The 243,793-nt window shown below is 40.2% G+C and overlaps 11 protein-coding genes across 15 annotated transcripts; 7 read left to right on the forward strand and 4 right to left on the reverse strand.

The window, feature by feature from the left end:
• Positions 1-15,484: 15,484 nt before the first annotated feature.
• Positions 15,485-51,108, reverse strand: LOC310925630 (sodium-driven chloride bicarbonate exchanger-like; the record flags this gene model as incomplete). Its single annotated transcript, XM_083887617.1, has 26 exons — positions 15,485-15,560; positions 17,068-17,181; positions 17,483-17,547; positions 18,014-18,136; positions 18,240-18,413; positions 18,499-18,567; positions 18,685-18,936; positions 19,038-19,199; positions 19,304-19,417; positions 19,758-19,919; positions 21,202-21,307; positions 22,472-22,717; positions 22,841-22,974; positions 23,218-23,392; positions 26,933-27,033; positions 28,036-28,182; positions 28,815-28,902; positions 29,038-29,195; positions 29,535-29,623; positions 31,177-31,365; positions 31,721-31,881; positions 32,190-32,331; positions 32,429-32,572; positions 35,715-35,796; positions 49,733-49,762; positions 51,061-51,108. The coding sequence occupies 26 exons, from the start codon at positions 51,106-51,108 to the stop codon at positions 15,485-15,487; spliced, it is 3,351 nt and encodes a 1,116-aa protein (XP_083743743.1).
• Positions 51,109-53,676: 2,568 nt separating this feature from the next.
• stk24b (serine/threonine kinase 24b) lies at positions 53,677-63,329 on the forward strand. The gene is made up of 11 exons (XM_083887747.1): positions 53,677-54,336; positions 56,242-56,472; positions 56,725-56,781; positions 57,304-57,412; positions 57,739-57,896; positions 58,590-58,775; positions 58,888-59,036; positions 59,141-59,264; positions 59,532-59,600; positions 60,767-60,903; positions 60,996-63,329. The coding sequence occupies exons 1-11, from the start codon at positions 54,295-54,297 to the stop codon at positions 61,033-61,035; spliced, it is 1,302 nt and encodes a 433-aa protein (XP_083743873.1). The 5' UTR covers positions 53,677-54,294; the 3' UTR covers positions 61,036-63,329.
• Positions 63,330-64,699: 1,370 nt separating this feature from the next.
• Positions 64,700-74,996, reverse strand: slc15a1b (solute carrier family 15 member 1b; the record flags this gene model as incomplete). Its single annotated transcript, XM_083898475.1, has 22 exons — positions 64,700-64,933; positions 65,989-66,096; positions 66,191-66,328; positions 66,403-66,520; positions 66,616-66,723; positions 67,057-67,109; positions 67,767-67,883; positions 67,972-68,053; positions 68,306-68,394; positions 68,546-68,578; positions 68,664-68,708; positions 69,918-70,007; positions 70,107-70,193; positions 70,343-70,425; positions 71,401-71,484; positions 71,579-71,669; positions 73,157-73,256; positions 73,367-73,486; positions 73,585-73,726; positions 74,591-74,675; positions 74,782-74,813; positions 74,990-74,996. The coding sequence occupies 22 exons, from the start codon at positions 74,994-74,996 to the stop codon at positions 64,700-64,702; spliced, it is 2,046 nt and encodes a 681-aa protein (XP_083754601.1).
• Positions 74,997-78,060: 3,064 nt separating this feature from the next.
• dock9b (dedicator of cytokinesis 9b) lies at positions 78,061-135,484 on the reverse strand (the record flags this gene model as incomplete). 4 transcript variants are annotated; one of them, XM_083888831.1, is made up of 53 exons in its annotated part: positions 78,061-79,055; positions 80,285-80,423; positions 81,178-81,278; positions 81,360-81,550; positions 82,377-82,587; positions 84,344-84,490; positions 85,794-85,913; positions 86,941-87,063; positions 88,688-88,794; positions 89,281-89,338; positions 89,453-89,668; positions 89,845-89,958; positions 90,042-90,224; positions 91,627-91,764; positions 91,860-91,975; positions 93,483-93,619; positions 94,038-94,085; positions 94,964-95,030; positions 95,131-95,245; positions 95,609-95,881; positions 96,041-96,171; positions 97,106-97,202; positions 97,393-97,500; positions 97,646-97,824; positions 97,909-98,020; positions 98,117-98,200; positions 98,287-98,433; positions 98,534-98,605; positions 99,011-99,136; positions 99,215-99,284; positions 99,515-99,630; positions 99,732-99,821; positions 99,925-100,011; positions 100,191-100,309; positions 100,453-100,564; positions 101,082-101,174; positions 101,986-102,051; positions 102,815-103,002; positions 103,098-103,177; positions 103,260-103,382; positions 103,600-103,682; positions 103,763-104,116; positions 104,606-104,746; positions 104,877-104,951; positions 105,333-105,388; positions 105,629-105,803; positions 105,933-106,067; positions 106,306-106,401; positions 107,074-107,143; positions 108,767-108,849; positions 110,651-110,740; positions 115,954-116,070; positions 135,145-135,484. In XM_083888831.1, the coding sequence occupies 53 exons, from the start codon at positions 135,256-135,258 to the stop codon at positions 78,939-78,941; spliced, it is 6,510 nt and encodes a 2,169-aa protein (XP_083744957.1). In that variant the 3' UTR covers positions 78,061-78,938. The 4 variants fall into 4 exon arrangements, with proteins under 4 accessions (XP_083744957.1, XP_083744960.1, XP_083744959.1 ...); XM_083888834.1 differs by lacking the exon at positions 95,609-95,881 and having other exon boundaries at positions 93,483-93,550; XM_083888833.1 differs by lacking the exon at positions 95,609-95,881 and having other exon boundaries at positions 85,800-85,913.
• A 1,176-nt stretch (positions 135,485-136,660) lies between these two features.
• LOC310928264 (bone morphogenetic protein receptor type-2-like) lies at positions 136,661-168,683 on the forward strand. 2 transcript variants are annotated; one of them, XM_083890786.1, is made up of 13 exons: positions 136,661-137,575; positions 148,188-148,373; positions 149,980-150,159; positions 154,983-155,090; positions 155,269-155,363; positions 157,656-157,886; positions 160,799-160,913; positions 162,071-162,231; positions 162,817-162,964; positions 163,233-163,369; positions 164,301-164,473; positions 164,580-165,922; positions 166,892-168,683. In XM_083890786.1, exons 1-13 carry the CDS (start codon positions 137,407-137,409, stop codon positions 167,143-167,145), a joined length of 3,300 nt encoding a protein of 1,099 aa, XP_083746912.1. In that variant the 5' UTR covers positions 136,661-137,406; the 3' UTR covers positions 167,146-168,683. The 2 variants fall into 2 exon arrangements, with proteins under 2 accessions (XP_083746912.1, XP_083746913.1); XM_083890787.1 differs by having other exon boundaries at positions 155,272-155,363.
• Positions 168,684-171,969: 3,286 nt separating this feature from the next.
• fam117ba (family with sequence similarity 117 member Ba) lies at positions 171,970-177,158 on the forward strand (the record flags this gene model as incomplete). Its single annotated transcript, XM_083898586.1, has 8 exons — positions 171,970-171,979; positions 173,276-173,403; positions 173,867-173,950; positions 174,155-174,265; positions 174,370-174,513; positions 175,605-175,815; positions 175,925-176,045; positions 176,933-177,158. The coding sequence occupies 8 exons, from the start codon at positions 171,970-171,972 to the stop codon at positions 177,156-177,158; spliced, it is 1,035 nt and encodes a 344-aa protein (XP_083754712.1).
• A 3,305-nt stretch (positions 177,159-180,463) lies between these two features.
• wdr12 (WD repeat domain 12) lies at positions 180,464-186,245 on the forward strand. Its single transcript, XM_083889275.1, has 13 exons — positions 180,464-180,581; positions 180,902-180,996; positions 181,136-181,230; positions 181,833-181,939; positions 182,024-182,139; positions 182,911-183,065; positions 183,139-183,184; positions 183,280-183,365; positions 183,451-183,591; positions 184,314-184,419; positions 185,134-185,266; positions 185,590-185,662; positions 185,767-186,245. Exons 1-13 carry the CDS (start codon positions 180,541-180,543, stop codon positions 185,842-185,844), a joined length of 1,272 nt encoding a protein of 423 aa, XP_083745401.1. The 5' UTR covers positions 180,464-180,540; the 3' UTR covers positions 185,845-186,245.
• A 975-nt stretch (positions 186,246-187,220) lies between these two features.
• On the forward strand, positions 187,221-198,032 carry ical1 (islet cell autoantigen 1-like; the record flags this gene model as incomplete). The annotated part of the gene is made up of 14 exons (XM_083898698.1): positions 187,221-187,273; positions 189,094-189,121; positions 189,228-189,402; positions 192,121-192,193; positions 192,518-192,641; positions 192,739-192,937; positions 193,030-193,155; positions 194,646-194,744; positions 194,845-194,933; positions 195,038-195,087; positions 195,523-195,765; positions 196,799-197,071; positions 197,187-197,267; positions 197,902-198,032. The coding sequence occupies exons 2-14, from the start codon at positions 189,111-189,113 to the stop codon at positions 198,030-198,032; spliced, it is 1,674 nt and encodes a 557-aa protein (XP_083754824.1). The 5' UTR covers positions 187,221-187,273; positions 189,094-189,110.
• Positions 198,033-199,262: 1,230 nt separating this feature from the next.
• Positions 199,263-204,952, reverse strand: nop58 (NOP58 ribonucleoprotein homolog (yeast)). Its single transcript, XM_083901200.1, has 15 exons — positions 204,822-204,952; positions 203,829-203,905; positions 203,685-203,737; positions 203,030-203,154; positions 202,808-202,944; positions 202,540-202,604; positions 202,172-202,306; positions 201,799-201,944; positions 201,436-201,562; positions 201,083-201,246; positions 200,504-200,638; positions 200,230-200,291; positions 199,980-200,134; positions 199,768-199,880; positions 199,263-199,677 (listed from the first exon to the last, which is right to left on the reverse strand). Exons 1-15 carry the CDS (start codon positions 204,864-204,866, stop codon positions 199,621-199,623), a joined length of 1,596 nt encoding a protein of 531 aa, XP_083757326.1. The 5' UTR covers positions 204,867-204,952; the 3' UTR covers positions 199,263-199,620.
• An 894-nt stretch (positions 204,953-205,846) lies between these two features.
• On the forward strand, positions 205,847-210,559 carry nufip1 (nuclear FMR1 interacting protein 1; the record flags this gene model as incomplete). Its single annotated transcript, XM_083898815.1, has 10 exons — positions 205,847-206,057; positions 206,747-206,820; positions 206,916-207,020; positions 207,097-207,159; positions 207,245-207,321; positions 207,716-207,808; positions 207,947-208,128; positions 208,221-208,355; positions 209,752-210,029; positions 210,122-210,559. 10 exons carry the CDS (start codon positions 205,847-205,849, stop codon positions 210,557-210,559), a joined length of 1,656 nt encoding a protein of 551 aa, XP_083754941.1.
• A 1,011-nt stretch (positions 210,560-211,570) lies between these two features.
• Positions 211,571-243,422, forward strand: LOC310935093 (cilia- and flagella-associated protein 47-like; the record flags this gene model as incomplete). Its single annotated transcript, XM_083898928.1, has 50 exons — positions 211,571-211,717; positions 212,413-212,576; positions 212,688-212,803; positions 215,923-216,061; positions 216,317-216,401; positions 216,571-216,711; positions 217,222-217,379; positions 217,553-217,653; positions 218,281-218,510; positions 218,599-218,794; positions 219,369-219,543; positions 219,811-219,963; positions 220,159-220,357; positions 220,450-220,546; positions 220,933-221,149; positions 221,238-221,482; positions 221,582-221,712; positions 222,159-222,281; positions 222,386-222,517; positions 223,818-223,895; positions 224,056-224,203; positions 224,433-224,512; positions 225,276-225,471; positions 225,628-225,713; positions 226,930-227,146; positions 227,615-227,840; positions 229,514-229,631; positions 230,005-230,135; positions 231,331-231,431; positions 231,522-231,660; positions 231,709-231,954; positions 232,677-232,814; positions 233,446-233,527; positions 233,664-233,759; positions 234,219-234,405; positions 236,022-236,119; positions 236,524-236,640; positions 237,063-237,197; positions 237,538-237,650; positions 238,521-238,671; positions 239,363-239,451; positions 239,771-239,857; positions 240,995-241,059; positions 241,186-241,322; positions 241,714-241,819; positions 241,991-242,193; positions 242,275-242,428; positions 242,875-243,005; positions 243,097-243,159; positions 243,399-243,422. The coding sequence occupies 50 exons, from the start codon at positions 211,571-211,573 to the stop codon at positions 243,420-243,422; spliced, it is 6,891 nt and encodes a 2,296-aa protein (XP_083755054.1).
• Positions 243,423-243,793: the final 371 nt, after the last annotated feature.

Below are 243,793 nucleotides of genomic sequence, written 5' to 3' on the forward strand. Positions count from 1 at the left end.
GCTACCTGTTTCGCGACTGTCAGCCACGCCAGTAAGCTAGCTACGCTTACTGAACAACATCTACAACATCTTCTTTATACGATCACAGCTTTTTCCTTGCTATCAGACAGCATTTTGTGACATGATGACAGATGAAAACTGAAGTTTGTGAATTGTTCACCAAAATCAAAAGATAAAACCAATGATTTTTGCTTGCAGCGACACAGGAGCTGCTGGTGCACTGCTGCCTTGTTTGGTAAGTGTTACTGAGGTTAATCTGAATAAAAGAACACTGAGCTCACAAAATAACACGTCAACTTAATAATGCAGGCAGCAGTGGATCAACAACACTGCAATGTAAAACCACAGATTTCCTTTATGAAATTTGGTGAAAGTAGTGAGCAGCACAAAAGTTCGATCTTAACATCTGGGCCGATTATACTTTCAGGTCTTTAGGACATGATGGATTTCAAAATGTTGCATGCATATCCATGATCCCCAACACATGACTCATACACCTTACCAGATTCACAATGCTCTTCCATCATTCAAACTATTTAGTTTTCTTGTGAATGCTACTGCAATGAGTGCAACTCCACATGTGGTGCAACTTCTGTAAGCATGTCAGTGTCGAAATGTAAGCTCGAGTGCCTTAATTTGTATGGATACTGCAAAAATAGAGAAGGGTAACTTAATCTTATTAAACTATTCCTGTCAGGTTGTTTGCCAGAAGACAAGAAAACAAATGAACACCATTAACTTTTACTGCAAAGCCTTTAGTTCAGCTTTCCTATGAAGTAGCACATTCCATTAGTATTAATTCAATGGAAATATATCAGCATTCACAGAGTGAGAATTATTCTGCTCTCAAATAACTATACAGTCTTGTAAAGACTGAAACATGTAAACTGGATGGTGTGAGGTGGCCAGAATTGAGAGGCAGAGAGTGTAGAGCAAGAAACCAATGTATCGTAATAATGTAGATTTTAAAGACTTACTATGCAAGTCAGAACATGTTTCTCCTGAAACCCTACACTGCTTGGTGCATCAATAAAGAAACCCTAACCCAAGAAAGTCGTCATCTCCGGTGGTTTCGGCCCCCTAGCATTCGCGCCCATGTTTGGACGTAGTCTCTACATCACTTTTCCCAACGTTTGAACCCACGATCGTTCTCCACCTGTAGGACATCGGGAAGATCCTCCATTTCATGGACATCAGAGAGGAGCTGCAGGACGCGGGGTCTGCGTGACCCCCACCTCCTGTACTGCCACCTCCTGGCCATATAAGGAAATGTACAAAATGAACGTGTGTTTTCAATTCACTGTAACTTATTGTTGCTGTAATGAAATGTCTAAGATTTTACTTTATATATGTTTTTTCAAACACAAATGTAAGTAAATGTTGTTGCGTACATAAGGTCATTTCTTCTTAAACTGCCGTCACTGTACGAACGTTCACTCCTGTACGAAACTTAAAATCTCTTTTGTTCATACCCTGCTCGTTTTACACCCCCCCCCCCCCCCCCCAAAAAAAGTTGTTTTCATCAAGAAATAAACACGAGCTCTTCTTTCATTATGTTGTAATTTTACAATATCACAATTTCCCAATTCTGCTTATGTATTTAAATTGAATTAAAAACCATGTGTAATTGGTGTTTAAATGAGACTTTGTGTTTGTGTCTCTCTCATTTCTCGGTAGAAGTAGTTTTAGTTTAAAAAGAGAAGTACGTGAGGTCACGTGGAGCGGAGGCCACGCCCCCCAGGCGGCCAAGTGTCACAGGTGACGTAAATGAGCAGGTGATTAGGCCAACCACCCACACCTGTGTGTGTGTGTGTGTGTATATAAGTCAACTCCTTCAGCTGCTTCATTCTCTGCTGAGCCTCAGTGAAGCATCACCTGAGCAGCTGAGCCTGAACTGAAGGTGAAGTAAAAACACTGAGCTGATCCCTTTGTCTTTAATTCTCTTCACATTTTAATGTGTCTTTGTTTTTTCTCTTTACAGACTCTGCGACTGAAATACTGCTCACCCACCCGGCGTGATGTCTGCTCGGTGAGTGTGAGAAACCAAAACCCGTTCAGGTTTCTGCAACTTTTGTCAACTTCCGCTGTGACTTTCTTTCCAAAAATCTTGTATCTAGGATTTGTTCCGGCTCCGTTGGATCAAGCTGAACAATTCGTCTCCTCGACGTTTGTGAAAGAATCGCAACTTTTATTACGTTCATCTCCTAACAGGTTCGGTTAGCGTGACAAACCAGTCCAAACTCCAGCGGTAACACTAAGACTCACGAAGGAGATGTGTAGAAAATGACTTTAGATAGAAAGCTAGTGGAATTACTTTTGTTTACGTGTGTTTTTGTCATGAACTTGCATTATTCTTCACCAGGTGAAGGAAAGGCGTCATGACACACGGCCTCAATCCAGCCTCTTCACTTCCGGTTCTTTTTATTCAGCTTCTGACCGGATTCGGCGTCACTTCCTGTTCAAGTGAACCTGAACAAGGGATGGACTGCACACAGGTGAGAATGATATGTTTATATTGTAATACTTTGTTCTTAAACTTTGTCTTTAAAGTGATAGTTCGGAATTTTGGACATAAGACCTATTTTCCAACTCAGCCGGTGTGATGGAGACGTCTGGAGACGTTTTCAAGAAATTTCATTCAGTTCTTCTAGTTACTGAGTTCGCTGATGCTATGGCTAGTGCAAGTCAATGATACAAGTTAGCATGGCATTAAAAACACTCCTACCGATTCCACAGTGCACCCGAGTCAAATCGATTGTAACGGCAGACTATCGATGTACATATCTGTGTTGATGGAATGTTTGAAATAAAACCAACCTTGCAATTTGAAGGATTTGTCTCAGCAGCTGCAGCTGATTCCGCTGCCAGAATTATAGTGCTATATATATAGCATAGGTCTTATGTTTAAAATTCCGAACTATCCCTTTAACGTCTTCTCTTTGCTCAGAATCCTGGTTAAACTGAAGGCTGTGAAAAACAAGGTCCACCATTCACCTGTAGCTCCAGGTAACCACAGCATTGTCTGCGTGTTTCCTTTGTTCTAATCACGTTTGCTGTCATAACGTTCTCTAACCTTTATCTTTGTTTTTAACTTTCTCACAGGTTTCAGAAGCTCCATCCTGAGTCACTGCAGCAGACTTTCATCAGGTGACTATTTCCCATTTGCTCACAGCAATGGAAGCTAATGTGGCTTTTAGCATCTTAAACTTACTCCCTGCACAGTTTTCCACTGAGAAATGATTGTTTCTTACGTCATGGCACACGGGTGTTAATCCACTGCTGCCTTGAATAGTGACTTAAATGTATGGGATTTCCATAACGGCATTAAATCACCATTTAATAATAATTTTAATTACAGGTTAAGCTACATTTCCTCTGTATTCATTTTTTTTCTCTTGATCTCATTCAGGTGCCAAAGAATGATTAAGAGAATCCATCTATTCAAGTCCTTGCAGCCAGAGGTATGAGCTGCAAAACTCAGTTTTACATTTCACATTCTCCTCTTGCAATGTATTTTTGTTTAAAACTTGTATTTCTTCAGGATTCCTGATCCATGTGCTGACTTTTCCTGCAGCAGTGGAAGCTTGAACAACAATCTGACAGAAGCAGGTAAATCAGTTTGACCACAAGATGGCGCCAGAGGACAGATTGTAATGTACTGGGTTCCTTTATTGACCTGGACAAAATGTGCTTGAACCTTTTTGTCTTTATTTCAGACTCTGTTTGAAGGAGTCATGCAGGAAGTGAACCCTCTCGTATGCGTCATGGAAACTGTTTGCAGTTGTGTTGAATAAACATTTGCTCAAAGGCATTTAAACGTTACTTGTTGTTTATTTTAGGTCAGGCACTTTGCCTTTATTCAGTCTGCAGTCTATTTTTCACTCGCTACCTCAGTAGTTCCTGTTGTCCACAATCCAAAAAGCTGCTAATTTGGAAGACACTGAGCTTTGAACAGTGCTAATGCTGTAGGCTAACATCTGAAGATGTCATTTTTAATTGTAGTCTTGCTTAATTTGGGTTTAAATTGCTTAAAGTCTAACTTTAACTGCTTTAGAAATTGTCTCTAACTTGGAGTGACTTATAATCCTTGTGTCCTTCCTGTTAGCACAATCCAAAAAGGTGATTAGCTTTGAGTCATTCATGCAACAAGCTGCTAATTAACAAGACTTATTTTAGTACTTGTGCTAACATTGTTGGCTAACATCTGAAGAAGGTCAAATTTGTTGGAATGCAGACTTATTGTGTCTTACTCTTTATTGGTGTTCTGCTAAACAAGGGTCCATGTGTATCTAGCCTTGACTCATTCATGCAACAAACTGCTAATTTGGAAGACATTGATCTTTTACTCTTATCTCCCATGTTTAACTTGAATTGCTTTAGAAACTGTCCCATGTCAGAGTGACTTATGTTGTGTCTTCTGCAGGATCTGTTGATGCTCCACTTGGCTGAAGAACCAGCAGCTCCTTGAAGAGACAACTGTGCACCATCATGTGAGTATGTTGTGTTGCAGCATGTCACCACTTTAGTGGTGTTTGTGTTGAAGTTGTTGTGCTTTGTGTTCCAGGATGAAGATGGAGTCATGCAACAATTGTTTCCTCCAAGCTGTACTACAAAATAGTAAGATCTGGCCAACCCCTTTCAGAAGAAGAATCCTTCGGGCACTCATTTTCTGGAGAGAAACATGCGTTTAGATGTACTTTAGTGCAATGCAGGGATTGTTGTGTTTAAAAATAAAAACTTGAACTACACTTTTTTTCTTCTGAACAATTCAATCATACAATTTTCTTTATGCCATGAGTACATTTATTTAAAGACAAACAATATTATAAGTACAAACATTTACTAAGTACATTCAATGAGCCAGTTACAACTGGAGCTAAAGACATAATACATTTTAACAAAGAACCAGAGGAGCTGTTGAAAGAAGTTAACACAACAAAGTGGAAAAATTATAAGTTAAACATTTACTAAAGTGACACTAAGAAAGGCAATGACAGAGTTAAAAAAAAAGCTTAAGTACAAGCTCAATATAGCAAACAGCTGGTGTCAATCAGCAGAGGACAAAGAAAACAGTTAAGTTTGACAGAGACGTCTTCAGTGATTTTAGTGACAAGTGTAAGACTACACCACCTCTGAAGTTGTGTCACTTTGTCGTCTCGGCTGATAATCTGTGTTCACCTGCTGACAGACACAAGTTCACTAAACCAAATCAATATAGCCAATAAAATAGAAATGAACTTTTAGCACAAAATATTACCAACACGAAATGTTTGTCATTCATTTTTAGCTTTATTTAGATAAACAAATCACACTACAACACTAAACATGTGCATTAGTTTATGGAGATGGAGTGAAGCGAGGAAGAACAGAGTTTCTTCTCCACTGTTTGGCTACATCTCCACGCTCATGGAGCAGACTAAACAATACAAATGGACGTGAATACTCATTGTCTCAGAACGGTGGAAGAAGCAGCCGACGTCATGGAGAAGATGATGAACTGGAGTGTCTCCAGTTTCTGCAGATGAGAAGACAGGACATGGTTAACTCGTGGTTTTTCAGAAGTCAAGTACAAAAGATCAGAACAGACTCTCTACATCTACTGTGTCATAGTTTAGAGACACACATTGAAAATAATCCATCCATCCATTATCTACCGCTTTTTCCTCCACCAGAGGGTCACGGGGGGTGCTGTGCCTATCTCAGCAGACATTGGGCGATAGGCGGGGTACGCCCTGGACAGTTCGCCAGTCCATCGCAGGGCCACATAGAGACAAACAACCATTCACTCACACACTCACACCTACGGTCAATTTAGAGTGGTCAATTCACCTAATCCCCATATCGCATGTTTTTGGACTGTGGGAGGAAGCCGGAGAACCCGGAGAAAACCCACGCACACACGGGGAGAACATGCAAACTCCTTGCAGAAAGGCCCTTGTTCCGATAGTTGTTCCTAACGGGGCTCGAACCCAGGAACCAGGGTCTTCTTGCTGCAAAGGCAAGAGTGCTAACCACTACACCAACCGTGGGCCACATTGAAAATAATGAATCACTTTATTTAGATTTAACATACGCCTTCACTTTTACATTAAACAGCCCATTTTTACAATTTAATTTGGATATTTTATTGTTTTATTCATTTATCTCTGACGTACAGCGCTATGTTTCAGCTCTTGTTGTTTTTAAATTGGACTGGATTAGATTAGACAAACACCTGTTCTACACAGGAATAACTGACCCTAACCCAGGATTATTCGAAATTTGACATTTATTTTGTGAATACTGAAATTTATTATAAAGGCAGCATGATTTACAAAAGACAAGATTATGTTCAATTGTTGCAAAATTATATATTAAAAAAAACGTTACAAAAACATAGTAAAATTGATTATACATTTTTATATTTTGACAAATTGTAAAAAGTGACATTTCAGTTATTTGAAATCAGGGCGTCTACGGGTATAAACAAATTAAATTTAAGCCTTTTACGACCTTTTAATACCACCTCTAAACGAAAGACCAAACTTACAATGGAAATACATATCAAAAGTGAAACATTTTTACGACATATGATGCAGCTAGCTTCATACGCGCTGTCAGGCACCGACCCATGGATGTATAATATGAACTGGATAGAGCACCGCCCCTTCGCTTCCGTTCATTCCTATGAAGCTGCTCACCCAGCGCATATGCCAAAAAAGTTTTTGACTTCCGCGTTTATTTCCGGGTTACGGGGCCCATAGAGCATGCGCAGTAGTGTCCCTACCATCATTCCTCTCGGCTATGTGAACGAGCCGTCCGCGTTATCGACTTGCTCGGCGCGTACATGAACAGCGAAAGGCATGATGGGAGTATGCTAATGACGTGTGCTAGCGGATTTCATGAATACCGGCGTCACGTTAACTTCGGCTTTAAACCATGGATTTGTAAATAAATGCAAAACCAACGATATCGAAGTGAATATAGTGAAGCTGAAAAGTACAATGACGGAATTAAAACGATCAATAAAAAGGGTTTATTTGGGTTAGGACCGTGACTATTACTTTATATGTGTTACAGGAATCGTGTTGTTTTTGTCTGATTTCCCTTATATACTTATATAATTATTATTAGGAACAATAACAACGTGTTAAAGTAGGTTTATAACTCCCGATTATTTCACTCAACACGTTTGTATTCAACTATAATTCGCGTATTCATCACATTTAACAGTAACTTTATGAACCTATAGTGAGACAAACAGCCTCCCCGGGAATTAGTGGTGAAGTGACCGCAGCTCTCAGTGCATCACACGGTCACAGCTCCACAGTCCACACCGTCATCAGTGTCACGATGTCCGGGACTGAACACAGTGATAAAGTGCAGCATGTCAGTCTCCTCTCCTCAATGAATCCACACAACAGCTCGTTAATACATCGATATTACGTTTTAAAATAAATGTTAATGAGCGCCGAATAAACAACTAAAACCTGCTTTGTCATAATATTTTAAAAATGTTAACGGAAAACCCCGCATTGTCTTCATTTATTCACATTTCTCATGAAGTTTTCATATCGTACGGTTCACTGACAGTAGCGCCGTTCCCGAGACGCCACATGACCGCGCTTGGCTGTGCTCGTACACAGCTGTGACGTCACTCTGAGAAATAAGATTTGTCTGGGCTTTTTATGGCATTTAGGAATGTTTTTCAAACATGAAACTCCATAAATTAAAAAAATATAATGTAAAGATTTATAAAAGCCCGTGTCCATGTCTCGAGGTGTCATGTGGACACTTTTACACGCGTCTCTTTTACTATTGCGGTCAATGGGAAAATTGCTTATTGGGCTCCATGGGATTTTTTGTTGCAGTACCCACAGTGGCCACCATGCAAAAATTGTCTTCAAGCCAGAGGGGGCGGAGCTCTATCCAGTTCATATTATACATCCATGCACCGACCTCAACCAAGAATACTCATTATTTTTAAGCCATTTGTGATTAAACTTGCACTTTTCCATGTTGTCGAGTGGTTAATCAATGCTGCCCGCCACCTGTAGACGCTTTAGCCAAGACACACACATATTTAAGACCCATGCAATCTGAATTTAAGACAATGTAATACTTTTAAGGCCTTATTTTAAGGAACATTGATTGACGACTTTTAAGGACACGCGGCCACACTGTTATTTTAAATGATTCGTTCAATTACATCGTTATATCTGGTGTATTTTCACCGTGATAATAGCATGCTAACTAGCCACCTGGAGCCTCGTGCTAAGGACAGAAAGTGATTTAACCTTAGTCTTCCGCTGTTCATGCTGCTGCTCTGCTGCTGCTGCTGAAGTCCGAGCCACAGGATGACGACGGTCTTTAAATTCGTTTATAGTCGCTGGCAGAGATGACATTCGCTGCTAATAGCTGCTCATATGTCGATGCAAACGCGGAGACAGCTAGCAGACCTCCAGAAGACTGGAGGTGGGCGTAAACAGGGGGTATTTATAAAAAAGAAACCGCCCCCAGGTAGAAAGTGACCAATCACAGACTAGAAGAACATCTAACAGCGAGTAAAGCTAAGAAAATGAGATCAAACTAAACCGGAAACACCGTGCAGTAGCGGAACATGTCAAAATAAAGGCAATGCATTTTATTACAAAGTACAATGAACATGTCAAAAGTTAAACATTGAATTTATATATAGAACAGTAAAGGAAACACTGTTTAACAGCGCAACATGTGAAAATGTGATGTTTAATTCTGATGCTATGCATAATTAAAATATGGAAATGAAATACTGTATCTTAAACTTGTGTAGGTGTAGGTCACTCGTAGCTTTGATTCAAAGCTTCACCTTCATCATTCTCACTGACGTGTCTGTTACAATATAAATAATACACTACAGTGAGAATGATTCATGAATTATAAACGGAGCTACAAAAACAGCATCATCTAAATGTTGGAATAATATGTAAGACTCAGCACCACACAAACCACACTATGTGTGTGTGTTTGTCTACGTAGAGAACAAAGGGCCAGTAGAAGCAGCAGTGAAGACGGGCCAGTGTAGAGACCTGGTCCATCAGCAGGAACCTGGCAACAAAAGAAACAGGTCTGAATATACTATGTTAGATTTAACAGTCAGGTTTATTGGAATGTGGTTTTATGAGACACTGACACATTATCAACTGCACCGAGAACCAGCTTGAGGCAGTTGTTGTTTCACTTTGTAAACCACTTATTCTCCCACACCATGGCACACAAGAGTCCTGGCTCAACTACTGCCTCCATCATTTATCAGTCATAAATAAGTCTGTGACTTTGGTGTTTGTCAGGAACATATTGTTTGGATATTTTAACTTAAGATGGAGAAGATTTTCTCTTGTGGGCTTTTCATGGGTATTTGTAAAATACCGACACCGTGCAGAAGGCAGCCTTGGTTGCATGCTTTTTGGATCCATGACACAAACACCTAAAGTTTCATGACAGAATAGGGTGCATCATTTGCCCCAATTTTGGAAATTCAACTTGTACCCAATTTTAAAATGTGACAATACTAATGAAAAGAAAATGTGTAGAATATTAGCTGAATTAAATATTATCTAAGGGGTCCACCAAGCCACTCTGGAAAAATCAGTTTTTCGTAAATAATTTCCAAAATAATGCATTTAGGCCTACAGTGTCAATGAAAGTTGAATATAAATGTGGCTATTGCACATCTTTTGGTACCAGTCTGATATCTCAAGCTCTTCTAAAATATTGCATTTTCCCCCTAATTTTTTGCATTTCTTTGTCCCAATATCTATAAAAAGCAGATGTGAAGGTAGTCCATGGTCTTATGAAAATCCTTTTTTTTCATATTAATGGAACCACACCTACAAATATACATGTATATCTAGACTTGAGCATTATACTTGAGCAAGTTCTTGCTGCTGTTGTTATGCTGTAGTCCTTGTCAGTATTTTGTCACTATGGCAGCTAAGCCGTTGCAAAAGGATAACAGCCCAAGCCAAATCAGCAGCAACAAGGAAGTCCAAGTCCATATATGAACTGGAAGCTACAATAAGGAAATATGATGCTATCATAACAGGTTCCAGGCTTCCCAACTGTAATCAAGTCCTCAGATGTTTGATGTGGCACCAAGACGGTTCCAAATGGGATGCAGCAAAAATGTCGTCCAAAAATGGCCAAAAACGTCATAGTATAGTATGTCGTCCAAAATTGGTCAAAAACATCATAGTATAGTTACTATACTATGACGTTTTTGACCAATTTTGGACGACATACTATACTATAGTATGTCGTCCAAAATTGGTCAAAAACGTCATAGTATAGTATGTCGTCCAAAACTGGGAAAAAACTGCATTTTTTAATTTCCCCTAAATAAAGATATCCATTTTTAGATATGTTAATTAGGTTAAATTCAAACAATTCATAAATATTATAAATATCTCAAACTGGAATTAAGGTGAGTCATTATTATAGATGTCATCAAAATTTAACTGACTGGTGAAATGATGCAATGTTATTTAATATATTTAAATGCATCATTCAAATCATTACAAATCAATGATTTAGATTTTCGTTCAAAACAACACTTTAAAAACATCGCAGTTTGAAAGTATTTGCAAATCTTTGGACAGAGAAGAAATTAATTAATTGAGAAGTTTAACAAATGTTAAAATAATCATTAATAATCAGATTGGAGGAATAATTCATATATTTAACACTCACTATAGGAGATATTTTTCTCTATTTCTCAGCATTGTACACACACACACACACGCATGCACCCCCCCCCCCCCCCCCCCCCCCCCCCACACACACACACAATAAAATACATGTGTGCGAAAGTGCCTAAATCCCCCCACAGTAGGGATGAATTTACTGGTATAGTATGTATTTTACAATTTATTATCACAACACTGTATTGTATACTTGTGCTGACTTCAATACCTGCACAATCCACCAGAGGGCAGTCACTGAACTGGAGACTTTCATCATGCACGCAGTGTTTTTTGTTCACAAATGTGTATGAGAGCAGTGTTGGTACTTACGGTTAGAGAGTGTGTAAAGATGCTGTTGAGCTCTGCAGGACCAGAACCAGGACGTGTTCCTCTGAGGATTAAAGGAGGAAGCTCCCAAAATGCACTTCATGTTAAAGGAGGGAAAAAAATAAATAAAATGGATTGAATTGTTCGGCAATTATAAAGATAATTACTGTTAAGCGTTTAACAATTTTACAAACCTATGTTTATTCATGTCTTCCAGTCCTCTAACCTAATGAAAATGTACTTATTCCACATTATTAAAGAATATATAACACTCACGGAAAGGAGGAGGTGGCATAGGTGGTCGTGATTTTGACAGACAGGAAGTAACCTGTGTGAGACAAGCACGGCTAGGAAATAAAACAAGTATACAAGTATATTGACAAGCACAATTCCACAATAAAATAGGACGTAAATTGACAAGCTCGACAACCAAATACAACTAGAAGTGACCGACAAACGGCTTAAAATGAAACAGGAAGTGATTGAGAAACGGCTACAAATTAAATCATAACGTAAACCAAGGGAGACACACGCGTGACAAAATAAAACAGGAAGTAAATTGAAAAGCAAATCTACAAAATAAAACAGGACGTAAATTGACAAGTGACCGACAAACGGCTGAGAAAGGGCTACAAAATGAGACAGGAAGTGATCGACAAGCACAACCAAAAAAAATAAAATGGGACACAGCGAGCAACAAGATGAAACAAGGAGTGGAATATGTAATAAATCAGATGTACAAAATAAAACAAGAAGTAAATCACATGAGATGAGCACGGCTAAGAAATAAAACATTATGCAAACAATAATGTAAACAAATATTATATACAATATGAATAAAACAGGCAAGGGGACAAAATAAAAAAGAAGCAATAAATTAATAAAGAAAATATAATTCAAAATACAAGCCTAAAATGCAAAAAACAACAACTTATAAAACATATAAGTATAAAAAAATATAAACATATAAAAATATATGGTGTGGAGAACAGTGCAGCATGTCAACTATGTAAAATAAAATTTCAGTATCATGTAACAATATTAACAGTCATTTTTGGATATATTTTTAAGGATATAAAGTCAATAAAAACATGATGACTGATTACATTTGGGTTACAAACAAAATTAAACTGTACTGAGAAACACAGAGGGAGTCCTGTTGAGGTGATAGGCTTCAATTGTTCTCATTGACTATTTGAACTCATTAGACAATGATTCTAATAAAACAATGGCCTGCACTTTACTGCCCTATTGTGGGGTTCTAAGAAACAGCCTCTGAGACCATGAACCCACCCTTCACTGCAGCGTCCATACACATGCATTGCATGACTTTTTATACCATTTAAGCCATGGATAAACAGAACGAGTGTTCTTGACGTTTTACTTTCTGTGACACTGAGATGGCAAATAATCTGTAAACTGAGGCGACTGCGTGAAGAGGAGCAGAGGGAGTTTTCTGCCAAAATATCAAAAAACTAATTTAAAATCCACGGCTCACTCTCAGCTTTCTCACCTTTTACATGTATACACATACTCCAGTGCTGTGGGTCAGTGTCAGGCGCAATGTGCGCAGCATATCTGGAAAGAGATAAAAGCAACGGAGTGGAAGGAAGGGGACAATCCATGATATGCATGCAGTTCTGTGGCAGGAATCTTAGTACACCATTAAATTAATGGTTATTACAGTTATAATTGGTTATTATTACATAGCAATTATATAATGAGCATATACAATTATTATTCCGGTTTAAGAGTCAGATATTCAAGATGTGGCGTTCAAGCTGAAATGATTTGAAATATTTGAATGTGTCAGCACAACAATGTTGATAAATGATGTTTGCTTTGACTGGAAACACGGCTGCCAGCAGGGACACAGGGGAAAACACATTCTGGGTACTAAACAAAAGACTTACCATATAAAATCTATGCCTTACTTAATATTAATAATATTTTTTGCCTTTTTTTTATCTACCGTTTCTCACGAGCAACAAGTTTGTAAACCGCACACTCACTCCCCCACACCAACATCCTTAGAGAAAATCTGTGATTTGAAGAGCTGCAGAAGTAAATCTGAATAAAGGATTTCAAACACAGAATTTCTCAAAATAACTCGGCTGTGGAATCCTCAGAGCTGCACATGCTGGCTCCTGCCTCCTGACAGACGGGGCTCAGGTGTTGCTCTTCTCTTCCTGTGTAAATTATGCACCAGGTTTCAATAGGTGTCACATAAGACACAGGATGTTTTCATGGTGCTGACAACAGCTGTGAGAGCTACAGCTGCCAGAACTGGCTGACTGACTTAGCTCGTACTCCACCCTCTGGGTGAATAGTTGTTAGGGATAGGGTTAATGTGGCCTTAAGGGTTAGCCTTTCACTGTACACAGGCAGGCTTGCAGAATCCAGCCTGTACATAAATAGACAATTGTTTGTGCTATATATACTATATATACAGTTAGAAGAAACCTAATACAAAACAAAAGGAAAACAAAGAAAGGAACCTTTTATGGAGTTTTAAACATATATATTTTATCATAGGAAATTGCATATCTCATTTTGAACATTGAGCTGAATTACTTTTTTTTTATGATTAACTGCACATTTCAGTAAAAACAGTCCTCAGGCTCCGAGTGTCGGGGGCCCCCTATCAGCTCGGGGCCCCAAGCAGTTGCCTGCCTTGCCTGTTCACAAGCTGCACATCTGATTGCATAGTATTATTATTATTAGTAGTAGTATAGTATTGCCCTGAAAAATACATGCCCACAACCCCCACATGTACAAGAAAAAGCCAGACATCAATTAAATGTGTGTTTATTTTCTTTATTTATGCTTTCTGTCACACACAAACACACACTCTCGCTCTCAATCTCTCATTCCCATGAAACAAATCACAAATGAACAACAGACCTGAACTGATAGGTTTTCTATAGAGGTGAATTAAAATTGTTGAACAGAAAGTATACAGCTATCACTACCAAGTTTAAGGCAGAATTCCACACAGAAGTGGTCAAATCATGTGATATTCATACAAGTTTGACCAATTATTAGTTTCTCTAATCAACTAGGACAAAGGGAAAAGAACATCTACAACAAAATCCTGCCTTTCAACACTGACTCCATGTTAGTAATATATTAGTAACATTGTACATGAATAAAATATACTATGTATTATACATTGTTAAGACTCTTTACTATTTATTACATCCCAAAAAAAGAAGAAGGTATTATTGCATCTCTTGAAGTAACCATGTTCCTGCAGCAAGGCGGTCTCCATTTCACCGCCATGCAGGCATTTGTTTGTTTATTTGTTTATTTTTATTTTTTAAAAAACAATTAGCTTCTGATGCTAACACACAGAGGGTCATTTGGAAAGGAGATCACATGTCCTTGGATGACACTTAAAGACAAGTTGACAAAGAGTACACAGGTGGAAAACATAGAGCTGCTAAAGTTCAGCGCTGGCAAATTCAACAAGGATTTCAAAAAAAGCCAAGGCCAAGTACAGCTAGAGTTGCTCAAGGTTCCCAAACTATGGTGCCATGCTAGCTGAGCTCGAAAATGACATTTTCCAATAAATTGTCCTCGGATAAGGTACACTCACTTTGACTTTGCCCAATGAGTTAGATGAGGAGGTAAATATGAAAACCACAAGGATGATGAAATTACATTTAACACACAATATTTGCGAGGACAATTTCAAAGAAACATAGTGTTGATACAGACTGGTAGCTAAAATAGGGATGATCTTCTCATCTAACAGAAGAGAACACAAACAATCAAACTTTGCGAAAATGTACATTTTCACATCCGTGAACTATTTTACCGGAGGAGAGATGCTCGAGTGTGATCTAGCAATGGGGAAAGCCTGGAGCAACATGATCTGTCACTGTCACAAAAACATTGAGATATACAGAAAATATAAAATGTACATTTAATACTTTCCCAAAAAGGGTACTACATTTGCTATAGCCAACTCATTTAGACATGACTGAAATAGATTAGTATTGGCAAATCGATTTTTCTGTTGTGAGGTGCATAAAGTCGATAAATGCTGCACGCAAGATCCACAGGTTTGTGGGTTTTCTTTTTTTAAAGGAGTCATATTGGAAAAATATAAAAAACATACAAAATACAAATAAAGTTTAAAAATTGTTTAAAATTTGTATGTAATTGGCCCATCAACACACACGTGTCATATAATTCTGTCTTCCCTCTGATGTTTCACCAAACATCAATCAGAGCACACATGTGTCTCAGCTCCTCGAGTTAATACTGTTTCTAACACATTTTTGTTTCACACACAACTTGCACACAGACTTGTATAACAAAAAACACAGTGTAGCACAGTACAAAGGTGGTTGAGTGTGGCACGGTACAGTTTTTTTTTTTTGTTTTTTTTTTCTCTTCCTTTTTTATCAATTTACTGATCGACAGCACAACGGCACTGCCACCGTGCGTCATCACAAACTTGTCTCCCTGTCCAGTCTCTTCTCACGCCTCCGCTGCTTGTGTTGCTTTTCGCCACCACAGGAACAACTGCAGATAAATCAATAGTCAATATTTGGGACTTCATTTTGCATTTTCAAATGGTAAAGTGCAAAAATCATCACAAAGAACATGCAAATGTATTTCATAGAGTTTAAAAGGATAGGTCACTTGTTTTGACATGTTTGAGTCTCTTCATAAAGTCTACAGACCAATGTCCATAAGGAAAATTTAATTGGGGGGTAAGCCTTTTGTGTTTGTTAAGTTATGTGCTCCTATTCAGCAGAGGCGCAGTTTGTGAACAGGCAAGGCAGGCAACTGCTTGGGGCCCCGAGCTGATAGGGGGCCCCCCGACACTCGGAGCCTGAGGGCTGTTTTTACTGAAATGTGCAGTGATCAGCTGCCTCCCCGTCCCCCTTAAAAAACAATGGACGATTTGCAATAACATCTCAGTAGGAAACCTCCCTAAAGGGGCCCCACCTCACTTTAACCTCTGGGCGATTTGCAATCACATCGTTCTGTAAGTTGGAAAATGAAAGAGGATTATTTACAGTATAATGTATATCTTTTTTATTCAGTTTATATATGTTTTTTTCAGTTATTTACAGTATTTTGTTGTTCTATATATTTACATTGTTTTATAATACAATATATAATGTATATCTTTTTTACTAAGTTTATATAGTTTTTAAAAAGCTATTTACAGTATTTTTATTACAAGGTTATTTCATTCATTTCGAAAAAAATAAAAAATATTTTGAACTCATACATTGAGTCAGATTATTTATAACATAATGGTGATGAACACTGGTTGGAAGGGCCCCATGGGAATTCTTGCTTAGGGCCCCTACAGACTCTAGAATCGCCTCTGCTACTCAGTGTTAACTATATGTCAAAAAAACCCTGAACTATCCCTTTAGTATCAGTGACATTTCATTTCACAACTTTTACGGCATGCTGCAAATGACATCATAAAAATGTGTCCTTGAAGTATACCATGCACACCCAGACCATGCTGTGCCGTCAGTCCGCCATCATTCATTTATTACTAACTTATCTCACTATTCACTGAGTAATCTCAATCGTCCCTCGCAGCAGCATGGACCCACATCCATTTTCATCATGCAGCACTCAGTACTAAACACATAGGACAAGACGCTCCATGCTGACAGGGACTGGGAACCACTTACCTTTGGGATATCAGCTTCTGAGAGGTTAGGAAGGGGAACTTAGGGTGGGATGGAATGAGAGAAGCAGGCAGGAGATACTATGTTAGTCTACTCTGCTGGAAATGTGCCTGGGCAGCGCACAGTCATCACAGATAAAAAAAAAAAAACCTTTCGTCTAAACACACTGACTCCTCAGTTTCCTGGAAAAATATAAAATGTAAATATTCCACAACATTACAATAACACACACCTGCCATTGCTTTAATGCTTTTTTTATGACATTGTAAAAATACATGTAAGCTCTGGAATCAGTGTGTATCTATGAAGAATGCAGAAATGTGATGTGCTACTGATGCTGCTGTGAGAGTGTTGTGGAAGAGAAGGCCAACCTTTTAGCACTTGGTTCCTTCTTTGTGCTCTCGGCAGGGCTAACGCCCTTCCATACATTGCCAAAAGATCCTTTCGACATCTCATCAGTGATGTTTACCGTGGACGGGTCACTCCTTCAAACAGAGGACAGACAACATAAATATTCTATATTCATTTCTACATTCAGGACATAATTAGAATCAACAGCAAAATTATTACTGAAAGGAAATGCAGACAAAATGGTGAGCTGATTGATCTCTTAACCTCTCAGTTTGAAAACACCTCCGAGCTTGCCTTTAGATAATAATGAGTAAGGAGCCATTTCAAATCATGCTCCTTAATGTATTGAAATTAAACTTTTCTCCTGTCTTATTATTTCTGTCTGATTTGGCTTTTGCACCAACAATAATGTGATTAAACATCAAAATGCCTTACTTGTAGTGTCCCTCCAGTGGCACTTGTACAATGCCTTCCTCTTCTACAATAATACTGTGTTCCTCCTGAAGACAGAGACAAGAGATCGTCTAAATCACTGCATGGGTTGCACCTGCAGAGGTGGAAACCTAAAGCAACGCTATGCAACTTTTGCAGGACGTGCTGCAACTGTAGCACACACACATAGTTAGACAGCAAGAGTTTGTTTTGCCCAATCTCAAAACCAAAGTCCATAGAGAAAATTCACATTTTTAGCTCATGGGAATTTAGGAGTACTGCCAACTCATTTTGTAAGTTTGTGTTATTGTCTGATGGAGGCAGAAATTAATCAATCCCTCCTTTGTGTTGTGATATAAAATCAAAAATGTTCTCTATGGGTTTTTGTGCAGGAGAATGAGCAGTTGACAAACTTTAAGTTTCCTGTTGGAAAAGGCTACATACAGTGTCAAACATACACACTAATTTACTGAACTATAACTATAAAGGTGTGAGAGTCTTGGTTACATCCCAGCAATGTAACCGTTACTGCACCTCTTGTTCTGCATCCTCCAATTTCTTCTTCTTCCACTCGGGAATCAGGTCATCCAACCAGCTCAGTTCTCTCTTGGAGAAGATTAAGTCGAGCAGCTTACGAATAAACACCAGGGCCAAGACCTGGTGCAGCAGAAACAGGCATCAAAAGCCATGTACGGCACACAAATATCGCGCTTTAGTGTATGCAATGAAAAAAAGCAAACAAGCAAAACACACAGGTTACCATCATTGGGAAGACGATGGCAGCCTTGGAGGTCTTGATGACCCACAGCAGGACCAAGCAGCTGAGTTGGACGATGGTGAAGAGGTGAACCTTCCTCAGGGGGACATGGCGCAGATAGATAAAGTCTGGTTGATGTTTGGCTGGCATGCCAAACAACTTCAGTCGGTCGAAGAACTACACAGAGACGAAGCACAATGTGTAAAAGTATTCTTCCTGAATGTACTCCTTTTCTAAAAGAGGAGAGAGTTTCTAGCCTCACCTGAATCCCTCTGAGTGAGGACGCCCCCATGTACAGAAAGACTCCATACAGCACAGGCATGGGAATAAACTAGAGATAGAGAGATTTCTTTGTTATATTCTCATCATTTTTCTTCCACAGACACAAACATATGATTAAATGACCAACATCATTTCCAATAATTATTCCCGCCCCCCCCCCCCTCACCTTGAGAACAGATGTCATGAAGACGGAGCAGCCCATCAGGGTGAAGATCATGAGTCCAGTGAAGCGCTGCTCTCGGATGCCCAGGAACTTGGGCTGCTCTCCGGGGGCGGAGCACTCTGACTCCAGCTTCAGGCTGTTCACGTGTGAGATGGAGAGCACGGTGGCCGCCACAAACCACGGCAGGCCCATCACTGAACACACGCCCAGCATCACCCCCACCACAAACAGATCCAGGTGGTAGCCACAGCCTTTCTACAGGAGCCAAACCAGGTCAACAAGTCACATAGATATAGTAGTGCTTGTGGGGGGTGGGGGAGTAATTAGGTTGTGAATTTTGTGATGTTTTCAAATACCTTCAACTTGTGCTCCTTCCTGTTGATAATGACAGCTGTAATTTGCTGGTCCATGAAAATGAGGATGGTGCAGAGCAGAGCTGGGATGAAGGTGATGATGGTGGTCCACCAGGGATTGGGCCCCACAGGGTTTATTATCCAACCACGATCATCCCTGGTTGGCTACGGCACAAAAAGAAGAAGTCACGTGACTGAAGGCAGTGGTTCTCAAACTTTTTATACCACCAGAGAAAGTATGTAATAAAAAATATAGGAGGCAGATTTACTTTGAACTTGTCGGGGACCTGTAGTTTAGGAGAGGGGATCCCGACTGCATAATCTACAAGAACCATAGTGAGGATGGTGATGAAGACGGCAAAGTCGCTGATAATAGACCTCACCTGAAGAGGACACAAGGGCACACAACTGTCAGTACTAACTACTTACTGTACTATTTTAGCAAGACCGCAGTGTGAGGCCCATCACCACAAGGTGGCACCAGTGTGCTTCAGATAAGCGTGTCAACATCACGCCACACAGTGTCATCGCAATGATAAATCATAGAGATTTCACACATAGAATGGCCACACAGTCTGCAGGAGTTTTCCTCTATTATAAAACAACCACTAGATGGCGGCATACTCTACTATAAAAGGTCAGGCAAATCTATTCAACGTATTTTCTGGACAAAATGAAGGGCTGCAGAAAACTGAGAACAGTGTCAAACAGGATGATACAGACCTTGGTTGGGAAGTAGCGGCTTGTCTTGAACTCCTTGAGGAAGGCAGACATGAAGACGGTGGTGAAGAAGAGGACCACGCACCAGAAGAGGACATCAGGAATGTAGGGACCATGGGGGCCACAGGCAGTGCCTTCAAAATCTCCGTGCAACATCTCGCACTCCTACTGGCACCAGAGGACACGGTGATGATGATGATGATGATGGTGATGATGGGTTAGACAAGAAAAATGTTGCCAGGAGAAATGATTAGAGGGACAGTGAAGACGAACAGATGAGAAATGTCAGTGATGAATTAGTGAAGTCAGACTCCTGGTTATTTTTTTAAATTATTTCTGCCCTTTAATTTACATGCTTCTTTGTCCCTGTCGCCTCATATGAACCTTCTCAAATCATTTGCTGCCACGCAGTCTGTCTCACAAGCATGTGTAGGAGTGACGCAGCATGTTGCCACTGCTGTGACTGATTCCAGTCTGACGTTGAGAGAATCCACTCTTCATGCTGGAGCTCATTCTGCATGGTTAAAACCTGTGAAATCCTGCCCACATGTTCTTAATCCCCACGTAGACTTATGACGTTTGTAGAAAAAGCAGAGTGATGCGTAAGTGAGACACGACAACGCGGTGCCAGCGGACAGTCATCCTGATTGCTTTATGAACCACCTACAGATCCAGATCAAGTTATTTACTTAAAGTCATGGACTCAGAGGCGCAGTTTGTGAACAGGCAAGGCAGGCAACTGCTTGGGGCCCCGAGCTGATAGGGGGCCCCCGACACTCGGAGCCTGAGGGCTGTTTTTACTGAAATGTGCAGTGAGCAGCCGCCTCCCTGTCCCCCTTAAACAACAATGGGCGATTTGCAATCACATCTCAGTAGGACACCTCCCTAAAGGGGCCCCACCTCACTTTAACCTGTGTGAAGTTATCGTTCTGCAAGTTGGAAAATGAAGAGATTATTTACCGGTTAATGCATATCTTTTTTACTCAGTTTATATATTTTTTTTCAGTTATTTACAGTATTTTATTGTTCTATATATTTATATTGTTTTATAATGTGGGTTCTTTACAGTGTAATGTATTTTGTTTTACTAAGTTTATATATTTTTTTAAAAGCTATTTACAGTTTTTTATTGTTCTTTACATTTATATTTTCACATACTTTTTAATTACAAGGTTTTTCCATGTTATTTCATTCATTTCGAAAAATGTTGAACTCATACATTTTTCGTTGGTGTCAGATTATTTATAACATAATGGTGATGAACACTGGTTGGAAGGGCCCCCTGGGAATTTTTGCTTGGGGCCCCTACAGACTCTAGAAATCGACTCTGCATGTACTTCCTGAGCAATTGACAATCTCTGACTACTTGATAAGTTTGCTATAATAAGATTCAGCACAGCACAGTATCCTGCCATATACTTTCCTTCAAATGTCAAGTCTGCCTTACCTTGACCTCCAGCATGGTCCAATTAACCTGTGAAGCAGTGATGTTCCTCTCCTCCCAGAAGCGCAGAGTCTTATTGCTGGGGTTTATGGGCTCCACACAAGCACACCTAAAGAAGACATTATTATTATCATTATAGTTTGGTTTATAAGCCAATACACAAGGCTATTGCTTCTCATCCTGAAACATAGAAGAAGCAACACAATAAATCATAAATATATATATATTATTAAGAGGTCATAAAGTGGATTTTACTCTTGAATTTAATTTTAATTTTATTTCTGAAAGTAATATTTACAGGTGATTTTTATAGATTCACATTCAGTCCAGTGGGGATTTGCTGAGAGAATCAACATGAAACTGAAGGCTCTACATACAAGGGTCAAATATAGAGTCACTTAATAATTGATCATCAGTATTTGCAGCTCACATATTATTTTAGAACACAACACATTATGAAAAGGCACAGTGGTCTACATACAATGACTCATTCTACTAGCGTTAAAACTAAATGTCAGCTTGGTCCCCTGCAGTCAGTGCACTACACGAGAATAGAAAACTGCAGAAGGAGCTCTTGGCTCAGACGTGCTTAAATTGCTAGATAATGCATGATGCCTATGACACACACACACACACACCCCCAACATGGGATTATTCACCATAAAGCAAAAGCTATTACTGAAAAAGAGTGTGTGCTATACAATTGTACATCTGTCATTTCATGATACAGGGAACCATTTGAACCCATGTGCTTCCTTCCTTCGTACTGAACACATCTGAACTCAATAATGGCCACGTCTCAACTCAAGCATGAAGTAAAACTTTATTGCTCAATTTATTGTATTTTATTTCCTCACTTTACAGGTTATAACTATGTATAGTTCCTGTTTGCTATTCTGTCATGGAGCTGACATTTATCTGTGAAATGGGCTCTTTTCACTGTAGGAAAATCACTAAAGTAATTTTATATAAATTATCCAATTAATAATGGCTGAGTTTCTCTTTTTTAATGATTGTGTTGGACAATCTTGTCTCTGTTATTAATCTAAGAATAGGAAAACATAGATTTTCCTATTCACAAAAAAAGGAAAATAGTATTCAAATAATCATTTTGTTCCGTTTGGGTGCAGTTGGCTGTGTTCCATTTAGCTTCCTCCGTTTCAGGGTGCATGCTGATTCACTGTCACACTGTTCTGCCTACTGTGAACTGAATAGAGCCATTGTTACTGTGATCAGTGGCACCTAATCATTTACTTGATTAAGAAGTACTTACGAGTACTGTGTGAGCGTCTGAAGGTTGTTGTTTTTATTTATGGGATAATGCACTCCCAGGTGGAACAGCTTCTCCAGGGCCTCGTAGATGAAGATGATGCAAATAAGTGAAGCAAAAGCTTCCTCGGTGAAGCGTGTAATGTAACAGACAAGTGAGCTGGCATCAGTGGCCACCAGCAGTAGACAGAAGAAGGACGTCCACAGGCCAATACAGGCCCTCAGGGAGAGGTAGGAGAGGCCGTATTCCCTGAGTGAGACACACACAGAAGGAGTGAAGGGACAGGGAGTTAGAGATGACACATCTACATCCACTGTAGAATTAAAATATTCAACAATTCTTTATGGAAAACAAATACACAAAAGAACCTACTTGCAGAACTTGAAGAGGATCTTCTCAAAGACAAGAACGGGCCCCGTGCTGCCCAGGATGGTGAGAGGCTGACCAGCACAAAGAGAGTATGCAATTCCAGTCATGGAGGCCCCGAACAGGGACTCGATAGCACTCTAGAAACACAGGGAAGCACAAATGACGGACCGATTTGTGATGTCACTTATCACTTTGTTTTTCTCGATTTTAGAACAAATTTTTCCATTTTCTCAGTAATAACACATGCTTAACATGATGCCAACTTTTTCCTCTGCTCACCTGAGAAGAGGAGTTCAGGACAGAGGAAAAAATCCCACATTTATCAATAAACAATCCTGTCGCACTGTGGAATCCTCTTAACATTTAATGATATTTCTTACCACGCGTCCCTCTGTGGCCTCTCCAAGGAGTCCTCCAAAGGTGATGACAGGTGACATGCAAGCGCAGTAGAGGAAGAGGAAAGAGGCCAGACACTGCAGACTGATGGCATCTGTGTAGTCGGAAAGGTAGTGAGGGGCCTTTCGCTTGATGTCCATGACAAACCCACCAAACAGTCTGTGAAGAAATGACTGCAATGAGATAAAGCTGAATGCAAACTAGGCACCCTAAGCATCTTGTCTGTAATCTGTCACTTGGATTATTTACTGGATTGTCCCACTCAGTATTTGGGATTGCAAACTTAAAATGAATCTGTGCTTTCTCAGTCCTGGTTCTCAGGACCCACTGCCCTGCATGTTTCAGATGTTTCCCTGTTCCAACAGTTCAGGTGTGTTGGAAACTACAACATGTAGCGCAGTGGATTCAGACAGCCAGGATAGAGAAAGCCTGTTTTAATCTACTGTATCTTTGTCTGACTCTCAGCGAGCAAGTGAACAGACACTCATGCTGCAGCAACATTGTACCGGGTTAAATTAGCTCAAGGAGGTTGCTATGGCAACAGTCGGGAGAGACAGTATGCTTGGTCTGTGCAGAAGTGATGCTGTGTCCCAGGTGGCGGTTGTGGTGGTGAGAGGGGGTTGATGGCTGGGACTGGGCCAGACTTATCCTTCACTGAGGACTGATTAACTTACTTCACAAGGGTTTTATGACTACATATATATAGAGAGAGATGGAGTAGTGCTAGCCATCTCTTGCATGCACTGCTGATGTTCCCTCATGTCCTGCTGTACTCAGGAATCGTGTGTACAGATGTATGTGTAGGTTAACTGTGTCTAGCAATAGCACAATTGAAGCAATCTTTTATGTGAATATCTGAATAACTTTTTATGGACTGTCTATAACTTTTTAGATTTTAAGAGGCCAGAACTCAGTCTTCTCTGCTTGTGAGTTTAGGCTTTTTGTCCATTTTGTCCACATTTGGCCCCCACTTGCCAGATGTGATCATAAGGTGACAGCAGCAGTAAACAGTAAAGTAAGAGGTGTTGTATAGAGATGATTAAAAAATATACATCAGCATAAGGGAGCGACAGGGAGAAGGGGGTGGTTGCTCCCACACACCTTGTGGGCCCTGTGAGAGATTAAATATCATCATAACTTGCAGAAGATGCAGCTGAAAGCAAAAGGGCTTGATGGGAAACTTGCTGAGTGATGGGAAGTTACAGTTCTTCATAGAATATATAAAACTATTTCCATCAGTAGTGCCAGTGCAAACCAAGTGTCAGCCATCTGAGGCTTATGAAAAGTTTTTTTTGCACTCCTGTGAACCCCAAAAAGCGCTGTCTTTCACTAGGAACTCCCCTGACATTGGGCAGGTGTACGACTGTTTACTCACACTGTTGCGTTCACGGATTCTGTTGTCAATCCTAATTGCCAAGGAGATTAAATCCTCAAGTGAATCCGGAACCTCGCGGGAAGCAAGCTCATCCTTCTCAGACAAGGCATGGTAAAAAAAAAGTGGTTACCAGAGCATCTCGTAGCTAAAGTTCGGAATGGAATTGAAAATTCTGCTATGCTTGAAGAGCCATGACTTAACCTAAGAAGGTGTCTGGCTGCTTCCTAGCCACTTACATCGTGGTCAAACACCCCTCTCATCTCTGCCAGTAAAGGGGGCGGAGTCTGCCTATCCCACAAGGCTGTAGCCCACAAATGGGCAGTAGATTGTAACTCAAACACAAAACTACATTGGGTGATAAATACCTTACACTTCCCTGGATGCCTGTCATAGTGGGCTGGGGTTGCCAACATGGGCTCCTGAACTACAATAGGGCCATGAGGGGAAACTGGAGGTGCTTGGGAGTTGTGAGGTTTGGTGCTTGTACTTGGGTTGGGGCTGGCCCAGGTTTCTGCAAACGTGCAAGTGTCTCCCTAAACATCTTGTCATGAGAGACTTATTGCTCAGCGATTGCCTACAGCTTTTGCTCATGAGAGCCTACAAGTAAAGCGACGCTTGTTCTCTCGGGTTTGTCTATACAGGCTCCAGTAGAAACATGGCGTCTCGCTGCTAACAGTGGCAATGCAACAGCGGCCCGCGACCATGTTATTTTACATGACTTTTTGAAACACCACGAAAATTAAACAAAAACTATTGTACAGCGACTAGACAATGCAGGAGCACATAATATGTATAAAAAAGTGGATTTTGGGTTATATAAACCCATAAATACTACACAGTGTCCCTTTAGTGAAGTAAAGCACTAAAATTATTAAACTAAACCACCACTGCCAAGCAGCTGACTCAAAACCAGAATTGTACAGGAGACCCAGATAACACGAAACAAAAGGCAAAGACTGCCCGGGAGACCTTTGATAACACAAAAGGCTGAAGTCACAATAAACTCTCCAGCACCACAAGTTATACACTGGGAAACAGGCAATTGACAACAAACACACACAAAGTTCTGAGTTGGTGTTTATAGATACACAACAACTTAATAAGGAGAACCTCTCACTTCCTCTGAAGGTGAAACACTTCACAGTCAGCACAGAGCACTGGAGACTCACTCCCCACACCTGAGCACAGAGCCAGAGGATTGAGTGCCGTCACACTCTGTATGAATGAGGCTAGACTGTCTAAACCTCACCTTGCTGTGTGGAGTTGGAAATTGACAATGACAAGGAGAAAAAGGCTGAAGAAGAGACAGCAGCCCATGCACAACGTGTATTGTTGCTCTCTCTGTCATTTGTTCTCAAACATTTGACTGCAAAAGTGCTTGTTTTCGAAAGTGGCTCAATTTTTGTTGTAGCTTGAGTCAGTAAGAGGGCATTGTTTTGTGTTATTGGAAGGGATATGACAGGGTCAGTGATATATCAGTTGTGGATTTGAAATGTACTTATTATATTATTGTAGTTATCAGTGAGCCCAGCATAAATTCCCTGCCCCTTCTGTGGGGAGAGTCTAGCTCTGCAACCTTACTTAATAAAATGTTTATAGTATGGACTGTGAGCAGCAGCATGCGTTATTTGTGAGCCAGTATACTTGAAGTAGTATTAAAGGTGCCATATGTAAGAATGTGGCCAAAAACGCTTACTACTTTCAAATTCAAAATAGAGAGGTCTTTTAGGTTTCGTTTTCTTGCTCTGCAGCTGAGACTCTACTGACTGCAATGATTGGTAGACGGCGGTAGGTGGCGCCACATGCCAAAACATGATTTCAAAACATAAACATGATTTGCAGTCTGCAAAATATTATTTTTAATGCAAATATTTGGCTCTACTGAGATAGGCACAGCACCCCCTGTGACCCTCTGGTGGAGGATAAAGTTGTTGTTGTTGTTGGTGAGTTCAGTTTGTTATATGAACATTATTCCTCAGTCTCTGTGACATATTAAGAGGATTTTATGGCCAATTGCTTTAGATTTATTACATAATGCACCTTCAAGTAATTTTAAATATTGAGGACAGTCTTGAGTGAGTGACCCTACAGTTCAAGGAAAAGGTGCACTTCAAGAATTAAAGACATAAGGTCCTTGTAGAGATTGAGTGAGAAGAAGAATGTGAATAGACTAGCAGGGTATTTTGATTCATTCAAAGAGCTAAATGTATAGTTTGGGGACAGGGAGGCAGCACACCGGCAACAGGAAATCAGGGACAAAGAAGAGCTTCAAGAGCTCAGGGCTGTACATCGCAAATCATGTCTCTTCTCTCTCAAACACTTACTTCCCAGTGCGCTGGAGCTCAGGGCCATCGTGCCCCCCGTGTTCCTCTGACTCTCCCAGATCGGTCACGCCGTTGGGAACAGGAGGAATCTTGCGCTTTTCCTGTGAGGATGAAAATCATGTCAGTCAACTGTCTGACATTGGTCATCATCTTAGCATAAGACATATGCTGCGTTCCAGAGCCCATCCAAACCAGTTGGACGTGGGACCTCCTACTCGCGAAGTCGGGGTTGATCGACCTACCCCGACTTCACCAAAATGACGTCGGAGAATAATGGCGGCGCCCATGGAGTCACACGAATAGGCTATAAACTTTACTTTTCTGTGTATAGCCTTGTTTTAAACACAGCAATTTTATCACAACTTGTTTTCCATGTTATGGCGTGAAATTATGTCGTTGTTGTTATCTGTCAGCATGAAGATATGTAGGGCTACGGTAAAAGTATACTCATGACGTTACATATCGATATGTAACGCTTTTACATATACGGCTCGCTTGTGTATGTAAGTAGAGAGTGAATTGCTGACAGTCAAAATCGCCGCGATCGTCCATATTTTCTAACATTCGACTTCAATTGCTGGAACACTTTGAAGTAGGAGCTGGTAAAATTCAGGTAGGATATGTACCACATCCCATTTTCTTGGATGGGCTCTGGAATGCAGCATTATTCTGAAGTGTATTACATCACAATAACACAGAAGTGCACAGTAGAAGTGCCATTAAATCACCACAGGAGCCTCATGAGGAAAAGAAACAGGACCTGCAAGAACCTCCATTCTTTTTAAAAATAAAAGTCACCTGAAGCAGCTTCCTGTCAGAACAACATTTATATCCCAAACAAGATGGCGGCTCACTTTTCAAAGAACACAAAAATAACTAATGGTGGTAGAATAACATTGTTTCATAGAGATTGACAGCAGAACCCTGGGGAGCAGCATCAAAGCGTTCAGCTGAGCGAAGACAGAAGTTGAAACATATCTCAGCAGGCAGTGCCAAGCAGTATGAACAGCAGAAATGAAGATCTGAAGGAAATCTCAAAACTGTCACAAAATGGATAGTCACGTTAAGTTTTCTCCACATTTTTCATGTTAATACAAGCACACCTGAGAGGGCACATTCTTGGGAGGTTCTATTCTGATGGAGGGGTCCCACTCTCCAGGAGGCAACACTGTCACCTGGTCCAGAAACTCATCAATGCCTGCCACCAGGTCATTTCTGTCTTTGGCTTTGTAAGCAACATCATGGAAAATCTGTGGAGCAGATAAAGGGACATACATGACTCAGTTGTAGCTTAACATTTTTTTTTGTGGTCCACCATGATTCAGAAAATGATCTTTCCCAAGATTTTCTATGTCTAGATCTGTTAAATATGCCACTCCTATGCCCAAAGTAAAATTACTCGAGGGTTTCAGTTCCCTGAATCTATTCTATTTACTTAAACAAGAAATATTTACACACAATTTAGAGTCCTAACATTAAGTTGAGAACATGAGCGTAGTAAAATGTATATCATTTATGGAGATTTTCTACTTGGGAGAGCAGACTATTGAGCAATCGAGTGTTCAGTGATTCTCCCTATGCCCAACATAGCGTTCAGAACCATCAACTCTGGTCTCATGCTTCTCAGCAGCTCTTCAGCATCACTTCAGATACATATGGCTTCACTCCAGAAATGTCCTCCTTATCATCCCCTTCCTCAGAAACATTACTCTCAATCCTTTTTGATTAACACTGCAGATATGTGACAGTGGCGTCAGAGAGTAGACCCTTCCTTACAGCTGATTTGAACCAGAAATATGTAAATATACAGAAGTTACTTACACTCTGAGAGTCACATTACCGTATGAGGACTCCAATTTTATTACATTTACACAAGACTCACCTCATCAGTCATCAGCGTAGCAATAGACCGGCCAATTTCATGATACTGTGGACCTTTTCCCAGAGGGCCAAGCAGGATGAAAAGAAACCTGTTCCAAGATAGAAGACAACAGGTTTTTTGGCAGCAATCACTTCCTTCACTAATGGTACATTTTGAGGATTATCAACTCAGGTATTTTGAAATAGAAGATGGAGACCAAGGAAGACTGTGTCTGTGTATTTACCTGGTGGTGATGGGAACCTCAGCCAGCCCATTGAGCAGCACAGCAGGTGCCAGGCGGACAAAGGCCACCACAGGGCGTTCTAGGAATTCCAGCTCCCCCACTAGGACATTGGACGCCTCAGCACCAGGGGGGATTTTCTTCATGAAGTGGAGGTCAATCTGTGATATAAATGAAGAAAACAAATACATATTTGACGAAAACATCAGAATAAAAGTCATGATCTGTTATCGTTGTTTTATTAAAAGAGATGATTTAACAAGATCTAGGTGGGTTGAAAGGAGAAAATAATGTCTGAATGTTATTCTGATGAGCCACACACAGCAAAAGACAATAAACTAAACTGCTGTCAAATGTGTATCAGTTTCCCAGGGAAAGAAGCACATGGTGGTCATTTCACACGTAACCCAATCTTGGTTAAATATCCAGTGCTAGTTATGTGTTCAGCTATCAGTGCTGGTGGATAAACAGCAGGATCAGCGGTAGGTCTGCTCGCTCACCTTGCTGAAGTCGACAGCACTGTTTTCACGGCTGACGTCCTGTTTGCCCTCATTGTTGGCCGGCTGGGACTGAGGTGAGACTGTTTGGCCTGTCAGACAGAGCAGGAAACCATTAGCATGGAGGCTCGGCCTATCACAACACTACTTTCCCACACTAAGAAAAAGGTCTCCAGTGAGTGACTACAGGCTACAGTTACATTATGAGAAAAACATGTTGCAACGATGGAAGGTTTATCCTGAGTGACAGAAGTGTACCTGCTGAGTTATCTTTGAAATGGTGATTGCTCCCAATGTCCGTTTCAAATAATGAGGTGATAAGTTTATAGTGAAAAGCTTTCTTAATTAGTGACTGGTGACTGTAATGAGTTATGAATGTTATTCCTAACCCTTCGATATAGTTTTTTTTGGCCAACAAACTGTTGACAATGAAAAGAAATGGAGAGCATTATCATGAAAATTGCTACAACATACATTCTATTTTCTGGCATAGAAAAAAACAACTTAGACTTGCTTACTACCATGTTAAAAGTGAAGAAAATACAAAGTTGTTTTTTGGAGTCTTACTCTTAGATACAAAGACAGAAGCAACAAGAACATTGCACTGTGAGCTTGGCATAAAGAGAAGTTATATAAGTTAAGTTTTTATTCATTCATTCTTACTGCATGTAACACCTCTCATGATGACGCTCTCCGAATGCAATGCATTTAGTTTATATACTATTTCTACTTAGGCATGGGACGATATGAAAATTCCTGTCAAGATTATCCTGACTAAATAATTTAGATTTGTTGTATTGTTGTAGTAATTGTAATAAAAAAAATGCTTTACTACAGATATTTATGTTTCTTGGATGTAAACAAGCCGAGCCATCTGAAAACTGCAGAAAAACAAGAATTTAAAATTAGATTGATAAAAATCAGAAGGTCACGGAATGACTGGAAAGATACAGATACTTGTGGCACTTAAAAATAATGACTATGGCTGTATGTTAGCAAGCATTACAGCATTTTCAATAATGATTGTTCCCTTGATTCATGATTATCCCTATCACCAGAGCCAACGTAATGGTAATGCGTGTTAATATCATATATTGTCCCATCCCTACATCCCTACATCCTACTGCATCCTAAGCATCAGCTGGGGCCTGTGAGATGGGACAGTAGCCTTGTGCGACACTACAGTCTTAAATAAATAAATAAATAAATAAAAGGGCTTAGTAGAACCATATAAGGTTCTTCGGCTTGTCCTCATAGGAGAACCCTTTCTGGCTCCAGGTAGAACCCTTTTAAAATCCTGTGTTACCAAGAACCCTTGACAAACCATTTCTTCTGGAAAGGGTTTTTCAGAAGCAAATGGTTCCAGGTAGAACCTCAGCCCTTGTAGAAGGACCCTTTTGGAACCCTTATTTCTAACAACACACACACACACACTGCGGCCATGCCACACTGTAACATGCTCTTTTGGGTGACACATTCCCAGAGAGTGCTTTTTCAGGCAAACACCTAGGAGGTTTTATGGTCTGATAATTCAGGCATTTACTGGAGAAAATGAGATATGACATTCATATCGTCACCATAAAAACATCTTCACTTAACAGGTGATTGTGTGTCAGTGTACCATGCAATCAGACAATTTGCTCACCATTCTTGTCCATGGAATGAGGCTCAGACTGCTTCTTGCCAATATCAGCAAAGGATCGAACAATGGGGATGCGGTTGGCCAGTTTCTTATGGTTTTGATGGTGGTGCTGTTTGAGCAGAGCCTCTCGGATTCTCTTCCTGTCTTCCTGGCCCACAGGGCCCGACGCCTCGTACTGATCCAGAACCATGTCTGAGAGACACACAGATGAAGGTCTGCACATCATTTCAACTGTTCGTTTTTATTTCACAAAGGTGACTGCATGTTTGTGTGAGGTACATGTGATGGTAAGCTGAATACAATGCAGTTTAATGTAATAAAAGACAGTTTTGCACATAATTGACTTTAAACACAGTTTATAATAATGCTGTTTCTCCATGTTTAGTGGTTCAGGAAGCGCAAAGCACTAATGTATCAAAAGTAGTATTTTTAGTGAGCTTTTATGACACATTTGACACATTGAAGATGGAGGAGATCCATATTTTGTTTGTTGGAACTGCTGAGCCAAACAGGACCACTGGAAACTTTTCAGTTCACTTTTGTTTACCTGCGATCTCCTCCAGTGAGTTAGCCCTCATATCCAACATCACAGTCCCGTTCATGATGCAGCTGCGAAGCTCGAAAAGACTGTGTAGAGACAGTGTGGCTACATATGGTTTACTCCATCGCTCACCGCCATCCTCCACATCCTCCTCAAACTTCAGCCACCTGCAAACAAATATAAATGCTGAATAATTTTCCTCTTTCACCACATAATTCCACTTTTCTATCCCAAAGCTATAGTTTACACATCCTGAAAGGTCTAGGGCAGGGTTTCTCACTCCTGGTCCTGGGGAGCCACTGTCTTGTCCACTGTCCACATGCAGGACAGTGGCTCCCCACGACCAGGAGTGAGAAACCCAGGTCTAGGGCTACAAGATAGCTCCATCGTAAGCTTGATGTCACCAACAGAATCTTTAAGTCTTTAAGTCTCAGCTGACCAGACCCAGCTCATTTGACCGACCACAGAAGCGTACCTGGCCGTCTCTTTCCACTCTGCGTCCTCACCCTCCCTGAGACAGATTTCATCCAGCTCGGTGAACAGGGCGTGGGGGATATGTTCCTCATCGCCATCCTCTGTCCCCAAGAGGAACTGCACCCTCTGAGCTGGTGTGTCTGCTGTAGCAAGCGGGACAGTAACAGGATGGTGAATTATCTCTGTAAATGCAGATAAATATAAAAGTAGAGTTTGCTTGAGTCCATCGTGGACACCTACTGTGCGAGGGGGATTCGCGTCCATCGTCAGCTGAGGAGTCCCTCTCCTTGGACCTCTTCCTGTGTCTGTGTCCGTGGTGACGATGGCGTCGGTGTGACCTCCTACCCAACGGTACATGAACCCCAATGTAGAGAGTGCGGTGACCTGGATGCAACACGTGAGAGACACATTCAACTCAGTCTGTCTGTTGGAGTCAACATCAAAAATGTTTCTCCCACAGAACAGAAAGCTTAACTTATTAAGGAAACTGAAAACATTTACAATCTTTTTGAAAGGAATTTAGGTTTGTATCTGTTTTGACTGAACGTTCAGTATACTGTAGCGCTGATATGTAATACCATGAAAGTGAAATTTGCAACCCTAATTATATACAGTGGTTCTACTGCCCTACATGTTATAGACATGTCCTTGCTCCAGCAAACCTGATTCAAATAAATGGGTTGTAATCAGTGCTTGCTGAGGAACCCCAGGACCAGGATTGAGACACCCTTGTATATTGTATTTATAGCATCTCTTCCAGAAGTATAACATTAGACGTGTTGAGAAGGGGAAAAACTATTGTTTTATTGTCCAATTTCTCTTCCAGTCTAAGACGTTGTACTTGACATAACAGGCATAATGTTTTGAAATGGGTCAACATGAGTCATTTTCATTAGGATTCATGTTGGAGAGGTAGTCAGGCCAATGATCATCTGTATTTTTGTTGTCTTAGGCTATTTGTGTTCACCAAATTATGACTGAACATCCTTTTACTAAGCAACCCCCCAAAACCTGTCTGACCTTGGTAGTCATTGCTGGTGCAGCTTTTGTTAAAGTCATGCAGATACGACACAGAGATGAAAAAAGTCTCTAGGTTGTTATTTTTGTTCCAGTTCCAGTAAGAAATCTCATTATTTTCTCAGTTGCCTTTAGTCTGAGGGGAAAATCTGAAGTGAATGCCTTAAACTTGCTAAGATACATTACTAACCACATTATAGCACAATTAATAGATTCAAGCAATGCACAGGTACAAAATGAAATCACAATGGCACCACAGCATTTGAAAAGGCAGTAACTTCACAGACATAGATCCAGGATAAAGGATAAGTGGGTTCTAATGAGAAAACTAACTTTGTGTCATAATACGTTTGTAGTTGGGGGAGTGAATCTCACTCCAGAGCTTGTCCCGCCATGGATGCAACCACCCAGAGCTGTTAGAGTGCAGTAAATTATGTATGTCAGACAGAGAGGGAAGAGGAGAGACTTACTCTGCACATGAAGCAAATTTCCCAATAAAAGGCAACGTTCCAGCAGACAGGGACAATGAGGTAGAGGGGCTAAAAATAAAGACGGAGCAGCAGAGCTTATGTTTATTAAGTAAGACTCATGAGTGGAGGCCTTATCGTCTGCTGAGGTCATAGTATGCCTTTATCTCTCTGTCACCTCATCTCAGTGGTGTGTGTGTGTGTGTGTGTGTGTGTGTGTGTGTGTGTGTGTGTGTGTGTGTGTGTGTGTGTGTGTGTGTGTGTGTGTGTGTGTGTGTGTGTGCTTCCTTAAGTGTTTTCATGTGTGTTTTTATGCATGTTCTGCTGCTGCAGCGCTATGATGTGTGTGGGATTACATTTACCTTGTTTCATATTAAAAATTATCAGTTATTTTCTTAAACAGCTGGTTATTACCAATGTTTTTAATGCTGCTCAAACAAGAGGAAATAATGTTAATTGTTAACTAGGGATTATAGCAGTGGACAAATCGACATTTGGTGCTGCAGTATTTATGTTCTTGATCAGGGTATGGATAGCACATTATTCTTGTTATTAGGTTATATTAGGGCTAGGCAATATGGCTTACAAATAATATTTTAATATTATATATTATAATATAATATAATATAATATAATAATATAAAAGAAAAGAAAATATCAACCCTATAAAAATACTATAGTTTCTGCATTATATACTTAGAATGATAATATCATTTATTATTCTAGATGATAAGTGGTACATTTTCTTAATGTGTGATAAAGGATACATGTCTTTGAATCAATAAAATGATCTATACAGCTAAACTTTTAAGAATCAGGCATAAAAGTGATGGAGCAGAAAGGGGCGGTCCTCAGACGTTACCACGGCACCAGACGAGTGATCGCAGCCACCGTCAACCAAAGAGACCAGTCCTTGAGATGAAAGCACAATCTCACCGGCCGATTTGTCAGAATCAAAGAGTGACATCTTTGATTCTGTGGAGTGTTGCCATGACGACATAATTGAGTGGATACGCGTCTGAGTATGACATTGGAGGTGAATTCATCTTTATATTTTATCATGCCAATATGTTTGGTAATTCATTCAGTCATTGGAGCAACAAAAAACAGAAACAAAGGCAACACGCAAAAGATAAGATCCACATCAAGTAAGACACTTTACAAATAATCAGATAATGAATCAGTCATTAGTGACACATTTCTGGAGTTATGACTAACATCATTGCTTGCCACTTTGCCATCATTGCTTGCCACTTTTGAATCTCTAAGCATTGTCCTCTTACTGTCCAGACACATTAATCCAGATTACAGAAGATCTGAGTTGAATCAGTCCATCTAAGTCACCTTCACCTGAGCACTCGAGCTTCTTAATTCTTTTTTAATGCTCTTCAAATGTGTTAATAAGAAGCAAGCAGGGTTCCACAAAGCAGATTTTGTTAAAACCATTATAATGTAAACACGTTTCGTCAGTTGTGCCTGCATTTCCACGCATCTGTGGGTTGTACATGTAGGTGGGAGATAGTAGCAGAAACACCAAGAGCAGGAACATTACGATGAAAGGGTCACATTTATATTGTATTACTCCAGTATAACACAAGCAAGCAGAATATGGCTGCAGTACTTAAAGACTGCAGACAATAAAGCGATAATTACTAGTACTACTATGAATAGTATACTGAATATATCATTTACAAATCCAGATGTAAATATATTAATTCTAATCCAAAACCCAATGACTTTAAATAAATATAAAAATATAATAAGATATATTTTATATCAATATATAAAAAGTAAACAGCTCTTAATCTCTGACGCAGCACATCTTGTTATGATTCACATTTAGAGTCAATAGACTTTTGTGTTTTACACAAACAGTAAACTGTCAGAGATTCTGCTACAAGACAAGTTTTCTGCACAAAAGCACAACTAATACTTTGTGGTAAGCAAATATCATTCTCATGTAGTCTAGTTCAAACAACCAGTGACTGCTGCTGAGGTGCATTATGGGAAACATAGCATCCTGCAATATCAGGGGGCTTTACCTTCGAGCTCTTCCTTCTCAAAGTTGGTGTTGAGCATGGAGCGTGTGCCCCCTCGATCCACCACCGCCTCCTCATCCGTTCTCTATGAGAGAGAGAGAGAGAGAGAGTGCACAATGTGTCATTTCAGTGTGTGACATTTTGGCTAATGGGTTTCTCAACCCTGCATGTTTTAGAGCACGTGTTCTCACTCCTGGACCTGGGGAACCACTGTCCTGCATGTGTGAGGTGTTTACCTGCTCAAACACACCTAACAGGTTTTAGAGGTTTCCTGGGTCCAACAAACCTGATACAAATAAATGGGGCGTTACCATGCTTCTGCAGTGCTTGTTGACGAGCTGACCAATTGAATCAGGTCTGTTAGAGCAGGTAAAACAGAGATCTCAACCCCCCCCCCCCCCAATCAAATTAAAGTGGCCCGCCACTTAATATCAAGTTACAATGAGTTACATATGAGTTTATATTGTGAATTTTTAAGCATTCCACATCAAAACAAACAGTTTAATTTTGAAATTCTGTGAAATATCATCAGAAAATATTATTATTCGATATATTTTTCCTTGGGGCTTTTTTTCCCACATGCTCCCTACTGACCAAACTAGACACTCAGTGGCCCGCAGGCCATTTGAGTTTGAGACATCTGGTCTAAAAAATCCCCAAGGACCATCAGTGTTTCTCATTCCTGGTCCTTGGGGACTCACTGCCCTGCATGTTGTATGTTTCCCTCCAACCACCAGATTCAAATGGTCAACGAGTCAAAACTGCAAAAGCTGTGTACCGAGGTGTGTTGGAGCAGGGAAACACAGGATTGAGAAACACTGCATTATACATAACATTATTGTTATGTTCTACAATTAATGTAGTCCATGGTTCTATGACTGGACAGTTTTCCTGTCACACACTCCTGTACCAGAAGAGCCTCTCTGTCTTCACTAAAGTTGAATCCATATCTCATCTAAACAATGAAAGTTGTTACACAACAGTACACTGCACCAGCTCTCCCCTTCACTTGCCTAGTGGGAGGATGTGTCCTGAAACTGCACACGCACACACACACAGAAACTCAGCATTATAAGGCGAACTTCCATTGGCCATTGCCATGGCAACAAGAGGCAGCCTATCACAATGTGAAAAAGCCATGCTCCACTGCTGAGCGGCAGCTTATTACGCAGTTTTTGAGTCATGGCTGGAACTCGATGGCTTCTTTGTGCATGAGCCTAAAATCATGTAGGTAAATGTGTTGCCACCCACAGCTCTGCCAAGAACTGGAGCCACTGCAGTGGGGGGAAAATACTGGTGCTAATCAATGAAATATTATACATTCATGTTGTTTTATACTGTGAAATGCAATTGAATGATGTAAAGAGGAACTTGTCTATGAATGCTAACACTGCTGATTAATGTTTTATTAAAAAAATCGTTTTTGTTCATTGGTTTTTATTCAGATGGAAGTGTCCAATTCTAGGATATACTGGAACGACCTGTGCAAAATTTAAATAATAACATTATTAGTACTACTGCGAGTGAGTCCTCACCCATTATTACCCGTGAAAATTGTTGACAGAGGCCCTTGAAGTGTGATTGTATGTGGTACACTCTTAGAAATAAGGGTTCCAAAAGGGTCCCTCTACAAGGGCTGAGGTTCTACCTGGAACTATTTGCTTCTGAAAAACCCTTTCCTGAAGAAAGGATTTTTCAATGGTTCTTGGTAACACTAATGGTTCCAGTAAGAACCAGTTTGATCTAGAGAACCCTTTAAAAGCCCTTTCCTGAATAAAGGGTTTTAAAAGGGTTCTTGGTGGAAGCCTCCAAAAGGGTTCAAGGTGGAACCTTTATAAAAAGGTTCTACCTCGTTCCAAAAAGGGTTCTCCTGTGAGGACAAGCCGAAGAACCTTATATGGTTCTACTTAGCATTTTTATTTCTAAGAGTGTACCGACAGGGTGTAACGTCAGAGCGTGTGTGATGGTCCAACATGATATGTGCCATTCTTTACAATCTTTTCCTATAAATGAGAACACAATTTACAAAATGTACATAATGTTCAATTGAAGAAGACATAAAACTAGAAATTGAGACACTTAAGTCCTGAAGAAAATGTTTACTGGCATTATAAACCAAGTGGGTATGCTTTTTGCAACCAATGGAATTGCCGCCTGGTGGCTATTCAAATTATTTTCAAATCCTATTTGGCTTCAGGAGGAACCCAGATGACTATGTCTATGAACACAAGGACTTTGGTCTTTGCCACTTTAAAAAGGCTTGCCTTATAAAATCTATTCCACTTTATCTTATTGTTAGACAGTCTTTTCCAACATGCATTTCTGTGTTAAGTTAATGTACGGTGGGTGTACTGACTGTGTACTGTTGTGGAAATCTCTCTGCTGCTGGTGAAGAATGAAATGAGGAAATTCTGCCGGCCGACAAGGTTTTATTTTCGTTGCAAGGAAAAGGTCAATCTTCACAGGAGTGATCCTTGCTGGAGAAAGACCCAGAGCAACGTGTGCACTCCACATTTATACCTGAGCAACTTCCCTTTCGCATTCCTCCAATAGACAAAAACTCTACCTTCAGACGGTGCTTTCACACCTCTTTGTCTACTGTATCGGGGAGCTGGCTCTCTGCTGGTGCTGCAGGAAGGTGCAGGCTAGACACAATACACAATATACAATAAGTAGGTTTCGGGTGATGGGCAGTTCTAGCTCTGAGCCAGAGAAATTGAATTTACCATTATGCTTCTGTCTAGCACTGTTGGAAAGTACATTTACTCAAGTATTTTACCCAAATATAGTATCCTTAAATAGTGAAACTGCACTGACAACATCTGTTATTTGACTAATGGTAGCGTAAAGGCCAGGTTAGATTTGTGTCTCTACAAAGGTAAGGTGAATTTAAGACCTTAATAATTAGACTGCAATGATGTACAGTTTGTTGACAGCATGTTGGTCCACATGTAATTTATCCTTTATTTTCTGTTCTCCATGTCCTGCCTTTCATTGTGGATATGGTCTTCTTCATTGTCTTGCTTGCTTGTATTTCAGTTAAGACTTCATTTCTGTTCTGGCATCTCTTGGTTCCTGGTCAGCTTTTTAATTTATAGAGTGCAGGGATTTTTTTCTCCATTTGTCCTGTTTTTTGGGGGGGGTTTTCTAATTTTTTATGCTGTTTTCAAAATATTTGTGTCACAAACTACCTCTTCTCCTGTACATGCTTGATAGGAGCCTGGTAATTACAGAGGTTTTTTTTCTAAGAAGAGCAACATGTCCTCTTTATTTAACTGCTTTTAAAAAAGAAGCACAGCCATCATCACAGGGCAAAAGCTTCTCAGGAACCAAGTGTTGGAAAATTGCCAATTAGCAAATAAATATGAAAAATATCTACAGTGTGAACATGTGGTGATTATTATATTATTTGTAAGCACAATGGATGGACATAATATGTCCAGTAATAGAATACCAAGAACAGTGCAGCGGCAGTAACACTAATGCAAACAGCCTAAAATAATACAGGTCGAAGTGATTTTCTGACAACCAACACAATTTCTTTCCATCCCAAATGCAGTTAGTTCATGGACTCAAACATATATAATCCCAAAATAAGTGTTTTCTCTGCTGTTTTTCCTTGCAGAGCTGCTTTTTAGCTCAAAACCTTCTTCTCCATCATCTGTCATGCAGCAAGTTTCTTAAATGCTTATATACATTTTTTTTTTAATAGAATTATTACAGCTCTGCTCTTTAAAAACTGAGTCCTTCAATACACTGGACATAACAGCATCTCATATGCAGACATGTGCTACACACTTTCATGCTAAATGTGGCCACCTGATCCTGCAGTGATTAAGCAACTGGTGCAACAACACACAGATGGACACACATGTATGAACATGTGCGAAAACAAGGCCTGTGAATCAAATGAGTGCCGTGTGACAGATGTCGACAGCTGACTGTGATGGGCTTACAGTATACCGAGCTATTACACTATAAGTCGCTCTCTTAGACATGCAAACACAGGCTCAGTTTAAGATTAATTATGTAGACGCTGCAGACAGACATCTATGGACTTTCAGTGATCTGAAAGACTGACAAGCTATGTTTAGCCTGATTGAAATAAAAAATGATTCATGTAAACACATCAATCTGAATACTCTGGTCCAAGATTATGCTTTAATCATGATTTCCAAGTCTGGGTTATGTGTCTGCCCTACGTACATGTGACATATTTCTGCTTTTGACACTGCTGAATATGTCAGGAGCAGACAGTTTTCCTTTTAGATCCTTTGAAAGAAGTTTCAATGGTTGACACCCAGTTGAAGTGTTTACAAATGAAGCTTTGTCTCCTTTAACTCAATTCACTCTGGGATGAATTACAGACTTAATCAGCACTCTAGATAAAGACATTTCCTTTCTTTTAATCTGTCCTCATGGTAGTGACTGGTTGTTTGTGACAAGCCTGGGAGAGGACGAGGTTGACACAGGGCTGGCACTGCTGGTTGACCCTGCAAGTCCCCAGGGAAACTCCCTCAGTCTCAGTAACTCATTCTTAAAACCCCATGAGAATTATACTGGTACATATCTAAATTCAGCTAGAATGTAGTTTAAAGCGCTGACATAGAATACATAACCAGATGGCAAAAGAATGAGGCTTTTTAATACCATTGTTGTGCTACACTGAATGAAGGCATGTGTTTAAATAATGACTGTGAAAGGTATAGTTTCTCCTCTGGATCCTGTAGCTCACAACAGACTGTAACACGTGTTTACTTCACTGTGGGAAACAAACAATGGAAACAGCATTACTAAGACACCAAGTTTGTTGTCCACAACTACTGTTTATAATTTTACATATAACTACATTTGTAATACCTATTTCACACCAAACCTATACAGCAATTGACTCCTTTCACATCAACACTTGAAGGAGTTTGTCTTTCTGACCTAATGTGCAACACATTACTGTCTTAATACTGCACATTACAATGTCATGCTGGTTTTTTCTGCTGGGTTTTTGACCGATAAAAACACGGCTTAAGAAACCTGGAAAAGCCATTTTTTCCCATTTTTTCTTTTTCCACAGCCTTGTCTATCAAAGTACAGAAAGATAATACAGATTTATCACAACTTAGCACTCCCACATCCTTGGCAGCAATATAGTCCAGCTGCGGTAACACATATTTACTCACTAACTGCAAGGAACTGTGCTGATGCAAATACAATATTAATGGTATTAATATTGATGCTTCTACTCGACTATAAATGCATTTTTGTAAGTGCTATGGCTTTATGGTCTATATATGGTCTTGATAATGATCTTCTATCTCCTATCAGATCACATACAGTATTTAGGATGTCTGTTCATCAACTTTATGCTAATGCATTAATTTCCTCTTACTATAAATATACATTGTGGGGCAATGTGTGCATTTCATACACATTTAGCTATGTGTGTGCATATATACTGTATATTCTTATATTCAATGATACTGTAGCTATGGAGCATTTTCCCCTATCACGGTAAATGTAAACAAGGAGTTTGTATTGACAATCTTAAACAGTGAATGGGGCAGAATAAAATCAACAACCTCCCATAAAGGCTTAATTTCTGCATCTTTGTCTCTACTGTTTAACTAAAGCGATGACTCTAGTTAATGTTTGTAAGCCTGATGTTATGAACCTCTATTTTGTCCCAAACGAGGCTTTTACCCTGCTTATCATGACGAATGAGCCAGAATCTCTGGTCCCTGTAGGTCCCAGCTTCTATTTATAGATACCGGTTCCTCTACCTCATGATGCTGACCCCAGATCGGTCCAGAGAGCTGTATTGCAGCTCAACAATCTGGGTTGAGATTAATGTGGCAGCCTTTACAGCAGGATAAACCTCGTCTCTGACCATGGGATCAGTGATGGAGGGCTGTGCACGGTGGAGAGAATTAAATCATCCATTTCTCGGTTGGTCCGCTGGTTGGTGAGGGAGGCTTGAGGGGGAACGGGAGCAGTGAGCACGTGACCAAGGCTCAAGGGGAGTCGGGATGTGAGAGGTGGAGGAGGGGTAGACATGTGACCATGTAGCATCATGAACACAGACACACTGGAATGTAACATGTACAGTAATGTGCAAAAGTCATAGTCACCATTAGATCTGTTGTTTCTGTTTTTTTTCTCAATCTCTTCATTTCAATACAACCAAACATGAATAACTGTTTGGGGATTTATCTTATTCAGGCTAAAATGGCAAGTGTTTAGTGTTATCACCACTTACATTTGATCAACAGAAGGAACCTGGCTTTTTCAAACCACAATGAAGTCAAACACTGTTATTGTCACTGGTCCTTCTTGTCCTGCTATTGTATGAAGAAAATGGGAGCTGTAGTACCTGTGGGAACAGGTAGGGAATAGGTCTATTATGCCAGACATAAAACCATCTTTTTGTAACAGCAAGGCCAGCAAAGCTAACAGTGGCCTTAGACTTTTTGCACAGTAACTGTTTACAAATACAAATTATATCTACATTTGTTCATCTTAAGGCCTTTTAGTTTGTTCCAGCGGACATAAGGCGAAAGGCAGGGTACACCCTGGACAGGTCTCTAGTCCATTGCAGGGCCACATAATGACAAGCCACAATTCACTCTCACACTCACACCTACAGGCACTTTAGAACGTACTGGACTGTGGACTGTGGCATGAAACCAGAGAACCCATGCACACACGGGGAGAACATGCACACTCCATGCAGAAAGGACCTTGTTCCGAGTCACAAACCCGGGACTTTCTGCTGCAAGGCAATGGCCCTATGTACAGATTCAATACAATACAAGTGGCACATGTACTGTACACACACAGGGACATACATTGTACATATATGTACATATATGTATGCACGGTAATGCCCACTGCTCCTCTGTGGGCGACATGGTGTGATGGGGAGGAGCAGTGTGGATGAATGAGCAACAGACTGAAGGGACGAGAGCAAAAGGCTCCAGGCTTGACATGAACTGAGGACCGTAGGTTGCTCTAATGTCATACAGTGTTAATGCAGTGCTGTGCATGCATGCTCCTATAGGCGAGCACAGTGAAAGTATGTGTGGTGATAGTAAGAAGGGCACTGCGACCTTCACGATGCTGGGCTACATCTCATTTTAATTCAAAGCACATTCTGTAGCTGCAAATCAATATCCTGCTCTATATCTGTGCTTCAGGCTGGGAAGAGAATACAGGTGTCGGTTACAGTACACTGTCTCAGGAACTATTTAAACCCCTTTACATTCAGCAAAATTGTTTTGTAGATTTAGCTATTTTGGAAAATATTCAAACCCTTAATTCACCGATTTGTAGTAGCAGTAGTTAAAGCCTCCAGTTTTCTGAACCAGAGAATCTTTTGAATCTATCGCTCCCATTACACTGCTTGTCATATATAATCAACCAATCACAAGGCAGCAACATAATGCATTCAGGCATGTAAACAAGATGATCTGATGGCGTTCAAACCAAGCCTCAGAATGAGGAAACAAGAAGTTAAAGGGACACTGCGTAGTATTTATGGGTTTATATAACCCAAAATCCACTTTTGTATACATATTATGTGCTCCTGCATTGTCTAGTCGCTGTACAATATTTTTTGTTTCATTTTCGTAGTGTTTCAAAAAGTAATGTAAAATAACATGGTCGCGGGCCGCTGTTGCATTGCCACGACACCATGTTTCTACGGGAGCCTGTATAGACAAACCTGAGAGAACAAAACGAGCGCCGAGACGAGACTGAGAGCGGATCTTTTTACGCGTTTAGAATGGAGGACCACACGTATTTTACAGCGGATAAAGGAACACCAGTACCTGACAGTACGCCCGCACCACGGAGAAGAGGACAACATTTGACCGGCTGAGGATACCGTAGCGCTCAGGGAAGGGAGGGGGTGAGCAGAGGAGCAGTTCGTTATTGTAAATATAGCCTCTCCTCTAGATGTCACTATAAACTACTTACTTCATCTTTAAATCCAAAATGATGATTCCATTCATGATTTCATTTGTGGTTATGCAACATCACGTTTTAAATTTATTACAAAGTGAATATTGATCAGAGGCTTGACTTGACTCAAAATGAAGTGGTGCAAATGAAATTACAATATCTGTCAGAAAATCTGCAAATCACTCTCTAAGTGTTAATGTGTTACAAATGTGTTACAGCTCGTCACTGCAAAAGAAATACACAGTTACCGTCTGAAGCAATTAGTTTGCCACCTCTTAACACCTGATTCAACACCTCACGCTACTGCACATGTGGTCTAACCACTCTTCCTGATGAGTTTTTACATCTGACATTGTTGAACATTTCCCTCAGAGGATTGAGTGATTGGCCAACAAAGCCACGGTGTCCTCAGGATCACTAGACTGCCATGGCCTAACCATAGCTTTTGTCAACACACACACACACAAAAAAAACTATTCAATAAAACAAAAAGCCTGCGCAGAGACTGAATAACACTTATTTAGACTGTAGTTAGAGACACTGGATATACAGCACATCCTAACAGTGGACAAACGACAGCAAGACAGCTTGAGATGAGCCAGTATGATACTTGATATTGGTATTGGTTGGATCAGATATTGGAAAGATACAAATGTGAAATACTATAAACCAAATCCTTTATAGACTTAACATGTAACTCAGCAACAGTATTTTAGCTGAGTTGTGGGCTGTTTGTTTCTCTTTATTTGTTACGCAGTTGGAGAATCATCTCTTGACGTGGCTGTAGGTGGAAAATGCAGACAGGCTCAGCACAAATGTAGTGTTAACAGCATTGTCATTTAAAAGGTGTTTAATGTTTCAGACTGATATGTGTATCAGTAGGTACTTGAGGTTGTGATATCCGTATCGGACAGTAAACGCTGGTATTGAGCCATCCCTAAAAGCTGCAGCTGTGCCTCCACCAAGATTCTGGAGTTTGTCAACTGACAGGCCGGCTGTCAGAAATAAACCCAGGCTACACTGAAAGTGACCTGGAAAGTGTCTTTTGTTACACTGCTCTGCAATTGTTTTGTAATTGCTTCCAATAAAAACAGTCTTAAAAAAAAAATATTCCAACTGACTATGTTACGTGACTAAAAGAGAGGAAATGTCACCCAAAAAGAATGCTAACATACATGTAGTACATACAGGTCATAGATCAGGGTTTCACCTGGTCCTGGGGAGCCACTGTCCTGCATATTTTAGGTGTTTCCCTGCTCCAACACACCTGATTATCTGTGTATTGGAGCAGGGAAACATGCAGGACAGTGTCTCTCCGAGAAACCCTGTCATAGATGGAAGCTTATGTATAGAAAAATGTACTTTATCATTGCCATGTTGTTAAAAGCTGCACTGACATATCCTGAATAGCTGATAGGTGAGTGTTTGAATTTTTCTATCCACCAGTGCATTGATATAAAAAAATGCATAATGGGGAAAAAAATATCAACAAATCCAACACTCATTGGAATGGAACGTATTAACTATATGCACCAATGCAGCTAGTTACCAATCAACAAGGAGGATGTTTTCAACACCAATTTTATATTCCACTTTCTTTGCCAGGCTGAAACACAGGCCTATTGATTCTCTCATGCTCCTTTCCAGGAATCTGTGTCCATTATCATATCCCTCAATGTGAAGCAGATAGGTGACCTCATTTGTGTTCTGCAGGGATTTCTCCTGGGGATTTAACAACAGCATGGATGATTGATGTTTACATGACTATACCCTGAGATCTAGGCCAGGAGGTGTTCACTAGGAATCATATTAAAATGAAATACTCTAAATGGCATTCTTTCTTCACAGCACGAACAGGAAATGTCCAAGCAAAGAGTGTTTCATGCAAAATGCATAAGACTGGGTCTTAATGTAAATCTCTTCGCTTTCAATCCGTTAGAAGGCTTTATCACATATCACTAAGAGCCAGAATGATTCTTTCCCTATAGCTAAGAGGGGGATGGATTAGCAACAGCTGTACACGCACTGCGATTGGCTGCCTGCTTCCCTTGTCATGGTTTTCATCCCTACAGATGGCCATGGTTACCGTGGCAATGGCAGCAGGTTCTGCATCGGCAGCATCACAGGGAAGAATATGCTAAGTATATGTGCACTGGAAACTCTCCATCATCACCTCTCTCTAACCTTGTCGGACACAGGGGGGCACAAGATGAGATGTATGAACACTGCTCCCTCAAACAAGAGAGAAGTTGTTTTTTTTGAAGTTGCTTGGGTTTGAAGGAGAAGGACAAAAAATTGTCCCACTTGTCCTAAAAGCAAATAAAGAAAATGCTAGAATGTGGGACAGAGTACTGAAACACCAATAAATTCAGTTTTTCTAGCTTTTATGCACCCATTTCTCCCTCAGCGATCACCAGGGTCAGTGCAGCAGCTGTAAGCTCCTCTCTAGCCCCACACTGACAGTCCCATCTGTCAGCCAACCTCCCCGGGACCTTTCGCAGAGCATATCAGCACAACTGGCACTTTCTGCAGCACAGGATGCAAGCCTCCTACATCCTATTATCTATACATACATTAATATAATGTAGTTAGTAAAACAGTAAAAAATGCAAGAGATCCTATGGATTCCTCTTTCCAGAATATGCTTTTTATCCAGCTACTTCTATGTCACAGAGACAGGGCATCCAAATCCAAAAAAATCACCCTCAAATAGAACATATTCAGGTGCAAATTACACGTACCTGATAAACGAATCCTCTATTGTGGTCCACTGACAGCATGGTGTGTCCTAAATGTTGGGGCAAGATGCCCGCTAACTCCCCTTGTGCTTGCGGCAGTGGTAAGATGAGAGGCTAAAGGCTCAGGGCCTGAGTCTCTGAGCTTTGTGTCTGTGTGTGAGGAGTCAGAGAGAATAATGGAGAATGATGGAGTCAGCTTGTTGAGCGCTCAGTCAGGACCTCTCCGCTCCTCAGCCGCTCCCCTCAACCGCTCTCCTTTCCCATGCTGGAGCTCAGAACGGCTCCAGCTCTGCCTCAGCCTCTGCCTTCATCCAGGGTAGCATCAAATGTTCTTGACAAGTGTCCATTCGCCAATCCCCCCCCCGAGAGATTAACGCTCTGACATCACCGATGCTGTGCCATGCACAGCTCTGCTCTGCTTGAGCTCTGTGCCTCTATGACCTAGGAGGAGCCAAACCACACCATCCTGTGTGAGAGGCTTCATGCACCTCCTGAAGTCACCTGCCCCATGTCCGCCACAAGCTCCAAATAGAAAAAGCAGTGAGCAGCGTAAGGGATTCAGGTATACAATATACTGCCGTTACAGTACATCTCTGTGTGTGTGTGTTTGTGTCTGCACAGTTCACCTAAGGTAACAAAGCTGTTCTGTGGCAGTCGTGCATTGTCAGCAAATCTGTGAAAACATGGCATGCAAGAAACAAGCAGATGCTGTATTTCTGCTGGACCACCTGATATGATCTTTTTGGTACACTGTATGTCAGCTGATATTGCTTTCAGTGCATCATTGATTTTCTTTCAGCATGATTTCATGAGATTTTGACACATAGTCACAGCCGATTTTGCTACGTGCACACCACCTTCACCAGGAACCCAGCCTGAGACACAGGTGCTCGCCCTTGCTATAACATGGTTGCCAATACAGATTTTAGTCACTTAACAAAAGTAATGATATCTTCACGATAAGTTTGTCGCTTTTTCTCATCATTGCACAGCCTTTTTCGGACTGAAAACTGCTCGCTCTCCTGCACCAAAGATCTTAGGACTTAGCTAAATGATACCACCCTAAATAAACCAAATAAAGCAGCAGCAGACCAGCAGCCTTTGCATCCCAGCAAGCTAAAAAAAAAACAGATTTTCTCAAGGGACTTCAGATCACAAAAGCAAGCTGTTAACAAACTTCTGTTTCCAGCAACAGGTAGAGATTTTATATTAGGTGATCCTTTAATTACGTGGCTAAAAATCTGTCCCCACTGGCAGCCATGTTCCCAGTGACAGCAGCAGCAGCACAGATTATGTGTCAGTATTTCACACAACCACACACAAATACAAGAATTGTCACTCTGAATTGTTGCAAATGTGACACTTAATATGACATGATTCACACATTATAGTTGCAATCTAATATCCTCCCCATCCAACCATCTGTCTCTCACATCCTCCAAGACTCTGTACCCTTCTCCCTCTACCTATATCCATGCCCTCTTCAATCTCCTCTCCACTGACGTGACTATAATTAACCATGCAAAGGAACACAGCCTGTCAAGGCTCCTGGCTGTGGTGGGGAGGCTTCCTGCCCGCCTGGCTGCACAGTTGGATCACCAAATTACAAATAGAGATTTCACACTGATCCAAGAACACCATGCTCAAAAGAACAAGCCTGGTCAACTCCTGCAGACTTCCTCCATCTGTCCTCACTGATCTTCTCCAAAGCAACCACATCAACCAGCCCTAAGTGGACAGCCTGGCAGAGAGCCTGCTTTTCTTCGAGGGTTGAAATTAGGACGACAGCAATCACATCCATGTCAAATCCAGGACCAGGGCCTCTAAAGTTCTTGTCAAGATATAACCGACAGGCGGCCAAGATCAACAGTTCAATCACTGAGCTTAGTGGTAAAATGATTAAAAACTATAAATATTGACGATGATACTGATGTGTGACCAACCCAACTACTCTAGAGTAATTCTGACTCAGTACATTCCCAAAATATTGAAACAAATGATTTGTACTCATTATTTCTCTCACTGTCTGACACAAAATGATCTATAAAAATATCTGTATAATATTTTGAAATAGTTTCAAAGCTGCAGGACAAAGTGTGTCCTGGTAAGAAGTGATGCAGACTGAAATAAGCCTTACCTAGCACAAGAACAAGAGTTGAGATTAAACACAAAAGTTAAACATTAAATGAAGGGGTTCACTATTTTTGAAAACACACTTATTTAAATAGTAATATTACAACGTTTTGATATTCTCCTGTCTTTAACAAACTAGGTTATAACTAGGTTCAAACACCACCCTGAGATAATCAGTGTCTAATGTCTATCAAACATACAGTTTCACAGAGTTGCACGTTGTCACCGAGCAAAGAACTTGTCGAAAGTTGTAAGGTTCACAGTTTGGCCAGTGGCAGACACGTTGAGCTCAGTCTTGTCCTCAGACTCACTCACAGATCACAGTTGCATAAGCACTATTTTGTCAGATCGGGCGACCAGGGTGCATCAAAGATTGTTGCCGCTTACTCTGTTGTATTATCATACCCTGTGAGCTTTTCAAAGCTGTTTGAAACGATGAAAGCCTCAACTCTATTTAATTCCCATTATCTAGTGCAACCATTATGATCCAGGAATCCACAACATCTGCTAAACAAGCTGGCTAATTGAATATATAAATAGATTTTATAACCTATTCAGAAGTGGGGAAAAATAACAAAATTATAATATATATATTATTATATATACGCTCCGGATCCAAACTTCTGTCCTAGTAATGGTTTAGACCAGAGTTTCTCAATCCTGGTCTGCATGTTTTAGAGGTTTCCCTGCTCCGACTCACGCTCTACAGAAACCTGATAAACCCATTTATTTGAATCCGGTGTGATGGAGGAAGGAGACCTCTAAAACATGCATGGAAGTTGGTTCCCAGGACCAGGATTGAGAAACCCTGGTTGAGACTATTAACACAAATGTACACCAAATATTATAAAAATATGTGGAAACAATAAATCCTTAAAGATTTTGAGATTAAGAGTGTGCAAAGAGAACACAAACAATTTGCAATTTATTAAAAAAAATTCATGTGAGATTAGTGTCCCCTTGGCTTTTTACACACCACCAACCTTGTAACTAACTTGTAACTAACTTGTAACGCCAACCCAAAACTTGATTCAAATAGTGGAACTTTTCTGACAATACCGTCCTATGATAGCTGAGATTGGCACAGCGGCCCCCGCACGACTCTCATGTGGAGGATAAAGTGGTAGAAAATGGATGAATGGATTGTTTTTTCTAAGCAAAACAGACAAATACAACGTAAGGGTATCTACTCACCACATCTTTATTTTCTTGGGGACTGTGTTCCTGCAAAGTCAAAGAACATCAAGAAATCAGCAAACGGGACAACAGCAAGGCATGTGGATGCACTTCTGTCATGCCAGATGCTGAAAGGCAGCGTAGTGCTACAGCAGCGATGCATATACAGTTCTTCCTGATGTAAACTATACATATTCTCATGCTTGACCTTGGGAACCTGGTAGGGGTATGGTGATTCTTCTTACCATGTTGTAAGATTCTCACCATATTTACACCTCACATGCCCATACACATTTTGGTGAAACCATGACAACGCAGTGGCGGAGGATGGGGGGGGGGGGGGAAGCAGCAATGACTTACAATGACAGGGAAACAACCACACTGCATTGAGACTGCAGAGGAAACCAGCCATCCCACACCACATGAGCACTGTAAGCGCCGGAAAACTAAGTCATCATGTGACACATCCACAAATAGAACAAAACAGGGAAAAGTATTGATTTGCCTCCAGAGCAAAACAGAGTTATTTATTTAATCACATCTGCCTCCTCACGCTTTTTCTAATCTCCTCTTTCTTTCTGTCACAGCATTGTCGCACCTGCGTGTTAAAAAGGTGAGATTGACCGCAGAAGCAGACCCTTCAGTCTTCATTGGCTCAGGATGTGATGTGTAACACCATGAACTTGGACGGTAGAGCGTAAACCACGTACGTGTTTAACATCTTGAATACTTTGCGTTGCATCACTGGTTATACATTGGTGATTCTTTTTTTCATGAATGCTTGTTAGCGCTTCCACTGAAGTGCAAGAAAATGGCTTTTGGAAATGGGATAACTCAGAAAAGGCCACCTCTTTCTCTCTGCAGTCATGACATGTTCTCATCACATCTTGCACCTGCAACGTTCAACACTTGAAGCAACAGTCTGACAGGTTGCATAGAGGGAATAAAAACTGGGTCGACCTTGTAAACCAAGTAAATTGGGCTGAAAGCAAAAATATTACCCTGTTACCTTCATGGAGGCAGCACATGAATGTTAAGGAGCTGCACCATGGATGTGAAGGCGTAGGCGTTTGTGATGAGCGAGGTGTATGATATTTAGTCAAATATGGTTAATATTTGTGCATGAGGTTAAAAAAATTAATAATACATTTTTTTTTAAAAAGTCAATTTATGGTGCGCAACATTCTCTTTGGTCCACACAATGAGAGACAGTTTGACATGAAATACACATTGGAAACGTGTCGTAACCCAGTATGATGCTTTAGTCTACATTCTAATATATGTCTATGATCCAAACATCACATTTAAAACAGAAAAGCAGCAACATTGTGTGTATTTCGTCTTACCGTTGGTAACAATGGCTCCATTTGAGCTCCTTGATCCGTAATGTCCATCTTTTCTTCTCCTTGGCTTCACAATTTGCAGGTCGTGATGCGCCACTCCTCCTCTGTCAAATGCTGCTTGAGGATGAGGGTGGCTGCTTCTGCTCCCTTTCTATATTTTTTCTTTTTTTTTTCTTCCTTCCTTTATTTATGTGTTCGCCTCACATTCACCGGCCGGGTTTTCTCAAATGGAGGTAGCAGAGCATCGCCGTCCTGCCCTACATAATTTACGCATGGAGGAGGGAGCTACAGCGGTTCCCACTACACGCGTGCGGAGCTGGACGCGTCGGTGATGAGAGGCGCACACGGCTGTGCGCACATTTGTCACAACTGCACCTTCATACATACTGTATGTATTTATAGAAATACACACATGCGTTTGTAGGTGTATTTCAGCTGAATGAGTCTGAATCCACATACGCATTCAACGCGACATCAATGCTCCATTTCCATTCGGTTTATCATAAGGATGCCTTTGTGTCATTTCCACTGTAATCTAGTTAAAATACAGCATCCATTACCATACAATCATTTTTTTGCAATCTCCTCCTAATGATTCCTAATGTGTGTCACGTTTGAGTGAAACTCCCATGTGGATTTTTCTCTATCATGGCCTGAATTATATACATGGACGTTTAAGAGAATAAACAGACGCAACCATTACTATAATCGGCTCTTTTCACACATTAATACTCATTGTATGACATTGATTGAAGTTACTGTGTCCAGCACAGCGAACAGTGAGACAGCCACCGCAGTAATAATAATGTTCTCCAAACCGTCACATCATGATTCTACAGCTGCAGCACGCGATGCTGAGCCGTCGATGACCAATGGGAAGTCGAGTTTAATATTCAATCAATGGCCACATTTTTTTGACATCAGGAATTCATATTATAGATATCACCGTCATAATCAATCATCATGTTGAGAATGTACGTTATTAAGATGAATTTAAAGAGATCTAGTTCACTAAACCAGGTCAACATGTCTATAATGTCATGAATAATCAAAACTTAATTTAAGCTATCTTAAAATGACAATATTATTTGATGAAGCGCTATAGCGGGTTAATTTAGTAAGTGATATCATTAATCGGTTGAATATTTTTTAAGAATTGAATCAAGCTTTTTTCAGGTTCTTAAAAGTGGATATATTTTCTGGTTTATTTGCTCCATATAACAATTAAATCATTAAAAATTAATAAGTTTGGTTTGTGGACAAAACAAGACATTTAAGAACATCATTATTTCCAGGTTGGAAAAATACTGATGAACATATTTCAACATTTTACGGAAAAACGAATACTCGATCAATGGAGACTATAAGGGGAAATATGGAATAGGGAAAATAAAGATAATGTGCCTACAACTGGAATAGAATATGACGAGTCAGAGATAAACTGTAGATCACGTGTCAAACTCAAGGCCCGGGGGCCAGATGTGGCCCGCCACGTCATTTTATGTGGCCCGCGAGTGATTAATTGGTCTTAAAAATCGGTGTTAAAATAGGTCTAAGCTGCTTTAAGGCGTGCGTTGACCATAAACTACATTTCCCACAATGCATGACGATTGTGTGACCCGCAAAGTGACGGCACTGCGATCACAGTGTATCATTGTGCATCATGCGACGAGTGAAACTGAATAAGTAATAAAATAAAATGATTTAGCAATATTTTACGGAGTAGTTACCTTTATTTTACATTATATTTGGTTACATTTAGTTACATTTATTCTGTATGACAGTTTCATCAGGGTAACCATTATGCTGATGTGGCCCTCAGTGAAAATGAGTTTGACACCCCTGTTGTATATATATGAAACTGGATTAAGGATAGTCATAACTAATTGTCGGTATCTAATAACATTCACAAATATTCAACATTTAATTAAAAAGATAATCAACTCCATACTCATGTTTGGAATAAGTTAAATAATTTGTACAAGGGAGAATTAAGTTGTAGGTATAATATAATGTTAATTTGGGGTGAAGTATCAGTATCAGTACAGTACAGAACAGTACAGTACATTATCACGCCTACTTCTGGGATGTTTGTGCGCTGGCTCCCTCTTGCGGTCAAACATGAGAAACGCCACTTCGAGCTCAATTGAGTTTTTAATTAACGCAGCTGCTGCGCCAATTTGGATCCACTGGGACACACATTTAAGCTTCTCCCGCTTATATTGGTGCAAGGAAATATTTTATTCAATGAATGTCAACTACAGGAAAGGAAAACTTGCTGTTCTTTGAGTGTTTTACAAGTGCGTGTGTATTGTGATAGTCAGTGGAATGTTGGGGTCACTGAGACATTCTCACGTGCTGAAACACAGATGAGTGACCGAGTGGTTCTGGTTAAGTTTCCCAGTTGCATTCATTCACTGTCTCTGAATCTGCAGAAGCGTCACTAAATGTATGGGGGGCGTATGATCCACGACCCACCTGGCTTCAGCACCTGTCTGTAAGAGAAGCAGTCAGGATGTTTTTGTTGATCCGGATCCGGATCCGCCCAAATCTGGCGTCACAGGCACCGACAAGATGGCCGAGACTACGGGATACAAGTGAGGGAGGAAACAAAAACAGTGGCGTGCGATCCGTGGCGCGGATGGCGGAGCTGTAGAGCTGCTGAAGACCGGTTTGAGCAGAGTGAAGAGGCTGGGTCTGGGTCTGCGGCATGCAGACAAACGGTGTTCAGCTCGCCAGAACGCGCATCTGCTCGTCTGCGTTGGCTAGTTGGCCAATGAGCTAGCCATGCTAACTAGCTGACAACACCGTTAGCGAGCGAGAGTATACGCGCTTACGAAGTGACAGTTGGATAATTGTGACATAAATACCTTTTCATCACTTCTTCGTTTCCGTGGAGTGGCATTTCTGCTGCAGCGTAACTTCCCCGAGTGGGAAATTGGAGCCAATAAACCCTCCTTGCCCGCTGGCTAGCAAGCTAACATTGCGGATTTCTTGTTTGCAGCCTCAGAGTTAGCATTAGCAAACGTCAGCTTGTTGGCTTGCTCAGCTGTTTTGGGTGACTGGGGGGGGTGTTCTGACACAAGAAAGGTGCACCCGTTTGTGAGAAAGACATTTCAAAATTGTACGTGAACACAACAGAGACGTTTCTCGGTAAGGCTGTGAGAGCAGGTGCCCTGAAGGATTGTAAACACAAGTGAAGCCGAGGAGGTATCAGCCTTGGCAGGCAGCATCATCATGGCCCACTCTCCCGTGCAGGGGACCCTTCCAGGGATGCAGGTAAGAACGTTTTGTTTTGCATGAGGTAAAACACAATGTCCACGTCTGGACTCACAGTTTTAGCTTTGGGAACTGCGCAGTGCACACTTCTTCTAACTCTTTCATTACAGCACCCAAGCTGCTGCACTCCTTTGCATCCAATCTTCCCAAATCCAAAGGTTTTTGATGTAAATCAATCAGAGGGGATGCATGCTATGCATTTAAAAGTTATAATTAATTGGACAACATAAAATATATTGCGATATTTCACCCTTTACATGAATGCAGCACACTTCTTGAGGTTTCTTGGACTGTTAAATAACTGTGGTGCACACATGAGCCTTGATCTAGTCACTGCTGCTATCTTTAGAGTTGTACCTATAAGCAAAATAATGAACTGTTTATAATGTTTATAATCTCCTGTGTGCATCTGGTTGTATTCCCTGTGTTCACTTATAAGATGGCTAATCTATTCTGAAAGTTAATTATTGCGAATTCAACATTTTGTTGGGAAGAGGCCCAATAAGTTGAAATAAAAACTTGCAGAGGCTGATGCCAGTCAGCTGAAGTTTGTTTGTAAATATTTTGTCATTAAAATACAGGACACAGAGGCAGTCTATTAAACTTGCTGTCAGTGTTTTCATGTGTCAAATATTGAGTTTAATATCAGTTTTTGCCTGGAGGCTTATGTTCCAGTTTGAACTCATGCATCTTATTTTACTATTGAATAATGTATTACTTTAATTTGTTTTAAGTCACTAAAAGGATCTTCTTTGGTGACCTAAAGAACCAGCTTTCCAGCGTAATAAAGTGACCTCAAAACTGACATATTGACCCTTTCCTTGTTCAAAAGAGGTCATTAAGGAAGTTTATTTCCCCCAGCGTCCTGCTCTTGTTTCTCACATAAGCCTCTGGAGAGTTAAGCCATTTTAGTTCACTACCCGTGGGTGTTAAAGTATTTCTTTTATTCCACACTTAGATATACATTCAGCACTGTTCTACCCCAGAATGGATGGAAACATGCTTCAGTTGTTCTGAACACATTTTACTTTTCCTTGTGACTCGTAAACACTTTAGCAGTCAAGTTGAGCTTTTCCTTGTCTCACAGGCTTTAATAAAACTTGCATAACTGCTGACTAATTTGTCCCCAACATCACTTATAATTATGTCACAGTGTGCCAACAACAGTCAGTTTTGGCTGTAAAAGGTGTTTAATTTATAACCGTAGCATCAACTCTGTCCACATGCCAAAAATTCTCGAACGACATAACAGCCAGTGTTGACAAAATGAATCACTAAACATAGAAGTCAGACTCCTGCAGATATTTCTCACATAAAAATGCTGTGTGCTTTCCCCCTCCTCTCAAAAGACTTACCGACAGCGTAAACTGAAATTGTCAGTACAACTAGATGGTGAAGAGATGAGGCTTACATTTGGGCATATGTGAATAATGCTTGACAACATGTGTAGTGTTTGAGGTCAAGTCCACTGAATTCAGCACACAAGAATCACACATCAACTGTGCAAAGTTATTTTCAGCATTTTATCTGAAGCTATTAGGCCCTAAGTTACTTTCTCACAAGATTCACACACATGCATGCAGGTGGACTGACTCCAGTGACGACCTGGAATGTGAATCAGTGGAAATGTGGACATTAGGCACATACGTTGTTTTAAATCCCTTTATCTCTATTTTATCCAATTCTTACACTCTTTCCCTTTCATCTCCTCTGTCTTTTTGTACAAAACAAAGGTGTTTTGAAATGAGTGAATTAATGTATCCTGTAAGAATGCCCCCCCCCTCTCCGCTGGTGTTTCCTATTTACTTCCCAACATTTGTTTCCTTTCAAACATTCCTCCTTTTTTTCTTTTGATCCCCCTTCCCTTTCCTCCCTGTTTTGTTCCCCGTCCCCCATCACCACCAGAGTGCCAAAGCGGACCCGGAGGAGCTGTTCACCAAGCTGGAGCGCATTGGCAAGGGGTCTTTTGGCGAGGTGTTCAAAGGCATCGACAATCGCACGCAGAAGGTCGTGGCCATCAAGATCATCGACCTGGAGGAAGCTGAGGACGAGATTGAAGACATTCAGCAGGAGATCACAGTGTTGAGCCAGTGTGACAGCCCCTTTGTCACCAAGTACTACGGCTCATACCTGAAGGTCATATTTTTTATTAATTTATAGTCACAACAATATGCACTGGAAGTTCTCTTTAATGTTTCCCTATAAGTCGAATCTCCAAGTGATTAAATTTCATGACTCAATTATATCTCTCTTTCTGCCTGCGTTGTCATAATTTGTTTATGAAGCCAGTAACTACCTTAATAAATAATCTTTTCCTCCAGAAGTGCTTATTGATCACCTTTCCTGGTTACTGGCAACTCACTGTCTTCTTTCTGTCTCTCTATCCAGGACACAAAGTTATGGATCATCATGGAGTATTTAGGTGGAGGCTCAGCATTAGACTTGGTAAGTGATTATTGGTTTACTGTGGTGTCAAGTACTGCCCACCATCCCCATGATCTATAGATAATAGATCAGGATGAATTGTGTCATGCTTATGTAATATGGCTTTAATCAGGTAAAGTTATATGTAAAATGCAGGTGACAAAATGTTTTATTTCTGGTTTTGCTTTTTCATAACTGAAACAATATGTGCTTTGCTGACATCTAGAGGTAGCAAAAATTAGCTACTTGTTTTAATCAAGGTAGAATTTGATTGTGGTTCAAATCTTCATCACACAACGACAATTAATGTGGAGAAATGAGAAAAAAGACAAAGTAATGCAATGGATTTTTACACATATGTATTCAAAACATCCTGATGCACATACAATTCTGAGGAAATGCTCAGAGACGATGTTGCAAGGAACTAGAAATGAGCAAAAATGTGGAATATTACTGTACAAATGGACATTTTAAATAAACTAAATATTGTGTTTAGCTGATTTCTACACCTCATGATGTTGTTTGTCTTTGTTTCCCCTGAAGATGGAGCCCGGTGCCCTTGATGAGTTCCAGATTGCCACGATCCTCAGGGAGATTCTGAAGGGGTTGGAGTATCTACACTCGGAGAAGAAAATCCACAGGGACATCAAAGGTAGCTGCTAGACAACACAGATTTCTGCTGACTAAATTGCATCAGTGAGCACAAACAAATATCACATATCACGCTAATGGTATCGATGTCCACTCAGGGCTTGATTCATTATATAGTTTGTATGTCTTTGGGGAACTGAGGGGATCACTGCAGCGGTCCGCTGAAAGGCTTTTGACAGTTGTATCCTCTTTTATTAAATAAATTGCCAATGCAGATAAAAGGCTTTGACAGAAGTGTCTGAAGAAGTAGCATACTGTATCGTCTCACTCAGTGGGTGTCTAGTTTTAGCCAGATCACATAAACCGCCAGTCTCTCCTCCCCCACAGCTGCCAACGTGCTGCTGTCCGAGCAAGGAGAGGTGAAGCTGGCAGACTTTGGGGTGGCCGGCCAGCTCACCGACACACAGATCAAACGCAACACCTTTGTTGGCACACCCTTCTGGATGGCCCCTGAGGTCATCAAACAGTCGGCATATGATTCTAAGGTGAGGTTAAAGCTTTAAAAGGGACAGATCAGTTTGAAGTGTGGCTGTATGAGGTACTGACTTTGCCATGTTTACCCCTGTATCCAGCCTGGGACATGGATGTTCAACTCATAAAATCTATGCCTGCTTAAATCTATGACTACCTTTTCTGAGTGAAAACAGAAGTTTGTAAACTCTTTCTCTTGCACCAAAGAATGAATTTTTAGCTCACTGGGATACTGTAGCTGCTGGTCCACTGCTGTCTTGTGGATCACTAAAACCCCATGTCCTGTGATGTAAAAACACTGCATTTCTCTATGGACTTTGGTGTTTGAGCGGTTTAGAAAGCAACACAAACTAAAGTTTCCAGCGAGAAAAGGCTCCATATCTGCAAGATAAGGCAGTGAACACATTCATGCACAGCTTCGTTGGTGTGCATCTCCCACAACCACACTTCAAAAAGTGACCTTTTTCTATTCCCGCAATGCAAGATGTACAGCATGTAATTCCAAAAACTAAGAAAGATGTTGAGGATGATTGTCTAGGGAAGAAACAGAAGTAGCTCTGATTGTTGGTCAGCATCAAAGGTCTAAGGGCAGAGGATGTTACCAACCCTGTGAAGTCCCGTGAGACAAACTGTTTTGTAAACTGTGGGCTATATAAATAAAGATTGATTGATCAGTGTTTCATTGTTTACCTCCCTCCACATTCCAGGCTGATATCTGGTCTCTAGGCATCACAGCCATCGAGCTGGCAAAAGGTGAGCCACCTCACTCAGAGCTCCATCCTATGAAAGTTTTATTCCTCATCCCAAAGAATAACCCGCCTACACTGGAGGGAAACTACAGCAAACCGCTCAAGGAGTTTATTGAGGCATGTCTCAACAAAGAGCCCAGTTTTGTAAGTTGTTTTTTCCCCATTCATTCTACTTAAGGATTTGTTACTCAGGATTATAGCTCAGCCTTTCTGTCTGCATTCACCTGACGACATCATGTGCTCACATTTTTCTTAGAGACCAACTGCCAAAGAGTTGTTGAAGCATAAGCTGATCATTCGCCATGCGAAAAAGACCTCCTACTTGACTGAACTGGTGGACAAGTACAAGAGGTGGAAGGCGGAACAGTCTAGGACGACGGAGTCCAGTTCTGATGAGTCTGACTCGTACGTTTTTGTGCACTGTTGTGAAGAAGCATCCATTCCTCTGCCATTCTTATGTTTTTACTTTTCTGTTAATGTCTTTCCTCTCTTGATACCTGTTCAATCAGAGAGCAGGATGGGCAGGCGTCGGGAGGTAACGATTTTGGCAGCGACGACTGGATCTTCACCATCCGAGAAAAGGACCCCAAGAAGCTTCAGAATGGCGAGGGTCAGTCAGGGGGCACAGATCAGGTGAGATGGATTGCTGGTTGAAATGAAACAAAGAATAGACTATTGTTTTGAATATTTAAATGTTGATATAAACACCAGACTGAGGGCACACACTTGATGATTTTGTGCTTTTTTCCATTATTCCAACTAACCCAGGATTAAATGGTGATGGATATGCCTTCTGTTCACACTGCCTACCTTATAATGTGGATGCTTATCAAGAAGCAGATGGTTTGTTTTTCTGTAAACACTGTTAACTTTTCTCTGATGTCTTTATTTAATCCACAGACGACAGACATTCCGAAGAGGCCTTATTCACAGAGCCTGGCTACGGTCATTTCTCCTGCATTAGCTGAGGTAAGAAGCCACATGGGTAAACAACAGAGGGGCTGGATTATATATGAGTTGTTTGATACTTTGTAGCTAAATAAGGAGGATTAGACTACAATTGTCACTGTCATTTTGACATTTTCCTGAAATGTATCTTCTAACCTTTCCAGCCAGTTTCCACAAAATTCCTGGGTTAAAATTAGGGATGGGACTTTTTTGTCGATAAATCGATTGACAATCGACGCGTGCGCACCTCGACAAAAAAATTACGAGTAAAAAAAGTCGAAGTGTCACAAACACGTAAAGTTCACAACCACGGAGGTTGAGGAAGCTGTGCACGAAAAGGTGATCCTGCTGTCCAGGCTCCCTGCGCTCTCAGCTGATGGTGCGCACGTCACCGGCTCGTTCCCTCAAGTGTGTGTGTGTGTGTGTGTGTGTGTGTGTGTGTGTGTGTGTGTGTGTGTGTGTGTGTGTGTGTGTGTGTGTGCGTGTGCGTGTGCGTGTGCGTGTGCGTGTGCGTGCAGTGCGAACAAGGTTGCGCTTAAATTTAGGACGGGGGTGGGGGACATAACACAAGTGCTACACAAATGAAGACGGCATCTCACCCAGTCAGGATCACTGTACTTCACTAACGAGCGCAGGTTCAAAATCCTGAGCCGTCTGGCGACACGCGTTCCAGCAGAGAGTCTGCTTTTTTTTCTTTTTTTTGCCCCTCATATTTATTACTGCTGTTCTGATTGTCAATAATGGACATTACAGCCATGTTTTTGAGCCTAAAATGAAGTAGTACAGTGTAGAATAGTTTACAGCACTGCTGTTGCTGCTGCTGTAAAAAAAAAAAAAAAAGTCGACAAAAAATTCACGTGGACCTCGACAATAGACTCTAAAAATGTGTGAAATTCCCAACCCTAGTTAAAATACAGCTATAAAATTCACACTGACCAAATGCATAATATGGTGAATAAGTGTTTTGTTTTTTTTTAATAGATACTGTATTACGATTGCAGAGCAATTAAAAATTGTTATGACTTGTCATTTCTGCAGCACTAGAATTTACCACAATGCTATTTTGTCACACTTGATGAATAATTGAAGTTTTTCAATTTGGATATTGCACCTGATTATATTGGCGTTTGGGTTATTCCCTTACTAAACCAAATCTCTACCTTTCTTACTTGTATCCTTTCTCCCAGCTGAAGGCGAGACAGGAGCAGGTGAATGGAAACCCCATGGTCCTGGATGAGCTGAGGGAGGCCATCCTGCTGGCAGAGGAGGCCTATCCCGGCATATCCGACTCCCTGGTGGCCCACATGGTCCACAGAGTCCAGAGGTAATGCTTCCTCTCTGGTTTCTCCTGGTAAAAAGCAGATTATTTGCTGAACTTTACTCATCTCTGCAATCTCATCTCTGGTCTTTCCACAGTTTCTCCACGAGCAGGACGTCCTCCTCCTCCTCTCCATAGTAACTGACTCTCTGCCCTGGCCCTGCTCTTGCTCTCCCAGGCCCCCACCTCCACACTCCCTCAGCACCACAGGGTTTCATGTTAGGGGTCAACATTTTCACTACCAGCTGACCTCTTTTAACTCCTGTGTGGGGGGGTGAGGTATCTTACCCTGTAAAAAAAAAAAACACAAAAAAAGGAAAAGAAAAAAGACTGAACTCCAAAGCTAAAGATGACCGAGAAACTCTGGAGAGCTTCTTTTAGCCACTTGTGGGTTGGGGGAAAATGTGGGAGGCAGCAGTAGACCCTTTCATCGATTTGGCTGTGATGGGACAAGACTCATAGTCAGCTTAACCTGCTCCTAATAAATGCGACAACAGCCAAGTCAGACTGTGGGCTCTGGAGACGTGAGCTCAACAAGGAGCCCGAAGATCTCCTGCAAATCCAAGATGAGACTTGAGCCCCTTCTTAATGCAGGCTTCACATCCCCACAACCTCTGAAAGCATGCTTGATGAACCTGCAGGGATATATCTTTGTGTGTGTGTGTGCGAGTATGTGCGTGTGCGAGAGAGTGTCTCTGAGTGCGCGCAGCGTGTGTTTGTGTGTGTGCATGTGTGCTCTTGCGTATGTAAGACTCCCTGTTAAGGCAAATTGCAGCATTCTTAATGAAACCTCAGGTAAAGTGCTTTAAGTGGACTTTGTCCTCGAAGGCAGAGGGACGAAGATGAGGAGGACTGGGGGAGGGGGGGTCACCATGCTGTACATGATTACAAGTTGTCATTGCGAGGCAAATTAATCACTGTGTACAAAATGGTCATGCGCATTTTGTAGATATTGATGATGTTTTGAAAAAAAAAGAAAGATAAAAAGTAGATATTTAAAGATTTCAGACGTTACTCTGACAGAGCGAAACAGAAAATGCCTTGCCTTTTTTAAGATGCACACATGTCTACGTTCTGGCATTTCATCACAGACTCTTTCTGTTTTTTATTTACGTGTTAAGTCATTGCAACTCATTTCAGTGTTTTCTTTCCAAGTGACTGATATCCAGTCTTTTATTTCAATCAACTGTTAAATCGTTGAATACTGAGCTTAACTTTGTTACAAAGCAGAAGTATTTTTTGTCAGGATAGGGGGTGGACTCCTTTCTGTACTTACGTTTAGACAATTAAAAGGTACAGTGTATAAAATTGAACTACATTTATTGGTGGAGTTGCATGTTGCAGCTGAATATCCCTCACCTCCCTTCCCTTCCAAGTGTTTTGGAGAACCTATGTAGCCTTCAGTTAGCATCGAAACTTGAAAGATGTTTAGTTTGTCCATTGTGGGCTACTGTAAAAACGCGGTGGTCTAAAATGGCGCTGACCCGTCTTCTGATTTAAATATAAAAAGCTCATTCTTGGCTAATGAAAAACATTTCATATGATCAGGTGATTGTATCATCATCAATTTCTGCCAAATGAAAGTCATTTCACCTCAGTTTTACACACTGGACCTTTTAAAGTGAGTTTTTAAAATAGTTTTAAAGTAGATGTGTCAGCAGTGGCTCTTTATTTAACAACAGCAAGTGGAGCTAATTAACAGAGAGACCACGATGAACAGTGGAACGGTATTATCATGTTAAGTATTGTCTTTCTTTGGCTTGTAATTTCTCCTCAGCGTCATTTGCAAATGTTAAAGTGGGGCTGAGGAATGACTGTAGACACTTACTCATGGCCAAACTCAAATGTGTATCAGGACAAGCCAAGCTGCAGAAATCCACGCCATCTTTATTTCCTCATGTGTGTTCTAATTTCCACACCATGCTATAAAAGTGCCATGTCCGCTTTTATGCTTTCATCAGATGTCTGTAGTATGATTTGCACCTTTTTTATTTTCTAATTTCAGTTCTTATTTTTGTTGCACTTTGAAAGTGTCGAGTATTTAAAGAAACCTGTAGGAGGAAAAAAGACACAAAACGTTGGAGAAAAAAAAAAGTTGCTAATAGCCATGTTTTACTATAAATGTTTACTTAAGAGTTCCAGAATTTTACTACTGTGCTAACGCAGCAATAATGTTGAGGAGTCGCATCACTTGTCAACACAGGGATTGAAAGAAATTAAGAAATATCTGATATTTTTATAACTGCAAAGAGTTAAGTATGGAAATATGGAATGCTTTATGGATATGGGCACTTGCCTCTGGCAAAAATATCTATACCTTACAGAAAAACATATGCTACAGAAAATGACTACAAAATGTGTACATTTGGTCTCCTTTATCATAGCTGACAGTTTATAGTACTGTATATAATCTTTGCTTGTGTCATTTGAGAAATCCCAAGTTAAATGTAAGCTCCTTGTAAGCTTTCAAAGTGACATGAGAAATAAAGATCTAATGGTAACTGAGAGCTTTGTGTCCTGCTCATCTCGTGTGATTTTTATTCCATGACTGATGTAATGTGATTGGGATTGAATCCAAACAGATCTAATGACTTTATTTATGTCTTGTTTTAGCTGTATTTCTCTCAAAAAGTTACCCACAGATTTGAATGGAAGTTTCTGTTAAATATAGGTTATGGCCAAAGGAAGGAATCCACATCCTGGGTTTTTGTCAACCTTGCAAAATACAGGAGAGTATCTACAGTGTGGTAAAGTGTATATATAAACACTATGAGTGCTCTCTCTCTCGGTTAAATATTATCAAACCACCAATGTCCATAGAGAATACCTCGATTTATAGCTCGTGTGGAAAACGAGAGCTGCTGTTCTGCTGCGTTAATTGTTAAGTTTATTAATGCAAAAGGTAGTTTTTCAACAACCAAAAAAAAACTTAAAATGGCTGAAAAAAAAATTTTTTCAGCACAGTGCCTACAAATAAGACCCTGCCGGCGCACCTGGGTCAGACAGCGAGTGTTGTAACCAGTGATAGCGTCCACGGATCACACCCAAAATGTAATCACTTGTTCCTGGTTCCATTGCGAACATTTCCTGAAAATGCCATCTAAATCCATCTGTGACTTTTCGAGTTATGTTGCTAAATAACAGACAGACAAACAGACAAGCAAACTCCGGCAAAAACATAACCTCCTTGGCAGAAGTAATTCCATCATTTATGAAGTAGCTAAAAGCAGTATTTCCTTGTATATCTACTAGTTATGAACAAAAATAATGCAAACTTGACATCATTTTGCATAAGGCTGAAAAATAACCTTTATTTGAAATTATATTACATAGGCTAAATAAAACCACAACTGATTTGCATTTGTTTTTGCTTACTTTTGGGGCTACATTTCTAACCTGGAGCAGGTGATAAAAGAGTGGGGCATCCATGCATATAAAACAATGACAATATATTACAATACATACAACACTGTGCTTGCAAATAAATACAGAATATTGGAATGTTTGTGTGTGTGTATGTGTGTGTGTGTGTGTACGCCACCACACTATGTAAGACTATAAGACAATTATCAAACTTTCAACACATTTACAACAAGATTGATAACTGGTCAAGATCCACGTTTTTTTGTGTTTTTTTTGATCGCACAAGTAACCTCGAAAAATGAGGAATATTCTACTGAGATTCGGTGATAATAAGTGGAATATGAAATATCACTGCCAAGGTCCTTCATTAATACTGTGCATACATATACAGTAGCATGAAACACAGGACCAAGTAGCATTTGCAGAGGAAGGGGTCACTTTACAACCTGGACAGTTTGACTTCATCCTCATCAGAGCTGGAGTCAGAGTTATTCTCATGATAATGATCCTTGGTGTTCTCCACGCTCTTCTTACTCTTCTTTTCTGTAGGTTCCTTCTCGGCAAACTGGGCCTCTATCTTGACCGGGTCAATGTATGTGTAGAAATAGGCCATGAAGGAAAAGATGATGCACACGAGCACCAGCAGAGAGGCGAAGAGGATGTATTCGGCCCACTGGTGAACAAAAGCAGATAAATATGGCACAGTTAATTACAAAGGATGTTCCACAGCTCAGGACAGAACCTGGAAAAATAGGTAACTCTAACCATGGGTCCTTAAAAGGACACACAATTTTAACATAGCAACAAAAAAGTGCACCGATTTCTCATGTTAATGAGAGAAGCTGACATTGTTAAGGCTGTTCTGCAAAGTGGAGGTGCGAAGCTGGATATATGCTGGATTGAAGACATGCCAGTTGAGTCTCCTCACCACCGGCTTTATCAGTTTTTATTCGGATAAGACTCTTTCAAGCTGCAGACTGTGACCCTTTAAACAGAGAGCCAGGGATCGATCGAGGTGCACCAAACATGGGTCTCAAATATCGTTGAGCTTGGCAGAAGGAACCCAAGCAGAGAGCCACAGCCAAAGCATGGTTTGAGTTTTTCGTGGAAAATTGAGTCTGAAATAACCCAGTGATTTTGTTACTTATTCCAGCTCAAGACACAATGGGAGGCTTTAAGAAGCAGGCGACTCAAGATGGCAAGGACAGCAGAGAAGTGGGTCAAGAGGCACGTGTCAAACTCAAGGCCCGGGGGCCAGATGTGGCCCGCCACGTCATTTTATGTGGCCCGTGAGTGATTAATTGGTCTTAAAAATCTGTGTTAAAATAGGTCTGTGCTGCTTTAAGGCTTGCATTGACCATAAACTCCATTTCCCACAATGCATGGCGATTGTGTTACCCGCAAAGTGACGGCATCCCGCCACTAGATCGCAGTGTATCATTGTATATGCATCATGCGGTGAGTGAAATAAGTAATAAATACAGAAAGTTATTTAGCAATATGTTACAGAGTAGTTTCCTTTATTTTACAGTATATTTATATAATATATAACCCTACATTTTGGAACACACATATGAGTTGAGATGAGTCCTTGAATTTGAAAATTGGTACTATTCCGCACATCTAGTTTGCTACACATATTACAGCCGTTTATATCATACTGACAGGCCTTAGAAGCAGCGTGATACGTGCTGCATGTCCTGTCACATTGAAATGCAGTTCACCCACCTGCTCGTCGAGTGTCACAGCTTCAGCAACGATGAGCACAATGATGTTTCCTACAGCGACGGTTAAGAGCCATCCAGCCTGCAGCACCGACTTCATGTTGCTTGGTGCCTGAATGACATTCGAACAATACAACATGAGGGAAACGCTCCAAAACATTAAAACAGTATCTCTGTGATTTGTGTTTTTTCCCAGCAGCCTCTACCTGTGAGTAGGAGAACTCCAAACCAGTGACAGAGAAAACCACTTCTCCTACAGTCATGAGGAAATACTGAGGAATCTGCAAGGCCATGTGGACACTGTTGGGCGCGATGTCCATCACTGCATTGATACTCTTTGCACACTGCAGGACACAAACATGTTCAGTCAAACCATTGCACATATTGTGGGGGGGAAAAAAAGGTTTTCATGCCTTACATTTTCACCCCATGTGAACGTCCCTGGGATTATCAAAGTGTAAGAGCTGCCAAAGCCCAGTGTTTGAGAGTAGGTACACTTCTCATCTCCAGCGAAATTCTCAATCAAGAAGTGAGCTCTGCAACGACAAGGGAAACATAGATTTGGAGCAACGCATATTTAAATATAAAGACGGTATCGGACATAAAGTATATCATGAATAATCAGTCTTACGTTCCCTGTGGCACGTTGACATATTCCGTCATGTTGTTAGACACAACGCTCCCATAGTCCACGCTGCCTATTGTTATGTTCAATTCGGAATCAAAACCATTCAGAAATCTGGGGAAAGAGAATTCGGCTGTGAGTGGGGAAACGTGGAACAATGAACAAAACCACCTCCCCACTGATAGTTCGGATAAACGCGTCGTGTAATCGATAAATCGTTGTTTTCTTTCAGGACAGTAGCAAAATCTGTTAAACACAGACAGACATGCAGTCAACCACAGTGCATGCCTAAGGTAGTGGACAGGACAGGTTAAAAGAATAGAAAATAAATAAATAAATCTTGAGACGTTACTATGATAAAATAATAATCTCTTGTGCATAAAGAGTAAAGTAAACAGGTCTTACACACAAAGTCCAATGAGCGTAATGACAATATATGGAACTTGCCTGATACTATTAGCTCCCTGCTCCGGCTTTGACATCGAATCCTTGAACTGCATCTGTAAAGATACATTTGATATTTTACACATTTATATACAGACATATGTTTAACGTGATTAAAGAAATCACACTGATAAATACTCTTAACAGTCTAAAGGGCCTCTCAACGAAAAAGGGCCCTACTGCGTACATTGTGTTTTTAGAGTAAGCTGCATCTAACTAGACCCACTGTGCAAAAAAGAGTTAAGTTGTTTCTATGCCATAGAAAACAGCCTCAGTTGGCCAAAGTGCTCTATACAAACAGAAAAATGCACTAAGATAATCAATAAAATATTGTATAAGTACATTTAAAATAAGCAACACATAACTTCTTCTCCCTGACACGACATGTGAAATCATTATATATGTCTCCCCTATTCAGATCTTTCCTATGATGATATATATGTGTGTGTTTGTGTGTGTGTGTGTAAGCAGAGCAGATGCTCACAGTCTCAGGCAAGGGCCCCCCTTCCTGAATGATGACGATAGTATTCCGAGTCCCGTCGTGTAAAGTGATTGGATATTCGTCCGTCCCCAGAGTCAGAACAAATGAATCATCAAAGCTCAGGTAATCCTCACTGGCCTGTGGGAATAATAATCATAATAATGACATGAATATATATATAACCTTATGCGACTCATTAGTTTTTATCTGTGGGTGAAGTGAGTGTGACGACCTTGAAAGGATCCAGGGTGAACTCATTGGTTCCTGCTTTGACGGGCAACGACCTGTTTAACATGTTGATGAACTTGGCTTGGCTCGCACTGCCTGATGGGAACTTGGGCAGCGTTTGCTGGAAGAGAGAAGATGAAATGTGAAATGTGCACGCGACGGTCGGTCGGTCAGGCGTGTTCGAATGGAGCGGTGTGTGTTGTTCTCACGTCGATCTGTAACTGGACCAGACCTGCGGCCACAAACGCCAGAGCGGCGAATAACATCCCCACTGTCATCCTCTTTAATGGACTGCAGTTCAACACACACAAAAACATGTTTTAATGTTTAATTTCAACTCCTTAAACTAATATTTTGACCTAATTGATTATCCTCATGATCTCAAATCCTCTTTTTATAATTATTTTACACACTTTTTTTTAATTCATCTCAATGTTGTCAGGTGAATGTTTTGAAAGTAAAAAATAAATGAATAAATAATTTTTTCATTTTGTCAGTTATTATAGCCATAAATGCTGATTTTCACAGGGTAAACGAACTCACGTGAAGTCTATCTTGCACTTGGCGATCAGTGGGTAGACCAAACTGTCCACAATTGGCACCAAAATCAGGATTAAGATAGGGTTGACAGTCTGGTGGGGGAAAGTACAAATTATGTGTCATTAAGTTTGCAAAGTTTATGTAAAAAAATTAGGATACAAATACAGTATAATGGATTAATTTATGGATGACTCTCGAGACATTAGCTCAAGTAAAAAAAAAAAATAGAAAAAATAGTGTTACCTGCATCTGATCTGGGTAGATGGTGAGGGCACCCTGTTGAGAAAAAGGAGACGAAGAATATAAAAACAGCACATCCTTATTGTGGTTAGAAAGTGCAACTCTGTGAGGAAACACATACAAAGTCTCCGTTCATGGTGGTGGCCTGCAGCGTCCATCTTGAACCCTGTGGAAATGAAACACAGCTCTTTTTAGTGGAATCTTCGAACACAAATATACTAACATTTTACCGACCAGACATTTTTATATAAACATACTTTTTTTGTATAGTGTACATTTACATATATATATATTTGAATTAAAAAACACATAGCACTTGCAATTTGTTATCATTTAAGAGGGTAAAGAGGGGGTGAAAAACACTATAATTTTTTTTTTTTTTTTTTTTTAAAGCATCAATAAAATCAAGTACAAAACACTCATGAAATATACATGTTTATGAATGTATGTGTATAAAATAGGGGATGGACGACTTTTTCATCCATTATATAACATATGTAAAGTTTGGGGTCACTTAGAAATGTCCTTATCTTTTAAGGAAAATGAATCAGAAATACACTCCATACATTGTTAATGTGGTAAATCACTATTCTAGTAGCAAACATCTGGTTTTTAATGGAATATGTACATAGGTGTATAGAGGCCCATTTCCAGCAACCATCTCTCCAGTGTTCTAATGGTACATTTTGTTTGCTAATCGTGTTAGAAGGCTATTGGATGATGAGAAAACCTTTGAAAACCCTTATGCAATAATGCAATAACAGTTTCTATTCATTTTGCAACTCTTTTGTGAGTTTTGTGTGAGTTTTAATGGAAAACAAAAAAATTGTATAGGTGACCCCAAACTTTTGAACAGTAGTGTATATGTACACATACATATTTACATATTTATCTTCTTGTGGACATGTTAATTACTGTGTATAGTGAACACCTGGCCATACTCTAGCAATAAGGCTCAGTGAAGGCACCTGTGGCTAGTTAAGTCCAAACTCGGGTTGATGCGATGAATGTATTATTTTAAATCTCAGGCAGTGGAATCCTGTTTTTCCGTAAAACCATGTTTTTTTTTAATAGTGAAATGTTACATTTACTTCATAATATTTGACATGTTTCTGTTGCAGGATTGAGGTTACTGAGTTCTGCTCATATTAGTTTAACCTACCTTTACCTCATGCAATGGTCCAGTCCAATTAAGGTAGGAGGAGTATAAGAAGCCACTTGGGCATTGTGTGAGGGGGAGATACTGTTGTACTTTGTGGGTGTGTGGAGTCATTTTTGAATTTCTTTGTACTTTTGTTAGTTTTCCTGGGGCCTTTACTTCCTCTCCTGAGCCCATGACTGTTTTTGTATGAGGGGAGCAAATGAGTGCTTATACCTGCTGATCAAAGAGAGCCCAGAACATGGGCAGTGGGATGTAGAGGAACAGCACCTTCAGCACCATCTTCACCTGTGCAATCAGGAGTTTCTGGAGCAAAACGGAGAAAATATCAGCCATTCTCATGCAAGTGATTGACCAGTTTGTCAGTTTGTGTTACCGTGTGAGTTTCCTCAGTATTTCACTCACATCATATTTCTCCTCGGCCCAGTCCATCCAGTGAGCTCTTTTGGGGAAACGAGAACTCCGATGCCTGAAGCGGTTCTTGATTGCATACTGCGGATAGAAGAAAAGGACATTTCCATGTGAATTTTGCCTATGAGTGCAACACACTGTTTCACACTTTCACTATAATTGAAAGTGTGAAACAAACATTGAATGTGCTGCTCCAAATCGATCATGTTTATCCATCGGGAGCCACTTACCCCAACGCATCTGCAGAATTTCACCATGATGTTGCCTTGAGGGGCAGTCTTATTGTACATACCACTTCCGATAATGAACACAACTGCACACACACACACATATACACAAATTACATATGCATAATATGTAGATATGAACAGATGTCTTCTCGTCCAAAGAAATTATTAGGAAATGAAATAATTGTGATGATCATCTTAAAAAACACTACTTCCAGAGTGCAATACAGCGTTTATAAATTGCATGTTAGTAGTTTATTAATTACTTTCAGTAATAAGTGACCATTAAAAAAATCATTTTTTTCTGAACTGTGTCTTCTATGATATGATAAATCAAACTCTTTACATCACTAAACCCAAAATAAAATGACTGTAGCTTTTAACCCTTTAAGGTACTACTCAACCATTTGGTCGACCACACTTTAAGTCACTATATCTTATTCAAAAATGCATCAAGCTGAACTCACTAACACTTAATGTGACTTGTGAATGTTGTACTTTATGAATTATGCAAACAAGGTTTATTATGAACAGACGTCTCAACCGTTTGGTAGAGGCCTGTATCTGAAATATTGTAGGGTCTAATTTAAAAAAAAAAAAAAAAAAAAATGAAATAAATAAATATTGGTTGTCATTATGGTTAACATAAGGAAATAACAAAATAATAAAACATGCAAAGAAATGATTTATTTATTAAAGGCCTTCTAAAAACATACTTTCACAAAGTGGCCTCCATTTAATGCTACTTAAGCTACAGATTATTATAGCTATAGATTTATTGTATGTGCATTACACTTTTTATGATGTATTTTTATTTTATAGTGTTTAATCCTGATTTGATTGTTGTTATTGCATTTGTTTTACCATTAACCTGGGTTTTTATACATTTTCCATAAAATGTAGCTATTTTATTTATGCTTTTATTTCTTATGAATTTATTCTGCATTGCTTTTTATCTGGAGAGCACTTTGTGCTTCAGCCTAAAAAGTGTTTTCCCAGTGTTCTCTTCTAACGCTAATGTTTATTGGAGTAAGGGAGGAGATAAAAATGAAGGTTCTTACTCAGAGCTACCACCATGAGAGCGGCAGGGACACCAAAGGCCAGAGGGTAGCACTTCTGTTTTGTGTGAATGCCACATTCCTGAGCTGGAAGGCACAAAAAAACACAAACACATTGCAGCATAAATTCCATATGAAAATCACAATCACATTTTATGATGTTCTCGATGCTGATAGTCACCTCGGAGGATGGGGGTGATGACAGTGGACAGCAGACTGCCAGCATTGATGGACAGATAAAAGATGGAGAAGAAGGTGCTCCTCTGCTTTTCCTATTAGACACAAAAAAATGACTATGCTTATGTTTTTGGTTTTTTTCCCCCCAAGTCAGTTCTTTTATAACATCCAATTTCACCACTGCCATTAATATTAAACAGATAATCTTTGTCTCTGGCCTTGAACACCGTAATAAACTCCTGTACTACTGGTTAATAGTTAATGAAGTGTTCGTCAGAACGACACAGAGATACAAGAAGTGCTGACACGACGGCACTGATAGCTGAGCAGATTGCCACATGTGCACGTGCAAGTGAAAAGGAGAAAGAGATTATACTTTTGCCCCGTATGTGGAATGTGCACACATGCATTTCCAATAAGGGAAGGGGCAACTGCCTGTGTGTTGCTTTCACTGAAAACATGACAGCCGACAGAGACACGAGGAAAAACAGATTTCAGCTTCTTATCAATATCCTCACAAAATCTACACCTGCTATCTTTTCTTGCCGTTCGACAGCTTTTTCCCAAACAGGAAACAGCTGTTGTTGCTTTGTCAAAGTCCACAGAAAGAATCAACAACTATCTACCGTGGCACACGATAGTTGTTGTTCCGCTGCTGCTTCCAATACGTTAAGTTCGAATGTGTCATTTTGTGACTGTGGTGTTAAAAATTCTTCTAAATTTAACCCTATGACGCCAAACGTATCATATGTGATACATGAGTTTTTGAGCCCTCCACATGAGCAGTGTGACAATATAAAATGATGTGAAACCCGACAGAGATGCAAACACTGCGTTGGCCACTTTGCCCATGTGTACTGTGAGAAATGCAGAGTGCATCTTTGTCTGAACAACTGTTTTCAAGCCTACCATCACTCAAAATGAAAAGGTTGTGAACCTCAAAATGAGTAAAAATAACTGGAATGTTATGTCCTCCAGACTTCCATCCTGCCAGTTCCATTGCTGCATTGTTTTTGTTGGATTTATTGGATTTGTTGGATTTGTTTGTGTATTTTTTGTTGAAGAAAAAAAAGAATCTTTGAGCATTGTGACCCGCTGTATCAAATATGATACAAATTAAAACTCCTATATGGAGATTGATATTTGAAAAAAAAAAAAAAAAAAAAAAAAAATTTGTTCAGAAGGAACAATAAAGGCTCCAGTTTCAAAGAAATTTAATTTTCTGTCAATTATTTAATGGTTTGGGCTTTACAGGGTTAACTGATTAAAACTGTTGGGGGTTTTTTGTGGGTTTTTTAAAAGAACTTGAGTGGAGGAGAGTGAGTGGTTTTACAAACCTCAGTTTCCAGACAGGAAAGTCTTCTAATGGTGAGATGAACCAGCAAATATATTATTATTATTGTCTACGCGGGTTTGTTTTTATTAGGTGAGCCTTTTAAAGTGGATAACATCTGTTTTTTCTTCCATGTTTTCAGTGAGCGCAAGCCTCCAAGTGTTCAAGGGTTGTTTCTGCAGGCGGTGGTGAGCTCAGTGGTTCCATCAGATTGTAAATGTGTTCCTGTGCGCTTGTGTGACATCTGACCTGATGGTCCTGAAACTGGTCTCCACCAAAGGCAGCCACGCAGGGTTTGATGCCTCCCGTTCCCAGCGCAATGAGCAGCAAACCCACCATGGACAAAGCTCTGCGAGCGGAAATAAAAGCACAGTGCCGATACATTTTCAGTACATGTCTGTAACCGCAGAGCCATTGTATTTCTGTTGCATGTCAACATGGTAAGAGAGCTCTGCTCACACGTGGAAGGTCATGTTGTCAGGTTTCCCGTCCCTGTCGACATCTGTGATGTCATGGATGGCGCTTATAGCCATGATGACTTGTCCAGCTGCGTAAACGATGGACAGGTAAATAATAGTCCTGTGTGGGGAGGATGAGGATGAGTTAAACATGGTTGTAACACTCATTTATGGAGCTGTAAATGATTTCTGTGAGGTTAAATTTGGGCAAGGACTCACTTGAACTTGCCGAGCCACGAGTCCGCGACAATGGCCCCCAGGATGGGTGTCAGGTAGCAGAGGGCCACAAAGGTGTGGTAGATGGTGGTTGCAAAGTCATCGTCCCAATTCAGGAAGTACTTAAAGTACAGGACCAGCACGGCTGCAGGTGGCGAGGGAGCAAGAAAGAAAAGTGAGATAATGCAGTAAAAAAAAGGTTCAGGAGCAGTTGAATGTAGTAATGTGTTTCATTATAGTGAAGAACTATTTTGTGTTTTTGTTTTGACGTCTCTGTTGTGTCAGATACACCTGTTTCCTATTTTCTCAGTTCAATTTAAGGGTAAATGCTCTGCATTTAAATATCACTTTCCCCGTCTTTATGAACACACAAAGTTGCTTTACATCACCTTTTCACTTTTTCCTCACACATTCATACAGCACATATAGAACACATGATAGAATTATTACACATTACATTGAACCCACAACCCTCTGGCTGAGAGCTGATCCACTTTACCACCCTTTATATTCTGCACTTTTTTTAAAAGTTGGATTAATGTCCAATATTTTTTTGTTGCTACAAATTTGTATTATTTAACTGAATCTTTACTCAAGAAATACATGTGGGTACATGTGCTGGAGTATTTCTACTCATTTCAGTAGGAAGTATTGTACATCTTTTTAATTAAATCTGATATTTATTTTTCTGGCAGTATCTGTAGTATTTACTAGCAACCCTTTAATCATTAACTCTGCGGAGGCTTGGGAATCGCTCCATTGCATGGTATGAAAATAGTTCTTTACTTTTGCAATATATCGTTTTATATACGGTATCTGACACTTATGTGTAATAGAGTAGTTTGCGTAGAAGCTTCAATCAGTATTTTCCACCACATTGGTCACTGCTCATATATTTTGCTCAATCTGATAAATTAATGGAAATAAACCTCATGATTTGATGTTTTGCAAATTACTTTTGGAAACAGGAATGACGTCAAAGGAGACCATTAAAAAACGGCCAACTCACCTCGCATGCCATAGTAGGAGAATCGCTCACAGAACTCATTGACCACGATGAAAAAGATGCTTATTGGGTAGCCACAGACAGACGCCTATGAGAGGAGAAAGGGTTATTATTTTTATTTACAGTGACACAACAAGTGTTTGATTTCTGTCTTATCAAAAGCAAAAAAACAAGAATAACGAGACTGGTCTTACACTTTTGGGCCTTCCCTGCTTCTCATTATAGCCTGCAGAAAAACAAACTACTTGTGAATATGTCTCATGTTATTATATCTAATACAATAAACACAGAGTACACTATGTTCTAACAAAGTGTAATGTGTGACAATAACAAAGAATATTCCTGTAAGAGTGGCAGGGAAACAGTCCCAGTCACATGGTTTCCCTCCAGACTGAGACTCACCTGCCATGTTTGCAGTGTGTGCCTTCAGGTCTCCCCTCAAACAGTATCCTTCAACAAAGAGACAAAGACACTTGTGATCCCAGTCCTCACCAATGACACGATATTACTAGACTGAAGCGAGGCCAGCTCCTTATATAACCTTCCATCAAACCCCTTGTGACGTCTACTCACACTTGCACTTGAATCCGCAACTGGCACCTCCCAGCATGCAGCTCACCGTGATCCCAAGCAGCCAGTGCAAGCACGTGTGTATGTATGTGTGTGTGTGTGTGTGTGTGTCGAGTAATTACTTTTTACAACTCTGAGACCTCAGGGAACAAATGATAAAGAAGGGTGGTCAGGTGAGCTGACAAAGGTGCAAATAATCAATGTGTTTTTTCCTTTTTCGCTTTAGCTCTTTAGTAAATGTACAGTATGTGCACACTGGGGTTAAATAACATGTTATTTTGGAAGGGTTTACATCTTTGGTAGAAATATGTCAGAGTCTGACATGAGACTGAAGTGAACAAGAACTAACCATTTACGATACAAAACATGGAAAATGTCAAGTTTGAGTAAACACACAACACATGGCATTACACACATGCAGGACTCACCATAAACACAGCACTTATTGCATTCCCAAACCGCTGAAACAATCACACATTTGGGCCACTTTGCCAGGCCACAACAAGATGTGTGGGTGTGTATTTGTGTGTGTGTCAATGATATGAAGTGGGATTAGTTGGTCTTTTTACATGACAGCAGGCAGCAGTGAGGATTTCACAGGGGTCAGCATCCTGATTTTACTGGTGTCGCACTCGTTTCTCTTTTGGCGAGGCTCTTTTTACAACACAGAACATTCAGCATTCAATCGGACACAGTGCAACAGTTTTACTCATTTAAATCAAAATTAAATCATTGAGGTTCATGTTAGACAATCTAAAACACATCTAAACATCCTATGCAAAACTGAATACAACTGGTTACTGGTTAGCAATGCACAAGTAATCAAATTACAAAATCAAAAACTGGCTTTTTTCTGTTTTCAAGGACAAACATTGAATTTTGTTTTCATGCTCAAGGCTTTGTGGATGTTTTATGAATGTTCTTCATGTTATGGGGATTAATACATATCATTATTCTCAAAATGCTCATATTAACTTTACTTTCAATACATTAATTTACATTTTGTTTATCCCAGTATGGTACTGAAGTCGTTTTTTCTGGTGAGGTTCTTTTACCTGTACTTAAGCGTGGTGCTCTTGTACTTAACTGATTAAAATTGCTTAAATAGGGATAATAATAGGTTATGAGTGTATTCAGTTTTAAGCTAAGAGCTATGAAGTCACTCATCTGCTGAAAAATGTTAACAAAGAACATCAGATGTTAAACTGCTCACCCAAATTCGGCAGAAATTCAATAGGATTCTGCTCTTCTCTTAAATTTCTTGGCTGTTTCCTTTATGCTTCCAGGACGAGTTCAAAGTAGTGTGATATTATTGTAGTTCAGAGGTCTCTGGCTTCTGATGCTTTTTCTGTGAAGACAGATTGTCATAGCATGTCTCAGAATAATCTGCATGAGTCTGGAACTGATCAAATAAAGACAAAAACCAGTTTGGGTTGTTTTGTCAAATCTTTACTACATTAAAGGTGAAGTAAGTAGTTTATAGTGCCATCAAGAGGAGAGGCTGAAATTTACAACAAAGAAGCTCCTCTGCTCACCCCCTCCCTTCCCTGAGCGCTACGGTATCCGCAGCTGGTCAAATGTCGTCCTCGTTGTCTTTCTCCGTGTCAGCAGATGAGGTTCGTGAGGTGAGGGAGAGGGCGAGCTACCACGACTGTAGCAGACGAAGTGGAGAGAGTGGAGGCGGGACTTCCGCTACATGTAAAGAGACGCTTGATTTGTGCTCTCGCGTTTGTCCTTACAGGCTCCCGTAGAAACATGGCGTCTCGCTGCTAACAGTGGCTATGCAACCGCGGCCCGCGACCATGTTATTTAACATGACCTTTTGAAACACTACGAAAATGAAACAACAACTATTATACAGCGACTAGACAATGCAGGAGCACATAATATGTATAAAAAAGTGGATTTTGGGTTATATAAACCCATAAATACTACACAGTGTCCCTTTAAATGTTTTGTTTCTTTAAGAACAGTGTTCACACCAGGCACCTGCCCTTTTACTTTCGTGTTCCAGTATAATTTTCAACTCTTAATGTGTCAGTTTAAAGTTCCCATATGTAAGAATGTGGCCAAAAACTACAAAAGTTACTACATTCAAATTCAAAATACCGAGGTCTTTTAGGTTTCATTTTCTGACGTAACTGGCAACCGTGGTTGTTCGGTTGTTTGCAGTCAGTAGAGACTCTGACTCTCTGACTGCAATGATTGGTAGACGGCGGTAGGTGGCGCCACATGCCAAAACATGATTTCAAAACATAAACATGATTTGCGTTTCACAAAAGATTATTTTAATGCAAATATTTTGCCTGTACTGTTGTTGTTGGTGAGTTCAGTTTGTTATATGAACATTATTCCTGAACTTCTGTGACATATTAGGAGGATTTTATGGCCAGTTGATTTAGATTTATTACATAATGCACCTTTAAGTTGCAATTTATACATCAACAATGGCTTTTGTTCTACAAATGTTAATGCCACAGGGTGTTCCTGCAGGAGAAGCCACAACATATTCAACCACAAGCTCACACTTTTATTACCATTATGACCCACCTCAAGCATAATGTCTTCTGCAAATGTTAAAGCTGTCGCGCGTAGCTATTAAACAAAGGGTTGTAACATTCAATAGTATTGCTTGACACAGCCTGCAGTCGGATGAACCAAAGTTTGTTTTTGTACACTGATATAAAAACTCCAGCAAGTTACTAGGTGCCTGAATAAATTTTATTTTAAATCACCCACCTCGAAAAAGGTGGACAAATATAAATGACAAAAACTGACATTCTTCCACTTAATGAAGCCCCGCCCCCTTAGCTAAAGTCTTTTGCCAGACCTTGCTCTTCCTTAATAACAGGATAATAGTAGAAAGAAAGTATTTCACAGGGAACATATCACAGTGAGGCATGTAAGAATGTATTTATTTAAGTATAACATATTTACAGTACATGAGCAAAAAAGTAAAAATTGTTTTTTTTATCTCACATATAATAAAAGGCATCTAAATGACAGACAAAGAAACACATGGGTCGATTACATTGCCACACTCTTATCTTGCATTGTTTTTTTCTGATGTCTTTGGCAAGAGTGTTTTCTCTGTGCAGTAGATATAGCCTCTGTTACAATAGAAAATATTGCACATACTTCTTTTTCTTTGCAGAAAATAGGATAAAACATTGTGGTCCACTTGGCTTCAGACAGTGTTTATACTGTACATGTCTAAAATAGAGGGAATAATTCTTTTAAAATGCTCTTAGAGAGATAAAGGAGAAAAGTGCATCTGCCATAACAGGGATGGAGAGGATAAATGAAGTATAAATGTAAAAATACTGAGCATGAAGTGAAGAATGTATGTGTGGCTACAGCAGCGGCATTTCTTTCATTTCCAATATAAAAATGTTCTTTCACAAACACTGCCCTAAAAAGATAAGGTTCAAGTTGCAGATGAAGCTCCTTGTGTTTGTTTCAACCTATGGACGGCATTCTTTGGGTGGGTTTTACGATGTGTTTTATGATAACACAATGTAATGTTGTCAGTCACATTGGTGGATGCACATAATGCCAAGGCAGCACATGTTCTTACACACTGGATGAAAGAAAACCTTCTTTGTGGCTCAAATCTGGCTCCGTCGTCTCCATAGGAAACAAGAACGATGGATGAATGATGACAATTATCTTCTAAGTCATGACATGCAGGAGAAATCACACCAGGAGCTGAGGTTATTTTTGTCCTCACTGATTCCCCCTGACTGGAAGAACTGAAGAAGGCATGTGAGAGTGGCGGCTATCAGAGTATGGTGGTCGAGCCATGTGGATTGGCACTTGTTGGCGTGCCACTGATGGCATTGAAGATGCCCATAGAGTCAGACAGAGCACTGCGTGTACCATCGTCCACAGGGTTTATCTAGAAAAAATGGTCGATAAGGACATTAGGCAAATATATTTACATACAGTACAGTCCATGCACATTAACATACACATGTGCACGTTCCATGTAATGCGTCACTTAACTGATTATTATTGATTGTGTTTGTTATCTGGTGTCTAGGTGAGCGCACAAACAACTAAATAAATGAATGGTGTCAGGCATTAGTTTTGTACAGAAGGACACAAACGCTGCACACTGTAAACCACTCCATTAACATTCATACAGTATCTTATCTCTGCTTCAAAGAAAGAGTAGGAACAACTTCAAATGAAAAGAAAAGAAGAAACTGTATTACCATCCAATCTGCTCAGGCCCACAGACAGAGAGCAAGAGAAAAGAGACATGGTTAGTAAATGAGCAGAAAACTGCAGCGGATTGATTGTGTTAGTCTAACAAGACACAAATAATCATGTCACACATTGATGATGTGGTATCTCAGGGGTTTTTTTTACCCACTGACGTACTGCATAAGTCTGAGCTGAAAGATTTGATCTCACTCAAAACTTGACAACAATTTTATGTTCATTGCTCATGTTTTATTCTCAGCCTTTGCTGCTAGGACACTCAAGTTTGTGTTTATTTGTAAACCAATCGATTCCAAAAGCCAGTTTTTTCCATCATAGCTCATACAAGTCGTCGATGCACTGCAAGTTCAGGCATGTTATCTTATGACTTCTGTGTTTGAAATCCTTTATTCGGATTCACTTAAGCGAACTGTCCAGGGTGTACCCCGACTATCGCCCTAGCGGTAGATAATGGTTGGATGGTTGGATGGATTCACTCAAGTGACACAAACTAACCAAACAAGGGGGCAATAGACCAGCAGGTCCTGTGTCCCCATGGGCTAAAAATGTGACTTTCTCGATGCACTTTCTCTATGCAAAGAGTGAACAGTTCACAAAGTGACACAAACTTCAGTGTGCGATATAAAAAGGGTGTCAAACAGGCAGATAAATCTGCAAATACACTTTTCAGACAGTTGTCAGTTTTATTAGGTGAAGTGTCAAAAAATTGTTTTTTTGTTGAGGTCAATAAACCTGTACACATAAAGCTGATACAATACTAACAGAAAACGTTGTCTTACTGGACAATAAAACACGTGTCAGACAGGTATGTGTGTACTTATCTGAGGTTGTAACCTGCCTGACAAAGTCTGAATGCAACAGCTGAGCTAAAAGGAAGAGCAGTAGAAGGAGCACGTATACCTGCTCATGCATAATGTTAGACAGCTCCCTGGCCAGGTCCCTGTAGTTGGCCTTCATCTCGTCGTGATACTCCTGCTGGTCCTCTTTAATCAGCCGCTCATTCACTCCCAGCGCCTGACCACAGGCGTCCACAAAGTGCCTGAGGACAGACGCACGAGCATTTTAGAGAACATGCAGAGTGAAGAGTAAAGCTTTTTTTTATTCTTTAAACACAAAACATCAAAACCACATATAGAGCATGTACAAACCCTACACTCTTAGAAATAAGGGTTCCAAAAGTGTTCTTCTACAAGGGCTGAGGTTCTACCTGGAACCATTTGTTTTTCAAGGGTAACACTTAAGGAACCATTTTGATCCAGAGAACCCAGGTGGAACCTTTCCACCTGGAGCCAAAAAGGGTTCTCCTATGAGGATAAGCCAAAGAACCTTATATGGTCCAACTTAGCACTTTTATTTCTAAGAGTGTAAAGCACACTGAATGACCAACACAAAAGGTGCAACAAGCAAAACTGACCAAAACTAATACAACTGTGATTGCACTCTGCTAAAGCAATTACAACTTACTACATATTTACATATACATTGCATTACTTGTTTGCTGATATCCAAAGTTCATATGTGTATTTTTCAACACAATATTTACAGTTTCCCACAGAAAGTCCAGACAAATTAAATCTCTGCTTCAAAGTTCCTCTAACACGTTAAACACTTGACACTTCTGAACACAAAATTGCCATATTTCACTGTGTTATGGTGCAAATCCTTTATTATTTGAAGTTTTTCAATGATTCATTCATGCACATAAGGCAACCATGTTGATTTTGAGATAAGATACAGATCTAAATCAAACTTAAACTTAAAACGCAAAGAGAGAAGAAAAGTTCAACCAGTACCTGAACACCTCTTTGAGTTGTTTGACCTTGTTGTCGGGATATTTCTTGGCACTGGTGTTGTCCAAAAAAGCTCTGGCATAAGCAAGAGGACCAGCATTTACCTGGAAGATAACGATTGCAAATTACTCAAAATGATTCAGCCCGATGTCTCATTTATGAATGGTCTTGTCCGCGATACTAACCTGCACACTGATGCTGCCTTGCAGTTTGAGCTGCAGCCGGATCATGTCCACCTCCGAGGCAGAGCACAGCAGTCGCAGTTCAGCCACCTTGGAGCTCATCTCGTCGATGGCCACCTCAATGGGGCTCAGGTCAGTCTGGTGTTGGTACATGACCGCTATGCGCTTCTTTACGTAAGGGAAACAGTGTGTGGCTGGTTGGAAAAGGGATTGGGGGAGAATAAAAGTGTGATTTCGAGGGTCAATTTAGGCGATCACTAGGAAATACATCTGACGTAAAAATAATTAGGGATGGGAATTGGAATTGGTCAGTATCGGTCCCATACTGGTCAAAATCACTGGGTCAGATATCAGACAGATAAAAATGTAAAATCCGATACAATCCAAAAGTTGTGCCATATAGCGCATACTTCACTATGCACAGACTGTAAACATGTAAATAGAAATCAGCAAAAGCATTTTAGCTGAGTCATGTTTGGGCTGTTTATTTCTTCTTTTTGGGAGCACAATATCTGTTACACCGTTGGATAATTATGTCTTTGAAATGACTCTGCATAAATGTGTTGTCAACAGCTTCATAGTTCACAAATGATCCAAAATGATTGTGTCGGACTAATATCGGCATTGGGAGATAGAAGACGCAAATAAGTGGTATAGTCCGATCCATATAAATAATGTGTTTCCTGTTGGTTCTACGTGGCAACGTTCATAACCACAACATGTAACTCTGTGCATATAAACAAACATTTACTGAGCGACCGGGTGACCATTATCAGTATGCATGTTTATTAACAAGGCCAGATAATGTCTGAACTTTGGAATAAAGCAGACAGTCGTAAACCTCTTGTGGCTGTATGCGATTAACATTTAGGGTGATGACACTGAGGTTAACAACAGGTGGCAAACAAGGAAGAGTATCATTATCATGTTTCCGATCACTGTTATTGTGATAACATGACGAGCAACACTTGTTTAGATTTATCATTCACATTAAAGCCACATTATGTATCTATAACCTACTGGTGAGAATGGTCCGCCTTTTACACTGCTCCTCCACTCCTCCCTGCTTCTTGCCCGACACCGTGAATGGCGTCTCAAACACAAATCTGCGGATGTTGTGGCTTTTCTCAAAGTCTGTCTTCCTGTCCTCCAGCTCCTTGTCGTCCAGGTAAGGTGTGACGTGGGTCACCTGGATGTAGGCGTACTTGGAGTCCAAATCCTTTGGGTTCACCTGAAGGTGAAAAAAAAGTAATAACACAAATAATTGTGTATATTATATAGAATATGTGAGATATTATGTCCTACACTCTTAGAAATAAGGGTTCCAAAAGGGTCCTTCGACAAGGGTTGAGGTTCTACCTGGAATCATTTGCTTCTGATTAACCCTTTCCCGAAGAAAGGGTTTTTCAAGGGTTCTTGGTAACACTAATGGTTCCAGTAAGAACAATTTTGATCCAGAGAACCCTTTAAAACCCCTTTCCTGGATAAAGGTTTTTAAAAGGGTTCCAGGTGGAACCTTTATAAAAAGGTTCTACTTGGAGCCAAAGAGGGTTCTCCTATGAGGACAAGACGAGGAACCTTATATGGTTCTACTTAGCACTTTTATTTCTGAGAGTGTAGTTGAGAAATACTGCAGTCACAAGGACATTGCCCTGACATCAATATGGGAAGTGAAGGGAAACAGCTAGCTAGGTTTAATGGCAGAAATTAAACATAACATAGTAACCATAGTTACGTTTGTAAGTGAATGATTTCTGTAATCATGTTTGTACACATAAACCTGGTGCATGAACCAAGAAAGAAGAAGGAACCAAGGGTGAATTCCAATTCCTTGCTTAACCCTCAATCTTATCCCTTTTATCCCTCTAGTGCAAGTGCTGTCCCGATTCTCAGAAAAATTAAGTTGAGGGGCGAGTTTAAGGGCTGTATCACCCTCAAATTGAGATTTTCCAAGACCACCCTTGGGAGCAAGGGCTACCCAGAATGCATTACGTGTTTTGACATAACAAAGATGGCGCTGAAAGCAGCAAAACGAGTACGCTACAAATGAAGTATTTTCTTTGTTAATAGAGATATAAAAATGATGAAAACCATTGTATTATCTTAGTTTAGGCCCATATTATGGATTACTGACGTCATTGTTGCGTAACATTTATTTTTATTTTACAATCTTTTGTTAATAGCCGGCCACTCTGGACAAGCGACAAGTATGGATGACGTAAATGTGTTCTTCTTCTTCTTTTTTGGAGTTTTTGGAGACAGACTGGACGCAGCTTTCTCGTTATTCTGCCCCCTACAGTCTGACGACATATCTGCATTTAAGGGGTGTCCCATTTCTAAGTGACAAAATAACCCTCAACACTTGGTTTTGAGGCCAGTTAAGGGGTTGAGATTGAGGGTTAAGAATCAGCTCACTGCAGTCAGGTGTGTGTGGCACTGATTGGTGTTGATGAAGCCCAGGTGTGGGGAGTGTTCATATACCCTGAGTCTCCAGTGCTCTGTGCTCACTCACTGTCTCACCTTCAGAGGTAGTGAGAGCTTCTCCCTGTGGCGTCTTAAGTTGTCGTGTATCTATGAACTCAGAACTTTGTGTGTGTATAACTTGTGGTGCTGGAGACTTCATCCTTTTGGGTTATCAAAGGCAGCCTTTGCCTTTCGTTTTGTGTTGTCTGGGTCTCCTGCACAGTTCTGTTTGAGTCAGTCATTTTAATGCTGCCTGTACAGTTTCATTGTTTTTATTCCCTTTCCAATCTATCACAATTTGTGGTTTTGTGGTTACCCATCTGGGATAACTTTAAGATACCCCTGGGTCCACACCTGCGTTAAAACACCATGAAATTGAACGACGTCCCTGAACTCCGTTTCATAAAGCAACAGCATTATAAATAATGTTTCCCAAACCATTGCATAAGTGCCATGAGCGACCACAATGGACCATAAGTTACAAAGGTACAGCCGTATAAACACACACATAACTGTGATCCCACCTTGCCAGAATCCTGAATGATCTTAACATTCTCCTGGCCAAACTTGTCAGAGTAGAGCTTCAGGAGCCTCTGGGAAATCTCCGACAGTGGGGTGAACTTTGGCTCCTTGTAGATGTACTCCTTTCCATCCTCATCCTCAAAGAAACCCTGCAGAGGAGAGAGCGGTGGCAGCGAGATTACACTTTGATGCTGTCGCTTTCACCTCCATCAGTACAAGTCAAACAACAATGCTATTTTTTGAAGGTGCATTATGTAATAAATCTAAAGCAACTGGCCATGAAATCCTCCTAATATGTCACAGAGACTCAGGAATAATGTTCATATAACAAACTGAACTCACCAACAACAACAGTACAGACAAAATATTTGCATTAAAAAAAATCTTTTGCAGACTGCAAATCATGTTTATGTTTTGAAATCATGTTTTGGCATGTGGCGCCACCTACCGCCGTCTACCAATCACTGCAGTCAGTAGAGTCTCAACTGCCGAGCAACCACGGGTTGCCAGTTACGTCAAAAAAAGGAAACCTAAAAGACCTCGGTATTTTGAATTTGAATGTAATAACGGTTTTTGGCCACATTCTTACATATAGCACCTTTAACATTTAACGTGAAGATGCGATGAGGCTGATAAGCCTGCATTTCTCTCTGAAGTTATAGATTCATAAAAACATTTCATAACATTTACGATTCACTAAATAGTGAAGTGGGATTTTTGCTCACCGTTGTCATGATCATTTTGACCATTTGGGATGAGATCTTGCGTGATATTGAGTTGAACTTTTGTTATTGGCCAAATACTTATTTTCCACCATAATTTACAAATAAATTCTTTAAAAATCCTACAATTTGATTTCCAGGATTTTTTTCCACATTCTGTCTCTCACAGTTGAAGAGTACCTATGATAAAAATTACAGACCTCTGTCATCATTTTAAGTGGGAGAACTTGCACATTTGGTGGCTGACTAAATACTTTTTTGCCCCACTGTATGTCAGATGTAAAACTACACAGATGAGTGTGCGGGTGGAAACAGGCCTCATCACTGAAGAGGGGGCAAAGGTAAATGGCTGATCAGTGTTAATGTTAATGGGAAGGTCATATCAGTGACATTATAGAAGCAATAGAATGAAAACATAGATACAGATAATACGTGAAAAAAAAAAAAAAGAAGAATGTATCTAATTCTGTAACTGTTTCTACAGCTACAGTAGTTTACCTTAATGGAAAGGCAGTTACACAACATTAAGATGCACATTGAAAAAGACACACAGTTAATTGGCTACACACTTACCGCAGCCTTGGTGGGAGAGGAGGGAAAAAGAGAAAGCTCTGTTAAAAGGAGACTTTTAGTCGGGGTAGAGTCACAGTTTAGTGTGCATGCATGCAAAATAAATATTATGTTTTGGATTGATTTTGCACTCATATTAGTGAAACACTTTTGTCTCGACTCTAACCTGTCCAAAGAAGGCCACTCTGAAGTATGTGCCCAGCAGTCTCTTGCCTGTGTGCATCACTTCCATCACTTTAGTGTAGGCACGGTGGAGGGTGTCGTACAGGTGTGTTAGTTTCTGTTCACAAAAGGAAAAATTGTCAACACTCCAACAGATTTTTTTTAAATAAGTTAAATAAAAGTAAATAATGCTGTTGAGGGTAAATCCAACTGACTGCATTGTTACTTTGTCACATTAGGAAAAACTGAATTCAAGGAGTAGTAGCATTCGAGAAGACAGTTTTGCTTTGTTTTCTTATTTTTCGGACTTGGGGCCAATTCCAATTCCTATCTTAACCCTCAATCTTAACCCTCAAGCTCGACCCTTAATCTAACTGGCCTCAAAACCAAGTGTTGAGGGTTATTTTGTCACTTAGAAATGGGACACCCCTTAAATGCAGATACGTCTTCAGACTGTAGGGGGCAGAATAACGCGAAAGCTGCATCCAGTCTGTCAACTCCAAAAAAGAAGAAGAAGAAGAACACATTTACATCACGATTATTTATTACGATCCCTTTGTTATTAGGTTGTCAGTTAGTTATAAGATGATACTCATACAAATACCACAACCACGGACATATTCAGCTGACAGTTACCACACACCACGGCTTATTGAAAAGTAAACGATAGCAAACGATCGCTTGTCCGCACCGGCCGGCTATTGACAAAAGATCATAAAATAAAAATAAATGTTACGCAACAATGACGTCAGTAATCCATAATATGGGCCTAAACTAAGATAATACAATGGTTTTCATCATTTTTATATCTCTGTTAACAAAGAAAATACTTAATTTGTAGTGTACTCGTTTCGCTGCTTTTGACGCCATCTTTGCTATGTGAAAACACGCAATGCATCCTGGGTAGCCCTTGCTCCCAAGGGTGGTGTCGGAAACTCTCAATATTGAGGGTGATACAGCCCTTAAACTTGCCCCTCAACTTAATTTTTCTGAGAATCGGGACAGCACTTGCACTAGAGGGAGCGCACATTTTTGAGATTGAGGGTTAAGATTGAGGATTAAGAAAGGAATTGGAATTCACCCTTGGTCTCTAGAAAAGCAAATCTATACAGATGGATAGAAACAGTGCTTAAGGTACAGAATACCTCAAAGTCTCTTCTCTGCTCATAGATGGGGATGATGAGCCTGTAAACATCAGCAATGAGCTCATAACGCTCAGCCTTCCAGAGGCCATCAGCACACTCCTCCAGCAGCTCCATCAGCACCTCCTGAACAAACAGAGAAGGACACGTCTTCAATAAATGTCGCCCTCATATTAGGACATTTAACAGTCACAGAGGGGAACATTTCTGCTTATTCTTATTTGTCTTGGAGGTTAAAGTGAATAAAAAATTGAGCAGAGTGTCTGAGCGAAGGCAGCAGACATGGGAGGAAATGGCTGTATGATCCTTTATTTTTTTATTGGCGGATGCTATTGGAGAAGCTTTTCTCGTAAAGCTTTCTCAGAGCAGATGGATGGTAAAAGCTATTTTCATTGCCTACAGATGTGTTGACCAAATCATAAAATCCCACACATTCCCAACGCATTTCATACGAGTTCATATGAAGACACAGACCCAGTCCAAATGTCAACCTACACTGAGTGAAGCCTTTGGATTTTCCCACTGGGAAATTGTTAAGTGTGTGTGTGGGCGCTCTTGCAGCCATTTTGAGGACTTTATGGCCACTTTCCATAAGTTAGCATAAAGAAATTACCCACAGTTGTGGGTAACAAACAAGACATTAAACTTAAAGGGGATATTATACCATATTTCTCCAAGTTCAACTAGTTCCCTGGTGTCCTAATGAACATGTCTGCGACATGCTTTGGTCAAAATACCATGAAGCACCACAGCAGTTCAATCACCCTGCCAAAACAGCCCTGTTCAGAACACTCGGTTTAGGTCCACCTTAGAAAAAAAAAGTAAAATTAAACTTAAGGGACAGGAAATTACATCAGCCACAGAGTCTACTGGGAGCTAATAGCAGTTAGCATTTGGAACAGTGATCATTTGCAGGCTCTAGCAGGCACATTGCTCGTATATAACATGTATCCACTGGACAGATAAATCCTCTGAGAATGGAAGTTTGTGTAGAACTCTGTGCTGCACTGTGGAGCCAAGAATAGAACTTTTTTGCGGACTTCCGGTTTTTGGATACCATTGCCCTCGCCAGCACTCTCACATGCTTTACGGACAAAGCAGAGCTCCGCTAGACAACAATTCCAGGACTTTAGCGAATTGTGACGTCCCAATGAGTGCTGAAGTCAATATTGCGTGTTTTATCTGTACTTAGACTGAGGAGGAAAACATGAGTGAGTCATCTTTTTTCACACTTTGCCGACTGATAGGACCTCCAGAGTCCCAAATATAAGGATTTAAATGATTAAAAAGTTGATTTTGCATAATATCACCCCTTTAAATAAAATGGTTCATCGAGTAGTGTCCCATTCTTCTACATATAAATGTGGTCACTTTCTCACTCAGAGACTTTGATGCTGACTATAGCAAAGACCATGAGGGTTCAGGGCTAAAGAGTTCTGGTGGACATTTGGACTGGTCCCTGATCTAAGGCAACAAGCCTCTCCCCTTCTTAAGTGTCCATGAGCAAAACACTGAATGTTGAACCCCTTGACTCGGAGTCTCCCAGCACCGCACCCTGTGTCAAAGTCTGCTCCATTTTTATATCATGCACTAAAAGCAATTGATACTCTTCACGGAGATAAGAGCTCTTCTAACGGGGCATTATGTGACACGTGATGCTCCGTCAACAAAGAGATACTGGCAGATGCTCAAAACATTGTTTCCTGCACATGGCACAAGAAAGAATGTTCCAACAGAAAAGTCTTCTGACCTCATTGAAGTGAACGTCCTGCATCCCCACATCCTCCATCATGGCCGCCTCCTCATCAATGTTGGGTGTGATGACGCGGAAAGCCGAGCATCCCTGTCGGAACATACCTGATGTAGAACAGAGAGATCTGTTAAGCATTATTGTTCAACCATTTCACCTGTTTCATAGTCATAAACCTAAACATATTTCAATATTACCTTTAACATACTTTAAAAGCAGGGTCCTTTGATAACAAATTATGTTGACAGCATGTTTATTGTCTAGGTGATAGATAGGGTACATTTAAAAATGCATGCTGATTTGACCTTTCCCCCAGTCAAAGAAACAAACAGGGTATAAAGGTTGTTCAAGGGAAATGCAGTATTTTAAGACAACAACAGATAAGCAAGTACTAAATATTCAAATCCAGTGACGACATTATTAACAATATCTTTCTACAGCATTCTTAACTGTAACTCCTTGTATGACCTTCGTAAAGTGGGGTTGTAAAATGTTGGAAAGGAGTTCAAGCGTTCGCTCAAAGGAAGCTTCCCTTTGCCATGACGCACACACACACACACACACACACACACACACACACACTCCTGACTCACCTTTTCTCCACAGGTACTCAGCCACCAGAGCAGCAACATGCACGTAACACATGGCAGCCTGGAGGTGACATTTGTTTTCAAATCCATTTTAAAAAAGACATGATATCTTAGATTTCATCTATGTGCTATTACAACTGAACTAAATAAAAGTTATAATATATTTTAAAAAGACCTCTGAAAGATCTCCATTTTTGTTGTGGATGCGTGCCATGCTGTCCAGCCAGGTCTTTCGGAGCTCGGGCGTGCTGGTGTAGGACTTGGCCAGGCTGTACTGGAGATCCACCAGCATCTCTGGGTCATTCTCGTGCTCCTTCATCTGCTCCGTGGCCATCAGCACTGTCCTGATGCGCTTTGTCAGGTCTTTCACATCTGATGGAAAGGCAGTGTGCTAAAAAAAAAAAGTACAATACAAGTGCAATTTGATTTAATTGAATATAACATACCTAAAATGGAGCCTGTTCTTAGCATATTTAATATTTATTTCTGGGGAGTTGCTTTGTTAGGCTGCTAGACCATTTGCTTTGGACATTATCAGGAGGCAGCATTCTCCCATCCTCCTCTCACCTTGACGTTTTTGTCACTGTTGGCACAGTTATTGATGATAGAGAGCGACTGCTGGAAACGAGTTCCCCCGATGCCAATCACGTCTGCAATCAGCTGACTGACTGCTATTACCACCTGCACAGAGAGTGAGGGAGAACACACATCAGCACCACACACTTATGCATGACTTAGAAAATAATTGCTTTAAAGACATGTACCTGCAGGTGTGTTCGCACAAAGGATTTGCGTCCTGTGTAGTCAAAGTTACTTTTCATGAGGAAATAGAGAAGATGGGCTGCATCACTGCGGATGGAGCTCAGCTTGGCGTTACAGCCCTTTAGGATTTCATAGCACAGGGAGGCACACATGTCGGCTCGGCCATCGAAGAAGGTACAGGGAAACTGGAGGAGAGAGAAATGATCTCAATTTGCCCGAAAAGGTGTACCACATTTAAAAGGTCTCGTGTCTAGTGTGAGAATAAGTGACATCTAATACCAGAAAGGATGTTGTTTATCTCGTAAGCTTTCGCTTAAATAAATTAAACGCACACTCTGGTTGGTTTGTTCGATTTGTTCGTTTGGTCAAAATCCCTGAATCAGTTATAAAAAAAGAAAAATGTAAAATCCAATATGATCCAGGAACAATAAATATGATATAAGTACTAAGTACTAAGTACAGGCTAATTGGGCTTAAATGTGGATGTGTTTGTGAATAGAACTTACAAAAAGGTTTTGTAATTGGTCCAGTAGCAGTGGCTGCAGTGTAATGTTATGGGGCAATAGCGCCATTCGGAGTTATATGGATAAAAGGTACCAATAAATGGCTCGTACTGTTATTGTTATTGAGTCTGGCAACATTGCCAAGGGCGTAGGTTTGGTTACACGACTGGTGGGGACACTGTGCCGCTGTGTTGTCAAAACAGTTGTGTACGGGGACATGTCCCCACCGAATGCTGTGAGAGTTTCCTTTTTATGGATATAACTATTATTTTTAGAGAAATGTCTCAGAATGGCGCAATGTAAATTTTGTAAGCACTACTCACCTACCCACCCACATTTATAAACATAGGGCCCAGGTTGAAAAATGCCAGAATTCCCCTTTTAATGTGAGTGAGGGCTGCACATGTGTGCGACACTCCTGTCATTTGTGTGGACCAGAAAAAAACCCCAAAGACAATCAAGTGTAACTTTGTTTGTGAAGTATGTTCTGTCTGTTTTGTATAACCTTAATTGTTTAGTGTTGTTTATGTTCTGTGAAGTATGTTCTGTCTGCACTGTACTACACTGTCACTGTTAATGTTGTCTGCGCATCTCTCGCATCTCTCTCTCTCTCTTCCTCCACCCCCCCCCCCCCCTTTTCCCTTCCCCCTTCTGTCCACTCCCCGTCCCCCTGTCCGGTCCGGTTACCACGATCATAAAACAAATAAATAAGAATAAAAACACTGCAGGCCAAGTATCAGAGACTTGCCCTGCGCACAGCAAATCTGCTTAACACCACAGGGCACGTAGTCAACCATACTACATGTCCCAGGTACTGGGCAGGACAGGTTAAAAAAAAAAAAGTATAACTTTGTTTGAGAAATAAATAAAAAGAAAAAACTGGTAATGGCTGAGTAGTACTTATATGTGCATTCATGTGTTATTAAAAGCTTGTTAGTGTAAAAGACTGTATTGGATTGATACTGGTAGATACTCAAGGTTGTGAAACTGTTATTGCACACAAATAAAGCAAGGCCCTTGCCAAATGTACATAAAAAGGTTTATTTTTTTATCCAAGGCTTCAAAAACTAAGAAAATGGTTCACCTTGTAGATGAAGGTCCTGAGTGACGTGAAGACTTGTTTGAGAGCGACCTCAGACTGAGGGATCTGCAGGAAGCACAAGTGCACCTGGAAAACCTTCTTCATGAGGGGGTTGTGACCCAAGTCTGAGGTCAACTGAGTCTGTGGAGGCGCGTGTGGACCAACAAACAAGAGTGTGATTACAGACACTAGACATTAAGAATATCCTTTTAGGAACAGACTGTTTTAGCCAATACCTTGAATCCCATGATGAAGATGCTGAGTGTGTCCAGCACAGTGAGACACACCTCTGTGGACACGTTGGCCTCCAGCAGGCACTGGTTGCTCACATCTGCTTCCGTGTGAGAATACACTGCACAGAAAGCACAGTGTCACTCTTACAGATAGTTCTAGATCTTAGAGATAAGGCATATTGCTCGCTAATCTTCGAGATTTATTACTTTATTGGAGGAATAAACATGACACCCGCAGAAACACGCCACACTTCCCGAACTGGTTTGATTGCTTGCGTAAGTATAGTTTTATAAGTAATTATTGTATTTAAACATGGCTTTTTTATGGGAGGGAATGGATTATGTGATTTATATTGCAATTATTACTGGCAGAAGATCTCATTAAAACACATGTGCTTGCTGTCAAGGCAAGATAATAATTAATTTATTCATCCAGGTTTCACAATAGACTTTATTTTAATAGTATAAATTCATGTACAACTTCAAGTTTGTATTTTATTTTTCTATCAAACATTCTTGTTTGTGGATAATCCCTGTATAACTGCAACATATGTTGGACAACATAACCATTTTAATGACAGATTACAACAGCGCTCAAACTTTAGACCGTCCAATTATCCACTTTATAACATAGAGTGAAGAGTGAAGAAGCCTCTGGTCTTTAGTTTACTGTTCATTCTTATTTTTTGACTAAAATGTCTTTACTATGACGAGTAGAAAGTGGACATTTTTTCACTGTAGACAAAAGCACAAGTAAAAACACTCTGGAACAAACATTACAATTACAAAATTACGCTAAAAAGTTTCTCAAACATCCAACGGATGAAAGCGCTTTACCATGCCATAAACCCATGTTATATATGCCATATACATTCAATAAAAATAAGTGCAGGGGGGCGTGACTGTTTTTTATGTAAACTAACAGTGACTCTGGCTATAGGTTCACCTTTGCACCTGGTAATAGATAATTAAATGTTTCTGTAGCTGAAACTGTGTGTATATTAAAGGTGCCATATGTAAGAATGTGGCCAAAAGTGGTTACTACATTCAAATTCAAAATAGAGAGGTCTTTTAGGTTTAGTTTTCTTTCTCGGCAGCTGAGACTCTTCTGACTGCAATGATTGGTAGACGGCAGTAGGTGGCGCCACATGCCAAAACATGATTTCAAAACATAAACATGATTTGCAGTCTGCAAAATATTTTTTTTAATGCAAATATTTTGGCTGTACTGTTGTTGTTGGTGAGTTCAGTTTGTTATATGAACATTATTCCTCAGTCTCTGTGATATATTAGGAGGATTTTATATCCTTTAAATATTAAAATAATGCTGTGTTATTACCCTGCTCATTTGAAGTTGAACTTGTTTTTCTCCTCTGATTTTTTTTTATTTTTATTTTTTAAAGATTTATGTATGATGCTATCAATATTGCTCCAGTCGCTGATGTCACATAATCCCATCATGCAACACACACTGTTCAAACCCTGAGACTAGCTGTATATAACTGGCAGCATGAAGTTTAACAGATGTCAGGATACTAAATCTGTTCTTTTGCATGTGCGTGTGAGATGTCCGTGTGTTTACTATTAAAATATAAATAAAGTTGAGTAAAAGCAGGATGGGCTCACTGTTGTTGAAGGTGTGAGCGTTCTCCAGCGCCCCCAGCTGCTGCAGGCGAGCGTGCAGGATTCCTGCCCTGTTACGAGACACAGGTAGAGTCAGAGACTTCCTGTCAGGAGCTACAGGTCCCGTCCCCTCCTGGCTCCTGTTGGGGAGGGAAAAACACAGTTTGTGTTAAGTCTGTCAGTCAGGAGACGGGCATGTAAAAACATACAGTAGATTACAGGGAACGGGGAACAATAGATAAAGAAATTAAAAGTAACCCTGAGCAGAGAAAGACTGATCATGAAAAAGGCAAAAGCATCATGCATTTAGTTAACCACTCTGAGAAATTTAAAAAAAGACACTGATTTCTTACCCATGCAACATGGGCCAGGGGCCGGGACATTAACCATAAAACAACTTGGCAGCATTGTTAACAGGTAGAAACACAAAAGAGAAGGAAGTGGTTAATATAGGCAGATCCACAGTTAAGTTATGTTTGTGAGGCTGCACAGTTTAGAGTCATATTATTGCAATGCTGGAACATCATTAGTGTTTGAGTGTGACATCAGGTGCTCTACCTGGCAATGAATCTCTTTCCCATGTATCTGAACTGGTGAAGGCAAATTCTGCAGGACGAAAACAAACAACAGTCAGACTCTTAATACAATAAATCCCTGGTTACATTTACATACATTTACATACTTTTACACAAACTTCTATTTCCAGCAAAGTCAGTCAGTTCTATTTGTTATACAACAAATAGAACTTTTGTTCCTTTTTTTTTTTTTTTTTTTTTAATTACAAGGAGAACTGTGTAAACTGTGTAATAAAGTGGCTCTGAAGTCACTTATCTCAAGTGTTTCATTGGGATTCGTAATCTGTAGCATCTAAACCCAGGGTGGTAAAATACACTGTCCAAAGACAATGTCCAGTTGTTATATGACAATTATAGAGTAATATTTTTTTTTAAATGTATGAAGTCAGATTATTGATCTGTTTTTTAATTTGTGTCTTGGGAGCAGTTTGCAGAATGTATTGCATCTTGTAGTGTATGTTATGTGTAATTTAATTCATAACCCTTTAAATATAAGCATGTAGGCTAGTCTATATTGATATGTGTACTTGTTTTTGACCCCTGGATATCTAATATTAAAATGGAATAGAATAGAATAGAATAGAAATACTTTATTCATCCCCAAGGGGAAAATGTTGTGGCACAGCAGCAAAATATAATACACAAAAATAATTCAACATAAATAAGTGTACAAAAGTATGTAAAGAAAATAGTGCAAAAGTGAACAAATGAATTGACCCATAGGATCGGGTGCAATGACATAAGGGAGAGGTAGTCTGACTAATATACTAATATTATACTAATAATATAATACTAATAAACTAATATTAGTATATTAGACTACTGCACCTTTCATTAACTCTTGAATCAAACATCTTTGGGTAATTTTCTCCAAAAGTGATTTCACCCAACTCCAAATCCCATACTTACTCAATTAATGTAAAGAAGTCCATCAGGTCTGATGAAGCTGCTTTGTTCCAGTAAGAAAAAAGAGCCTCTAAGAGTGAGACAACAATAAGAAATCAGACAGAATAGATTTATTACAGGCCTGTTGTAATTATCAACATGTGTCAAAATAACATGAAACAGATCCCTACCTTCTGACATGCTCTTGAGGATGTGCAGAAAGCACATGAGCAGGTTTTTGATCTCATCCCGGTCCAGTTTGTCACAGCGCAGCACGGTGCTGCCCAGAGTCGACGCACACTGGTTCTGGAAAGGAAAGGATGACGTTGAACAAACGGAAGAGAGAAAGCAGAGCTGCAGGAAAATAAGAACTTCAAAGAGATAACAAGGATCACTCAGAAAATTTTCTTTGGAGAGGAAAAGTGCACAAAAAAACATAAAAAGAATAGAGTAAACTCGCTAGTGTGGGACACTCAGATGAGAAGAATGTTAGAAGTCAATACTGGAAGGATTTTGGAGGATTTGTACAGGTTTTGAGCAAACAAGAGGACTTGTTTAAGATGTTTTGGAGACAAAAATGCCAAAAAAGTTCAGTTTGTAGGACTCAATCTGTACAATTCTTGCCAAAGGTTTTGTCTGCAAACATCACAAAAAGGTCAAACTGAATACTTGTATGGGTATATTTTCCTGGTGTTTTCCTTCCACGGTCTGGCCAGCAGCCTGTTTGACATTATCACTGTCACTGTCCTGTAGCAGGTCAGACAGCGGCACCGTGAGGAGGGAGAAGTCCATAGTGACTCGCTTAGCTGCACAGTTCAGTGACGGGACTCTGCCCTCGGGGTCAGAGGGCAGAGGGGGAACATTGACAGAGTGTCTTCGAAGAAATCTCTCCTTTTGGTTGAGTTGGGTAGTTACAGAGCAAGGCGGAGGGACGTGGGAGCTCTGGAGGATGGCAGTGGGAGGACAGTGTAGATGTCCGTGGGTGCAGATAACACAGTTAAGTTAAAAGTAATGAATTGTGAGGAGTAAATGTCATCCACTGAACAAATGTTAGGACTCATAAGATGTAAAATTCAACACCTGCGGCACAAATGAACATACCTTCTCCAGAGAATTGGTCTTGTCACTGCTTTTGTCCAGCAGGCTGTTTCCAGAGTCAGTGGAGATCAGCGAGCCTCTGGAGTCTGCGTGGTTAACAGAGCTGACGTTGGGAGTGGAACTGTGAGGGGACGCTGCAGGGATGAACCATACAAAACACCAGTTTGTTATCAGGAATCCACAATATAAAACATTATTTTATCATCATTGCAATATCAACACAAAGTATACCACAAAGACTGTGTGAGCTGTGTTATTTTTGGGGTGCTGGGTGGGGTTTTATTTAGAGCTTCCTGTTTTGTGATTGTTAGGGTTAGGGTTTCTTTGACTCTAAAACATTTGGAAATTACTGAATTTAGAATTAAAATCAACAAACAATTGAATTACATAGAAAACAATAGTCTCGTCATTGTTAGATATTTTAAGGCAGAAATGTTACATATTATATATTTAATTAATTTAAAGTCAGTTACAAAGGTTTTTTTAAAGAGTAGCAGTAAAATGTATGAAACATTTTTTTTTTATTAAAGGCACCATATGTAAGAATGTGGTCAAAAACGGTTACTACACTCAAATTCAATATACCGATGTCTTGTAGGTTTCGTTATCTCCGCCATTGTAGCTCAGACGTAACTGGCCACCCGTGGTTGCTCGGCAGCTGAGACTCTACTGACTGCAATGATTGGTAGACGGCGGTAGGTTTTGGCTGTATTGTTGTTGTTGGTGAGTTCAGTTTGTTATATGAACATTATTCCTGAGTCTCTGTGACATATTAGGAGGATTTTATGGCCAGTTGCTTTAGATTTATAACATAATGCACTTTTAAATATGTTTTTAGAATGGAACCCATTGCAGATGTTATATTGAAAATATTACAAAAAAAAAAAATCATGAAACACAAAAACACTGTATTTATAAAGATATACAAATCTTAACTTTAAGTTTGTTACATGTCATGTTTTCAAATTGAGAGACAGGTGTGGAACGTGTGATCAACGCATCAAGGGAAATCAGAAAACCAGACATCGGAAAGTGTAGCTCATCATGCATTACGGAGGAAGTAGTCACCTGTTCCAGAGATGACCCCAAACACATCTTTGTGCAGAGCGTTTTCTATACAACTGCCAGTTTTCTGAGGCGCCATCATGGCGTCCTCTCTCACATTCTGAAACAAAAAGCAACATGGTGCGAGAGAGATTTTATTTTCAAATGACGCTAAAGCAAGCAGCTTAAGTTAAAACACCATATGTTACTTTAAATGTTCTACTTGAGCTGTTATTAACCCAGAAGTATTATTTTGGAGGCTGGTTATAGAGCCTGCAGTTCACTTTCCCACCACCAAGTGTCAGGCTTACACTGTGGGTGCTGAAAGGCGCTGACTCCTTGACATCGAGTCTGTGGACGTTCTCCTGGAGCAGGCCAAAAAGAGGGAGGTAAAGAGTGGCGAGTCGGGCCTGTTGGCTCTGGAATAAAAACATAAAGATCATGAATTGAAAAGTTGTCTGACAGAAGTCCATTTGGACTGTACAAAGTAGTAGAAGATTGTGCTGCACCAAACATGAAAACTAAAAGACTTATGAACAAGATACGGAGAAGTGTGGAACTCACTTTTGCAGCGTAGCGGTCATCAAATGTGTGTTTGATCATCAGACCTTTGAGCACCTGGACAGCAATCTGACGGACATCCCTGAACTCCTGAAGAGCCCCGCCCACCTCCCTGAGCAGCAGCCCCACCAGGAAATGGTTACGACAGAAGTCGTCGGTCAGAGAATAGTCCAACTGGAGATCTGTAGCAGAAAAAAAATTTCAAATGACAAATAAACAAGCACAACATCAACTGCACTTACATTAGATTTCCTTTTTTTTTTTACCCTGGAACCTCTGTATTCTCCCTTTTCCAAAGGGCATGGGCAGATTAAGAGGAACGTAATGCTCATGGGTGCAGACAACTCGCAGGAACTCAAACTTGAAGTCATACAAAGTCTGGTGAGAATACAAGAGATAATATCTTTCAGACAATTAGGCTGATATGGCTGATTTAACTTCACGATTTCAAAAAAATGCTGAAGAAAACTAAACCTTGGGGTCTCCAGGCACAAAGCAGTTCATGTAGTTGTTGATCTGCTTGAACACAAAGCCTCTGTCCATGAGCGTGAAGCAGCGCTGAGTGAACAGAGAACAAATAAAGTCAATTAAATCAAAGGCTTTTTTTTAAACTAATCTACGAGAGAAAACACAGGACTGCCGACCTTGATGAAAACAGCCAGGCTGTGGTTGGCATTATGAGCTGCGTCCAGGTTGTCCTTGTATTTCTGGGTGATGTGAGGCATCAGCATATTAACCAGAGTCTCTACTGCGTGGTAGAATGACACAGAAAAACGCTGGTTCCTGGAAAGCTGGACGAGAGGAAGAGAAAACAAACAAAAAAAAAGCTGATGATTTATACTTGGAGGAGAGGAGTTATTGAGAAGAAAGGGAGATGACAATGAGACCGACCTTGACTTTTCCACTCTCGATGAGATAATGAGCCATAGACTTCACCAGAGCTTCAAAGAAGTACCACGAGTGCTGAAACACAAAAGAACAGCAAGAAAAAAAATGAATTTACCTCTTCCATGAAATCTTAAGAATATGTTCGTCACTTTATTTGACTTTTAGACCATTTTCTGACTGAAAACAGAAGTTTGTGTCACTTTGTACTTGTACATAGACAAAAGGAGCATTTTTTTCTTATTGGCACACAGGAGTTGAGTTATGGACTAGTATTAAGCTCGTGTTTTTTTAGGGTTTTTTGTTATGAGGCTGCAAATCTTGAGGCCGTGTTTTCAGTGAGTGTGAGTTTCCATGTCTCTATGTATCAGTACTTCATACAAGCGCACTTCAATAGCTGGAACTGCCATTTTAATGTTTTAAGGGGAATGTGTGCAATAAATGATTTAAAAAAAACAACAACAAAAGATGAGTATATTTTACCTTTAGCAGCTTGTTGCTGGTTAGGAAGTCAGTCGATGGCTTGAGTATGGCGGTCATGGCTTTGGCCAACTCCTCATGAACGGTTTTCACATTAGTGGAGGAGTAAGGCTCTGGCTTAAACACAAACTGTGAATGGAAACAGCCATTTAAAAAAAAAATAAAAAGCTCTGCTGACTTCATTTCTATGAGAACAAAGAACTGCACCTTGATGTAAGAGCGTAAGTAATGCTCAAGTCCCTCTTCATGGCACTGTGCTACAACATGGACCATCACTCTGAAGAGGTAGAATATGAACAAAAAGAGGACATGAATCTTCCTAGAGGGAATAAACCAAATATAGACATAGCCCTCATAGACTTTAGAGGCTGACACCTCATTTTCATACTCCCGACATGGCTTCAAAATCTGGCCACACAAAACTGAAACATAAAACACACCCATGGAGTGTGTGTGAGCCATATGTGAGTGTCTCCTGAGCAAAAAAAATTAAAATATCTAGCAAACCTGGTGACATTGACAGCCACATCCTCGTGTGTGGCTCTGGTAAGGACAGAGAAGAGCTGGTTAAGGACAGTGGGCAGGAAGTTGACCATCACATGACCCTCCATCGCATGGAGACTCTGAAAGAGAAGGGACTGTGTGAGATTTGAATGTTTAATAGAAAGTGTTGTATCAGATGAGGCATGAACAAAAAGGTGTGTCCCATACAGCTCTTGCATACTTTAAGGTATTTCACCAGCTCTCCCTCTGATGCTTGTTCTGACACCTCCATGATTCCACAGTGGTGGAAGAAGTTGTGCAAGTGCTGGTCCTAAAGGAAACATGGTTCATTTGTATTAGCATTTTTGTAGCATTATGTCCATTTTTTTTTTTTTAAACCAAAACATCCTGAAATGACTTGTGTGTGTGAGTACCTGAGTGTAAACTGTAGAAACAAGGTGAGTGGACACTTTGAACACAGGTTTTCCTCCATCTACCCATTTGATCTCTGAGCCTGAGTGCTGCAATCATAAGTGCAGAATGATTACTGCAATGGATTCTGAATAAAATGACACTATGCCGATCAATAAAAAAAAAAATGCATGTATCAAATGCAAAAAAAAGTGGTTTAATTTATAGCACAAATGAAGATCAACATTATTTCACCATAAGTGAGTTTGTTTGTATCGCATTTTTTCACCTTGGTGACACCATCCTGAGAGCTGAGGTAGCCAGCGGGTAGATTTGCAGCCAAAGGCAACTGCTGTTCATTCATGATGACTCTGCCGTCCCTCAGCAGAGGCAGCCAGGCTGAACCCACTGTGAATGTGACGCAGGTACAGAGGCATTACAGTGCGTAAAGTATCAAACTGCACAGCAGCTATTCCTTTTTTTTCGAACTTTCTGAAAACTGCCGCTCTTGTTTTCATTCAGTGGGAGAAAAGATGACAGGAAGATCCTACCTGGAGTCTCCACGAGGTCTTTCTTCTTGCTGTTGCTATCACAGCTGACATGATAGAAGGTGAAGAGAAGGTGATGCTTCTCATGCAGCTGGGTAGGTAGCTCCATCTTTATCTGGAGACGAGCAAAACACAGATACCATGAATTCATGATTCAAGGAATAAATACTTGAAACCAATGGGCACATCCATCTTTGTGTCCATGAACTGATGCGTTTTAACCACCACATTAAAATAAAATCTGTAGCACTACACTCTTAGAAATAAGGGTTCCAAAAGGGTCCTTCTACAAGGGCTGAGGTTCTACCTGGAACCTTTTGCTTCTGAAAAACCCTTTTCCAGAAGAAAGGGTTTTTCAAGGGTTCTTCTTCTTCCAGTAAGAACCATTTTGATCCAGAGAACCTTTTAAAAGCCCTTTCCTGAATAAAGGGTTTTCCAAGGGTTCTTGGTGGAACCCTCCAAAAGGGTTCCAGGTGGAGCCAAAAAGGGTTCTCCTATGAGGACAAACCAAAGAACCTTATACGGTTCTACTTAGCACTTTTTCTTAGCATAAAAGTGCTAAGTAGAACCGTATAAGGTTCTTAAGAGTGTAATAACACTGTGATAGACAGTAGAACGAATAAAGATGGTACCTCACTGTAGAACTCAGGGTTCTGCTGGTGGTGCAGGATGGCTGCGTATGCCTGTTTGGTGAATAGAGGACCTCCTGGACGACCGTATATGCACTACAGTGGATGCAGAATGAAGGAGATCAGCAAACTTTGGAGACTGAGAGACCCAGTGTGTAACATTCAGGATGGTTTCATTCATTCATTCATCTTCTACTGCTTTATCCTCCACATGAGGGTAACTGGTGCCAATCCCAGCTGGCATAGTGGAAAGGTGGGGTACACCCTGGACAGATCCCCAGTCTATCACAGGGTCCATATAGAGTCAAACAACCATCAGTTCTCACACTCACACCTACGATTAATTTAGAGTGTCCAGTTTGACACTCTGCATGTTTTTGGACTGTGGGAGGAAACTGGAGAACCTGGAGAAAACCCGTGCACACATGGGTAGAACATGCAGAAAGGCCCTTATTCTGAACAATTCGTGAACACGGGTCTTCTGTGACAGAAATGGACTATTCTAGTATTCTGTCTGCTTTGAAGCAGAGGCTTATCAATACACAAACAAAGAAGAATGACTCCCTTTTTGGTATGTAAAGGCTTCCGTAGGCCCCTGATGTGCTTTGGAATAGGAAACACACTGGACCTTTGAAGGGCTGGTGTATGGACATATGTTAGGGCTGCAATGATTAATCAATAATTAATTGGTTACTAAATTAATTGCCAACTATTATTTAATTGATTAATCAGTTTGAGAGCAGCTGTAAGTCAAGACCAACAAGGCTCAGGTCCAAAGCAACTCTCAAATCAGGTATCACTTAAAGACCATCCAAGTCAAACCCAGTCAAGACCAACAAGTCCCACATCAAAACTCAGCATAGTTAAACATCAACAATATAAAATGTTAAATGATGTGTTCTTGTACCTTAAGTGGCTGGGCTTCATCCTCATCCGAATCCTTGAACTCAATGTAAACAGCAATATTCCGCGCCTGAACGGGGGGGGAGACAAAAGTGAGAACGATTATAATGGAAAAGTACTTCATGACATCCCGCTTGCCAAGAACCAATTGCATGCCAGACGCTTTCATGACTGTGCCTCTGTGTCCATTTTGAAAGTCCATTAGTTTCCGTAAAAAGGGAAAATATTTCAGCTCCAATTTAAAAATAGAGGTGAGCAGAGAGACAGATGAGGGAGAGAGAGAGAGAGAGAGCCAGGTTGGGCTTCAAAATGAAGCTGACCTAGTGAAAATAATATCCCATTATTAATGTACTAAACAGAAGCTGCTGCTTTACGCGCAGATAATTCCATCCGGCTCTGCTGCTTAGCTGAGCAACTTGAGGTGGTTGCCCTTTTTTATTTTCCATAAGCTAAACAGGAAGCATTACTTTTTTTTAAATAATATAAGCCAGACGTTTTTAAATGATATTACAATATATGGATCGAGTAACAGTGATGGAAGGTTTACACTGTTATGCAGTTTTGCACCATGGCACACAAACTTATCAACTACTGCCTCCGTTAGTCAATTCAGATGTGTTATTTTGAGACTTTTTCAGATTTACCTCAGTGACACAAACCTACCAAACAAAGCATCAGTAGTGCATCAGCTCTTCTGTTTCTAGTCAGAAAAGACTGTCTAATTAGTTTTCAGTGATGGAGGCAAGCAGCCAGTAAATATGAGTATCTCACACAACCACAAACATCTATCCCTTTAACTCTAATGTATTGCTATCGATTCTCACTCTACGCACCTTAGCAAAGGTTTTCTGTCCATCGTACTTGAGGTGTTTTGGGTAGACATACAGGTGGTTTTTATAGATGGTGAATGGTTGGGAGCACTTAGCGATGCAAGGGACAAACTCCTCCACCTCCAAAAGAGCACTGCCTGGCCCGTTGCCTTCAAAGTTCCTCACAGGGATGTAGGAGGAAGTGACACAATCTGCGAGGAGAAAATGAGGAGAGTTGAAGCCTTAAGTCTAACAACTACAAATAGACTGTTCAAAGTGATTTTGTAAAATATTCAGAAGGGTTTACTGGTTACATCCGGGGCTACACTGTCAATAGTCACATCTAAGTTCCCTAAGAGCACAGGGAGTTTGGCCATTTTCTCTGGTCTGTTGACGAAACGCACATAAACAGCAGTTATGAAAATGTATCGACAACAAAATGGTATATTGAAAGTAATGAAATACACACTTCCTGAAGTCAGTAAGCAGTTTGAACATGTCCTCATCTGACAGCTTGCTGCTGTCCTGTCTGTAAAGAGCTGAGAAGCGAGAGCTTTTGTCCAAAGTTCCTGACGCGTCTTTGAACACAGGCCTATAGAGACGGAAAACATTAAAACACAGACTTTACAGGACTGAAGAGCACATTTCATTTTGTCTTTGCCTTATTTAAAGGTTACATTAGGAATCACTGACAGACGACTCCCCATTGATCTTGGAGGTCTTAGTGGGTTATACAGCATTTTTATTTATGACAGTGGGATGAAAGTTCTCAAATAACTCACAAATTTAAAGAAAGTATTTTTTCTCACCTTGCAGCCCAAGCAAATGGCATCCTGTATTGCCCCAGTCTGCTGCAGGCCGTTTTAGCATTCTTCAGCACTTTTTGAGCCATCTAGACAACAAAATAGTGGGTTAGTTTAATGTCAGAATATTTACAACGATGTGCTCATGAGTTTTGCAAAATGTGCAAACCTTTGTCGAGTCCGAGCTCTTCATATAGGGTTCAGTGCAGTGTGTGATCCCTCCCTGCAGGACCTTCTCAATCCTGGCCACGAGAAAGATCTCTGGATGTGGACAAGTGACTGAGAACACCCCCTGTCTGGGGTACTCCAGAGCACATTCTGGGAGTCCACTGGCCAGCCTGTGCCCACTGAAGAGCCCATCACCACAACTGCTGTTGATTTGAAAGTCGTGTCCGCTGCTACCACCAGAGCCTGCTGTCATTTGTCGGACCAAAGGATGGTTGAGATCCACGTGGAAGTCAGCTGAGATCTTTCTGCTGTTCTGGACGTCAAAGAGGGACAGGATCACGTAGAAAGGCTCAACCTTTGATGAGAGAGGAAAGAAAATATTTTTGCAAGAACGATGAGAGAAAAAAAAGTCGTTGGGGAAATGTTTAAAACTGCACTGATCCTTCCTAATGGATTTCACATTTCCCTGCAAGTGGGAGTGCACCATTGATATCATCTTCCCATTCACTCTTGAGTGAGTGAGTGAGTGAGTGAGTGAGTTAATAGCTGTGTTGTTTTTCAGCTGAGTGTTGAGAGTAACACACAACTCCTTCCACTGAAACAGGGATGTTGGAGAGTGACAGCAGGAAACTTGGTGCATGGTGGGACACACAGGCTGGTTGCTATGGTAACAACCATTCCCTTCACCAACAATACCAATATTGATGAGGGCCAGCCAAGGCCATCTGAACTGTCTGTGATCTTCTTAGCTGATTTAGATCCACCATTTCCTGGAATTATGCTGGAATCATTTTCCTCTACATGTAAATGCATCCAACTGTTACTGTAACAGATTTTTACATACATTGGTTGTTGGTCCCTCGTCATTCTCTGCCACACAGCCCTGCAGGTTGAACGACAGGTCATTGCAGCTGACCAGGACCCTCTTCCCAAACTTCTCTTCAAACTGCCGTACGTCGGGCTCGATGCCAGAAAAGTCCAGTTTCTGTGGATGCGTTGTTTGCAAATGTTTAACAGCAAAAGTCTTTTGTGGTTGAAGGGATAAACGATAGACAAGTGGAGTAACAATTCAAACAACAATTATACAGAATGTACAGGGCTTTCATCTTCATTACCTGTGTGTATGGGTCCAGAGTGAACAGCTTGAGACGGGCTTCACTTCTCATTTTGGACTCAATATCTCTGGCTGTCTGTACAAAAAACAGATGTAGGTAAACATAACAGTAGCTATATAAGATTATATATATAAGATAAGAGTTATATAAGATACAATAAAAAGGTAAAATTGTTGCTAGGGTATGTCAGCACTGGTGTTGGCCCTAATCTGGTCTCTACATTTGGAAACGAATACACATTATTAGCACCAACAGGAAAAGGAGAGCGGTGGTTGAAGAAAATACAGCTGTTAAACTTTTCTGCTCGAAATGCATTTCCAAGGGAGTCATCTGGACCTTTTAAAGCATCTCCTCGAGCATGTGGCCACACTAATCCATATAACGTGTGGCTTGTTTTGTGGTCATAAAACATCCACTTTAAACATGTTACTGCAGATGCAGAAAAAACAGGCTTACCTGAAAGCTGTCTTGAAAACTTCCGGAGCTGAGGTCTGTTTTTCCGTGATCCTCATCTGATGGAGACATCAAGACGAGAAGTGTGCTCAGGCAATTACATAAAAGTATAATGATGTGTTGCGCTCTCCTTCTTTAGCAAGTGGGAAGGAGAATTATATTATGAGAAGAGGCTGTTTACAACAGCCTACAGAGGAAGCACATTCTATTTGGAACATAACTTTATGAGTAAATAATTAAATAACAATAACAAGAACAATTCAGCTGCTAGAACAAGGATATTACACAAAGAACCACACCGTCGTGCAAGTCTCCATTTCTCTTTTCCTGCATGGCTTGTTCAAAGCTGCTGTGGAGTATCTTGTTGAGTGTGCCGATCCACTCGTCCATCTCTGCCTCGCTGTCCGCGGCCAGCAGGAACGTGCTCTTATCCTGCATCTTCAGCTCAAAGGCAAAGCGACGCACTTTGCTGTTCTAGAAGAACACAAAATTTGCAAACACCGATGTCACTCATCCACACTGGTCGCATGACAACACTTAAAGTAGCTTTAAAAAAAAAAGCGGGGAGTTCTCAAGGCATTGTTAGTGCATCAGGTTCTTCACCTGAACAACACCCATGCACGAATCAAGGAAGATGGTTCCTTTGGGGTCTTTGGAGGTGTTTTCATCTTTGTAGAAGTTGAGGTTGTAAGAGCCATCTCCAAGCTGAGCAAGATGAAAGTACCTTCTCTTGAAGGACTAAAGGATAAAGATAACAGAGTTTAAAAAAAAACATAATAACATATCACATTAATGTTATAAATTATACGTTTAATAAGAAAAATACTTCTTTATTAATGCAAAAAAAGACATTGTGTGTCAAAATAAAAGTTAACACTGAACGTGAAATGGAGTCAGATGTGGTCGAAGCAGAGACGAATGAAGGGGGAAAGCTGCATTTAATCACCGACTAAGGCTTTTACTCATATGTACTGACCCGCATAGTAACACTGATTGCACTGTTCATGTTGCCTTTGTACAGCCAGCCATGTTTTGACACTCCTCCCTTCTGGGATCCCAGAGAGGCTGTGTCCTGCAGGAGGAAAAAGGCAGAGGACACATGTGAATGTGTGTAGTCTTCTACGATTGTGGTGAACAAATACGAATAATTTAATATCACACTCACATGAACATGTTTTGCTTTAGGCATTAAAACTGCTCTCAATGCCCCGTGAGTTCAGCATGTGTTTGTTTTTCATAAGGATCAACATTAAGAGCTACGCTGCCCTTTTCTAATCTCAGGGGGGTTTCAGCTATGACCTTGTCTCCATTAAAGGTCACTGGCCTTTGGTTAAATCAATACCCAAAGCGTGGTAATTATTGAGATGGTATGTGCCTGTGAAATGCTACAACTGTCAAGAACATGTTGAGGAAAACAGGGAGCGGTTGGCTTGTAAAAGAGGAGTGAGATTAAATAAAATGATACAAATGGTAATAGTATAAAAATGAGGCTCAGTGAGGCATGAGGAAAGCTTGACTGGGTAGGTCAGTGTTATAAGTAATTCAGGGGATTGCTGAACAAGCTGCTGTTCTTTATTGTTATTATTATTTATTATTATTATTTTGTTGTTGTACGGCAACCTTGAGTGTCTTGAAAGGCGCCTTCAAATATAATGCATTATTATTATTATTATTATTATTTGCATGAGCAGAATTGAACAGTGAGTACAGGAAAAGAGAGAAACATCAGGATTAGTGGACTTACCTCATCTTTTTCCACATCTTCATCCACCTCAAACAGGTGAGCTGCCAGTTTCTCAGGTCTTAACACCTTACTAAAAAGAAATGTAATATGTTCACAGCACCAAAATATGAACATTCAAAGCACAACTAGAGAATTGTATATAATCTTATAAATCAAATAATATGTATATATATATATATATATATATATATATACATATATATATATATATATATATATTTCAAAATGAATTGAACAACTCATCCATTGTTTTGGGTTGGGGGCATTATTTCTCAATAATTCCATGAACAGCCACTCCCCCAGTGGGAGTGGCCACTCCACTGGTTGCAACAAACAAATATGAAAACTGCTTGAATGGAAATCAATAGAGGAATGAACTTCTACTTCTGACTTGATGTATAATGTCAGTATACATTTTCCAGAGGAGTTAATGGTCTCAAACACTCTTCTTCTCATCTTCTTCAAGAGAACACAATGTAAATTTAGTAAATTATGTTCCCATTTAGAGGAGTTTCAGAGATTGCTTTAGGTCATCAGAAATGTAGGAAACAAGTGAATCTGTCCGTGCTCATCTCATAATCTGAGAAAAACTAAGCTAGAGGAGTATTTTAATAACTTGATGAAACTCTCCAATCAGCTATTTTTCCAGTACTCCCATTCATTTTAACAGCTGCGTATCATAATCAGATTTTGATGGTCTAGAACGCTGCTGGCATTGTGAAGCCGTGTACTAAAAATAATCATTTCTGTGTGTTATGACCGAATGTGTATGGATTGTGCATCTTTGTCCAACAGATTTAGACAACGTTGGCTATGGTACATTTTACGAAAGGCAAATTTGGTCAGATTCTTGATAGATGATGCAAAGGACGAGGGTTAAAAATACCAATAGGAGTTCTGACTGTGTGGCTCTAAAAAATGCTTATAACTTTGCAGAATTTAGGTGAACTTCTAAGCAGCTCAAACCCCAGACAGACACTTTGCCCTTTGACTTAACAGCACCCACATTGCTCTGGGGAAGCAAGAGCATAACCAGTGTCAAGGCCAAGGACGGGGGCTTTTCCAGGCATTATTTTGACAATGATTTAAACATAACACACAACATCTGTGAAGCGCATTCCTGTCCTCAAGTAAAGTGGCTTGACCTGGGACACATGATGCATTGTGGGATTTCCTCTATGTCTTAAAGACATTAAACAACAGCAGTCCCAGAATAGCTCTGCTTATCCTCGGCAGAAAAAAACATAGGAAGCTTTCTATTGTTGTTGCTGTGAGCCTCCAAGAAACTGACATCTGTGATTCTAGTGTTCCAGCTCAAACATCCACTGGGCTAAATACAAAGGAGTGTCACTCAACAACATTTCAACTACATTTCACAACATTGTGAGGCAACATAAGTAATGCTTTTTGTTCATCTGTTTCCTCTGTATCTGTAGAAAATGTGCACAGCATTTTGTAACACTGTCAGTAAACCATGCGTTAGATGACATGACAGATACCGTGCATACATTCAAACACCACTGTGAGCCTTTCTCTGTTGTGGTAACTATAGGGTTAGGGTAAAAGTAGGCAACTGTGCAATCAGTTAACAATGAGGCCACAGTCTAATGATGGTCCTGTCAGGAAATGGTACACACATTAAACACCTGTCATTAGAGCTGAGGCACATTTCCTGTGGACTACAAGCACTTACTTTGGGAGCTGACGAAAATCCCCAGAATACTCTTCATATTTGTAATTGACCACATGCCAGTCAGACTTGTAGGTCTTGATGCACTGCAGAGACAGAAAAGGAAGAGTCATTTCATCAGCCATAAAGGAAATGATGTCATGTACATCCAGGAATACAAAAAAAAGTAGTGGTGGTATTGTCGTTAATATTCATTAAAATATATACATATACAATTTAATAGTTATTAATTAGTAATCATTATCTTAGAGAGAGTTTGCTTCTGATATTGAGGACACACAGGGAACTTAGAACTTAAAGGGATACTTCACCGATTTGAATGTGGCTTTGTATTGCTAGAATAGCAGTAGTATTTTTTAGAAAATGTGCTTCACTCCCTCAGTTTTTCCCTGACTTGTAAAAAAATCTGTTTTCCCTTATCCAAATGTGCCCTACTGTGAGTCAAATGACGCGTTTTGCATCACAGTAGGGCAAATTTTGAGTGAAAAACTGAGGGAGTGAAGCACATTTTCTAAAAAATACTACTGCTATTCTAGCAATACAAAGCCACATTCAAATCGGTGAAGTATCCCTTCAACATTTTAATGGTAATGCCACTGAAATGCAACACATCCAATTGAATTGGCATTTTTACAGTTAATTTCATCTAAGTCTATAAGGGGCTGTTCAGACAGGACTAATATTATAGGGTGGATGGGATATTGACCATTAGTAAGGAACTATTTTTACTTGGTCTGTAACATGAATATGCTAAGAAACTTGTGATCTTGGTCTATGACCAAATGTGCAGCACCAAGTCCTAGAAAAAAGAACAGCACACAAACTGCATACTCAAATTCACAGTTAAAAGTAATTAGTGCTTTTAATATCCATATTATTTAGCAGTAATTAATTAATTCACAGACTTTTTATTGGTCCAGAAAATTTAAACTTGATAGATGTTGGAAATGTTAGTAGTTAAAAGAAACAGCAACACACAAAAAACGATCAATGCAACTGATAAAGATGACCTGACTTTAGTAAGTAAACTTCACGATATTCACATTTAGGAAATTAGATGAACTGATTTTATTCATTTAAGATGCAGGGCTTATTTTTCTCCCTCAAACTCTCTCTCATTATTCACTTCACATTATTACTCCACAGGTCATTTTATATTTACATATTCCTTCACTTTAGTTGACTAATGATGTAAACAAACTCTAGAAACACTCGACGATATGCTATTAAAATAAAAAGCAGCTGGACATAAACAATGGGAGAACTAGCAGTATCATATAACGTGATATATTCCAATCTGCAAATTTATAGTGTAGAAGAAGGCCAGGGGTTACTGAAACAAAACAAATAAAACATATTCTGAAACTGCACATCACATCTGTAAAAAAAGACTTGTTGCAACTGCAGATGTAATGCTGATGTAATTCCTGGAGGCAGCCATGGGGGACTATTCCCTATCAGGCCGCACCCAAACCAGCTCCAGCAGCACGCAGCCCCTCTGAAACAACATGATGGGAATCAACTGTGGACTCCATCTGTGGCCAATACACTGCTCTGTCAAAAAAGCATGTGAGGGTGTGGAACACAAACGGAAGTTCACTTAAGGGCTAACGGCTGCATTTTATATATGGGCCGTATCAGTTTTCCCTGTTGTAACTCGTGTGAGTGGTCATTTAACCTTCTCTGGAATCTAATCAGCTACATCAGAATGGCTCTTTGGCCCCATCCATATGTGCACCAGAATCTAATCCTAGGTGTGAGAGTCAGTTGCTTTTTCTGGACTGAGGCAAAGAACCTGTGTTTCCACACAAAAGCACGCAGGAGGAGCTTTGGCCAAGGTAAAGATTCGACAAAGAAGGATTATGTCCAGGTATGTGTGAGTTTTACCTCGAGCACAAAGAGTGAGTGAGCTTCTTTCTCTGCGGTCTCTGGCACTGTGGAGAACAGAGTCCTGCCCTGGCGCCGAAGGGTGGAGATCTGAGGAGGGAGAGATGGAAAGTAGACATGAGAAAGAGACTGATAGAAGAGACTGACACAGCAAGTGGGCAAATTACTCACACAGTAGTCGACCTATCTTCCATTTCGAGTGTACATTTTTTCTGGTTTTCTGATCTCAGTGGGGTAGTTCTCTTTGGTTTTCCCTCAAAGGATGTTCTGATAAGGAGAACTGCAGAGCGGCCTCCGCAGAGGGATTTGTGCACTTCACGAGATCTTTCGCCATAACAGCAGAACGCAGATGTTACATTTTAATGAGAGAAAAGTACAATGACACCGCTTTTTGATTTTGTGGAAACTTCAAAAAGTGGAGATTGTGAAAGGACAGTCGTCATCGGGGTTGTCCCATATACGAGCCAAGTGGGTTTTAGAATATTTCATCCGCACTTTTGTGTAACGTTATGTAACTACTGCGAGCATTCGCTTGAAATTGCGAAATGCGTGTTTCCACAGCATTTAAAGGCGCATTGTGTAAGAAATAGTGACATCTACTGGTGAGACTGCAGATTATAACAAATGGAGGATTCTTCTGCACACCCCCGTTTCCCAAGTGAATAAAACTATGATGGCTCGGAAAAGCCAGGTCCTTTCCTAAGCTAAAAGGCTTAATCTAATGCTTTTCTTTATTTTAAATCAATTATACACTAATACAAGCATACTTACAGTTATTATTTTCAATTCAACACAGTGGACTTTAATGCATGTCTACACATCTACACACAAAGCTCACGCACACCAGTGCAGACACTCTACCTATGTCCTGATGCATATATATATTTACACATACACATGTCTATACACTTTTTTGTGCTTTTTTTCAGCCACAAAAGAGAAGTCAACTTTTTATATACATTATGTGTGCTTGTTAAAAAAAAAAAAGACAGGATATATATAGGGGAATATTCTGCAGGATTCCCCTATTCCAGCCTTTTTAAATGGATAAATACAAAGAAAGGAGCGTGATGATCAAGAGAGGAGAACAAAGAAGCACCGCAGGGCATCAAGATTCCAGCCACCATTACTTCCACTTAGTGAGTCCTCTGCTATTCCACTCATAAAGACGACTTGGACACAGTGGCACAGTGACCTCGCTACTCCTTCACTGGAAAATATACGTAGCTATTGAACCTCTGCCCTCATTTGTTCGAGTCTATTTTAGAAGGCAAAAAGATCTGTCAGTATAGCCAACAGTGACCTCAGTTTATATAATGCATGTATGCATCAGGTCAATTATAAATCATATTTGATGTATTTTTTACTATATACCCACTAGAAAGGATGATAGTGTGATAAAAAAAAAAAAAAAAAACTTGCTGTGATTTGGCTATAATGACAAATGATTGGGCAAAGCTGACTAAAATCACATGCTTTTGTACCCATTGTGTAAAAGGAAAAATATTGAGGCGATAAAACACTATTATTTTCAAGAAAGATAAGAAAACAGCAAGCCTGTCACATGGCAAAGCTTAAAAAAAAGAAGCAGACCCTGCACAATCTGTTTCGTGTCAATGAATTAGTTATACTGGATAAAGGCAATGGCAACAGCTTAAATACTGGACACAGTCCAATCTGAGATAATGACCCTCTTTTATAAAACTTTTATTGATTCTGTTTTAATGCTCTATTTTATTGCCTGGCATCAAACTCCATCAGAAGTCTGATTAAAGTGGTAGGTTTGGATTTCAGGGAGGAGTCAAGAGCTGCTTTGTTGTTGTTATTGTTGTTTTACAGTTTCACCTCCTTCTCTTAGGTCATTGGTTCTCAAAGTGCGGCCCGCAAGCCAATGGCGGCCCGCAGAAACATTTCTGGTGGCCCGCAATGAATTACAGTTGATAGTTTTAATCCAGGAGCTACTAAGCTTGTTAAATGTTTATTGGACATTACTGGATACAGACCAATAAGTGTAAACTGTAGAACTGCAATCTGGTTATTAAAATTATTACACGTTTTTTTTTTTCTTTGGCGGCCCTCAGTCCAATGTTGGGCTCCTAAATTGGCCCTCAGGTATCAAAACTTTGAGAACCCCTGTCTTAGGTTGATGGTATGAAGTATAAAGTATAAAGTGCCATGTGGTGAAGACAAAGACCTTTGGACAGTTCATGCTGTTCTGTGTTTATGTTTGTGCACATTAAGTGTTCTGTATGTTCATATGATCTTATATTTCCGGCTGAAAACCCAGTTTTCTGTAGGGACAATATAGATAGATACCTTTGCCTTTTTACATGTACATTGTGTATAAATAACACATTAAAATAACAAAGAAAAGACTAAAAGAATAATTGAAAGGGTGAAATACTTTGGAGATTCTGGTAGCTGCAGCCTTTATATACATATCTTATTGATTTCCAGGCTCTGGCTTCATGCAGACTTCAAGGCAAGAAAGAAAATATTTCCCAAACTTTCAAGCTGTATGACTTCAAACATTGTGTGAACAGGAAAAGAAAAAAAACGACCTGAGTTTCCGCTGTCATCTGTGACCACAACAACTCAAGGGCGATTAGATAATTGCAGAATTTCCAGTCATGGGTGCAAAGACCAATTACTGTCACACCTCATGGGCTCTTCAGCTGCACGGGCACATAGTCTATATCTCAGTCTGCTTTTCTGCCCTACAAAACTAACCATTCGGTACAGAGAGGCAACCCTGACATTGAGACTTTGACCAAAGTGCACACCTGTCAAAAAATACTAAACAAGAACCACTGGCTGCCAATTAACAGCATTCCTTTCACAGTCATTAAACTAGAGCTTTGATGGCCTCCACTGGGCCACAGGTGTCTATTCCCACTGGCAGTGATACTGGAGGGCAGATAAAGTCACGGCACAAAGACATTTTCAAACATGAAGATATCGGTGCGAAGTAGTTAAGGGACAGGAGGTGAGAGATGCAGCTTCTCAATATAAAATAGTGACTGTTTCACGTGCATATGCATAGTTTCAATACATATAACACTGAAAGACCTAAAGATTGATTTTATTCAATATCCTGAATGTGAGCAACATTAAATCTGCATTTAATTCAGTATCTTCTGCATATGCTGTTCTCTGCGTGCAGGGAAAGTGAATCCAATACTCAACACTTCACCTCGTTTTACCTCCTTCCGCCACACCCTCTCTCTTTTTTGCACGGCCAATTACAGTGTGCATGAGTGTGTGTCCATTATGTGTGTGAATCTGTGCACCCCGTTCACATACTAGAGCCACATGTAAGGCTGGCCCCCTCCTTCTCCTCTCTACGCCCAGTGATTTAAAACATATGGCAGGTTAGACAGATGGACTGAGCCAGACAAGACACACACACACACACAAAGGCCTGGGCAGATACTAATGGCTGTGTACTGTAGACGGGCTTGTAATAAAAAAAACATTAATCATCCACTGATTGTGAAATAGTGTGAAAACAAGCTGTACATTGGGTTTTATACTAACCACCATTTATTCTGTGTTCATTTCACAATACTATCACAAAGACATTTTTTTTCAAAACCAGTCAGTCCATTCCAATTATCTGCCACATATTAACTGCATGTTTGATGCTCTTGTAAATATTTACAGTACATAAGCTGCATGGGTTATGCTGCGTATCACTGGACATCTCCCTCCTGTGATTTTGTTCTTCAGAAGGCTTCAAGAACCAAAGAATGCAAAACATTTGAGCGTGTTTTCTCGTACTCTCTCAGACTGGGAGTGGTCCCCGCTGAGATCCACTCTCAGCACTACGGTGATGTAATGTTGACACAGTCTTTGAATACAAGCAACAGATCGGCGAAGCGTAAAAATGTTTATAAGACGGTGAGCCAACAATGACATTCAGAACAAGTTAGAAATATATCCGATTTCACACACAGGTTTCTCATAGGTGATATCATAATTCTCTAATATCAACTGTTGAACCTGAGTTTGTAAAGAACACAGATCCTTATTTTTACCAGTGAAGTGGAACTTAAAGGGACACTGTGTAGTATTTATGGGTTTATATAACCCAAAATCCACTTGTATACATATTATGTGCTCCTGCATTGTCTAGTCGCTGTATGATATTCTTTGTTTCATTTTCGTAGTGTTTCAAAAAGTCATGTAAAATAACATGGTCACGGGCCGCGGTTGCATAGCCACTGTTAGCAGCGAGACGCCATGTTTCTACTGGACAAACGCGAAAGAACAAATCAAGTGTCGCTTTACTTGTAGCGGAAGTCCCGCCTCCACTCTCTCCACTTCGTCTGCTAGCTCGCCCTCTCCCTCGCCTCACAAACCTCATCTGCTGACACAGAGAAAGACGACGAGGACGACATTTGACCGGCTGAGGATACCGTATCGCTCAGGGAACGGAGGGGGTGAGCAGAGGAGCAGTTCTTTGTTGTAAATTTCAGCCTCTCCTCTAGATGGCACTATAAACTACTTACTTCACCTTTAAAGAGCAACAAAGCTGTTGGGGTAAACTCTTTCTGCTTATTACAACTTTAAACTATTAAAATGTCAGGAAAGTGCAGTTTTTTATGTGTGGTTGTATAAAGTACTGAAACATCACCAGTGTTGACTGTAAACTAAAGTTTGAATCATTTTGGAAATCATTCATTCACTCCCCACACCAAAGTCCATACACTCTTAGAAATAAGGGTTCCAAAAGGGTCCTTCTACAAGGGCTGAGGTTCTACCTGGAACCATTTGCTTCTGAAAAACCCTTTTCCAAAGAAAGGGTTTTTCTAATGGTTCCAGTAAGAACCATTTTGATCCAGAGAACCCTTTAAAACCCCTTTCCTGAATAAAGGGTTTTAAAAGGGTTCTTTATAAAAAGGTTCTACCTGGAGCCAAAAAGGGTTCTCCTAAGGACAAGGCGAAGAACCTTATATGGTTCTACTTGGCACTTTTATTTCTAAGAGTGCAGAGAAAACTAGTGAGTTGACATCACAGCACACAGGAGTTGCTGATCCACTGCTGCCTCCATCATTAAGTTAAAAGGGTTATTTTGTGACTTTGGTGGAGAACAGCAGTGACACAAATGTAATGTGTCAGCAGTAGAAAGTGACATTTTAATGCCCAATAAAGTATATTTGTGTGTGCCATGGTTCTTCACAAGTAAACAATGGTTTAAATATGGTTTGACATTAGCAAGAAAACCTTATCATAGCAGACTCAGCGTAATGTGTTATTTGTAACTCAGTGATCTATGAAGCAGAAAAGCTTTAATATCTTACCTGAAAGTCATCTGTGGGAAATTGCAGCATGTCCCGCAGAACATCACTGATAATCTGGGTCCTCCTCTGAAGAAGCACATTCTCATAATCCAGAGGCTCAATGATCTTCGGCTTCACCTAAATGAAGATAAATAATTTAGTCCAGCTCCTCATATATCTGTGTTATTTAGAGTGTTTCATTTGATTATTGTTACTACTGTGTACAACAAGTATTATTGCATGAGGGAAATGTGGAGTGTTTATTTTCTCCGAACAAGTTGCCATTGTCCTTTGTCAACTTGCCATTGGCATCTACATCAGCAGATCTGGCATAGAGACAGAGATGAATGACACAAGACACACGAGAGAGGCAAGCGATGGATGAGCGAGAGGGCTGTGTGTGTATGCAACTGTACCAGTCACTGAGTCGTGATCTCACATGCAAAACCTGCACACAGTTTTCCAAGAATAGGCACAACCTTCTCGTTCCAATCCCCAATGCAGGAAGATATGTGGTCCAAATGTTATCCTCATTCCTATATAAATCCACGGTAAGTACCAGTGCCTGACAATAGTAAAGATCGCTGATCTCTGATCCAGCTGAGATTAAACTCCAGTGATACTTTAAAAAAAAATCAGCACTAACATACCACAGAGAGGACCCCGGGGATTCCACCAGTATAGCCTCTCTCACAAAGCCAAAATAGTTCTTCACATGGAACACATGTGTGGATAAAGTAAACACAACTTTGGTCTTTTCAGTGTTGAACTTAAAGAGAGATTTTAGTTTTTTAATACTTCTTAAAATTGATAATTTATGCATTTTATCTTCCTTTATACCATATTTGAAACTTAAAAGGGAATGTTTTGCACATATTACAATGCATCTTGAATTGATGTATTGTATTGTTGTGAAAGTTTGATCTCCTATACTAATAAGGGAAAGAGTTATCTTCTGGGGACAATGAGCATTAACTCCATGTCTTTCAAGAGCTGCTGAAATAAGACAAACATGAATAAAATAACATGTCTTGTAAATATTGTAATTCTGCAAATTTACTAAACAAATAAACCAAAAGTGTGTGTGTGGGGAGGAGTTATAAAATAGACTAATTATCAAGACCAGCATGTATTGCCCATCTCTCTAGAGTGTGTACTGATCTAGATTATTTGGATTAGCCACCTGATCTTGGTCCAATGAACACATAACAAGACTAGGCCAATTAAACAGACGTCTGACCATAGATTTACATTTCGACTGGGCTGAGAACACCTCCTGATGATGTAATGAAAACACTCCTGCACATTTCTCTCGGCACGTTGACTGTAAAAGATCAACTGATAAGGAGAAAATCATCTGCTATCATTTTCAACTGGATGACTTCCATTCAGACAGAAGATAATAACAAGGATCTGTGAACTGTGCGACCTGCCAATAATTATCTCAGATAAATATATTGCTGAGACCGACCCAATGAGGATCGAGATTATCGTAAATGTTGATTTTCCTGGTTCACGCTGGATACGCCTCGTATGCTTTGTCTGCTGCGTCTCCCCACATCAACAATATGATAACGACTTAATGTTCTGATTCATCTCTGACAGAAAACGTCACATGGTTTTTGTTTACTGGGATGAAGGATGTGCCATGTAATACATTTTAAGAGAGTCATTAGAATATATTTATTATATCACTATGGAATTAAGTTTCACACTTGTCCTTATTTCCACACTAATGCCATTGTTTTTACGTTTAAGTCAGACAATGTGTATTGGAAATACCATAATAGTACTTCCCTATTACAGTGTTACAAGTGTTACCCATTCAGCCTTAGTAAAAGCAACATTAATAAAAAATAACTCTCATCATAAAATACAAAAAAAAAGTTTCTTCAGTAAAAAACTCAACACTGAATCATTGAATTGTATTGATGTACCAACTCCTGCCAACTTCTCAAAGTCCCTGACTCTCAGCTCAGCAGCCATAAATGAACAAAGGGAGCCACAAGTGCTCCATTTCCTAAAAAAAGATCAACATTCAACCCCCTGGAGACGTGAGCCCTGAAGCTGCTATTTCCCATTTCCGTCCAACCCTTTTAAAAGGCCTTCAAAGCTACTGTTGAAACGGAATCTCAGAGATATAAAAAAAAAGTGTTCAAACAAAGAACGCACATCGGTGAGAAAGAGTTGAATTAAAAAAAAAAACTATGAAGATGGGACAACACAGTACAGACTTACCGCTGCCACCTGTGACCCAGCCTCCACCTCTGCCTCAATCTCAGCCAGACTCTTGTACTTCTGTGGAGACTCTATCACCATCTCCCTTTTGGGGGCTTTGCCTGTCCGACCCTGCATGGTGGCCGCTCTTATCTCTGTGTAGCCGAAAAAATCCAGTGCCAGACTCACTGCACAGACACTGCCATAACGCAAAGTTGCCTGCAGTCTGTGAGGATTGTGAGAGCTTTGCAGACGTTCAGTGAGAGTCCCTCTTTACCCAGTCACAATAGCCCAGCCTCCCTCTCACTTTCTCCCTCTCTCTCTGGCTCTCATCAGAAGGGTAGGGCGCCTCCCACCCCGACAGCTGTGCAGCTGTGAGGGTGGATATGTGTGTTTGCATGTACAGTATGTGATCTGTGAGAGCAGGAATGGAGGATAAATCGACCACTCCCCCATTAAAACCTTTGGAGAGGCCCAGAGAACATGCTGTCATCTGTCTGCTTCACCTGCCTTTTTGTGTGCAAGCTGACAAGAGAATAGTATAAATCCAAGATTAAAAGAGAAAATGATTGTGCGCCCCCCAGTTTTGTTATCTTTTGTTTCATTATTGAAGTAGTGATCTATGGAAAAATTCCAGAAGGGCAATATGGATAAAGTCATCAGAACTTACTGTCTCCATCCTTTAACAAGATCTGAAATGACGAAGTGTTTGATTATTGTATGTGATGGAAATCTGCTTTTCTAAATAAAAAGATAATTACAAAAAAAAAAAAGAGAAAATGATTGAAAAAAAGACATTTTGAAAAACATAGTTGTGCTTGTATGGATTCAGAATGAATAATAATAATAATAGAAACAAGTTACATTCAAACCATTGTCAAATGAATTCACGATCACAATAGCTATCAGCTCCACACAAGCGGTGTGAAGATCTCTTGTTGACTAAAGACATCCTCATGCTGCACACAGGAAGTGATTTATATCATGTTGAGACAGACAACATTGCACGTGTGAAGCACACAAAGAAGCTAAGAGGAATATTGCTTTTAAAAAAAACAGTCTTTCAGCAGTTTTGTGAGATAAATATTTATTTTATTCACCCGCATGCTGCTCTCAGTCAGGTCTGATAGTATTGCTTCACGAAAAGGACACGGCAAAACAAATAATGTTACGTATTGTAAACAGGGGCAGGATGAAAACATTTTAAAGTTTAATTCTGTGGGTTGAGTATGTACAACGTATAAACAAACTAGTTGTCTCACATATTATTTGTTTTGATCACAATGTACCCAGAATGTAATTCTTCTTTTTTTTTTTAAATATGAAAAAAATATTATTTGGTGAATCGATTCATTGCTTTTACTTTGAATGTTGTTTGATTGATTTCAATCAAGGTTAATGAAGATATTCTTCAGTGAGTGGGAGTTGGATCCCCAAAACTGCAATGTATAGATGGAATATCTAAAAATAACTGTAAGCAGCCACAGTTACAGTATTTAGACACTCTGTCTGTGTTGATATAAAGATCAAATCCCCCAGTGATATTTTGCTCTGCTTTGTACTGTTCCTGCACCGTATCCGCTGCAGCCGGCCCCCACAGCAGGGTCTGTGAAAACACACTTCCCCCTCATCCTCATCCGGATACACACACTTATACGCACAGTCCTGCTGCTGTTTCAGGAACATTTTGAGCTGATGCCTGTTCGCCATCCAGTCAGCATTCTTTCTTTCTTTCCTCACTTTTATTGTCCGAATCAACAAAAGCAGGACAAATTGGCCAAGCTGTTTGATGGCATTTAACGTTTTTTAATGAGGAATTATTGAGGGTAAAATCCTGTAGTCTGAAGCCAGTTTCTCTATATGCTGCTTTACATAACTCCCAAACCACAGTGATGTTTACAAGCCACCAAATCGCTCTGACTCAACAAGCATGATTCTCTAATTATGTATGTGGGCTGAGTGTGGAGCGGGTCTGGGGGAGTGGGGTTGTCAGAGAGAGACGAAGACATGCCACAGGTCCCGATGACTTCAAAGGCCATTGCTTCTATGTGTAAATTTCATCATCACTGCTCCAAAGGAAATCCAACACAGAAACTGGGAATGATGTGCGTGCTTCACCTCTTTGTACTGTAGAGCTCTCTGATGTGTAAGGCGCTGCACGTCATTTGCATAACTTGTTTTAACTGTATTAGCTTCAAAGGCACTCATTGAAATGTACCGTAAAAAAGACTTACAAAAAGAAAAGTCCTGCTAGATGTGGACACTGCAAACAACTGTGGAGATACAAACCAAGGCACTCTGTCTTCAGTTGAAGTTATATTATCAATATTTTTCCAGCATGAACACAAACTGACGAACACTGAACTTTGCACAGCAGCCATTGTGACATTTTATCAGGAAAAGCACTGATCCTATTCCTGAGGGTTCTGTTCAGTTCCTGAGAGTCAGGACAGTGTGACAGTGAACCAGAATGCACCATGGGACTGAGAAAGCTGAATGGAACGCAGCCGTCATTAATTATGTATTATTTACACCCATGATTACGCCCCCATGATTTTCCGACATTGACCTTTATAAATGGCTGCTGTGCATAGAGCCCATTACATACCAGATCCAAGTGGTATTCTGCTTCGTAATTGTAGTTTGGTACACAACCACAACACACACTCTATGGTGCAATAAAAAATGGTTTATTGTATTGACTACAATAATTAACTTGTTGTGTACTATATGTTTTTTGTATTAATGTTATTGTTGCTGTCTTTGTGTTGTTCTGACCTGCCAAGGGACTAAATTACAACCTTGAACAGTGCATCAAATAGTAATTTTAATTGTATGCTGTACCTTTTACATAAATTAAAAAATGTATTACATAAATATTATTTTAATGGACACACAAGAGGCTGACTAATACCAACATGTTTTGGGCTGTTTTGGGTTGCCAGATATTTCAGAACCACTCTCTGCTTCCTGGTTTTGTGGCTGCTCGTTGCCCTGCCTCACCCCTGCACACACCTGTTACCGTTTACCTAATTATCCCCTCAATACGACACCTCCCCTTTTCCACTCACCAGCTGTTAAATTGTCTTTAAACACAATGCCAGGCTTCCCAGACCTTTGTTTTGCCTCCGTTCCTGACTGTTTGACTACACCTGCTGCCAGATTTGTTTGCCATTTTCAACAGGCTAATGAAGACTGTTTTACTTTTACTGCCATCGATGTTCTAGTATGTTCAAGTATGTTCCTTATATGGTGTTTTAGTGCTGGACGAGAGTTTGAATTAGGAAAAGTCAGTGTGTCCTATTTCCAAAAGTCTAGCCCTTGCTGGATCATGATCATGTTGAAAAAACGTTATTTGCAAATTGTTACATTGAAGTGGATGAGTTATTATTTTTTATACTTTTTAATTTAAAAAGTGCATTGCTTTGTACTCTAGATACAGTATGTGTGGAGCCTAGATTCCAAGTTCTGTAAATGAAACATGAAATATGCATGAAAATACAGCATTTGTGTGGACCAGGTTTGTGATTCAAGGTTTTCATAGGCTGCAGATGAACTGAGCCATAGCCTTCGTAAGTTAAAGGGATACATCACCAATTTGCACTGTGTCAAATGACACGTTTCGCATCATTTGACTCGCAGTAGGGCAAATTTGGAAAAAGGAAAACAGATTTTTTTTACAACTCAGTGAAAAACTGAGGGAGGGAAGCACATTTTTAGTGCTGACAAACGTTAACGCACGACACGTTTCCATGACGACTGACCGAAAAAAGACGCGTGTGACGTCGTGTTTACGTGCCGCGACACTGGAGTCCGGGTACTGTTTACCACGTTAACCTACTGCACAGCACTAACATTTAAAAAAAAAAATACTAATGCTATTCTAGCAAATTTGTCCCCCTTTTTTTTGGGTTTTTAAGCCCCAAAAACGGCGTTGCCGTCTAAACGAAAGGCACATCTGATAAAATATTTTGTTGGTTTCACCCGGGAGCGTTGTCGTGTAAAGCCAGCCTGAGTGTTTGTGTGTACACAGTTGCAGTGCAGGGGTGGAGGAAGACAACAATTGTTTATCCTGTCAAAGTGCTGAACAACTAGGTTCTTTTGTCCAGTGGAATTTGTCTGCCTTCTTATAAAAGTAATCACTTCCTGTGTGCAGTGCGGGAATGTCGCCAGGTGACACAAGATCTCGACATTGAGTCATGTGGAGGCTTAATCAGCCTTATTTGTCTGAATGTAACTGACATTTGCTCATATTTCAGTGTTAAAGTGAAATGAAAACAAACTCTGTGCAGGTTTCTGTTGACTTTCCCATGGCTTCAGTCTCTTACGGACTGCTTTCTGGCCCCCATCGTCTTGCGTGGACCTCAGCAGTGACAGCGTCACCAGCTCAGCATTATAATCAGCCTGTTGTCTGATTAGACCCTGGCTGCTCTGAGGTCATCCCACTTCATTCATTCACATTTCTGAGGCACCCGCGCACCATCATGCTTCCTGGGGCTGCTGCTGGTGTCGTGCCAGCAATACCACGAGAATGTGTGAATGATGGGACAGGGGAGTGCAAATGATTCTACATGGTCATCTGCGTAAGAGCCTGACGTCAGAAAGTTGTCTGAGAGAGAGAGAATGAGGGCTGAGGAGGTGGTGTGCATTTGTTTTTACACAGCTTGGACCCATTAGGACATGTGAGCCTTCCACACCCTTCCCTAGAGGCGCACACAAACACATACACAAACGCAGAGGATCACACAAATCTGTGGAGAGTAACTTAAAGGCGTTCTGACGTAATATTTGGGAGGCAGCCATTGCACCAGGCGCCTTGGAGAGCGAAAGCACCAGGGTGTTGACTGTAAAGTGAAAAAAAGTGAAACTCCAAATTGAGTCTGATCCTTCTCCACATAGATACACATACAGATGGAATAATGGCATGTATGTTAGCTTTCCTGATCTATAACTTGCTTATCTGTCACAATCCATTGTCTGTTACACACACTTCTCATGGCTCAATGCCATTTTATCAAAGAAGACATCAGTGGTTTGACTTTTATGCACAACATTGCACAACTTTTCCTGCAGGTAGCACATGGAAAAACATATGGGATGAGTTAAATGTGATACAAGAGAAGGGGGTTTCCTCGGTCTCTGTTATGTCACACTCGGATGTGTTGAGACCTCAACTCAAGGCCATAGACTGCATATATTAATGCATATAGTCTTCCACTTGCCAATGAACACGCATTTTCAAGATGTGTGATTTGACCGGCACAATATGAGCTTTTGAAACCTGAAGTTCAAAGGTTACCTGCAGCCATGTAGCAGCTGTCAATCACACTTGACCTGCATGTGCCGTGTTGTATCGTCTATTTCCCTCAAAACAGGAACATGATTTACAAAATCCACATCATGATCTATTGAAGAAGAGCTAAAACTCGTGATTGGGACCAGTAACTAGTCAGGAAAATGTTAACTTATGTTACAAGCAGGAGTTATGCACAGTTAAACCAATGAAATCTGATCAAATTACACACACAGTTTTGAAAAATGTATAATTAAAGGAGGTCAACACAGTCAGTTCATCACTTACAAAAAATACAGAGTTTTGCTTTCTTCCTGACAATTATTTCTTTGTAATTATTTGATTTAGCAGTGGACATTTAGATAATTTAACTGCTGGTGTGTCTTTTTACTCTTTAACTCATGAATATGAATATTTGTGAATATTTCATGTTATGAGGGATGTTAGCCTTGTACATTTTTAAATGTAATACCATTTTCCTGAATGTGTATTTTAATTTTTATGAGCTCATTAGAATCTGGCCTTAAAGCTGTTCTTTCCAACTTGCAATTAGATATTAAAGGAAAGATTAAGTATATATTCCACTGCAACTACAAATGCAGTAGTTGTTGTTTTTTACAGGTTCAGAGAGGCCAACCATATAGCTTAATGGGTGCAAAAAAAAAACTGGCTCTAAAAGTGATGATGGTATACGATGAACGTCCTTGACTCAGCATGCACAAGCAAACCCTGCATAACCTTCTCACTATTGATTATCCAATAAATCTCTTTGACTTATCACAGGTCAGGCTGCCTGGCTAATGCAGCAAACTTGGGAGATGTAGCTTAATGAAGCAGTCGTAAATCTCCAAATGGCAGCTGTAAGGAAACAGACCAACAAGAATCAGTGAATGGATATTATTTTCTCTGCTCAGTAAAAGCTGATTTGAGCAAACCCTGAATGACTGCACTTATCTTATATATTCGCTCGCTAGCTTTTGATGTGATTCACAAGTGTCATCAGGGTCACCGACGTGCTAGACTTCTACATGTAGTTCCTCAGGGGAGTCTATTAGGAAGATTATTAGCAACAACAAAAAAGAAGTCTGCTCATTTTTAATCTGATGTATTTCCTCTCTATATTTAATTATTCATTTCTTCTCCTGGCGTCTATTCTCAAAAGGGACATAACGCTGTATTTTATGTGGAGGGAAAAAAAGTTAGTGTGGGTTTAAACCACACATGGAGGTGGAAATGTGCTTATTAACCCATTTTAACTAGTTCAGTAAACATTCACTTAGTGGGTTAATATTGGAGCATCAAAACTAACATTAACGACTACACCCAAGGATGAGCACTTTGTCTACAGTTATAGAGAAGCAAATAAACCAAAACACACTCAACTGTAAGAAGTAAAATAGCTTGTTTTTACTTCACAAACAAAACCCTTAAATCGATCCATTCTAAATATAGTTGGCAATTAATTAACTAATCAACTATTGCAGTCTTGACAATACAAAATGAGATTAAATTGCATGTTATGGCCCAATGAAGAAATTGCCAGATTGTGCTGGTGATCAGGATATTGATTCAGATTCATGAATTGTGTATGAGTGTATTGACACTATGGGAAACTGGGGAAATGGAGTGGCCTTGACAGAGGTTTGTACTATGTGAGTGCTTTTTCATGTCTCATTAAAAGGATTAGAAAATGTTAGAACATGACTAATTACCCAAAGACAGACAGACAAACAGACAGCAAATATGCTGTAGTTGTGTGTGCTTTACCAGAGCAGTGGTAGGAATCCAAAGTTGAAATCCCCTCAGACTCGAGCTTTCCTCTTCCTCTTCCAGAACTCCGAGCTCCCTCGCACCCTTAATGTAGCCACAGTTCCTCTCCAGGATGGAGCGCAGCCCCTCCAACAGAACCACACTGGTGGTGCATCCCATTTTGAGATGGAAATCTCACAGCCACCATGCAGTGGGGAAAATTCTGACTGCTATTTCAGCTCCAGGCAGGTGCAGCAGCTTCACCTCTCAGCCTCCTCATCTAGAAAAAGCCCTCTTAGAGGTGTATTACTTTATTTTCCATCATCAAGAAGGATTCCCAATCATTCTGCCTGTAACGCAAGCACTACTGTATTTATGAAAAACAAAACCTCAGCTCAAGTGCTGAGGTGGCTGGAACGAATCCTCCTGTGTGCGCGCGTCTCAGTGGGGATGATGGGATGAGAACTGAGCAGAGAAGCTCTCACTCACAGCAGGGCGTTGACTCCTTTACTCCTTCCTTCATTCATTCATTCCTTCCTTCCGTCCTTCCCTTCTTGCTTCCTCCTGCTAGAGGACATGAATGTAAAGATGCTCTCACTTTGCTCTCTCTCTCTCTTCTTCGTTGCCTCCCCCTCACTTGTTTGTTTCTCTTTCCATCTTCTCTCAGCCTTGCCAACACTCACTCATGCTCATCTTCTCACTTCTTATCTCTCTCTGCTTTGCTCCCAGCAGGCTTCCCCCCTCTCTCTCTCTCTCCTTCCGTCTCACTGCTCAGTCATTTCTCTGACTCTGCATGCTTCGTCAATAGTAAACGCACACACACAGACACACACACATACTGTAGCTGCTGCACACTTTTTGCACACTCGTCCCCTCCTTCTTCCGCTGACAATAAACTTAAAAGGGATGCAGTCATCCCTCTGATGTCATACATACACTCACAATATGAATAACTTCTCCCGAGCCCTGTTACCAGCAGCCATTAAAACATGCAGTCAAACCCATTGAGTCTGATGCGTCATAGGACAACCAGGACAAACCCTCAACATTTACAATTTAAAACCCCTCGTCTCTTGAAGCACGAGTGTCACCTGAAGGACACAGCTTTGTCTATGTGAAGCTCATTTAAATGATGAAATGATTATTCTGCTTCTGTTCAAGGCGCTGTTGGCGTTACTGTTCCATCAGCAGCTGGCACACTCGCTTTCTGACTCAGCAGCAAAATGAGAATTTAGGATTATGAAAATAGCACTGAAGAGAAAAATCTAATTAAATCTCTTTCACAGTATGAGGTTGTAAGTAGCAGCACAGGGAAATGACTCATTCAGTAATGTCTATACCAGAGGTCTGCAACCTTTAGAATGAAAAGAGCCATTTTTGTCACCCAAATAAAATCAATCTGGAGCTGCAAAAACGCATATTTCATGCTTAAAATGAAGATAACATATAAAGTAGTTTTTTAATACATATATTATACTACATTTAAAGAACTACAGGACAGGACTCCAAAATGTCTACTTATCCATGTACACATTACTTTATTGAAGTTTATTTAAGTGCCGATAATGTCTTTTGGGAGGTTTTTTCAATCGCAGTAGACGTCGACATTGGACGTGATGCACAAAAATATCATCGTCTCTACAAGAAATAAAAAGCTTTTCTTCAAAGCTACAAGGAGCCACTGCAGAGGAGCTGAAGAGCCACATGAGGCTCTAGAGCCACAGGTTGCAGACCCCTGGTCTATACTAAATACTGTATATACATATACAGTACATAGCAGAATATATGATATCATAATACTATAGCATGCAGTTATATAAAAATAGCCACACGTTCATTACCACCATCATTTTAAAAAATCTTACGCACATGCCCCTTTAAAAACGTGGCCCTGTGTGCGGTTATGTGTTGAATTCTGGGAAATGAATTACTGCTAATTACCTGTACTGACATTCACCCAGACTGTTTATTGTTACCGCTGCATAGAACCAGTGCCCTCCCTTCACGATTTCACAGGGAGATTAATGAGTTCATCACAATCCTCAAAAAAGACGTCCATGAGTTTTCTCCATGTGTTGTTGTAAAAACAAACAAACAAACAAACAAACAACAGAGTGCAGTGGAAAAGTAAGGCAAACATAATGTCATTCTCAGCAGCTCATACTTTGTTGATAATAAATGTACTCAATAAACTGACCAAACCGTGGTTTTAAATAAAACATTACAGTACAAAATCCCTTAATTACTGTCTTTTATTCTGAGAAAAGGACAACAATTGAAGTAACTCTGTCATTTTCTAGTAAATTAATGACTGAGGGGTGTTTGTGGTGGACAGAAATCACCACTCGTAATGAATTTGCAAGCCTGCTTTGCATGAAATACATGAAACCAGATCTGAATGGAGAGTTATAAGATCTGTAGTTGACTAAACAAAATCCTCATCTCTAATTAACGTGAAAGGAGCAGCTAAATCCACACAAGACCTTCTTCTCCAGTCTTTGTCTTTACATGTTGACATTCTTAGAAGGCGATTATTTCATTGCAGTACTTCAAGTGCCGAGGTAAAAGACGTGTATCACTGCTGCCTCCCTCAGGCTGCTCGTAGCACTGCAACAACAACACTGACGCCTGGTGACTCATTTGACATAGAAAGGGCCTTAATCTTCTGTAATAGATTTTGAGAACCCTCCATGAACATGAATCAGTGCAAACAGAAATGATGCCAATTAAAGTGCAAGCCTGCATAAAAGACTACAAACATGTCATCATGGAAGCTTTAACAGAAATTTATCTCTGCAACGCAGACAGTCTCTGCATGAGTCAGGACACAGAATGGCAGCTGTAATCGTCTAATGTGAGGAGCATGAAACAATTAGAGCCATGGTTTGTTTTCCAAAACTGGGGCTGAAATTGAATCTGAGAAGTAATTACATTAACCCACTGATTCAAACATGTTTGCCATTTAGAAAGAAAACACATTTCTCATTAGTGGATTCGTGTTTGTTTCATGTCTGATTTGGGGTGTTTTAGACTGTGACTGTGACCAGAATTAGGAAAAATACATTTTATTTATCAATTTGAAATTTTATTAATTATTCTTTCTAATTGGATTTTTTCAAGTTTGAGCTAATTGTTGACCACAAGTTGGTGACTATGCTAAAATTTAGTATAGCATGTTAGCACGCTAAAAATTGCTAATTAGTAAATGTCACTTTTGCAGGGATGTGGACACAAACACTGTGAAGCGGAATACTATTTATTTGACAATTTGAGAGTAAGAAAATATTTTTTATAAAAACTCTTTTTAATTGTAATTTTCAAGTGACAATTTGAAAATTGGCCAAATTTGCAAATGACCTAAAAAAAAGACAACAAAGGCTAATGTGAATATCATTGGCTTTGCAGTGGACATAAATGTAATACTGGACATGTTAAAACTGATCAGAGGGAAGATTGAAATGAAGCTTGAAATTAAGTTTTCCCTTTTTTTCCCTTATGTTTAAAAAAAACAAAAAAAACATGGCATTTCCAGTCACCTTTTCAATTGATGAGGACAACTGTCAACAATTGTTAAAATCAACATTTCATTAACAGTGTAAGAATAAGTAGTTGGAGATAATGTCGTTATATATCAAATTGTCATGTTCTTGGTACTTTTTCCAGTTCTCATTCAAACATGAAGGTGTAATCATTGAAATACTAAATATAGTAACCAACAGTAACTGAGATTGTTCTCCTCATTTTAAACAGATATGTCATTACTCTCATCAGGGACCTAAACTGAGGCTAACAATAGTGAGTATTCGTGTGGAATCTGGGTTACACTTCTGGGATTTTAGATCATGAGAGCCTTGCAGGTAAAGTGACAGACACTGGTTAAAAGGCACAACTCTGCCCACACGTATATGGCTGCTTTTGGTTTTCTTCAAGGCTACAGACTAATCGGTAATGTGAGAAACCAGCACATTGTTGCCTTTGTTTATATTATTTTCAAAGCTGCTGGTTAACATTCCCCAATTCAAATGGTTTCTGCCCAATTTTCACATGGAAGGATTCTGATGCTGGATGATGGAAGAGACTGTGAATGTTTTTTCACCCTAGTCTAATGTCTAATGGCTATTTTTTACAAATGCAGAGAACTGAATGTGCAATTAGGTCAGCTGGGAGGAAAAGTTTATGGTCACTGCCCATTTTTGCAGGCAGAGCTGACTGTGCTGCTGATTATAACAGCAATGGTTAAAGTTAAGACATGGAACCATTAGAAATTGGGGTTATTTCACCATGGGAACACCAAATAAAATGAGAAAGGCTGCAAACAAGAAAAATGTATTATTATATATATAATAATCAACCCACAATAATGCACTATAATGATGTAGCTCTCCACTCATATTGAATGTTTTACTTTCGTGCAACTCAACCACTGATGTATTGTTCACTTTTAAGTTTCTTAGTAGACTTTTGCAGTAATGAGACCCAAAATATACAACAATCTGTTTCAATTGCACGATAACTTTATGAAACAGTTGCAATGCTTTAGTTTGCTAAACCTAAAAACTGAAGCTGTTGCAATGAGCTGAACTTTCCCTCGCACTCTCGTTTGAATCAAGACTGCAGGCTGTGTAGCAACAACAAAAACACTCAGCAACGATCCAGTTGTGAAAGTCAAACAAGACCAGACGTTCTCATTCGTGAGATGCTGACAGCTCTGTTTTGTGAATCATGGAATCTGGCAACACATCAGAATCGTCCCATGAAGTAGGGCATTTTTGTACAACAGTAATGCTGTATCTTGCTGCTTTCTGCCATCCTTAAAAGTGAACTGACAAAAATGCAACATAAACAAATACACACATGCCAGACTGAGACATCTGAGCAAGGGAGGTAACGACACAGAGCACGAGGTAGCCTAAATAAAGACGACATGGTAACCGCAAGGCCAGAACAGCTCTATCCTCAGCTATCAGCCGCAGTGACGCGGGACTCAACCAGCAGACAACCAAATGCCCCACTTCACTATGACACAGATATAGGTCAGCAGTGCTGAAGAGTGCAAATCTGCAGATTATATTTCTGCCAGCTTCTTTTATGCTCCAAACAGACCAAATCCTCTGAAGGTTAATTCACACATAAGTGGAGTTCCACTCTTTAACCCTTTAAGGTACGCACCAAGAAAAAAGCAAAGGAAAAAATATGTCTTTGCATTTTTTATTATTTTATTTTATTTACTTATGATAACAATAACAACAATATATATATATATATATATATATACATATATGTTGTTTTTTTTGGGTTTTTTAAATAGACCGTTTTTGTAGTATTAGTGAGTTCAGCTTGATGCATTTTTCAATGACATATAGTGACTTAACGTATGGTCGACCAAATGGTTGAGTAGTACCTTAAAGGGTTAAATCACAACCAGAAATGGAGGTGGTATTAAAGTCTCATGATGCATATTACGAGGCTAGTGTTTCTTGTGCTTGTTTTTGGTGTCTGTTTTGAGGGGGAAATAATGTCCGGGAATGGAAAATTGACTCTGGGAAAAGTTGAGTCTTGTAGCTGGCAAGAAATACGGAACATAAAAAAGAGAGTTGGCAAAGGACCAAACACATAAAAACACAAAGAGAGATAATTTGAGCGTTTGGATGTGTTTTCTCTTGCATGTGTGTTCTTCAAGAAATTCATAGACACAGAAAGTGGCTCGGAGAAAGCAAACTGAGACAAGAAAACCCAGAGCAAGCATTTCCACACAGTTGGAAGTGATTATTTTAACTGCAGGGGCTGCCTTTACTGCTCCACTGCTTGGCTCCTACTTTGTTTACTATGGTATAGTCGAGACCGAGCCACACCTGCAGCAACTATGGTGTGTGTACGAGCAGGCAGCTCAATGCCTGAGGTGGCCCCGGTCTTGAATCTGCATGATTTAAGGCTAATGTGGGTGTTTAAAATTGATAGTCACAAAACCAGCCATCATCTCATCCATTATTAAGTACGGCCCAGAGATCTGATCTGACATTCATTATGCCACTCCACACACTGTGGACTATGACTGAATTAATTGGCTGCTATGACATAATGGCCTTTATGTGGTCATGAGTATTACGAATAAATTATGGATCATGTTCTCTGGATACAGAGAAAACAACCATGCATGACATTTAACACCTGTTGCTGACATTTAACAGCCTGGTTGGTCAGAAAAACACTGCTATTTAAGCTTCCTGCAAACAGTGGAAAATGTTATATTTGTGCAGCACATTATGTATAGAATAAAGTGTTTGAATGTTGCATCATCAACTGATATGGGTTTTCTATGTTCGATACCGATCTATAGAAGGTTTTCTTTTTATCCCTCCATCAGATAACATATAACAGTTTATTGATAATAAATGACAGATTTATTGAACAACTCTTACAGCCTGTGAAACACATCCGGAAAATATGTATGCAGTGTTTTGTTGTTTAAAAAAAAACATCCTCTACAGGTGTCAAGTTTTTAGCGTGATCTACCCTTACACTTGAACAATAACACAGCTCTGTTAATACTAGAGTGGAACCTTAATTAATGTTTCTGTGTTTGTCCTACTATTTAATCTAAAGAATTATCTGCTGTAAAAAAAATGTTGCATGAGTTAAACTCATTGACAGCTCGCAAATATAAGACCAGCTTTAAGTCGCATCACTTCATTCCAAATTCCAATGATCACAGAATTTGACAAAGGTGGTGGTGCCTTGAAACTTTTGCACAGTACTGTATGACAGCATACGACAATGATTTCAGCCTTTTGTTACACTTTCCCTCTTCTTTCTGTGTAAAATATGATCTTTTCGTAACCCTAACTGTGCGGTTTGTGTGCCTAAACCTCACCACATTCACAAACCAAGAAATGGCTGTTATCGACCTCATTTCCTCATTTCCACCACAAACAGATAAAACAATATCACATTGATACTGTATGCATGTCTGTAACCATATAAAGAGCATAATTTGGGTTGAGAAGCGTGAGCATCACATGTATCTGTGGTTTGCAGAAACATGCAATGGCGACAGTATAATGCTGGCGACTGGGCCGTGCTGTCACCATTTTGGTTTAAACCTATAAAATAGTTTTATAGGTTTATATAAATATATGTAAAAATACATTTGCATCATGCCATTTAACCATCCCACTCTCCAGCTTATCCTCGTATCCTTTTAAGTTGCTGAGTAAAATCCACTGTACATCCAGGATACTGTTTACGATTCGACTAAACCAAACACCTGCCAACACAACATGGGCAGAGGAAACAGCTGCACCAGAAGTACAGTCAAAAATAGAGACAGGACAAGAGGGCTTTTCTTTGAAGCAGACTGACAGGTGCATATACAGTAAGTCAAATGCAAACCTCTAATTCACAAAACTAAATACTTTGATATCTTAGTTTCTGGCTGAATTTATGCTAATTCAGAACTTAGGTCAGTTCAACAACCGCAGTGAGTTTCCACATCAAAGTTAGTTTAGTCATTGGGATTACATCTATGAAAAAGACTTTAGGTGGACCATCCTCTGTTCTTTACAGGGTTAGGTAACCCTAACCCTAACAATGGCATGCAAAACCTTTGCTCCAAAAAACACAACTATAGCCTTGTCATGACCTTGCCATTGTAACAATGGTTCTGTTTCTGTGTATGATTTCCTGGCAAATACACATGGCTATAAATGGTTTATGCAAACACAAAGAAGAGCTCATAATTTGGCTTCACGTCATTTGTAAAAACAAAACATTAAAGGTGCCATACAGAACGTGGCCAAAAACAGTTACTACATTCAAATTAAAAATACCAAAGTCTTTTAGGTTTCCTTTTCTAACGTAACTGGCAACCCGTGGTTGCTCAGCAGCTGAGACTCTACTGACTGCAATGATTGGTAGACGGCGGTAGGTGGCGCCACATGCTAAAACATGATTTCAAAACATAAACATGATTTGCAGTCTGCAAAAAAAATTTTTTAATGAAAATATTCTGGCTGTACTGTTGTTGTTCAGTTTGTTATATGAACATTATTCCTGAGTCTCTGTGACATATTAGGAGGATTTTGTGGTCAGTTGCTTTAGATTTATTACAAAATGCACCTTTAAGTAAGTTTCTCCATGATTGGTTTAACAAGCTTAAAGTTGTTGCATCTGACATGTGGAAGAGTAAATTAACACTTCATTAAATATCAATATGGCATAAACTATTGATTCATTGAGGCGGAGTCAAGGAGATAAAAGCACCAGAAACTTGCAGAGTACACGCTAAGGTGTAAAAATCCGTCAAAAACGTTGAAATACACACCCTCAAGTCTCATTCTGACTGAGATAAAACTGTCAGTGCCTTTTCTGATTGTCCAGTGGGATCAATGGAACCATTTACCGCTCAACAAGACAAACATCATCTGTCCAAAGTTGTCAAGGAAGCCAGCGAAATAATTGGTGTTACAGCAACTCTCACTCACAAAAAAATCTATGACAGACAGATTCTGCAGAAGGCTCAGTCCATCCTGTCCAGATGCAATCATCTACCTCAGGATGAATTGATTCCTCTTCCTTCCCAATGGAGATACAGGATCCCAGGAGGAAGAACTGACAGCTATATATATATTTCTTTGTTCCATGAGCAATAAAACACCAATAATGCACGCAATTCTTGATTGGGATTGTTTTAAGTCATGTCTTTGTGTATTTGTACTGCCAGCTGCAAAACAAAGTTAGCATCGAGTGAAAATGAAGCTCTGAGCTGAACTGAACTACAGGAAGAGAGCAGCCATAAATGTCAAGAAAACCAATTAGATGCAAAAAATAATTTAATTAGTATTGCAGATTCGTCTCATTACGCAACACAGACACGGGGTTAATAACCAGAGCACTCTGGAAGTCTCTGAGGATGAGTAAAATGAACTGGACCACAAATAGAGCAGGCTACAGAAACATTAAAACGGTCTACATTCTCGAACTTCTGAGGCATCAGCTTTATTTTCTGCCTTTGTCATTGATCAGCTGTTTCTGTCCAGCCTATCTGGTTGCAAGGGCCACTTTACAGGGTCAGGTGACAGAATAAACTACAGTAGTGTGCATGCATTACGTGTGTGTGCGTGTGCGTGCGTGCGTGCGTGTGTGTGTGTGTGTGTGTGTGTGTGCGTGCGCGCGCGTGCGTGCCGTTTGTCATCACTCCAGAGTTGGAGGTGTACATTTCAGTTACCTGGCAACCCCCCTATGAGAAAGTTGTAACAATGGTGACCGATGCACAGTAGGACAGCAGTGCAAGATACATATACATTATTATGTCATAAGACTGCTGTGTATTAATATGTTGCAGCTTTTAACTAAAAATGTTGTGGATTGATTAAAAAAAAAAAAAAAAAAAAAACACACACTGAGGCCAGGACTCAGATTAAGACTTTATCAGTGGGACTGCTGTGCAAAGCAACAAACATAATTTGGCATATTCTGATATATAGGCTGTTTTATGATAAGCATACCAGAATGCAAACATAATTTGGATTCTGAGAGTTCAAAGGTTACAGGCCTCAAAATGTACATTTGTGTCACAAAGTAAATTCTCTTTGAAATGTTGACAGCTGTATCATTTGTGTTTTATGTGGACATTGTTCGGTTGTATGTCAGTGATTTGACTGTGCCAGGGTGCAGCACTTGAGCCCATCTTGGAACTCAACTCGAATTCAACCTTGATGATTTGGAGTCAGATTCAAACAATGGACACTTTAATACAACACTGCCCCATACTCACAAACCAGATTTAGATCCGATCTGCAGCTGACCCTGACCTCTCACCTCTTCATGGAAGTTAAATAAGTAAGAGATGCCAGCCTCTAAAATAATTATACACATGTTGAATTACTTATGTGCTTTCCGTTTTCTTGTGTATGTATATGTGAGTAAAGTTGAGGCATAACAGTTTGTCCTCTTACCATCAGCACTGAAGTCCTGACAGCCTCGGAGACGCTCTGCCTCAGCTCTGCAGCGGTGCCCGGTTTGTTGAGGCCCCGAGTAAACTTCCTTGCCTCAGCTGGAGCAGAAGCCATGGTCCAGACAGAGCACCTGTCATCTGACAGACACACAGGTAAAGAAACAGGAATGCGGCGGCGCTGCGAGGGCTGAAAATCCTGCGCGCAAGGCTTTTCGCCGCTGCGTAAACGCACACTTTTACGCAGCGTTTTCTATACTGCCATTGATGGTGCGTTCTTAAACCTATTTTTGACTCGGTAACACTGTGTTTAACGTACTGCTTGACACCCTGCGATGACTTCCCTGGACAACAGAAACCGGAGAACAACATCAAGAGGCTGTTGCTGCGCAGAGCTCTGTCCCGTTGGCGGAGGTCCCTTGCGCAACTGTCACGCCCCCTGGATGACACTGCAAAGCAATTCACCCATCGTGTTTAGAGAGTATTTTCGGGAAAAAAAATAAGTGTTATCATACAAACACTATCATGGTTGAGGACTTATAGAAATACTATTTCAAAATATACATACACAATCTACTGGATCAATTTCTCCAAAAAGCAGTGGTTTCATAAATAACGCTATAAGAGGCATCAAAGGCGATGTAGTGATCGATCACTGCTGTAACTGTTGTGTGAACATGGACATTTGGACAGTGCAGAACAGGATACTATTCTTTGGTTATATAACAACAAACCGCATAGTTTTCTTGAAGCCACAGACCAACATTGCCACCTACTGGAATAATCTTTGACTTAACCGAACAGTCTTTAATGGGTTTGGGGACATACACAAGTTCTGCAGTGATTTAAAATAATAAGGATTATGTAAATCGGAGTAAAAACATAAATAATAATTTCCAAAGATTACTAACACATGCATAGTGTATTTCTGTGTACTAATCACATACCACTGTGATGCCTTTTGTTGTCTTATTTTGTTATTATTTGAATTTATTGATATGTATTTGTAAATATTACATAGGGCTTCTAATCGTGGCCTCAGTGGTATTTTTGATCCACATTGAGCTCATGATTTATGATTATCAATGAGTAATAGGGGGGACAAAAAATATAAATATACACATTTCACAATCCTATCTGTTCACTTAAATGATGCCGATTTCCAAATCTAGACGTGGATTTTAGCTCTTTTGCAGGATTTTAGGGGCTACAAACCGCTGAAGGCGGCTGTGATGTCGTGATTAACTGACACCAGATGATGGCAGTAATGCACCAACATTGATGCAAGCTGCCATTAAACACCGACGAAGAAGAGCGAGCGCGAATGCAGCAGATTTTCCCAGCGTGTTGTGTCCATAGTCTCCGGCACGGCGGCGCTGTGGCACCTCTGCAGGGAGTGAAGAACTGTCCTCCACCCCCATCAGCAACCTGATACCGGAGACAAGCGGTCCAGACAAGCCTGCAAACGAGGCGTTCCCAGCCGCCCTGCCTGCCCGTCTGTCTGTCTGCCTGCCCAGCAAAGCTACGAACCGTCACTGCCATAAAAACGTTGCCGAAGAATCGTCTCCTCCCCCCGTCGACTGTCTGCCACCACCGGGATAATGATCTCCCTATCCACAAACCCGAAAAGCTCGCTATAGGCGCGGTTTACTTGTGAATTATTTTTTCCTCCATCACGAAGATCGTGAACTACTATGGGACACGGAAAACTAACTGGCTGCCTATTTGGCTAACGCCTGTTAGCTCCCACAGCAGTCGGTTTACAACCGAATCGAGCTAATTGGCTACGGTTTAGATGGGTGATTCCTGACTGTTTTCTCGAAAGAGTGGATGTTTTTCGAAAGTGTACAACTGAGAATGCTTTTTCTGCTGATAAGGTAGTTGCACTTGTGTTACTGTTTTGCGATATTTGCCGTCTTTGCCTAAGTTTTGCAGAGCCAGACGGTCGTAATGGACAGCTAACATGTTAGCACGCAGAAATGGACGTTCGCTGGCTGGTTTTAAATGGCAGATGCGAAAAACAAGTTAGCCACTTGGTTTATCCGCCGCCCGCTCTGTACTGAGTCGACGTCGAGTATAACTTAACTCCAAGTTTGCAGTTAATGTTAGTTTTCAAATCACTCGTACTAACCGCAACTCAACGGTGCAGGTTTTATTTTTCCTTATTTCTCATCAATTCTCAATGCGTTGTTCCACACATGACAGAGCAGTTCAACTCATTGAGCTGACGTGAGTAAATAAAAGGGACTGAATACACAAAACAGTGATGGCTGGGGGGAAAAGAAGAGGACCAGGACAAGTAAACCCCAGACTTGAAGGAGCTCCAGCTACAAGACCAAAGCCAGTGTCCACTGTCATGGCAGAGGGCCGAATTACTATGAAATCATTCGCTAAATTCGTGTACTGCCTGACTATTCTTCTCACCTCTGTGGCTGGTAAGTGACTTTTATTATAATCATATTCTTGGAAACGCACTATGCTTCTCATAAATATGTAATCATCTCTGTATTAGGCTCATTAAACCTTTTTGGGGGGCAGATTTAGCTTGTTGATGATTCTGCTAATATTTTGTTTAGTTTTGGACTGGGTCATCATCAGTGTGTGTTTTTGAATGAATATTTGGTCATTTATGTACAGATGCCCCCCCCCCCCCCTCGATACCGAGAAGATATCATGTTCTTCAATCACCTCACTGTATACTCCCTCTGTTTTCCTGCGTCTGCCTGTCTGTCTCTTATCTAGTCTTCCCATCTCGTTGTCTGCCTGGCTCATTTCTGCCGAGCTCATCTCATTGCAGTTAAGTAAACCCTTCGTAGATATCGCCTCTTGAGCGAAGCAGAAAATGCATCCTTGTGATCATTCTGTGTACAAAGGCCTGGAAAATCACTGCCAAACATACCGCAGCCCTTGTCTGCCAACTTGTGCCCCCTGCTCAAGACTTTGGGCTGAAGCCAGGCTTCCGTGAGACCTTGAGCATGATAAGATAGGAGCAGAGCTGCACAGAGATGTGGGAGCAGTAGCAGTGCATGCAGGGGGTGCAGTCAGTGGAATGTGTGGGAAGACTGGGAAGGTATTTGGCAAAATGTGTAATTTGGATGATAGGGCTTCAGCACAGTGCTCAGGCTTTGGCAGTGTGTTGGGAAACAAGTGGTCTTGTGTAGCGTGCTTTTGTTGCATCATGAGTGTGTGTATAAACATCACTGTTAGTGGTTTGATAATCATTTCTGTGTTGTTGTTTTGGATCCCCCATACATTCATTCATAGACAAAGTAAATAGTGAAGGCCAGTAATGATTGCTGAATACTGAATACTTCATAGTAGGGTTGAACAATTTCCAGAAAAGATCTAATTGTAACTGAGACAGTTTATTTGCAATAAAAATTCTTTTTTCATTCACTGTGTCCAAATTGAATATTAAAAATGAAAATACACCTTTGGAATTTGCTAATTGCGTTGTTTAAATTACCTTTTCAATATGAAAATGATTTATTGTTTTTATTATTACTGTGCAGCTCTTCTTCATTGGTCCCATTTAAAAAAAAAAAAAAAAAACAAACATACAAATTGAAGAAATTTTTTTTAAATATAGCAAGATATTATTTTATGTTTAAAGGCATGTGAAGAAGTAAAAATATAAATGAGAATAATCAGCATTGGAAACAGATGGAGCGATCAATGAAAAACATGTCGAAATCACGTGACTGAAATGTCACTCCATTTCACTGCAGTGGAAAACGTCGAGACTTGGTGCAAGAAGCAAATATCACAATGAACATTTTCATCTCGCGCGTTTTGATGTTGCTCTGTGTTCTTTATTCATGTTATCAAATTGCACTATTATCCTTGCGTGATGACCTGCTTTCTATCACTGTCTAATTCCCAATATTAGCTTCAAAGCAGTGGATGGAAACACAGGAAGTTGTGTTTTTTTTTTACTTTTTTTTGTTATGGTTTGTTTTTATGGGAAACCTGGCTAGTGTGTCCATGGTCATGACAAAATACTGCCCAGTGATTGTGTCCCTCTTTATAGCATTTGCTTATTATGGACAAGTGGATTTTTTTTTTTTTTAAACCACACTTAAATGACAAGTGTTGAGTGTAATTGATAACTTGAGATGAAAGAAGAGGTTGTCTCCTTTAACTGGAGGTGATGGAAGTAGAGGGAGAGAATGGGGCATAAAGCATGTCCTGAAGAAATGAGCCCTAACTTAGGCTGTGGTGTAGGAAACCAAATCATTATAATCAGCAAAGCTGTAATTTATCCTTTCACCACACACATCCATGCACACACATTTTCTCTACAAAATATTATTGTATCGAGATCCGACATTCAAATTAGTCCTGTGGAGTGTTTTAATGACTGTGGAGGGAGGCACAGGATTGACATACATGCTCAATAGTCAGCCGGTATTGGGATTAATGGATACTAATATGCAACATGTAAACATCCAATAAATCCCGATTGCTGTACTTTCAAAATTAATCCAGGCCGCTGTCTGAATTTGTTGGGATAATGACTGTAAACAGAGAGGAGTCGAACCTTTCACTCTACGTGTTGTTTAATGACTGCGAAACAGAGATCTCATCGCTCTACGACTGTTTAATGACTGCGCAACGGAGATATCATCGCTCTACGTTGTGTTTAATGATTGCAAAACTGCTCTATCTCACAGCCTGTTTCTTGGGATGAAACTTGTAACGATGATTATGAGAGGAAGCAGGCACCCTCACTGACCGGGCATTATTCTCTTGGCTCCAACAAAATTACTGACTTCCATCAGCTCCTTTCCTCAACTTTCCTATTACTCTCGTTAGTCAAGTTTTCATATTAGAATCAATTTCCGTCCAACTGCCTTGACTGTAGCTGAGCTCAGGTCATCCTTCTGCTCCCTGTCCCCTGTGAGTAATCAGTGTGGGTGTACCCCGGCTGTTCTAAAATCTGGAATAGGAACCTGTCCAAACATGGCACAAGTCTGCACACTCTGTCTCCATTGTTGTCACAGATGTGTTCTTATGTTGGGACATTAGCTTTTTCTCCACGGCACATTCCTATCCCCCCCCCCACATATTCATTCTGAAAATGTGTGCCACAACCCACATTCAGGCCCGTGTTCACTGTTGTCCCACATAAGCTGGTGGTTTTGGGGTGTAAAGGGGATTCAATCAGAAGAATTTTACCATAGCAATAACATGAAATGGAATTTGTTCTGCTTGTCTAAATCCTAGAAAATGTGCCCTGCGCACCCCATACTGTGGCAATGACAGGTCCACTGATGGACAGCCGTACCATTTCCGTCCAGCCGCCCCAGGCTTGGGGCGGGGGACCTTTTCAAGCTGCCAGCTCTGCAGTCACATCAGTAGTTAAACAAAAAGTGGAACTGTTGGCTGTAGAGTACGTGCTCAAGGCCTGTGAGTCTCTTAAGTTGTATCAAACCCTATTCTGTGTGATTTGCCAGGTACATGTGTCAGAGTGATACCAGCCTTTGTATTGTATCACCTTTTAAATGATGAGGTTGTTTGAAGAACATGGGAAGAATCATTCAAATTCAAAGTATAAAAAAATGCTTAGGAATTTGCTTTACACACAGACAAATCTAATTTTGAGACCTTTTTAAAGCAAGTAAACCATGACTGCAAGACGTATCCTGAGACATGTTATTGGCTATATAAACTTTTACATCAGCAAATACCAGGTGTCGAGGAATGCAAATTCACATTAGGAAAAAAATGTTGCTGAAGGTCATTATTTGAATATCTAGCGGTAGCTGAATTGAGAATAAATACCCTGATGTATAAATTCCACTTTGATCAATGCAATGTAAAAAATTACACATACGTTTTTTTTGGAAGAAGTGCTTTTTACCAGATATTTCTGCAGTTTGCAGCTTGGTTGCGTGTTTTGTGAGTCATAAATGCTCCAGGTACAATTTTGGTTCTCTCTCTTTTTGCTGTTCACTTGAGCCCAACAACAAGGGATGCAATGCTAAATAAGTGGTTTACTGTATTAATTGTACAGCTATTCCCTTGACAAAATGTTTGGCCTATGAAATTAAGGATTTTATTTATGTCTCTCGGTTGTATATACAAAAAAGTAATAGCAGAAGAGCAGCATATTTTACATTATGAGAAACTGTAGCTACAGGTATCCTAATAGTCATAATTGACTAACCAACTGATCGTTTCAGGTATGAAACAAAGCCAACATCATGTATCACATTTATACTCCGTTAGAAATATTTCATATTATATATAAGAGGTGGACCGATGAGGATTTTTCTAAGTTTTTTCCCCCATATTTGTAAAACTGTGAAGCAGTCAGTGTTTTGGGGTAAGAAGGCAAAAATAAGGCTTACTCTGAGGCAGCTACTCAACGTTAGTATTTGTGAAACCAGAGAAAAGCAATTTTACACTGTAAATTAAGGAAGCCTTTTCAGCAGCTAAAGGCTATAAAAGCACTAAACCTGATTTGATTTCCACATCATGAGATACATCCTGAGATATCCATTATTTTATGAGAGAAGATGACACTGACGGTAGCTGGAATCAGACCAGGGTATGGAATGGAGGCAGGGTGGGTGGCCATTTGATCTCCAATACAGCTAGCGGTGTACTCTATTAGATAAAAAAAAAAATCAATGTCTGTTTCGCTTAGTACCTTAGTTCATGTTCTACTAGTGAGAGGCAATAATACTAAACAGTGTTCAAGCGACCCTCTGGATTTGCTAAAGGGAGAAATTAGGGGATGTTTTAGAAAACAAAAGGTGCAGCCTTGAGTTGGTAACTCAGAGTGACAGCCTATGATTAACACAATGTGTTCTCCTTGACTAGCAGAGACAATAAGTCTAGAGTGTGTGGTAAATGCTGCTCAGAGTATGCACTCAGCTGTTTTTGTTACGTGTTTGTGTTTTCAAGGAGAGGAATTAAAAAAAGAAGGTTGATTAATTAGCACCTGCAAGGCCATAAGGTGAGATTGGGCTTGTTTTTATATGGTCTACAACAAGAAGTATTACACAAGTTACCGCTGGTGAAAACTACAGAAAACACCCCAGGTCCGTTTTCAGTATTTGCCTCAAACAAAGTTTGTCCTCGCTCATTTTGATTTTGAGGCATTATAAATAAACTTTATTGTAATTTTGGGCATTATTATGAGGGTCGTGGGGGGTGCTGGTGCCAATCCCAGTTTACAGGGCGAAAGGTGGGATACACCCTGGACAGGTCACCAGTCCACCACAGGGCCTCAACCATTCTTGATTAACTAATGAAACAATTTTGTTTTGCCAGGTCCATCCTATGAAACCAGGAAATAGTGTCTTTTATTGTGACACCAGGAAAAAAAAGTTACTTAAAAAAAATGTAAACTGTACATGTACTTTTTTTCCCAACAAATCCCTCAAAAGCAATTCACAGAGAATTGAATAATAATCTAATTAAAATATGCGTCCTTCCTAATTAATCAAGCCCAGCGTTGTGGGAGAAAAAAAATATATCTCGGGCTTCAACAATTCATTTATTTTTAAGTGGTTTTGATTTTTCAGCTAAATGTGAATATTTTCTGGTTTCTTTGCTCCATATGACAAAGAAACACCATTCAACGTGGAACCAACAATTGATCGTTTGTTACAGTCGCACTGCCGTTTTTTTTAAAGAAAATAGATCGTAGACATTACAGCATGGTGAGTTCTCACACGGCAGATGAAATCCATTCATACCAGACAACCGCAGGCCTATGGTGGAGTGGGCGGATGTGTAGAGAAAATTAGGCTGTCAGCCTAGTATGGAGCCCATCAAGGTGACACCGGCTGTTCACATATTCAACAAGGAAGTGATGTTATTTATTCACAAAGACTAAATTCAGACACTGCCTGAAGCCAAACTTTTGCTTGTTCATAAATAATCTGAGATTACATCCCTCTCTCCCCTCCCCTCCCCTGGTGTGATAGCAAACACCACTTAGGGCACGGTGTCATCTGTGACATTCAGGAAAGTTAAGGTATAGAGGAGGAGGGAAGCAGCTACATTTTGGTATAAATGAATCATGGTCATTAATAGAGACCTCTAAGCTTTGAGTGTTGTGTAAACCCCAGGATTAGCACAACTGTACCAGACATAGACAGACACTGACAGAATGGTGGTGTTTTTGGTGGCAGCACGGGGGGTTGGCAGACCCAGGGCAGCAGATGGTATAGATTAAAGCCCCCCCCCCCCTTAAATCTTTAAAATCAACCAGGGGACTTGAAAACTCAGGGTGTCAGCAAATGCTCTTGAATCCCATCCATCCTACCTCAGCAACCATCATGCACTCAGACAGCAGCAGCAGGCACGATTAAGAACCCTAACCGATGCAAGTTTATTGTAAAATATAACTTAAATGTGAATAAATAATACAAAAATAATTGCTATTTCTTAACTTCAGTTACTAGTCATTGAACAACACTAATGTCCAGACTCTCTTATCTACAATTTATGTACGTATTATTAACAATAAATAATATATCAGCAAATTGGTTGTGGGCACTTCAGTGGTAGCAGAATCTTTCTGAAAGTGAGCAATGCCCAGAGGAAACCACCACTAAACCAAGATTCTGCATGGCAGCTTTATGGCATTGCTCCCCATAAAAGCAAGAGCTCAGATTGTATTTTTCAGTGGCTGCAGATAATCTGCCCATGCCTGCAGAGGAGATGGTGTGCACGGGTGCATCAAGCACGTTTCAGCCTTTAGTCAAGAGAGACTGCTCTGTTTTTTTTCTTTCATGTTCTCCCCCTCCCAGGCTCAGTTTCTGTTTCCAGGCATGTATGTGAACTCGGGCTGTTTCATATATTATTGTTTTCAATGATACAGTATAATTTTTAATTCAATTTATTACAGAATAATAAAAAAAAGCCATATCATATTGCAGATATTACAGTTGGGTGTTATGCATGATGTGTGGTTCAGAAATTGTTCACCACATTTCTACTAGAACTATTACTTTTCAAGCATGACTGGATGTCAAACCAGCATGCATTGTAGTGGTTGGTCTACTGCTGCCTTGTGTAATACATTTGTTACTTGAATAAATCAAAATGTTAATCCAAGCAACAACAAAAAAAGACAGAGGAAAAAACCTTGGTGAGCAAAAGAGCTTTTTTTCTCTGTGGGATCTGGTGTAGTAGATTGTGTAGTTTACAGAATGACACAAATGTCCTGTTTCCTGAAAATACTTTTAATGGTTAGATAAAATAGCAAATATTATTGTAGCTCTGTTGCACAAATGGTGGATGCTGAGGAACAGGGGAGAATATATTTTTTTTTTTGCAGGGTGACAACAAGAAAAACTCGAAGAAATTAGTTTGAGGCTATGAGATGCCTTCAAGGAACACCATAACTCACATAATTTCCAGTCACAGAAGCACTCCACCAAACACAAGCCTGTTGCTGCACCACCTTGTGTTAATAGATGCGCTACTTATTCTGTAGTCATCGGCACATTATCAATAAAACACTGTTTTTATTTTATAAATTTCTTTTTTAATCAAATCAATGACACAGGTATCACAAATGTCCCAGGAACATTGTGATATTCTGCAATTTTAAATTCATTTTGCTGCCCTTTAATGAATTCAGAACCAGTTGTAGGGACAGAATAGTGGACACATCAGTACACTGGGTGACTTTTAATCAAGTTTCAGATGCCTTGCATTGGTCCCATGAGCCTTGTCAGTAGGAAAGAGAGAACCAGATTAGATCTCTGTTGTTTTTTAGCTGCGAGGCTAAGGGGAAAGAGGTAGTCCAAGGGGGTGGGAGGGTGCACTGAAGGCCAGTTGGGGGGGGGGATTGGTAAATAACTGGGCCATGGGTAAACACTCAGCAGTCTCCACCATCATCCAATGAACAAGCTTGAAGCAAAAACTACTCTGAAGCCTTTTGATATGACTACCCTCTCCCTTCTTCCCTCCCTCCCTCCCTCATCTGCCTCAGTCCACTGGCCTTGCCTGCATACTCTGACCCACAATCCAATACTGCAGTGGAAGCCAAGCTCGCACAGCAAGCTCCACAGAGCTGAACCAGAAACACTGCCTGCCATGACCAATCAGAGCTTAACACAGAGACGGGCACCCAACAAAAAACACAGAATTTTGTTGAAGAAAAAAAACAGAGCTGCAGCCAAGCCTATGAAAACTGACTTCACGAGTGCTCCTGTTCAAACTGTTCCATCATTCGGACTGCAAATGACCATCTCATGCCACCCTAATCTCCTGTTTTTGTGTATTGAGCTACTAAATCAAACATATATTTCAGTGAGTTAAGAGCACCCTTTTGTTGGGATTAAAGCTGTGTGTTCATCTCATGTACACTTGTTATGTTTTATTGTGCAGCCATACCTGCACAATAAAACCATTTAATATGTTGCACGTCAGTCAGTGTGTCATAATGTTATTTCAGTCAGACAGCCAGTCACGGGTTGAAGCAGTGGTGGGGGTGAAGGGTTATGGGATTGCGGACATGTTTCTTTGCGGCATTCTCTGCCTTTGGTGACACAAGACAATCCGAGGAAAGCTTGAAACTACTATCAAAATCCTCACATAGTGTACATTTAAACAATGCTAGACATCTTTAAGACACACCTAGATGTGGTAATCTGCAAATATACAGGCACTGTTTTTGTTTGTTGTATTCATGCAGCAATTTTTCATTAAATTTTAATGAAATTAAATGAAGAAAAAAAGAGTTTAAATTAAATCCCAACAATAAATGTTTCTTTGCACATAAGCTTTTGCTGCGTTAGTGTCGTGATGGAGTTTTTTTGTATTTCATTGCCTTGAATTTCAGTAAAAATGTTAATAATTGATGTAGTTCTACAGAGAGAAAATAGATACTCTGCTCTATGGATTTTTGTTCTCCCAGTCCTGTCTATGGGTGTTGTCACTGGCTCTGCATTTCCTTCTTTTGTTCCTATACCGTAACTCCTTTCTTTCCCCCCCAGTGTTCCTCCATGACAACTCATGTCCTCACTTCCAGCGCTCACTCCCTCATGACTGGGTTCGAGTAATTAGGAAGGAAGCACATTTTAAGAAGATGATTGTTCTGTTCTCTGTGAATTGCTTTTGGGGAAAAATGTACATGTACAGTTTAAATTGACAACAAGCTCTGAATTAACAAAATTCTTAGTAATTCAGACACCGCACCCTAGGGTTGGGCAGTAATGCCATATTAGAAGGCATGTGTATAAAGCAAAGTAACTGTCCACTGAGACCATTGTTAACTCAGACCACACTAAGACCATTGTTAAACGGGAGTGAAATGCCTTGTTTTTGGTACTTGTGGCCAGTAAACCCAGTCCTGTTTCAGGTATTCAGCAAATGATTTTTTTTTTTTTTTCAAAAAGTATTGTATATACATACACACAGTGCTTTTGGCAGGTATTTTATTTATACTTTTGCTGGTTTACTACCAATAGATCATAGCAGACCTTCACTCTGATGCAGTAAAAAAAAAGAAAAAAGAAGAAGTGTTTAAATATGAATGAATATCTGGCCATTACTGTGTGTCTCTTGATAACCATTCTGCTGTTCAGTTGGGGGAAATTCAGGGTTCTTTTCTAAGATTAATTATTTTTCACATCTGCCATGCTAGGTGCCGATTTTGGCTTTGGGCTAAAATGAAATTCCCTTTTGCATCTTGCATTCTGCTTAGTATCTGTTACATTTGATGAATGGGGCAGGATTCATACAGGTTTGTAAAATGTTATTTGTTTATGCATTTGGTTTGATATCACATGAGAAATAAAATTGAATCTCTTCACATGCATACTATATTTGTTTGGTAGCATGTGTACCGATTGGTGGTAACTGTGAGCTTGTTAATGTGCTGGGGGAAAAAGCAAGCAAAGGATCATCTGCACCACTAGGAGTCTAACCACTAACCCTGCCAGTGGAGATGGCAGGTCATTGAAATTCAGTTTCCTCATCAAAATAGAATTCCTCACCATATTTAACCCTAAGACTGAACTACTTTTCCACACTTCATGTACACAGCGTAGCCCTCTGTGAAGGCAAAACCAGTGGCACAGAAAAGGCCCACAGGTTGAGGTCAGCCCACAGTAGACCAGGGTTGATGGCTTTATCTGCAGCTGCAAGCAGAAGACGTTGGCGCTGTGCCCGGCCGGCAGAGCTACCGCTCCATCGTGTCACCCTCTGCCTACACAGGCAAGCTTGACTTTAGACAGCGCACAGCTACCTCTCCTCACCCCTTCTTCCCGGATGGAGGAAAGGGAGGAGCTGGGAGTAAAGTAAACAATCCGGCACATCATGTATCCCTTATCTGAAATTACCCAAAACGCAGCAAAGCAGACTGTATACAAAAATGCACACACACTGATGTTGGCTCAAACTCGGTCCCATCTTTCTCCAACTGCAAAGCAAAAAAATAACAGACTCGAAGCACAATTTTGATACTGAATTGTCATCCATATTTTCTGTAAACGCAAAATTGAAGGAAAAATGTTTGCCCTTAGCTACGCATTATCTGATGTTTGTGAGAAGTTCAGTGTGTATATGCTTTTTGTTTACATTTTTAATCAGGGTTGTTTTGCACCCTGTCTACTTCTCTTTTCCTCTGTATGTGTGTTACATATTTCAGGCTTGAGTTTATATTGGCATTTCTTCTATCGATCTGTGGGTTTCATGAGAGGCTGCACTCTTTGCAGACAGACGGCTATTTTTCAGCTGTGTGTTCTTCCTGTACAGACGCATTTAGAAATATGAGTCCGTCTCTGAATTTGCAGATGAAGCGTGTGTATGATGTGCATACACTGTATGTTATGTCCATGTATTTGTAGTTGAGATTGAAGAAATGCTGCTGATTACAAGTGATCAGCATAGATGTGATAACATTTTGGAAATGAATGGTAATATTTAACCATCTTTCTCCCTCATCTGCTCATAACCAGTGACGCAAACACGGCCTTCATCTCAAAGATTTATGTGCTTTCTACTCAGAGCTCAGCTGTGTTATTTTTGTTAAAAATTATATTTGACTAAGCAGTAGCATTTTTGTCTTCTTCACAGCGGCGCAGGGCGAGGAAAGGGAGTGTGCCTTCACAGATCAGCAGCAGCAGTGGCAGGTAGATCGAGTGGCCGGGGGCGAAGGTCGAGTCTCCCCAGAGAACACCACCATCCGCTGTGCCAAGGGCAGTCACTGTTTTGGCTTGTGGGAGAAAAGTCCTCCAGGCGAAGTGCGACTGGTCAAACAAGGTATGACTGCAGTTTTATTTTGATAAGTAAGGCGAACGCAGCAAAATATCTGAATCTAATGTATGACACCAGATATAATTATTCACTTGGATAAAGAAAACTGCTATAGACTGGCTGGGGTACTTTTGCCAAACATTATCTGCCTGCAGGTTCTCAAATGGGAGGATAACATTTTTATGTCACTAGTGCAGTGCCCGTAGGAAGTATGTATTCCTATAGTGGGAGCTGAAGAAGTTTTTACAGTTATGGTAATGCATGATAAGGAATGTAAAGGCTAACATAATACAAACACTGTGCAACCTCATTAGGCATAACGCAAAAACAGCTAGCTACGCTAATGCTAATAAAAAAATTAAAATATTTGCGTTATGCCTAATGAGGTTGCACAGTGTTTGTATTATGTTAGCCCTACGCTAATGCTAATCACAGCCTCGCTAGCTTACCTTTGGAAACAGGTTAGCCAAGTTAGCCGCAAAGTAGATGCATGCTAATGCAAAATAAATATGTGCTCGCGTATTGGTGAATGGACACCTCGTCGTTTCAGTATAACACCATGTTCTGCAGTGAACCGTGTGAAAATGTCTCACCCACCGTGAGGACAGCCTCTTCACCATCACGTCCCTGCTTCAGACAGCGCAGCTGCTGCTGACGAGCCACTGCCTGCCTGGTGTAGCGTGATAAATCAGTGAAAATTAAAATGACTCCAAAAAATTTTAACTCAAGGATGCACACCATCGGGCCATGCTCAACCAATATCCAGTCTTAGGGCGATCTGACAGTCAGCGAGATATACCCGTCACATACAGACACAACTTGCTTTATAGATAGAAGTGATAGCATGGTTGGAACTAGCCATTGACTCGGTGGACAGAAAATTAAAAATAAGACATTTAGTGACATTGTTAATCATTTTTAATAAAAATGTTTTACGAATTCCCAGTTTGACATTTTCTGGATGCAATTATTACATGATGAATAGAAGAATGGCTACAGAATGTAGGCATTTGCAGTTTACACAAAGGTTAAGATAAAAAATTCTTTAATTCTTCCTTTTGAAAACGTCAGACAGCCTATGAGCGGCCGTGTGTTCGTGTCACGGATGTCCACACGCTGTAGTTTTATAGGAAGGATACACAAATCCCTGGAGCGACAATAAGGTTCTCTGGTGTACTTTTCTTTGCTTCCTGTGTTTGGGTCAACAGCAGCTCCACCCAGAGGGGACAGAGAACAGCTCTGTGAGAGCTGTACATATGTGCAGATATTGGAAGTATAACTTGCTGTTGAATACATCAATCCATCAGGAATCTTTAAACTAGGACCTCAGAGCTTTAATGTTGTACTGATAGATATTTTAGCAGCATGTTGCTTCAAGTAAACCCGAAAGACTTGAGCGTTATCCTTTATATCAAATCATTATCATGCGGATCACATCAATTAATTACTTAATTTATTTAAAATGACTTTCTTAATCTATTCTAGTGATTACTAAATCACTTTTGCTCATCCTGGTGAAAAGCCATGTAGTGTGTGACTCCTCCATTGCCTGTTGTTTTGAGTTTGCCAACCCCCATCCTCACTCAACCCCTGTCACCTCTCTGTCTTTCAGGGTGTTGGACTCACCTTGGAGACCACCAGGGTTGCCGCGAAGACCGCTGCGTGGTGACCAACCTCCCTCCGCAGATCCAGAATGGGACTTACCACTTCTGCTGCTGCGGGAGTGACATGTGCAATGTCAATTTCACAGAGGACTTCCCGTTGCCCAGCCCCACAACTGCAGAACCAATCTGTAAGGACTCATCCATTTTCACTTTTCATTTCTCATCTGTAACAGCATCGATACCAGGTCACCAAAGGCACAAAAACAGATTAAGTTAAATGATAGTGTATTTATGTGAGAAAACTAAAATTATTTTATTGTTTTTGCTCTAATCTTTTTAAATGTAGTATTGTGATAACCCTACTGATATCAGATGATATCCGATATGTGCTCATGTTGTAATGTGTTAGATAGGTAGATCTCATAGGGCTGATACATAGAGCAACAACTACTCTGAAGCCTTTTCATATGACACCACTTGTGTTTTTTTTTTACATGTTATATATATATTTTAATTGACCTTTGTGCTGACAAGTTTTTGTTATCACTTCAATTCAACTTCAGTCAATTAATTCATGACATTATATTCTTTTTTCCCATACATAAATTCTCCAGGGAGGTGTTTTTTTTTAGAGAATCTTCATGTACTTTATTGAACCTATGACAATCACCTGTTATACAATTGGAAGCAGTAGGCAGAGAGATTAGATGAAAGAAAAATATCAGGCACGGACTTGTATCCGATGAAAGCTCTCGTACACCCCTACAGTTCTGACACATAGGGCTATTAGTAGGAAGGAGTGAATGGATGTTTGATATTGTCAGAGTGGCTGCACTTGCACCTACGTTCTCCTACTTTCTACATCGACCTCCTCTGATTCATCATTCAGCCACAGGGCTTCCTAATCCTGCCATCCATTACTTTGACAGCTGTGAGCTGAATAGATGAATTGGTTTGCATTCACAGACAGATTAGCTGATAGACCTTCAATGTCCTCGCTGTGGTATAGAATGCAGTGGTTGATTCTGATTTAGGTTTGTATCGGCGTCCATTTGATGCGGTGTTCAAGTTGCTTGCGAGTTCTTTGCGAGGTGTCAAACAATGCAAACAGGTGCATTGTTAATGGTTCCTTTCTCTTAAGGCTCCTCTGTGAATGAAAGCAATGTGTGGTGGTGGTGGGAGGGGGGAGGGCGAACAGTGGCGGCAGCTCATCATCTCTCCAGCCCACACATAAACACAAACACACAGTCCGCCGTTTATGTCGTCTCTCTGCATTCCATGGATTACGAGGCGTCTGCTCTGTCTGCGGGTGTGTCTGTGACTCTTCCACTGAATAAGACCCATGGACGGACACAGACGGGGGGGGGGGGGAAGTTGGTTGGAAATAACAATCGGCTGTTAGCATGATCAGTGAGATTCAGAATCATGTTTTATGAGAACAAAAAAGTCTGTTTTGTCTTGTCTTTTGGTGGGGAGGTTGTTGTTAGACTGCTAAAGCCTGACATGCCTGGGCAGATTTGCGTCAGTGTAATTAGAAGTAGGAAGTCGTTTTTTGGTGTGATTTTAAGCCAAGCACCATGGATGATGTCATGGTAATTGAAGTAATAGTCTTTCAAGTAAATGGAGCAGCACTACAGTGAATATGTTGTGGTTTACAAGTATATGGGCTGTATATTGATGTTAAAATTATGATAATTAAAACATTATGGTATAGCAAAAAAATTCACTTAAGGGTAAAATTTTTATTTTTTCTTTGTTTTATTTATTATTATTATTTTTTTATTTATTTTTTTAAGGAATTTGCTGCTTAGGTTATGTAAATTTGATATTGAATTACAACACATTTTTTAATAATAGGTGATGCAGAGAAGTTTGGTCAATGCCACAAAAGAAAATTAAGTATGATACCCACCTCTTGCCAAAGCTACACATTCCAAAACTAAACACGTGAAATGACATCATAGTTCTGAAATTATTTTATGCCGTTTATTCAAAACAAACTCCCACCAAAACATGTTGTGTGAGGTGCAGCAAATATTTTGATCGCATATTTTCATTTTCATTCCCCATTAAAATAGAAATCATTAACAATCAAGGGCCTATTTATCAATGCCATGAGCCATAACGCTACTTTCTGGTATTTTCATAATCGATTAATCTGTTGTTTATTTTCTCAAATATTTGAGTATTATTATATAGTCTGTCAAATGTCAAAAAGGTATTCAGTTTTAATGATTTCTTTATTATATGGAGAAAATAAATATTTGCATGTAAGAAGCTGAAAAATCACAAAGGTTGTTTTAATTGTTGGGGAAAAAACAACTCGATTCCAAAAATTGATTTTTTTGGTTTAATTTAGTCATAAAATGTAAATCTCCCTTGAGAAGCACAATTTTCTCATAAATGCACTTGGCACGTTTGAACTTGGTGTTCCTTTGAATATCTAAGATCAAAAATTGTCAGTGATGGAGATGGGATCTTGCAATGTAGAGGGATTTAAACACCTTTCATGAGTGTGTTTAGGCATGTTAGCGTGTGCATCTGTGTTTATCAGACAACTTCCTGCCCAGCCCTCTTGTTGATTATGAACTCCATGACCTTGGCATTTGAGGGTGAGCCTTGTGTGCGTGTGTCTGTGTGTGCCAGCGTGTGTATGCTCATGCTAATGTCAGTCAAAGCCACCCTCAGGCTGTGGGAGCCATCAATTATTGATAACGCTGGTATCTCGCAGTAGCACCAGCGTGCTGACTGATGTAACGCAGGGAGAGTGCGTTTCTGTACGAATCCACGCACCTGCTCTGGACTATTCACTGACTCTGCACAGTATAGAATAGCAGTATATGAAATGTTGGTATATTTATTCTCTCTTTCGAGAATAGCCCTTATGGCTTATGCAGTTTCATTAATCACAAGCAGCAGCCAGTTGAAACCACAGCCACCCCAGCTTACAGCTTTTCTCTGCTACTCCAACCCGATTTATTTAACCAGCTCACTGCTGTTATTTTATTTTTCTTGTTTCTCTCTCAACATACTTTGCACAAATCTTCCTTCTCAGTATTCCTACACGGTCGTTCCTATCTGTTGGCCATACTTCACTGCCATTTGGCATAATTGCTGTTTTTCCTCTTCCCTTCATGCGGTTCACAGTCTGTCTGCTCTCCTGCAAATACACATGCTATCTCACCAAAGAGACACTAACATGTTAGCCTGTGCATTCTATAATTATTGACCTGCTATCAAGGAAGAGGACAGTATACAACATACTGCTTGTCCCCTTGCCAGTCTATTTAAAAACTTGGCACACCAGTTGCAAGCAGTATTACACATTAGAGACACAAAGTGCAAATAAAAATAAAAGTAACAGTATATGGAAACTGTAACATGCAGAGAGAGAGACCAAATGCCAAGAGGCTTTCCTGTAAATAAGCTTTGGTTCTGTTTACATTCAGAATTACTCAGCAAAACAAACTAGTAAAGTACTTGTCATTTTCATGGGATTTCTGTTGGATTATGCAAACACAATGACAATGAATTAATTGCTATAAACTCAATTTACCTTGACATTAGACTTTTTTTGTGGAGGGCTGAATAATTAATCGGAATTTTATCGAAATCGCAATACAGCTTACTGCAATTTTCGAATCGCCGTAGAAGCAATATTTGTTCAAGCCAAAATGTTTGGCAAAATTAGTGCTGGGAGCTAGGTTAACGCATGACACATTTCCATGACGACTGACCGGAAAAGACGCGCGTGACGCCATGTTTACGTGCCGCGACACCGGAGTCCAGGCGCAGTTTACCATGGATGTATAATATGAACTGGATAGAGCGCCGCCCCCTCTGCCTTGAAGACAATTTTTACATGGTGGCCACTGTGGGTACTGCAACAGAAAACCCCATGGAGCCCAACAGCAATTTTCCCATTGACCGCAATAGTAAAAGAAACGTCTGTAAAAGTGTCCACAGGAGACCTCCAGACATGCCACTGGCTTTTCTAGATCTTTATATGGTAGTGACACTACTGCGCATGCTCTATGGGCCCCATAACCCGGAAATAAACGCAGAAGTCAAAAACTTTTTTGGCATATGCGCTGGGTGAGCAGCTTCATAGGAATGAACGGTAGCGAAAGGGCGCTGCTCTATCCAGTTCATATAATACATCCATGCCGTTTACCAGTTAGCTCTGTTAGCTGCATTAGCGCGTTTAGCGCCGTTAGCACACCTACAGTCGAACCGGAGCGGTCCGTTTATTAAACGGAAAGAGCAGCGCTACAAATAATCAGTGTACTTGTGTACTGCATATGTGTGCCTCTGTTTTTAAAGTTAGCGTTACTTTAGAGACTTATTTTAACAATCCGGAGTCACGCGCATCTTTTTCTGGTCAGTCGTCATGGAAACGCGTCATGCGTTAACGTTGATGCCATTAACTGCCGTTACCGCGCCAAGCACTAGTCAAACTATAATTTTAGATTAATTATTATTACACATCTTATTCTACGTACTGAAGAGAACAGCTTCGTTTCTCACAGAGCTGCGTCATCACAACATCATTTTGTTTCTTTCAGCTGTCAAATTTTCAGTGCATCCCTAAATATAACGTATTTATTGGCAAGAACAATATAACCGTAATAATGACGTATTTGATAGGATGTCTAATTTCTAATTATTTTCAGTACAGGATGCCCTGCTGGCTAAAAGCATGTTGCCCAGTCATGAATGTGGTAAAACTGTCAACAAGGTTTTTGCCTTAATCTTAATTTGTCATCCCTGTGATTTATTTTGTGACAAACGCATATACGGACCAGGATGTATTGCAGATGTGTTGGACTCGATTGCATCAGATTTTACAGTTGTATGACTGACATCTCTGATATGATACATCAGCTCTGGTACATGTTCATCTGACACTTGATGTCTCATCAAAGGTCAACACATGGTCTCAGCTACTTGCTCCTCCATAAAGGTCACAGTTTGATTCCTACTTTGTTTCTAATGTGTGTTCCCCATGTAGACACACGCACGCTGCGATACGAAGAGACGGTAATTATCGCCCTGGCAACAGTCTCCGCGTTGGCCGTGCTTGCTGTAGCAGCCTTCTTTGGTTACCGCATGATGCACGGTGAGTTGCCATGGTGCCACGCTGTGAAGAACAGAGCAGACATTCATTGTTTAAGGCTTAAATGTTTTTGAAAGAATTTTAATAGAGAGTCGCTGGATAAGTGAGGAGGGTTTTTTTTAATGGATTTACATTTTTTGTACTTTTCTGCATTCTGAATCTGAACTCTTTTGTGTTGAAGCAGGAGATGGCAGGCAAGGCCTTCACAACCTGAATATGATGGAGGCTGCTGCCTCGGAGAGTTCTCTGGACCTAGACAATCTGAAACTGCTGGAGGTCAGTATACGCTTGAAGTACTTTTATTTCTGCTGAGCAGTCATTGCTTCGTTAATTAGTTTATTAGCCAAGACAAATCATTTAGTTTAGTGGTGTAAAACAACAACAAAATGAGCAAATGCAGTGGCAATTATTAGGATTTAGAATCTCTCACTGCTTATGTTGGCGTATAAATACAGATGACAGCTTGTATTATTGGTTCAGGTCTGTCTTGTTCTGACTGGCTCCTGCATCTCTACACACAGGCAGTGTAGAATATCAGTGAACGCAGGAGGAAAAAAAAAAGAAAGGAGAAACCAAAGGCACAGAGGCAAAAAAGTACACCCAAAATACTTCAAGGTTTACGGTTACGTTTGTCGTTTTCAATGTGACTTTTACCATCTGATCGTGACGGGACGCATTAAGTGACGGATCTGGATGCACAAAAATAGGAATCTGCTTACCCTGATACAAGGATCCTGAAAACCTGATCTGGATGTGGCAGAGCTCATATTGTGATCGAAAGTCAATGGATGTGGCTGATATTCAGCCACGGTGATGGAATGAACAGGGTAGAGGATGAAAAGGCAAGCAGGTGAAATGAATGCAACCACTGACTGAAATGAAGCCAGCCACAAGAGACAGCAAAATGGCAGCTGGGGCTTAAAGAAACAAACAAAAACTTGCTATTGAGAACTTCTCTCAAAAGAGAAACTTTACTTAATTAATATTTCTGTCATTCTTGAATTTTTTCTTGAGATGAAAGTCAAAAGTGAATAATATATCGTAACCTTGGTGTTAAGGACTTTGCACATTCCGAGTGTGAATCATTTCTGATTCTGTAGAGGCATTGTGATGCAGACATAGATAATTCTGCCTCGCTGTGTGACAGCACATTATTGATTATAGTCACATAATTGGCTCAAAGCTGCAGCTCAACTGCAGAAGCATTCATTTCCTTTTTTGGGACTGAACAATTTGATTTGTAGAGAAATTAAAGACTATATTTATCCGTCTGCTTATACCGACTATGTTAATAGAGAAAATTGAGGGTGCAATTGTATCAAATCTTGACATGATCTGACATGATAATCATCATCTAATTAAATTGTGAAGACCTGTGAAGAAGCCCGATTGGATCAGTGGTGACATGAATATATGGCACAAACTGAACAATTCAGTGGTTAATTTCAAACTACCCCAGCAAATGACATTACACGTGATGAGATTAAGAAAATAAATGTTTAGGAACAGAAAATCATTGGAATTTACAGATGAGCTCAGCATTTAGCATTGATCAGCTGGGCCTCAGCCATATTACTGAATAAAAAGAAAACAAATACCAAACCAACCAGCCACTTCACCACACAACAGTTAACTTTACTGACAACATGAAAAAACACTGTCTTATCTGTGACAGGCAACTTTCAAGTCTCTGCAAGTTTGTTATCATTCAAAAACAAAGAGAAATCACGGGCGGTGGTTGACAGGAAGGCAGGGAAAAGTAAAAATGAAGTGTTCGTGAAACGCCTCAGAAAGCAACACCTCTGCTGTGCATTTTGACACGTTGATCATTTGGTGCCGAGCGTAGTCAGCCAAGTACACCTCTTTTAACACGTATTGCGTACATTTCAAGACCGGAGTGGAGGGAGTGATATCTTCTCAGGTGTTGGATTCAGAATGTCATTCTCGTGTCTTATCAAATGCAGGCGCACGTTCTTTCACATCAGTCTCGTTTCAGTCCCAAGCGGGGGTTTGGCAGTGGAGGTCCAGAGGAGATGCACTCGCAGACAAAACAGCGATCTAGTCCTTTTGCAGGATATTATTTAGCCAGAGGTAGAGGTTGAAACCTAACGGAATTAAATGCCCTCCTGAATACCACAAAATATATAGTCTTTACTCCTACTTAAAATTTGACCCTAATGACATGCTGTGCTCTAGAATAGCACTTTATCAATTCCAAATCATTCACCTAATGTCCTTAATTATCCAACTGTAAAAGCTGCTGATTGCCTGCTGTGTGTATTTAAGTTTATTTCTGAACTCATCTCTGCGAGTCTGTTTTTGTTTTGTTTTTTATGTGTTTCTTGCGCTCCTCTTCACACGTTTCTGTTATTTGATATTCTGCTTTTGAAGTTGTTGAGCAATTATTTTGTGTTGTTGCTTGTCACCATGCCTGACATTTCAAAGCAGCTTGCAGAAACGGAACGATCATTTTATCACCTGTTCTATTATTAGACTAGTGCTAAAGGTCTAGAATCACAAAGAAGTCTATTAATAGTCTTTTCCTGTACCGCTCTAAACCTCTTACAGCTGATTGGACGTGGCAGATACGGGACGGTGTACTGTGGCTCTCTGGATGAACGGCCTGTTGCCGTGAAGGTGTTCACTGCTGCCAACCGCCAGAACTTCCTCAATGAGTGCTCCATCTACCGGCTACCGCTGCTGGAGCATGACAACATCGCTCACTTTGTTGCTGCTGACGAGCGCACTAGCTCAGAAGGACGCACAGAATTCCTGCTGGTCATGGAATACTACCCACATGTGAGTGACAGGCTGGGTGGAGAATTGTGATTTCTAAAAGATGTTTGTTGGATAAATGACTCAAAACTTCAGTTTTTGCTTTGTATTGAAAACATCCACGCACAAAAAGTCCTCATGACATTGCTTCGAGCTGTTTTCAATAGTCAGTAGTGCTGCAACTAATGCACAGCAAGATGACATCACTAAAAAGGGAAGATAGCCTACTCTTTGGTCCCCTTTACACCTGGCGTTAATATGCATTTTCTGTGATCGGATTGCAATCTGATGGCCCCTGACTACTTGTAAGTACAGGTGTAAATACACCCGAGACGCACCGAGGATCCGATCTGCCAACCCAATTCATGAGGTGATTGGAGACGCATTGTGACCACATTGAACAGAAGTGTAAATGCAATGAGTCTCCGATGTGTCTCCAGGGCATTTCCACATTGTAATGCCTTCGTCACTTATATGTTGTGTTAACTGAGGAGAAAGTTAAGAGTGATGTCTCTGAGAAAGAGGAGGCTGTCGAGGAAATTTCTGCAGTATGTTTGTACCAATTTTTTGGGCCGAGCACTGAAAGACTCTTGCAGCTCTTGATTGAACTAAAATTAGTATACTCCCACGAGTACAAGATGAGTCATCAAAAAGGCTGATTTATGGGCAAAGCAGCCTCCAAAATCCAATTGGAATGTTGGGAAAAAATATATTTTGACATCTTTAGATTGTGTATGGGTGTGTAAATAACATTTTCAGCAACATTTATACAACTAAAATGTTGATTTTATTGTTTTGGGGACTATAAAATTGTATAGTTATAAGACACACATTACTTGTTTGATATGCAATCTCAAGCCTTACTCTATAAAAAGAGAAAAAAAGAACTATACAACTGAAATCATGATTGCTTTATATCAGAAAGGTTTAGAAAAGTTAAATGGTTGGCAGACCTTTCCTTTGAACTCAAGTTTGTTGACATTGTATAATCCTTTTAGCTTGTTGTACATATAAATCATCAGGCAGCAGAGGGAGGTGAAAAAACATGGACAGTTACAGCTCATGCAAGACACTTGAGTATTCAATCGACTGCAACTCAGAACTGAATGTTTTCTTTCACGGCCTTCAGCCTCACAATTACCCCGGCAGACTACTGAATAGAGCCTATTATGAATCCTAAGCATTACTCTAATTCACATTATCATTGGAACATAGTGCAAGTCAGGCCAGGAGACAGGGACACATAATGCATTCAAGTAAACAATGATATAATTTATTTAAAATGAGCAGAGCTAATGTGATTTTCTTCAGGAGTGGATGAGAAAATTTGCCCTGTGATCGATTTTGACAGACAACATGAAGAGCGTTCACGTGTATGCGAATGTTTTTGTTGTATGCGTGTCTGTGTCGGGGCCAAGTCAATAATGGATTATAATGGAGATAACCCGAAGGGGAAATTAACAATATTGTCCAGTGTGATTTCTTTAAGTACCAGAGAAGAGGTTGTCATTTCTCTCAGTACAAAAGGGAAACCGATAAATTGAGTTGTATGTCCTCAAGCAATCCTTCCCTTTTGTGAGTGATCGTGCTGTGTACAGCAGACGGGCACTTTCTCATCCTGCTGTAACTATCTGACAATGTAAGAGCATTTGGCTGCTTACCAAAATTCTTTGGTTGGACGTCTGTAGGCAGCTCCCTTTCCCAGTGGCTATTGATCATCTTACCAAGTAACTGCAGGAAGCTGATTCCTCTCTGACTCATAGGCCATTCATGCAAAAGAGCTCATAATCTCATGATATGAACATTATTAATTGTTAAGCTTGTAATTCTTTGAATTGAAGGTGCAGTGAACTTCTAATATTAAAGTCAGTTTTAGTTTCCAGTGTGAATGGATGCTTGTAAGAAAGCAGCAGCCATGTTATCATTATATGTAGGGCCCTCTGATTTCTGCATTAACGGAATCTACTGTTAAACGCAGAATATTGTGGAAATTGACATAATATGACTGAAATGCTGTCATCGTGAGGAGAAGGAACGCTTGTCTGGGGAAGTGTTTCCAGGGACACTCACCTGCCCAGGGTTTCGCCCAGTGCTTTACTTGCCCCCCTGCCAGGCTAAGCGTTGCTTGTTTATTTATTTTAAATAGATTTTTTTTATACGCCACAGATTTTTCTAAACTGGGGAAAAAGTGCGCTGCGGCCCCATGTAACAGGCGAGCACCCCCTCAAATACGTCATTATTACGGTTACATTGTTCTTGTCACTAAAGATGTTATATTTAGGGATGCACCGATAATTTGTCAGCCGAAACACAGCGCGTACACTGTGGAACAGCACCTATTAAATTCTGGAAAGTCTCTTTGCGCAAAAGCGAAACTTGGCTGCATACGGCGCAGATTATGAACCCCCCGCGACATTCACTTCACCAGATAACATCTCTGTCTTTGAGCAGTTAACTGAAGAGATCAGCTCATCTGATGCATCTGTTATTCCCTTAATTGTAGCGCTATAGCGTCTTCTACACAAAGGTTGAGACTGCAGTGTGAAAACAATGAAAAGTGCTTCAGTTTCCTGTTAGAAAAGACACATTGTGAGATAAAGCAACAAACATACAGTGTTCTTAAGATATTTTAGACTTGGATGCAGATTAGTCAAGCCTTCTGTTAAGTGGCTAAAATCTGGTTTTCTGGAGTTGTTCTTGTTCTTCCATCTGTTGTCAGGTGAATGGTTGTATACACATATTACTTTGCTGACTCATATTTATGGAGGACAAAATCAATGATTTCTGCTCTCATCACTCAGATCTTAAGGGTAATTGTTAACAATTGATTATTTTTCTTCTTTTTCTGTTATTCCTCCATCTCCCTTCTGTCTCCTGTGCCCTTCATTCCCCTTCTCTTCCTCTCCTCTCTTCTGCTTTCTTCATTTCCTCATCAGGGCTCTTTGAATCGCTACCTGAGTGTCCAGACCAACGACTGGGTCAGCAGCTGCCGGCTCGCTCACTCAGTCACTCGTGGCCTCGCGTACCTGCACACCGAGCTCTTTAAAGGAGGTGAGCTGGAGGGCATACAAACACGAGCACACAAGCAGACAATTATGGTGGAAAGTGTTGAAGCCTTTGGTTCTGCCTTTAGTGCTGGTATCTTAGATTCATTAGAAATGCTTTGAATACGTTTGTGTTACTCTCCTTACTTTGTCTAAGTGCCTGACTGAGTCTCCTCATGACCTGCACACTACAGCTCCACGTGGGTCTGTTTGGCTTGGAGCACCTCAAATCCCTGCATTTTGACAAACGCGCGCACACACACACACATACTGGGTCCACGCCCAGCCAAGAGTATTTATAGACTTGCCTCAAGCCAGGCACATAGAGAGAAAAATAAAGAGAGGGACAAAGTAAGAGGACAGGAAGGCAAGATAGGGATTCAGATCTCCTTTGAATTGTCCTGTGGCTCAGTGGGATCACTGTTAAGACGCAGAAGTGACAACTAAATCGTGGCTTACATCTATGTTTTCCTTTTCACTGCACTAAAGCCCGGGTTGCACTTGGCCCTACTCCTTTCTCTTCATTAGGACAGATACACATCAAACAGGCTCAGTGTATACAGTATACACCGCTAAAGGAATGGAGGTTTGATAAAAGTGTGGTGTTGGGATGAGTGTACAAGTGGTGGAGAAGAAAGAGGGAGGGAGCTGGTGTTTGTCTGTGTGTGTGTCACTACCAACAGCAGAGTCTCTTGGGCTTTGGTACAGACGCCATCCACCCCCATTCCTCCTGCACATCAGTGGCAGGCAGCAGAGAAACTGCCACAACTTTCAGGAGCTGTAGGCCTTACTGCACCCTCTGCTGGACTGTAAAAAACCGCAGGCTGAGGCTGCTCCACATCTTAATCTCATTTTTGTAGATTGGATTAGAGGGTTCATAGTGTCTGTTGACAATGCAGCTTGTGTGGTAAGGAATGAGTCATGACTGAGAACAGAAAGCAATTTGACACATTTTCTGGATGTTATCATTTATTGGCAAGTCCCTCAAAGATGGGAGTATCAGGAAGTCCGGGAATACCTGTATTTATATTTATATAGGAATAAACAATATTTAGAAAAGTTATTTTGTATTTAGGAAGAGGTTTGACTACACAATTATAACTCTTCTGATCCTGTCTTTACATTTCTTGCCCCTCCCTCCTCTTTTCTTTTTCACTCATAAAGACTTGTACAAGCCTGCAGTTTCCCACAGGGACCTGAACAGCCGGAATATTCTGGTCAAAGCTGACGGCACGTGCGTCATCATCGATTTTGGCCTGTCCATGAAGCTGACTGGAAACAGGCCGGCGCGCCACGGCGAGGAGGAAAACGCTGCTATTAGTGAGGTGAGTGTTCAGAAGGAAACAGACGTTTCTCTCTCATGATGTAGAACAACTGCAGTAGTTGTGATGGAGTGGAACCAAAAATAAAATTAAAACTATATGAAGAAAGAGGATTTAATGTAGATAGACAAATTCATTTCTTGGAGCAGATTATTATGGATTGAATCTGTCCCTAACTTAACTGTGTTCTAACTCTTCTCTCCTGGTATATTTTTAGAATGCTCAGTCTGCACATGGTTCATATTATTTGTGTCAACAGTCATTTGTAATCAGACATGAGCCTGTGTGAAGGAATGACCTTGGTTTGGTTATTGCTTCCTGAAAGATTTCTTCCTGCAAGATTGTTATGTACTTTTTATTTTAATATTCTTATCTGACAGTCTAGATTTGCCACTGTACATCCAGGGAACAGTGTTAAGTGGTTATTGAAGAGACTGTTGGCTTGTTTCTAAAGTATTCAAACAAAGGAATATAGTGTCTAACTTTAGAGCATCTTCCATATTTAATAAGATTAGATTTGTCCTCTCATCGTGTAACTGGCACCCCATTTCCCTGAATCCACACCTCTATTTATTGATCCTTCTACAGGTGGGGACAATCCGTTACATGGCTCCAGAGGTGCTGGAGGGCGCAGTCAATTTAAGGGACTGTGAGTCTGCGCTAAAGCAAGTGGATATGTATGCTCTGGGCCTGGTCTACTGGGAGACCTTCATGAGATGTACTGACCTTTTCCCTGGTGAGAGTCACAGACAGAAACTGGTTTTTATTGAATATTGTGTTGATTGTTTCAGAAGAGCACAGCATATTTTTTACTAGCATCATTATCACAAACAACACACAAACAAAAACAAGCCTCTTGTTTGCCGCGCACACAGCAGATTAAAGATTAAATGCTCTGCAAAACAGAGTGAAAAACAAACTATTTATAAGATGAATCAATATTTCTGCTGCATGAAAGATATCTAAGACACATCCTTCCTCTCCCCGCCTTGTCCTACCTACAGGAGAATCTGTGCCAGAGTACCAGATGGCCTTTCAGGCAGAGGCAGGGAACCACCCAACATTTGAAGACATGCAGGTCCTGGTATCCAGGGAGAAGCAACGGCCTAAATTCCCCGAAGCCTGGAAAGAGAACAGTCTGGTATGGTGTGATTGCTTCTCAGTCAGAATACTGAATACTGTCATCGCCAAAAATACAACAACAAATATTTATAGTCATAGGGCAACATTAGTCATCAACTGTCATCATTGTGTCAATACATTTCTGGTCATTTAGAAGCATCATTAACTGCGAGAGGATGTGGCTGAGGCTGATTGACAGATTAGTAAGCTCCTGATTGGTTGTATTGGTCATATGTACTACCAACAAAATGTTCTCATGAAATGTAATGTTAAACAAACCAAGTCTCACAGTGAAACTTTAACAGTCACAGAGCCTTTGGCTGTGTAATGTTTACTAGTGCATCACCAAACCATGTATGTGGTATTATGTACTCAAAGGGACAGGAAGTGCTGTGTGTAATTATCAGAAAGAGAGGGTAAATATATTGTGACAGTTTGATGCTTGAATTTATATGCTGATTTTGTGGTGTTTCTTATATTTATTTGGCACATGTCCTTAACATAGTTGATGCTTTACATCACCCCCATCTGTTTTGTGTCAGACTTGAAGGAGCTGAGTCAAGTTTTAAATGCACTCTCGCCCACTTTGTGTCCAAGTGGAGCTTTAAACATTCAAATTATAGACACTCCACCATGTCTTACATGCCAACATGTTTGTCACGTAGCCCTGGAATACTGAATTAAATTAAGTAGTAGTCAATTTTTGTTTAAAGTGTGCTTGTATAAGGTACTAACGTAGTCGGTGCTCATTGCGCTGTGCAAAAAATTGTCCAGATCAATCTCGACATCCCTAATTTTTGTTATATAAGATTAGGATGTTACCTCTGATTTCCTTTGCCCAGAATCCACAACAGAGGTTAAAAATCCAAATTTAGCACAGCCCATGTTTTGGAAACAAGCCAGGATAAAACAAATCAGAATTGGACTTTAATACTCTGTGTCTCTGTCAGGCGGTTCGCTCTTTGAAAGAGACAATGGAGGACTGTTGGGACCAGGACGCAGAGGCTCGCCTCACGGCACAGTGTGCGGAGGAGCGAATGGCGGAGCTGCTCCTCATATGGGACCGCTCCAAGTCAGTGAGTCCAACGCTCAACCCCATGTCCACGACGCTACATAATGAGAGGTAAATACATGTGCTGCTGCTGCTGCTGCTGCTGCTGCTGCTGCTGCTGTGAGATACATGATGGCCTTTCCAAACCTTGATGTTCCTGTTTTTGTTTTTAAATCAGAAATCGTATGACTCCAAAGTCCGGCCCGTACGCAGACCATCCGTCTACCTACATTGAAGAGCATGAGGGTGTGGCCAAGAACACTCAGACTGACACCACTAGTTCTGTGAGTGGTAGAGCTGGACCTGGGACTGGAGAGAGAAACAGGAATTCAATCAATCAGGAGCGCCAGCAGCAAGCCAACACCCGTCTGCCCAGCCCAGAGGGCAGCAGTACCAGCATGGGTCTGAGAGGAAGTCCTTCAACCTCCACCACCACCACCACCATAATCTCTGAGTCTGAGGGACCTGTAGGGGCAGCCACAGTTCCGGTCTGCCTCCACCTGACACAGGAAGACCTGGAAACCACCAAGCTTGATCCAAAAGAGGTGGACAAGAACCTGAAGGAGAGCTCAGACGAGAACCTGATGGAGCACTCGCAGAAGCAGTTCTGCTCACCAGACCCACTCAGTCCTGGTAGTTCCAGCTTACTTTATCCTCTGATCAAGATGGCCAGTGAAGCATCGGGCACGCCAGACCCTGCTGCCCCCATACCCACCACCATCTTTCCTCTGCCCAAGCAGCAGAACCTTCCCAAGAGACCGTCCACCTTGTCTCTGCGCACCAAGCCCACCAAAAAGGAGTCCTCATCATCCTCACTCAGGTTCAAGTTTGGACGTTCAGGCAAATCCAACCTGCGGCAGGTGGAGGGAACAAAGAGGAACATTGGTGCTGGAACAGGCACAAACACAGCTGTAGAAGCTCACCGGGGCACAGGCACAAACAACGTACCTGTTCTACGAGACATGCATGTCAACGGCAGTGTTAACGGTGCCGTTAACGGCCATGCCAGCTCCAGTATGACATCCATGGCTGTAGATGGAGCGACCAGTTTTGGAGGGTCCATCATTACTCAGAACGGGTCTGGAGTCCTGAGGTCGGACGACAGCCGCCTGAGCCTCGGTGTCATCACAGCCAGCCCCGACGAACACGAGCCACTTCTGAGCAGAGAGCGAGAGCGAGAGCGAGAGCAACCTGATACAAGAGATGCATCCTCGAGCGCCACTACCCTCTGCTCCGCGCGACCCAACACAAACAACAACAACAGCAACACTGGCCAAGGCCAAGGAGACGAAGAAAGCGGTGGAGAGAGTGACGGGGCAGAGGAGAGTGGGAGTGGAGATGGAGGAAACAGGGAAACTACAGGGCCTCCAGGAGAAAGCTTAGGATCTGGGTCTGGTGCAGTGGAGGATGCGCCGGTCACCATGAGGGGGGAGGCACTGCTCCGGCAGCCCAGAACCCGCAGGCCTGAGAGACCCAACTCCCTGGACCTGTCCTTCACAACACAGGACCTGACTTCGCTAGGTGACTTTATACACAAACAACTTACACAACAGTGATGGTAATGTTTAATGTCTTAGCAAGAATATAAGTAAAATGCTGTGACTGTTATGTCTTGTTTTATTTCAAGCACATCTCATAATAAGACAAAATGCTCACCTATTTTGTTTGTATGCATGTTTGCAGTGTTATCTTGAGGTTAGACTGCATTCTCCAGCTGAAAACTGGAGTTTGTAAATCACTATTTCTCCTGCACCTAAGTCTATAGAGATAATGAGTGTTTTAGTCTTCTGCTGCCTTGTTTGGTCAGCTTGTCACGCACCTTAATCCAAACAAGTGATTTTCTAACACCACAGTCACAAAATGGCTCATTTCTGATGATCTGTGATGTAAAGTTGCTGTTTTTCCCTATGGACTTTGGTGCGAGAAATTAGCAGTTTACAAAACAAATGTCAATTTTAAGTCTGAAAGGATGTCTTACCGTGATTTAAAAAGTTGCAAACGTTCACGTGATATAATAGGCTAATAGGTGTAGGATTTATTTGGTTAGCTTTTTGTTAAGAAGCTAAAAAAACAATGTTTTCTTCTGCTGGCAGCCATGTTTGTCAGTGAGAGTTCTCAGCCTGGTTCTAGACATAAGAGGGCCAGCAGGGGGTGCACAAAGCTCAGTCATACAACTACACATAAACTACCCATTTATAACATTATTCTATTAAAGTAGCTCACAAATATAGTATGTATATTTTTTTTCACTATGAAAATGACTAACTGTGCTTTTAGCTGTATTATAGGAAATGAAGGATAGGATTTTGCAACTTCGCAAAATGAAAAGTCAGGATAAACGTCTGTTGACTTTACTTGTGCATCTTTCAGTAATAATGTCAAAAACTGCCCTACCTGGCCTCATACATGACTGCTATCAGATGCATTTCATGAAACCTGGTGTTAAACGTTCATGCAAGTCGGTGATCTTTGTTCCTTTCTGTTTTCCAGGGGGAGGTTTAGTACAGCCGGATGGAGCCTTGGGGACAGGAGATAAAATCAAGAAGCGCGTCAAAACACCTTATTCCCTGAAGAAGTGGCGACCCACCACATGGGTCATCTCCACAGACAGCAGGGGGCCAGAGGTCAACAACAACGGCTCCGCTCACAGTCAGGGTCACAGTCATAATCGGCCCAAGTCCAGTTCAGCTGTCTACCTGCGAGGAAGCAGCTTAACCAGCGAGCCCAGCGACACGCACGTGTGAACTCGGGACCCTGTGACAATACTGAAAAAAAAGAATAATCAAAAAATAAGCAGAGCGCATTCGGTTTCTGTCAGTTGAGCTCTGAATCAGCAACAGGAAGCTATGGGGTGTCTTGTGAACAAACTGTCGAGTCAGATTGTGTACAGTAATTAGGTTTGTCTCACTCTTGTGTGTCTTTCTGATGATGGCATTGCTTTAAATGGAATCCAGCTATGCAGCATTCTCGTCCACTTCTGTTTCTGCGTTTTTATTAATCTCCTGTCGTTGGTTTCATGTTTTCACCCTTTGTGATCACAGCGATGTTATTGAATCCTCCTTTTTAATGTTTCCCCCCCCCCCGTCCTCTATGTGCACTTTGAACCAATTAAAATCAGTGTTTAGAAAATCCTGTCTGTTGCGACCACAACAAGAAGTGGTCTATAAACGAAAAAAGGCGATGACAAACAATCAACACTTTGAGCATACTTTGTGTATCAAACAACTCACGAGTAAGCTCTGTAAACAAAATAACGGTCTTAAAAGACATAACAAACTACTTTAACTTTTTATTGATTTTTTTGATTTGTATGCAATACCAATTTTATCTTCTTTGTATCTGTTTTTTTGTATAATAATTTTTAATTGTGCAATAGGATGTAGCTTTTAGATGCTTTTAATGTTTTTATTGCTTCCATTATTTTGGTTATTGTTTTAATATGTTAATCTCTGTTGCACTTATTAATGGTCACAATCGTTTTGTAAACAATCCATTAGATGCTATCAACCCCTTACTGGAGAGGAGGAAATGGATGACGGTCCTCCTCTTGTCTTTTATGCCGGACTATCTCTGGGGGCGCAGTCGACTGGAAAAGTTGGGGTTTTTTGTGGAACTTCTCTGCTTGCACATCAAAAACCATGGAGGGCTCAAACTCTGGGGTCTTTTCATGCTACAATCACTCGAATCAAATCTACGGAGGGATCTGTTACAGTGGCTGATTGGATCACTGTACCACTATCACCTGACCTCATTGTGTTTAGCTCTGTGTATGTGACTGAAAGACCAGAAACACTAGAAAGCCCAGATTCTGCTCTTTGAACTCTGTTGGAAATCAGAAACTAGTCTATAAAAAGAGGAGTAAAAGAAAAACCCTCTGAAGCACGCTGGATATTATTTCTGCTTCTTGACGTCTCATCCCTTTTGATGTTTGAGTGAATGAATTCAGTGTGTTTGTGTGTATGTGTGAGAGCGAGAGAGAGAATGTGCACGTGTTGTGTTTCTTTCCATCAGCAAGCGTTAGAATTGTTGCGGCCGAGTGCCTGTACAGGAGTGCTGAAATTGTCATTGTACCCATTCTGTACTTTCAGCGCTGCTTCAGGACATAAGAAAAGTTCTTGTTTATGTTTTTGTATTCTGTAATTTGTATGAAAAAAAAAAATCATGTGTATTACATTGATATTCGCATCATTTTTATGGAATTCTGTTTTGCATTCAATGGACATGGCCTTTTCATTCCATTGCTATGCGTATGCTCGGTACAGTTTCTGTAAACATTTTCAAGTCAATATGGAAGAAAAAATCTCAATAAATGTATGAAATTATGGCTCGTCCCTCTTGACTTTCAAGCTTACTGTCTGAAATCTTTTGATTAAACATTTGATTAAAGAGCAAGATGGAGGCACATGATCCACTGTGGTGAAATCAATATCGTCATAATTTAGTGCCACATGTGAAGCTACAGCTACTTAAAGGTGCCATATGTAAGAATGTGGCCAAATACGGTTACTCCATTCAAATTCAAAATACTGAGGTCTTTTAGGTTTTGTTTTCTGACGTAACTGGCAACCCATGGTTGCTCAGCAGCTGAGACTCTACCGACTGCAATGATTGGTAGAAGGCGGTAGGTGGCGCCACATGCCAAAACATGATTTCAAAACATAAGCATGATTTGCAGTCTGCAAAATATTTTTTTTTATGCAAATATTTTGTCTGTACTGTTGTTGGTGAGTTCATGGGCCTTTTTCACGGCAGACATGGTGACATGAAGAAAATCATAGGTATAGGTATTAAATCAATACTGGCTGAATTCCATTCGGCTTTATCACTTTTGAGGTACAATGCACGGTCACACAGACTTGAATCAACTGAAGTTAGTTTCAAATAACACCTGTGTTTTTCCTGCCAAAGCATGTCAAAATGGCTGCTAGATTAACACTCCCAACTATTTGCGGTTTATATATCATGTTTGTTTTTACCTGTATGTCAAACAAGCAGCACTTGAAGCTGTATATGCTTCTGGCATTCTTGTCTAAAAGATTCAGAACATGTTCTTCAATGGGTTACATCCTCACTGTTGCCATGTTGGGTCTCCCACAATTATGGCAATGAGCCAAAGTCGCCACACGAGGGAGACATTTCCCCGTCACTCGCTTGTTTTTTTCACTTCTCTCGACCTTCTGCTCCACGCGCCCTAGCAACTGCAGCATCAGCAGTAGACACGCAGCGCTGCTACACTACGTCACAGCGTGTCTTGACTGCATCAAGTCAGCGAGAAGTAGGGATCACAACCCCGGAAATGTACTTATTTACTTTCAAAATAAAACACAGTGGCACATAGTATGTGGGTTATTTCATACTAATGTCTAATTCAACTGTGAATTTAATACTTTCCTGCCTTTTAATGTATGAAAACGTCTCGCTTTTCACGGTTTCGTCCACTGATCGTGTAAAACGAGACGGCGTAAACATCTTACTGTGAAAACAAAAACCGGAAGTCGTGTTTAATCCACCTTGCTTCACATTGGTCCCTCTCCTGTCGTGTCAACCAAGGCTAGCCCAGCATCACCGCCGCCTTCGCTGTCCCTCCTCTATGTTGTCTCCCTCTGTTATTTCCCCGTCGTTTTTCGACACTTTACGAGCTTCACTGTGTCTATAACCCCCTTTCATTTTACAGACACATCATTTTTGTGTCTCTCTTGGACCAGGAAGCGCTTTAGTAGCCGCTTCAGTCGTCGTGCCGCATCAGTCGGGAGAGAAAACATCCATCCATCCACGAAGACGAGGGGGAGGCAGGGTGTGCGAACACAGCAACGCCCATTCCAACACCTACCGCGTCCATGAAGCCGTTTCACGACCGTGCTCATGTCTGCCTGCTAATGTTTATAACCGAGAAAGCTTTCCTCGCGTGTAGCAGGCTTTAGTCCTTCTGCCTGCCGCCTCTGTAGCATCCTCCTGCAGCGGCAAACACCAGCAGGGGCCGGGCTGCTCTGGAGCTCCGCGCTCCCTGGTGTGCATCACATTACCGCAGGTGAGCTAAGCGTCTGAATTTTCTCCCAATAGTCTCACATCCATTTCACATCAATTCACACCATCACTGTGTGGATTCTGCTGCAGGTGTGTGCTACCACCGAATCTGTTTTAATAATTGTTTTGATCATATATGTGGCATCGTGGGGGTTCATGCAATTCGAGTAAACACGCTGGGCCTACATTTAATCTGTGCAGGCTGTTGTTTGTGGACATGACCTGCAGTCAGCTAAAATACTACACGAATCATCGACTATTTTGATAATCGATTAATCGGTTTGAATGGGGTTTTTTTTATTAGTTAAAGCAAGTTGCTGGTATTTTCACCTCCTTAAATGTGAATAATAATAGTTTCCTTTCTCCATTTAACAAATAAATAATATAATGTTAGCTTGTGGAAAAAAACAAGACATTTGAAAACCATCATCTTTCCAAGGTTTCAACATTTTCTGATATTTTATGGACCAAACAACTAATCAGTCAATCGATTAACCAATTATCAACAATAATCATCAGTTGCAGCCTTATAAATCCTCAAAAATCACTTTGATCTGCAAGATATGTGTTCATTTTATGTAGTGCTAATGCCTTACAGTCACAAGAGTTTATACATTTGTGGAGATAACTGCTGAAGCTGTTATTCAATCAATAGATAATGTTAATAGCTATATTATTATTATTATTTTGCTTTGTATTCATTTACAAGTAGTAGTTTGTTTTTGTTTGCTTTTTTTTCCAATTTAAACAGCACTATAACTGTTCTGCATTTTCACCACAATCAAGCTACACTCCTGAAGGAGAAATGGAAATATACATAGATGTTGTATACACACATGCAAGCTTATATATACACACAAGGTTACACACTGCAGGTTTAAATCAACATATAACTCTCAAAAATAGCACCACACACATTTGTTTTCATTAGAAAGGATGTACACTTTCCTAAATTCATATTTTTACACTGTTCTATCACATCACTCTAACTAACAAAACATATATTTGCTTTCTGAGCAGAACTTTTGTATACTGTCTTGTAGGGGATTTTGAATTTGCGACAAATAGTACTTGCATTATTTAGTGTGAATTTAAATATATACTGGAATTTATAAATAATGGATTTGTGTTGTTATCATATAGGAAGAGTAATAATAGTAATAATCTTTTACTAGTGCACAACGGGGAAATGTGCAATGTTACAGAAACACTGATAGTTAAAAAAGAAAAAAGGGTGCAATAAATATGCATTATAAACATTAAGAAGAAGGATAATAAATATTACAAATAATAAGTAAGTAAATTAAATACTATTAAACAGAAAAGTCTTTGGGTGGATATATTGGACAGAAAAATTAATTTTGCCCCTAGGTTTTTGTAAATATTACATCCTGTCTTTAGGTCTTTATCTGTGTGCTGCTACTTCTTAACTTGAGCAGATCTCTATATTGTAGGAACTCATCTCTGCCACAGTGACATCACTATGTTTGTGCGTGCGTGTTTCGATTTCAAGAACGTGAGCTTAAATCCCACACAAATTCAAGATGCTGCCAAGTATGGATAGGTTAAGAATCAATATTGGGAGTCTGTGTCATGTGCAGAAACAGAAACGTGACAACAACTGCTGCCATCATTACTATATCTATCAGCCTACACTAACAGGCTGCTGATTCGTGGGCACAGACTGATGCAGAGGAACCGGCCGTCAAAATAAATAGTGCTGGTAGACATACTTGGATACACACATACTGTACATATACACACACACATCGTGCAGCTGTGTGTTAGTGGAGATCAGTTGGCCCTGTTCCCTAGCAACAGCGCTGTGCGCTGGTCAATGCTCTTGCCAAATTTAGCTCTTGGACCAGCTCTGCCACTCAGCACTGTGTGTTTATTTGTACTGTATACATGCATGCGCTGCATTGTGTTCCCATTAAAGGACACCCTTCATTTTAACAAATATGTATTCTTCACTATTATTGTGTTTCTGTCACAAATAGTAACTAGAGCTGAGCGTCATGGTCCTAAAACATTATGTCCTGATTGTTTTTGAAGATGATACGATTGTGATACAATTCACACTTGATGCAGTTGATCATTTTTGCATCTTAATCATTATTTCTAAAAGATTTCTGAAAAATAATTATATCATGAGGATTTGGCGATTTTTTTTCTCATCTGAAGTGAATTCCTACAGTACTGCAGAATTTTATTGAATTTACCTGCAGTCATTACACTGCACAGTAAATGGATCACAGTTTGGCATTTTTGCATGTAAAGTGACACTTAATTGATTGTGAAAATAGTTGAAAATTGGATATTTGTGGGGGTTTAATGCAAAACTGGAATTATAATGTGAGAATTTGCTTATGCTGCAAATGCCCATCATATTTGGACTCAAAAGACGCTGCTACTGCTCTCAATCCATGTCACTGGGTCAGAATCAGGCACCTGCCCTCACTGCCCCCACTTCCCTTTAAGCTCTTCTAATGCCATTAACCAGGGGGTTGAATGAGACGTGGAGGGGGGGGGGGGGCATATCCGCTCTACCCAGCAGGGGGACGGATTAACATCAGTCTGACAACACACAAACACAAATGTGCACACACACCAGGCAAGACAGCCATGAGCTTATCCTTCAGGACACTCTGTGTCCACTTGTTTATGTGTTTACCACATGCTCACAAACAACCTGTTCACACCTGGAGGCAGACTTCCTTGACCCCTTTGACTCCTCCTCCTCAGACGACATCAGTGGCCTTAACCCACCACACCTCTCTGTGGTTCTCGTCCGTGACCTGCGGTGTGTCCCCCTCCCTCTCTGATCTCGGCTCTTCATTCTCCTCTCAGTTTCCCATCATCGCGTCCAGCTGTGGCCCTCACAGGGCGCGCTCGCTGGCCCTTACCTGACAGGTCCCTGGCCTCAGGACGACAGCCAGCACCAACACGTTCCCTACATGAGGGACAAAGCGACGCAGGTGAGTGCTGTGTTCTCTTTGTATTTGTTACCTGTTTAGGACCTTTTCTAGTATAAACTTGTCAGAACCAGTAGTCCTCAAGGAGGCCAAAACTCATGAGGCAGAACCTCATTTCTGAGGAACTGGTTAAGTTTAGGACAAAGATTTGAATTGTGGTTAGGTTAAGGTTAGGGTTAGACACTCACTATTTATGGTTTAGGTTAGGGATAAGGATCTGGTTAGGCTGTCCACATGAATAGAAGTACATGTTATGCTTCTAATAAGGAGTGATTGTAACTTTGTGTTTTGCTCAGTTGATGCACTCTAGGTCCATGTGAGCACTATAGTCAGTACTGGCCCTGCCATTTTTTCAGATGCTGATTAATGGAATTATTCATATATTTATTTATCTGGGTCTTGTTTTCAGTTTTCCCTCCTCTGCCGCTAATATGTTTCACATTTTGCATCTGTTTGTGTTTGTCAGACCCCCAGGGCCTGGGCAGATGAGAGGAGGAGGGGCTCTCACAAACGCTCGGCCTCCTGTGGGAGCACCGACCAGCTCAAGGAGGTAAGTGTTGTGTCTTTTGTGATTTTTGGGGCTCAAATAATCAGACAAAAGGAGAGAAACATGCCCCTAATGTCTGTTTAATGTGTTCATGAGTTTTCTGTGTCACACTCTGCAACATCAGTAACATAGCAGCTATAAATAGCAATGCTATAAATCAACGCACCTTTATTATAATACTGTATGTTTATGTTTGCCTCTTGGCAGATTGCCAAATTGCGCCAGCAGCTTCAGCGCAGCAAACGCAGCAGCCGCCATCGGAGAGACAAAGATCGCAAATCACCATTCAATGGCAGCCATACCATCATCCAGTCACAGGTGATCAGTAGAGATAGTGTGGGTGTATGTGCATCTCACTTCATTATTATACTACACTTCCCATGTGTTTACACACAATTCCCCTCCCCTTTGTTTTTTTGCAGTCGTCTATGCCCAAGACCATTCTGATTCCCATCCCTATATCCAAGTCATCAGCCCCTCGTTTCCGCAACAGCGTGGAGGGCCTCAACCAGGAGATAGAACGCATCATCATCCGAGACACCCCCGAGAAGGAAGAGACCATTGTTGTGAGTTGTGCTAAGAGGCTTTAAGGGAGCCAGTTTTGGGTTTTGGTTTTACTAACTCACAATACATTTACTATTATTCTAGGAATAGTTCAGGTTTTTTTGAAGTATGGTTGGAAATCAGTGGTTTTTATATGTTTATACAGGCATGTTATCATTTCAAATATATCTGCAAGCAGCGAAAACTGATTTTAGCTACTTGACAAAAGGTTCATTCAATAAAATCTATACCTGCTCAAGTGTATGATATCTTAATATGCCACGTTATCTTGCTTCTTGTTGTAATCTACTACTCACTCCAAAGTTCATAGATCAAATCTGTGACTTTGCATCATGGCACACAGGATTTGTTGATCTACTGCTGCCTCCATCAGTATATGTGTTATTTTGTGACTTCAGTGTTTGAAATGAGTCAGCAGTAGACCAGCAGCTCTCATGTCCCGGGCAATCTGAAAACACAGATTGGTGTTGGCTGGTTTTGCACTGCCAGTGATGATTATTGGCGCAATTCCATTATACAGTGCTAGTCACTGATTGGCAGAGAGTGTTGTCACTGGAAGAGCGCAATGTCCGACACAAGAATCTAACTGAACAATGCAAAACTGTTAAAAACTGAAAACATGCGTTAATCTCCACCATTTAGCAAGGCATTTAGCATTTCATAAGATCTCAATATTTAACAGAGTTCAAGGACCGTGTCAGATGGAGTCTGCACTCCAGTCATGCAGGAAGTACTGAACAAATATTTTTAATTAACTGATTCTGATGATTCAGTACACTGAAAAGAAGTGCATTGCTCGTTACTAGTTTGTGTGTTAGTGTCCCGTATAGACATCACTGGAGATTTGTGCCACTGTTCTATGACGACCCCACATTGAGGAGGTACTATGAAGTCATGGAAAACGTTGGGCCTGATAGTAGAGCCGAGTAATGCTAGAACTTTATAATCGAAAAGCTCCATATGTGACAGTACCTCATAAAACCACACTTGTATCCATTTAAGGGTTTATAAACTGTTACTAGTAAAAGATTAAGCTCACGGTGCACTGCTATTGTTATTGTGACCTCATTTGTGTGTGTGTGTGTGTGTTCAGCCACAGGATGTTCCAGATGGGCACCGTGCACCCCCACCCGTCCCCCCACAACGCAGCAGCAGCACCCGCAGCATCAACACACAGACGCCCTCAGGGGGCGGCCTGAGTGGTAACCATAGCAACTGCAGCAGCCGCCCCGACTCCATCTCGCCCTCCTACCTCACCATCCTCAATGACGCGGGTGGTGGTGGCAGCCCCTACGAGGACAAAGGTAATGAGCACACACATCGTGTTAAACACACTTAATGTTATAGCGTGCTGTGTGTGGATGTTTTACATGTGTCTAAGCCTCGTCATGCATGATGCATTGTCATCCACAGAGCTGGGCCCCTGCTCACCGCTTCCTAAGTACGCTGCCTCTCCCAGACCCAACAACAGCTACATGTTCAAGAGAGAACCACCAGAGGGCTGCGAGAAGGTCAAAGTGTTTGAGGAGTCCATGTGAGTAAGAAGATAAATGACACACTGGATATCAGCAGATTAGTTTACACTAAATTTACACACACAAATATATACATGTGTATAATATATATATGTATATATAGATATACATCTCACTGATAATGTCATGTGTACTACAAAACTATTGCGTTAGGAGTGGAACTAATTCTGGGGAAGAAAACAGTGACCTCCTGTGGTCACTTGCCAATTTCATCGTGACCACCAGACTGCAGAGGGGATTATGACAGTGCAGTAACACAGACAAGACAATATTCTGTTCCTCTGTTACAGGAAATTAATTCATTGGCTTGAAATCAATTAAGAGATTCAAGAGATGAAAACACAGACTTATTTTTAGTTTGTTCTCCTCTGCGGTTCTACAACAGGGACACTAAATCTCTTTTGAAATGAAAGCCACATCCTCTAAAATCAATGGAAATTAATATTCTTTTCAGTCGAGTATAACAGAAGCATATTAAGCTTCTCTTCAAGTAAGGAGATTGTTTCAACCCTTTTAAAATCTAGAAGGCTAAGCTAATTATATATCTCACTCACACTTGTTTTCAGTCTTTCAGACTAAACATTAAAGAGCCATAGAGCCATGTCTGGCAACATTTGTGGGTGTGAAAAGGTGTATTTTTTTGGATGAAATATAAGTAAAATGTGAAGATGTGAAGCTGATGGGGTACCCCTTTATCTTAAACAAATTAGAAACTGAAACACATTGATGTAACTATCTGAAGTTGATGTAAACGCATCAACAATTTGATGAAACTTGATCCATCTATTCAAAGTGGAATTATCTGCAGAGGTGATGTAACATTATTAATCCTGTATAGTCTGGTGACATGTGTGGTGTCTGAGTACGATGTTGTTGCTTTTTCCAGGCCCAAACCTCTGCAGGACATCCCACCCTTCCTGTGTCCTGACCGCAACAAGGTTAACTTCATCCCCAACAGTGGCTCTGCCTTCTGCCTTGTCAGCATCCTTAAACCCTTACTCCCCGCCCCGGAGCTCAGCTTTCGCCCTGGGGTGGGCCTGCGAAGCCTGTCCCCATCCCTCGTGCCTCTGTCCACCCAGCCCTGCCTCCTGGAGGAGCCTGAGAGCTTCTGACCAGGCGTTAAAGTCACCGCACCCCCTCTGAAAAACAACCGCCCCTCTGAAGTCAGAAAACATTTAAAACACGGAAACAGCCCCCTCTGCTCCAAAAAATGCCTTCAGCATGCCAGCTAAGCTCTCTCTGATGTCCTTATCTTGTTGAAGAAGTGCTTCCCACTGCCTCTCCTCCTGAAACAACTACAACATGAGAGTCCTGCAGACCTGTGCAGGCATCTGCAGATAACATTTCATCGCTTTTTTCTACCTTTAATGCTGGTTATGTGTCTGTATTTTTGCTGGGGAGGAAAAGGGGTTAAAAGGACAGACTCTTTTATTTCATCGTATTATACCATGGCGCCTTTCCACAGACATATCTTTTTCTATCTGTAGTTATTTCTCTTGATATAAAATATGCCTTCCATTAAGAAAAAAGGCTGCTGGTTTCCATGGCGACCAAGAGATTGACCACAGAGGCTCATTTTGGTGCTGCCACATATGAATATCGTAGCAAAACCTGAAGGATTGTGACAAGGAGAAGTTAAAAAAAAAACGTGCCTGATATTTAAGATCGTTTCCTCAACAACAGCAGAGAGTTCAGATCACACATGATCTTTGCACTATGTTGGTCATATATACACACAGAACAGCAGGGCTTTTTAGACCAAATCTACATGTTTGTTTTGTACTTAAATCAGCCTTTAACAGTGAAACTGCTACAAGCTGATGCCTCTGCACTGTTGTACTAACTGGTACAGTAGCGTCAAGCTAAGTCCCTGCTGGTCAGTGTGTATGTATGGGAAACACAGGCCAGGGCTATGATGTATGCAGAGTTTTCAACCTGTGTCTGCTTCCCAACCGCCAGCCTTTGCTCACAGTGTCCTTTTTTCTTTTTCTTTTTCTTTTTCTTTTTTTACTTCAGCACCATCAATACCATCCTCCTCTGACTTCCCTTTTCTCTTTCCTCTTTTCCCCTCACTGTAAATATAATTTCCTTCTGTCCTCCTCCTGTGTTGTGAAATGTGTCCAGAAGGGCCTCGCCCTCTGCTGGACAGGCCTCCTCTGTCATTGCAGGGCCAAGAGAGGTCGGTGAACCCAACATGCTACACTGACATTACTGTCTGATGCTGACGAGCCAGAGTTTAAAAGCTTTTTTTTGTTCTGTCAGATTTGTTTAAGCTAGTTAACAAGTCAATAACAGTCAAGTCAAGATGATAATAATACTATGTCCTGGGGGAAAAATTTTAGTGATTTGTGTAATGTTTATTTCTAAATTTGAGAATATCATGATTATATGTGATTATTCATTGGTAATAGGGTTCAAATATTTTCAGATTTATTCTGTTTACGTCAATGTTTTGCTCTTGCCAATGGACAAAGATGGATGTGGGCTTGGAACGTTTTGCAGACATTTTAGGGACCACAAACCTCAGAGGTTTGGGAAGAAAATCATCTTGTACGAGTGTGGTTTAAGAAAAAAAAAAGAGCAGAAAATAACTATTAATTCTACATTTTGTCATCAAAAAAAATGAAAGGCATCAACATGAGAGGCTAAGTGAGCGTGGGACCGTGTGATGACTTTACTCGGTAAAGATTATTTAAATCTGCGGCAGAAAGCTGAATGACTCTCTCCGTGTTTGGATTGATATTTCGAATGTGATGGGTGACGTTGCTCATACGTTGCCATGGTGATTGCAGTGTTTTTAGTATGTGTGCTGCCTCTCTTTGCCCTGGCCCATCCTCCCATCCTGTAAATGTCATTACCATTTGACTGTGCCTGCCACAGGGGGATAGGAATGTACTGGATTTGTAAATATAGAGGCACACTGTGTTTGTATTATCAGCTGACAAAGATATGTCAATGAATGAATCAATTATTGTACCATATAATACTCTCTACCCCCCTCCCCTGTTTTCTGCTGAGTACTGTGAATTACTGCGTCTCATTATTGTGAATGATTATGTATTTATTTATCTAACAGGAGTGTAATTGGAACTTTTAATCAAGAATACATTAGATCACATTGTCCATCTCAGGTTGAAGTGAATAGGATATGAAAAAAAAACAAGAAAAACATATACTTAACTTCTCAGCGCACACTAACAAGTCTACACTACCATCAGAGAGCAAACCAACAGCTGCTATTCCTGTAAAACTGTAGCAGAGTAGTGTGGATGTTGTTTAAAGTCAGAGCCAGCTGGTGACAAAGGTTATGTAACTAAAACTGTGCGAAGAAATGAAGAGTCCTGTTTCCAAAATGAGGTTTCCACTTCCTAAAACAACTATCAACACTACAGCGACACACTCATTTTCTGACATACGTTTACAAATAAAGTAGCTTGAAAGAACAGATTTAATATTAATATCAAAATGATGATTGATTTTCTTATTTTTCTAAGTGGATAAACAACATTTTGGAATGAGACTCGGCACGAGAAAACTCAACACAATGATTCTTTGTTTGCTTGTCCAGTTTATTAGAAACAGAACTGCCAAGTTTTTTTTCATCTGTTTAACTCCTTACAGTCAAATAAAAAGACATAGCTGAAATAAATGAGGCATCTGTGACTGACTTGACAAATACATTCCTTTTTTGTGTGTGTTTTCCTCACTTGTCATTATCTGGTTTAACAATTAACATTTTCATCATAAAATGTGTTCCTTCTTCACAAGCAAATGTACACATGGATTTATCAGGTGAGTCTGAAACTAATTCAATTATTGTTCTGTTATTTGCTGGACATACAGTACCCATTTTCCTTTGTTTATTTTAAAATAAGATGTTTATCATCAGGTGCAGTGAGTAAAATGTAGGTGATTTTTTTATTATTATTATTTGGCATGAATTGGAGATTTTTATTATTATTATTATTATTTTACGAGTAAACTCACTTGACTGAATGATGTTATTTCTTTCTTCTTTTTTTCTTTTTTTTCAATTTTGACAACCATGTTTTTGCAATTTCCCACAATGGACAAAGTAAACACCTTTAAATCTCTGATGACATTTAAATCGTTGTTAACTTTATCCTCCATTTTCAGGTGGACCTCATGCTCAGGTGAACTTATGTCATAATTATGAACATTTCTAACACTTAAATATATTTATACAATATATTTTATGTAAATATAATATATTATCATAATATTTAAGTGGCGTCAACGCGCTTCCGTTGGACAGTCATGAACAGCAAAAGGCCTGCTGTTGGCAGACTTACTAAATGAGAACCGATCTGTGTCTCGGCCATGATCCATTTTATCTGTGCTCAACAATGATGGCTTGCTCATTCCCACATGGCACTGCTGCACGGTTGTGTTGCGGGGCAGAGTTAATGCTAAACTGTAGCTTCAGATTCCTACAACCAGTGGATTAATAGAAAAGTATACGACCCAAGAATAATGTCGCAGTTACAGGCGAGGTTTTTCACACAGGACAAAAGGTAAGCGCTTGATGTTTTTGACCAAACGTAATAAGAAAAAACAGTATTTGCTAGCAGGACTGCTAACTAGCTAACTAGGCTTACAGTAAATAGTGGAGCACGATGTTGTAAAGAAAGTTGTTTGTGTACCAGCCAAGTTAGTATGTTATTACAATTAAGCTATCACTAAGTGAGTTTTATTATTATTTATTGTACTAATCTAAATCCACTTAACGCTATAGGAGTGTCTGCTGTCTCCATGTGTGGAACATGATTAAATATAATTAAAATATGCTATTAATATGTGGGTTTCACTAAACTAACCGTTGGTTTATTTGTAGGTATGCTGTCGATGACTTTCCATTCTCAATCCCAGCTGGCTCTGAAGTGGAGGACCTCAGCAATGTCATCAACAAGCTTCTGTTGGCTAAAAATGGTATATATAAAAATTGTAAACACAAATTACAGGTTTTCATTCAAGCCTTTAAATTAAAAAAAAAATCTGATGAAACATTACCAAGTTTACTGTTTAAATGATGTGTCTGTTGAATTCATACCTGTGTTTATTTCCACAGCATCCCACAGCAAAGTGGATTTCGACTTCCTGGTCAGGGGTCAGTTCCTGCGGTCGTCACTGTCATTTCACATGGAGACAGAAGGAATATCGACGGTACGAGAAGCATCCAAGTGGATATGCTATTTGTTTATATCAGTCTGCATCTACATCTAAGATAATGTCATGGTGTTTTATTTTAAATATATGCAAATTACATATACATTGTTGAGTATTTCAATGACTTTGCAAAAAACAACAAAACCCGCACTGAAACTACACACATTTCCTGAATGTGTGCAACAGAAGCACACATTTATCTTGCAGTAGAACATTTGAATGTTTAATGTTTCTACACTGTAGTTCAGATGAAATTCTCACTCGCTCATCTTCTACCGCTTCTATCCTCCACACAAGGATCGCTGATGCCAATCCCAGCTGACATAGGGCAAAAGGGGTACACCCTGCCTAGGTCACCAGTCCATCACAAGGCCACATATAGAGACATTAATTTTTTATTGAATGCTAAAGTTTCAAGGACATAAGACTTGTTTTCCTTAGACATTGTGTTGTTATATAATCTTTAATTTAAAATATTATTTTAAAAAGATAATTAACTAATTATGATTGTCAAAATCCCAAAAAATATTGAGATATTATTTTTTCTCGCCAAGCCCCTAATGGCCGCATAATAATGGAAGTGTCTGTCTGTGTTTTAGGAAGAAGTGGTGGAGATTGAGTATGTTGAACGAATCACAGCCCCAGAGCCAGAGGAGTGTATAATGCACGATGACTGGATCAGCTCCCTGGATGCAGATGCTGAGTGGTGAGTTGATGGATAAATGTTAACTGCATGAGTTGGTTTCTATACAGTCCTGTTATCTTAGTTTTGTCTCTTATTTTTGTACAGGATCCTCACAGGCTCATATGACAAGACGGCCAGGATTTGGTCTGTTGAAGGCAAGGCCATGATTACGGTGGCAGGACACACAGATGTAGTCAAAGACGTAGCCTGGGTTAAAAGAGGTGAGTTTTTAAAGGTTCAGGTGTTTTCAAGTGTGTATGAGTTACTGACGCACATTCAGGGCGAACTGTGCTTTTCCACTTGGAAACTAAAGTTTGTAAATGGATCACTCTCCTGCATCAAAGTCCACAGAGATAATCAGCGTTTTAGCTCACAGGGGCACATGAGCTACAGGTCTACTGCTGCCTTGTTTGTGTCACTTGGATAAATCTGAATGAAAGATTGCAAACAATGAAGTCACCAAATGACACATTTGAACATATTCTGTGTACCATAATCACTGGTTTTCTCAATGGACGAGGGTGCAGGAAGTGAATGGTTTATAAAGCAACACAAAATCTATTTAAAAACAGTTTAAATTTGATGCTCCTTCCAAAATGTATTTTTAATTAACTAATTTACAATGGGTGGCAATTCATTTTTACTTTTATATACAGTTGTTATCTAAAAAGTTTTAATACTGATGCTGTGCAGCAAATAACCTCATGATAGTGGAAGATTCAGACCCAACTAATTTTGCAAACATGAGTCAGACTTACTGATGGAGGCAACTGTGCGCTATGATAATCACACATCTTCTCTGTGGACTTCGGTTTGGGGGAGTAAATGGTTTTTCAACCTTTAGTTTACAATTGAAAAAGGCTGTCTATAAAGTAGCGAACATAATAATTATTCTCTGGATAAGATCACTTTTTCAGTTTTCAGTGATGCATGTCTTCACCTGTCAGGCTTGTTCTATTCCTAAAAGTTGTCTGTGGGTGTTCTGTTGGCAGATGGTCTGACCTCACTGCTTCTGAGCGCTTCTCTGGACCAAACCATTCTGATGTGGGAGTGGAACTCTGAGCGGAACAAGGTGAAAGCCAGACACTGCTGTCGAGGACACACGGGGAGTGTCGACACAGTTGCCACAGACCCCACAGGCTCAAAGGTAACAGCGAATGTTCAAAGAAGAAGTCAAATCAGGCTTAAATTCATGTGTAACATTTTCCTGACTCTTTCAGTTCTGCTCTGGCTCTTGGGACAAAATGTTGAAAATCTGGTCAGCAGGTATGTTCCTCGAATGATCTAATGACTCTAGAGCATCACTGGCAAAACACAGAGTTAAGCAATCACCTTTTCTGTCCTTTTCTATCTGTTGTCAGTGCCCACAGATGAAGCAGATGAGGTGGAGGAACCTGCCGACAGGCCGAGGAAGAAGCAGAAGACTCAACAGCTTGGTCTGACTAGGGTGAGTGCAGAGCTAAGACTGTTACTGTCCTAAAAACAATATTAAAGAAAATACAACAGATTTTGATGTTCTCATATTTACACAGACTCCTCTGATGACGTTGTCTGGACATAACGAGGCCGTGTCCTCTGTCCTCTGGCGTGACACTGAAGAAGTTTGCAGTGCATCATGGGACCACACTATCCGTGTGTGGGATGTCGAGACTGGGACAATGAAAACTACATTGGTGAGATGCACTGTGAAAGACAGTGACATAGATCGATCTAAGTCACTTTTTTTAAATGTTTAAGTCTACACACAGAAAATAATCTTTAAGTGAAACAGCTGGTTCCTGTTCTATCAATAAATGCTAATTCTTATTTCTGTAATTTTATTTTCTAATAAGTTTTAGCTTGTTTTGCTTTTGATTTTCTTTAGTCCCATTCATTTGTAAAGCACTCTAACCATGTCAAGATCATTAGATTGTACATGAAAATGGAAAAAGTAACTCCCACGTTGAAGCCTCAAGATTAAACGATGCAGTGACAGTTGTTTTTGCAACCAGAAATCAGCGGACGTCACCTGCAATCGGGTACAAAACTGAAACACGTTCAATTGAAGATTGGTAATTTAAGTTTTATTGTTAACTGATATTATAAATCAAGTAAGAAGTTGAAGCTAATTTTTCCATGGACTTCCATTCAAATTGAGTTATTTTTGCAACCAGTAGGATTGCTCCCTGATTGGTACTTCATCTTACATCCTTGGCTTCACTTTTAAAACCAGAAGACTTTGTCCATTTTCATGGAGTCTATGGTGGAGAAAACAGTTTTGATTGACTCAGATGGAGTCGGTCACAAAGTATACTAAAACATCCTCTCGGATGGTCATGAAAATATGAATAATGCGATATCTATTTAAATAATATTTTTGACACCAATTAATTTGTTGTTTTCTGTAATTCCACAGACGGGTACTAAAGTTTTTAACAGCATTTCCTACTCACCTCTGTGTCGGCGACTGGCCTCAGGCAGCACTGACAGACACATCAGACTCTGGGACCCTCGTACCAAAGGTACACAATTTTCAATTTCAAAAATGTTTATTTGTCTCCAGGGGGCTATTCATTCACAAGACACATGGAGCAGTTGACTGCAAAACATAAAAAAAAAAACGACCACATTTTTCGGACTATAAGTCGAGCCAGTTAAAACATGCATAATGAAGAAGAAAAAAACATTTATAAGTCGCACTGGACTATAGCTTTTACCCCGCAATTAGCTTTTTTTGTTTTCTTCATTGCAGTAAGAGTATCCTCTGCTTTTTGCCAGTCCCTCACAAGTTTCTCGCTCACTCCAAACTTTCTTTGTGCTGCTCGGTTACTGTTTTTGGCTGCATATTTTGCTACTTGCAACTTTTAATCTGCAGAATATGATTTTCTTTGGGGGCATTTGTGTTCAGTCTTTATAAGTTGATTTTCACTGGTACAGGAGTAATAGAAGAGTGAAAGATACTGGCACACAAGCCTGGAGCGCCCTCTCGTGGCTGTCGGTGTAAAAATAACGTGACATGTAACATGTGAAATTTAATATTTTAATATACAAGTCGCACCCGAGTATAAGTTGCAGGACCAGCCACACCATGAAATAAAGTGCGACTTATGGTCCGAAAAATACGATAGTATGTTGTTAAATGTCAAATTTTCAGCATCTCATTGAATACTTTATTTCCACACTGTGTGTGCACTTGTATCTCACTTGCTCCTGTTGGTTATAAACCTCCTCTGCAGATGGGTCGCTGGTGCTGCTGTCTCTCACCTCACACACTGGCTGGGTCACCGCCGTGAAGTGGGCACCTTCACATGAGCACCAGCTGGTCTCGGGCTCCCTTGACAACCTTGTCAAGCTGTGGGACACCAGAAGGTTTGTGTGGTTCATGATTCACTGCAGACTTTGTTGAGTTTGTTAACACATTCCCATTTGTCTGTGGCAGTAAATGTGAGTCTTTTTTTCATACTCCGGTTTACCACAGCAGAGGACTGACACAGAGTTTAGTGCCAGCTTCAGAAAAACATTGCTTATGTGGAGATGGAGATCAGGAAATCCTGTTCTCTCCACACGTCTGGAGAGAGCTTCCTGTCTTTGTCAGAATGAAATACATTCCTTAATAATATGTAGGCGCTGTTGCCTCAGCACATACCGGCATGATGATCTAACGCATTAACGTTGCTTTTGTTGTCTTTCAGCTGTAAGGCTCCTCTTTATGACCTGGCAGCTCATGAGGACAAAGTGTTTTGTGTCGACTGGACAGAGAGCGGGGTGAGATGAAACCAGCTGACCTCTCCTGAGATTACAACTATACAAAAACACCTTAGAGTGAAAGTCAGAGTATAACCTGCTGTTTGTTACCTGTCTTTTTTCAGCTGATGTTGAGCGGGGGAGCAGATAACAAACTGTACACCTACAAATACTCGGCCTGTCAGACAGATGCAGGGGCGTAGGGGAGGACTGCAGATGCATCACCACAGTCAATATCAGTGTGATTGAATTTTGTATTGCACAAATTTGTTGTCCTTGTTTTTATCCCTCAGTTTTGACACATATATTATGTGGTTTCTTTGTCTGCCTGTAAACAAAGTGAACTATAAATTAAGTCTCTCGTCTAAGATGTTGTTCCTTTGAGGAAACAAAACATTTATGAAGCTATTTTGCTCCTTTTTTTTGATACCAGCAGAACGAGTCAAGAGTGAGGCAGGAAGCTTCCAACATGTTTTTTCCCCAGCAGTTTTGGTAATGAAGGGTCATACTGAGTGCTTGGAGGGAAAACGTTTATTTATGTTTTTTCCTTTAAGGTAGACAGATTTATAGATTTAGAAAGAAAATTAGTAAAATGTGTTGCATGAAACTGAAACGAGAGATCACTATGACTTTGTCAAACTATGGCAGACGTTTTGACAGGTTACATTCAGAAACGGCACTGTTGAAAATAAATATATGAATGATGGCTGAGTTCCATTTAGCTTACTCCATTTCAGTGTGCATGCTGGATCACTGTCGTGCTGTTCTGACTCGAACATGACCCAAGTCATTAGTAAAAAGTTGACTGTAATTTTATCAGCTGTACATTAGGCCTGTTTGTTAAGATTTACCAGGACAGGCCAGACCTCCTTCATACAGTATATCCCTCAACTGATACACAGTTTTTCTTAAGAATTATTCGAAATGCTGTTTTTTAAACATTTCGTTTCCTCTGAGTTGATATTGACTCTCTGGTTGTGCACAGATTTGATATTCTTAATTACAGATAGAAAAGGTGATCATTCTTATTGCCCTTCTTTGCAAAATGAAAATTGGTTTTGTGTTAGTTGTATAGGTGTTACCCCAGACTTCAACACAATAGGTTATATAAGTCATTAAGAGAGAATAATTTATAAAAAAATATACTGCTTAAAGTATATCTAGATGTATATTTTAATTACAATTACCAAAGTTATTTGTGTTTTAATATTTTTTCATATGTGATTTCAAAGTGAGTTCAATGACTACTCCAAGATAATAATAATAATAATAAAAAAAACATTTTTACGTTTAATTTGGCAATTTGAGAATATAATAAATGCTCTTTGCTTTCCATGTTGGAAAGTATAACCGCTATTAAACTAGAAGGAGTCGAGAAAATTCAGTAATCAAGGACTGAAAAAAGCCGCTGTTAAAAGGTTAACAGCTGAAGAGCACGCGCATCCTAACAATAGACGACCTTTGATGGGACCTGAACAGCAGCGACCCCTTGTGTCGAAACGGCACTATAGCTACTTTGCATATCCTGTTCCGTCTCCTGTGACTCAGATGATGATGACGGCAGCTGGGAGAGGAGGTTAGCCAAGCTGCGCTGCATAGATGCTCTCACTGCTGCACACAACTGAAAGCAAGGTAATTATCAACACGTTCGTTCGAATTAACTGCGTCATAGAAGGAAACGAACGAAAACAATTTTTTGTGACGTTTAAGTTATAAAGAAATGTCAAATGCCAAATGTGGCCACGACTCTTCATCTTAGCTAAACTGCTACTAGCATACAAGCTCTTTTACGTTTTCTGCCAGGTTTTTGTCGACTACAATTACGTGTATTATTTTTTTTAGTACGTCTCCATTAACTACTTTAATAATACTGATAAGCGGTAGGGTGACAGTTCGTTTATTCCCTTCTCTCTGTTGTAACTGAACACCTGCTCGACAGTCAGCCAGCTGGCTGCCTCTTTACTCTCCTGACTCCCTGAAGTCGCAGGTGTCTGTTCCCTGCTCCGGGAACCATGTTAGATTAGCCATGTTAGCCTTTAGCACCGCTTGCTTTGTGTACACTGTGCAGATAACCCGCGATAATAGTGTATAACTGAATTATGACTGCCTTGTAGGAAAAACAGCTGCCAGCTCCGTTGGTGATGTCATGTTTTATCTCACTGAAATTCACCAGGAAAACCATCAACAGTTTTGATTATGTTGTACTACCTTCAAATAAAATGCAAGTCAGTCATTTTCTCTTTTCTTTGTCAATTATTCAGTGCATTTTACTGGGAAAAAAAATCCCTGTATTCGTATAGATTTTTTTAGACACAGTGGTGCCCTGGACGCTTTTATTTGGATTTGTTTTTTGTTTCACTTTGAGTCCAAAGTGTGAAATTTAGGCAGAAATTCTAAATACTACATATGAGTATACGTGTATTGTTGCTGTACAAATAAAAATAAGCCTTTAATGCAGTGGTTTCGCAAACCTTTTACACAAAGTACCACCTTAGAAAATATTGTGCTCTTGAAGTCACACCATTGTTGCCAACATTAAAATACAGTGGTGTGAATAGGCTGAGCAAAGTCAACTATGGGCAGATTTATTCCCAATAAGATAATTTTGCTAACTCATCATCCTCCTCTTCCTCACAAATACTTCAGACACTGGTATATACAAATTAGATTAAGATAGAGTCAGCGATAAGGTGGCTGTAATTATTACTCTTTCATTTATTATTGTTATTCTGTTTTATGTTTCATTTTCTATGCACGCTGGTCAAAAATCCTCAGCTCCACTCAGATCACATACCCTGATATACAGTAGAACAGTATTTCTGATTTTCTTCCAAATACCACCAGAGGAAGCTCGAGTACCACAGTATAGAATTCTGGACTTAATGTACTTTAGGTAAGGTCGTTGCTTTACAGAGACCACCATCTCGTACAAACCAGTTTGACCATATTTTCTGAAGCCGAAGCATGCTATACAAACAGAGAACGTCAACATGATGTGTAAGGCAACTTAAAAAACATAAGGAACTATGGAAACCTCATCAACTGATCAACTCTTCAAGCATTTGTAAGCTTCTAACCAATACTTTAAGATCTGACTGGGGGAGTATTTGTCAGTATATAGCAGCAGAGCAGTGGCTGGCAGGTACTTTTGCTGACACTTCTTTGTGTGTTAAGTCATACTCCAACGTGTTTGTAGTTGTCTTGTTTTACCAGCACAATGGAACTGGTCAGCATGAGAAATAAACACTGCTATACTGAGAAATAGAGAACGTCATGTGAATTGTGTGAACTCAATTCATTTGTTGATATTTAAAGGTATGCACTACAGTTTTATGTAAGACTTTCAAGTCTTGTCATGCAGTCTTTTCATGCACTGTGCATTAACCCCCCAACAAAGAAACATTTTAGGATAATTTATTTCTCTGACTAAATTACTTTTCCCTTTAAAACAGAGCAAGGCAAAAATCCAATGATGGACGGGTATGTGCACATTTTATTTTTAACATTAGCACTATCATTTTAACAAAGCATTGTTTAATAATACATCTTAGCTGCAGGATTAACTGCTCTGCTGCTCTGGGTCCAGATTCGCAGGGGACATACTGAGTGGCGGCCGAGCTCTTTTGGGCGAGGACAGCTCTGTGATGGCCCGCATGCAGAAGAAGTTCTGGAAGACCAAACAGGTCCTAATCAAAGCCACAGGCAAGAAGGAGGATGAGTATTTGGTGGCGTCTGACTCTGATGTGGATGCCAAGCTCGAGGTAGGAACTTGAACTGAAAATTTAAGACTTCCTCCACCACAGCTGTGCTTACATTTCACCATGTAGGTCTTATTAAGATTAGACTATGCCTCCCATATCATTAGGTTTCTTTTGCCTATTCAAGAACCACAGGAAATGTACATTCTGAGTCATTGTTTCAAATGAAAGCACAACAGCAAACCAGAAATGGCTTTAAATGCGTCACATTTTCCCTCCTTTGTCTTACTGTTGAGCTTGTGAAGTTGAAGCTGTTTGTTATTGTTAAACCTTACTTTTAGTCAGCTTTCATTCAATAATTGTTTTGAAATGTTTGAATGAACAGATCATACCTACTCTCCACATATGTTGGAAGTAGTAGTACAATAAAAAGTCCTATCTGCAAAATGTTCTTGACCAACCTCGCCAAGTGGTCAAAATAACTTGGATGATGACGGATGATGAATAGGCATGAAATGAAGACGTCCTTATCCACAAACCATCTGAGAAAATGTCTTTGGAAAAAAAAACAGCTTGTAGACTTCTGAAACATGACAAGGTACTTTTAAAGCCAATCCAGTAACAAGTAACATCATCTATTGAATAAATGAGGTGGAGTAAAAAGTGAAATGATGCGTCTATAAAAACAAAAAAAACCTGCTGAATAAATGTCGCACTCTGTGTAAACATCATCTAGCTTTTAATATAGAGTTTAAATAACCATATACTTTTAGCAGTAGGTTACAGGTGTTGGTATTTTAAAACATATTCTAATTATTATGCATTGTGACATTTTTTACTTAATATCTAATAACTAATTACTCAAAATAATTTTTCTAAAACTCAAATGAAATTAGATTTTTCTTATAAAGGAGCTCACATTCTACAGTAAAGTGTAGCTGCACAGCTGATAGAAAATTGCTCACATCTACAGGTTTACAGTGTGTTGTAACAAAGTGCCCATTGTTTGCAGAGCTTTTTTCTTGCTGTCTATTTCTAATACCTGTAATTAGACATGAGATGTCTCATACCATATGACAGCTTTGTGAGCAGGGGACAGGGTGTCCCTCTGCCACAGTCATGCCTCTCCACAGATTAGAAGGTTTGGATTGGCTGAAACCAGAATGGCATTCAGTCGTGGCTGCTGTGCAGTCCTGTGAGACGAGGACATGGTAGAGTTTCACTGAGAGGCTTTTGTTTGCTCTGGAATAACATTGGGCCTCTTTATTGTTTTTGTGAGACAGAAACAAAATGAGAAGAAAGGAATGACAAGAAAATTGCAGGAGAACCTTTTGAGGAGCCCTTTGAGGAGCAGATCAGTTTGCTGTCTTCTGTTTCCTTCACATGTCATTGTGACTTTGAGCAGTGTGTGAGCCAGCAGCAGAGCACTGAAATCATCAGGGTTGATTAGATCTGAAGGCACCCGCACATGGCTGCCTCACAATTGACCTGATTGTATCTGCTTTTTAACCTCAGTGCATTTTCAAACTGCTTTTTTTTACAGTTCAGTACTGTTTAATGTACAGTATGCAATTGTTTTGTGTTATGGATCAATAATTCCATAAAATTCACCAGCATAAAAAAAGCATGTGATCTGAGAGAGAGAATGACAGTTCTGCATCTCAACTTGGTTCTGTTTTCAGCCTCACATCTAAATCTTGGATGCTTTGACCAATCACAAGGCAGTGTAGAGAAAGAGTGGGTGCCCAGCACCTACCTGCTGACTGCTACTCCAACTGCAGGAAGAAATCTTTAAAAAAATTAGAGTCTAAAGGATTCCCAGAATCATCTGTTGTGTCTAATAAGCTGGATATGAAAATCAACAATTAAAAAAAATCCAGGCATTACTGCAGCTATGAATCACCCACTGGAATTCTCTGGATTGCATCATGAATGAAATGAAAAAATAATAGTAGTGATGGATGCCTAATGTGCTTGTACTTCAAAAACATGCCTCTGTTTTTTTCCCTGCCTCATTGATGTACTTAGGATGAGCATTTTGCCTCCAGATGCTCTTCTAACTGATGAGTATTGCTCATATATCCCTAACAAGCATAAGTAGAGTGCGTGTGTGTGCAGTAGCAGTAGCCTGTATTTAGCCAGAGGTCTGACTCAGACAGGTGTTTGGCTTCAGCTGAGGCACACAGACAGAAGGTGGTGACTGTTGATTTTGGAGTTAATCTATAACCCCACATCATCTCATATCTCCTGCACTCTTACAGTGTAATGGCTGCCTTACAAGACGCAGGAGACATTTCCTCAAATTGTAATAGTGGCTGTTTGTTTTTTCTTATTCCTTCAGAGGAAACTTTGTAAAATCTTGTCAGCCATATCTTGTAACACCACAATCTCTTACTGACTAATGAAGATGCAAGGTTTTTGACATAGAAGAATTACTAAAATAATAGTGTTTATAGCTCAAATGGATGCAGGAGTTGCTGCTTTAATCCTGTCTCGTTTATTAAGATTGTGTCACTTAATTAAATAAGATTGAAGGATTTCATACACCTAATTCAAAAAGTAGCCCATTTGAACATAATGAAAAAATCAGCAGTGGATCAACAACTACTGTGTGCCTTGATGAGATTTTCTCTCTGGACTTTGGTGCAGGCAGCAAGTAGTTTACATTGCAACCCAAAATTCAGGGTTGTTGTATAAATTATCTGATAATGAGACAAACTGAGGTCATTGCATTTATAAGTGCACAAGCACGTCCATCATTCATCTGATTTGTCTCCACAGTTCTTTCGCTCGGTTCAGGCCACGTGCACAGAGATGTTGAAAGTGATTGAGAAGTACCAGCACAGAATCACACGTGAGTGACAGTCACGTGCAACTTACTTTGACAGTCAATAATACACACACTACTACTATACTACTATATTTGCATAGGTAATATTTTGGTTCCGTATATATTGTGAATGTAGCAAAATTGGACCTGAAATATTTTTCTCCAAAAGGATTTAATGATCATAGAGTCTTAAGATATTTTGGGAAAACATGTTCCTGACTGTGTTAGTGACATTTTTACCAGGTTCTGGTATGTGGAAGCCAACAAAAGCAATTCACTGTGGGTGAAAGTTGGCTTTTGTCCTTTTACACACTTTTGTCATGGAGGTGACATTTCCTTGTACGACAGGCTTGTCTCAGGAGGAAAACGAGCTCGGCCTGTTTCTGCGCTTCCAAGCCGAACATGATCGCACCAAGGCTGGCAACATGATGGACGCCACTAGCAAGGCCCTGTGCACCTCTGCCAAGCAGAGGTCAGTAGCAGTAGAGCAAGAGAAAAATTAAACCGTTACACTTTAATATATTTTTTTTCCATTTTAATCCACTGCGCCTTCTTTTTACTTTTTAAAGAATGGCACTTCGCGCACCACTACATCGTTTGCACCAGGAAGTGGAGACTTTCAGGCAACGTGCCATCGCTGACACACTGCTGACAGTCAGTCGTATGGAGAAGGCCCGGACAGAGTACAGAGGAGCTCTGCTCTGGATGAAAGACATATCCCAAGAACTGGACCCAGACACCTACAAACAGCTGGAGAAGTTCCGCAAAGTACGAGGAATTTTCCCTAAAATTTAAGATTGTGGACGTGTCGTCTCTGCAACTGATGTAATAGCCCGTATTTGTGTCTTGTTTGATGACAGGTCCAAACCCAGGTCAGAGGGTCAAAAAGCCAGTTTGAGAAGCTGAAGAATGATGTGTGCCAGAAAGTGGACATGCTGGGAGCGAGCCGCTGCAACATGCTGTCCCACTCTCTCTGCACCTACCAGGTGTGTTTCTGACTACACTGTACTCTCCTGACCTACACTCACCTGAACACACGACTATACAGGCCCATATCCAATCAGCCAGTCATGCCATAATAGTATTTTGTCATAATAGTAATAACATCAAGGATGGTACATTTTTCAAATTGAGAAATACTCCACAAGATGGCAAAATAACAGATTTGTATTTAAATAATTACAGCAATTTGCAATTGATTTAAAAAAAGGATTTTTAAAATAGGAATCAGGGAAAAAGATGAATCAGGAAAAGGGTGTCTTGAAAAGAGGAGTTAAAGGACCTTAAAGACATTTTAACTGGTCATAGTTGTAAAATCATAGGTGGAAGTAATCATATAGATGATGACTGAATTCTTCCAATCCTCATGGTTACACTGACCTAATGTACATGAACTGAACGGAGCCATCGTTGGTTTGACCTTTTCCTGCTCAAACTTAAAGGTGAAGTAAGTAGTTTATAGTGCCATCTAGAGGAGAGGCTGAAATTTACAACAAAGAACTGCTCCTCTGCTCACCCCCTCCCTTCCCTGAGCGCTACGGTATCCTCAGCCGGTCAAATGTCGTCCTCGTCGTCTTTCTCCGTGTCAGCAGATGAGGTTCGTGAGGCGAGGGAGAGGGCGAGCTACCGGGGCCGTAGCAGACGAAGCAGAGAGAGTGGAGGCGGGACTTCCGCTACAAGTAAAGCGACGCTTGATTTGTTCTCTTGCGTTTGTCCTTACAGGCTCCGGTAGAAAAATGGCGTCTCGCTGCTAACAGTGGCAATGCAACCGCGGCCGCAACCATATTATTTTACATGACTTTTTGACACTACGAAAATGAAATAAAAACTATTATACAGCAACTAGACAATGCAGGAGGACATAATATGTATAAAAAAGTGGATTTTGGGTTATATAAACCCATAAATACTACACAGTGTCCCTTTAAAGGTGCATTATGTAATAAATCTATAGCAACTGGCCATAAAACCCTTCTAATATGTCACAAAGACTCAGGAATAATGTTCATATAACAAACTGAACTCACCAACAACAACAGTACAGCCAAAATATGTGCATTAAAAAAAATATTTTGCAGACTGAAAATCATGTTTTGGCATGTGGTGCCACCTACCGCCATCTACCAATCATTGCAGTCAGTTGAGTCTCGGCTGCCGAGCAACCACGGGTTGCCAGATACGTCAGAAAACGAAACCTAAAAGACCTCTGTATTTTGAATTTGAATGTAGTAACTGTTTTTGGCCACATTCTTACAAATGACTTCTGTAAATAAGGCAACACAGAGAACCATGACTGTCTCTGCCTCGAACTGTGCTCTGCTTATTCTGCTGAAATTGAGAAGTCTGCACTTACTGTATGTTTCTTTAATACAAAGAGATAAAAGTACTGAACTCAACATACAAATGTGAACAGCACCCAACTCTATTGTTGACCTTTGTGCTCGTCTGTGTTTATCATGTCTTCATGTCAACACAGACCACTCTGTTGCACTTCTGGGAGAAGACAGCCCACGCCATGTCTGCAATCCACGTGGCCTTCCAGGGACATGTACCATACCAGTTCACCACACTCAAGGTTGTTCATACAACTGAGGACTTATTGTGACTGTTGCAGTTAGTTATTTGTTAATACATGTCTTAAGATGACATTTACACGGATGTATCATTCCCTGCAGGACCTGAGGGATCCGCTGGATGAGATAACAGATGACTCTCCCAAAAAGGAAGATAAAAAAAAGAAGGCACCACAGAGCAACACAGACAGGTGACAACACATTCAACACGTGTTGATAATTCAGTAAACGTGTAAGGATTGTGTCATGTTGTATCATTATTAAAGATATCAAATTTTCTTTCTTTTTTCCTCAGTCTGGTATCCTTGGATGATGACGAACCATCAGGAAGTGCCTTTGCTACAAGTATGTACTATACTGAAATTCTAATAATCAATTGTAGTGCAGAAACAATACAGATTGGAGAGACAGACAGTGTTGTTCAATAAACAATGACATCATGCAGTGTATCAGCCAGCAGCTGCACTCATTTCTAAAAGTTGGCATCAGCCATAGAAAAAACTTGTATTGGTCAATCGCTACTTGAGTTTTTTGGGTCGTATTCTTTTATGTAATGGTTAATTGTCCCATTAAATGAATAATCATGATGCTTCTTCTCACAGACAGTGATGATGGAAACGACAAAAGCAGTGACTTTGGTAAGTGTCTATGTGTGTGTCAGACGCTTTATAGAAATGGTGTTGTTCATGAGTGCTTGGTACCTGTGCTCAGCAGTTCATGTGTGTACATTGTGGTTTCTTGATGATTTTGATCTTCTACTGGATCCACATTTGATCTCAGCACATCAAAAAGCCACCACACCATCTCCAGCCTCACTGGATCAGAGTAGAGCTGCAGCAGCAGCAGCAGCCTCTGACAACAACCTGATGCTCATGGCCTGTGATGAACCAAAGTCAGAGCTTCTGACCCTGACGAATGTCCCACTGCAGCCTCAGCTCTTGTCCCCTTCTCAGGCTGGAGACCAGAGTGAACCCTGGGGCTTTGGAAGTTTCCAGTCCAGCCTCTCTCAACTGCCTGTCTCCGGTAAACTGGCTGCCTGTCTGCTCTTTTTTTCCATCTGTGACCTCTAACTTCAAGCTGCCTCACTGGTTCTCCACTCTACCTTTTTGACTTGACTTGGTTGGACACTGAAAGCTGCCTTTTCTCTTCTGGGATTTAACCTCTGCTTCCTCTCTATCCTGAAGTCTAATTTCAGTCTGCGTGACTGATGTGAGAATCTTTGTTCCCGTCACTTTGTGCCATTCAAGACAAACAATTAAGCATGTACTTAACATCTGAGCCTCCCTTTTAATATTGGATAAACAATGGCATCATTTTATCAAATTGCTTTTTTGTCATATTGTCTTTTCCGTCTTTAAAATTACACTCCGTCGTATTGAGATTTCAATTCATTTGCAATTCACTTGGGCAGGATTACAGTTAATGCACATAAGGTAACCGATGTCTTGCATACTAATTTTTTTTCTTAAACTTTGAATGATAACAGTGCTTTGAGAAGATCTCAGTGTTGTGTCAATATGGGCGGAGCCTCTCCGGTCACCTGCCACATAAGAAAATAATGCATGTGTGTGTTCCTCTGATGAGAGCTCAGTCAGGACAGAGAGCTGTGTTAGTATTTCAAAAACCTGCGGATGAAATGCCACTATAACTCTTTTCCTAGTGATCCTGCCTACTGCAGTTTTAATGGCACGTGTCTCAGTCGTGTTACAGACTGAGAGTGCTTTCATTTTTATGTAAAAGCTGAAAGAAAATGATTTACATTTCTTTGGAACTCATCTGTATGTCCTGACCTAGTTTTTCTGGAATGACTGTGGCATATTTAAGGTTTGTAAGTCTCAAAAAATTTGAACATTTTCTTTAACTGATAAACATTATTTGTTGATGTTGGAGACCTGCATCAAGAAATGTTTACTCTTGACTAGTAATTCTCATATTCTCTTTACCAAGGTCAAACTTGAGCTTCATCTCTCCTGTGTGCAGATGTATTTTTCAGTTTAATTTTATAAATCCTCCCTCTTTTTTCCCCTCCCCTCTCTGTGTGATGGTCTCCTCTCAGAATGTCCACCTCTACCTGCAGGGATGGGGCTGGGACCAGAAGAGGAGGAGAGTGAGAGGGGCGACATGGCTTTCCTCAATGATCTTCTGAGCCCAGGTCCAGGGGCCAGTGATGAGTTCAGCAGAGAGTGGCAGGATGCTTTTGGGATGTTTGAGCCTCCCAGAGTTCCTCCTGAAGACACGGGGACAGGGATTGTTGGACAAGCAGCATGTCAGCCCAGCCCTGCAGGCTTCCTGCCCTCCCAGCTGCTGGATCACAGTCTGAGCGCTACAGGTTAGACACACAGCGCTCTCTGTTGGAGGAATGTGGTCACTGCACCACACTGAGTGGTCACTTTTTGTGACACAGCATAAGTAACAGAAAGGTCTACCCTCCTTTGTGCTTTCAGGTTGGTCAACCCCACCTATGTTCAAAGCTCCGCCCATGCAGCCTTCGCCTGATCAAGGCCAATCAGCCCAGTGGGCTCAGAGTTCTGCTGTTAATGGTAAAGTCCTCTTTTGAATCTGTTGTTTTGATTATAAACTAGTCATAGGAATGGGAATCTCTCAGTAACCCACAATTTGATTAGATTACAACAGCTCTATTCAATGATTAAATTATAATTTTCTTTCAAATCATAATATATTTAACGATTTGTGATTTGTTTAGTTGATTATTTAATACAAAGGAGAACAGTTGTCACAGTGCACGTCTCAGTGTTTAATACAGAATAATTCAGTCCAGTAGTCGTGAGGTGCATCCATACATGCATGTTTTTTATTCCTATTTATGGATGTATACATTATACAACAAAAGATTGACTGAGATGGAGTCATCAGCCTCCCCAGCTGATTTTGATGATTTTTGTCTCTAATGAATACACACACTAGACCCTGAGACTTTTCCATGATGTCAGAGTGAGGGAGAGATGATGCAAATGCAGTGAGCTGAGAGTTTTATTAGTTGTTTTTTTCTGTATGAATTCCTAATTATTCAATTAAGACTAAAAGTTATGATTAGCTTCTTTCATCCAACTCATTCAATATCATATAACTGTTGTGAAACGGCAGCTCTGCTTCCTTAGTGTTAACATTGTGTGTGTGTGTGTGTGTGTGTGTATGTAGCTGCAGGTGCAACTGCTCCTCCAGGTGGATCCAAAGACATGTCTGCCTGGTTTAACCTATTTGCAGACTTGGACCCGCTTTCCAATCCAGATGCCATTGGACGCTCTGCAGATGAGCTGCTCAATGCCTGAGGCTTTGCGCGTGCGTATGTGTGGGCACCCGTGTGGGCATTATGTATCTCGAAGGATTGCAGAAACTTTCCATGCCAGCACACTTATAAAAGCAGTGAAATACACACATGTATTTTGGTTACAAGGAGACATGTGCTGCATGTATAATAGCCATTTTCTAACTCACTGGAAAATAACACTGAAGACTGTAAAAAGACAACTGTCCATCAAGATGGTTGAACTGTTGTACTCAGTGCTGCCCTCTGCAGCTGGAAAAAGACAGTTCACACAACTAAAGATGTACACACAGCAAATATTGTGCGCTACTTTTCACTGTTAGTTTCTTATATGCGTGTACAGCAAAAATTATTTGTTAATGGGTGTTCTGTGGACAAGTGTGCGCTTCGGTCTTTTTAATCATGTTTGCATTGTTAGGGTGCGTGCGTGAGAGTTTGCTGTGTGTACACACCACACAAGGTTGTCCAGGATTGAAGTCTGTTTAATCTGTAATGTTTGTATGTAGTTGCACACATTTGTCAAAGATGATGAAGAGCGTAGTGTAAATTGACATGTACCAGATGTGGAGTCGGGAGTATGAGACAAAACATGATTGTATCTGGACAATGAAGCTCAATCTGCACTAAAATCCTGTTTTCACGAAGTTTGAGTTCATGTCGGTGATCCTTGAGTATCATGACTGTGCAGCTGTTGGCGTGTTCACTTGGAAGAGCCCGAATAGAGTTACATGTAACCTTCATAAGAGCATGAAATAAGACAACAGTGGTTCTGTTACAGTCGCAGCTGCTGAAATGTAATCTATAGTTAATAGAGTAGTGGAAATTTACTAACAAGAAAAGCGTATTTAGGTTAGCTCAACCATGGCTGGCCTTGATTACTAATTTGGCATAGAAAATATGTGATTGTCTTTTTTTTTTTTACAACACTAGAAAGAAATTGATGTTTTTGGCCACATTTGTGCACAATCAGACCAAGTAATGCTGCTACAGTCAAATCTGAATGTATGGAAGTTATAACTTAATGTGTTTGTCTTGTGTGAGGGGAAGACTGGAGTAGTTTAAGTGTAATGTGGCAGCAGGGAGGACGATTACCTCGATAGCAAACTTTTTTCCAAAACATTGTGACTGAAGATGTGATAAAAAATAATGTTTACACAAAGTCCACTGTAATCAATCATAATGCCAAATTTACAGCAACTTGTTTATTTAATCAGAGCAGATGTCCAGTTAAAGTTCATTCAAAAATTTGGGATGGGAACAAAAATGTCATCAACCAACTGCTGCAAGCTGAATGTGATACATGTCTGATACAGATGTGTTGAACAATAAAGGCCAAAATAAAACAAACCCAGGACAGTGAGGAACAAACCTTATTCCAATTTTCTGAAAAAAACATTTTCTCACTCATTTCATGACTGGACACTTGGTGGGATTTCCAACCACACAGTTAAAAGTCGCTCTAGTTATAGTTCATAAATGTCTTCTTTCTCATTCAAGAAGCATGACACTTATCAGTATTGATATAAATGTAAAACAAACTAAATGACAAACTAAAAGAAAATATATACACATTCAACCATATTCATTCATCTTTAGTCATCTTCCTCCTCTTCCTTAATCTTCTTTTTCTTCTTCTTCTTTTTTGTTGACTGAAATAAAAAAAAGGTGGTGGTTTTAAAAAGGTCCCAACAACAAAAACAGTTTTAGACGAACCATCTAAAGAGCTAAAAATCACTCACCTCCGTTACTGGTGGCTCCTCTTCAACCATTGCTTCCTCCGTTTCAGCCTCTGCTTTTTTGTCCTTTTTCTTCTTCTTTTTCTTGGGAGTTTCCTCTGCCACTGCTTCTTCCTCTGAAGAAAAAAAAAAAAAGAAAGACAGGAGTTGAAACATTTCCAATGATTATGAGCAGCAGTGGTGATCGTGAGACAAAGGATTTGTTTTTTGCTCACCTTCTGTTACTGGTTCCTTTTTGGGCTTTTTGGATTTGACCACAGGCGTTTCAACTGTCTCTTCCTCATCTTCCTCCTCTACTTCCTCAAACTTCCTCTTCTTTGAGGTGGAGGGAATAGTAGAATCCCCAGATGGATCGTATACTTTTACTTCACTGTGGGAGGAAAAGCATATGGGTATTTAGCATTTAAACATGTAAAAAGAAATTGTTTCGAAATTTTAAAAAAGGAGCCATGGGTGTCTTTTCACCTCTTGTGTTGGTATTTGTCTGCCTTTGCCATAGCTTTGCCTGTTCCACTGATTCTTCGGATCTGGAAACAAATTGTGAGGAAAAAGGCATAACGAAAATTAGATCAACAGCCCTCAACACGGATAAACAGGAGGGTTGCTCACAACTAATTTTAATTTATTTGTATGGTGTAAAAAGTAGTTGGGCTGGTTACAATATGCAACTGAATCCTTAAACCGTAAAATCCTCCAAGCTGGTCTTTTCAATGGGAAAGAATATTTCTGTTATACTTACTCCCTTCTCTTCAAGTTGCCGCAGTCTGGCCTCCAATCTCGCACGGTTCTCTGCTCCCATTTCTGCATTCGTGTCCTCACCCAGAGCATCGTAGCGGATGGCGAGGGCGGCTTTAGCTGCCAACATTCTGGAGATCTGGTCAGACAAACAAGAGTAATGTTTATTTTCTAAACCACATTTACGCACACAACTGTGCCCATATGAGACAACCAAAAGTACATTGTGTATCAAAACTCCTCTCCTTTGCCTTTTTTTTTTTTTTTTAGAATTTGCTGTTGAAAAAATACTGCCATTCTATGGATTTCAGACAAATGGATTTTAAAATCCAACTAGTTTATAGGCCATTTCTCTGATTTGTTTTGCATTGATTAAATCAAACTGTAAAATGAGACTGTTTGATACATTATTAATATGGCATTCCTTCTTTCATTTGAACATATATCTGGCATAAATTGTAATACAATAATGTATTAAAAACATGCCAATATTTAACCAATACATGGTTCATTTGATATAGCGCAAATCCTTGGTGCCCAGTCCGTCAAATACAGACATCAAACAAAACTCTGTTTCACTCACCTTGCCCTTGTTCTTGGCGCTGGTCTGACCCACCAGAGAAGCGTGGTATATGAGACCGTATTTGGGCGTATCCTTGCGGGTCTTCAGAGCTCTGAACAGAGCTTTTTCTGCTCCAAGGATCTGCACCGTGGAGGCTGGATGCTTTGCCAGATTCAGGAGGGAACCTGAGTAACACAAAAAGACAGACGTGTCACACTGATGTTCTGGGCAGAACCTGCACACGGATCCCTCCACTGTAAGCTCAGAAGAGGTAGTGACTTGGTACAATCAGTGGTTTTCAGGATAAAGACATGATGTCATGATCATCACTGCTTGCATGTTTATTTTTTTCACAGTTCCTCTTCACGACTTACCGGCATGTGAGATGAGGCGGGCGCCAACCAGCTCGCCGACCATTACTGTGAGGTTGGGGGCAATCGCCATCATTCGATTCTTCAGGTAATCGTAGAGCTGAGTGCGGTATTCTGAAATCTCAATCACCTGTGGAGGTAAAAACGGAGGCGAGATACACGTCACACTCGTGATCAGGTTAGCACCGACTCTTCCTGTAGTGAAGGGCAGGAGTCGCATCATGTGACTGTTCAGAAGAGGCAGTGACTGAAAACCCACATGTTGTTTCAGGAGAATGACATTTTGTCGTCATCATCACCACAGTCACATGACCTCGCCAGTGGCTGAATGTCAGCGCGAGTCATGACATTAGAAAACAGACTCACTTGATCGCACAGGTGCCGAATGTTGCCAATATCCTCTTCCGACACTTCAGTTCCCATGGAGATCTCAGCAGCGAGTTTAACCTCTGCCTCGATTTCTTCAGGCAGAAGCTCAGACAGGTCAGAGCCTGCCACGTTTGTGCGGTCGCCTGTGAACAGAATTTTTTTTTAGCTAATCGTGAAACACAATTAAAATGGCTACAAAAGGCATTTTGAAATGCTGTGTGAAGCTTTTTGTTGTTCAAAAGGAAGGGAACTCAAGTGTAAGACCACAAACATGACAACAAACTGTATTGTCAGTCTAATTTTGAGGAAATATGACACTAACTGGACTGAGAACCCCTTTAAACAGTGAAAGGCAGACGATTATTTTTACCGATATGGCGGACTGTTTTGCAGTAAGCCAAGTTGTCTGTGACGATTTTTCCCAGCTCTGGGAAGTGCCAGCCGTACCACTCTCTGCAGCGCATTATATAGTTGTTAAGCTCCTTATCCAGGTCATCCAGAAGAGCTGAAGACGCCAAACAAAAACAGACAAAGTGAGACTTCATATTCACATACAAAAACAGCAAATATTATACTTTAACACACTGGTAAAAATAATGTGATTTCAGCTACCTAATGCATGCAGTTTTCTTAAATACCAATTTGTTGGACAATAAATAATACATATGGAAAAATATTAGCTGTAGACACTAACGCAACTTTATCAGGTAGTCATGTTTTCACACACTATATACTTACAAATGGCCTGCACAATCATAGTGTCCACTTTGTCTGGACTGAACTTCAGCTTGTAGCGTGACAAACTAGATGCACGGGGGGAAAAAAAAGACTGTTGAGTTTTATCACATACTGAAAACTTATTACAGGTGTTCTACATTATGAGGGAGGAGACTGCTGCCTCAGCGGTAGTGACGAATGCTGAGGATTATCTACAGCCAATGTTCAGACAGCAAGTGTAATCATAGGCAGCAGTCATGTTAAGATGAAACTGTATTTAAGTACCAACCTATGAGCCAAGCCCAGAGACATGGCACTGATCTCCCTGGGAGGAAGTCCAGTGATGAGACCTTCCATCTGACCCCTGATGCATCTCATAAGCTCAGCTACAGCAGGGCTGTAGACACAGCTCAGGTCCAGCTTCTCCTGTAAACCACAGTGCATTAGCGATACAACTCTTGGTAAATCAAGTCACAGAGTATCCATAAATGCAAACAATGGATCACCTTACTTTGATAACCCCACCAAGTTTAGCATCGCTGATTGCCAGCTGCTCGTGCGCCTCCTTGGCGACAATTTTCTTCAGCACTTTCTTCAAATTCTTGCTAATTTTTCCCTCGACAAGGGCAGTGGCAGCTGAGAAGCAGAGGGAAATAGCACTGGGTTAATTATAATTAACATCTTTCACGCCTAGTCACGGTATGTTTCCATGCAAAGTTAAATCAAGCTACAATTGCTTTTGTAAACGGCTTTTCAACAGTCACAGTGTACAAACACTAATGGGGAATAGATTTGTATAATCAAGTGTCCAGACAAGCCTTTCTGCAAGGAGTTTGCATGTTCTCCCGTGTGTGCGTGGGTTTTCGCCGGGTTCTCCGGCTTCCTCCCACAGTCCAAAAACATGCAATATGGGGATTAGGTGAATTGGTCACTCTAAATTGACCGTAGGTGTGAGAGTGAATGGTTGTTTGTCTCTACACGTTGCCCTGCATTTTCTTAATCCAATATAAGGATTAGAATTGAACATATATAAAATATTGTTGACATCAAACAATGTGGTCTCAGTGGTAGTGACGAATACTGTGGTTATTCCTCATGTATTAATCAGATACAAAAAAACATCACAGACCTTACATTTTAAGTCAAGTGTTGAGACATGTCATTACCTGCTAGGGCCTCTGTTGTGTCCTGAAACTTCTCGAAGTGTTTCAGCTTCACACTGGAAGAAGCAAAAAAAAAGGAGGTCAACACTAACAGCAATTCTTCACCCATCAATGACAGCAAATCTCTGATTCTGACTAAACACATACACTTTGTTTGCTTTTTCAGGCGTTTCAAACTCCTTATACAGACTGTCGACCTGCTGCAGCTTAGATTCATCAAGGACCTGCAGTGTGACAAGACAAAGTTCAATTAGGCCAAAATACATACATTTGGTTATGTATATTTTAGATTAAGGGCTCTGCCGGATTCATTCCCAGGCGTCTCCTCGACAGTGCTGCTTGAATGAATGAGGGAAACTTGGGTCAGAAGTAACATGGCCAAAGACGAGAGTTTACAGCGCTGCGTGAATAAATAGAGAAATCCTTAACTTTTAACAGACGTTTTGTTTTATTTTATTCAGATATCGCGGCGAATCTATATACGATCGCAATATATTGATGACCACATAATCTATTACCATTATTAGTATCGGACCATCTATCGCATATGGTCTCTATAAAGTAATAATGGTGATTCTTTGGACCCATTTTATCCAAGTTCCCACGTAGATATCCTTTACTAAGTAGCCAATTTGACAGGTCAGAGTAGGGGAAGCACATGTGTAGCTTATTATATTAATGACGGCTGAAATCCATACAACTTCTTCACTTTCATCAGAACGATCGGTGACTTTCTTACGAAAACTGAAAATGGCTGCTTTGAAAAAGACTCATTTGTGTAAGTTTATCGGTTAACTTGAACAGTTCTACTTTGAGCGTGAGCACTCTGTACTTAATACTCATACTTAAGTTTCCAGCAATGTGTGCACACGTGGTTACAAGGCCCTCATGACTGCTAGCTTTATGCTAACCTGTAAATCAGCGAAGACATGGCAGTAGTCAATACAACTTTAATCTGCACATTCAGAAACTAAATCGCCACGTACAAGGACTATTTTTAGCACTTAGCCATTTTAGTATAGTTTAAATGTGATTCTATGATTCGAATTTGTGGTAACTAGCATAGGTGCTAGCTGAAATAGCTGCTACGAAAAAATAATTTTCTCTGGCTTTAAGGGAAAAAAAGCGAAAAAAACAAACCTTGAATATCGCATAACCAGCGGCGGTCTCAAATAACACGAGCATTTTGGTAGCGGCTCGGTTATTTTGTTAAAGTTGAAGTTTGTCTCTGCACACAGAGACTCCACGTTCACTCAACACCACGATGCTGCTCCCACTGCGTGGCGCGTGCGTCTCTGAAACACATGCGGGGAGAGTGGAACCGGAAGCCGCTGGGTTGCCAGGTCTGTTTAACAAAGATTCCGCGTTTTCATACATAATTTAAAGCTGCGATTATATCTTGTGGTGCTTGAGCTTTTATAATAGTTGTAACTAGGGATGGGAATCGATGTAGGTCCGATGCTGGTCAGAATCACTGGGTCAGAAATCCGATAAGTGCACAATCCAAAAGTCGAAAATAAAAATTAGAAAATTTAGTTGAGCTATGTTTGGGCTGTTTATTTTTTTTACAGCTTCATAGTTCATACATGGTCTAAAATCACTATATTGAACTATTATTACTAGTATATCGAGTTTGTGACTTCAGTATTGGGCATACACACCTGGTATTGTCCCACCCCAAGTTGTAATATATCACTTAAAATAAACAACATATACATTCTTAAAACATAAAATGAGGTGAGGTTAGTTACCACGTGTTTTATCGCACCTACAGCGGAATGCCCACATGTTTTCATGGATGTGGCAACCTGATAATATTTCTTCTTCTATTGAGTTTAAATGCACCTTGCGTTTGTACAAGATCATTACTGCCATCTCGTGGTACTTTTTTCTTTCTACAATGATACATATTGAATTAATATATCCGTGAAAACAGAATGTTCAATTAAATCGGCCTTAGGTGAGCATATATATTTCCACAAAACTATATCAAAAATCACTGGGGGGGGAATTAACTCGTGGTTTGTGCGTTTTATGTATTTCCTGTTTTAGCGGAAGTGACGAATGAACGAGAGCAAAACAAGCACATGTGAGCCCCACATTGTAGAAATCACTAAGACAAGTCGCATTAAGTTCCCTGTCGGCGTGAAATACGGTCTGGGGGAATGAATGAAGCTGGACATTATCCTCCGCCGGACTTCGGCAGTCCAACGACGAGCTCTATCCAGCAGCAGCCGCGTTCTAGCAGCTTCCACCCCGGCATGTGGAGCTGGAACGAGGCGCCCTCTGAGCTCAACTACTGGGGCTACGGAGACCATGCAGGCAGGCACCACAGTACACCAGGTCCAGCAAACAACCGACCTAAACGCCCATATGGTGAGTAAAGTATCTCATACCTTCCTATGTAGGATTGCTGATCACTATGGTTAGCTCGTGTACCTGCTGCCAACAACACAAGCCGAGAGTATATGTATAGCATAGTATCACACTATGGATGAAGTAGCTCAGTGGTTGAGACCGGTACTCCTGTGTATAGCGACATCCTGGTCACAAGTTCAACTCCTGGCTGGTTGAACTCAATTGTAAGTCGCTTTGGATAAAAGCGTCTGCTAAGTGACATGTATAATTGAAATGTAAACATTCAATTTGCTTCACAGGAATAAAAGGAGCCCAAAGAGCTAATTAAAATAAGTTAAAGTTTGAAGACACGTAGCATATTTTGAAATAATTGATAAAGAAAAACATCTAAACACATAGCAAATGATAATAAAAAAATAAAATAAAAATGCCTTATGTATAATAATACATTTAGTACAGATTAATGTGTACATAATAAGGAATGGCGTTTTAGTGACTTTGGTGTATTAAACTGTTTGTATTCTGTTTTTGTACATTGTAAGATACAGTACCTATTGATTTAAAAGTTCAGCCTCAAACAAAGTAAAATAACAACATTTAACAACAATAAATAACAGTAGTCATACTCCATAACAATATAGTTTACAGCAAAACAAAATAGATAATTAAAATTTAAATTGTGTTACCAAATGTGTGTGTGTCTCCAGGTCAAAACTTTGGTCATGAATGGCATCATGGTTGGAGGCAGAACCACGGACCCCCCGGCAACTCCGGGAAAAAGGTGAAATCATTAATAGCCCATGATACATCATGTATGATATTGTTGTATCTGTACTCTGTGCCATGTGCTGAACCGATCTGACTTTAATCCCACAGCAGAGAAATAAAAAAGAACCAGAGTATTCCCATTTCTGTGACACCTGTGACCGCGGTTTCAAAAACCAGGACAAGTATGATGAACACATGTCTCAACACGTCAAGGTACTTTAACATATCTGAAGTTTTCCCCCACCTGTTTTTAGGTTACTGAATATGTCCTTTCTCATGTTCCACTTAGTGTTCTGTGGACGACTGCAGCTTTACAGCTCACGAAAAGATTGTCAGCATCCACTGGAAAAATGTAAGTGAAAACACATGATGTGGACGCCCGTGTAATTCAGTGTTGTCGTGTTGCTAATATCTGTGTGTTTATATGTTGACAACAGAATCATGCACCAGGAACAAAAAGAATCAAACTGGACACTCCAGAGGAGATTGCAAAATGGAGAGAAGAGAGGCGCAAGTGAGTACTCACAAAATATTATTATTTCACAAGATGATCCCAATTCTAAGTATTTTTAAATTCATTGAAGTGAGGTGAAACAGCTTTTTTTTTTTTAAGCGTGGTTGTATGAGGTGCTGACACATTATCACTGCCAGCTGTGCTGTTAACTGAATTTAGTAAATGGCTCACTTTCTTGCACCATGGAAAAAATCACTGTTGTTAGCTGACAGGGACGCAGGAGCTTCTGGTCTACTGCTGCATTGTTTGATGAGTTTATGTCACTCTGGTTAATCCATCAAATACCAAAGTCATAAAATAAAACTTTGAACTTCCAGATGGAGGCAGCAGTGAATTGACGACTGCAATGATGTAAATTTTCGCATAATGTAATACTGGCGTTTATTATTTTCAGAAACTTCCCAACACTTCAGAATATGGAGAAGAAGAAGAAAGTGATGGAGGTGCGTCAGGAGACGGGAAGTGTTCTAGAAACGGCTCAGTTTGGGTAAATTGCATATTTCACAGGACATCATGTTTTATCTATTCACTGCCACCAGTGAGGATTTTTTGGGGGGCCACGTTCCTTTGACACAAGGCTTGAATTAATTATATACAAATCAAGATATTAATATTTAATTTATAGGCGTATGAGAGGCAGAGGTTGGGGCCGAGGTCGGGGACGAGGTTGCGGCTGGGGTAACAGAGGGTTCCAGGAACAAAACCATCAAGGCCTTCTCCCAGCAGATGACACTGCTACAAAGAGGCCTCCACCACTCTCCAAACCTTGCAAGGACCAGGATCCTCTAGGGGCGCTGGTTAGCAGTGGTGAGAGACTCATTTTTGAAATTGTACCAAATTAAAGAAAACAGTCCTGGAAAACCCGGTCAAACTCAGCATTTTCCAAATGTTACTCCCAGATTCTGACAGAGAGGATCCAGCTGCTGAGTCCAGGGCTAGTGGCCTGACTGTGGCACCAAAACATATGAGTTCTGCTCTAGGCTCCTTGGTGGCAAACTATGGCTCCTCAAGTGAGAGTGATGAAGAACCAGAGAGTGAGTTTTCATTTTACACACAGCAGGGATATATGCTAACAGGAACCATTGTATGTCAGCATGCTGGTTGACTAGTTAAAGCTATATGACAATGTAAAGTCACTCCAATCAAAGTAAAAAGTCCACTATGACTTCAATTTACTCAAAGGAACAGTTCAGGTTTTGGGGTGTATGAGGAACTGACACTAGGCTATGTGCACAATGGAAGAAAGAAAGGTTGTGTTGTCGTTGTGATTTCCCAGGGACGCTAGTGAAGTGCTAAGTAGTCGAGTCAATTTAATCAGTAAAAATGAGTGGATTTCAAATACAAGAGAGACAGTTATCGTATCAAAAAGTCAGACCGTCAACGGTGATTTTGTTGTCACACTGGGGAAATTGACAAGGTTTAAGAAAGGTGCCGTTCTTGCTCTTTATACTTGGAATAATTCCCAAGTACCAACACTGAGGGCGAGCGTGTGGGAGCGGAGACCCAGACAGCGAACAGCAAATGCAGCACTCCGTCAAGAAGAAATGTTTAATTTGTGAACGAGGACATAAACATTCCCGCCGGACCCTCACCACCCATTCGGCTCGCACAGACACGCATCCACCGGAAACCTATGAAAGTTTATCGTACTATTGTACCGAGACAAATTTGTTCAAGGAGTACACAACAATTTAGGGCTGACGTTCTGACTTTTTGGTACAATAACCTCCTCTCTTGTATTCGAAATCCGCTAATTTTTACTAATAAAATTGACTCTACTAGTTTAGCACTTCACCAGCGTCTCTGGGAAATCACAACGACAGCACAACCTACCGGAAGCAGCCCAGCGTACCAGCAGCCAAGACTGCTAGGCAGAAGTTCAGGTTTGTTGTCGCCAATGAAATGGCTGCCATAGGAACACAAGGGAAAAGGGACTTTAGCCACTTAATAGTCTGTACAATCTACACCTGCCTAAGTCTATGATTATATTAGAATGTATATTCACTGCTTTATCTTGCTGTTAGTCAGCCATCTTAAACTGGGAAGTGAAGTTTGTTAATTTCTCTCTCTGTGTCATTTATGTAAATCACAAAGGATTTTTCACCAAAATGCATTCTATATCCCGATAGAGGCAGCAGTCTAACTGCAAACTCCTGTGTGACGTGACGTAAAATCCCAGATTTTCTCAATGGATTTTGGTGAAAAATTGAAAAGATTGTCTAACTGTAAGATAAAGCAGAAAATATTTCAAGATATCAGACTTAATCGGGCAGGTTGGTTGGTTGGTTATTATTTTGTTGAAACAACATATTCATAACTTACTTGGACACAAACAGAACATTATTTGATAAAAATGCACAGAAAACACAATGTTCCTAAAAGGAAAACGTTGTCTCCATTGCTCTAATTATCCTTTTCCCCGTATTTCAGTCTGCCCTATTCAAAAAGCCAAAGACCTTCTGCAGGAGAACCAGGTTCTACTAAACACAAAACCACCACACTCCCAGGACAGAGGGCCAAGTATGAGCATGGACACATCATCACATAAAATGGAGATGAGCAGAGTCCCTTGGCGCGACTCTGCTCTAAACCAACAAAACGGCAGGAGAGGACGAGGGGGAAACAGAGGGAAAAGAGGTGGAAGAGGTGGAAGAGGTGGAAGACACCAAGACGCAGCACAGAAACGCCGTCCTACTCTACTTGAGATGGTACAAGCATATTTTTTCTTATATTATGTTGAGAAATATCTTTTTACGCAGCATCTTCTGAGCCTCTTTGTTTTCTTGTGCCACACTTTCAGTTACTTGCCCCAGATATCCGCCACGAGAGGAATGTCCTCCTGCAGTGTGTGCGATACGTCGTCCGCAATAACTTCTTTGGTCTGGAGAGCAGCGTATCTGCAGCAGTACACGATGGGAGGCAGACGAAGCCGTCAGAGGAAGTGAGGGCTACGTCCCAGTTTGATTCTCCAGTTAATGGAGGCTCAACACAGAGTGGCACAGACATGGACAATCAAGACAATCTAGAAACAAATAAATCTGCTTTACTCGCCAGGCTTCAATCCGAACAATCAAAAGATGTGGACTCGACAGCAAGTGATGAGCAGTTTGGTGGAGACGTTGAGCCAAATGAGACTGAAGAAGCAGCAGTGGGCGACTGTGTGCACATGAATGCCACAGATGAAATCACACCTGTATATGATGATGAAATATGGGAAAGTCCTGGTGTTGCGCTGTGAAATGTAAATACATTATCTATCATGAATTTAGTTTCTGTTCTCAAGCTTTAGACTGATATTTTTTGTCATGTTGATTCGGTCCACAAAAATTTATTTTATGACCTATTTTGAACTAAACTGTGCTGTATTGGTGAATATATCAAAGCCAGTTTATTTTTGTTTTGTAAAATAAATCGCTGTAATCAATTATGTATTTTTTCTTTTGTCAATTGTTAACAAACGCTTATCCAGTTCATTCTTATACTGTGTTTACTCCCATAATTATACTAAGACAAACAGCTGTGGCTGCTTTTGTTTTTCATTGACATTAAATCCTGGAAGGCTTTTAGCAAAATATCAAAAAGAGAAAGGGAACAAAATGCCATGATATTATTAAAAGAATTTACTGTGCAGCAAAATATGAACATTTAAAATGTTTGAAAGGAGCTCAGCCATAATAGTATAGGTGGTGTAGCTGCTTCACCACATTTAGCTTGTTTATATATGTATTTATTCATGTATTTATTTAATTGTATTATTATATTATTTAAATAAGGAGGCGTATTTGGTATTTCATCTTTTTCACTCATTTAGGAATAACTAAGAAATGATCTGTCATCAATTTAAATTAAATATAAGATTTACTGCTCAGTGGTAAATGTGGCTCCGTCCACCTGGACTGCGCAAGACGGTAAAACAAGCGCAACAACAGCAGTCGCCGTCGCCAGGAAACCACCTTGTCAACTTTACTTCACTATAGCAACCATTTTAGTGTCTGTCGGTATGCGTGTCGAGCAAAAATGTTAGTTGATAATGAGTCACATTTGCAATTAAGAGGATAAAAGGCAGGTAAGGTAGCTGCGCACGGTTAAAAGGCAACACGCAGGTATTTTGACAGAAACACACAAGAGTATGTCAGCAAAATGCTCATGTTCTTGTCTGTGGTAACGTTACACGGAGATAGCGTGACTGTGGTTCTGGCTTCTTTTTTATAAATAGAAACTTTTAAAAATAAAAAAATAGCTACACGTCATGGCCGGAAGTGGAAGTGTTAGAGTTGACCCTCCGTTTATCGAGTTTAACGACGTCAGAGTCGGACAGGTTTACAGGACAACAGTCACCGCTACAAATGTCGGCAAAACTTCCAGAAGGATAGTGATTCATAACCCGGTGTTGAAGGTAAAATGAACACCTGAGGTGTTTTTTTAAAAATTAAATACAGTTATTCAACGTTTTCTTTAAAGTAGTTTAATTGGTTGTTAGGCACCAGGAGTTTTAATTCATTAACTTGGTTAATTAACTAAGAACAAGATGAGTGCTAGCATAAGAAGCTAACTTAAAATAATGATTTAATTCTGGGGTATTTATATGTTAAAGATATCTGTCTGTCCGTCTATTTAACACACATTTGCTGTATATAAGTTAACAAGTATATTTATTTTAAGATATTAGATTATATTCAGACCACACAGTTAGTGTAGTGGTTATCACTGCAGCAAGTTCTGCAAGTTCTGCCCGTGTGTATGGGTGTTATCCTGTTTCCTCTCCAAGTCCAAAAACATGCAGATTTGGAGATTAGGCAAATTGGACACTAACTTACCCTACACTCTTAGAAATAAGGGTTCCAAAAGGGTGCTTCTACAAGGGCTGAGGTTCTACCTGCAACCATTTGCTTCTGAAAAACCCTTTTTACCTGGAGCCAAAAAGGGTTCTCCTATGAGGACAAGCCGAAGAACCTTATATGGTTCTACTTGGCACTTTTATTTATGAGAATGTATGAAGAGGCTAAAGCGGCAGATCAATGAATGAAGATTGTATTCACTAACATTCAGACTGTCTGGTCCGTTTCTATTGTCTTTTATTTTTTTGCTCAGGAGTTGTTTAAGTTCATAGCAGCAGCAGCAGCAGCTGCAGCAGTGGCTCCTGGTCTGTCTGTGAGTGGAGTGCTGCAGTTTACTCCACAGAAAGACGAGGTGGTCACAGACCGCCTTCTCATCTCTTCTGATGATGTCGATACCATTGAAATCCCACTGCGAGGGTAAGCTCCATATTCTTATTGTATTACACAAATTGAATATATTCTAAAACTGTCCACTAATGATTTGTGTTTTTGTTTCATGAATTTTTTTTGCTAATTGTGCCCCTGTAGGTTTCCCAGTGCGTGTTCCCTCCAAATGGACTCAGTACTAGACTTTGGTTGTGTTGCTGCCAGCAGGAAGATCGTCTGTAAACACCATCCTATAGAAAATCAAGGATCAGCACCAGGTGAACTGAACTTCATTCTTGGAGTAAACTATTATTACCTCACGATTATGTGATAATCAATAGATTGCAAGACAATAATATAGCAATACTTGATCATGATATCTGTCAAACTGAAGAAAACATGTTAAAAGTGCAGGATTTCTCTATTTATTTACAACACAGAGAAAAAAGTGCATTAAGTCTACATGTTTTGAACCTGGATGGGAGATCTCTTGACATACAGTAGAATTCTCCACCATTATCCCGCTGTAAACCATGGATGTATTATAAAATCTGGATTCCTCTGCCTTGAAGAATTTTGTCATGGTGGCCACACTGGGTACTGCAACAAAAAATACTCCTGGGCCCAAAAAGCAATTTTCGCATTGACCACAATAGTACAAACGCCACTTATAAAAGTGTCCACAGGACACCTCGAGACATGGACACAGGCTTTAAATTCTATATTTTTAATTCCTGGCGTTTCATATTTGAAAAATCTTCATAAATGCCATAAAAAGCCCAGACAAATCTTATTTCCCAGGGTGACGTCACAGCTGTGTTCGAGCACAGCAAAGCACGGCCATGTGGCGTCTCTGGAACGGCGCTACTGTCAGTGAACCGTACGATATGATGACATGAGAACTGTGAATAAATTAAGACAATGGGAAAATTGCTTTATGGGCCCCATGAGTATGTTTTGTTGCGGTATCCAGTGTGGCCACCATGACAAACCTGTCTACAAGGTAGAGGCGGTGGTGCTCTATCCAGATTTTATAATACATCCATGCACTAGTAAGGCAGAAGTAGAAGACCCGAATTGAGCACACTCCTGTAACCAATCATGCTGTTGACTGAGGTTAGGACCGCCTACCTCATTAACATATGGACATAGCAATACAGAAATAAATAAATGTAGGTGAACAGAAATGTAGAAATAAATAAATGTTGGTGAACAGAAATGTAGAAATAAATGTTAAGCATTTATGACTGTTTATTTTAGAGCACCTTCCATCCATCCATTATCTACCACTTATTCTCCACCGGAGGGTCGTGGGGGTGGAGGATTTCAGCTCTTAAGAGCACCTTAATCTATTAATTAAGATAGTACAATCCCTTAGATAACCAGTACTTGGTGTAGAGGTGGGGGTAAAGGGGTAAATGCTTTACAGGGGTCTTCAGGTGGCACCCTCGTTCATCTGTGTTTCGTTGAAAGGCCCACGACACCTCAGGGCTCAACGGCGACACCTGGCGTCCCAGGTGTGCCCCCATCTGCTTTTACCCCTCGATGGTCATTTTGCAGCCCAGTTGGATTTCCTTTCTTTTGATCCATAGCCAGCTGCTGCTGCTCGTCGGCAGCATCTGACAGTTACTTGACGGCTTGTCGAAAGGCCTGTCCTCGCACTCCCATTCCCTTAAGAAGCTTCCTCTGATTCCATCGAGGATCTTGATCAAGTCTGCATCAATTGTTGCCCACTCTTTCTTCCTGCTGGACTTTGGCCACTTTACCTGAGGTCTGTGGCCCTGAATGTTCTTCTCCAAAGCAGGTTGCAAGTGTCTTGATTCCAAGTTCTCTGATGTTGTGCTTGAATTGCTTTCAGTCACTGGGGTGCTGGGTGGACTGTTGGTTAAGTCGTGCCGCTGAGCTTCACTCGCCTGACTTGACCTTTCTCTCAGAAGATAATGGTCGATGCGAGGTCCCGGCCTCACTTTCTTCAAGCACTTTTTCCGCCCTTGATGTATTCTTAGGCCTCTGATGGATGTTATCTTGGACCAGCCACCGCTACATACTTGGAGCTCCGGTCCTTCCTCTGATGTTGTTTGTCTGGTGCTGATTATCTGATTAGTCGTCGTGTTCATTCCAGCGTCAGGTACCAGGTTGTCAGCCGGTGAGTCATCTTCCGCCACCACTCTTGCAGACTCTTTTTGAGCAATAAGGTGTGGCCTTTGAGCACTTATCAAGCAACAGAGTCTGCCATCATGGATAGCTAGTCCATTACAGCCCCGTTGGGGTCTTTCCTTCCTGTCAGGTCTTTCCCACATGGTCTTTCCCTAGTTGTCATCTGCACTTTCACAGCAAGTCACTGGATTTCTCCAGTTTATCCAGTTGAGCTTATAGGACTAGATAGTACAATCCCTTAGATAATCAGTACTTGGTGTAGAGGTGGGGGCGAAGGGGTACATGCTTCACAGGGGTCTTCAGGTGCGGACCCTCCTTCGTCAGTGTTTTGTTGAAAGGCCCACAACACCTCTAAAGGGCTCAACAGCGACACCTGGCGTCCCAGGTGTGTCCCCGTCTGCTTTCACCCATCGATGGTCATTTTGCAGCTCAGTTGAGGTCCTTTCTCTCGATCCATATATTCAATATATATTCGAAATTTTACCTGGCATATATATTATATTGCATGAGGAAGGGTGACGATATATCACCAAATCGAAGTTTTGACATTATTGGTAGCACTATGGAGAGAGGGACACACACACACACACACACATTCATGCAGCTATCCTTTTAAGGACCCTGCACAGTATTCCATTCATTTGGACAGCCATTCCAAAGCATTATCCCTAACCAGTTAATTTCTAACCCTCACCTTAACCTAACTGTATTTCAAATTTTTGACCCAAACTTAACAAGTTCCTCTGAAATTAGATTCTGCCTCATTATGACCAGGTTTTGACCTCCATTGGGGACTAGTGGTCTTGACAAGGTCCCTGTTTATGCCAGAAAAGATCCTAAAGAGATTAAAAAAAATATATATATATATATATATATATATATATATATATATATATATATATACAAGCACACACATGCATAATGTTTTCTAAATGTTCGGTTTGGTTTTTGGTTGCCATCTCTATCATTTTCATCTGATTGGCTGAAGATCATTATATAAAAATAATAATAAAATAAAAATAAAGCAACCAGGAAACAGTGTCCAAAATCAGTGTCCAATAAAAGTTGGGCAATCCCAACTGCACATTTTCCAGAAATGCACAAATCCTCTATTTATGAAATGGAAATAGGATCTATAATAATATTAAATGCAATTTGTTTGAAATAAAACATCTTACAATGCATTTGACATTAAATATTATGTTAATGTGCTCTGAATTTGTGTGTGTTTGTGTCAAAGGCGTTTTCCTCCTGGAATATGATGGACACCCCTCACTCAAATTGTCACCCTCCAGTGGAGTCATTGCAGCTGGCGCCATCCAGTGGCTGCAGGTTCAACTGCGCACAGACAGACCTATGCACATTGATGAGAAAGCTGTGTAAGATGTTGTTTTTAGCACTGAGAACTGATTGCAACTCATTAAACAGCGAGGACACTAAATACTATTTCTATCTAAAGTTTTTGTAAGTGTAATTAATTAATTAATGTTTATTGGAAAAATTGGAGCGAGTAAGTGAAATGTAAGTGTTTTTAGAGGAATCCATGCAGGTTTTGGCAAGAGATGATGTAAACTAAATAACCACTTCAATATTCATATAAGTTAAGGTTTAGAGTAACAACTGTGTACTCACAGGGTGAAACTTCAGAATCGCCCTGCTGCTGTTTTCAATATCAAGGCTGAGGTGGTGGATCAGCGGCTGGAGCTCTTTGACGTGAAGGTAATCCAGTTGTTCAAGCAGAACAAAAGTTAGTATGCGATTGTGCATGATACTCCACTGATTCTTTAAACTGATCATCTTTAAACACCTTCCCTTCTAAATGGACTTTATGTGAACACCCTCATTAGCATATGTCTCTATAAAAATATAATGTTGTGCTGTGATGCAGGGGGATCCACTCTCTTGTCTGTGGTATGGGCCTCTGTACTTTGGGACTTCCCGTGTGGAGACTGTGGTCCTGAAAAACAATGGTCCCCAGGCATGTGACTGGATCTGTCTGCTCCAGGATTCTGCTGCAGGGACTGAAGTGGTGAGTTGTGCAGATAGTTTTTTTTTATTGTTGTTATTTTTATTTTTATGTCTCATCAGGGTTGCATGATGTGGGCAAAAATGAAGTTTCAAATCAGTATAGTGATAATTAAAGCGATAAATGTCGGATGACTAAAAAAATTGTGTTTTGCTCTCGAGTAAAACCATAAAAAAAATTTATGGACAGTAAACCACAAACATTTTTAAACAGTTATTAACAAGTATGTTATTGCACAGCCTTTTTTTTGCTATGTACTGTCCTTTTATACATAATACTTTGATTCTGTTGATTCTGCAGATTTGTTGATTTCATGCGGATCCTGCATTCACTATAAGAAAAATACATTATCAATATTGTCATGTAAAATGAAAAGCCCAGCCAATTTCCATTCTGGAAAAGTTATTGCACCTTATTTAGGGAGGGATGTAAAAGTAATGCACATGTCAGATCAAAAACTTTTAAGATGGCTTGGAATTCAACAGGAAATCATGCATTTTTGTTCTTTTTTAGGGACTAGATCTCCAAAAGAGCACAGACGCTGCCCTGCTGGAGAGAAAGGAACGGGGAAAACCAGCCACTCAGGTCTTTGTTTGCGTTCCTGAACAAGGTCGACTGGGACCATATGAGAGAACCACTGTGACAGTGCGTTTTAGTCCCATATGTGAGAGGTGAGTTGATCTCTGCATTTGTTCACATTTTATACGCCATAAAAAGGTTTTAACTCTCTGTCTGGGAATTGAACCCCAGTCTCCCGCGTGACAGGCAGGAAGTAGCAACTTAGAACACCAGAGCATTACCCAAAGCATGGCATGTGTATGTTTTTTTTCCCCTTTTCTTTCAGTACAAAGAGATGGCATGATTGCTTAGTCAGCCGGCAAGACTATTGTCATTTCCTTCTGTTTGAGTCACCTGAAAGCAGACATGGTTTCACTCACTTCAATGGTACTTACACATACACACTCACACACAATCATTATGCTCAGAGAGGTTCAGATAAACTCAAAAGACTTAATTTATAATTAATTCACCTCAATAAAAATATTGATTGTCTGTGCCTGTTGAGATCTAAGATCAAAGCACTCACATAACATTCACTGGGTTTATTTGCAAGAAACTTGCCACAAAACCTGTCCCACAATTTTGAGAAAACCGCCACACGTCGCATATCAAAATGTGCGGTTCATCCAGGAATGGTGAGTAATGGCTTTTGTTAGTGTAGAAAAGAAAAAGCAGAAAAGGATATAAACGGAGAGCACATCATTTTGAATTTTACTGCAAAACTCGTCCCACGGTTGAGAGAAAATCCCTCAAATCATACATCAAAATGTGCAGCTTGGCTGAAACGATGAACTTCTTTTCTGAAGTATTTAAAGTCATTGTGGCAAGAAAAACAGAAGAATGCAAAAAAAGTTCCCAAAAATATTTATGGAGAACAGATGCAGGACAGACTAAACTCCATACCTATGCAACCCATGTAGATCAAAACATGTGCTCAGTCAGCAGGCATTTTACAATTTTCAATTAAAATCTCACACTCAACCACTGTCTTTTTAATCCTTTGCTCCTCAGGTAGTAACAGTGTGGAGTTGGCTGTGACTGGTTCTGGGCTGCCTGTGTCTCTTGTACCCAGTCCATCTGACACATTTGATTTCCTAGTCTGTGTGAAGGGCCAGCGTGCTGAACTTCTGTGTGTGCTTCAGAACCACTGCACTCAGCTTCCCATCAACTTCCACTTCCGCAAGTTAGCTCAGTTTTCTGCCAAACCTTCCAAAGGTACCATAAATCCTGGACAATGTCAGGTGAGACGGTGATTTGTTCAGTTACATATTTCTAAATGTAAAAAGAGCATTCAGTGATGATGTTGTTCCTCTTTGTTGCTTTCCCCAGGATGTAATTTTGTCTTATACTGCACGTCAGCTCGGGAGCTTCCAGGTGTGTCAGATATTAGATGTGTTAGGTCAAATTCACCCGAGTAGCAACAACATGGATGGTACACAACTTGGCAGCTTCCTCAAAGTCACTCTACACCTTTCTGCTGTCTGCCACAGTGAGACTGAATGCAGTGGTCCCAAACTAAATCCAGGTGAATACTGAAAAACAGGATCTGTTTACTTTATTTCAGGTTAGAGATACTTGTAAAACACTTTTTGATTGGTCTATTGGCATGTTGGAGAAATTGGCAGTTGTCAGGATTGCTTTAGTTTCATCTGAAGGTTCCTATTTCATATGCGATAGATGACCTGAGGCAAACGCAATAGTTGGAAGATGATATTTATTACGTAACTCGATTTTGTTTATTGTCTTACTATTTTTTTTTTTTTTATCCAGAGAAGGTATATGTATTGGAACATCCAGTAGTAGCACTTGCTCTCTGTGAACTACCCTGTGATTATTACTCTGAACAGGGGGAACAGCAAAAGTACTTAGTAGTGCTGTTCCATCTTCCAGAGCACTTAATTTTCACAATGCTCTCCAGTTCATTTGGAAATTATAGATCAGTAATGCTAAACACAATCTAAATAACTGAACTTTTAACCTAAAAGTGCACAGTAGTGGTCATTGACTGTAATTATAAAGTTGGGTTTTAATTAGTTAATTTTGACCCACATACTGTACCTGCTCTGCTCTGACTGCATGCTTCATGTCTCTTAATCCAGCAGTGACCAATTCAACTGGGTCACGTAATGTTCGGTCTAGTGGGCTGGGTCACTGTCATGTGTGGACACATGCTGCTCACCTGAACACCAAAAAAGGGGAGACGATTCAACACACAGAGGATGAGAATTTCCTGCCCACAAGCATTAAGCGAGCCTCTGCAGACAGACATTATAGGTAAAGTTGAAAAAAACACAGCTTGAGTGTATATTCAAATTGTTACGTCAACCATGTTTGAATCAGTGAAAAACTATAACTACTATCACAAAATGAAATACAGGTACAGCTGTGTTACTCTACTGATTTACTGTATGCCATGTTGTAGCCTTGTTACGTGACTATCATTTGTTGTTGTGTTGAAAACACATTTCTTTCTTTTCATTTAAAATTGCACAGTTGCTTCTGTGTTTCATAGCACTGTGTCATTACCTCTATCCACCTCAGGACCATCTTTGGTGGAGCACCCCGCTTTCCCAACTTGCGCTCCAGCAATTCTTTAACTGAGGAGGAGAAGGAGTGGAAATGGCGAGATCAGCAAATTTACATAGACTACATCAAACAACACAGGAGAACACGTCTAACAAGGATTAAGAAAAGGTAGATTTTATTTCCAATATTTAGTTGAATTCTCTACTTAAGTTATGGATAGTATCTAACTCACACATGCTAAGATTTCCTGGAAAAATGTAAAAAGCCTTGACTATAATTATTTAAAAAAAGTGTTATATTTGCATTGATTTAATCACAGTTAGACTGTTACACTTTAATACATGCCTCTTTTGGGGGTTCTAGACCGCAGGGAAAAGGGCTGCAAGAAGTGGACATAGGGCTCATTCCTTCTCAAGGCCTTGATCCCCCTAAGCTTCAAATCGGTGACAGGGAGAGCAGTAAGAGCTTGGAAACAAATCTGAATGACATGTATGCATCCAAACGAACCAAGTGCTACTGCCTCACTGACATTAAATCCATCACCTCGCAAGAAAAAATTCAGGTGTGATCATATGAAGGAAAATGTCATTGAAAAAGCCAAAGGAAAATAAATAGTTTTTGAGTGCTCTCTCTCTTTCTTTGCATTCAATCTAGAGTTCAGTGGTAGTGGGTGCAGTTCCCTCAAACAGCCAGGAGATGGCAGACTGCAGCAGGACTCTGACAGCTCAGGAGCTCTGCAAAGTTGTCATAGGTTGGAGATTCACTTCATAAGTGTTTGAGTTACTGTTGTGAATTTTCCTGCTTAGTTCCTTCTTCATACACTCTCTGTACAGTGTAATATGTTGACATGAACACATCAATAGCTCTCTGTGACTGTAAAAAATGGTATCAAATGTCATTTAAAGCTTGGGATTGTGAGGTACTGACCCAGTTAGCACCCCTTATGCCAGCAACCAGCCTGAGACATGAAGGCTGGCTGAAAAACAATCATTTCTGGTTGTAAACTTTGTACTTTGTACTGTATGTGTCAATATCTCGTACAACCATGCTTCAAAAAACCTGAACAGTTACTTTAAATGAAGAAAAAATCCTGTTGGATCAGAAACCAAGTTAAAAATCTTACTCTTTTCTTATTAGAGCCATTATTAGTGGACTTTGGCAAGGTGTGTGTGCAGTCAGTGTTTGTCCGGAAGCTGGAGCTGATCAATCGTCTGCCAGTGTATGTTTGGGTGCAGCTGGACGTGGACTGTCCTGAGCTGCTGGGCTCCTCACCCCTCTCCCACATTCTGCCACCCTACTCCCACACCACCTTACCGCTGACATTTCAGAGCAACAAGCTGGGTCAAGTCTACAGGTTGGAGGGAGCAGCTTAAAAAGGTTTTTTCGATGAAAAGTGATTACTGCTCAGATAAATGTATATACATTTTTTATTGTTATTGCAGACCCGTTACCTACTCTGTAAACAAGCAACATCCTGGTCAGATACTAGTGCTGGCCCATGTTGTCCCTGTGGCTCTGGAACTGTCCACCACCTTGTTGGTACTGCGGCCCAATCCAACCCTATTTGCCCAGTCCGGATATCGGAGTTCAGTTACCCTTCGAAACCATCACAACCATGCTGCAGAGTTCACATGGAGACCAGTAGTCTCTGAGAGAGGCATTTTGTTCTCCATTCGACCAGCTACAGGTGCCTCAATGCAGCTTTGTGTAGATGGATATTTTTTTTTTTAAACCAGTTCCAGTGTACAATAGAAAGATAATAGGACAAATATGCTGTCTTCTCCAGGTACTGTTGAGCCATACAGGGAACTGGAGTGTGAGGTAGTGTGGTATCCATCCTTCTCTTCCCCTGCAGAAGGAGATTTTGACCTCTGTGTTTATGAGGGCAACACACAACGCCTCCATTGTGTCGCTAAGGTTTGTCCTGCACATATTGTAGGTTGAGATTGATTGCAATAGGGAACAACGCAAAATTATACATTTTGTCAATTGGACTGAGGAAATACTGAATATTAATAATGTAGTTACATAGCTATGATGGTCGAACTGGTGTAACAAATGTAGTCCAACATTGCCATGAAACTTGTCTCTTTTGCAGTCGAAAAAGTTATTATTTCCATCTTGTATATATGTCAAAAATGATCTCACTCAAATTGTCTACCAGAGGTATTTCTGGTTTTAGCCATTTTCTAGTGATGGCTATTATGCACCTTTTTCAGTTGCATAATCAGTCATTTATTATTTTATATATTAGTCATGACCATACATACTCATCCTACACTCCTTCACTACCATCCAACATTTGAGTTTGAAATATCGGACATTAAGAGAAACATCTTTTTTCATGTATACCCTCCTCTCAGGTTGGATCCACTAGTGTCCAGCTCGCAGAGAACCTGCTGATATTTGGATCAGTGCCTCTCAACATGCCCTCTGTCAGAAGAGCCATCTTACACAACGCTGGACAGAACCATGCTTACTACCAGGTGCCCCCATACAGCACATTCAGGTGCTGACTTAATATTTGTGAAAATGACACAAAATAACCAGTCCGTCTCTCGTTCTGTGTCTGCCTGTCTGACTGAGGCAGGTGTTAGATGTGTGCCCTCTGCCAGGAATGATGGTGAGTCCATGTGAGGGAGTAGTGCCCAGTGGGGGCCAAGCTGTTCTCAAGATCCTCTTCAACCCAGATTCTGTCATCAAGTTTGACACCAGAGTTCAGGTGAGAGACAGATAATACAGATAATAAGACAGGATTCTACAGTCCATGTCATGATGGTGTTTGTGTAAATGTAAGAAATTCAAATATTAGCTGGTATATTCTGTATGTCGTGTCTACATGGCGTTGTACTTTGGTGCTCAGTCAAATGATGGTCATAACTTAAACAACAGTGCAAAAGTGTAATTTGTCATCTGCTGCGTGATCTGCCATCAAACCTCTCCGTAAAACACAGGGAAACCAAACAAGACAACAAAATCACATGGTCCCATGCTGTTTTCTGGTGTGTGTTTTTTTTAATAGTGGACACAAAATAATGTCCATTGTATCACAAAACAAAATAGAAAACATTTCTGTCATGAGGAATATCTTAAATAAAAATCCACTGGCTGTTAAAATAAAATTGACAAGTAATGTTTTTTCAAATATAATAGTGGGAGTATCACTCATACAGATACCTGCAGTGAGTTCATAGAGAGCCACAACACAGTTATAACATAAAATAAACGCTTCAATATGCATCTATGTGAAGAGAAAATGGCAACTCCTGAATTACACACACACACACACACACACACACACACACACACACACACACACACACACAAAAGTTTGGAACCTGAATTACAAGTTAATGGTATTTATGGGTTTATATGACCCAAAATCCACTTTTGTATACACATTATGTGCTCCTGCATGGTCTAGTCGCTGTATAATAGTGTGTGTTTCATTTTCGTAGTGTTTCAAAAAGTCATGTAAAATAACATGGTCGCGGGCCGCTACTGCATTGCCACGACGCCATGTTTCTACGGGAGCCTGTGTAGACAAACGCGAGAGAACAAATCAGAGCCCCTTTACTTGTAGCGAAAGTCCTGCCTCCACTCTCTCCGCTTCGTCTGCTACGGCCGCTGTAGCTCGCCCTCTCCCTCGACTCACGAACCTCATCTGCTGACTCAGAGAAAGACGACATTTGACCAGCTGAGGATACCGTAGCGCTCAGGGAAGGGAGGGGGTGAGCAGAGGAGCAGTTCTTTGTTGTAAATTTCAGCCTCTCCTCTAGATGTCACTATAAACTACTTACTTCACCTTTAAATCTCATTTTACTAAAAAATATGAACTTGAAATTTACACAGCACAAGTGCCCTTCTGATATTATGAATAAGCAAACTGCTCGGTGCATTAGTGATCAATAGGTGTACAATAACACAGCGCTTCACACCAAAAAGAGGTAATTTGTAGTGAGGGATTTTATATGAAAACACACATTTACTCTATTTGTTTCATAAACATTTGTGAATTACAGATAGCTATCAGGAAAATGAAGTCCATTGAGCTCAGAGTAAGAGGAACAGTGGAGCCTCCAAATGTGGACTTCAGTGCGGTAAGTTTCTGTGTGTGCATGTTTGTGTTCTCTCTATCAACAATGATAGTGATAGTGCCAATGATGGATATTTATGTGTTTATCTTCTCTGCTAAACTGTCTTGTTTTTAATATTTTCTTTTCTCATCTACTTGTATAATTTCTCCCTTTTTCTTTTCAGTCCCATTTCCAGTTCTACATGGTTCATGCTGGTTCCCGGCGTGCGATACCTTTCACTATGACAAACCACTCACCTGCTGCAGCTCGGGTGACCTTCAACCTGTCACGCTATGCAGACTTCACTCTCCAGCTCCCTCAGCCATCAACCAGTATGCTTTCATTCACACAGTATCAGAGTCGATATAAAACAGTGTGTGTATATGCTGTATGTGCTAAACAGGACATACAGCAGTATCGTATTATTTCATTAGTCTCTGTGGGCTGTGACTGTGTGAATGTATTTTTTTATTTTTAACATTGAAGTATCTGGGCAAATTAAATGCACAAATTGCAAGTGGTTGTTGTCTTTTGATTGTTTCTTTGCATTTTCACACTCAGTGAAGGCACCAGGTGTGAGTCTCGTGGAAGTGCAAGGCAACCAGACCGTAGACTGCTCCCTTCTCTTTTCACCCACCCAGGTAAGGCTTTGAAAACGCTCCAGAAGAGTTGCAGTCGTAGCCGCAGTTTCATGAAGAGTATTCATTCATTAGCATTCATGAGTCTTAATTTCCTAAATCCCTTGCCCACAAGCAATTTTCTGTTGACAGCTGGAAGGGCAATGGCTGCTGATGCTTTGTCCACCCTGTTTGATATCCAGCATCATCTATTTTCAAAAATTAGCTATTGTGTGGGAAAAACAAATGGGAAGAAAAAAGCAGCATAAAAGACTCTAGGCATTTTCCACTGTTCAGGCGTGTATAAAGAGTTTTTACTTGCACTAAATATGTTGAATGCACACAAACGGCTTGTTCTTCTATCTACCAAATGTAAATGTGGACCTACTTCATTCAAAATTCACTGACTTCTTTTTGCAAGTTTGCTCCTTGTAGTAGGGAAGGCAAGGACAGACAGCCACGTTAGACAAACACTATTTACTTACTGACCATCATACACCTATACAAACATATTTGTGGATAGTATATTCAATTCAAAAAACCCTCTTTCATGTTGCACTATGAAGTGTTAAGTCAGGTATATTTAATATACTGTCCATTATATATTCACAGCACAGCAGATTTGTTTTTTATTACAGTAATGAAACTGAGGCTATTTTTAGACTCTGTGTTAACATGCGCGGTGTGAGAATGGTAATCTTGACAGGAATAGTGACAGTAACTAATGGATGTGATGACTAAAATCACAAATGAGCTGACCGAGAGTTTGGGAAATGTCTTCCTTCAGGCAGCCGGATATGACTTTGACCTGCCACTGATCGTTAATGGAGAGAAATTGTCCACTGCTTCTTCGTCTCCTGTCCCCACTTCATCTTATTCGTCCATCTCCTCAAATTCAGCTGTCAGCTGGAAGCACTTGGTCCAGTCACTTTCCCAACCGGTCGCCATGGCAACACAACGGTCACTGCACATAGATGCCACAGGTGGGGTCATAAATGTAGAGCCCTGTATTTGTTAGCCCAACATTTGTAATTTAAAAAACCTACAGTGTTTCTACTGGAATAAAAACACACATTTTCACAGGTGGCTCAAGGCCTATGTTGCTTAATGTTATGGATTTGTTTTCCTTCCTTTTTTAGTGGTGCAGGCCCCACTGGAATTGTCACCCTCATGCCTACACTTCCACGTGGAGCCTCTGCTATCACAGTCTGATGCCTACACCAAGGTATTACTGAACCTTTGTCATCCTTTTGCCTTTTTTCTCCCATCTTATGCTCAGCTTTTTTCCATTTTTTCTCTTTTGTTGTCTGCCGGTTTCACTTCCCCTTGTGTTTTTTATTTATTTTTATTTATTTATTTATTTATTTTTTTTTACCTTGTGTTTTTTATTAAAGCTGCAGTAGGTAGGATTGCTTGAAAAATGATTGATTGTTGCACTTCATCATTAATAGGGGTGTAACGGTTTTGAACCGAAACCGAAAACCTCAGTTCAAAGGACTTTGGTTCCAAAACTCATTCTATCTTCCGGAACTGAGGTTCGCTCAGAATAACTTCCCCAACCTCGGTTGCGCTTGTCATCTGCCTCCGCTTCACGGGGCCGTGTCTCACTCCAAAGTATTCTCATGAAGGGTTTGTATAATAACGTATGAAAAAGTGTGTACCCCGTTTCTTGTGCATTATCCTACGAAATTCCAACGACACGAGTCATGCGCACTCGCGATTCAGTGAAAAAAACTGTGCAAGTGCATTTGGTGCGAGTCCGTTTCTCAGCTATTACGGAGATTTTTTAGGTTTCTACGCCACGTTACGGTTACTGTTATGGTTATAGTGACCGGTACGGTAAGGGAAAGAGACAGAGTTAGGGTATATAGCGCATTGTGACGTGACCACAGCTCCGTGGTGAAAATTACGTGCGAAAGCATACGGAAACACCGTGCATTACTTTCCGTAGCTTTCAGGACGAATCTTTCATGAGAATAGGTTGAACCGTTACACTCCTAATCATTAAGATACTAACATTTCTTGATCGTGTCTCTTGTCAGATGTGTAAGAGCTGACATCGATTTCATATGCAACAGACAACTTAAAGCAATTTCTCCACCAGTGAAACTCGCTCAACTATTATTGACATGTTTGGCAACTCTTTTGTTTGTTTTTTCTTTACAGTGTAACTAATTGTTGCCTGTACCATATTTCCTTAAGGCCGTCAACAGGCCTCGAAAAAGTGCTGAAACACTGTTATCTCTTACATAAATTAATTTACCATATTCTGAAAGATTATTATGGAGGTATTGATCAATACCAAAAAAAGGATCTTGTTTAGTGTATCTTTAATCCATGTGGAATTGGTCATCTTGTAAAATGTACCCTTTTTTTTTCCCCCCTTTTTTTTTTTTAAATACCATTTTCTCCTTTCTCTGATTGTATTGCTTTCTTTATAGACAGTGGAGCTGAAAGCGGTGTGTGAACAGAGTATCTGGTGGCGTGGTGTCATTAGTCAACGCTTACACTGGTGGTTTAAGTGCAGTGCTATAGCAGCACCAACAGAGGGCAAAAGAGATGGTGAGCTCTGTACAGTGACTCCATCGTCTGGCAGTCTGGGGCCCAGCCAGTCCATCTGCTTAGCAGTCAGCATCAGACCTGAGGCCATCAGAACAGGTGACAAATGATCGGAGTGTACTTTCACATTACAACAACTTATGTTGGATTACTTAAGCTATAGCTGCCTTCTTTCTCACACATGCACAAGTATCACCATCCACATAGTCAAACTCTATGCTATTTATTTTGCTAGTAGTCTCAAGTAACATCACAAAAGACCTAGTTTGATGACTTTGGAAAACAGAGTGAGTGGAATGATGGTAGAATGTGCATCAAACAGCAGTAATTAGTAGTGATACATTAGTGACAAAAACGTTAAATAAAAAGGAAAAAAAAATACAACATTGAGGCTTACTAGTGGTATCGAATATTAGACAGGTAAAGTCCAAAATAAAATGTTACCTAAATAGAAATAGGGATAAGGCTACATGCACATATTTGTTCGCTGATTTGACATGATGATGATAAATCTATGTAAATACAGTTACATTCAGGTAACTTCTGTCATTTTATGTCCTCTCCTAGCGTCTGACAGACTAATCAGACTGTCTCTCCATCTTCATCTGGGAGACGAAGGTGAGGAGGAGATGGGAGAAGAAGAGGGACATGAGCCCACCCAAGTGCTGGCCATCACCATTACTGTCCAGCCTCTGAATATCACATTCCACCCTCCTCAAATCCTATTTCCCCCTGTACCTCTGAAAAGCAATGCAATGGCTACACTAACCCTACTGGCTGAAGGATATCCAAGGTTTGTCTGCACACACACACACACACACACAGTGCTTTCTACTATTCCCAGTAACGGTTACATTTTATGAATTCCTGCTTTGCAATCACAGATGTAGTTGTTGGTAAGCTGAGCAATAAAAAAAGATAGATTTTTGTAATATTTACATTCTTCTAGCTTGTGGCAGTTCACAGTCTGTGTCAGGCTATTAGAGCTACAGTATAAATGAATGCAGAGGAAACAAAGCTCTAAATGGCTCACTACATTATTCATTTCAGCTGGATTTTATCAATCAAGCCAGAGCCCATTAACTGGCAGGTCTTAGCTCTTACTGGGTTTTGCATACATCCAAGCCAACACCATAATCCCCATTCCTAGGTGGTTTCATTGTTGTTCAGATTTCAGCATGGACAAAAATCTGGCAGCACTTTCACACTTCTGGCAGAATTGTCAGACCCACATCTCTGTGACTGAAATGAGAGTACAGTGTATGCACAAAGGTCTTTTTACTTCTCAAGAAGACATGACTGGTATACGATTTTTTTTATTTCATGTTGTAAGATCACTGTAATATCAAACTAATCATTTTCTGTTACCATTATTTACATAAAGCACTGAAAACTAGAGCCATCATGCCCAATAGACTTTTTCTTTTCCATTTGACATCTGCTATATTGCTACTTTTTAAAGTTTTAGAAATAGCTCTTTGTGAATTGCTTGATTGAAGGACTATTCCAATACCCAATGTGATTTAAATAGTTGGTGGCTTTCCCCCAGAACTGATTTAGGAGCTAAAACTTTTTTTTAATTTTTATCTTTATCTGTATCTTGTTGTGACATTAGGAAATACCTCTTAGCAATCCTGACATATTAAGATTTTCAAAATTCAGTTTTTTATCACCATATCACACTGCACATGATTTTTGTACACTCCATTTGAGAAGATAAAGAAAATGTTTTTGTTGCTACATGCCTTATGCAACCTCATTATAGTGTAATGTTTCAAACTTGATGTAGTAGTTGACATTGTGCCACTAAAGTATGTCTAAATTTAGACAACATAAAACCCAATTTAAATCTGACTGTTTTTTTGTTTTGTTTTGTTTTTTAAAAGGAGAACTCAATCTGAATACTGAATCGCTGTACAAATAATTATTTTATTTTCAGTGGTAGTGGCATGACCTCTACCAAGGAAGCTATATGTTGCTATGAGCATAACTAAGGAGGGAGGGATTGTGATTACATTTTCTGGAAATGTAGAATATAATAAACTATCTTATTTTTGTGGTGTTCTAAATCTGAATTTAGGATTGAATTAAAAATTGTTACCATTGCAGGATAGAGATGTTAATTTAAACTATGCAAAACTGAGCAGATTGGCAGAGGTTTCACTCTTTGAGTGATTTCTCTTGCTTAGAGAATTTTAGATTCTTATCATCTTCTTGGTCATGCCGTTATGCATAAAATCCTGAGGATTTATAGAAAACGTCAATTTACACCACAAGCTCCATGTTGTACATTCCAATCATGTCAAATGATTTTCATCAGCAAAGGGACTTTTCCAAACTTCAAATGTTAATCATGTGAGAGCACTTAAATGACCTCTGATCTATGTTGGCTCACTGCAGGTAGTCAAACATCTCACAAGCAAGAATCCATCTCTTCAGACCCACTTCTATTTATTCTGTTTGCAGTGGAACCAGGATATCAGCTGAAGTGGATGAGGTAGAACTGGAGGACGGGACAAAGACACAGCCTGTTTCTATCGTGTTTCCTGAGGGTAACTCCATCATTGCCCGAAACCAGGAACAGGTACAGTCTTTTCACTCAGAGCTGTTTGCAGTATAACAGACATGTTGCTGAAGGATCATCTTGCCAAAATCTGGATTTTTAGTTGCTTCAGTGAAGGATTCACTGTTCGTGACGTGGGGAAACTCAAACCTCATCAGTAACTGAACAAAGCCATAGTCACTGAAGAAACTGGCGAATGTAGTGCATCGGACAAACACATCTTCTTTTTTTTAATCTTCAGTCAAGAAGAAGAAACTGTGTGGAAAACCTAATGTAATTTAATCCATTCAGTGATCAAATTACAGAAGCTGGAATAAAATGATGCATGATGTATTTTTCTGGCTAACACTTGGACTGAAAACATTTATTTTATACTATTTTTTTATTCTGTTAGGAACATCCTATAGACATTCAAACCCAGAAAGCCATCGTGACTTCAGTGACCTGTAGCGTGTGCTTCTGTTCTGATGTTCCTCTCTCTGTCTGCACAACTATCACATTCACTGAACAGCACTTCAACAACAGGTAACTAACTGATGTCTCAGGTTTCTCCTGTCTTTTTGTAATGTAACTTCTCCAAGAATCAAACAAAGTGTGAGAAACTCACCCTCGAGATCAAAATATCACCATGGCTCTCATTTGAAAAAAGAAAAACTGTTATCATGGAAAATAATCAACAATTATGACCACAGTTTTGGGCATCAACACTCTTCTTCTTCCTCGGTGGACAGAGGGTCACAGTATCCATAGTACCCACTGCTTTGCTACCTTCCCTTTCTCTCTTAACCTCTTCAGTTTGTAGGAGCTCTTCTTCTGTATATTCCAGCTGAAATTAATAGTTTAGGCGATTGACTCCACATAACTAAACTTCTTAGTCCACATCAACTACATTTTCAACCATAATAAAAAAACTAAATCAATTCTTGCTGGCAGTTTCTTTGAGTAGATTTCAAACTCCTCTCTCTAACTCCCTTGAACTCTCAACTCTCATGAATTGAGTGAATGTTGCATGACATTAGTGTTTTAGTAATGGTGTCAAAGTCTTACAATAACAATTTGAGTCATTTATTGGTGAAAACAAGCACTTGTAGTTGACATAAGTTAGGGTCCCATTGTAGCCGTTGCTGCCGTGTCATGGCTGCTGAACGAATAGAGCTACTGGACCAACTATAAAAAAAATAGTAAATAATGTTTACTAACACATATCACACAATAGGATAGTGACTACCACCTCACAGCAAAGACATTTTGTGTGGAGTTTACATGTTCTCCCAATGTGTCAGTGGGTTTTCTCCAGTTAGTGTCCAGTTAACCGTTAACTGAACACTCTAAAATGAGTGCGTGAGTGAATGGTTTTCTGTCTTCATGTTTGCCCTGAGATGGACTGGGCTCCTGTCCAGGCTGTACTCCACCTCTGCCCTATGTCAGCTGGGATTGGTTCCAGCTCCCTGTGAACATCTTGTGGAAGATAAAGCAGAAGACGAGGAATAAATGAATGAATGCCCTCACCCACATTTTAACAAATCTCAGAATTTCCCCTTATCCTGCTTATATTTAGTGGCCTTTTGGAAATGCACTTAATTTTACTTACACTGATAAATGTCCCTGCCTGCAGTCATTTGTAAAACGATACACTCCAGTTATTTATTATTTATATTATAATCATACATGTCATATTGCCAACTCATGTTTCTCTTTGACTCTGCTTCTCTCCCACAAGGTTTAAGGTTAAATTGTTTGCTGTTGCTGACAACTGTCTCTTGACAGTCTGGCCCTACATGGCTCTTCACCGCTCTGAGCAGCAGATAGTTCTCAAGACAGGTACTAAGATAAAGTACACTTTGAAAAGTAGATTTCACAAAATTTACCGAAAATTCACTTCAAATCAATTATTGTGTGACTATGATTTAGGAGCCACAACAGTGGAGGCGATTCTTCAGCACCGTCGCACACCAAGTCCTTCTTCTGGCCCAACATCATCCTCCACATATGATCCAGACAGCTGGACATACACAGACTCAGCATCAGGTCTTAAACTGAAATGTATCACGTTTGTATGTGATGTGTTTATGTGTGTTTTTCATGCGTCTTTCAACAGTGTCAATCTGTCCTCATCAGACTCCTTTCCGGACAGTGACACTGTGAGTGGTCAGACCAGCACAGATGACGAGATGTCTACAGACAGACACACCCCAGACAGTCAAGGCATCCCGGAATTCCCTGCTGGCAACTCAGAGGAAGGACTTTATTACCAGACTGTGTTAATGGCTGTGGAAAGGTGGTTTAGTTTCTTCGGCTGGCCGAATGGACCAAATCCCATCTCAGTACCACACACGCTTAGAAGGCATGCACTAGATTTCTAAAAAACATCTGTCTTATTGTGTAGTTTTGAATCCATCTGTTCACATTCTACATCTGTTAATTTCCACTCACTCTCCCTACAGAACTATGTCAAAACCTCAAACGCATGACGCTGGTGGACGGACTTACCGTGTCATCCAAAACAAAGACTGCAGGTAACTTTCAGAGAAGTGAACCTCATGTAGTTGACATCACATCAGTAAACTGGGTCTAAATATAGATGAGAAACATGACTAAAATAAATCTGCCTGTTGTTGCTTTTAATGGAGAGCTCAAAAAACCTCTGAAGCTTTTGTGCAAATGATGTGTTTGATTTTCAAAAGTAGTGGCTTGACTTTGCAGGTCTTAATTGTTATTACATTGATGCTATATTTTAATTTTTAAATAACTGTTCAAATGCCAAAAGAAGAAATCATTTAGGTGGCCCAAAGGAAGAAATTGTTATATGTTGGTGATGAATTTGATTATGTATTAGAATTTAGGATAAAAAAAAAAAAAAAAGTTCACAGGGAAGTGTATTAAAACTGTCAAACTGAGCAGCCTTGACAGAGGTTTGCACTCTCCGGCTAAATTAAAACCTTGAAACGAGAGAAATCATTCAAAGAAACATTAGATGAGACTTGGACATAAACTGTGGTGTAGCTTATTTTCGAATATTCATTTATGCGTGGGTTCTAACTGAATTGTGATGTTGATGTTATCTAGGTCTGCACTGGACATGCTTCATCACCTGACAGGCAAAAAGGTTCCTGGTATTCCTCTCTGTGACACAGTTTCAAAAGACACGGACCAACGCATTGATCAGCTGTTACAACAACTCGAAGCTGTGCTTGCTTTTCTCAGGTAGGTGTTATGTACAGTGCACTGATACTTTGCTCCAATGTGTTCAAATTGGATGCAAATGCAAGAGTCACCATTATATAAAAGTCAAAAAGGTCAGACCTGATGACATTTCTGTCACAGTAACAACATGGAACAGGACTAATGAAAATAATCTGTCAAGTATTACTCACGTAAATGAAATCAAGATATTTTGAGGCAACAACATTTTAATCACAAGCAGAGGGCTGCAGAAGTGTAACTTGTATTGGTTGTTTTAGCCCTTTACACATATTAAAAGGGAATGAATGAGATATAATTTGTCAAATAATAATATTTAAAACTAAATACAGTTTTACCTTTCACTCCCAAGGTAGGAGCTGTATTGACATCTTCATTGAGGCCCTGTTTGTACAGTGATTTTATGGCAAATGTGCAGTGGTCTAGGGCTGCAACTAACACATATTTTATCAGATTAGTTGCCTACTAATAATCAATGAATAGATTATTTGTTCTACATGGTCACAGGTGTAGCATTAACCACACCTCCAGGCAGTGATTTTATGTGTTCCACATGTTCCATGTCTGAAAACTTATAGTTTTTTACGTTTAGACAACTTTTGATGATTTCTGTTTGTAACATCTGTGTGTTTAGGAAGAAGGGAGCCTCTCTGTTGCACATCAGACCAGAGTACCTACTAGATGTACAGGAGTTCAAACACTGGTGCTCACTGCAGGTATAAATTCTAACAATATTTTTGTCACAACAAAACAACACATCTAGTAAATTGCATCTCTTCTAAATCTCACTTTCTTTCACACAATCAGTACATTAACAGTCTCATATGCCATGTGTGTTTTCACGTTTCTCAGTCATATAAGGGTGGAAATGGTGTGGACTACACTAGTGTGGACTATGAGTCTCTGAGCAAACGGTCCTGGACTGACGTGCTGCTACAAATATACAAGGTGAAAATCTGTTTTTTTTTTTTTTTTTCACATGAAATGAATTAGTAAAATAATAAATAAAATAAATTAAATTAGAATAAATCATAACAATTAGATTAGACTGTTGTTTATTGAGCACCATGTCGTGTTCAATCAATGCTAACTTATTCTCTATCCACTACTATACATCGCCTCCAAGTGGGCTACAAGAAAATCTCTTTTACAGTATAATTTAATCTCACTATAGATAAATTGTGTATTTCCCACATTCTAATGTTCATAATCTGTCCAGGGTGTACCTCACCTTTTGCCCTATGTCAGTTGGGATTGGCTCCAGCGACCCGCAAACCTCAATTGGAGGATAAAGTGGTAGACAATGAATGATTACAAGAATTAATATGTTTTGCTGAGAAAGAGCTTAGAAATACTGCGTGTCTGTGCATGGAAACAACACCATTGAATATTCATCTGCACATGCAGGTATTAGTCCTGAGTCGTGTGTCCAAGACTGGTCCGAGCACAGTTTTGAACCAGGAAAACGTAGGTGGAATCCCCCCTGTCAACTTGCAGCCTTTGTCCAGTAATGTCTACTCTACCTATGAGCTGCGGCTGCTCTCATGGCTCAACAAGCACTATGAGAGCACAAGGAAAAGTGTCTTTGGTACAGGTAGGCCATAACATTACATAATGCACAAGCCCTTTTTGTGAGATTCAAGCTGTAGCAGGCAGGAATTTTAGATTCAAGATGTTAATTTTGCATTTGTATACAGACGGACAGTCCGGGCAATGATAAGTTCTTGTACAGGGGTCCGTTTCACAAAGCAGGTTCAACAAACTCTCAGTCTAACCCTGAACTCTGAGTTGATCTACTCTGAGATAGGAAACTCTGAGTTTTCGGTTCCACAACAGCTGATTTGAGTTAGTTTGTTCAACTCAGAGTAGTTTCACCTCAAGTTAAGCGCGTGCACCACAAGTCCTAAAAGACAGCATCAATGGAGCCCCGTTTCGACAAGTCACCATGGCAATGGGGAAGCGGAGGGCTACGTTCTTCACTCCACTGGAGTTGGAAATATTAATGTGCTCATACGGTGAGTTTGAGCATGTTTTTAGAAGGAATTGTAACACCGCTGCAGCAGCAAAAGAGAGGGAGAATGTTTAAATGTAGATTGTGTGCTCAATCACAATAATATTACAGGGGGAAACTACTTGAGTGGTAGTCTATTAATTTATGTCAGGTGTAATCCCGCGGGGGAGAAGCGCACTTGGCAGCAGTTTAAGATGAACATAAAAACATTGTTCAAACAGGTAGGACCTCAGCATAATCTCATGGGATTACCTCATTTTGATCATGTTTCACATTGTAAAGTAAAAATGGAGTTGCTGTTTGACTGTACAGTTGTTTTATTCCCAAAATAATGCAATTTTCACACACATAAATGACTTCTCATTCTTTATATCATGTTCAAGTGCTCTGCATCTCTGACGTTGTATAAAAAAACTCCCATTTGCAAAAAGACGCAGCGCAACACAGTTTCTGCTGGGATGTGAGAGCATGACTTTGGTTACTAATGTTGGAAATGTAAGGACGGATTAGGTTGTGTATGTAAATGATGGACTGTGACGTGAAATGGTACCACTCAAAAAGATAAGTGTCTGGAAATGCAAGAACATCTATGCGCGGTCTGATAATCATCTCCTGACGAATATTTAATTCTCTGCGCAGTAATGCTGCACCTTCATCCACGGGATCACTGTCAAAGGGACATGCCATGGTAGTGAAAATAGTCGCCACCTAATATAACTTCTAATGTAGACGCAGAACAGACGGCAAAACTCGCCTGCTGACTGAATGAATGAGGAAATCAAATACCATGTGTGTCTGAAAGAGGGCAGAGACAAAAAAAAAAAAACTCAAGGTTTGTTGAGAAAACCTGGTCCCGACCAGGTTAGGTTCATAGAGCATGTTACCATGGTAACTGACCGAGAGCTTAAGTTACCTTTCTCTGTGAAACCGGCTAGAGTTACCCCTCTTTCTCTGGTTTGACTTACCTCCCTTTGTGAAACGGAAAACTCAGAGTTTCCCTCATTTCAGGGTTAACAGACTCAGAGTTTTCACTAAACCTGCTTTGTGAAACGGGCCCCAGAGCTCAGTAAATTAAGGAACAATATAGATAAAAACAAAGATAGACCAGACATATTGGGAACATGAACTCATGAATTCTCATGTGAGGCTTAATATGCGTTACTGATTGAGAGCTAATACAAATCACTCATGGTTGACAGGTGAAATTCCATCAGCACGCTGGATAGTGAATTTTGACCTGGACTTCACAGATGGACTGGTGCTCGCTGCTCTGCTTGCTTCCTACTGCCCTTACCTGGTCTGTGTTTGTGTGCATGTGTCTTTGTGCATGTGTGTGTGTGTGTGTGTGTGTGTGTGTGCATGCGTGCGTGCGTGCGTGTGTGTGTGTGTGTGTGTGATTAAATGATGGATGGTGGTTAATGCCTATTAAGTGGCACTGTGATGAAGGTAAGCAAATTATCATGCTAATCACCATTTCGTGTGGGTGGGTGTAGGGGAGTGAAAGTCACTCTGAATATTTAGTGACGTATTCATCCACCTGATGTGCTTTCCCTGCAAATGTTTGTCAAGACGATTATAGCCAAACTATGTTTTAGAAACCCCAACCCCTAAACGATGACAAAGCCAAATAATATTCACCAGTGTCAGAGAATCCTACTGAGATGTCCTGTTACTAATGAACTTTGTCATATTTTCTCTTAGATCTGCAGCCACTTTCGGAGAATGTACGCTACACCGTGCACTTTGGAGCAGATCCTCCACAATAACATCATAGTTGCTCAGGCCCTCGCTGCACTTTATCTCAACACTGATATACAGGTAAAAAAAAGTAACTATAGAATAAATATAATAAACATACCCCTATAATATTCTGGCTCATTCAATTCAGGTTTTTCATAATAAACAACACAGCTCTTCACGGACAAGTAAATATTTGGTATTTAACATGATATCAATCATCTTGTATGCACAGATAAATGTAGTAGTGGACATTTTCATTATAGATATACATGAGGAACTGCCTTAATGATATGTAATTCACTTTAATTACCATGCTCATTTTAGTTCCAAGCAATTATTTTAACAGGCATTTACCACTTACTCCAATGATAATTTAGTAGAATTAGATCATCATGACTGATTATATCATGAATTTGGTATGATAATTTCAGCCATTACACACATATTGCACATATTGCACATCTTGCTGTGACTCTCAGGTATGTGTTTGCATTTTTCAGCCCACAGATTTGTCGGATCCTAATCCAGTGCAGATATTAATGCTGTGTGTTCACCTGTATGAGAGGCTGCCTTACTACCTGCCAGTGAAAACCATCACACTATCTGGAAGTCTGTGTAGCACTTTCAGTCAGCAGGTAGCAAACACACAACACTTTGTGTTCGAAGACACATGACCTGAAAATCAAATTAATGAGCACTGTTTGCCTGCAAATTGATTTGAATACCCCACATGCAAACACTGCAATCATACACAGGCACACATCATTTATAGGATTATTGACTCATCCACACACACGCTAACAGGATTACGAAAACAGACAAATACAAATCTCATTAAAGATCCATGTTTTTAACCACTTTACAAGCCAGGCAAAAATAGATGTCAGTTAATCACATTTCATGTGGTTGTCTTTACAGTATAAAGCCTGGTGCTATTTCTGTCTTTCTGAGTGTCTGTCTTTCTGTGAACTGCAGGTGCAACTGTGTAGTCCCTCGTCTCAGCCTGTTAAATACCAGGCTTTCCTTTTTGGAAAGAATGCTCATCTCTTCTCCCTCCCTCGTGGATCTGTTGTCACCATTCCTCCAAAGTATGCCACACCATACCATACCATACCATACCATACTACTACAATACCATACTGAAATCTTCCAATTAGTGAACCAGATTGTATTAATTAATATTAATTTAAAAAAATATGTGCCACCTCTCCTTGTCGGTAGTCATCATGCACTATGGTCTCAATTGGCTTCACATTTTAAGTAATGTGGACTCTTTTGTAACAACCATTTTGACTATTTTGCGCTCAGGAAAAAATTATCAAATGAATGTTGTATAAGTTCCATTTAGCTTCTTCAGTTTCTGGGTGCATGCTGGTTTACTGTCACACTGTCCTGACTTATAATATCTGAACAGAGCCGATCGGTAACACCTGTGCCGCCCGCTGTTCCTGTTAACACAAGATTACAGTGTACAAAGATTACAGAAGTAAGCAAGTTGCCATCACTGAAGTGGTCACCCACTGCAGTTTTGGATGTAGGTTCCCTTAAAAAGTGTTTTTCTTCTGTCGTGGAGTGAACCTCTCTTTCAGGTATCTATGCATACCAGCTGTCCTGCAAAGAAGAGGAGGAAAAATCTTCATCTATTTCATCAGTTTAGAGTTCAAACTGAGTAAATTTGGATTTGCCCTGAGACTGTAGCTCATTAAAATGTACCAATTATGCCCTCAAGTCAAGCCTCTGTAAAAATAGCCCATGTCCCACTTTGGAACTACAGCTTTACCTACAGAAATGCGTCATTTAAGGACAGTTCTGTTGTGAACAATTCTGCTCATTTATCACATTTGTTACTGTAATTCCCTGACATTAAGAGATTGTACAATAAAACAAGTGAGTTTTATAATTTTGTTACCTTAAATAATCAAAGATTGGGTTTTTGTGCTGATTGTATTGATTTACAGGGCAAGCAGAGAACTGACAGTTCAGTATTGCTGCTCCTTCATGCAGCCCATGGAGGCAGTCCTGCTGCTTGTCTCCAGCCCTGCTTTCCGTGTGCAGGCCACCACTCTCACCTTCAATCTAAAAACCCAAGTCAGTCACATCACACCCACAGTGAGTACAATCAACCAAAGAGCTACACTCATATATTTACTTTTACTGCACCTCTGAGATTGTAGTTGGCATCAGCCCTCATTTATTAATTTGTTGATATCTTCCTTGCAGTCTTTATGTCTAACTAAATCACTCTCTAGACCCATTGCATTATTGATTTTTGTCTTGCCACACAAATTATTACCACTGATACTGCTGTGATAACTGCTATAAAATATGTGTATAGGCTACTTTAAGTGCTATAAAATAATCAAAAATGTTTGTTTAGTCTGTAAACAATGTTCCACATTAAATTATGAACTGCTCTGCCACTGTGATTGAGAGTGCAGCTCAGGTTCACGAGAGTACAAACTGAGTTTATTCGTTTGTTTTTTTTGTATCTGACGCAACTCAAGCATGATCCAGTAATCTGCCTGCCAGATTACAGGCATGTTAAATGAAAACAATTGTAAATAAAAATAAAAACCCTAGGCAACATGATGCAAACCAACCAAAAATGATCACTGATTGGTGCTGTAGCTGGTAAAGCTCATAAGTTGAGCTCTGTTAAATCATAAAGTTTCACAGCTGGCCCTAGCTTTTAGTTTCAATCCTTTTCATTCAGATATCACATTCTGACTGCAGTGTTTTCCTGAAGACTTACTTCTGTAGGTTGATAGAATTAAATGCTACATCCTGCTTTTCTCTTTAGAATTCTGTTAAGTGTGTGTCTCCATGCTACGTGCTGAGAGAGATCCAACTGCCCATCTCTAATCCTTTCAAGAAGGAAGCTCAGTTCAGGTAGGTGTTAATCTGTCTCCACGGGTATCAGCTCTGGACATAAAGTTAACATTTTAAAGGGTTTCTATGCCCTGTTGCTTCTTTTTATATGAAAATCAAAACAATATTTACCTAGTATTTTCAATCTATACGGATAACTTTGGTTTTATTTATTGTTGGTCGAGACCATGCATCTATCTGATGTTTCTGTCACAAACTGAAAAAATAGGTCTGTGATGCTCTTGGCTTTCCAAAGCCAGACACAAAATCCCAGTGCACTGTGCTATCTTTTTGTATTTTGTGTTGTGTTGCTTAATTTAAAGATCTTTGTTGTCTTTAGGGTGGTGTTGGTGGAATCTACATATAACCCACTGGAGCCTGAAAAGAAAAATGTTGTACTCATTGAACAGGCCTCCTCCAAATGCAGGTAAGTTGGAACCATCCTCAACAAAACATCCATAGCTGAGGTGAAAACAGAGAGAACAACGGGGAGAGAACATCCATAAAGCAAAGCCATATGTGCTACAGTTAAGCAGGGATAGACAGTAACTTTTTCATATTTTTTTAACAGTAAGTGGTTAAAATCCAAGCATTTTTTCCTCAGTTTTATTCTTTTAATGTGGAATTTCAGTAATTCAGTAATTGGTAATTGGTAATTTATAGGAATGTCAAGTAGCACTCTACTATAGTACTAGTGCCATCTCATTTTATGTAAGGGGAAATCTGTGACTGGTTAAGTTGCTTTATGCCAATGGCAGCATGGGTCTAATTAAGGTACCTTAGATTCATAATGTTTCTTTTGGTTGATTGTTAGGGGTAATTTTATTTTGTAAGATAAAGCTGATCTGTGAGCTGTTTCATGGGTGAACTACACACAAACACAAAGACACATACTACATTCTCATATAGTGTATGGATAGTTGACAGTACTCAAATAAAGGATAAGAGTAGTGTTATTCTATATTTGTCTTATTTTCCTCTCCTGGAGAGTGATCTCCTTTCATCAGCTGGTCCTTCTAATGTTGGATCATTTCTGTTGCTCTAGGATGAAGCAGTCTGTCCTAATTTGTGCTGCAGATGGTATTCTTTGAATTGCATTGTTCATCCTCGACTAAATAAATATTATTCCCCATTAATTTTTCCCATTTCTATTTTAATTTTAAAGATCAGGATAAGGTGGTATGAGAAGCACAAACAACATGGGGAATACAAGCTAACTACAAACAAAAATCTACCCATAAATCAGTAGAACTCCCTTTCTGGTTAATAAGTTACACAATGTGAGGTTTAAAAAAGAGTGGCTGTTCATCCCGCCGGTCTCTGGCACTGGAGTAAAGTATGATGAGGCTGTTCTTCAGGAGAGACCCGAATTGTCTTAAAGAAAACCTTGTTGGTATGCATCTCTCATCACCTGAGTTACCTTCAAAGCCAAACCTGGCAGCAAACTAATCAAGACTTGACTATGAGGAGTTGATTTCAGGAGGGACTAAGGTCATCTGTGATTCACCTGAATTAGGCTGTGTTTCCTGTGATGTATGGATGAGTATGTTGTTTTTCCTTTCAGTACAGAGAACATGACTGCAGACAGATGCTCTGGTGACGGCATAAAAGGGGGGCCCTCAGCTCTAAGTGGGTAACACAAATGCACACATTGTACCCTGTTTTGTTGCCCCATTTTCCATTTATACATGTATGTGAACACTATGTCTGACTGGTTTTGAGTCATGCTCGATGCACATTTGTGTGTGCACTCAGGTGGTGAAGGCAGAGAGTTTCTGAGTGCAGCGAGGGCTGTTTGTCTCAAGTCCAGCCAATCAGACATTCTGAACATCCATTACCTGCCCTTCTCTCTGGGCACCAAGTACTGCTCCGTGCTGCTTGTTTGCCCACAGGTCAGTGTGTCTGGATTGTGTGTCAGTTAATGGCAAGCTCATGGACCAAAAAAACAAAGGTTCAGTATTTGGGGATTAATCCACATCTAAATTTTAAAGGTCATTGCAAAAAAAGATCTGTAGAACTATCAAGACTAACCTTAATGTGTGTGTGTGTATATATACATACACATATATAGATGCATATGTATATATATACATACATATAGACACACATATATGTGTGTATATATATATATATATATATATATATACAGAGAGAGAGATTTGTTAACAAAGACCGAATGCCATATTTAACTAGTCATTGTGGGGATTTCTGGTGTGGTAAGTGACTCTCATTTATTCATAACCATATCTCTCTCTCTCCGTCTCTCACTCTGTGTCCTTTTAGGTCGGCGACATGGTGTATATGGTGAAGGCCACCGCAGAGTTGCCTCTTCCTTCCCCCCTCAGTGCCAGACCCAGTCCTAACATAGACTCCAGCCCCAACAACTCTGGTAGAAACCTTTCCCACAACCAAAGCATGAAATCATATGTCATAGTTATTATCTTTGTTGTTCTTTAACAGGCTGTCATTTGCTCTTTAATATGAACACATTTACTTCATAGTGAATATAGTCAAATAATTTGCACACTGACCATTTTCTCCACCTATAACTGTGTATCAGTTGTCAGCCTGCATTGCAAGGTGGAGCAGGTGTGCGAGGAGGTGGTGTGTGTGCCGCTTGTCAATATGGCCTGGGAGCGAGCTCTGGCCATCTGGGGTCAGCAAAACATGAGTGCTGATGAACACAGGAGGCGGACACTGACGCACACTTTGTATAGCAGCAGTGTGAGAGCAGCCACAGCCAGCAAGCTCTTTAAACAAGAGGTACACGCAGACACACTCAAGTGTTTCTGTGTTGTCTGGATTTATTTTTTGTTTACCTCTTATCCTTTTGGTTTGTTTTAGGCCCAATCGATGAAAGGGGTGAGAGGTTCTGCTGGCCACTGTAAAGTGATAACATATAGTGTGGCGGTTTCTTTGCCACAGTACTTCACTTTACCCAAAACTATTGAAATGCCAATCAATAAGGAGACACATGTGTCAGGAGAGATTCCTGCAGGTACAAGCACATGCTGTACACACTCACAAATACATTAAAGGTTCAATATACAACATTTAGCCTGATGTCAGGAAACAAGTGGGTCAAAGTGTTTATGGTAACTTGATGCATATGTAATATTACATGTCTGTTTTCATGGTCTGTTTTCCAGTCAGCAAGACCAAAATGTTGCTGAATATATGCTCCTGATTATGATTTTGTTTGTTTTGGTCTGACATATTGATGCTCAGTTTTGTATGTTGCACCTTTTTAATAATATCATGAATGTAATATCAGATTACACTACACTTGCACATTTTTGTAATAATTTATAGTAATTCTAGTATGATTTACCCACAGTTTCATTCATAATCACATAATTTGTTTATGCACATGTCAACTCTTATGTCAGCTATTATTGTCCACCTTCTGTTCTTGCTGAATGTATCCTCTTCTTCCCTGTTCAGTAGATTGCAGCAGCGTGGAAATCCCAGTACGGTTCCAGGCAGACCGTGAGGGACAATTTACATGTCAGGTGGTCCTGAAGTCTTCATGTGATACCAGGGTCTTCAAGATGCAGGCGCTGGTTACCTCACAGGTGTGTATACCTGTCAGTGAATGCTGTGCTGCTCGTTTGCAGACATTGTTTATGGTTATTTTACAAAAACAGTCTTGATTTATAGACACAGGGAGGATCCATCCACTTGAATTTCACTTCAGATGCTCATTCAGTCAAGCAAGGCCTACCAGAGGTGAGGGGAAACGAATACGAAATGTATATGTGTAATATTATAGATCATTCTGTGTGTGTGGTGTCTGTTATTTGTAAGAGGCAACCTGAAAGCCTTGTACAACCAGAAAAGCATGGTCCTAACTATCTTTGATCGAAACTAAGATATATAACTCTATATATAAATAGATATATTGTTACCAAGATGTTTAATTATGGTGAGTTCATGTTACATGACCAGACCTTTCTGTCTCCCCACAGCACAATGAGACCCAGCAAGACTAAAACAGCTGAAACACAGGAGCTTGTTGTAGCCAACAGTAACCAACCAACAGTAAAAAAAATACACACTGGAAATGGATCTTGGAAGCATTGTTAGTACACAGATACACAACAGTCAGACTGTAAATTGAAGCAGATTTGTATTTGATCAAAGTGTTTTAGAATAAATTTTTATTTGGCAACAACACACATCTGAGACTGTGGAAACCTGTCCGATATTTGTTGTATTTCAGTACATAATTGCTCAGGATTTCAGCTTAAGATATTCCAGCTATTTCAGCTTAAGAAAAGTACAGAAAATTTACAATGGCATTTTACACAGCAGCCATTTTGACATGTTTTAGCAGGGAAAACTCACATGTCTGATCACATTA

Source organism: Microchirus variegatus (genome assembly GCF_963457635.1).
Source record: "Microchirus variegatus genome assembly, chromosome: 1".
Lineage (NCBI taxonomy): Eukaryota > Metazoa > Chordata > Actinopteri > Pleuronectiformes > Soleidae > Microchirus > Microchirus variegatus.

Bases quoted from the DNA above. Each gene is read 5' to 3' on its own strand.
- stk24b (XM_083887747.1), top strand. From the start codon at position 54,295: ATGGCCCACTCTCCCGTGCAGGGGACCCTTCCAGGGATGCAG. The intron at 58,776-58,887 runs GTAAGTTGTTTT...CATTTTTCTTAG, and splicing joins TCAACAAAGAGCCCAGTTTT to AGACCAACTGCCAAAGAGTT. The intron at 60,904-60,995 runs GTAATGCTTCCT...GTCTTTCCACAG, and splicing joins ATGGTCCACAGAGTCCAGAG to TTTCTCCACGAGCAGGACGT.
- LOC310928264 (XM_083890786.1), top strand. From the start codon at position 137,407: ATGGCTGGGGGGAAAAGAAGAGGACCAGGACAAGTAAACCCCAGACTT. The intron at 160,914-162,070 runs GTGAGCTGGAGG...TCACTCATAAAG, and splicing joins CACCGAGCTCTTTAAAGGAG to ACTTGTACAAGCCTGCAGTT. The intron at 162,965-163,232 runs GTGAGAGTCACA...TCCTACCTACAG, and splicing joins ATGTACTGACCTTTTCCCTG to GAGAATCTGTGCCAGAGTAC.
- wdr12 (XM_083889275.1), top strand. From the start codon at position 180,541: ATGTCGCAGTTACAGGCGAGGTTTTTCACACAGGACAAAAG. The intron at 180,582-180,901 runs GTAAGCGCTTGA...GTTTATTTGTAG, and splicing joins TTTTTCACACAGGACAAAAG to GTATGCTGTCGATGACTTTC. The intron at 184,420-185,133 runs GTACACAATTTT...CCTCCTCTGCAG, and splicing joins CTGGGACCCTCGTACCAAAG to ATGGGTCGCTGGTGCTGCTG.
- nop58 (XM_083901200.1), bottom strand. From the start codon at position 204,866: ATGCTCGTGTTATTTGAGACCGCCGCTGGTTATGCGATATTCAAG. The intron at 201,563-201,798 runs GTGAGTCTGTTT...TTACCTCCACAG, and splicing joins TTCGGCACCTGTGCGATCAA to GTGATTGAGATTTCAGAATA. The intron at 201,247-201,435 runs GTAAGTCGTGAA...TGTGTTACTCAG, and splicing joins CCGCCTCATCTCACATGCCG to GTTCCCTCCTGAATCTGGCA.